Here is a 251,487-nt window from a genome sequence, read left to right on the forward strand (position 1 = left end):
TTTATTTATTTTTTGCGGTACGCGGGCCTCTCACTGTTGTGGCCTCTCCCGCCGTGGAGCACAGGCTCCGGACGCGCAGGCTCTTATTTTAAAATCCAGTGCAATCCCAAAGAGCAGGAGTGAGGCATAAGCAAAGTGAAGAACAGAAGGAAGGAAAAACAACACTATGGTATGTTACTGAACTGGCTGTTGCTACCTGCAATTGATTGCTCAGTGCATGGGACCATGCCCCTCCAGACCTTCTCAGGAAAACACAGCAAGGTTGCGAGGTTTCTGTACTTAGACCACATATCCATTCAAACGTTCCCACATCCATGAGCCTTCTAATCCTTTCTTCCCTACTGTGCCAAGGAAGATCTGGTGTCTTCATTTGCTGTTGGCCATGATTACATACAAGTTTCAAGGAGCCATCCCGATAAGCTATTAGGGCTGGTTCCAGGAATCCTTGACACAATATTGAATCCTAAATGCCCCCTGTCAATAAAATCTCCCTATCAGGGCTTATACTCCACCCCTTCCAATCCTCCTTTTCTCCCCCTGAATCAGAACATATTATCTTAGAGTTAGGAGGATGGACTAAATAGATTGTTTAATACAATCTCCTACCTAATGGAAGAATTCTCCCTGAAACACTGTTCAGTGGCTGTCACTGAGCCTCTGTCTGCACGTCCATGCACCTAGTCTTTTGTTATTTCCACACATCATACTACTTAGTACTTACCATTTTCACATGTCTGAAACTTTTTAGAATTCTATCCGCCCTTAGCTTCTGTGACACCTGATTTTTTTCTCCAGTATTTATGGCTACTTCTTATCAAGTATCCTTTGCCAGTTCCTCTTCATCAACTTGTCCCTTAAATGACTGTATTTCCCAGGCTCCAACTTTGGTCATCTGATTTTTTTCCTTCAATAAACAAGTGCTCGGCTTCCCTGGTGGCGCAGTGGTTGAGGGTCCGCCTGCCGATGCAGGGGACACGGGTTCGTGCCCCGGTCCGGGAAGATCCCACATGCTGCGGAGCGGCTGGGCCCGTGAGCCATGGCCGCTGAGCCTGTGCGTCCGGAGCCTGTGCTCCGCAACGGGAGAGGCCACAACAGTGAGAGGCCCGCGTACCGCAAAAAAAATAAAATAAGAGCACAGAGACTCTGCTTTCTGGGGAACTCAAATGATAACAGTTTTACTACAAGTATAGTCTCTGAAAAAATCTTCTCCTGTGATGTGACAAAATAAAAATATAAATATCATCCCTAAGTGATGTCTTACCCTACATCCTTATATAATTTCTCCTATAATGGCATCCATGGCAACTAGTTATAATATTGTTTATTATTTCACTATGATCTCACTACCACTCAAATTTTCAGGGGAGGTGTTAGGATTCCCATGGGTATTATCTGGCAAATCCAAATTGAGCCTTAGTTTTTTGTTTTTGTTTTTGTTTTTTTTTGCGGTACGCAGGCCTCTCACTGCTGTGGCCTCTCCCGTTGCGGAGCACAGGCTCCGGACGCGCAGGCTCAGAGGCCATGGCTCACGGACCCAGCCGCTCCGCAGCACGTGGGATCTTCCCAGACTGGGGCACGAACCCGTGTCCCCTGCATTGGCAGGCGGACTCTCAACCACTGCGCCACCAGGGAAGCCCGAGCCTTAGTTTTATTTCCTGGCTTTATTACTAACCACCCTAGGATTCTTTGTAGTATTTCTCTTTCTTAACTGGTGTTTATAGCACCTTCCAATTTTGTATTTTCTGAGAACTAAATAAATGCGAGCGCGGTAGAACTCAAACAGCTGTATGTATTTAACTGCAAGTTTGGATGCCCAATTCGTGCTCTGCTTATGCAGCCATCAGGAGAGCTCTGAAAGGATAATCTGCAAAGCTTCCAGCATATTTTATTAATGACCAGCCAGACACCATAACCCACACCAGGGAGATGAGGACCTAATTAATTAGGCGTAATACTACTTAGCACTTACCATTTTCGATAAATATTACTACATGAATGAAAGAATCCTCAGAAGACTCCCATCAAGAGGAACTATTAATCCTATTTTACAGCTGGGGAAACAGAAGCAGAAAGGTTCTTGAATTTGCCCAAAGCCACAGAGAGAGATGGTATCAATCCCCAGTTTGGTTTTCTCAGAGCTGGCCCTCTAGACTATTTTTAGAGCATGGCTTTCTCAAAGGTCAAAGGGCTATAATATATCAAAGGTACTCACACATAAAGCTTTAAGAAATGGGTGGGAATAACAGTAGCCTAAGTGCATGGAAGTGCAAGACCAGTGTCAGGGGCTTTAAAAGGAAATTGACCATTTGCTTCCCCTACTTCTATTGAAGGAAGGGGTTATATGTTACATACATGGGCTAGTGAGCAGCAGCACAGTCCCTGAAACATAGTAGGTGCTCAGTAAACATCTGTTTATTCATTTTTTAAACAAAATATGTTTTAAATTCCTGTAGTATTCTAGGCATTCTCCTTGACCGCCTTAGATTCTAGGGACAAAGAATATATAATAAACCAATAAACAAGTAAAATATATATAATCGTAGATTGTGGAAAATGCTATGCAGAGGATTACCTAAAAAGGAATGAAAATATCTGAGAAAAGAGTAATTTCCCAAAAAGGTGGTGGGAATAGCAAGTAACAAACTCCTAATATAGGAGCATCTTTAACATGCTCAAGAAATAGCAAGGAGGACAGTGTGCTGGGGTAGAGTGGGTGAGGGGAGAGTAAAAGAGGGCAAAGTCAGAGAAGTGATACACGCAGTTCTTGTGAGTCATTTTAATAACGCTGGTTATTTACTCTGCAAAGAAGTGAAGATGCTAAAGAGTTTTGAGTGGTGTTATGGAATGAAGTGACTTAATTTTTAATGGACTTATTCTTGCCTAGGGGCTAAGTGTGGAAACAGGGAGACATGTTAGGAGATTATTGCAATAATCTAGTTGAGAAATAATGGTGCCTTATACCAGGACTGTGGTGATGGAAGTGGTGAGAGGTGGTCAGACCCTAGATATATTTTGAAACTGGAGCCCAAGAAATTAGATTTGATGTATAGAATTTGGGGTCTGGAATAAAGAGCAGAGTCAACACTTGTTCCAAGGTTTTGCCCTGCGAAACTGGAAGGGTGGAGTTAGTATTTAGTGAGATTAAGAAGACTATGTAAAAAGAAAATTTCAGAAGGAAAATCAAGAGTCTGTGTTTGGACTTGTTAAATATGAGAGGCCTTTGGGCTATCCAAGTGGACATGTTGAGTAGAAAGCCGTGTGTCCCAGAAGATAAGGGAATAAAGTATTTCAAAAAGGAGAGGGAGGGAGCAACTGTGTCAAAAGCTGCTGATATGCTGAAAATGATGAAAGACTGAAGACTGACTAAGGGATTTAGAAAATTGAAGGACATTGGTGATCTTAATAACATAAATGTTGGTAGATAAATAGGGTAAAAACCTGATGGAGTGGATTCAATAGAGAATAGCATGAATTCATTGTGTATCTAGCTCTAGCTGTAGATGTAGATACAGATCTAGATAGATCCTAGCCCTGGCAACTGAAAGAGCTTTTGTTCTAGAAACAAAATAACCCAGCAGTAATGAATTCCTCTCATCTTGATTCAAATACCATTTTCCATAAAGGAACCAGGACTCCTTACAGAAAAAAACTGATGCCAGATCTGCTAACAAAATTTTGGACCAGATTAACCTGGGACATCTTGTCATACCAGCTAGCAAAGAGGTCTTCAGATTTCTAGAGTCGTGTCAAAAGAAGTCATGAAAGTCTAGCCATCATGGGCTAACTGGTACCATAATAAAACTCCTGCTATAAACGACCGAAAAACAGGACAAAATATTTCAACCTCTGCTTTCAGTCATTGGACAGCAGCAACTGGATCCTCTAGAGGAAGGATACACACGAGGTGAGCCTCCCAAGCCTCCTTATCTAGAGGTACCTTCCAAAGGCAGCACAGAAAGGGAGTCCAAGAAGAGCACAGTAGCCTCTCTGAGTTCACAAGACAGAGATCGCCGTTTAGGTAGATGAAAACCAGCTGGCATTTGATGGCCAGAGCACTAGAGAGCAGCTAAGGAGACAAGAGCTCCAGAAATATGCTCAGCGTTCTCTTTGAGTCAATGACTGAAAATTAAACTGCACATTCATAAGGTGAGATCCTGGGAGGCCAGGGAAAGAATACATGCTGGGGAGTTGTGACCTGAATATTGCTGGCACCCAAACACACCTAGGAGATACTCAAATTCTGAACAGTCAGAGGAGAGCATGTGCTAGCCACGCTGTAACAATAAGTTTTGATTTCTGGTGGAGAAAGTCATTTTCAAGGAGTTTTGGCTATTCCTCACCCTTTGTTCATATACATATATACATATGAACCACTTTGCCAAGTTTTATGAAGAACCATTAGGATTTTGATTAGAATAATATGGAATCCGTATATTGAATATTAAGCCTTACTCTCCAAGAACATGTGTCGCTACATATTTACATCTCCTTTAGTATCTTTATAAAGTTTAAATTTTATCTACTTAAAATTCTTGAACATTTTTGTTAGATTTATTCGTTTATGACACCATTTTTTTTACCATTCTGTTTCTTATTTTATTACATTTTCTAGGTACTTTTACATAATTTATAGAAAGACAATTAACTTTTATATGTTAGTTTTACATCTAGAAAGTTTGCTAAGCTCCTAATTTTAATAAATTGGCCATGGAGTCTTTGGGGTTTTCTATGTAGACAATCAAACCATATGTGAATAACAGCAGTTATTTTCTTTGACAATTTGAGACTTTTTTTTCCCTTATCTGCTGCTCAGGGACTCTGGTATGATGTTGGCTAGAAGATATTTTTGAACATTTTACAAAGACTCAACCTTTAGCTTTGTCTCTTCTTTACTGTATTTTTTTTAAAAAACATACTATACTGTTTTCTGCTCCTGTATTTATTATTTCCTTCTTTTTCGTTTCTTTGGGCATATTCTGCTTCTGTTTTCCTACTTTCTTGGTAGGCTATTTAGTTTATGCATATCAAAAACACAGTAACATTCCATTTCACATCCACCACATCTTCAAAAAGACTGATAATGTTGGCAAGCATGTGGAGCGATGGCAACTCTTTTCAAGATTTCAAATAGAAACGTACACTGGTACAACTACTTTGAAAAACAAATTGAAGTTTAATATGCACATACTTAATGCTTCTTCAGTTATATTCCTGTCTATATTTCCTGGAGGAATTCTTGAACAAGTGGATCAGGAAGTGTGATGGTTAATTTTATGTGTTGAATTGACTGGGCCACAGGGTGCCCAGATATTTGGCCGAACGTTGTTTAGGTGTGTCTGTGAGGGTGTTCTTGGATGAGATTAACATTTGAATTGGTAGACTGAGTAAAGCAGATTGCCCTCCCTAATGTGGGTGGGCCTCATTCAATCCGTTGAAGGCCTGAATAGGACAAAAAGGCTAGCCCTCCCAGGAGTAGAAGGGAGCTCCTTCTGCCTGACCACTTGAGCTAAGACACTGGTCTTTTCCTGCCTTCAGACATGAACTGGAACATGGGCAGCCCTTCTTGCTCCTTAACACCTGCCAGCTTCACACTGGAACTACACATCATCTCTCCTGAGTCTCCAGCCTGCCGATTTCAGATCTTGGGACTTGTCAGTCTCCATAATTGCATGAAATTGCATGAGCCAATTTCTTTTACTCTCTCTCTCTGTCTCTCTCTGTCTCTGTCTGTCTGTCTCTGCCCTTCTCTCTCTCTCTCTCTGGTTCCAGACTGCCACAATAAAGCAAATATTGCAAAAAAAGCAAGTCACATGAAATTTTTGGTTTCCCAGTGCATATAAAAGGTATGTTTACACTATACTGTAGTCTGTTAAGTGTGCAATAGTATTATGTCTAAAAATATGTATACATACCTTAATTAAAAAATACTTTATTGCTAAAAAGTACTAACCAACATCTGAGCCTTCAGCTGGTCGTAGTAGCAGTAACATCGAAGGTTGCAGATCACTGTAACAAATATAATAATAATGACAAAGTCTGAAATATTGTGAAAATTACCAAAATGTGACACAGAAACATGAAGCCAGCAAATGCTGTTGGAAAATGGTGCCAACAGACTTGTTCAAGGCAGGGGTGCCACAATCCTTCCGTTTGTAAAAAAAAAATGCAATATCTGCAAAGTGCAATAAAGCAAAGCACAGTACCATGAGGTGTGTCTCTGTATATATCCTATTGGTTCTGTTTCTCTGGAGAACTATGACTGAAACAGGAAGCATGGATTAAAACATTCATAACAACATAGTTTATGACAGCAAAAAATAGAAACATCCAAATGACTCCTAACAGAAGAATGGATACACACATTCCATAATACAATGGAATAAACAGATGGTGATAAGAATATAGTGAACATAGCTTACAAACATCAGTGTGAATGAATTTAAAAATATTGTCAAACAACAAAAAATAGCAAGCTAGAAAAATAGAGAGAGTATGATTCAATTTATGTAGAATTCAAATAAGGGAAAAATGAAATACTTATAAACAGCAACTATAAACAAACATACTATATGTAAATATACTAATAACACTAGTGTATTATATATTATATATATATATATACTATATACTTTAGAATATATGCTCTATACTTGGGAGAGAATATAGAGTGTATACTCTAAAGTAGATAAATATATAGTGTATACAGTATGTTACACTATAAACAACTGTAGTAGAAGTAACCATATATAAACAAATATAAACAACCACACAAGACTATAAAAACTAAAAGAAAAAAAGGCAAGGGAGCTATTTTCACAAAATTCAGGACTTACATCTGGGTAGGAGAGAGGGATGTAACTGGGGAAGGGCTTACAAAGAGCCTCAAAAGTCCTCACAATGGTCTATTTCTTAAACTGGGAGGTGGGTGAATAAATATTCACTTTATTAACATTGGTTTTAATTTAAAGTTCCTTAAATTTTATGTATACACTACATATAATCCTATATGTGTATGTCTAATCCTATATGTGTTTATTATTTCTGAATAAAAATTATATCACACACATAAAAATCAAACTGGAAAACCCAGCATCCTAGGGCAGTTTCCTGTTTAGTACATTTTCTGAAATAAAGCAGGCACTCAATAAAAATTGAATATTCAAATGTGAAGCCAAAGTGTCTATTTTCTACCTCAAGCCCTGGAGATTGGTGGCGTCTGCCTCTCAGCGTGGTCTTAGTTCTACCAGGCTTCATAAGACATCATCCCCTCTGCCTCTCTCCATCTCCTGAATCTCTCTCAGCTCTGGCCACTTCCTTGTTACCACTGGCTTGTGCTCTAGAGACACAATTCTGAGTTTAGACTCAGACTCTGGGAGTCACGAACTGTTCATCTATGAGCTAAATGTAATTTCTGGGCATATTTCGTTTGGCCTAATTGTATTTTAAAATCTTTGAGCATAACAAAAATATCAGAAGATTTCAAGTAAAAATACTGACTTCCAGCTTCTCTTGAAAAATAGGAAGATCTGGCAACAATAAGCTCATATTCCTCTTGCCAGAAACTACCTGTCCATCTTAGGCCTGTGCTCTCTACCATGTGGTCCCTACCACACTGTTCTCTCCAATACAACCATTACCATTTATCAGCCCTCTTTCATTGTTTGTTTTATTATTATTATTTAGAGAAATATCTCTCAAAACACTTAGCAAATAAACAGTAGGACTTTTCCTTAATCGAGGTCGTTTCACTTATGAAGTGTTTTGCTCGCCTGGCCCTGCCATCTCTGTTCCACGTCCTCACCTAACCACATCTGAGGAGAGTCTCCTTATTATTTTGATAATTTTGATAATCTCGAGTATTGTTTTCCCCTTCCTGGTATCAAAAGGAGCTGAAGAAATTGCCTAAATTTATTCTGCTGAAAGAGGACTAATTTCAAGATCTAAAAATCTTAGGAGGCCCAAGAAGGTGAAATTGGCCTCACCTGGTGTGTGCCTGTACTCTCCAAATGAGAGAGCTGGGAAATCAACACCTCAATCTGTTTTCTTTCCCATTGCCTTGACTTTCCTCTGTTTTCTCCACCCTGTGTTCTCTTCTTGGCAGGAAATTCAAGCCTTAGAAATCTAAGTCTATTCATAAATGCACTTCTTTCAGTTACTATGGCAATGCTGAAGGAATCTGTCACGGCCAAACAGGATCACAAAAGGATCACTTTTATTTTTATTCTCAGTGTTTCCACCAACAAACAAATAAATAAAATGGTACAACTAGCAGAGTCACATTCACTTCTTGGGAAATAGCTCCTGAGGACTGACTCCCTACCCTCATTCCTTAATTTTTTCCCTCTTATTTTATACAGACTTTTATTTGTTGTCCCAGACATTCATTAGAAAGGACCACAGTGAGTGGCATTCTCTGAATTCAGAAGGTTTTCTTCCCTTAACTTTGGCCATTATAAAGGCAGCGTAAGAGTCACAATTATGTTTAAAAGAGGCAGTAGGGTCTCCCAAGGTTATACAGTTAGAATTTATTTATTAAAAACATAGGTTGCAAATTCTCATCTCCGTGAACTAGGGATAACTACCCCAGAAAGCTAATGTTTTGTCTTTAGCCCTTATCTTTGTATTTCATCATTGTCAGTTGGGAATGAAATAATTCAAATATCCTTATTTAAAGGAAGCAAAACAAGATGAACTTCCCTGTCTCATCCTTAGGGCAGGGATGACAAGTTAGGTTGACATCAAGATCAGCAGATGAGCGTTCAGCCACCTTGCCAGTCACTGCTACTGCCTGGACTGCAGCAACAGAACATTTGCTCTGAACAACCTACAGTCTGTCAAATTCCATAGCAGTTTCCAAGGCAATGATATGTTCTTGGTCGTTTCTTTATGTATTGCATAATGCTTTAGAATTGCGCAACAAAGAAGAGGGAAGGCCTTTGAACCCAGTGGGGGAAGATCCCCTGATTACCAGAAAAATGTTACTTTGCAGATGGATTCAAGTTATTCCTACTTCTTCTAGGAGGGCACCAGCTCCTCACCCTGTGGGTGAGGGTGGTGACACTCAAATCTCTTACCTTACTGCACATTTTCAGAAAGATTTTACTTAAAATTTCACTGGCAACTGAATGGCATTGACCGCCCTATGTTTATGGGTGAAGGGAGGAGGAAAAGATTTCACCTAGGAAATAAACATAGGTATCTTTCATTGGATGTAACTCCCCATGCTGGTCACGCTGATGGGTTTTCAGCAACCTCACACGCCAGTACAGGGACCACATAGCAAAGGAAAGGATGGAGGCGTTGGGTGAGAGATACCTGGGTTTGAATCTTTAGCCTGCTGCTTATCATCTATCACCCTTGGATACATTATTTAATCTCTGAAAACCTCCGTGTTCCTTTCTGGGAAAAAGGGTAACAATAGTACCTGTAGCATAGGATCATTGTTGGGATTAAGTTGGAAATTGCATGTAAAGCACTTAGCACAGTGCATTCTGAGCAACTGTAAACTCTAAAAAAATCAACAACTATCATTGTTTTTGTTTTTATACTGTATTATTGTTTCAACAGGAGAATGAATATTCCTGTCTCCGATTTTATCTGTTTTTGTTTTATATAATTTACACTAAGGTTTTTGCATCTGTTTACTCGTATTTTAGCAACTCAGTGTGCCCTAGAATACTCTGAAAAAACAAGGAAAGCAATTCTTTTCTTCACCATAAATGGTATTTACAGATGCTTGATATAATTTGGAAAAGCTCTTATCTCCTCACTTACTATGAATACATTGGGTAGGAAGTAGTATGCTCATTTTACAGACTAAAAAATTACGTTAAAGCGGAATCTACCTAAATACATCTAGAAATATGAAGACATTCTTGGTGTGAGAATTCTTACCCTAAACACGGATATTCAAAGTTATCCCCAAATCAGAACCTGAATAACATCCAGTCACTACTGAATTGTATTGTATTCGATTTAATAAACTTTAAATATAGAACGCTAGAGAAAATATCAGGAAGCTAATGTAACATACTTTCCCGCATCCTTTCTTTTATTTATTCAACAGATATTAATTGAGTTTATTTCATGCCAGGTGCTATGAGACACAGTAGAGGGGACAGAAACATAAGCAAGGCCCATAAACAAGGGACTAATGGAAGTTCAGTTGGAGGTATGAAAATGTACACTGAACCAAGTAGAAAATGGCAAGCTTCCCAAGAGAGGTACAGAATAGCGCTATAAGAATTAGTGTGTGGAAATGTTAATATTAATTATGCCTTATGATTGAAGTGATTTTGTATGGGGAAATAACTTTGAATCTGCAACTTTTAGTGATACCAACTACTTTGGAAATATATATGTATGGTTGTATATAACATCTTTTAAGTAGAAAGAAGTTATCAGGAAATCAAGTAGTTCAAAAGAAACTAGCATATTTTTAACATATTCTAAGAAGGAAATGGACACAAAAGCAATAAAATGCATAAAAACTGGAAGCAGCTTAGTTCTGATCTTTGTGCCTGAGTTCTACTTAGCATGTCTGTGCAATTGAAACTCAATTTATTTTCTTCCAAAAATTTAACCTTGAGTTTTCATATTAAAGAAAAAAATTAGTGGAAAGTTGACATTTATGTGAATTCTGAATAAAAATGTGAAACAGAGTCAGTAGCACTCTAGTCCGCCATCTGGGATTTTGCACTATTCAGTCAATTCCAGAAATTAGATTGATATGGAAGAACTCGGACAGGGGAATTTCCTTTTGGAGGTAATTACAAGGCTCACCTATTAACAGTGGAAAATCTGCAGCTGCTAATTGTTCTCAAGTCAGATAGGTGACCTCAAATGAAATACAACCCCAGGACATTTTTTCAAAATGAGAGTTTTATTCCAATTATCAATGGGCGTCACCACCAATATTATTTGGAAAGGCCAAAGTGTGAAGAGATTTTCTTATGAGAATACTATAAAACCACAGGTCAAAATATCAATCTACTCTTCCTCAAACCATTTTGAAGTTATGATTTTTGCTTCAACGTTTTCACTTACTCCTAATAGCTCTTTTTATCCCCTAAATGACTTCCCGTGAATCGTGTAAAATTTGAGTTCAGAAAAATTGGTTCTGGTTTAAGATTTGCACACTCAGCACTGCTGTCAGACTGAGGGGACTCAGAACAGCTTCTCTGGACAGCAGATGCTATGGTTGGATGCTTTTCGACCAGTCAGGCTCTAAATGGCTCAGCTGATGGTCTCAAGCCCAGACTGACCTCGGTATCCGTTCCCTCCCCCCATTCTTGTTGCCAGGTCTTTGGCACAGAGGGTATTACAACACCTATGGTTGTTTCACAGACCTAGATCTCTTTTAAAATAAATAACATGCACAGTCTTTGACAGGAAACAAAGGATGCAATTATTTCCTTAGGAAATGTAGAAGTAAACAGTGTGGTGTGCAGGAGAATATTTTCATTCCTTCTGAAACTTTGGAAATTATAGTCAAACAACTTAGGACGTATGTGTTAATGAAAGATCTTTTGTCTAATTTATGTACATCACTTTCTTACAGATCTATGGAATTTAGGTTACATTTGTGTAATTCCATAAGGGGTTTTTGATTGCTTAAGCGCCACCTGTTCTTTATAAATGCTGTGACTGACATCAAGTTTTCCTCCATATGGTGATGACATTTTTGATTACTATTTGTCTTCTTACATTTTAATAGTGATTTGAGTTAAAATAATTTAAAGTCTGTTTATGAGTTTTATCTTTATGTATTTTGAGTCCACATAAATTTATAAAAGGGCTTAAACTAGCTACAGAATACAGCTTTATAGGACCAAATAAGTAATTTTTCAGTTGTGAGTTAAAATCAAGAGTAGAATCAATATGGGCATCTCTATAATTGAAAACCAGTGGGTGACAATTCTGTACTGAAAACAAGATGTTAAGAATAAAAACGAGCCATTGGTGGGAGAAAGATAAGATTAAAGATGTGATCTCAATTAAATACGAACTATTATTAACATTGTAATAAAACTTCCACTTCTAATTTGTCCTATATTTTCTTCTTTTGGGGTATAATTATGGAGATATATAAAAATAATTTAAGTAAATCATGGTTGAATCAATTTATTATTGCCTGATAATTAAATATTTTCAGCTTTGTTAATATCCAAGTATTTTGGCAAGCAGAAATAGTTCAGGTTTTTTTGTATGTCGAGATCTGTTTTTGTATTTGTCTGATATACTATTTTACTCAGTGTGCATTAATTTCAAAGGTAACAAAAAAGGCTAAGGCAAGCCATGCGGCATTGAGACAAACAGTGAAAGAAACAGTCAATTTCTCTTACCTACATGCCTGACGGTGATTTTTTAAAAACTGTTAAAGACCTACATGTGCCTATATTAAAAAACAAACAAACAAACAAAACTCAGGAAAATGTATGACCATTTTCCTCTTTATGATGACTTTTTCTTCTATTTTTTTTTTTTTTCTTTTTGCGGTACGCGGGCCTCTCACTGTGGTGGCCTCTCCCGTTGCGGAGCACAGGCTCCGGACGCGCAGGCTCAGCGGCCATGGCTCACGGGCTTAGTTGCTCCGCAGCATGTGGGATCTTCCCCCACCGGGGCACGAACCCGTGTCCCCTGCATCGGCAGGCGGACTCTCAACCACTGCGCCACCAGGGAAGCCCTCCTATTTTTTTAAATTGTAAAAGTTTCTAATTAACTTTTTACCATCTATTTGGTGTCGATAGACATGCGAGGCTATTTTCCATTTCTCCTTAATTTTGAGGGAACCTATTAACTTTTCTTATTTCTTCTGTTTCTTACATAGATTTTTCCAAACTTCAAATTCTCTCCTTGTTCAAGTGCATCTGACAACCTCACATTATCTCTAACCCAATAGCCTACAAATAACTCAAAGCCAGTATAACAAAGACAAAACTCTTGTATTATTCCACTATTTTTAAACCATATACTTTTTAATAGAAATAAATGCAAAGAGAAATAAACAGAGTGATCTTATATGAACTTACTAGAGAAAACATCTTTGGATGACGTGGCAGCCCATATATCATTGATTGATTAAGACATAGACTATCTCATGAAGTTTTCCATTCCTTTTTGGGGAAGGTTTCATTCTTGAAGAATTCTTTGTTAGGTTGAATCATAATTGGCCTGTCTGATTTTCACCCACAGGTAGAATGAGATATTTAGGTCTTCCCTTTCTTTCTTATAACAGGTAGATTTTGACAGCAGTTCTCACATGTCCACTAACTATTAAGAAATGCAAAGTAAAATAGAAATTATGAAAGTCTGACTGAACTTCATACATGTTAATGCATTTTATTTTATTTTTTGGACATTCCTGGTTCTTTCTCTATCATATATAATATGATATATGCTAACTTCATATACATTGGAGACAGTGAAGAATAAGAATTTTGCGTTTCCTTAGCTAGTACTACTAGACTAATATTAAATAAATAATTGGTAACTTATGCAAATAAATCTTAAAAATAAATCTAATTAAAGTATTTTAATTAGATAATCTGTAAATTCTAATCTAGTTTAAAAAAATTCTGATTTTTTTCCAGAAGCAAAGAACTTTTAACTTCTTGATATATAATCTTCCAGAGAGGCCATCTGGCAAAAATTTTATTTCATTAATATTTGTCAATTAAAAAGAAAAGAATATGTGTACATACATATATGTATGGTTAAATCTAGATGGTGAGTATACTGGTAATTATTGTACTTAAGAAAAAATTTGTGAATGTGTAAGCACTCTCACAATAAAATACTGGGACAAAACAAAACAAAACATTTGTCAATTAAGTTTGACTTTGCCACATACAAAGTCTAGTCTGAGGTGGTCAAGAAAGAGACCGATGAATGTAATCAAACTGCCTATTATGAAAACAAAGTTCCTGCCACCAATTTAAATTCAATGAGAGTCATGGCTCTGTCCAGTATTATGTGCAAACACAACACTTTACATATTAAAGACTAAAATTATTGTTGTCTTATGAACATAGAAAATTGTACTTCTATAACTCTTAGGTAACTAGAAATGGAAGGATATTTCCCTAAATAAAAAAAAAAAAAAACCCAAATCCACAAAACCTCTTAAATCAATATCTAATACGGAACTTAGTGGTACAAAAGAAGATACATTCCCATTAAAATTAAGAGCAGATAGGGCTTCCCTGGTGGTGCAGTGGTTGAGAGTCCGCCTACCGATGCAGGGGACACGGGTTTGTGCCCCGGTCCGGGAAGATCCCACATGCCGCGGAGCGGCTGGGCCCGTGAGCCATGGCCGCTGAGCCTGCGCGTCCGGAGCCTGTGCTCCGCAATGGGAGAGGCCACAACAGTGAGGCCCGCGTACCGCAAAAAAAAAAAAAAAAAAAAAAAAAAAAAAATTAAGAGCAGATAAAAAGTATACTTGCTATCAACACTGTCAAATAAACTTATTTTCAAAGTCCTGGATAGTATGACACGAAACAGAAATAAAGGTAGTAACTATTGGAAAGAAAAGGATTAACCAATCATTATTTGCAAATTATGACTGTCTGCCTAGGAAAAAAAAGCGAGAATGAAACACTGCACTATCCCAAGTAACAAAATAATTTCGAAGAATGGTTGGATACAAATGTATGCAAAAGCAATAGCTGTATCATATACAAGAGATAATCAGGTAGAAAACACATTTTTTAAAAATCCCTTTAACAATAGCAACAGAATCATAAAATATCTAAATATATGTTTAAAAGGAAATATATGGGATTTAATGAAGAAAATGATGGACTCCTAATAAGGTACATAGGAATTGATTAATGAAGAACTGTGCCATGTTCCTGGAAAAGAAGACTGCCTATAACAAATGAACTTTTCATTTAAATATGAATTTATAGATATAATTAAATTATAATAAAATCCAATGAGTTTTCGTAGAAATTTACAAAGTTATTATGAAGATCATGTGAACCAATAAACACATACAAATACATGAGAAATTTTAGAATGGCGGGGGGATCCTGCCCTAATATGGAATACTCCAAATTTCAGTTGTTTACTTACAGCCATCACAAATTTTACCTTAATCACGCATCACTGATAAAATTAATTATTTCAAATCTTTCAATTAAACAATATGCATGTATTACTTAAATCACTTAAGAAGAAACTTCATATCAATACTGCAACTGGTAAGTTAGAATTTTTTTGCCTTTAATAGAATGAAATTGTATAAATAAAATTATTTTATATAAAAACTTTTGTAAACTAATTGTATTAAAATTGCATAAAAGTTGTTTAGTCAAAAGTTTTGTAAAATAAATAAAACACTGTCACTAAATTTTGGCTAGCTATTGAGCTTACCAGAAGCTCTCTTTGTTAAAAAGGATGTTATAGACACCCAGGTACTAGACAGACTTTTTGCTGACATAATTAGAAGGATTAAAGGAGAACTGAAAGGGAAAAGTCATGTGCACTGGTTGATTCAACATCTTTTACTTCTGAGTGTAAAATAACCTCAAGTATCCTCACAAGTATGTGTTTTACATTTTGGGAAACACTGACTCACAATAAAACAAATCACAAAGATTTTAAAAAATAAAAGTGTGTCAAAGATATTATACACAAATCACTGGAACAGTGCCTGGCATATAGGAAGCATCCAATAGATATTTATTGACTTAATTCATGAATTCAACCAAATATATAGTCAAGAGCACTAGCTGTTCCAATTTTTTGGTATATATAAAACAAATTTGACTATTCAATAAATGGTTCTTAGAAAATGGTTAACAATTTGGGGACAATATCCCAGTTTTTTCTTTGGAAGAATCATCCCTTAAACAAATCCAAATGTCTTCTGGGTTTCTAGGGTCATACATGGAGTAAGTACAACCTTGAGAATGGACCCAAAACTGAGGAAAGTAAAACTGAGAGATTCTTCTGAGCACTTAAATTCAGCTATGCCCAAAATGATTCTCCTGGGTTTCACAATTATTTAAGTCAACAATTCCGTCCCCACTTCCCCCCAACACACACACAATTATGAAAGGCTTTGCAGACCAGGATGAAGAAATAAGATTTAATGGAAAGGTAAATAGGGAAACAGTGAATGTCTTCCAAATGAACACCCTATGTTCTAGGCACTACTTGCTGCACTAAAATCTAATGCCTAGGTGCCTCCAGCTTCTAAAGCTCCCCCCACAGATTTCTCTACCTATTTTCCCCCTCTTCATCCTTCAGCAAACACCTGTTTATCCTTCAACACTTAGTTCAAATGTTGCCTATTATTATGAACTCTTCCTTTACAGCAGCAGATTAAGTCATTTTCTCCCTTCTGCTTCCATCGCACTTTGTGTAAAACTCACTCATAATTTTCCCTGTTTTTACCGAAATTACTTGTTAACATGTTTCATCTCTGAGTGTTGAATTTGTATTTGAATTGCCAGCATCTAGTATAATGCCTGACACAAAGTAGGTGACTAATACATGTTTGAAAAATGAAGGAGTGAATGAATGAATGGATGAATCAATGAAGCACTAATAATAATAATATATATATATATCTACTGATCTATCTGCTAGGGACTTCTTTATTGCTCAAGTGTTCGAGTTTTTTTGTGGTCAAAATGACATGTCATGTTTTGTACATCTGGGAAAGCAACATGATCTTTTGATTGATTTCACATGAATTTCGTGGCCCGTTTTCAGGTAAATTCTTGAGGAAGCGAATATGAAAGCAAAGCCCGATGCATGTGCTTCTGAATGTGGATGGCAGATCCCATTGTCTCCTTTGCTCTTTCCTGCCTACTCTAGGAGCAAATGAGTATGGAGTTCTGTTCACGTTTCAATCTTCCTAATAGTAACAAGTCTTTCCGCCAACACAACTGTTTCCTTTCTTTTTAACAATGGCATATGGTTCATATGTTTACAGCAAATCTCTACAAAATACTTTTTGTTTTTATAGAAAGGTAGGCTGGGTTATGAACTCTTAATCTGCACCTCACTTCCTACACACAAAAACAGAATCCTTGGGGCAGCACAAGCTGTGGACACCTTTGCAATGAAAACATGGCAAAGGCGAATGTAAATTTATTTCAATGAGTTTACTGTAAGCACACTGTTGTTATTTTTTTAATTGGTGGGTTTTAAATGCCCAGTTATCTTCATATAAATGGCACCCTATCATCCTGGTAGTGTTGTACTCCTGCCCTGTGCTGTTTATTATTTTGCATTACAATTATCATGCAAAGCAGAGAAGGTGACTTTAAGAAGTTCATTTAAAGGGCTTTTTTTTCTTAAGTGTAAAATCTTTGGGAGGCTATTTACATAGATGTTTATCACTGGCTGTTAAAAATCAGTCCAATTATAAGTACACAAAAGTTTTTATTACGGGTTTAATTCTGAAATGTAAATGGCCATTATAAAGTGCCTGTTGAAATTTTCATTTGTGCTTGTATTTTTGTCCATGGATTAACAAGCTATCTTGTACTGAAATTAATTACAGAAATATACAAAACATTCAAAGGTCACAGAACCTGTATGGCAAAGTTGCCTAAAGGTATGCGGTAGGATCCCTTCTTTGGAGTTGGATATTGGAGATGCTGTAAGAAAGTGCTCATTCGCCACCCAAACCACTAGCAGTGCTGTGCCAATGACAGGATCCCACTTTATGTTGCATTCTGTTGCCATGGCTATGATGGCCCTAATACTGTATGCTCACAGCAAGGTTGCAATTAGTATTTGGATTTAGAAGAGAAACATAATGATCTCATATTGAAGAAACACTTGGTTAATACTATTTTGGATCTAGGCGTCCTTTCAAGTTGCTAACAAGCAGCTCTGTTGGTCAGGAAAAAAAAAAATCACTCAACCATTTTGTACCTGCATACTCAGTTTCTTTCCAACAAAGTTCACTGGGATTGAGAGGCTGAGGTTGTTTCTGGTGTGTCTACATGTGCCCTCTGCCAGGTTTCAAAAACACACTCCTTGCATACTTTTAAATTGATAGCAGGCTTTCATACGATTTCTTACACAGTGAGCAGTGATGAAGCTGCACTGCTTTAATAATCAAAATGAAGTATATACTAGGTACCCCTAAAAATGCAGCCAAGGTATGAGTTGTAAGAGGTTTAAAGTTTGATCTATGCACAGTCAACCTCATGAAATATAGTTGTGGGATCACCAGTCAATGAAAATGGCTTATCATTTTTTCAGGAGGGAGATTCGTTTCTCCACTCAGTAATCATCTACTGTGGTCATTTTACTAATAAAATGTTCAGTTTCATATTATTCACTTGAAAGTGGTGAGAGGTGAGGGAAAATGCTTAGACAGGATAATAAATAAGGAAAGGAGTTGAGAAAGGCAGGGTGGATGCCCCACCTTCTCAGACTATAAACTATAGCTAGTCAGAGCCAAGACCCCAGGGTTCCAGTCATGGAGCTTGGAGAGGTCATGAGATAAAGCTCAAGTTTAGGGAGAAAGGCACTAGATGAATGGAAGGAAGTTTCTCTGACAGCAGCTCAAACAGTAGAAGAGGCAGAGTTGTCGGGGAGATCAGCTTTGTTTTGTTACAAAAAGGGTTTTTAAAGACAGATTTCAACTATAACTTAAAAAAATACAGATTTACCTAAGAGATGGATTGGCAATTGCAAATACATAAAGACAAAATACCTCGTTTTGCCTGCTAGAGCCATAAAGATCTCTAAAACTTCCAGCTTCATAGTCTTATAATTGATTACATTTGATCCTCTAATCTATTTGATTATTTTCATGGAATCATACTATTGGAACTCAGGGCTATGATTCAGATTTCTCTTGCCAATAAGTTTTGGTAAACCACAGAATGCTCATGATTTCCCTGGCCTCGGTATTGTTTGAGTTCTGATGATGAGCTCAAGAGAGAGGTGACGAACTGTCCTACAGGGAAATAATCAGAAGAAGATATGCTGGGGACCAGGCCAACTTGGAAGGGACAGTATCAATAAGGCATTATGTAAAACAACCAAGCGGAAAGAGTTGAAAGAGATGCAAGTGATGAGCTGAAAGCAAGAGCCTTGAGGTGGAGTGAAGGAAGAAACTTAAGAGAAACCAAAGAGATCAAATTTCAAAGAAGTGGAGCTGTAAATAAAAGCTAGAATTAGTATTGTGGCATAAAAAGGAGAAGGAAAACGATCATATTAATAATAATAATAGCTACTATTTATTGAGTTATTTTGTACCAACCACATACACCTTTCCATACATCATTTCATTTAACTGCCTCCCCCCAATTGTGAGCAAGATGTACTCATCCATCATCAGCTCTCTTCAGTTTTTTACAGAAGTTATTTCAAAGAATCTCCACTCTCTCTCCCCAAACTTCCAACATCACCCTCACCACTGAATCTCAACCGATGACCTCACCTCCAACTTCAAAAGGAAAATAGCCAAAAGGTAAATCCCTTAACTGTATGTTACCAAACCTAGAAATTTAGCCATTTCCACAGCCATCCTTTCTGTTTCCCTCCAGTTACAAGGGAAGAGATGTTCCTAATGTCTAATGTTAATCCCTCCACCCATTCCCTCTTGTCCCTTTAAGAAAATCCTTCCATCTGCTTTCTCTAGACCTTCTACCTCTCTCTTTCTATACTCTCCTTAAAATTAGCAGTAAAACAGAAGAAAATTTCCTTGAGTCTGTATCTCCTTCCAGCTATTCTCCTCTTTTTTCTTTCAAAGATAATTTTCCTGAAAGAACTATCTCTATTTATTCTCTTTACTTTTTTCTTTTACTCATCAACCTACCACAATCTGCTTTTTCCTACCATGGTCGTTGACACTGCTTGCTCCAACAGAAATCTCCTAAGTTATGAAATCTAACAGAAATATTTTGGTCCCTAACCTATGTAATCTTTTAACACTAGTTTTTGAAACAATCTCTTTCCTATGCTCCGTGATACCACACTCCCCTGGTATATCTGTCTTCTAATACTTCTTAGTTTCTTTCACAGTTCTTCTTCCTGCCAGACCCTTAAGGATTGATGTTTGTCTTGGCTCCATCCTTGATCATGTTCTTCCCATACAATCCCTGTATTATCAACCACTCATAGAGCTTCAGTGCTCATGTCTATGCTGACTCCCAAATTAGTACCTCCATATTAAATCTCCTTCTTGATCTTCAAGTCAAAGCCACCACCCTCTCTCATCTGAATGTCTAAAACAACTTCCTTACTTTTACCTTAACTCCCAGTCTTGACCCCACCATCTTGCTGTAGCCAGAGCGGTTATTTTAAAATGCAAATCTTATCTTGTTACCCACCGACTCTTTCAATGGCTTTCCATTGTCCTTAGGATAAATTCAAACATTTTGACGTGTCTTACAAATCCTTCATGATCATGTTCCTATAAAATGTTTCAGCCTTATTTCTTTCCACTTTCCCCCTTTTGTTCAATATGGTGGCTAACTTGCATGTACATGCTCCAGAAAAAATTTCTCGAATGCATTAATCGATGTTGTATAAAGTAAAAATGTTGCTTAAAGAGAAAGTATCTCACTTCAAAACTCATGCTTTAGTGTTTTAAATATGAGCTAGGACTTTTTTATGTTTCAAGAAAAAAATTTAAAAGTACCTAATCTGGACTGAACATATGGGAGGGGGTGGTTTTTGAAGTAGACTTTCTGGTTGTTATGTGAAGTAGACTTTCTGGTCTCTTTCTTTGAGTTCAGGTCCTGACACAAGAAAATATTGGGATATAAACTCCAACCCCTTGGAAGAACATCTCTGAGGGAGATGGACAATGAGCTTGGAGACAAGGAAGAGCCTATAAGGCACGGGGCCCATGATTCATTTTAGAGCAGAGTAGAGATATTATTAGATGACATGGTGATAAAAGCAAGATCTTTTGCTTTTCCCACTTGCTCACTGGACCTACGCCTGATGCCAGAGCAATGCTATAGACAAATCTTTAAAAGACCCGTTCTTTTTTATTTTATTTATTTATTTTAACATCTTTATTGGCATATAATTACTCTACAATGTTGTACCAGCTTCTGCCGTACAACAAAGTGAATCAGCCATACTTATACATATGTCCCCAAATTCCCTCCCTCATGTGTCTCCCCCCACCACCCTCCCCATCCCACCCGTCTAGGTGGTCACAAAGCACTGAGCCAATCTCCCTGTGCCATGCAGCTGCTTCCTACTAGCTATTCACTTCACACTTGGCAGTGTACACATGTTCATGCCACTCTCTCACCTCGTCCCAGCCTACCTTTCCCCCTCCCTGTGTCCTCAAGTCCATTCTCTATGTCTGCATCTTTTTTCCTGTCCTGCCCCTAAGTTCTTCAGAACTGTTTTTTTTTTTTTTTTTTTTTTAGATTCCATATATATGTGTTAGCACACAGTATTTGTTTTGAGAAAGACCTGTTCTTTTGAAGAACTTCAAATTGGCTCTAGTGGACTCAGTTGGGTCTTGTGACTGACTGAGAGTGGCGGGCAAATATGACTTCTGAAGGATCTGTCTCAAGCTGCCACTAGGAACCACCACTAGGCAACTCCAGAGATCCAGCCTGGGAGTGGCACATCAGGCTGAGAGAGACCATCTTGTCAAGCAATATTCTTCTTTTCCCTGTGGCAGCTCTCCATTTCTCTTGGGAGAATAAATCTTTACTGTTTACTTAGCATCTGGTGAGAAGCGTAGACACTGTATGTGCTTTATTATCATCCTCATTGATGAGGGAGAATAACATGAACCTGAGGAGTTACAAGTTGAGTGAAAGTTTAAGATAATAAAAGGCTTACATTAACTCAGCTCTCAGAATATAATTTGGCAGGGTGTAAACTGAGAAGAAAAGTCTGCACTGGGAAACTGACTTACTTTTGATTTACACAGCAGCTTCATCATGGCTTAGACACAATAGGTGCAATGAAATGACATACTAATTGGGTTGCAGTTATGGAAAACAACATACAAATCTCAGTAGCTTAAATCAACAAATAAGTTATTTCTCATGTATGCTACATGTCCAACATAAGTTGGCAGGGATGCTCAGGGTTGCAGACAATGAACAGCTAAAACTTGAAAAGTGGGTTCTGGAAGGTCTTACACCAACAATTAAACACACTGGTACAGAAGTAACACATGTTGATTCTGCTCACCACTTATTGGCCAGAAGTAGCCACAGGTCCCCTCTCCATCCAAACAGAAACAAGACCAAGAAGTAAAATCCTCTCTCCAGCCTTTACTGTCTGTAGATTTTGTGGAGAAAAGGGAACCCTCTTGCACTGTTGGTGGGAATATAAATTGATACAGCCACTATGCAGAACAGTATGGAGGTTCTTAAAATACTGAAAATAGAACTACCATATGACCCAGCAATCCCACTACTGGGCATATACCCTGAGAAAAACATAATTCAAAAAGAGTCATGTACCACAATGTTCATTGCAGCTCTACTTACAAAAGCCAGGACATGGAAGCAACCTAGGTGTCCATCGACAGATGAATGGATAAAGACGATGTGGCACATATATACAATGGAGTATTACCCGGCCTTAAAAAGAAACAAAATTGAGTTACTTGTAGTGAGGTGGATGGACCTAGTGACTGTCATACAGACTGAAGTAAGTCAGAAAGAGAAAAACAAATACTGTATGCTAACACATATATATGGAATCTAAAAAAAAAAAAAAATGGTTAAGAAGAACCTAGGGGCAGGACAGGAATAAAGACACAGATGTAGAGAATGGACTTGAGAACATGGGGAGGGGCAAGGGTAGGATGGGACAAGGTGAGAGAGTGGCATGGACTTATATATACTACCAAATGTAAAATAGATAGCTAGTGGGAAGCAGCCGCATAGCACAGCGAGATCAGTTCCGTGCTTTGTGACAACCTAGAGGGGTGGGATAGGCAGGGTGGGAGGGAGACGCAAGAGGGAGGAGATATGGGGATATATGTATATGTATAGCTTTGTTATAAAGCAGAAACTAATACACCATTGTAAAGCAGTTATACTCCAATAAAGATGTTAAAAAACAAAAACAAACAAACAAAAAGAAGTGAAATCCTACTATGTGGCCTGAAGACAGAGCATCCAAAAGAATTGGGAGACGGCATGAATGAGGGCCATGATAAACATGTGTTGAATGACAGATGCGTTTTGCACTGTGAACATGTGTATTACAGCTTATGGCACATATACGCTTGAGGCTCCAAAACAGTATTTTTCAATCTCGAGAAATTTTAAACTCTCAAGAATATATGTAAGCCCAGTCTGAGAAACTAAAAGTTAAACACTGTCATGTTGGGTGATCACTCAAAGCAACTTTCAGTATAAGTGCAAATATGGGCACTGAAATGGCTTGGTAGGTTTCCAAAATAAACAAACTTTAATATTTTTGAAATTTTTCATCAAAATGAAAACACAAAATGTAAAATTCTTATACAAATGAGAAGACTTCTGAGTAAATTCCCAAGCACTCCCATTTGTTTAGACAGTCTGGTCTGAGAAATAGCTCTCTAGTTAAAGAAAAAATCTGACATTTATTGAATGCTTGCTATGTGCCATGGTTCTTAAATGTTCCGCATGAAATAATTCTTTAAATCTGCATGACAGCTATATTCTAGAGGTATTTGTTACTCAAATTATTTTCCTTGTGGGTGAACTGAGGCACAGAGTGTTTAAGTCACATAGCTACATACTGTGGTTCAAACCCAGGAAATCTGGGTGCAGGGCATTCGTTGTTCTTACCCTTTGCCCCATACTGCCTCTTTAAGAATCTCAGGAATGCTTTTTGAATTTTGTAATAGATGTGCCTACTAAAATATTCCTGTAAAACCATAAGCCATTCCAAATATATAGATAGATTAGAGACTTTCTTACATTTGTTCATTTATTTACTCAACAGATATGTTTCCTAATTTGTGCAATAGTGATCTTGATAAAGAAAACGGTAAGACACTGTTCTCACAAAACTTTTCATCGCATGGAAAGTGAGATATATACACAATTATCTAAAAAACAAAATAGAGAGCTATTATAATATACATGCAATTATTTCACTTATTTATTTCTGATTTATTATGAATCCCCCTCCCCCAGAGTATAAGCTTCATGTAAAGAGCCACTTTTTCTATCTATCTTGCCTACAATCGTTTTCTCCATGTCTAAAAGCCTAGGAAATTCCAGGTAATCCTCCAGAAATATTTGTGGGAATGAGGGAATGAATGGATGATCGGAAACTTCACTGCTAGCTAGATGCCCAGCACAGAACTAGGTGTTTTATGTGGTTTTTCTCATTTAATTTTCAAAACAAATCTACAAATAAGAAACTGAGATTTAAAGTTCCATCAGTTGGAAATAGCCAAGTCAGAATTTGAACCCAAGTCTTTTACGACTTTGCATTCAGTGCCCGCTCTGACTCGAAAACACTACCTCTCAGTGTGGGCCAGAAGAATATGGATATAATTCTATGGGAAATTATTTTCTTCCAAGCTCATGCATGATAATGAACAAATCACACATAAAAAGAAACATTTCCGATGACTCCTACCATTTTTGTCTAAAGCAAGGACAAGAGGATATATTGCAAAGCCAGATGACTAGATATTTATCAGTCAGAAATGTCTCAAAAAATACAGCTTGATTAGTGGATTGCAGTATGTTCAGTAATTAATTAAGAGTTTGATTTGTAAAAACAAAGCATGATGGCTCCTACCACACCATGTGTCCCTTGAGCAAATGAAGATAGAGCTCAATGCTGAGGCTCCCAGTTCAGCTAAGCAGTCACAGATGTGACTCAAATTAGAAGGATGAACTCTGAATAACAATAACACCATCCAAATTAGCAAGTAGTATCTAAAATTTCTCCCGGAAAAGCTGGAGCCTGTGTCTAGGGTCCAAGTTTATGAGCATTATAGCCTGCTCAAACTGATTTGGGGATCTGTTTGGGCCCGTGCCACATCTCATGAGACCTCTTGGAGAAACGAGGGAAGTGCTCCCCCAAGTTGTTCAGTGGAACAGCACCTTGAGACAGTTCTAAGGGCGAATCTATAGTTCATCTGGGAAAACCTGCCTATTCCCATTCCAGGCAAATGTGTGTGTGTGTGTGTGTGTGTGTGTGAGAGAGAGAGAGAGAGAGAGAGAGAGAGACTGCGCGCACGCATGCGCAATCAACAGACGTGCAAAAGCATTTGTGGAAACAGAGAGGTAAACCCTCTGTTGGAAGTGGTTGCCTCTGTAGAAAGCAGAGTTTGCATTCATAGAGCAGATGTTGTCTTGCTTTGTTTTGTTTTAAGCTTTGTTATAAGCCTATACAACTTTTTAAAGTATAAATGTTTATTTTTACAAAATGATCACCATAAAGGTGGATACGAAACAAAACTCAGACAAATCTTAACAAGAATTCGAAGATTATGGCTCTGCAACCAAAGGTGCGTTGTCCTTTAGGGAATAGTTATGCAATAAATACAATGAGAATTAAAATGTATTTAAGAGACAAGATATTCTTTCTCACCAAGACACGTAGAGCATACATTTTAGACACAAAGAACAAATACCTTGCATAGGTAGTCATTTCTTTTTCATCGTAAAAAAATTTTCATTCATATTATTTTACCCTCTACTGTGACAGAACACAATAAAGAGAGAGAGTCTACATTCCCTCATCTACTTCCCATGTTACCTATTATAAATGTTACTTAATTCCATCTGGATAAATGCTTTGTGTCATATATTCTTTTTAAATTGATTTTATTGAAGTCTGTTTGATTTACAATGTTCTGTTAATTTCTGCTGTACAGCAAAGTGACTCAGTTATACATATGTGTATATTCTTTTTCATATTCTTTTCCAGTATATTTTATCACAGGATATTGAATGTAGTTCCCTGTGTTATACAGTAGGACCTTATTGTTTATCCATTCTATATATAACAGTTTGCATCTGCTAATCCCAAACTCCCATTCCATCCCTCCTCCACCCCCGCCTTGGCAACCACAAGTCTGTTCTCTATGTCTGTGAGTCTGTTTCTGTTTCATAGATATGTTCATTTGTGTCGTATTTTAGATTCCATGTATAAGTGATTTGATATGGTATTTATCTTTCTCTTTCTGGCTTACTTCACTTAGTATGATGATGTCTAGGTCTGTGTCATATATTCTGCTTCTTTAATTCACAATTCAACTTCTCTGTCCCTGGCCGTGCAGTCATTCTTCACCCCCCATCTCTCCCCATCCCTCCTCAGCTATACTCTCGTTCTCCTTCTGCAACATGCTGTTCTTTCCCTCACTGCCTGTTTACTCCTTAGTGCAACCATTCCCTCTGAGTCGATGGAAGAAGAACAATACTTGCTTTTGACTGCTATCTCCTCTGTTTTGGTAGGCTACCCAACCTTTTTCCTTCATCATCCTGACTTTTTAATACTAAAATGGCATGGTTGGCCTGTCATTTCAAATTGTATCATGAAGACTGCCTTCATTTTGTACCTTTTGTATTGTGTTTTTTTATTTGTTTTGTTTTTTTTTTTTTTTTTGCGGTACGCGGGCCTCTCACTGTTGTGGCCTCTCCCGTTGCGGAGTACAGGCTCCGGATGCGCAGGCTCAGCAGCCATGGCTCACGGGCCCAGCCGCTCTGCGGCATGTGGGATCTTCCCAGACAGGGGCACAAACCCGCGTCCCCTGCATCGGCAGGCGGACTCTCAACCACTATGCCACCAGGGAAGCCCGCATCTACATTTCTGATAGACACATGAGTTCAAAATATTCAGTTGGCCATTTTGTAAAGAAAAGGAAGTTTATGGGCTTCTGGAATTTGTAAATAACATTTATTCCCAACCACTCCTTTGAAAATTTCAGCTCATGAAACAGTTTTGAAAATTGAAGACAAAAGTCCATCAGAGAGTTGCATTCCATTCTCTGAATTTAAAAAAAATTTCACAATCTCAGTGGTAAGAAAAATGCTTATTCGAGAGTTTTCTGTAATTTTCTGCTGCAAAAGGGAGAGATACACCTCTCATGACATTTAGCCCTTGTATTTCGTTTTTTAAAAAAAAAAATTTTGAGGCTGAGTTTATTATTATTTTAATATTTATTTATTTATTTGGCTGTGTTGGGCCTTAGTTGCAGCACACTGGATCTTCGTTGCAGCACGCAGGATCTATCGTTGTTGTGCACGGGCTTCTCTCTAGTTGTGGCTCGCAGGCTCAGTAGCTACAGTGTGCGGGCTTAGTTGCCCTGTGCCATGTGGGATCTTAGTTCCCCGACCAGGGATCGAACCCATGTCCCCTGCATTGGAAGGCGGATTCTTAACCACTGGACAGCCAGGAAAGTCCCCACAAGTGTCCTAGCCCTTGTATTTCTGAATCAGTCTTGTTGACTTATTCCTAGAGTTCACAAGTTAAAGCGTATGACGAATAATCAGTTTAATAATCTGGAAGTATTCTCTTAAGGCAAATGACATCAACACCAAGTTACCTGGAGGAAGCAGTTTTTCTTTGCTTTATAACAAAGATCTCAACATTAACCAAGGCCTTGCTCTCTAGACCTCGTCTCACTTTCAGTGGAAGCTGACAGGCTCAGTAATCTCCAAAACATTTTTCCTGGGTTGACTTTTAATTGACAAGCCTTGATGTGATTATACATGTTTTCGGTTCTAACTTATTTTTAATGATAGAGATGAGCTGATAGCATATGTATGTGTTTTCCATTAGGCCAGGGAAATTAAGAGAGAAGCTTACCCTCAGTCCTTAGTCATTTAAAAATTAGTTTCCTTATTTTCCTGCCCCAGAAGAATTCTGCATTGTTTTAATGAATTCATGCACAGTGTGAGGGCACACAGCATTGAAGAGACCTCAAGCAGTTTCACATTACAAACACTGACATAACTTGCTAGCAGTCTTCAAAGGCTTCTGTACTTTATTGCTTCATCGTTTCTTGAGAAAATTATTTTTAGGCTGTTGGCCCCCCCTTCTTTTTTAAACAACAACCAAAAAAAAGAGAGAGAGAAAAGAAAGAAAGGAAGAAAAAAAGGGCAAGCAGGGGACATGATGTGAACTACATCTGTTTAGAAAGATTTACGTAACTTATAACCGATATAGATTCCTGAAAACTAGATTTACCTCATTTGTAATTGAGGCAATTGAATTATCAATGACTCTAATATTTTTTAGCAGTAGATACATTTTAAAAAAATGAAATCTTATACAGAAACCCAATAGATAAAGGGGAGTCTACTCTAGCTGACATATAAGTAGGGAACTCCCAGAAATCTGCCTTGTCACGCTACCTTTTGGCCATCTCTGGGGCACCTCTATGAGCCTCTTAGACACTACATCTCCAAGTCTAACGCTCAAGGATGCTACTTAATTTAATTTGACAAATATGTAACTGAGTGTCTACAGTATAACTGGAGATACAAAGATAAATGCAGTATAGCTCCTGCCTTAGAAGCTCCACACAATTCTATGGTTTGAACACAGTAGCTGATTATATGCCTATCGAATTATTTAAGCCCCCAAACCACCCAAGGGTCTCTAAGACAGTAACATGGACCTCAGTGCCTGGTGCTGGTTACTGCTCAATTAACGCTCTCTGAGAAAATTTACTGAGTGAATGAGAGAATTTCAGTTAAATAAAAGAGTTGAATGATTAAATAAAATAAATGATACAATGCCAAGAGTAAATGAAAATACAGTCCTAGGGAAATATTATGTTCAATACAATAGCTTAAAATAAATGTTATCCTTATGAACCCTTAAATCAAGTTTCTATACAGTAAAAAAAATAATGAATGTGCTTCCTTGTCAGTTCCCCTATAATAAGCAGTGATCATATACTTCAAAAGAAATCCTATCTTTTACTTAACTATGGAATAGTACTCCATGAGAGGAAACACTTGATTCCAACTGACGATTAGCATATGCCTTGAAAAATAAGGAAAAAGACTCTTAATGATTCTTAAATGTTAACGGATTTCAATATCTTACTTGGGCCTCTTAGGGCCTCTCAACCTCAGCTAATATCCTGTAATATGAAATTCTCTAATATTGACAAAGCAAATAAGCAAATGTCCTGCACATTTTAAGTTGAGGGCTTAAGTACTTCTTTACTCTTTGCTTTCCATGTATTAGACACTTACATTGCTTTCCTTCTACTAGAAGTTTCACAGGGCAATCCGTCCCAGCACCTGTGACTTGCATTGTGGACCGAAGACCAGTGTGAAGGTCAAAGTCACAGGAGAATCTGCCAGAAAGTATGGGAGAACAATGAATGGCATGTTAGTGAAATTTTAAAAAAATCACTATTTTACATTCACTAATCGCTGCCTTATCCACATAACAATATCTCTATGTCCCTTTGCCAAGTACACGCATAATTTTTGTTCTTTTAGGCTAAAAGGCCCACTTTTATAGGCTTTTTCCATTTTGCTCACTTATTTTGGAAAGTAAAAATACAAATGATTAAATGAAACCATACAGAAACTCACATTTACAGAAATAACAACTTTTATAAATGGTTCTTTTAATACAACCAACTATCCTTTGGGTATATAATAGTTACTTATTACAAAGAGCATTACAATTGTCCACCAGAGAGAGAGAAAATACATTATTACAGCTCTAGCCAATAAACTGGGCTAGAGCTAACCCAAATATTAGGTGTACTCATCGGGATAAGATAAGTCAAGTTAAAATCCATTTAAAGCATAAAATTTCAAAACAAAAAGAAAATAAGTATAGGATGCTATGTCCACTTGATGGAATATACTGAAGTCATTTAAAATGTGCTTCATAAAAAGCATTTGGAGAAATAAAGGATATTTCCACAAAGCCATTTTGCTGTAGCTATGGTAAAACAACAAATTTCAAATAATTCATTTTTAGAAACCTCCAAGTCATGTGTAAAGCTGATACTAATGACCCTGTTTATCCTTAACCTGATTAAAAGAGGTTTGGGGTTTCCACTTCAATTATTTGACTCTTACAGGTATATAAATAACATTTATATCCAGAAAAAAAATATGTGTAGGGCTTCCCTGGTGGCGCAGTGGTTGAGAGTCCGCCTGCCGATGCAGGGGACATGGGTTCGTGCCTCGGTCCGGGAAGATCCCACATGCCGCGGAGCGGCTGGGCCCGTGAGCCACGGCCGCTGAGCCTGCACATCCGGAGCCTGTGCTCCGCAATGGGAGAGGCCACAACAGTGAGTGGCCCGCGTACCACAAAAAAAAATTTTTTTTAATTTAAAAAAAATACAGAGTTGTCTGTTCTCTATAGTTTTTAAAGAAAGAGGAGAATAAAAGTGATTATTACACAGATCTATGTATTAACTGAAAGCAGAGTGATATAATCTTCATAACTTTATGAGATAAATCAGAGTATTTAAGATGTGGACCATTCAAAATACTTATAACAATGTAGAAGAACATTTAAAATGCTTGAGAATACCTCACACCATATAAAAAAGTAACTCAAAATGAATCAAAGACCAAAATGTGACAGCTAAGAGTACAAAATTCTTAGAAGAAAACATAGACATAAATCTTTATTACCGAGGCTCCTTGGTGCGGCTAATGGTGGACTCCGGGAGGGCTCACGCCAAGGAGTACTCCCCAGAACTTCTGCTACCAGTGTCCTCGTCCTCACGGTGAGGTACAGCCACCCCCACCTCTGCAGGAGGCCCTCCAACACTAGCAGATCACTGGTTCTCAAACTCTGTCTAGCGTGCATCAGAATCCCCAGGAGGACCTGTGAAAACACAGATGACTGGGTTCCAGCCCCAGTGTTCCTGATTCGGAGAGGACGAGGGGAAGATGGCGGAAGAGTAAGACGCGGAGATCACCTTCCTCCCCACAGATACACCAGAAATACATTTACACGTGGAACAACTCCTACAGAACACCTACTGAACGCTGGCAGAAGACCTCAGACCTCCCAAAAGGCAAGAAACTCCCCACGTACCTGGGTAGGGCAAAAGAAAAAAGAATAAACAGAGACAAAAGAATAGGGATGGGACCGGCACCAGTGGGAGGGAGCTGTGAAGGAGGAAAGGTTTCTTTCCGCACACTAGGAAGCCCCTTCACGGCCGGAGACTGCGGGTGGCAGAGGCGGGGAGCTTCGAGGCCGCGGAGGAGAGCGCAGCAACACGGGTGCGGAGGGCAAAGCGGGGAGATTCCCGCACAGAGAATCAGGGCCGACAGGCACTCACCAGCCCGAGAGGCTTGTCTGCTCACCCGCCGGGGCAGGCGGGGCTGCGAGCTGAGGCTCGGGTTTCGGTCGGAGCGCAGGGAGAGGACTGGGTAGGCGGCGTGAACACAGCCTGCAGGGGTTAGTTCACCACGGCTAGCCGGGAGGGAGTCCGGGGAAAAGTCAGGAGCTGCCGAAGAGGCAGGAGACTTTTTCTTCCCTCTTTGTTTCCTGGTGCGCGAGGAGAGAGGATTAAGAGCGCTGCTTAAAGGAGCTCCAGAGACAGGCGCGAGCCGCGGCTAAAAGCGTGGATCCCAGAGATGGGCATGAGACGCTAAGGCTGTTGCTGCCACCAAGAAGCCTGTGTGCAAGCACAGGTCACTATACGCAGGCCCCCACTGCCAGGGTCCCGCTATCCAGGGACAACTTCCCCGGAAGAACGCACGACGCGCCTCACGCTGGTGCGTCACGTCGGCCTCTGCCGCCGCAGGCCCGCCCCGCACTCCATGTCCCGCCCTCCCCCTGGCCTGAGTGAGCCGGAGCCCCCGAAGCAGCTGCTCCTTTAACCCCGTGCTGTCTGAGCGAAGAACAGACGCCCTCAGGCGACCTACACGCAGAGGCGGGGCCAAATCCAAAGCTGAGCCCCCGGGAGCTGTGAGAACAAAGAAGAGAAAGGGAAATCTCTCCCAGCAGCCTCAGAAGCAGTGGTTTAAAGCTCCACAATCAACTTGATGTACCTGCATCTGTGGAATACATGAATAGACAACGAATCATCCCAAATTGAGGAGGTGGACCTTGAGAGCAATATTTATGATTTTTTCCCCTTTTCCTTTTTTTGTGAGTGTGTATGTGTATGCTTCTGTGTGAGATTTTGTCTGTATAGCTTTGCTTCCACCATTTGTCCTAGGGTTCTATCCGTCCGTTTTTTTTTTTAATTTTTTTTCTTAAAAGTTATTTTTTATTTTAATAACTTTATTTTATTTTATCTTACTTTATTTTCTTTTACTTTATGTTCTTTCTTTCTTTCTTTTTTCCTTCCTTCCTTCCCTCCTTCCTTCCTTCCTTCCTCCCTCCCTCCCTCCCTCCCTCCCTCCTTTCTTTCTTTCTCCTTTCTTTCTTTCTTTCTTTCTTTCTTTCTTTCTTTCTTTCTTTCTTTCTTTCTTTCTTTCTACTTCTACTAATTCTTTCTTTCTACTTTTTCTCCCTTTTATTCTGAGCCGTGTGGATGAAAGGCTCTTGGTGCTCCAGCAAGGAGTCAGTGCTGTGCCTCTGAGGTGGGAGAGCCAACTTCAGGACACTGGTCCACAAGAGACCTCCCAGCTCCACATAATATCAAATGGTGAAAATCTCCCAGAGATCTCCATCTCAACACCAGCACCCAGCTTCACTCAACGACCAGCAAGCTACAGTGCTGGACACCCTATGCGAAACAACTAGCAAGACAGGAACACAACCCCACCCATTAGCAGAGAGGCTGCCTAAAATCATAATAAGTCCAAAGACACCCCAAAACACACCACCAGATGTGGACCTGCCCACCAGAAAGACAAGGTCCAGCCTCATCCACCAGAACACAGGCACTAGTCCCCTCCACCAGGAAGCCTACACAACCCACTGAACCAACCTTAGCCACTGGGGACAGACACCAAAAACAACGGGAACTACGGACCTGCAGCCTGCAAAAAGGAGACCCCAAACACAGTAAGATAAGCAAAATGAGAAGACAGAAAAACACACAGCAGTTGAAGGAGCAAGATTAAAACCCACCAGACCTAACAAATGAAGAGGAAATAGGCAGTCTACCTGAAAAAGAATTCAGAATAATGATAGTAAAGATATCCAAAATCTTGGAAATAGAATAGACAAAATACAAGAAATATTTAACAAGGACCTAGAAGAACTAAAGATGAAACAAGCAACGATGAACAACACAATAAATGAAATTAAAAATACTCTAGATGGGATCAATAGCAGAATAACTGAGGCAGAAGAACGGATAAGTGACCTGGAATATAAAATAGTGGAAGTAACTACTGAGGAGCAGAATAAAGAAAAAAGAATGAAAAGAACTGAGGACAGTCTCAGAGACCTCTGGGACAACATTAAATGCACCAACATCCGAATTATAGGGGTTCCAGAAGAAGAAGAGAAAAAGAAAGAGACTGTGAGAAAATATTTGAAGAGATTATAGTTGAAAACTTCCCTAATATGGGAAAGGAAATAGTTAATCAAGTCCAGGAAGCACAGGTAGTCCCATACAGGATAAATCCAAGGAAAAATATGCCAAGACACATATTAATGAAACTTAAAAAATTAAATACAAAGAAAACATATTAAAAGCAGCAAGGGAAAAACAACAAATAACACACAAGGGAATCCCCATAAGGTTAACCGCTGATCTTTCAGCAGAAACTCTGCAAGCCAGAAGGGACTGGCAGGACATATTTAAAGTGATGAAGGAGAAAAACCTGCAACCAAGATTACTCTAACCAGCAAGGATCTCATTCAGATTTGATGGAGAAATGAAAACCTTTATAGACAAGCAAAAGCTGAGAGAGTTCAGCACCACCAAACCAGCCTTACAACAAATGCTAAAGGAACTTCTCTAGGCAAGAAACACAAGAGAAGGAAAAGACCTACAATAATGAACCCAAAACAAATAAGAAAATGGGAATAGGAACATACATATCGATAATTACCTTAAATGTAACTGGACTAAATACTCCCACCAAAAGACACAGATTGGCTGAATGGATACAAAAACAAGACCCATATATATGCTGTCTACAAGAGACCCACTTCAGACCTAGAGACACATACAGACTGAAAGTAAGGAGATGGAAAAAGATATTCCATGCAAATGGAAATCAAAAGAAAGCTGGAGTAGCAGTTCTCATATCAGACAAAACAGACTTTAAGGTAAAGACTATTAGAAGAGACAAAGAAGGACACTACATAATGATCAAGGTATTGATCCAAGAAGAAGATATAACAATTGTAAATATTTATGCACCCAATGTAGGAGCACCTAAATACATAAGGCAAATACTAACAGCCATAAAAGGGGAAATTGACAGTAACACATTCATAGTAGGGGACTTTAAAACCCCACTTTCACCAATGGACAGATCATCCAAAATGAAAATAAATAAGGAAACACAAGCTTTAAATGATACATTAAACAAGATGGACTTAATTGATATTTATAGGACATTCCATCCAAAAACAACAGAATACACATTTTTCTCAAGTGCTCATGGAACATTCTCCAGGATAGATCATATCTTGGGTCACAAATCAAGTCTTGGTAAATTTAAGAAAATTGAAATTGTATCAAGTATCTTTTCCGACCACAACACTGTGAGACTAGATATCAATTACAGGAAAAGATCTGTAAAGAATACAAACACATGGAGGCTAAACAATACACTACTTAATAACGAAGTGATCACTGAAGAAATCAAAGAGGAAATAAAAAAATACCTAGAAACAAATGACAATGGAGACACGACGACCCAAAACCTATGGGATACAGCAAAAGCAGTTCTAAGAGGGAAGTTTATAGCAATACAATCCTACCTTAAGAAACAGGAAACATCTCAAATAAACAACCTAACCTTGCACCTAAAGCAATTAGAGAAAGAAGAACAAAAAAACCCCAAAGTTAGCAGAAGGAAAGAAATCATAAAAATCAGATCAGAAGTAAATGAAAAAGAAATGAAGGAAACGATAGCAAAGATCAATAAAACTAAAACCTTGTTCTTTGAGAAGATAAACAAAATTGATAAACCATTAGCCAGACTCATCAAGAAAAAAAGGGAGAAGACTCAAATCAAGAGAATTAGAAATGAAAAAGGAGAAGTAAAAACTGACACTGGAGAAATACAAAAGGTCATGAGAGATTACTACAAGCAACTCTATGCCAATAAAGTGGACAACCTGGGAGAAATGGACAAATTCTTAGAAATGCACAACCTGCCAAGACTGAATCAGGAAGAAATAGAAAATATGAACAGACCAATCACAAGCACTGAAATTGAAACTGTGATTAAAAATCTTCCAACAAACAAAAGCCCAGGACCAGATGGCTTCACAGGCGAATTCTATCCAACATTTAGAGAAGAGCTAACACCTATCCTTCTCAAACTCTTCCAAAATATAGCAGAGGGAGGAACACTCCCACACTCATTCTACGAAGCCACCATCACCTTGATACCAAAACCAGACAAGGATGTCACAAAGAAAGAAAACTACAGGCCAATATCACTGATGAACATAGATGCAAAAATCCTCAACAAAACACTAGCAAACAGAATCCAACAGCACATTAAACGGATCATACACCATGATCAAGTGGGGTTTATTCCAGGAATGCAAGGATTCTTCAATATACGCAAATCAATCAACGTGATACACCATATTAACAAACTGAAGGAGAAAAATCATATGATCATCTCAATAGATGCAGAGAAAGCTTTTGACAAAATTCAACACCCATTTATGATAAAAACCCTGCAGAAAGTAGGCATAGAGGGAACTTTCCTCAACATAATAAAGGCCATATATGACAAACCCACAGCCAACATCATCCACAATGGTGAAAAACTGAAAGCATTTCCACTAAGATCAGGAACAAGACAAGGTTGCCCACTCTCACCAATCTTATTCAACATAGTTTTGGAAGTTTTAACCACAGCAATCAGAGAAGAAAAGGAAATAAAAGGAATCGAAATCGGAAAAGAAGTAAAGCTGTCACTGTTTGCAGATGACATGATCCTATACATAGAGAATCCTAAAGATGCTACCAGAAAACTACTAGAGCTAATCAATGAATTTGGTAAAGTAGCAGGATACAAAATTAATGCACAGAAATCTCTGGCATTCCTATACACTAATGATGAAAAATCTGAAAGTGAAATCAAGAAAACACTCCCATTTACCATTGCAATAAAAAGAATAAAATATCTAGGAATAAACCTACCCAAGGAGACAAAAGACCTGTATTCAGAAAATTATAAGACACTGATGAAAGAAATTAAAGATGATACAAATAGATGGAGAGATATACCATATTCTTGGATTGGAAGAATCAATATTGTGAAAATGACTCTACTACCCAAAGCAATCTACAGATTCAATGCAATCGTGATCAAACTACCAATGGCATTTTTCACAGAACTAGAACAAAAAAATTCACAATTTGTATGGAAACACAAAAGACCCCGAATAGCCAAAGCAATCTTGAGAACGAAAAACGGAGCTGGAGGTATCAGGCTCCCTGACTTCAGACTATACTACAAAGCTACAGTAATCAAGACAGTATGGTACTGGCACAAAAACAGAAAGATAGATCAATGGAACAGGATAGAAAGCCCAGAGATAAGCCCACGCACATATGGTCAGCTTATCTTTGATAAAGGTGGCAGGAATGTACAATGGAGAAAGGACAGCCTCTTCAATAAGTGGTGCTGGGAAAACTGGACAGGTACATGTAAAAGTATGAGATTAGATCACTCCCTAACACCATACACAAAAATAAGCTCAAAATGGATTAAAGACCTAAATGTAAGGCCAGAAACTATCAAACTCTTAGAGGAAAACATAGGCAGAACACGCTATGACATACATCACAGCAAGATCCTTTTTAACTCACCTCCTAGAGAAATGGAAATAAAAACAAAAATAAACAAATGGGACCTAATGAAACTTCAAAGCTTTTGCACAGCAAAGGAAACCATAAACAAGACCAAAAGACAACCCTCAGAATGGGAGAAAATATTTGCAAACGAATCCATGGACAAAGGATTAATCTCCAAAATTTATAAGCAGCTCATGCAGCTCAATAACAAAAAAACAAACAACCCAATCCAAAAATGGGCAGAAGACCTAAATAGACATTTCTCCAAAGAAGATATACAGACTGCCAACAAACACATGAAAGAATGCTCAACATCATTAATCATTAGAGAAATGCAAATCAAAACTACAATGAGATATCATCTCACACCAGTCAGAATGGCCATCATCAAAAAATCTAGAAACAATAAATGCTGGAGAGGGTGTGGAGAAACGAGAACACTCTTGCACTGCTGGTGGGAATGTAAATTGGTACAGCTACTATGGAGGTAGCTACAGTATGGAGGTTCCTTAAAAAACTACAAATAGAACTACCATATGACCCAGCAATCCCACTACTGGGCATATACCCTGAGAAAACCATAATTCAAAAAGAGTCATGTACCAAAATGTTCATTGCAGCTCTATTTACAGTAGCCTGGAGATGGAAGCAACCTAAGTGCCCATCATTGGATGAATGGATAAAGAAGATGTGGCACATATATACAATGGAGTATTACTCAGCCATAAAAAGAAACGAAATTGAGCTATTTGTAATGAGGTGGATAGACCTAGAGTCTGTCATATAGAGTGAAGTAAGTCAGAAAGAGAAAGACAAATACCATTTGCTAACACATATATATGGAATTTAAGAAAAAAAAATGTCATGAAGAACCTAGGGGTAAGACAGGAATAAAGACACAGACCTACTAGAGAATGGACTTGAGGATATGGGAGGGGGAAGGGTAAGCTGTGACAAAGCGAGAGAGAGGCATGGACATATATACACTACCAAACGTAAGGTAGATAGCTAGTGGGAAGCAGTTGCATAGCACAGGGAGATCAGCTCGGGGCTTTGTGACCGCCTGGAGGGGTGGGATAGGGAGGGTGGGAGGGAGGGAGACGCAAGAGGGAAGAGATATGGGAACGTATGTATATGTATAACTGATTCACTTTGTTATAAAGCAGAAACTAACACACCATTGTAAAGCAATTATACCCCAATAAAGATGTTTAAAAAAAAAGAAAAAAACTAAACAATTCTCAGAGCTCAAAGAGGGTTGAAGTCTGGGACTTTTGGAAATCTCAGAAAGCTCTTGCCTTAGTAGTAAGAATATTCTAGCTCTAGAGAATAGGCAACTCTAAAATCAGAGAAAGATTAAATCCTGAGCAAGAAACGTTAACTGCTTGATAGAATAAAGTCCAACACCCTTTTAAGGAAGAAACAAAATCCAGAAGCTCAACAATGTAAAATTCAGAATATCTAGTACCCCCCACCAAAATTTTAGCTATATGAAGAAACAGGAAAATGTGACCCATAACCAGAAGAAAAATTAGTCAATAAAAACATTCCTAGAACTGGCCAACATGATGAAATTAATAAAGAAGTTTAAAAACCTATTATAAATATGTTAAAGAATTTAAAAGAAACATAAACATGGATGATATCAAAAGAATGAAATGAAACATCCAGAGGTGAAAAATACGGTATCTGACATGAAAAGGTTGCCAGCAAAAGTTTAACAGCAAATTAGTTACAACAGAATAAGAAGTGGGTGATCCAGAAGACATACCAACAGAAACATTTCAAAATGAAACATGAAAAGAAAAAAGACTGAACAAAAAAATGAACAGAGTCTCTGTGACCTATAGGATGATAGCAAGTGGCCCAATACATGTGCAATGGAATTTCGGGAGAAGTGTGTGTGTTGAGGAAGGAGCAGAAAAATATGTGGATAAATAATGGCCAAAATTTTGTCAAGTTCAGTGAAAACTATAAACTCATATATTTGGGAATTATAAAGAGTCCCAGACATTATAAATGCACAAGAAATCTCACCAAGGCACATCATAATCAAATAGCTGAAATCCAGGAATAAAGAGAAAAATTTCAATGCAGCTAAAAAGACACACTATTTCTGTCCTCTAACATAAAAGGGGTCTGAATAAAGGAATAAAGATAAGATTGACCATGGATTTCTTGGCAGAACTTTGTAAGCCAGAAAACAATGAAACAACATCTTTAAAGTGTTGAAAAGAAAACAGCAACCAAAAGTCTTCCCTCCTAGCATTCTACATCCAATGAAAATATTCTTTAAAAAAATGAAGGCAAAATAAAAATGTTTTTTAAAAATCAAGACCTGGAGGGATCTGTCACTAATAGATTTGCACTACCAGAAATGTTTTTTTTCTTCCAACATCCTGTATATTTTGTTTATTGTCTGTCTTCCTCATGAGAATATCAGGGCAGGGATTTACAAGAAATGTTTTAAGGTAGTTCTTTAAGTGGAAGGAAAACAACACCACATGGAAACTTATTTACAAAAGGAATGAAGAGTGCTATAAGTAATAAATATGTGGGTAAAAGTAAAAAAAAAATACCTGACCTGATATTGTTCTATACATTGGTTGTGGTGAAGGGTACATGAAAGTAAAAGTTTGGTAAAACTCATCAGCTTCGTGCTTTGTGACCGCCTAGAGGGGTGGGATAGGGAGGGTGGGAGGGAGGGAGACGCAAGAGGGAAGAGATATGGGGATGTATGTATATGTATAGCTGATTCACTTTGTTATATAGCAGAAACTAACACAACATTGTAAAGCAATTGGACTCCAATAAAGATGTTAAAAAAAAAAAAAAGAATGTAAATGCTTTTTAAGTGTTCCAATGTCTTTATTCCTTGGATATGTGATAATCATTTAAAGTTATGTCTCTGGGCTTCTACTTTCTACTGGCTTTCAAATAGGTGATCACAAAATTGTATCTAGTAGTTACAGTTGCAGCATCTTTACTTACCTTCCATGCTCAAACAACCCAGCCATGTAGGCATTCTCAGCCTTAGGATCTGTTACTACTTTGGGCTCCTAACTTCTAAAAATTATACTGTTTTATCCCAGTCTCTACAAAAAGAAAATGTATTATGTTATGAATTGATTTGTTCTGTGGAAATATAACTTCAAAAATACTATGAAATACTATTAATACTATGAAAAATGTATATATACTTAGGGTCAGGGACTCCAGAATTGGGTATTTTGCATTTTCACCCTTTATTTATCTTATTATTTTTCCTAAAAGATTTGATCCCAGACTTGAAAATGGAAACAAAACATTTAGGGGAGAGAAAGAAGTAGTATTGTTGAGTTTCTGTTATGTAATATTCTGGGCTACTCTTCATTGCGGTGCACATGTTTCTCATTGTGGTGGCTTCTCTTGTTGTGGAGCAGGGGAGCTAGGTGCACAGGCTTCAGTAGTTGTGGCTTGGGCTCAATAGTTGCGGTTTGCAGGCTCTAGGGTACAGGCTCAGTAGTTGCGGCGCATGGGCTTAGTTGCTCCGCGGCATGTGGGATCTTCCCAGACCAGGGCTCAAACCCGTGTCCCTTTCATTGCCAGGCAGATTCTTAACCACTGCGCCACCAGGAAAGTCTCCTAACATTTTTTTTTTGAGTGAACTTATATCTCAAACACCAAAGAACAAATGAGAAGTGTAAAAAAAAAGCACTGACTTTACCAACTCCCACTACAGTTTTCTGTCTTTAAACACTTTTTTAAAGTTCACTATAAATTGCTTGACAATGGCATTCACAGCTGTGGTAAGGGGATGGGAAGTGGATTTCTGTTGCCAAGTTTCCTGAGTGGTGCCTGTAGCAGTCCTTTCTAACTCTGTGGTTACACCCAACGCAGCATAGATAGTCCCCAGGAACTGCAAATTCTTTCCTTTCTGCAAATTTACAGTGGCAGCCAAGGAAAACAGAAATCACTGTGACTTGATGGGAAGGAGACAATTGCCAACTGTAAGATGGCAGTGGAAAGACATACTGTTTCAAAAGAAATAGATCTAACTTGTCAGGAAGGCATGCATCTGTATGAAAATTCATGAAGCACGGTGTAGAAATATGGTGGAGATCATTTGGCCATTGATGATAAGGAAGAGAGAAACAGAACTGATATCGTCGTGGAAGTAAACTTCACACTAAACGGCCCGAGACTGGAGATGCATGGTGTTTTCTGAAGGCAGCCAATACCACTGACAAAGCAACAGAATCCAAAAGCGATGGGGAAAGGCCTGGGGCTTTATCTAGACAGCCATGAAAGTTTTATTCTGCTAAAAACATGTATCGGATCAATTATTGCCTTGCTTTCCTAGTAGTTACATGTCTCAGATGGTTGAGGACGCAATAAGGAGACCTATAACTCAATCTCATTATGAATTTCAGGGAAGGACTAGATGGTGATGTGTCAGTGCCAGGAAACTTGTGAAACCATCACCCTGATAACTTGCAGATTTGTAAGAGTGAGGGGTGGGAATTTTGGAAAGAGTCAGAAACACACCCTGGCCTTCAGGAAAATAGATCTCAAAGAAACCAGATAGAAATAGTTAACATTTTTTAAAAGGAACGTAGCTCAAGAGGGAAGGGCAGTTCTAAAAAGGGGTTGGGGGTGGGGGAGAAAGTTTAACTATCCAGTTATTACTTCCAATATATAAAAGAGTTTTCAAAAACTTTTGGGCTTTAAAGAAATAAAAAGTATTCATTTGTTGGATAGTGAATTCCCCAATCACTGGAAATGGTAAACAAATTCTACCCAATTGCCTCTGAATAATGGAACCAAGGGGATTACTATATTACATACGAGTCTGGACTAGATCGGGTTCTTTAAACTTTTTTTTTTATGTGTACCTTGATTTCTTTGGCAGTTTGGAGAAGCCAGTGGATCTGTTCTCCTAATAATGATTTTAAATGCAGAGGATTGCAAAAGAAACCAATGATATTGAGAGACAGTTATCAACATTTAAAAAGCAAATTTGTGATATAGTAAATTAATAAATGTGTGTCTTCCTTAATGCATTAAATAATAAGATCTAGCAGCAGGTCTAATGACTATTGTAATTTTGAACGGCAGTGAGTGTAAATGATATTTCAAGACACCTGCAACAAATTTGATGTGTCACGTGAAAATATACCAGCCACAGGTACTATTGAGGTTTGTTACCTAAATTCATAATTTAAGGAAATGCTACAGTACAGTTAGACATTTGTGTAAATAAAGATGTAATTTTTCTCCCATCCAAATTCATACATCCCTTGAATTCTATTCAGGGAATGGCTGAATCCTATCTAAGGAGCATGAGATCCTATGGAAGTGATGGCATATAAAAGTTCACCAGATCTCTGTTTCCTAGAGATTAAAGCCCAAACTTTTTAGAATTGCATAAAAAGCCTTCAGCGTGGCATTGGAGGGATAAGACCCAGAGCCAATTTGCCTGGATTCAACTCTCTACTCGGCCACTTACCAGCTTTGTGATCTAGGGCAAATGACTTAAAATCTCAGTGCTTCAATTTCCGCATCTGCAAAATGGGTAATAATAGTATATAGAGCATTGTCTGAAACTTCAAAGAAATCATTCTTGTATATAATAGTTATTTATTACTAATACCCAGCTAATTTCATTTCTTCCTTTACTTACCCTCTGTCTCCAAACTGTGCTCAGACATGCTAAGCTAATTGCCATTTCACGAGAATATCAGTATTGTTTCACCCCTGTGTGCCCTTACTCAGAGCACTTCTTCTGCCTGAAGAATCTGTCCTAAATATCTTGCAGCCCTCCCCGTTCTTTTTTTCTACTTTTCTCCTTCAGACTCCACCAAGCCAGCATGGCAATACTGCTGGCAATAGAAAAAAAAAAGCCATTTTATCTCATCCAGAGCAGATTTACCAATTCCTACTTTTAGCCCTGTAACACTTCTTCCAACCACCAAATTCCAATAGGTATTGACTCTGGCACTGTTAGGCATAATACACTTGTGTATGTATATCATAGCAAATGGTGCCCTTATGTCCTTTTGTGACTTTTTCATCCCAACAAATGTAAGTTTCTTAAGGATAAGTCCCATGATTTGATATTGAAGCCCATGGGATAAGCCTAAAGCCAGGTGTACTTCTGATGAATAAATGGATGGATGGATGAATAGATGAATGCATGGTATAGATGTAATCCAGGATTTTCAAATATTCGTATGAAGACAGAAGTCGAATAGCTATGCTAACGGAAAACAAAAAAAAAAATGATTTAATCTCTCCAGTGATTTGCTTGTAACTGTAATCCTTGCCCTTCCTTCCTTAGGAATTGCCATACAGATATATGTCTTCTTGACACTTCAGAACAATTTCTAACTTACTGGGTTTCTGTAGAAATCCAATGATATAAGGCGTTATGAAATGTAACTGTGCATATGTAAATAATTAAACTGTGAATTTAATATGTTCTCTCAAAGTATTTCCCCTCCCACTACCTTTCCTGGCACTGTCTTTCCCCCAACACTGCCCATCTGGTCAGAGTGTCACAGCCCTTCTCTGGATCAGTAAACATCCACACATCACTGGCTTCCTGAGGTCACTGAGCATTGGTTACTCAGAAAAGAATGGATGGGGGTGACTAGGTATCACTTTTATCCTTTTCCCTGACACAGAGGTGAGTTCCGAGTCTAGCCTTGAAGTCAGGCCCCTTGGGTTCTAAAGTTGAATTAAGTTCAAACCCTGAACAAGTTACTCCATCCTTTAAGCCTTGATTTTCTGACTATTTCCACTTCTTCACCTCCTATTTCTCTCTAATCAAACTTTAGTCTCTTCGGCCTCCATGTCGTTCCGTGGTCATTCTCTGCTATTACCTTATTCAACATTTCAGCATCAACCGACACAAGAAATCACGTTTTCCTCCTTGAAACAGCTTCTCCTCTTGGCTTCCTGTGACTCCACTCCCTCCTAATACCCTACCTGCCTTCCTGGCCATTCCCTTTTAATTTCCTCTGCTGGATCTTTTCTCTCTACCTAACCTTTAAATCTTAGAGTGACTCACAACTCAGGCCTGAATTCTCTTTTCTTCTTTTTCTGTGTCTAAGAATATCTCATTCAGTCCCAAGACTTTAAATACCACCTGTAAATTAAAATGCTAGTAACTCCCAAGTTTATATGTCCAACCCTGACTACTCCCCTGAGTGTTAGACTCGTAGCCAACTTGGCATCTTTATTGGATGTCTAAAAGGCATGCCAAGAAAAACTCTGGATTTCCCTCAACTCAATCCTAATTAAGAAAGAAACACACACTAAAAAACCCCACTCTTCCCCCTACTCATCCTCATCTCAATCATGACACAACCTAACTGCTAAGCTAAAAACTATGAATCATCTTTCACTTCTCTTCCCATCACCCCGACCCACATTCATCCTACTACCTAATAGTTCTACTCTCAAAACTTCTCTTTTATCTGTCCTGAAGACTGAATCACTTTCACTTATACCACTAGCATCTGAGCCACTTACCATCTTTCTTCGGGACTATTCAACATGTCTATTTACAATCTTGGACCCCTGCGATCCATTCTCTATGGTGATCTTTTAAAATCATAAATCAGACCATGCCACTCTTTTATTCTGACTCTCAGAATATAAGCCAAACCCTTTCCCATTGCCTACACGGCTTTATAGGTGCTGGCCCCCAGCTACGCTCTCAACCCCTAATCTAATACTATCGCCTTTGTTCACTGTGGTCCAGAAGCATTAGTGTTCTACCTGTTTCTCTTAGATTATTTATATTTCCAAGCCTTTATTAGCACTGTTTCCTTTTTCTAGAATGTTCTTCTCCCAGATATTTATATGTCTAACTCTTCTATCATTTAAGTCTGAACTTAAAAATCATTACCTCAAAGACGTCTTCTCTCACCACTCTATTTAATGTCCATCTTTATTGCACAATCCTATTTTATTTCCCTTATGCCACTTATTACTATCTGAAATGATCTTATTTGTCTCCTTGTTTGTTATCTGTGTCCTTGTCTAGACTTTAATCTCAATCAGACCCATGTCTTGTTAAACACTAGAACACTACCTCACATATAGTAGACACTCAGGACATATTGTTTGAATAACTAATTGATTGAATGAATGAATGGCTGGATTTTGTTACAGTGTAGGAGTTGTTATGAGGACTAACTGAGATGGTACATGTAAATTGCTTAGCAGGCTGTCTACCACATTGTAAGCACTCAAAAATACTCAGTAACAAAGCAAAAAAGTTAGCTTTTATTTTTTTAAGTTTTATTTTTATAACTAGATTTTTTGTGGGGTGGGGGAGAATGTAGAAACCTAAAGGTATAAGTTTGAAAATAAGTAACTTTTGGAGTAAGGTAAAAGACCATGTTGGAAAGGGATGGAAAAAGAAGAAAAACAGTGAGACAAGATAGGGAGTTCCCAAGGCACTGGTCCAGGAGATTAATTCTAGGGTAAAAAGACATTGGAAGCAGGTACACAGGGACCTCTTAAGGGAGCTGAGTTACTGAAGACAAATCTGCCAACTTTTAAATTTTCCTAATAATCAGTTCTTCATTTCCCATCACTTTTTAAACAAACGCAAAACAATTATAATCCGGTTCTCCAACTATGGCTTCAGAAAAGACATTGCTTAGCTCACAGAGAGCTCTCTTTGGTGGAGAGAAAGGGATGGGGGAGGATGGAGACCCACAGAAAGGAGAACATCTATCTTTGATGCCATCAAACCCAATGTTTCACTCTCTGGGAGTGTGCTTTAAAATGTTCTTTCTACAGACTTGTGGTTGCCAAGGGGGAGGGGGTTGGGGGAGGGAAGGAGTGGGAGTTTGGGGTTAGCAGATGTAAGCTATTGTATACAGAATGGATAAACAACAAGGTCCTACTGTATAGCACAGGGATCTATATTCAATATCCTGTGATAAACCATAATGGAAAAGAATATAAAAAAGGAGGTATCTATATATGTATAACTGAATCACTTTACTGTGCAGCAGAAATTGACACAACATTGTAAATCAACTATACTTCAGTAAAACAATAGAAAAAATTAAAATTTTTTTCTAGTGTGGCTTGCACCTGTCCTGGCCACTATGCGACTAAGCATACAGTGGTGGACACTGTGACCTTTCCCTACACTTTCCTGACCATATTTGAAAATAGCATGGAGCAGTGTCCAAGCTGGTGGCCACCACTCATGGGAGTCCCATTCAAGCAGAAACATGTGGGAGGTGTGAGAAGGGGATATGTTTTTCTTATTAATTGCCATGAATCAGGCCACCGGGAGTCATGAATGGGAGAGTTGGGGTTAGTACAGTATGAAGGAAAACAAAGTTTATTCAGGCATCCATTGTGCCTATATTTGACACAAATAATTAACATGCATTTTGCAATCAATCTATGAAAACTCAAGACGTATTAAAGTCCCAGTAACAATATAACTAAAACTGTTGAGAATTAGATCTCTCCCACTGAAATCTGTCACATATGCATCCTGCCCACACAGAGAACTGCACTCAAGACTGGATTCGACTGTGCGCAGCTTCAGCTGGCTTTATGTTAAAATGCTGGGAGGTTCAAGTGAGATGCTATCTGAACCTTATAAGTCTGAAAATATCGCAGCAACACAATGTTCAAAAAAGTTACCTTATGCTAATACTATAAATTCAAGGAAATGTTGCTACAAAGCTAAACCAAGTGGGTTGGAAAAGGAAAACAGTGTAGAGAAAAGATTAATCTTTTGACTCAAGACATATGAGAGTTCAGAATCCCGCTCTGCTGAGTGGCTTTGGAAAAGGTGCTGAATTAGCACAGTGCCTGGTACCTAGTAGGGATGCTGTAAATGTCTGCTGATTGAAAGAACTGCTTTGAACTTCAGTGAACCTATCTATAAAATGGGGATAAAAAAATCTACCCTACAGGATTTTCCTGAACATTAAAGGTAGCGTGGATAAACTGTCCAGCTCCCAAAATACATACTCAGTACATTGTAACGGTTATAATTTTCCTTTACCCTCCTGGCAATTGTCTCCTTGTGATATATCCTTCTACTACTTTGTCACTTAGGATTGGCAGGCCCTTCTATTTGGGTTCTTTTGTCTCTTCTGAAGGATTTTGTAGGATAGAAGAGAAGAGCTTATATGACAGATTTGTATCCCTACACTTCAGGCTTTACTGGAGACTTTGCCTGACCTCATAGGTATATTTTTAAAGTGTTTCCTGTTTCCATATGTAAACTAACTATAGCTAAGGATGTAAGAAATTAACTGTTAATTACAGATAGCTAGAAATGCAGGAAATTATCGCTATATGTCTCCTCATAATTTACAAATTTCTCCAAAATACCATTTCTCTTGATGCTGCTCCTGGGTCCTTATAAGGACCACAAAGAATTCTGGAGGAAAGGGAATTTTAGAGAATCCAGATAGCTGGGTGGAAATTCAGATGTGATGGTGATCTGGTTATACCATCTGTCACCCTTTTGAGCCTCAGTGTAGATTCAGTGAATCTGGTCAGTCAAGAGGCTGCACCTCCTCTCTCCTGGCCCCATTCTTGTGAACACTGGGCACTTAGACAAGAGGGAGGTAGGTCAGAAGTTCAGTTCAACTTAATCTGGTAAATACACACTCAAACCTACTGTGAGCCAGGGACTGCAGATACCAAAGTGGGGAGGATGAGGTCCCAGTCTCCAGGAGCCTCACTTTTCAGTGGGGGAAATAGAGCCATCAAAGGGTCATTTCACTGTAATAAAATACATGTTAACTGATAGGGGTTGACTGAGTCTTTGGGAGGCAAGACGAGGGCGTTGGACCTCTTCACGGAGAAAGAGGCGCGATGGAAGGAAGAAAAATAGTTCAGAAGATTCTGCTTCTGATGGGAAGGCGCACTCCTGCTTGGCAAAAGTCAGGAAGAGGGGCTTCCCTGGTGGCGCAGTGGTTGAGAGTCCGCCTGCCGATGCAGGGGACACGGGTTCATGCCCCGGTCCGGGAGGATCCCACATGCCACGGAGCGGCTGCGCCCATGAGCCATGGCCGCTGAGCCTAAGCGTCCAGAGCCTGTGCTCCACAACGGGAGAGGCCGCAGCAGTGAGAGGCCCGCGTACCGCAAAAAAAAAAAAAAAAAAAAAAAAAAAAATCTGGAAGAAGAGCAGCTCAGACTGGGGAGGGAATATATGTACATTTTGTGGACTCAGAAAGAAGCCAGAATGGGCGGAGCTAGACTTAGGCCTTCAGACAGAAGTGTCCTGTATGTCCCCCTTTTTGCATCCATTGCCTTGTTTTACCGTTAGAAGCCCGAGTCATCTCCAGGCCCTAATCTTAACCTCACTTCGAACAGCACATATACTGCCTCACTGCCCACAGTGCAATTCCTAAGTGACCTTCGGCTGTGTCTCTTGCCTCCTGTAGATATCACAGTGGGTATCTATTGTGTCTCAAATAAAACTCAAGCTCCATGCATATCTGTCCAGAGCATGGCCCTGGTCCTCTTTTCCATCTTCATCTCCAGCCACCTGTCCTTTCCATTATATGGTCCAGTGTTTGCTTCGTATAATCATTCTCTCACTTCTTGGCCTCATACGCGCTGCTCCGTCTGCCCTAACGCTCCCTGGCCCATCTCTACCTACAGCCTGTTAAAGACTCAGCTGAGGCCGCGCTTCCTCCCAGAAGCCTTTGAGGTCCGTGCTCCCCAACCTTGCCCCCGCTTCCCCTGTCACTGCAGTTCTCAATCTGGTTTAAATCTCCCTCTCTTCTCTGTGCCCACACTGTGATCCTCCCTCATGTTTTCTATCGCCCCAACCAGGGATGCAAGTTTACTGAGTAGCAGGGCTTTCCCTTTGTCCCGTTCGTATCTCCAGGTGTACTCCACTTCCAGCTGGGCTGTGTGTCCTTTGTTTGTCCCCCCTATGCCACTCTTCACCCCCTCCCGGCTTTGTGCCTTGGGAGCTGGACTTGTATCGGCTGCCAGCTGTGTGGGCCTATGGGAGGTCCCTGCTGGAGACTGGAAGACAAGAAGAGAATAAGGTCTAAAAATGAGTCAGGCTGCTGTGAACTGTCTGTGTCCCTCTCTTAAAGGCCAAGGTGCATCTCAGGAGGCCTTCTCCATTCAGCTCTCCCTCCTGGGTTCTAGTAATCTTTTCTGACCGTCGCCCCTTCAGGCCTAGGGGTAGTGATGGCTCCCCCTTGTGACTAAGACCCAGAATTTTACACTACATCTTGCTAGTGTCCTTATCCCAGCCCACACCTTTGTTTATGTCCTTTTTATTAAACTCTATGCAAATCACCTCATTTAAATGCACTGTGTGCTGACACACCAGCACATAGAAGTAACTTAATAGACCTTTTAGAAGGAAGAAAAGAAAGAAGGAAGAAAGGAGGGAATGAAGGAGGGAAGGAAGAAGAAAGAGAAAGAGAAAAGTATAGCATCTATAAGGGAGGTATTTCCTGAGCTGGACTCCCTAGGCACTTTTTATATTTGTGATCATTTACTATGTCTAGTTGGTACTTTCACTCTTCTTTATCATCTCTTCATTATTCTTTGTCACTATTCTTTTTTAGTAGTGTGATTTGTGAAAACTGCCCTGAGAAGATGCTGCAAGCTCTGACTTCCTAGGAGGAGGAGAAGAGGAGAAAAGGGAAGGTCATAACCTTCAGAAAGAACTTCACACCCTCCAGCCTGAGTGCAAATATCTCTGGTGCCACCATGGAGCAGGGAGGACCTACAAGAGAACTTCTGAGAAAAGGCAGAGTCAGACCTGGAGGGTGAAGGAGAAAAGAGGGCTCATGCAACAGAAGGAAGGATTCCAGAAGACTCCACTGCTAACTGAAGCTGGTAGAGAATTAATTAACCACAGACCAAAATAAGTTATTAAAAAATAGTCACTATCATTCTTGCTCAACTTTTCTCAAGATGATGAATGTTTCTGATATGGCTGCGTGTGAAGAATTTGACTTGCAGCTCCAAAGCTTCTGAGCTATGAAGCCCTTAATGGCCCCCAGCTCAGGTGGGCAGCCTGGCAGGAGACTGCCAGGACAATGATGCTGGTATTACAGGGTCTTAGGCCTCAGGGAAGGGGAGAAAGAGCTTGGGTTAAGCCTTGTCCTTCTCTTCACCCTAAAGACTGTCGCAAATACTTCAGCACAATTTTCTTCCAATTCAAAAGCCCAGTGTTAATGAATTTGCAATTTAACATGGCATTCGAGTTGCCAGAAAAGAAAATCTCCTTATTCATGACTTTTATACATAAAAAGACAATTGATATTGCTAAATAGGGATAGCAAAGCATATTGCCACATTTTGCTCACCACAACTGAACGATTTATCATTGCTTACTTCAAATCACCGCTCCCCAAATTATTACCAAGGTGAATTTTTAACATGAACCTGTGATTTTTCTAGACCACATGTCCTTTGAACCCGAACCTTCTCAGCTGGAACATGCCTGGAATACATGCACAGATGATAGAAAAAGACCCGAAGTCCAGAATCCAAGTGGCATTGGGAATTCAGTCCACTGAGAACTTTTTACACCTACTTCCCTTGGCTAGAAAGTAGCTGAAGGGCACTTTCTCGGAGCCGTAATTGCGTGTTTTGTAAAAGTTATCAAAAGTTGCACACAGATGCGTTTTATAAAGACCTAAGGTGTGTTCACACTTCTTGGCAGGTGTGTAAGCCTGTGGCTCTAACAAACCGGGGACGGGAGCCACAGAGGTGGCTCAGGTGGTCTTGAACATGTCTCTTTCAGATGAATGTAAACATCCCTTCCGCATCTGTATGGCTCGGCAGCAAAAGCTGCAAATGTGTTCCTGTCATCAGAGCCCTTCGGGCACTGCTATTGTCCCATAAGCCGTAATGAATCCCACAGTCAGACATCGCATGGTGTACAATCTTCCGAACACCTGCACTCTTCAAGTCCTGCATTTGACTTCTGTGGGAGTGTTTGTCCTCATTGGCATTGAATGATACAAACTAGGCATCACTGTGACGTGGAAAGATTCCATCAGGAACCCAAAAAAAGAATAAAAGTAAAGGAACTTCAGCCGAAGATGGAGCACTAAGAACCTTCTCGGTATCAAGATATTGAAAGGACTTCACTTACCAGTGCAGGAAAACCAGGCTCGCGTTTGGATATTACTTTAGCTGGAAAACACTATTTTGTTACATTAACATCTGTGCTAATTATTGTAATAATACTGAGTTTATACCAGTAACAAATCAATTGTAACGAGCTGAACAAAAGAATTGAGGTAGAATTCTTCCCTATAAATATACTCCTGTCAGCACAGTCAAAACACAGTGCCAACACACCACCAGGGTCTGGAAATAACAAATTTTAAAACGGGCCTGTCCTTTTAATCTCTTAATTGGCTGTGTGAGTAGGAAATCAGATTTAAAGCAAAGTCTCTGTCCACCTGAAGTTTTGAAGGATAGTTATACTTACAGCCGTGGCAAGTTGTCAGTATTTTGTAAAATGTCCAAGTCTGATTAGGTGTAGAGGGGAAGAGTTTTGAGTGTTACACAAGGGGCCTCAATCTGAATCTTGGAACGTAAACAGAAGGACTTTATAGTGGCTCATATAGCTTCTTTTAAGAAGTGCGATTGATTGTCTTAAAAGTTAATCAATCCCCATTTTTAAAATGGTTTCCCAGCTGATAAACTTAAACACAGAAGAAACAGTTTTCATTCTAAAGCAACTCTACAAACTTAGATAAAATGGACTTTAAATGTCATCTGTGTAGAGGATTAAGTTGTTCAAGCTGCTTTCCTGTGCATTACTCTATTTTGTCCTCATAACCCAGGAAGTGGGTAGGGTAGGTAATAGTCTGTTTAAGAGGTTCGGAAGGGTTAGGTGATCTCCAGAAGGTCACAGTACTAATTAGTAGTTAAACTATTTCTAGAACCTAGATCTGTATGCACCTTGTTTATCACAGCGGGTTTTCTCCTGATACGTTATTTATCGGTCAGGTCATTCATGGTATTTTATGCTGAGAGAACCCTGGGAAGATTCGTCTATATTTAGGTTGTTGGCATGTGTTGCTATCTATACACACATCTTTAGAGTTTCTCAGAAATAAACAGAGTTGCTTTTGTTCCACTACCAGAATAAATAATGGATAACAGAAGAGGGAGAAATATCGCTTAAGTTTGGGGACGGTTGAACATGAGCATCTAAGTTTGTGCACGTGTGTGTGTGTGTGTGTGTGTGCAAGTGTGTGGAAGACAGAGAGGGAGAGTCTTAAGAGACTGCATTATAATACATTACAGCCCATAATATGATGTCGTGCAGTATGTCTCACAAAACGTTATGGAGCACCCAGATGTCATAGGTCAATCAAAGTCAGGTTGGCTGAAATGTGTGTTAAAGTGTAGGAGATTAAAATATTATGCCTAACACTGTATAATGCATCATGGAAAAATCCTTGTAAGTATAAATTAGCTTTACTGTTGAGTATAAAATCTCCCTTTTGGTTATTTATGAAGCTTCATTTTGAAGATTGCCTTCACTGACTAACAAGCAAATCAGAGCTTGTCATGTGCAAATCTTGTGAAGATTGCAAGGCCAGTATATAATTAGCCTCAAAAGAGTGTGACCAAATTGTGTAAAAAATAAAAACCCTGTGAAAAGGAGCTAAGAGGATCCCAAAGAGGTCGGGGTGTGGTCAAACCATGGGAACCCTTTAACTTCAAATTTTCCTGACATGGTTCTGTTCAAAGTTCTCTAGAAAAAAGGAAAATTATGGAACAAAGATTCCTATTCTGCTATTCAAAGGGCTGCTATTTTTCCTAGATCAAAGAATCTGGTGATGAAGAGAAGTTTATACAGCTCCAAGTATGAAAAACATTCAAATTGGGGACAACAAAAAAAAAGAGCTGGCAGCAGGAGAAAATAGAGGTAAGGAGGAGAAAGGTCCAAAACAGTGGCTTTGCCCCATAACAAGGGTTTCATGAATACCTGCTGAGTGAGTAAGTGAGTGAGTGAAGCCACAGGAGCTCTTTCGCCTTAGACCGTATCATCGATCCCACCCTTCATCAGGTGACCTTTGTTCTCTCCCTTCCCCTAATTGTCTTTCTACACTAAAAATCTGAAGCAAGATTTCAGTGCTACACTTCACCCTCTGGCTAATCATGTATGTAATGCCCTGAAGTCATTTTTGCATTTCCTGTAAGGCACGTACCACCCTTTCCACCACAGAGAGTCTGGCTTGTGAGGTCAGATGGTTCTCACAGATGACACGTAGGAGACAATTCCCGACTAATTGCTGTTGTTTAAACCCTCCTCTGTGTCAGTCTCCAGGGATGGGATCCTGGTCTCCACAGGGACCATGACATAAGTAGGGTCTATCAAGGCTGTAGTTAATGAACCCTGTTGAGATCATTGCCCAGCAGGGTGGAGTACAGGCAGACCCTGGGTGTGAAGGCTTCGAGGGGGAACACCCAGGAAGTGGCCAGATGACTCAGTGGGGGCACTTTGTTGAATCAGACCGGAGAAATAATACTGTGATGTTTTAATGTGCAATGGAAGACACCAAGTTTCAAAAGAGTTTTTTTTAATGCCTATTATCCACAATATATTGTCACAAGATCCTGGGACCACTCCCTTCTCGTTTCTATCTTTTCATCATTTAAGTGTGGAATTTGTGCCTTCAGACGCACTGTTATATCCCAGCCGGTGTATCTATAAGAAATTATCTGCTCTAGGAAACTGAAATGATTCTCATTCTACCCTCATTAACTATAAATGCGTAATTAGTTTAAAAATATTTATTGAGCACCTAGAAAGTGTCAGGAGTTCTACCGCTTATTAGTTCACATTGAGGCAGTCTGCAACCCATATTCTTCTGAAAATGTTTTCAGTGATTATCATATACCCTATTAAATTATCGGCTCTCTGAGAAGCATGATTAAAGAAATATCTTAATCTTGACACTTGAGTGAAGTTAGTTTCTGTGTAACTCATATAGAGAAGAGGAGAGGCAATGGAGAAAAGGAAATAAGTCCTTACTAACAGAGCCTTTTGAGTGTCTCCCAGAATTGAATAAGCAATAAGGAAAGAACTGCTAGGGTAGTGGTGGCGAGAATCACACCTATGATACATCCACTCATCTGGATTATAAATTGCTAAAATAAAGAGAGCCTACCCACAGAGCCAATTTTCCCAACATCTGTACTACTTCTTCTTGGTATGAATATATACCTTTTTGTGGTCCTTGTGTCCAGCAAATCTTTCTAGACACTAGAATACTTTAAAAAAAAATGTCTACTTTAGTAAAAGAAGTGTTTCAATGAAGAAACACTAGCTCAGAAGTCAGAAGGTCTGAACTCTGTTGGTTCCAATAATTGTTCCTAAAAACAAATCTTGTGGGAGTGATTTTCTTCCTGATGTGGTAGACAGAATAATGGCCCCCAGAGATATTTCCATCCTAAGTCCCCAAACCTGTGAATATTGTAACTTACATGGCAGAAGGAAATTTGTAGATGGGATTAAGTTGGTGATCTTTAGATGGGGAGATTGTCCCGGATTATCTGGGCCTAATGAAATCTCAAGGATGCTGATGAGAGGGAGACAATAGAATCAGAGTCAGAAAAAGGAGATGGGGCAAGAGGATCAAAGGTTGGAGTGATGTGCTTTGAAGGTGGAGGAAGGGGCCGTGAGTCAAGGAAAGCAAGAGGCCCTGAGAAGGTGGAAAAGGCGATCAACTCTCCCCTGGGGTCTCCAGAAGAAATGCAGCCCTGCTGCCACCTTGATTTTGCCCCCATAGGACTCTTTTCAAACCTGACCTCCAGATTTGTGAGATAATAGATTTGTGTTGTTTTAAGCCGCTGAGTCTGTGGTAATTGATTACAACAGTAGCAGGAAATTTGTATTAGGATGTGCCTTAGCAGAAGCTGAATAACTGACATCCTTTCATTTCATTCATTTGCCAGATATTTCTATGCTAGCTACCACATGTTTGCTAATACTCTGGGAACTGAGGATATAAGAGTAAGCTGAATAGACATGATTTCTGTTCCATTAAGCTTACAGTCTAGTAGGGGGTAGGATTGTGTTCATTTACAGATGTGAAAACTTACAGATTTATCCAATGTGAACATTAAACCAGTTGTTTGTGTGGGAAAACAAAACAACTGGTGAACAATGTTTTCCACTTTTTAATAAGCTAGGTTGGTGTCCCACTGTGACTCATTGCATTCTTATGTCATAATTAAATTGCATTATAATTGTAACTGTGGTTGTCTGCTTGCCAGGTTCTAACTCACCCTCTGCTTTCTTTAAAACCTAGGGTCAGAGAAATAAATTAAGACCCTTAAAGGCCTTGTGATTCTTTAATTCTCATGAAGCAATCTATGTTCATAACCTCAAGGTATGCAACAGATACCTTAGCTAATAGTTGACTAAGTGCAAATACATCTTGAGCTGTCAAAGCCTTAGTGACAAAGGAGTTTGAGACATTGACAATTATTACAATGGACGGAAAGCATTCCTTTATCCAACATGTTCATAAATTGCGAAGTTTCAGGACCCTTCATTTATACAGTGTACATCCAAGGCTCTGGGAGAGGCTCTAGAAATGTGTTCCCAAGGCCACAAGTCTTTGCAAGGTTTGAAAAAATAAGATATTAACCAAAGACATTTCGGTTAAGGTAGCTCTTTCACTCCAATTTTTGGTCCTACTTTCCTCCATTCAGATGGTGTTGATGTGGTCATGGGTATTTCCTGGATCTAGCTCAGGTGAGTCTGAGGATGCACGTTTTTTGGTTCAGTGGGATGTATCTATGTGGTTTGCAGGTTACATTCGTGTGCAGCTGGGTTCCTGCCATTCATCCCAGTGTAGTGTTGGGTTCCAGGTTTCCTCTCTCCCACTGTGCTGACTCTCCTGGTGTCGTGCCATAAAGATACAGGGTCAGAGGTTCTATCTGGTATGAAAGTGTCCCACAGCACCTCAGCACCAGCTGTATGTGGAAAGGAAAGAACAGCCAAGGTTTGAAATGTATGGTATCCGAAATGTATGTATGGTATCTGAAGTGAGTAATTCTATAACATGTAAATTTGTAAGTAGGAAATTGAGTTCTCCTTTTTGCTTAGTCATAATAGAAGTTCTCTCCAGTCAAGACTGTACTTGATAATGGTGTGTATACAACGACAAATGCAATGCACAATTTGTCTTTTTTGATACGAATTTCATGAAATAGAATTTGTCAGAATTCCTGTGTTTGTACAGCCCAAACCTGTAGCGACACCACCCAAAGCGAGGATGTGTGTTTGTCAAGTCACTGACGTTTTGCTCATCTCAACACTTAATTTAAAAAATCAGTCAACCATCCTAAAGAAATGACTGACTTGCTTATTGGTTGTTACAGGAAAAGGCAGTCTGAATTACGTAGGGAAAAGTAGAGGGAAACAAAGTATTGTGGAGATTATCAGGCAGTTCACTGAGACAAATATATGATTTCTATGAGTTTTGGGATATCTGTGGTACTTAGTTTCCTGACACTTATTTTTTGATTTGATTTCATTTCCCATTTGGAATAAATAAATATTTCTGATGTTGAATCCCTAATTGTGTATTTTTAAAAGGGGTCCCTCCAAAATGTTTTGAGTTTTAGGTTCCATGGAGACACCCCGCAGGAAAGTAAGCAGAAAAGGAGTAGCGGCACTTACTGGATCAGGGGAAGCTTGAAGTGCATCGTCATTCATCACGGAGAAAGTAGGGCTGTGTGATCTGCTGGAGTGAGATTGTACAAAGTGTGTTCCCGAGTGGAGCTGGTTCTTCCCTGTTCGGTGTGCGTTTAGACTTGACCAAAGACAATGGGGTGGGGTCCTGGATTGAAGGTCAGGAGAAGTTACTTTGTGTGATCAGATCTTCATTTGAGAACTGTGAATGAGTTCCCAGAATCTCTCTGTGCCTCAGTTTCCTTATCCATATACTGTGGTGTTTAAGAGCATAAGCTCCAGAGTCAGAGCACTTGGGGTCAGAGTGGTCATTTTGCCACTGACTGCATGACCTCAGAGAAAGACACATTGTGCTAAGCTCTGGCTTCCTCATCCATAAGCAAGATAAGGAAATGATAATTCTTACCTCAGAGGCTTTTGTAAGGATCAAATGACATAATGACTGTAAAGAGCTCGGCACAAGGCTGGGCAAACAGTAAGTACTCAATCAATAAATGAGGGTTATTATCTTTCTATGTAAAAAACCCCACAACTATATCTGAATATCTTGCTTAGAGAAATGATAGAAGGGAGAAATAATTAAGTAGCATCAGAAGAAAAAGAAATAAGACTAGGATTGAAATGTACCATAAGTGCTATAATTTCATACACATGGGGGTTAATAGTCTGTGAAAATGCTCCCCTGTTGTTGCAGGTCACAGGACTCGGTCTGCACATGTGTGTGTGTGTGTGTGTGTGTGTGTGTGTGTGTGTGTGTGTGTATCTGTTGAGAGGCAAATGAAGCATAGACAGGGAAGGGCCAGTAAGGAGAGCAACAGCTGGCCTGCCGGGGAATCAGGCCCACTACTGTTGCCTGACTCCTGCTGGCTTTCTGTGTGGACATCTGTTCAGACATCCTGGACCCCACTTTCCAGGGTCCTATCATGTGAGGATCAGTAACGTGCAAGCTGGTTTGTACTCAGTGCTGTGCTGAGTTCCACGGCAGGTGCAAGCCCCTGGCCCCTAATCCTCTACTCAACCAAAGTTGGCTCAGAAACCTCCACACACCATCCCATTCTTCAGCCCTGAGGATGCTACAACATTCTCAGAGATGTGGACAAAATAATGCCCTCATGACACTGCCACTGGTGTTAAGAAGGAAATGGGCAGAACGGAAGAGATTTGTGCAAAGGTCTGGGCAAAGAGGAGGATCTATAACAATCATGAGATTTTCTACTCTTCCTAGGAAAGAGAATACAAACTGACACTTTATCTTGTAAGTCTAATAATTCTGTTTCATCCCTAGTTTTACTACTCTTGAAAACGTAGGTCTCTTGAAATTCAAAACAGAATTTTGAACTAAAAACAGAAGAGTCCTATTGGTACTTTATGTATGTATATATACCTGCATAATGATTAACCACATTCATACAATTGCCTCATTTAAGCCTCACAACCGTCTTCCAGTCAGGAATTTCAGGCTTAGCGTCCACTGTTTACATGTAAGGAAACTAGTGCTATAAGGTTGAAGGCGTTGCCTAAGATTGCCTGATGGAGATCTGTAACCTTGTCTTCCCATAAAGAGCACAGACACATATGAATAAATACTTTGAGTCTGAACACAGCCTTTAGGTGTATGAACTCATGTGAATATTTGTGAAATAGCAACTTTTTTCCTCCTCTGGTATTGCTCTCTTTCCCTCCAGTGGTTAGAGCAGAGAATCAGTCTCAGGGCCCTGGCTTAGAAGGGTTACAGGAGGGGGCAGAAAACATCCTCTGGTCTTCCTATACTTGGTTTCCAAGAGCCCAACTCTTGGGAGAATATGGCTGATTCAGGATATTAGGCCACCTAGTGAAGAAAACACAGGGGCAGAAAGATTTCCTTTCTAGACTTCGAAACACTTTCTTTGGGATTATGGAGAGGAGAGACAGAAGGGACAAGTTAGCCCTGAGGGGATAGAGGCTGAGAATGCGTAGGGCAGAGCCAGGGAGAGATAACATGAACCTGGGCAGGGAATTAACATTCAGGCATATGGGACAAAGGGTGGCCCGGCAAGGATTCTCATGGCCCTAGCGTGCCAAGAAAGCAGCGGCAAATTCCTGCCCCCAATGGTGTCATGGAATCAGCAGGGGAGCCACAGGCCTGAAGGTGCCACAGGGACAGATGGTTGACAGTTTCCCCGTAGCTGTCTGTGTGGAGCAGATTCCACCCCACGTAGGGCCTTAGACTTCCTCACGACCTTCACAAACACTTGCCAAAACTTCAGGAGGGAAGGGGCCCATCAAAGTCCCAAAGTTGGATTAACAACAAGGTCCTACTGTAGAGCACAGGGAACTCTATTCAGTATCCTGTGATAAACCATAATGGAAAGAAATCTGAAAAAGAATACACATATGTATAACTGAGGCACTTTGCTGTACAGCAGAAATTAACACAACATTGTAAATCAACTAAACTTTGCTAACATTTTTTTTAAAAGTACCGAAGTTAAGTTTTCTGCCATGCTAGTGGAGTGATGTCTGAAAGGAGAAATTAAGTTGAATTTTAGGAAAATAAATGGTAGCTTGCACACCTGAAGTTGTAGACTGAGATTTAAACCCACCATTTTGTCTTAAAAAAAAAAAGAACAAAAGCAAAGAAAACATACGGCAGTGGCAGAAGTATACATTCATTTAGAACTGCAGTTGTTATAGTTGAACGTGTCAGATTCTGTTTCTCCAAAACAATCAAGGGATAGTTTTCCATCCCCTTATCTGAGCCCTACTAAAGGTTCAAAACCTAGAAAAAGCCATCAGATAGAATCCAGTGAGCTCTCCCTCTGGTGAAACCTCTCATAAAAGAGGCTTACCCTATCCACTGTCCAGATCTCCGATATCTAAAATTTAGTGCATTCCAAGGCAGACACTGCATACCGGGTGCCTTATCTCAAAAGCAGAACTGCCATCTAGAAAATACAGGGTACTCAGTTTTCTTGTCTATCCTCTTAGGCATTTTGAACGCAAAGTTTCCTAATCCCAATGACAAGGAACATAGATTTCTCTGTAATGGAAAACAGATACAAATTATCGGTTAAGATGACCCTGCACATATACTGTCGGTTAATTTCTTTTTCATGTTTTGCCTCAATTAAAATTCTGAGCTATTCTTTTTCTCAAAATGAGTCTGGTAAAATCATCGTTTTTTTCTCCCAAGTGGATATAACATGGAGTTGTGCATACAAGACTATTATTGCATGTTTGTCCCATTTACTGTCTCATATTTTTGCTTCCCAGGCAAACACATCATTAGCTTTTATGCCTCTATGGCTTTGCTCCTGCTGTTCTTTCTACCAGGAGTGCTGTTCTCTTCCTTTGTTCCTGGGGAAATCTCCCTTCTTCTGCAAAGTCCTCGTTAGCTTCCCCGGAGGGACTCCTCACTCCCCTTTGCTCCCATCTCATTTCACACAAGACTCTGAGGTTGCACACCTTCCAGCAGTGACCCACTCCCAAGTTGGAGCCTTTGTACTTCCCGTCCCTGCTGCCGAGATGTTCTTCCCCGAGATAAATACACAGCTCACTTCTGTACCTTCTTTAACTCTTTTGCAAAGTCTGCCTTCTTAGAGAGGCCTCCTCCGACTACTCAAATTAAAAGCCTAACTACTCTCATTCCTCCCAATCCTGGCCCTTTCTCTGATTCATTTTTTCTCTTTAGCACCTATTATTTTCAATTGTACTATGTATTTCACTCATCTTATTTATTTAGTTCATTGTTTGTCTTCCTCACTCTCATGTAAAATTTCTGACTATTTTATTCACTCTTCACCATCCACAACACCTGGCACACAGTAAAAGCTCAATAAATATTTGTTGAATGAATAAATGAATGACTGTATGACTGTTATAATATTGCAATTACATATCTACCCACTTATCTATTTCTTACCCATTCTTGCATGTTCTTTAGCAGTTAGCACAGTGCTGGGTATAGACAGAGCACCCACAAATGTTTATCGAGGAAAAAAGTACATGGATAATCTGAATTAACCATGCCTTGCTTACAATTGAGATAGGATGGAAATTTCGCCCTAATCCACAACATACTTTTGTAATATCATAAAATAACAGTACTTCCTGGGCAATGGAGGCAGATCTTTTTCACCAGCAAGTAAATATATTTAAAAGTATCCAGAAATTATTCTGATGATATTGAGTATTTGAATACTTTTTCCCATAAGGCAAGTCATGAAATTCCACAGCAAATATTTACTCAGTACCTAGTATTTATCAGGCATTATGATAGACATTAAGCATTATTCAAAGTCAAAGAATTTAAATTCAGCTCCAAAGTGGTCTGAAACAATTAGAAAAGACTGAAGAGTTTTGCTTGAATGCCTCTGTTTGTGAAAAATATGTCTCAGTCTAGAAATTCAAGCCCTGTACATAGGCTACAAGTGAGGAAAAATAAAACCATAAAGTGGAATTCAAAACATTAATAAAAGAGTAGAATCTACAATAGAGAGCCGCTAAAGTAGAAATAAACCAAATGCAACGGAATTACACAAGAAGGCCATGCCACCTTGTGGGTACTGGGAGTATTTTACCATCCTCCACTTAGACCTAGAGGAAGGGGGACCAATTAGAGAGAGGGAGTCATTAGAAAATATTTCAGCAATTTTTTTATGGTAAATAAAACACATGGTACTTATTTTTAGATTCTGGAACTGTTGGGAGTGTTTTGTTTTGTTTTTTTACCAAAATATCAATACATCTTGAACCACTTTGATGAAAGAGATACACTGGAGGCGATGAGGAGGCAATCTTTCAAAACAAAGATTATCTTCTTTATAAATGAACTTGAACATCTATTTAAAGATTCAGGCATGCACTCTTTCCTGCTCTTTTCTCTGAACAAAAGATGTAGATTTTTTAGACAAAAAAGTATTCAAATGAGTAAAATCAACAACACATACACTTCGATATAATGTCTTGAAGAGTAACCAGAGATTTTATTGCCTGTGTAAATTCATAGCAACATATAGCTTAAAATTTAATTAGATTAAAAATACTATGTAATGAAAAATACGTTTTTTCAGAAGCATTAAAAGTAGTAGCCACGAGGCTACCAAATGTCTCTGTCGCTTGTAGGTAAATCTGTTCTTATGTTGAGATGATAATTTGGGGGGAAAAATAAACATCTGTGTACGTTACTAGGTGCAAGAAGTAACAAAAGGCTTTCTAGAAGGTAAAAACTACAATTAATTTTTCTTATAGGAAGAATTGTCCCTGGTCTCAAATTAGAATCTTAGAATCATAAACTTTAATACTGGAAAGTACCTTAAATGGGACAGAGGGACTCATTCTAATGAATCCTTAGGCAACTAAATGATTTCATCTCCTGTTATTCTTTATCTGAGAAATTACCAAAAATGAACAAAAAAACCCTGTCCTATTGTCAAAATATAAAAAATAACAAAAGCAGTTGTGACCACCTAGAGGGGTGGGATAGGGAGGGAGAGAGGGAGATGCAAGAGGGAGGAGATATGGGGATATATGTATACGTATAGCTGATTCACTTTGTTATACAGCAGAAACTAACACAACATTGTAAAGCAATTATACTCCAATAAAGATGTTTTAAAAAAATAACAAAAGCAGAATAACTGGTATAATTGAGTGCTAGCTAGAAAGGGTGTCAGAGATCACTGAATCTAGAGTTTCTTAAAGATATTTGTTATACTCTACCCCCAAAAGACATTAAGATGTGTCACTAGAAAAAAAATTTTTGAAAATACTGTACTAAAGTACAGCTGGGGTCTTTAACTGCAGAACCTTCCACAGCCTTTACCATGCTAATGTAAATTTGGAGAGTATAGTATGCAGCATTTCCCACTTTATTTTAATTTATTTTATAATTTTACTTCTGCAGACAATTTCACAAGTCTAAAGCACAAATTTTGAGAGCTCTGATCTAAGCCAATTCTTTATTTGATGGAGAAGGAATTGACACCATATTGGTATGCGACTTGCCCAACACAACAAAACTAAAAAATGGCATAGATGGACCTAGGTCTGAGTTTATTCTAACCCCTAAATTTAGTAGTTTGTTCTTTGCTGGATGTCACACTGCATTCATTCTTTCCAAATTGTCATAATTCAAAATCACTGCTCTGAAAAAAGCCAATGTGTTAAGAAGAAACATTCACTAAAAATCTTTTTTCACAATTTTATGCTGTGAGTTATACAATCATTGACCACCAGAAAATCCAACACCTCTAACTCAGCCCCACCCCTAAAGCTGTGACTTCCCAAAATTACATCTTTGTGGTTTCCTCAAAGTGAGACCACCAGATAAGAATAGTAATACAAATTGATCAACTATAGTGTTTCTGCCTTTCTTGGGTTCAAACCCAGATGTATAGTCAAATTGGTTGGCTTTAAAATGTTCATTTTGAGAAAGTGTCCTTGACTATAAATGAAGTGATTCAAATATTTAGAGAGAAATTTTCATGCTTACTCAGTGATGTGAAAAACCATGACATTTACCAAAAATAGGTCTTCATACGCTTTAGCTCTTACTTTCATGTGGAGAAGTGGATAGAAGGGGAAGATGCGGAGGTCATGGTGCAGAGTGCAGCAAAGGCAAGTTTTTCTCAAGATCATGGAGCAAAGGGATGGATGAGTTCAATGACATATCTACAGGTCCTTGGTGATTGAGGCATTGTCCTGGGAGCCGAAGACTCATCTACAGACGGCTTCAGGATGTCTTGGATGGGAAAAAAAAAAGTGGCTCTCCAGTGTAATGGAATTCTGTTCTGGTGAAATCATTCATTCAGCTCTATTTTTTTTTTTTTTTTTTTTTTTTGGTATGCGGGCCTCTCACTGTTGTAGCGTCTCCCATTGCGGAGCACAGGCTCCGGGCACGCAGGCTCGGTGGCCATGGCTCACGGGCCCAGCCGCTCCGCGGCATGTGGGATCTTTCTGGACCGGGGCACGAACCCGTGTCCCCTGCATCAGCTGGCGGACTCTCAACCACTGCGCTACCAGGGAAGCCCCAGCTCTATTTAATAAAGCAATCTTTATTGCTTTAGAAGACTGACAGACACTTACATTGCTTTTAAGAAAAAAAAAAAAAGGGGGCACCTTGAATTTGATAAATCACTTAAAGTACCAATGATACAGAATCCTGGAAAGTAGGAATGTGACCTCAATGTAAGACCACAAAACACCTATTTTCAGGGTAGGCTCCCATCCACAGATGCCACTTATCCCTCTGAGGCATCTTTACTTCCTCCCCTTGTTCCCTGAAGGTTTTTAAAGGAACTCAAGATTATGTTGACAGCATGACTGGAGCAGTTAAAAAGGAAAATAAATAAAAAGGAGATTGAAGGCTCTCATTTGGACAAATTGGGTCTTCATTCCCTGCTATTGAGGAAAAGTTTGTGGTTTTTTTTATTTTAATGTGTTTGTAATTGTAATCTTAAAATATGCATTAAAGTGGACAATTGCTCAGTTTTCAAAGTACATTTTTAGAGCTCCTGTCAACCCACCTTTTTATTAAAATGATGCAAAAAGAAGTAGAAAGGAGAAGTACTGAATATTAAATCTTTCTCCAGCCCTCTGTCTGATTCTCTTAAGGTCTGTACTGATATTTTTAGGCTTTGAGCACATATAAAATTTCATGGCTGTTTTAATATACATACAGGCTTGAAACAGATGAAAGCTTCCATCTGAATGATATAGATTCCCACTCCCACACGCAGTACTCAGACAAAACACATGAAACTAAGTTTAACTACTCCAGAGGAAAAAAAGCTAATTCAATCCTGCCAGGATCTGAAGCTGAGATTCTAAGGATTTTAGGCTTTTTTAAATCTGTTCTTTAGCTTTTTAACACACTCCCCTCTGTTATGAGCTCTCACATGGAATCAATCCCAGGACTTGTCTGCTGTCTGCGGAGTGAGCCTTCATTATTCCACATGGATGTGATCTGGGGACCGTGACAAACAACAGAATATGAAGTCAGTGAGCAGAGAAGTTTGTTCTCTGGTAGAAGGAGGCAAGGTCCTTCACGGAGGCTAAATTTCTGTTCCTGGATCAATGAGGAATCTACGAAGCAATGAGTAGCATGGAAATGGAGAATGATGACCTCCTCTCCATATGGAGTCAAACCACATGGGAAAGGCGGGAGCAGGCTTTTATTGAGAACTTATTATGTACTATGCAGTGTACAAGGTTTTTTTTAAGGTATTTAATTTTATGCCAGGAAACCTCATAAGTGAGTTATCTATAGTTTTTTTGTTTTTTGCTTTTTTAACAGAGAAAAAAAGAAGAGGGCCCAGGGCTTGCATAACTTGCCCAAGTCTACACAGTAACTAGGAGTGTCAGAATTGAAAGACCCAGAGCCGGTTAGTACTGTAAGACTAACTCAATGTACGCCGGCAATGGAAAATTCCTTATATTCTGTGTAACTAGAGTAGACACAAAATCTACCTACACAGCAAACAAACAATTGCTCTACACTTAATCGTTACCCAAATCTTGCACAACTGTTCCAGCTATTGGGAAGACCCTTCTGAATGGAAGCATGTATATGGTTGAGTTCTCAGAGTGAGAAACAGATGTTTTCTGTTTTATTAGTAAGTCAAAATCCCATCATGTTTCTTTCTTTTTCACCTTTTTCAGCTTTATTAAGGTATAATTGACAAAATTGTAACCTATCATGTTTCCTAAGAGGAAAATAAAGCAGCCAGATTGCCACCACTGCCCCACAGATCCAATTCAATCCTTCCAATGCCAAACATCTACCAATTTCACTTTTGTTGTGAAGTTCCATGGCTCTTTGCAACCTAAGGAACACACTGAATGGGATGAGTCTAGGCCCATTCACTAAAAGACCTTGTCTCTCCTATTAGGAGAGCACCACAACTATTGAAGCCCGCGCTCTGCAACAAGAGAGGCCACCGCATGACAATATGTCATATGAGAACTTTCAGAAGAAACCTCAGTGCATATCTTTTATAAACCTGTAAGCTTAATATAATATTTGATAACTGCTAAATATATTGTTCACTGAAATATACTTTCCAACTATCAAAAAGGAAACAAAAACTCAATTGTTCATATTTCCAAACTTGTTTTCCTGTGCTATTGTTTTCAATTGGGTCCTTATAAAACAAAGGCTACTTGTAGCTGCACTATTTCCCCTTCCTTCCAAGTGTGGGGAAACAATTCTCTATTCTCTATGGGTCTATTGTATTTCTGCACATCTTGAAAGAGAAGCATTGACTGACCTTTGTTCCAGACTATCTTTTCAAGGAAACTTGTATCACAGACAGGCTTTGAATATAGAGACAGTTTCTCACTTCGGAGCAAAGATTAGATTTGCTTAACAGCTTCAGAAGATGGAAATAGGGCATCCCTGGTGGTGCAGTGGTTAAGAATCCGCCTGCCAATGCAGGGGACACAGGTTTGAGCCCTGGTCCGGGAAGATCCCACATGCTACGGAGCAACTAAGCCCGTGTGCCACAACTACTGAGCCCACGCACCACAACTATTGAAGCCCGCGCTCTGCAACAAGAGAGGCCACCGCATGAGAAGCCCGCGCATCACAATGAAGAGCAGCTCCCGCTCACTGCAACTACAGAAAGCCCGCGGGCAGCAATGAACACCCAACGCAGCCAAAAATAAATAAATCTATTAAAAAAAAAAAACAAAGAAGAAGATGGAAATAGTGTCTCCCTCCGGAACAAAGGGCAGGTACGCTTACTGACTATTATAAAAGATTTTGGTTCCCTAAGCTCAGAATTCCTCTCCTGTAACATAACCCACTGTGTGTGCAGGTGTCATCCAGTCCTCTTTACATCAATCTGGGCAGACTGACGCTAGAGGAACTGGCACAAAAATGCCGATACTCTGACTGCTTCTATTGCTGTAACAAATTGTTCTTAGTCTCTGATCTAGGAGTCTTGTGTCTTCTACCTGCATCTATGATACTGTGGCAGGTTAACATTTTTGCTTGCAAGTGGAATGAAATCCCAGACCCTTCTCAGTGTTTGGCAGTTTTAGAGATGAGGATGGGAAGTCGACTGGTCATGGCAACATGAAGAAGGAAGGGTGGTGGTCTCATAGGCCAATTAAAGGGACTTGATGGAGTCCATACAATCAGTAGTGAATATGCTGGCCAAATTGTATGGTGTACTGGGCAGTAAGTATTCCTTCTCTCTGTTAAGGAGGAGGTATTTGGAAAGTGGTTGAAGACTGGACACAGGAAAAAGTTCAAAGACAGCTGCCCAAACACTGCTCTGGTTTTTGCTAACTCTCCTCCAGGTCAGGGGTGGGGATGGCAGTGGTGGAGTGGGGGAAGGACTTCCTTTCCCATCTGGTGGGCAGCCTCAGGTCCCCCACATTGTAACAAATAACAAGATTCATCCTGGTATGCCCTCTTTCAGACAAGAGTTGCAGAGACATAACACCTACACTGCACATTAAAGGAGAGAAAGTTTTGACCATACAGGTAGAACTTGGCCTAGTATGCTCAGGATAGAAGGAGGAAGGGTGTGTAATACTTATCAAGGAAGACTGGCGACAGTTGGCCCATCAAATGGCTCACACTCTGTCATCACGCCAACCTTCAATCTACTTGGAGATGACAGTAAATGTCTCAAAGTTTTTTTGTGATCCGTCCTTGTTGATAAAAGTGACCTTTGGCCTTTTGAAGGGAGATTTCCCCAAAAAAAGACTCCCAGGAGAATTGGGTTCTTTTTGTCCTGATTGGCTTTACAATAGTTGAAGATGACCCACTAAAGAGTGATAAACGGACCCAAAGAAATGTACATAACTTCTTGTGGTCAGCATTGTTGTCCTGGAAAACTTCCCTAGCCCTTAGGATGAACCTAGGCAAGAATGTAACATGCTTTCTTAGTAACAGCCGGCAGTTTCCCCAGAGTAAGATGGATCTTCGAAGAAATGGATTCAGTCAAGCCTGAATCACCCAGAGATAGCAAACCTTGCAGCCATAGCTAGAAAGCAACATGACTTTGGCTGTAGAATCTAGGGGTCCTCAAAGTTTAAATAGAAGGTACCAGGAATGATGGACTTGGCGCTTGACATAGGGCTTTTTGTACAGCAATATCATGAGAAATTTGTTTGGTGGAGACATGAGTTCAATATCATAAAGATAAAGTCTCCCTCCAGAACAAAGAGCATAAATATTTACTGCCCATTGTGAAAGATCCAAGTTCCCTATGTACATCAGGCTCCTCTCCTGTAACACAACCCACTGACCTGAAGGTGTGACCTGGCCCTCTTTGCATCAGTTTGTGAGAATTGGGGCTCGGGGAACTGATGCAAAAATGCTGATGATCTGGGCTTCTTTTGTTGCCGTGAGTATTAAACTGTCTTTTGTCTCTGACCCAAGAGTCTTGTGTCTTCTACCAGCATCCATGGAACTATGACAAGCCAATTTGTTAGCGTGCAAGTAAAGTAAACTCGCAGATTCTTCACAGTTCTTGACACCAGACAAATTATGACCTTCTGTAAAGATTTAAGAATTTGAATAGATGCATGCTTTATGTGTGTGTTTTCTGTTGTCTAGGAAAACATTTAAGATGGGGAGAAACATTTCATGAAAGTAAAAATGGCAAAGGGGAAAACGACAATGAAATACAGCTCTTCTCTTGGAGTTTGATTTAAAGCTTTTCTTGTTCTACTGCCTGAGAACCCACCATGGAGCCTTCCTATTTTAGGTTTAAAAATTTGACTTGTAAACATAAGTGCTCCTGGGAGTGCAAGACACTAGGCCAACTAGTGGGTCATTCACACTTCAGGGTAATCAAAATAATTCCCTCTCTTCAACTAATTAGACTCATCACCCAGAAATAATGGTAATTTGGTGTGTTTATAGAGCGGTATGGGAAGGGAGGCAGAACAAAAGGAAGAGAAAGTCAACACTGGACTAAATATTGAGCCTGCACTGTCCCACCTGCTTTTGGCAGCCAGAATGGAGCACAATTGTAAGACACACTTAAAGGAAAATGCCCGGAAACATGACAAAAATGATACTTGATAGACACTAAAGACAAATTGCTTCCACATCCCTAGAGATTACGCAGAGATCAGAGATATAAAGTGGCTGGAAGATTCAGTGAGCCTGGTCCACTGCATTTTCCTCTGTGTCCCTAAGAGAGACTCTTGACCAGGTTTTGGAGATGAGTTATTTGTAAATTTGGACAGTCCAAACATTTTTTATCACCTTCAACTTTACTTTTGAAGTATTGACATAACCTAGGAGTCCAATTTTAAGAAGTTTCAATAAACATTTGTTGCTTTCACTCAAAAGACCAATCCTAAGAAGCCACACTGACAAAGTTAAGACAGCTGAAACTTCATGAAATGAGGTCTGTTAGTACAGTTGCTAATTGAGTCACTAAACTTTTTCTCAGCTGGGTAGAAATAAAATACAGTATTGCTTAGAGACTGAAAAATATTGCTAGGAGGAATAAGTTTACAGATTTGTCATTCAAATCATCATTTTTCTGTAGCTGAGTGGTAACAAAAATATATTTCTTTCAGATAATCAAAAAAAACAGTTTGTAAAATTACCTTTAAAACTTAGTAACTTATTTTTTTCCCAGAGATTAAAATAATAGAGCTTTGCACATAGTGAACTTTAGTAAATATTTGCTGATTTGAATTGAATTCAGTATGGTAGAGAGGAGGATACATTAGTTTGAGTTCTAGGTTCAAATGATCTCTTAAACACACCTCTCTCTGAACGTTTTGCTCTACCAAAATAAAACAGCATAAATTTTCTTAAATCAGTGTTTTCCTTGGGCCTGCCTGTAATATTTTGTTGCCCAGGATCCTTTAGTATTGCTGTGGGTTCGATGCCTGCCACATCAGTGACTATAAGTGGCTCTTCTGATTTTCAGAATCTGTCTACCCTATTTTTAAAATATAAAATGTGAATATCTATTCAAAGATAAGGGGTGAAGATATTACTGTATATTAGGCCTCTCTTATCCATTACGGTAAAACAACCTAGTTTTAAGTAGCCAAAATTGGGAGAAGACGGGCAGTTATCAAATACGGTCCCAGAATTCTATTTAAGTTCAATGAACTTGATGTTACTGCTGCATCTTTGAAAACCAGTGGCTGTGGTCATTCACAACGCATAGTAGCATTATTTTCTGAGAAGGGAAAAACTAGGGAAGGAACAGTTTTGGGGGTGTGTAAGTGAGAGACAGACAAACAACAGACAGACAGAGACAGAGAGATTGAACATCAAAGGTTAAGAACTATAGGAAATACTCTGCTCAAGAAACCTAATGAATGTCTAGCTCTTATACTTCCCTTCTTATGCAATATGACAAAGTCTCGTCAAGAATTTTCAGTTATATCATTTTCCCTACAGATAATCCACTGCAAACACACATAGACACACACAGGGTGCATACAGAAATACAAATTTGTCACAAGAATTACTTTGCTGCTCTAATAGGATGTTGTGTGGGAAGGACTTTTTTGTTATCCACAACTGCAGTTAAGGTTCAAAACTCAGACTGTAAAATTACACTTCAGCTCATAGATAGATGCTATTAAGTTCTGACAATTGGGGTCAGGTGTATTAGGAGGCACAGAACTGGCCCTCTTACAGACAATCACCACTACAACTTCTTTTCCCACAGTCGATATAAAAAAATGACTGAAGATGAAAGGAGGGTATGGACAGTCAACCTCATGGAGAGAGCATTGTGCTGAAGTTACTTCTTCCCCTTCTGTTTTCCTTTTTACTGTAGACAAATCAACGGAATTAAACTTTGAAGAAGGAGAGGCTATCCCATGCCACGCCATGCCTTCCTCTCTACTCCAAACTCCTTACTACAGAAATCTAGGCTGCAATGAAGAGAGCAAGAGCTCTGAATTGAATATGAGATTGAAATTTTAAATAGGTCTGGACAAATTTTTAACAACTGTAACTGGTGGGTAAATCATACATATGCCCAAGATGCTATTAGGGATGAGCAAAGGGGAATTGCTGTAGTACAGTGAAAGGCAGGGTTTGGCAAAATAAAATTGTATTACACGTCTATCCCCAACAATATGAGATTCCTCAATTAATCATTTCACACTTTGAATGAATCAAAAAACATATGCTAAGTGTTGTGCAATTCACAATCACTGCACATACAGAAAAGGGCAAAATGAAGCCCCAAGATATCTGAGAAATGCGATCAATTCACAAATGCATTTTTCTACCTGTTATCATGGAAGCATTTTTCTAAACATTTGCTGCTGTCTTTATGATGATGCTAAGAACTAGATCTCTTTTGTGGTTTCAACTGAAGGTAGGGAAGGAACACTCATTTGCACATGGTAGGGCATGGGTGGGCTGCAGGAAAGAGGGAATTTACGTGTTTGTGCCTACTAGTAGACATCTTAAAAATGTGATCCCATTTCGTCTTCAAAGTGCTACAGATAGATAGATAGACAGAGTTAATTATCAAAATTAAATATTAGGAGGTTTCAACGAAAAAACCCCACTATGAAGAACTTAATTTTTCTAAAGTATGGACTTTTAAAAAATATCTGACAGCTTTGTGGATATAAAAGAATTCCCTATTATAGTCACATAAGCCTAAGACATGTTGCCAGAGTCACCTACGAAATCAATATAAAACTGCATGAAAGAAAATCTAACTTCTATTTCTCCTTCTTGACAGTTTCCTCAATTAGAAAATGAAGGGAGAAAAAATCTCTAAGGTATACTCCAACTCCTACAGTCTAAGATTCTTACATAATAAAGTGAGAAGGATAAACTCAAAAGTTCAGTTGTTTGTATAAAACAGATCTTAATTAGCCAGGTCTAAGGTTATGTCCACAAGATGTCATCTAATCAGTTGAAAAGTGAACATTTCAGCCAAACCGTAGATTAGCTACTACATAGTGGACCGACGGAACTACCAAAAAACCATACTAACAAAAAACCCCACTCTGCACTTAAAACAAAACAAAACAGAAAAACCAAAAAAAAAAAAAAAAAAAAAAAAAAAACTATGGGCGCAGATATGACCAAAGATCTCTTTGAAATTTCTCAAGTCCCACAGCCTTCTTTCCAATGAGAAACAATATCCCCAACAAATTCCCTCCTAGAAGTGTGGTGGCCATGGATACCAAGTGGCATTTCCTCTGGAAAATTTTCCCCAGGGAGGCCTTTGAACTTCAGCCTTTGGGGTTTCACAATCTTGAGTTAACCGCATTGAATGCTAAGGCTTGAACAGATTTTATTCTCACTCCTTCATTTTGCAGATCAGGAAACTGAGGCTCAAGTCTTCATTTCTTACTCTACACCGGTGCCGATTTCGGTGATGTTGGCCACTACATTTTCACCTCTTTAAGATAACTGCCTTAGAAATGATGCAATTCTTTATGTTTCTCCTACTGAGGAGAAGAGCCCAAACTACTAAACCTATTTCAAAAGAAAGAAGTCTTTTCCATAAAGACTAGAAATGACATGTTGCAGTGAAGGGGAAAGATGTGGTAAGAGGAAGTATGATAAAGACAGGGGACTTTTTTGGTGGTTTAGATAAATTTCTCGTCAGGTGATTTGTCATTTGTTGAGCTGAAGGCAATAGAAGCATAATTTCAAACTCTTCTAAGGCTTCCCATTTGATTTAAAATAAACCAAAATGGACTTAAAAAAATAAGTTCCCAAAAGAATACTTTGTTCTTTTTCTCTGAAGTGAGTCCAAAATCAACAACAACAAAAATGAAACTGCTAAGGGATGGAATGCCTTAATCTGGATTAGTTAGGTCATTGTTTAATTCAACTTAATTTAACTCAACAAACTTTTATTGAGTATGTGATATGCATAAGGCACTATCTTTTTAATTTTCCTATCTCATTACCTTGTATCTCTGAACTTTAGAAATGAGTTGAATGGGAGGTGACAGGGTGTGTAAATTAGAATTCAGGATTATATTTGGCCCTTAAAAACTAAATTCTTTGTACTTTCTTGACTGACTAGTTCCTAGTGGGGATGTGATATTGGAAAAGTATTTGGCAACCCCAAATGAAAGGCAATGCTATTACTTATATTACATTACTTACCTTTTACTGAGTTAACGAACCCGTGCCTCCTTAGTATTCCAGTTGAATTACTGTGTATGTGTGTATGTGTGAGTGGTGGTGGGGTGGCCCCTTTCTCTTGGTTGCCTCAGAACTATTGTTCAAGAGCTACATCTAAATTACTTAGAGAAATGATCATCACTTCCTATTAATGTAGGCAGAACAATCCTTCTAGATGGTCTAATGTCAATGTCTCCACTTGTAAACCAGCAGAAGCACAAGCTGTCTTCCCAATTTACTGATCTCAAATAGGTGGTAACTTTACAGTCTCTGAAGAAAGATTTAACCCAAACATTACTAAGGTTGGGAACTTTACATTCCCATCACTATAACTGTGGATTTACAAACATAAACAACAAAAGCAGAAATGCAAATATTAAATTTCTTTTAGTTCTGTGTTTTCAAAGTTGATATTAATCATCTATACAAAAGTTTGATTCATTAATGTAGGTGAGCAAAGACTGCCATGAGATTATTGTATTAAAGTTTTTCATTTAATTACTCCCTAGAGAAATACTACTTTTTTTTTTTTTTTTTTTTTTTTTGCGGTACGCGGGCCTCTCACTGTTGTGGCCTCTCCCATTGCGGAGCACAGGCTCCGGACGCGCAGGCTCAGCGGCCATGGCTCACGGGCCCAGCCGCTTCGTGGCATGTGGGATCTTCCCAGACCGGGGCACGAACCCGTGTCCCCTGAATCGGCAGGCAGACTCTCAAGCACTGCGCCACCAGGGAAGCCCGAGAAATACTACTTTTTAATAAAATGTTAGATTCATTTAGCACTTTGTTACCCCTAAGATGTTCAAAGACTTCATAGATATTGGCTAATTAAATCTTACCACCGCACTTAGGTACAAGAAGACCTAGGAAGTATGGCCCTCATTTAAGAGATGAAGACAAAGAGAACCAGAACATGATGATTCATCAGGTCTGACAATAAGCAGATGGCATATTTCAGAGATGCTTGGGAACAAAGGGAGAGAAGCCTCAGAGCTTCCTACGCCAGGACACTGACTTTCCCGTCCAAGTATCTGGCTCTCGTGTCATTGCCGCAGGTTCAAGAGTTCAAACTGGAGTGAGGAGTATAAGAAGGACACTTTTTCAGAACAAGTCCTTTCCAGTGTAGTTCTTTCTCTCGCAGAAGATAATGATAGAGGAAATCTAAGCCTCGTCTTACACGCACTCACAAGTAACTCGACACAACGTGCTGTGGGGACACCCATTCTACAGATGGAGGACCCAACTGGGAGGGCGTTAAGCTTTTGATAAAAGGCTTTCTGTGCTATTTGTTTTGTACTAGTGTTGTTGATGCACATGGCACCATGAAAAATAAACTGCAGAATCAGAAAAACAAGCCAAATCCTGGCTCTGCCCCCTACTGGCCACGTGAAATGGAGTTACTGCACCCAAAGAAAATCCAGTTTCCTGATCTGAAAAATTGGCATGCTAAAAACTCATGTCCCAGCATTATTATGATACCATTGATAATGGTAAAATATTTTAAAAATTTCGGAACTTAAGGGACGAAGAAATGTTATTTTTCCTTCCAAAATAAGAGACGTTCTGGGGGCAGGGAGGCAGGGTGGGGCGGGGGAGTGGTTGGAAGGGCTGTGTTTGCTAACTGGTTTTTTTGCTTGCAGTTGAACCCATTTTGATCTGTACAAGATCCTACACAGAACTCCACTTAGTTCAAAAGTCAAAAACTAGTTCAGATCATTAGAAATGCAAAGTAAATCAACTTGAAATTTTCTTTGTTAGCAATACTAATGGAGAGGTTATCATTAAGCCAGTGGTTCAGTTCAACTGGAGCTTAAATGAAGGGGAAATTGTGTGTTTCTACCCAGGGCTCAGTGTCTAAAACCCGAAGTCAAGTTATGAAACGCCTCACAAAGTGATGAAGCATTAAGTGGAAACTGCTGACCCCATAGAACTAGCTCTTATTGGCACCGAAGGGAGAAGATTCTACTCACTGTAGTATCTAGACCTAGAAGGGCTGTCAAAGTCAGTCACTGCTTTTTCAAATGGACTTTACATTTTCGGTCAAAATTTTTTGCATATCACTACACTGTCATATCTCATCTGGTTTTCCCATGTCGCCTCACATAAAAGAATCTTTTGACTAGAAATAAAACATTCCCAAATCCCTTTTTCCTTTACCAGCTCTAAAACAAAACACAGTTATTATGGAAAGCCAGAAGGAGCGCCAAGAAGGAATCAAACCTTTAATTTTTATTTAACTTTCCCATAAATCTCGATTTGGGGGTTCCTATAGTGATGAGAGTTCCTTGAAAATTGCAGGGGGAAATGTAGAATTCCCAGATTGACAACAAAAAATACACACTTCTTGTCAAAAATTTCTTCAGAGAAATGAAAACTAATTCTGAAATTTCTGAACATCTCGAAGCATGATTCTGGTTGCAACTAACCTAAACATAAATATCTTTCAATTGCCCCATAATAAATATTCTTTCTTCAGGATGGGTGCTCAAACTAAATGAAATGATTGTTTAGGTTCAATATTCTGATTTAGTTCTGGCTTATTAGTTTTTTAAAAAACATGTGAGCTTAGGTCTGGCTCAAACAAGTTCTTTAGGCTTACTTTGAAATGGTTTAAATTCAGTTGACAGTTCAGCTAAAAAAAATAACAATAAGATCAGGTTCATATCAGGTTTAGCAAACCTTGCAGTTTCATATGGTTTGGGATTGAAAGGTGTGTTCAGGGCAAATCTGGGCCTTGGAGGCCCAGTCGATGCCCCGGGGTGGCACATACGAAGAGACAGCAAGCTGAGTTTTATTCAGTGCCTCTTAAGCAAGGGAAGAAAAGGGGAGCAGTGGTCTACTTTGTGAGGAGGAAAAGAGGGGCCCCAGTCTTCTGCAATTCAACCTGAGAAGTAGCTGGACTGTGAAACTTGAGATGGCGGCATTTGAACCAAGAGAGTTTGGGGGCTGGGTAGAGGAGGAAGGAAGATGGTCACAGGCCAATTTCTTCTCTTTACAATTCCTTCCGCATTACCCAAGGCCAGTCCCAGGAGGCACACCCACTTCTGCTGCCAGGAAGAGTCATCTCCCACCCCAACACTCTTCCTTGCCTAACTCAACTCAAGTGGCACTTTTCAAACAAGCTTTCCCGATTCATTTCTGAAATTTGATCCCCATGCTATACATGCTCATATCTCCCTTTATTTTTCCTTCATTGCTCTAATTACAACTGGTGTTATACAAATACTTGTGTGGCTAACGCTCATAGTTGGTTTTGGTTTCCTTCGTTAGACCATTTGCTCCATCAAGTTAAGAACAACGAGTGTTTTTAAATCTTCTATTCCCAGCCCTGAAGCAGAGGGCTTGATACATAGTAGATGCCCAATAAATAGGTGTTGAACAGGTAACACTCTGCTTGCAAATGTCAATCCCATCCATTAATGGCTTTTCCCATGTTCAAGTACTATCTTACATTCTCAATACCTTTGGATGGGTTACATCTTCAGCAGTTGGCAGAAATAATAAAAGCCATTGCTTACCGAGGCCTTAATATGTGCTGGATATGGAACTAAAGACATTATTTAATCTTGTAATTTCAACACTGTGAAGTGTATAAAATTATTATTTCTGTTACTATAAGTGAAGAATTCAAGCCTGGATTAAGCCGGGGAGCAAGACACATCTTGGTGTGGAGTAGGGAAAAGGGGGTTGGTGAGATGTGTGGAGAGAAAGGACAGAGAGATATAGTGAAGGTAGGAATGGGCCAGCGATCATTCCTTATATCACAATCTTCTCAGAATCAGCCCTGTCTATGCCACTTAATAACAACGCATAGCCCATAAGTGTGGCTGCTATCTGCAGCGCTGGACAAATATTCCATAGTTGAATCCTTTTTCCTGGTGCTCAAAGGAACGAGAAAATAGCAGATCAAAGGAGAATACTGAAAAGAGGTTTGACTCTGTGACCCTTATTGTTTAGTATCTATGAAATATGTTCTTTCTCTTTGCTTCTAAAAAATTATGGCTAAGACCTGGGTGGTCAGAATAGATAAGTCTCTGGCCCTCTTCCAACCCTGTGACTTTACAATTCTATGTTGCCATAATAATTCCCATATATCCTGTCAATGGACTCGTACTTCCCTCAGACTGAAGATTTATCTAGCAACCGAAGTCGGTCCTCACAACATCTAAAACGTCGTCTAAAATGGATGGTGTCTCAAAGATATGTTTTGAACCTCTATTTATGTACCACCAAGATAAATAAGTAGGAATTTGGCAATTAAAAAGTTAATTGGGTCAGTTGTGACAGCCACACTTTTTTGGCATCTCATTCCCATCCTCACAGCCATGATGAGAAGCAGCTCCTCTGGATTTCGTCGTTTAACACTTTAACTCTTCAGTGACATCTGGTAGACCCACGAAATTGCAGAGCGTGCCTTTCTCCTGCACCTCGGCAACTCTCTCCTCTTCTCTTTACTTCTGGGGTTCTGTAAAACTGCACTGATAAAACACTGGTCGAAAGCTTGACAATTGTACTGACATATATTTTTGTATTATAACTTTTTAAGCATGGGGGGGTTTCTGCTAGTGAACGGAAATGTAGAAGTGTCTCAGAGGGTTTTAACTACTCAGACTGTAATTATTTGGGCATAACTCAAAATTGCTGGACTAGAGACAGATTTGAGGCATGAATACATTTGAGAAATAATTATGTTAAATTTAGATGTTTGTGCTGAAGTAGAGAGAGCTGCTCGTTTAGGGCTAGACCCATAACTCCTGGATTTTCCAATTTATATAAAAAAAGCGAGGACAATAATTATCTTGTTCAGCTGCTTTCCTACTGCCCCAAGTTTTTCCACTTGCATCTCAATTCACTTACCTATCCCATGAGGAAGCAGGAAATTATAAAGTGCTCTCCCTTGGGCCACATGGCAACCTCTCCCCTCTCATTTTGCAATAATTTCCTTTTGTAAACCTCTAGTTATTTAAAGTGATATGTTTTAGTAAAAGAGAAACAAGAAAGGAAGTCATAATAATACAAAGACATTGCATCGTCATATCTGGTTTTACAGGAACTTTGAAAGAGAAAAATCCATAAATATGGCAAAGGAAAAGGTTAATGAATGAATTACTTCCACTTTGGCAGTCATTGCAACTAACACACACACACACACATACACTTGCACAAAGAATGGAAGAGAACATGAATTAGAAGAGAAAAAAAAGTGAGACATATTCACAATATTAAATTCAACAAAAAGAATCCAACAGACCAGGGCTATAGGCTTAAGTGAGCTTCTTTAAATATTTTTATTTCATTATTAATATTTTATCAAAAAATGATAGTTTTAGCACAAATTCCAATTTTCAAAGCGCGCATGGCTCCAACACTGAGGTTATCTTGTTTGGCATTAGAATAGCTCATGTCTACATTAAAGCTGGAATCTTAGAAGTGACATAAACAGGCCTTTTTCTATAAAGATAAAAGGCTAAGCTTTAAAGGATTTTATATTTATAGATAAATGTTTCCATAGTAATCAGTACTATAAAACTTGCTGGTGTCAGCAGTCCTGTGCATACAGAAATGGCTCATATTAAAATGAGCTAGATTCAGAGAATCAAATGTAGATTCTTTTACCTTAAAAAAAAAAAAAAGACTTCTGTGAGAAGACCAGAAGTTTTTTTGAATTTTGTTGGAAACTCCTCTACTTTTGGTCACATGTGCCATGTACTCCCACGGAACACACAAGGGATGAAGGCTTGACCTTTGAAGACAGCATGGACCATGATGGAAAGTAATTTAAAACAACACACTCATTATTACATCCTCAGATGATGAGCTTGGAGCTATGTATTTTTGATTTTCCCAGCGTCTGAGGTCAGTTTTGTTTTAGGAAGAAAGGAAGTTCAGGAAGAGGGAAAACAAAGAAGGAGGCAGATTAAAAAGAAAAGACAACTGAATTGCTTTAATAATAGAGTCAGAAATGCATGGGATAAATATCACTCAGAAGAGTATAAAACAGGTAAGGAAACTGTTTTTAACATTTATGGTTATCTCAGCAGAAGTAGAAACATATGTTTACCAAGAGACATGTACAAGAACATTCATAGCAGCCCTATTCATAACAGCCTCAGACTGGAAACTATCCAAGGCTCTACCAACAATAGAATTGAGATAAGTTGAGGTGTGTTTACAGAATAAAATAACATAAAATGAGAACGAATAAACGATTGCTACATACAAAGAAGAGAGGCACACAAAAAGTACATATTGTATGATCCCATTAATGTAGAGGTAAGAAATGGACTGAGCTAACCTATGTGTTAGAAGTCAAGACAGTGATTACCTTTAGGGTAGGCAGTGACTGGGAGGGGAAAATGGAGGTTTCTGGGGCCCTGATAGTGTTTTCAACTCGGTACTGGTTATATTGGTGTGTTCACTTTGTGAAAATTTGTCAAGCTCTACATTCAAACTTTATGCACTTTTTTGCATGTATATCATACTTTAATAAAAAGGAAAAAATACAGCATGGAGGTGGCCTGAACATTTTTCAATAAATGAATGTGTGCGTGTGTGTCTGTGTCTGTGCTTCCATTGTAATCAGCTCAGTTTTACCTGTCCTGGATACTTCCTCATTTCTGTTTCTCTCGGCCAGCAACCATTTAACCATTTGACACTCATAAGAAATTACTTTCATAAGGCCAAGGATGCGTGTGTGTGTGCCTACTCCAACCCCAGTTCCCCACCTCTTAACGTTATCTTTGGAGACACATATTCAGTTGTTCAGCTATGCAAAAGCCACCAAAGTCTGGGACTTTTTGGGGGGAAAAAAAGAGAAATTTTTAAATAAAGAATGAATCTATGTTGCAGTACACACAGAAGGTCACAGGAGTGTTAAGTATAGGGCGGGAAAAGTGCTTCCTTTTCAAAGACGTTGTCCGGGGCTGCCCACAGGCTCTGCTGGGAGCATGCTGTGCTCAGAGGGGTTGGCGGGTGGAGGTGAGACAATGTCTCCATTGGCTCTTCCTTCGGGGTCTCGAGTTGGTCGTTTTCTTGGGTTTCCATGTGGTACTCAAGGGTCTGATAAATGGAAAATTAATTGGGAACTTTAAAAAACATCTTATTCCAGGGTTTTATACTGCTTGTTCTGCAAAGCTTTTAACTGAGACAAATATTCTTTAAAAAAAAAAAAATTCTTCAGAATCAGAAGCAGCGGGCTATGAAGAGGGAGTAGTGAGGGTGCAGTGCTAAGGAGTATAGGCACTAGAGCCTCTAAGTGACTGTGTGTCCTCAGGCAAAGTACTTTGCCTCTGGGGGCCTTAGTTTCTTTCTGTTTGTTTGTTTAATTTTTTTTAAATCTTCTTATTAATTAGATGATTGACTTTTTTACTTTTGATGTTAACTAGCATCAAAAATGTCCATTATATCTAGTGTATGTAGTTAGTTGGAAAATGCAAAGATATTAAAGTATCTTCTCTGACACAGCATATATACTTATGTATACTTCGTATGCTTTTCTTTTGGCCGCTCTGCCCTGTGGGATCTTAGTTCCCCCACCAGGGACTGAACCCGGGCCCTTGGCAGTGAGAGCACGGAGTCCTAACCACTGGACTGCCAGGGAATTCCCTTTTTAAAAAAGTTTTTATTTTAGGGCTTCCCTGGTGGTGCAGTGGTTGAGAGTCCGCCTGCCGATGCGGGGGACACGGGTTCGTGCCCCGATCCGGGAAGATCCCACATGCCGCGGAGCGGCTGGGCCCGTGAGCCATGGCCGCTGAGCCTGCGCGTCCGGAGCCTGTGCTCCGCAACGGGAGAGGCCACGACAGTGAGAGGCCCGCGTACTGCAAAAAAAAAAAAAAAGTTTTTATTTTATATTGGACTATAGTTGATTTACAATGTTGTGTTAGTTTCAGGTGTACAGCAAAGTGATTCAGTTATACATGTATCTATTCTCGTGTAATGGTTAGCACTCTGGACTCTGAGCCGTAGTGTCTTAGCTGTGAGATGGGGGAGGATGAGACAGAACATTCCTCCAATGATCACTGTAAGGGTTAAATGAGATCATAGTAGAGTCAGGAGGTCATGACGTTCTGGCACAAAGCACAGTGAACACTCAGTAGTTGTTAGCTATTGTTACTATTAGATTATTGCCCTTGAGAACTTTTCAGCTTAAAATCTGGATTTTTCCACTGCATGGGGCTTATTAAAAAAATGGAAGCGTGGCTGTCCATATTAGAAGGTCGCCAAATATCATGTATAATCTTCAAATAACCACAGGTACACTGGCGATTCTTTTCATGGGTGAAAGCTGAACCCTCAGTTTCAGAGCCACTGTGAAAGAGTCATGACGTGTGTCGGAGGCCAGTTTCCAAAACGACCACAGAAAAGAAGTTTTTCAAACCTCAGCTTTTCCTTTGTTTCTCATTTCGTTCCTTTTGGTCTTGTCTATTCTCTGCTCTCACCCCTTCACCTTTCCCATCCGGGCTTGCTTCCTGACGTTGGTGGACGTTTAGGAGTCAAATATATGCCAACATCAGGAGGCTAAACTGACACTGAAGGAATTAGTCATGAAAGGAAGGACAAAATGAGACCAGAGGAAGGGACTGTGTGTGGGCAGGATTCATTTGTGTGAACACATAATACTTTTGGACTGTCTCTTGAGATGCATTGCACAGCAATTTTGCTGCCTGTACTCAAATATATTTAAGAGCCCTCATTGCATGTCTATTTTTTTTCTTCTTTCCTTTTTATTGTATCCGTATGAAATGATGGATGCTAAATAAACCTATGTGGTAATCATTTCACAATATGTGTAAGTCAGTCCGTCACCTCATTGCATTTCTAATCATGTTGCCCATAAGGAAATTTCTATCCTGAGATATGACAGAGGCACGACAGCCATAAGGACTAAATACTGGCGAAACAAAGAGTAAAATATTTTACCTGCTGTGCTGGCCTTCATATTTGACCAAAGCAAAACAAAAACAAAAGCAAACAGAAACAAAAAACTGACAGTTTCCTTAGGATCCAAAAAAATGCTAATCGCTAGTCTGGCAGGTTTCCCAATATTTCTTTCACTTCTTTCTCCATTTCCCTTTCTCAAGGAAAATAAGAAATATAAATGCCAGAGTTCCATAAAAAGAAAGTTTTTTCCTTTCCTTTTTTTGGCCACATATTGATGTGAGAGCAGGTAAGCAAGGTTTTGGGACAAAATTGTGGTTCGTCAGTTTTATATCATCGAGAAATCTAGGTAATTTAGCTCCATAGTCAGATTTGCCTGTATCTACGAATTTAACAAATTGTACAGGTCGGGTCATGATCTCCTGCTATGGCTTTGCATGACTGAGCCATAGCATGAGATTGCTTAGCTGAAAACACTACGTTGCATTTTCAGGCATATCTTTCAACACATGTGGTGCGTTCATGGCTTGTGGGCTCCTGAAATCTTACCATGCTTTGAACCAGAGGTACCCACACAAATCCTCATCACAGAGGTGAAACTTGCCCCAGGCCCAACTGCTCTTATAATATCGTGGCAACATCTGGATGGACAAGAAAATGTAGTTAAAATCTGAATTCAGAGCAAATTCCATATGAGATGAAACTGGGGCTAACGTTATAGAAATAGGAGATGGAATAAGTTACCTAATGGTATATTCACTGTGAGCTTCATTCTCTAAATTTTGATGACTCATGTAAAAGAAACATCTGTAAACTTAAAGATGGGATGAGCAAAAGTAGAGAAAGATGGAGATCTTTTGCAAACAAGCCAAACCGTGCTTTATACAGCTTTCTACATCCATGTTACACAGGAAGTTCATTGTATTGAAGGGTCGGCTATAGACCACAGAGACCCACACATTGTGGCAGATTAATATTTTGATATATTAATCAAGGTTTCCCCAAGTGCATTTTCTTTTCCTGCTTATTTTCTTCATTCAGGAAACTTTCCAATGCCTCAAGAAAAGTAAAAAAAAAAAAAAAAATCAAACCGTTGGCTGTGGAAAGTTTCAAAAGTTTAGGTTAGAAATTGTGCTGGTGGTTGTATAACTCTACAAATACACTAAAAGATATAGAATTGTACACTGAAAATGGATGAGTTGCATGGTCTCCGAGTTATATCTCAATAAATTTGTTTTTAAAAAAAGGTACAAGTTTAGATCAGGCCATAAACCACAGATTTGCAAGAAGAGAAAGAATCAAGCTACCCTGTATTCAAACTAAATAAATATTTTTTTTGACTCAGGAAGGAGAGCAGTTTAAAGTACAGGGTTTATGATGTAGCGTGCTAGAGAAACAGGCCTCCTGGGGTCTCCACTTCCCCAAACACACGCCAACTCTTAGGAAGTGGGTAGAAATTTCCAGATAGTTTTGAGGAATGTGAGAACAGGGAGAAATCCGCTTTATTTTCTTGTAGTCCAAAACTCCAGAGCAGAAAGGCCTATAGAGGTGTTCAGGCACTTGGCAGTGAGACAGCCTCACGGAGTTTGCTGCAACCCACAGTTGTGTGATACCGGAGGAATGTTTCCCGATATCCAAGAGAACTCAGACATGGCACAAAAAGCCCAGGGTTTGAAGGGACAAGGAGTTTATAGCAATAATCTGTGTGGACTAATGACCAAAGACCAGATAACAATGAGGGCATCCCAGCAGGCGACAACATGGGTACATTGCAAAGGAGAGGGGCACAGGTCCACTTCCAACCCCACGTCCTGGTACCACATAATCCTTCCAAATCTCAAAAATAAAAAGAGAAAAATAATAAATGCAGGACAGGGTGTGGAGAAAAGGGAACGCTCTTACACTGTTGGTGGGAATGTAAATTGGTGCAGCCACTATGGAGAACGGTATGGAAGTTCCTTAAAAAACTAAAAATAAAGCTACCATATGATCTAGCAATCCTATCCCTGGGCATATATCTGGAGAAAACTTAAATTCGAAAAGATACATGCACCCCAATGTTCATAGCAGCACTACTTACAGTAGTCAAGACATGGAAGCAACCTAAATGTCCATTGACAGATGAATGGATAAAGATGTGGTACATATATACCCAGTGGAATATTAGTCAGCCATAGAAAGAATGAAATAATGCCATTTGTAGAAACATGGTTGGACCTAGAGATTATCATACTAAGTGAAGTAAGTCAGACAAAGACAAATATCATATGATATCACATACATGTGGAATCTAAGAAAATGATACAAATGAACTTATTCACAAAACAGAAACAGACTCATAGACATAGAAAACAAACCTACGGTTACCAAAGAGGAAAAGAGGGGGGAGGGATGAATTAGGAGTTTAGGATTAACAGGTATACACTACTACATATGAAATAAACAACTAGGTTCGACTCTTAGCACAGGGAACTATATTCAATACTTGTAATAATCTATAATGGAAAAGAATCTGAAAAAGAATATATATATAAAACTGAATCACTTTGCTGTACACCAGAAACTAACACAATATTGTAAATCAACTATACTTCAACAAAAAAATCAAAAACAAAACAAAACCAAAAAACAACCCTAAAGCAAATGGAGGAAGCCCTGAATTGACTGAGAGTAAGTCTTTTGACTTCAGTTTTAAACAAATGAAGAAAGTCCCATTGATTGAGCACTGAGTTTGGAGATGAAAATTTTGGCTAATATAGGGTTATTTTTAAATCAGCATATGAAATCATGAGAACCTGTGGTCCTGAGTGCTACAAGCTCTAGTGGGCTGGTTTTTACAGAGGGTGGGGAGAGATTTTTCTGCCATCTCTGCCTCTTGAGGTAGATCAGCTGGGCATTCCAGACTCAGAAGGGAAGAATCAGGAAATTAAAGATACATTTACATTTTCTTTTTAAGAAATGCTATAGTTGAATTACTTTCTCAATAAAGGTCTCTTTCCCTGAAAGGTTACACTACAGTGACATCAAGTCATTTCATGGGTTGAGTTATTCTATTAAACCTTGAACAATCTGTTTAGAATGGCTTTGAGTTAGAAAGGAAAAAGTATATTAGAATGTTTATTACAGGGTTTTTCCATGTGAGTCATATTACAAACTGCCATTCGATTTATCCATGTGTGCTCTTGATTCTTTCTCTTCTTCCATCTCAAGTGTTACTTCTTGGTTCCTTCAGCTGTACTTTCTTACAAATCAGAAGTCAGTGCTCTCAGAAAATGTACATGTTTGGTATCTACCATTGATAAAATCACATCTTTCTCCTGCAATTACCCCATTTTTCTGTTCTCCTGCATATCTGAATATGAATCTCTCAAAAGAAAGATCTATGTACATAAATTCCTCGTCTCCCATTTATATTTCAATTATCTACAATCTAATTTCTTTTCTTTTCTTTTTTTTTTTTTTGCGGTACGCGGGCCTCTCACTGTTGTGGCCCCTCCCGTTGCGGAGCACAGGCTCCGGACGCGCAGGCTCAGCGGCCATGGCTCACGGGCCCAGCCCCTCCGCGGCATGTGGGATCTTCCTGGACCAGGGCACGAACCCGTGTCCCCTGCATCGGAAGGCGGACTCTCAATCACTGCGCCACCAGGGAAGGCCTCTAATTTCTTTAAAAAAAAAAAATTTATTTATTTTTGGCTGCATTGGGTCTTCATTGCTGCGCGGGGCTTTATCTAGTTGCAGCGAGCGGGGCTACTCTTTGTTGCAGTGCACGGGCTTCTCATTATGGTGGCTTCTCTTGTCACGGAGCATGGGCTCTAGGTGAGCGGGCTTCAGTAGTTGCAGCATGCGGGCTCAGTAGTTGTGGCTTGTGGACTCTAGAGCGCAGGCTCAGTAGTTGTGGCACATGGGCTTAGTTGCTCCTCGGCATGTGGGATCTTCCTGGACCAGGGCTCGAACCTGTGTCCCCTGCATTGGGCAGGCGGATTCTTAACCACTGCACCACCACGGAAATCCCTACAATCCAGTTTCTACTCCAAGCACTTTTTTGGGGGGCTGCACCGTGCGGCTTGTGAGATCTTAGTTCTCCTACCAGGGATCAAACCTGTGCCCCCTGCAGTGGAAGAGCAGAGTCCTAACCCCTGGACCTCCAGGGAATTCCCAACTCCAAGCACTTTCAAAGGAAAGGCATAATCACTTGACAACATCACCAGTGAACTCCATGATTCCCAATTCAATGGACTCTTTCCTATTCACAATGCATGCAGTTTTGCAGCAGTGTTTGTTACAGGTAAATACTGCTTCTGTCTTGAAATTATGTCTTTTCTTGGCTTTTGAAAAAACACACTGTTTTGATTTTCCTTTTACTTTTCTGGCATTCTCTTTTGCTGGATGCTTCTCCTATAACTAATCTCTAAATAGAATTCAAGGCTCAAATAGGAAGCCTCTTAACTTCTTTAAATAATCCACTTGGAAATCTCATCATTCCCATGGGCTTAAATACCATCTTAATTTTGATGACTCCAGAACTTACCTCACTTCTGAGCTGCATACTCACGCACCACATCGCTTATTTAAATAGGATACCTTACAAACATTTCAAACTCAGCATATCCAAAATGGAATTCTTGATTTCCTCCTCAAAACTGTTTCCCCATCAGAAGATCCAGTCTTCCCCTTCTCAGTAAATGTCACCACCATCCACTCAGTTTCTCAAGTGAGAAGTACAGGTGTCATCCTTGATTTTTCCTTTTCCTCACGCCCCACATCCATACAACAGTAAGTCTTGCCAAATCTATCTCCAAAGTACATCTTAATCAGTTTGTTTTTCTACATCTCTTCTGCCCCCACCACAGACTAGTTCACTGTCATCTCACTGCATGGGCTATTTTAGGCTTGATTGATCTCATCTCTTCCATTCTTACCCCTCATCCTGCCATGCTCAATACAGCAGCAATAATCAGCTTATTAAAATATAAATTTTGTCTAATGTCACTCCACTGCTTTGGTGTCTTCCCATAGCTCTTAGAATGGAGTCCAAAGCCCTTATCATGGCCTGTGAGGTCCTGTTCACCTCCCCAGTCTCAACTCACACTGCCCCTGCTCTTCCTCAGTATGTGTCCACCACTCTAGTATCTCTGGGTTTTTTTTTTTTAATGTCTCAAGTCCTTCTTTCTGAAAATGCTTCAAATTATTGTTTTCTCTGCCTGGAATGCTCTCATCCTCCAGGCTTCAAGCTAAATATCAACTTCTCAGAGATTTCCTTCATGATCTGTTAAATTTTTTTAATGTCTGAGAATTCTTTTTTCAAAAAAAAAATTTTTTTTTGGCCATGCCTTATGGCATGCAGGATCTTAGTTCCCCAACCAGGGATCGAACCTGTGCCCCCGCAGTGGAATCTTGGTGTCCTAACCACTGGACTGCCAGGGAATTCCCCTTGACTTGCTATTTAAAGTAGGCATCTCTCTGTCTGACTTACTTCACTTAGTATGATAATCTCTAGGTCTATCCATGTTGCTGCAAATGACATTATTCTGTTCTTTTTTATGGCCAAGTAATATTCCAGTGTGTGTGTGTGTGTGTGTGTGTGTGTGTGTGTGTATACACATATATATACCACATCTTTTTTTTTAACATCTTTATGGAGTATAATTGCTTTACAATGGTGTGTTAGCTTCTGCTTTATAACAAAGTGAACCAGTTATACATATACATATGTCCCCATACCTCTTCCCTCTTGCATCTCCCTCCCTTCCACCCTCCCTATCCCACCCCTCTAGGTGGTCGCAAAGTACCGAGCTGATCTCCCTGTGCTATGCAGCTGCTTCCCACTAGCTATCTATTTTACATTTGCACATATTCCTTATGTGGAATCATAGAAAATGATACAGATGAACTTATTTACAAAACAGAAATAGACTCACAGACATACAAAACAAACTTATGGTTACCAAAGGGGAAAGGTGGGGCAGGGAGGGATAAATTGGGAATTTGGGATTAACAGATATATGCTACTATATATGCAATAGATAAATGAGGTCCTATTGTATAGCACAGGGAACTATATTCAATATCTTGTAATAACCTATAATGGAAAATAATCTGAAAAAAATATATATGTATGTATAACTGAATCACTTTGCTGTACACCTGCAACATTGTAAATCAACTATACTTCAATTTTTAAAATTAATTAATTAATTAAAAAACAAAGTAGGTCTCCTAATTTTCTACCTTAAGCCCCTTTCCCTTAATTTCATAACACTTAAATGCTAATTGTAACTACTGTACTTATTCTTGTCTAATTTTTGTATCTTTCTCCTTCACCAAAATATAAGCTCCAATATGTACAAAAGGTAAACCATGATCATTATGTTCCTTATTATATTCCTAGAGATTAGCACAGGGCCTGGCACATAGTAGGTACTCAAAAAACATTGATTAGTATTATCACAATAGAAATCGAGTTCATATCCTCACGCATTTGTAGATAGATAGAGAGGTAGATAGGTAGGTAGGTAGGTAGATAGATAGATACATACATACATACACACATAGATGTGCAGATGTAAGAGAGAAAGAGAAACGTACATATCTGTGTAAGCATACATACCCACACCCAAAGAGACAGTGGCTGTGGCATATGCACCGTTTGATTTAAACGTGATATAGAGATAACATATATTCAGTAATACTATCACTTATCTACTTGTGGGGTTTGTTGAAATAATGACCTACAAAGTTCATCTTTCTACCTATACCATTATTAAAGTGTTTAAAACTTTATCAACCTTATCAAAAGGGGTGATTAACCGGGACTTGATAATGTGTCACATTACAGTAGGAGCTCAATTATACATTTGTTAATGGATGTTTACATGTTTGAATACTTCCTTGAATTCCGTTTTCTCACTTCCCTATTTTCATTTGGATATGGCTTACTTACTTCAAATTTGGTCCAACGCTTTATACACGTGTCTGCGTGCTATAGGAGAGTGTGTCATCATTCTCTGCTGATAACGTTCCAACATTCCTTCTTCCCGTATATTACTTTCTTTGGGTATGAAATTTACTCTAAATGACTTTCAGAAAATGTCCCACCGTAATCAATAAAAAGGAAAAATATCTGTTTCCATCAGAGAATATATTTCCCATGTCTTGTGTGATCAGGTAGGGGGCTGTAGCTGCTGCCTGGTCTCTAGCATCTAGTATTCCTGGGGACTCCTGGGGAGTCTCCCATCTCAATAATTACCCTGCCTTGGGTCTGTAACGGTTAATTTTATGTGTCCGCTTGGCTGGGCCATGGTACCCATATATGTGATCAAACGTTAGTCTGGATGTTTCTATGAAGGTTTTTTTTAAGATGAGAGTAACATTTAAATCCATAGATTTTGAGTAAAGCAGATTCCCCTCCATCTTGGGGATGGCCTCATCCAATAAGTTAAAGGCCTTCAAAGAGAAAGACCAACCTCCCCCAAAGAAGGGAGAATTCCGACAGCAGACTGCTGCTGGACTCATACTACAGCATCACCTCTTCCCTGGGTCTCCAGTAAGCTGGCCCACACTGTAGATTTTGGACTTGCCAGCCTTCACAATCACATGAACCAGTTTCTTAAAATAAATCTCTCTCTCTATCTATCTATCTACACACACATACACACACATACACACACACACACACACACACACTTCTATTGCTTCTGTTTCTCTGGGGAACCCTAACACTGTTTCCATCACCAAGCCGTTTTCAATTTGCTACCCATTTTTAAGAGTACCATAGAAGCTGCTAACATAGAGCCCAGACTAGGGCTCATTTTTCCTCTTTTAAACTTTCACAAAGAGTAAGACTTACTGTAATCTGGGTAAATAGACAGAGTGTTCTCTGCTGTGGAACACATTAGACTCTGTGGCCTCGAGACTCACCCTGATCACCCTTTCCACCAACGCGCAGGCATCGTATTCTGTGTATAATGTCATAGCAGAGAGCTAGAGCTGGACAATGCAAGTTCTCTGCTTTCTGCTCCTCTATTGACCAGTCATATTGACTTTGACCAGGTCAAGAACTTTTCATTGCTTCAGTTTCCCCATCTCCTTGTATAACGCTTCTTTCTCCAATATTCTGAGCTCCTTCCATAAGCAGGTGCCCCAGAAGAGCAAGTGTGGCTATTGATCTGGTCCTACAGTCACAGAAAGGCTCCAAATAACACACCTGAACCCATTACCCTGCTTTGTTACACATTAAAAGCCTGGAGATTACCAGAAGTATTTGGTTTGGGTTGTTCTTTGAAAGATATGACTGTTCCCACAAATATGCATAGAATACACGTGGAGGACTCTTGAATCACAAAGGCAGGTCCTTCCCTCTTCTTGCCACAGTCTTTGATGGTGGTAAGGAATGTGTTTACTCAAGTTCACAAAGGAGAGCTTGGTTTGCTCTGTTTTAGCAACAGATTAGAATTTTCAAAGAAATACTGGCGTGGGTCATTTATTGGAATAAGCTTTGAAGCCATGCTGAAATCTTATCAGTGTGTCAAGATGTAAAAACTCCCACCTGTACATCTCCCTCCCAAGAGCTCTTTTGAGCAGCTGCCACCTCCTCCTTCGCTTGCTGATTATGTGTGAACAGAAGCAGAGCATATACTCAGCGCTGGGCACTAGAGACCACGGTAAGTCATTTCTATCTCCTCGTGGCCTATCTGGTAGGTAGCTTCAAAGCAAACATGAATTCCTAGGGATGTATTATAAATATATTATGTGATTAAAGTGTGCTGGCTCACCTGCAGTGGATTTGTACTCACTCTCTCGGAACCCCCATTTTTCCAGCCATTATCTTCCCAAAGGGAAGGCCTTGCTCACTGGGCTCTTTTTAAAAGGTGTGCAAATCTCAACACCGCAACCATTTAATGCCACAAACGTGATTGTAAAGAGAGCGCAACAGAATGAAAATACTGTCTTTTCATTACCCATCAACAGAAAGGAGGCTTATGTGTAATACACCCGTTGCAGGCGGGTCTAGTGTGTATATTCATTCGTTCAGGAAACACGGCAAATTCCTTCACTTACAAAACTGTACAAAATAAGGTCAAAAGTCAGCCCAAAAGTACCTTGTGAAGAAAAGGTCCTCCAAAGAAGAATCGACCTCCCTCTAACTTTTGACCGTTACAGCTTTCTCTTCTAGGCAATTTCTCTGCAGACCAGCCATAAACCTCTGGTTTTTAGAACAATTCAGCTCATGTGGGATAATTGCGTTTGAGGGCATTCACAGAGTATGCTGTCATATTTTAACTTCAGAACTTCTTTTGGTTGAACAGGATTTCTCCCCATCTCTCTAACTGCATCCACCCCAAGCTGCAGGCAGCTGAACTTCATTCTGTAAAATCCTCATCGCCAACACACGAAAACCAGAGAACTAAATCCAGAAAGCGTCAGACAGCAGGGCCGGTGGACAATGAAATCAAGACACACCTCTGATCTAACTTAATGCTTACATATATTTTGAAAAGGGAAAACTTCAAGCAAGCACGGCATAGATTTTTACTTTCTGGCCTACACGGCAACACTTCTCTTCCACTCTCCTGGAAAGCTGAGCAAAACCTCTTTCACAAATAACACCCAAGAAGAACTTACTGCCTAAGTGTTATTTTCCCAGCTCAACGTCACAATTACTTAGTGTGCTGAGCACTATACGTCTTTTAATTTCCTATAATCCCTCCCTGTAGTATAATGTGGAATTCCATTTATTCTATTTTAAAAGGGATGATGTCATCCAGGGTGGAAACTATGACCTGATTGAAAGTACTGAAGCCTTGCTATGTCTCAGACTGGACTCTGGCACCTGGCGAAGTATAAATTAAACTCTTCTGCAGACATTTGATCTCTTGCTATGAAAAGGGATACTGTGTTTCCTCTGTTTAACAGTATTCTCTGTCCACTGTGAAAGGAAGCCTGTTTGCTTAAAAAAGTGTGGCATATTTTTTCCACTATGAGTGGCACAGCAAATGAAATCACAGCACACCCCAAATATAGTTCCAATAGTCTATAGGAATTGTACATCGATCAAGAGAAGCCTGTGTTGAAATTGTGGTTACTTAATATGAGAGGAATAATTTAATAATATGACCGAACACAACCGCATCTCTGGATGCTAAGAAGGGCAGCTCCTGTTGAGTGTCCACCTGCAGACAGCTCTGTGCAAAGCAAGTTAAACAGAAACAGCCGTGCCTTCTAATTCCAGCCCATCTCCCTGCACCCCAGAGGCTTCCCACACACAAAGTTAGGATATCACCGTTACCGGTGGGACCTTACTCTAAAAGTGCATGCATGCTTTATCAATTGAGTAGAAACACTCTCTCTTCTCTTTGCTGCTGCAGATCCTATGTGCTTTATTAAAATTGTAATTGTTCCTTGTGAAAGGATGTAAACTCTGAAAATTTCTCTGATAGCATGCGACGAAAATGCCCTACGATAAACCTTTCGTTAGTCTCTGGCATGTGGTAGGTGCTGTTTGGATTGAGTGAACAGGGCTATCACCCTTGAGGGAAAACTCTAGCAGAGATTTTCAAACTCTGCTCTGCCCTGTCTGTGGAGGTGTTTCAGGAGTTACCAAAACACCATTTTCCGTTTAACATCAACTCTTTGTTATCCTCATGACTTGAACTCTCCTCTCCAACCACAGGGAGGCTGGTGAATTAGGAAGGTGCTGATTTAGAGCTGGGAAACCCTGCAGACATGCTCCCCTACCCCACTCCTCTAGCCCCCGATGAAAATATAGCTGTTCCTACTTGTCTATATACTGAGGTTTTGGAAAAAGTATCCAGCTGCTTTAAAACTAGTTTGAAAAAAACCATTGCTGGCAGGCAGGTTTGGAGGGATGGCATAGATGAGGATGATGACAGAGCAGGTACCACAGACCCAAAATTTCACCTTCATTGTCACATAAGCATGTATTTCATTGTATTTGGAAGAAACAAATGATTTATTTTTCTTAACTGAAGCACCAATAACAAATTTATTTCACTTAGTAATGAAAAGAAAATATCGCCTGACCCACAATTTTTTTTTACTGCAAACTAATTGGCAGTACTTTAGTAATCTGGAGACCCAATAAACAAGTTGGCACAGTGGCTTTTTATATTGCTTTCATTCCTTCTACTAAAATAACCTACAAAATTATAGAATGTGTAACCCCAACGCTTTCCTCATTATTTTGATGCTACATTGTAGCGTCTCTTAAAGCTTAATGCTACATATATGGTGAGTTGAAGAATGCTGTCTTACTCAATGTACTCGATCATTTGTGCAGTGTTTCCCAAAGTTCCCTGAAGTGCAGGAACAGCTGGTGAGCTTGACAAAAACAGATCCTTGGACCCCAAACCAGACCTACTGAAGCAAAGTTCACAGAGGGCATGTCTAGTAGGCTGCACACCTAACAGGCACCCAGGATGATTCTTATCCTCACAGAAGTGGCGAGAACTACGGGTAGAAGTAAATCAAGTCCAGCCTCAATTAAAATGGGTGATTGCCCATTTCACCCTGAGTGTAGCTCTCCCATTGCAGAGCGGTCATTCAACTCGAGAGGTTAAAACCTGGCTGTCTTGGCGAGTGCACACAGCTGTCTTGCCAAGACACTAGACTAGCTGAAGTGATCAGTTTGGGATCAAAAGTTAAATACTTTACATCTAAATGACATAACAGATACGTACAGAACATATGTTTTTCCAGTGTATGTAACTGTAAGAGCATTTGCTTCACCCAAATATCCCCTTCATCTTAATGCATTGGAAAGAGAAAATAACTACCAGAATATGGCAGCAGAGATGGGGAAAGCCAGATTGTGTTTATCTTGTTTTTGAAAAATTTTATTGTGCAATTTTGCATTACCCCCACAGCCCTGGGGGACGCTTCTGAGTTTCCTTCAAACTCCTCGAGAATACCATTCCTCAGACACTAAGGAACTGGTGGTATCGCATGTTTATCCTTTTGAAAGTCCTTCATAAAATGATTGGTGTGTGTCTTCATGGGTGACAAATAACGTCCCTCAACGAATGATACATTAACTTTGCAAGAAAAGGGAAATGTTGAGTGGCTATCTGTGAATTCAAACAGTGTAGACAATGAAGCGAGGAAAGGCGGGTCAAGAAAATGTATATTGGGCTTCCCTGGTGGCGCAGTGGTTGAGAGTCCGCCTGCCGATGCAAGGGACGCGGGTTCGTGCCCCGGTCCGGGAAGATCCCACATGCCGCGGAGCGGCTGGGCCCGTGAGCCATGGCCGCTGAGCCTGCGCGTCCGGAGCCTGTGCTCCGCAAGGGGAGAAGCCACGACAGTGAGAGGCCCGCGTACAGCAAAAAAAATTAAAAAGGAAAACGTATATTACCAGTGTAACGAGATTCACTTTGGGACCCCAAATGAACAACTAACCAATTAATCACTTCGGAGCTGGAATCGTGCAGACTGGCCAGATTTATCTGCCTCCTTGCCCTTCAAAACCCTTCAGAGGCTCAGAGGATCAAGCTCAAACTACTTAGCCTGGCACAGGAAGTGCTCTGTGGATCCCGCTTTCTCCTTTCTCTTCATCTTCTTTCAGTCCTAAACTCCACTTATGATTCAGCATCAGTAACCCCTTGTAGGTTCCTGTATGGATATTTCCCACGCCTTGCTCGTGCACCACCTCTATCTGGAGTTGCTGCCTTAGCTCCTGTCTTTAGGATCTAGCTTAGGGGTCATCTTCTTGAAGAAGACATCCCTCCTCTGTACTCCGTCTTTGTCATTGAAATAATTGGTGTCACGAAGCTGATTGGCTTTTTTTTTTTTTTTTGCGGTACGCTGGCCTCTCACTGTCGTGGCCTCTCCCGTTGCGGAGCACAGGCTCCGGATGCGCAGGCTCAGCGGCCATGGCTCACGGGCCCAGCCGCTCTGCAGTATGTGGGATCTTCCCGGGCCGGGGCACGAACCCGTGTTCCCTGAATCGGCAGGCGGACTCTCAACCACTGCGCCACCAGGGAAGCCCCCCTGATGGGCTTTTATGCCCGCAACGCCCAGTACAGAGCCTAGCCCATGGAAGGTTCTTAAAAAGACGGCTCTGGACTAAAAGAATCTTCATCAATCTCGAGCGTTTGTGAGTAGTTGAAATGATGAGACCAGATCATCCCTCCCAATAGTGGTTTCTGTTGTCTGCTGTCCTTCAGAAATGACCACAGTAATTTTTTCCTCCAGCCTTGGAGAGCCCAGCAGTACAAACAAACACTCCGTGCACTTCTGATAGAATATATTCTTTGGTATGCAACGTGATTCTTTTTCTGCCTATTACGTGTATGTTGAAAAAATTAGTTGCACCTTTTCCTTTCGAGGTGCTTAGAAACCATGTTGTTTCACATACAAAGGCCTATAGAGCAATGCCCACTGCACTCTGAATGAGGCCTTTGTTCTCAGTGCTGTTTTGGTAGGAAATGGTTGCTATTTAGGTCTCCAAGAGGGAATATAAACTATGCTCACCTAATCAAACAGACCAGTAAATGCAGCAGTTAATCTGACAACTTAAAATTCCTGAGCTGCATTCTGAGAAACAATCTAACACCAACGATCATTTAAAGCCTATGTAAATCATAAGCCTTTTGGTGACTAAGAGGTTTATTGTATTTTATTTCATTTCATTTTATTAATTACTGCAAACGCCTGTTTCTAAATCATATTTCAGCTTGGAGATTCCTTGCTGGTGGAAAAGATAAGAAATCACATTGGAAAATACAGCATGAAAGCCGACAAATACCATCCGTTATCCGGATGTCTAGAGAGGAGGGAGATGGGACGGGTGAAGATATAAAAGGGAAGCGTGACGCTATCATATCGGTGCTCTAGAAAGGAGAAGTGATCCTGAGGACAGGAGAAACCCAAGTGCATGTCTGGGATGCCTAAGGAGCTAGCTGGCCCATTGTTCTGTCTTTTCAGATAGTTACTTCAAATTAATCTGCCCTGTGGTTACAAAAGAAAAAGCAGTCCCTGTTTGTTCAAGTTATTTACAGTTTTACAATGCCCTCACAAAGTCACCTTGAAGGTTTAGTCACCACTTGAGGAACAAAAGCACTGAAACAATACGTGCATGGAAAAAAAAATCCACCTTGTTCTTAAAGGCCACATACAATGATAGTTTAAACCCAAGCAACAACAACAAAAAGATCTCTTTGTTTGAGGGATGGGATATAAATATCACCATTTAGATCCTACCTGTTTGCTAACCATGGCAATAGCCTCTTAAAACTATGTCCTTGCAGTATATCAGGGAGCAGAGCCCAACATGCACACAGCATGTATTAAAAGCTCTATCTGAACTATTTCTTCCCTCTTGAAAAAAAAAAAATCTAGGGTTTCTGGTTTTTAAAGGAGCCATTGTCGCTTCTGGTAGAATGTTTATTTTACCGTCTGCACAGCGGAGGGCATCTCACCTATAAAGAGTGATTATAGAGCACTGGGGCGATTTGAATACTCTAATCAATGCTAGTTAAAGTAGGAATAAATAAACTTTCATGGCACCAGGTTTCCTACCCTTCATGGAAATTACTGTTAATTTATTGAATCAATAATCTTAAAACAATAAATTATGATGCGCTTTGTTTTACTAAGCCCTTCTTGCAGTGTGTTAAAAGCCAGGGCTTTATAAATATTGCAACAGGCGGGGAGGAGGTTTTCTAACCAAGCCTTTGTATGTGGCCGGTTATGCAAGAGATTCACTATAAAAGTGAAAAGTGTATGTGTGTGGTGGAGGTAGGTGGGATGAATTGAACATGAGTAGACACTAATAATAATAACAATAATAATCCCTGTACTATTTAAAGTGACTGAGCAAGGATGTTGGATTCTTCTTCTCATTAACTCTGTCACTGTTTGAGATGATTTGGTTTCACCCTTCAGCTGTTCAATAATTATTACTTATAAAAGCATATTTATTGCAAATCAAGGAGAAAGATTTGGGGTTGGTACAGGCTGGAAGTTGCCTGTCCAGAAGGAATCCTTGTCCTCAGTATTTTTCTCTTAGCCACATTTCCAGGTTTTCATCTGTTCTCCACTAAAACCCTTAGGAAAAACAAAACTCCTGGATTTACCAGGGGGTAGGAGGGGGAGGGATAAATTGAGAGATTGGGATTGACATATACACACCACTCTATATAAAATAGATAACTAATAAAGACCTACTGTAGAGCACAGGGAACTCTACTCAAAACTCTGTAATGGCCTATATGGGAAAAGAATCTAAAAAAGAGTGGACATATGTATATGTATAACTGAGTCACTTTGCTGTACAGCAGAAACTAACACAACATTGCAAGTCAACTATACTCCAATAAAAATGATAAAAAAGAAAATAGGTAAATAAAATGTACAATTCAGAGGTTTTCAGTAAAACAAAACAAAGTGAAACAAAAAACTCCTGGATTCATTTTGAATTTCACATCTCCTACTCGCCTGACTTCTTAAGGATAAGATAGAGTGCCTCAAACGGTGCCTGGCGCACGGCTGACTAACGCAAATAGGTTTCCTCTCTGGGGCCATCCTGGGACTGCTTCTCCACCCCACACATGTTTAACAGGTCATAAGAACTGTATCCTTGAAATCTTTCTTAGTTTTCTCATTATGTTTTTACCTTTCATAGCAATCAAAGTATCTTTGGGGTACTTATTCATCCTGTTACAAAACTGTACCCAAATGCAAAGTCTCTGGCTTTAAAAAATAAAATATAATGGAGAAAAGTGCACATTTGGGGTAATATCTGCAGATGAGGCATTACTGTAGAAGCGATGTCCCAGAAGCTCCTAATATCCAAAGCTTTCTGTATAGATTAAGCTCCTCTAATGGCTCTATAGCTTCTATGTACAATTATCTGCTGGCTAACAGCATCCCTTAAAACAGACGTCAGGGATCTTTGAAGCCGAGCTCTGCATACCTTAGTTACGGAACCAATTTGGGACACTATTTGTTCCAACATTTTGTAAAGGCCTTCCCTAGATTATAAGAACACATCGAATTCAGGATTATTTTTTTGTGCTTGGAGACTACAGAATTGAATGCAGGCAGTAGGCATGGCCCCCCAGGGTGCTGGTATTTACCACCACATTCTACGGGGGGGGGGGGGTGGTGGTGGTGGAGGCTTACAGTTTTTGTTACAGGGCTGACCTAAAACCAGAAATATTATTCCCTGGAGCTGAACCTGTGACAGAAGCTCCCAGTCCTTGGGATCCAACTCTGACGATGGGACTGTAATAATTTAGCACCTGAAGGGCCCAACAGGGAAACTAGAAGCTGACCATGTGTTCCATTAGTCATTGGTATACTGCTTTGAGGAATTCCCTGTGAGTTCAGTAAAATTTCAAGGAATCTTCCTGGGATTCTGAAGAGTTCAAGAGAGGCACCTGGACCAAAGGTGGGAAAGGAAACCCAATACGTGTTGAATACCTGCAATAAGCCAGAAGTGGGGACTTCCCGGGGGGCACAGTGGTAAGAATCCGCCTGCCCATGCAGGAGACACAGGTTCGGGCCCTGGCCCGGGAGAATCCCACATGCTGTGGAGCAACTAAGCCTGTGTGCCACAACTGCTGAGCCTGCAAGCCACAACTACTGAGCCTGTGTGCCACAACTACTGAAGCCTGCATGTCTAGAGCCTGTGCTCCCAACAGGAGAAGCCACCGCAGTGAGAAGCCTGAGCACCGCAAAGAGGAGTGGCCCCCGCTAGCCACAACCAGAGAAAAAGCCCACGTACAGCAACGAAGACCCAACGCAGCCAAGGGAAAAAAAAAAAGCCAGAAGTGATGCTAATCTAACCACATCCTTCTCGAGCTCAACATTGGCAGAGGCCCTCAGTCTGATCCACTTGGAAGAGATGCTCCAAGCAAGGAAATTCCTGGACCAGGTGTGCTTTACAGGAAGGCTATGGTTAAAGGAAGGATTCTAGCCCAGTCCTAAATATATATTCCCAAAGCAGATCAAGGGCTCCTGGAATCTGGTTGCAGAATAAGGGAGAATCGACTCCATGGGTATTAATTACATTCAACTGCTAACAAGACTACTCAGTCAGTAAGGACTGGCTATGATAAACATAAAAGGATGGATAGTACGTACTTGTTACTACGTGGCAAGCACTACCACTGGTGACGTGCGTCTGTGTGTGTATGATTTCATTAGTTCTCACAACAACTCTTTAACTAATGTGTTGCCAGTCTCGATTTTAGAAACAAAGAATGGATATTCAGAGGGGTTGAGGGACTTGCCCAAGGTAACACAGTGGCAGAGCCATTAGTCACATCTGGGCCTTCTTCGATTCGAAGTCCATCCTTATGTCACCAGGCCATGCAGACAGATGTCTCCTAAAATTATTTTGTCACTTCAGTCTGTGTATCTTCAGGGACTAGGTAACTTTCTTAGAATTTTCTCTTTTACTCATAGAAATTAATCCAAACCTTGCCCTCATGGATATTCCACTCAAATTCTCATAAAGAAAGAATCAATATCCATTAGGTACAGGATTGAAAGACTTCAGTGAATTCATTCATAAATGGGAAGGTTCGATATTGATTTAACATTAGTGGGTCTATTAATATTAAATTTGATTAATGGTGTTCTTCTGGCATCTTCTGGCATAGCCCTTTGAGGTTTGTTCTCTTCTCCTTAGTGATCAGTGGAATGGATTCTCCCTTTTTGTTTGGTAAGAGATTCAGGCTAGCTCAAGAAATGGGAGGAGAGGTTATTATATGGTGAGATAAATAAAATACGATATATATATATATATAATTATACACACAAAACATATTATATGTACATATAATGTATTAAGTATATATACACACAAAAACTGTATCTTGGGGGGATCCAAGAACAGCCATACATCTGGGCTTCATGGCCAGATGTATTTAAGATAGCTCTAGAAATTGAGTTATTTTTGTCACTTTGTGTTGTGGATACCAGGGCTCACTGCTCAACACCCCCGTCAGACTGAGGTTCTCATCCCCACTCAGGGAGTGTTGGTTTCTGGTGACTGGTAATTGGGTCCCTCTCCAGGAATCGCCCTTGGTGAAAAGGAGCCACCTAGCTCAAAGTTACTCATCCTCATGCAAGGACTCGTCTCCGTGAGGGTGTAAAGGCTCTGCCTCTTGCTCTCTGGGGCCCACCTTTGATGTATCATTCTAGCTCCAGAGCTCCCACTGGATCAGATGAGGTTCTGTTGCCACTGCATCTGACTTGTCTCTCCCTCTGCCCAGTACTGCTTTTCTTTCTCCCTCATAGCTAATTTTCCAGAGAACTTTCCCCACTAAAACTCCTGGTAACTCCAGGAGTTTTGTTTTTCCTAAGGGTTTTAGTGGAGAACAGATGAAAACCTGGGAATGTGGCTAACAGAAAAATACTGAGGACAATTATTCCTTCTGGACAAGCAACTTCCAGCCTGTACCAACCCCAAATCTCTCTCCTTGATTTGCAATAGATATGCTCATGCCTTCCTTAAAGCAAGTACTCAAAAATGCTTTTCCTCTGCCCTTAAGTGATAGAAATCAGACCCAGACCTTCTTCTTCAGACTCATTTCCTGGGTTCTTTATTCTTGACATAGCTCCCCAGAATGTGAGTGGATTGTAATGTGTATAACACACTATTTGATCAAATAGACCATCGTCTGGACATATTGTTTCCAAATTTCAGCCAATTTTTGTTTCTCTGGGGTTGCCATGGTTAACAGAAGATGCATTGGGCTTGGAATTAGAGAACCTAGGCCAAGTTTCTGCTCTACTATGAGCTGAGTGGTCCACAGTCGTGTCTCATGCACCCAGCAGTTCTCAGTGGTAACTACATAGAGAGAACCTAAGACTCTGTTCTACAGTAGGAGCTGAAACAGAGAAATTAATATAATCCAGAGAAGCTATGGGAACAGATGAAAAACAAGTTTGAAGCTACCTTCTCTTCTCTTGACCATTGAGTGCTACCCGTCCCCACCACGCTAGACAACTCTTCGGCTATTAGTGTATCTTCCACTATGATTTCCAAATTAGCATTTATTTCTGGGCTTCTAGATGGGGATACCAGGACCACTCAACACCACAGGATGAACATGCTCTCTGGAGCATCAATTTTACCAGAATATACATTGAGAAAACTATGTAAAATAAAATGTGTCCAGCTATGGCTCAAAAGCGCTACATTTGAGAATGAAGTACATGCTTCTGGCATTCCACACTGTATCCTTTCAGTCACCTCCGATTACATCTGCTCTAGTGAAGGACAGCTCTCATGCAAGTTCACAACATCCCAGCCTGAGTGCCCACCCCATCTTTAATTTTTCTGTCTCAAGCCCTTTCCCCAAACCACCAGTGCTTTATCAAGCTGCCAGAAGGGCAGACCCAGAAGTGCAGGAGAGCTAATGTCCTTGGGCAGAATCCACAGCTAATGAGGGGTAAGTACCCCAGCCCCTGTCCTTCAGAGGAACAGTCCTAAGGCGCAATATACATGGTTCTGCAGAGGGTTGAGCCCCAGCGCCTGCAAAAGGAAGAAGGTCAGTGATGCATCCTTTACTGCCTCTCTTCCTTCCTTGCTCACTCTCCCACCTCTCTCACCTTCCAAATAAACTACCTGTACCCAAGTCCTTGTCTCAGGCTCTGCTTCTGGGCTTAAGGGCAGCCAGCTGGTTGGAAGAATGGACTTGAGCTACACTTGCCCAGCACTTTACAATAAACTAAAGAGACGCAATTGTATGCTTAAGGACATTGAACTGCCAACAGATATATGATAGACTGGAAAGCAGCATTCTCATCTACTAAATTTTAAAAGATGTCAAAAAGTTTCTCTCTTATGGTAGCTACTTTGGACCATGCTCTAAACTGCAATCTATTCTTCTCTCTGATTAAGGATCTAGGGTGGAAAAAATAGAATAATTCTAATCTTAATTATCAATATTCACCACTCATATGACCTATCAGGAGTTAATCATAACTGAATTGTCATTGCCAAGTTTACCAAACTGCATTTCAGCAGGTGGGGCTTAGGGATGTTTAAGTGTCTGGTTCACTTCGTTACTTTAGTCGCTATGAGGCTGAAGGAGGACCATGTTACAAGGAGACTCTGCCCTATTTCTCAGGCAAAAGAAAATGCAAGGTTGATTCAGTAACGTGGGCAACCGTGGCTATATGAGCCACATTATCATAAAATTAACTTCCCTGAAAATCTGACCAAAAAGCTACATACACAGGGCACATTGCTGCTTGTCCCTAGAGGATTTCAGGAACCATCGCTTAATTTAAAAACTACCATCACAATTAAGGCTCTTCCTAAACATAAAAAATACTCATCGCATCCCAATTACATATATATGTATTTGGACACTCTGTCCCTTATTGATCATTTGTCTTGGGGAAAGATGGGTAAAACATTGTTGACGCTATTTCAGGGTGAAACTGAAGAAAGGAGGTGAATGAAAGGAAATTAGTGGCTGGTTTTTAACTCTTCGTTGTGTGATAGAATTTCAATTTATATCCATTAAACTATTCCTCAGGATGCCCTGTGCCAGATTATCTGATTCATCATCCTTCACTTAATCTTGTAATCTGCATTGTATAAATTAGGGTCTTCTTTAAGTTTTATGAGAGAGATTTAAGTACTGACTTTGGCAAGGCATGTAGGTTGCTTTTGCTCTACTGAAGTTCAAGAAAAACGGTACTGTTTGTACAAGACTTCCATCCTCATCCTCACTGGCTTGAATTTTGTTTTGTTTGGAGAGAAGTGACAAACAAAACCCTCTATCAAAAGCGATGAGGAAGTCACAGTTTACAATAGCTCCTCTTTTAAAAATTTAACATTGTTACTTTAATTCCTTTTATGGTCAGTGATGCGTGCACCCCTCCATCCTCTGAATGTGGAAGACTTAGTGGTGAAATCAAATTGAGGCCCTGTTGTCGAGATCAGGCAACAAATTAATGGTCTGGTTATGGACATATTGTGTGTGTTCTGTGAACTTGTAAATTAGGGATAGATTGCTTTTGTCTTATCCTCTTTAAAATACAGAGACTGGACCCAAACACTGCTATTTGATGACCAAAAAAAAAAAAAAAAAAGCACAGCCACACTACTGTCATTCATCCAGCTGCTTCCAGCATGTGCTGATTTCATGCAGTGTCCAAATAATGACCCTTCTCAAACCTGGGGGATGGAATAAAATGGGTGACATGATAAACTCTACTGAATCACACCTCTCCTGTGTTCTAGCAGTTTGAATCCATCGCCAGAAACCATGTGTCCTTGGCATCGAGTGGTTCAGGAAGAATTATACAAAGTACTCTGACTTTATTCTTCCCTCTTTGAAATGAAGGAGAATTCATTAGAATCTTGGTGTTTATACAGAATATGTCATTCATGTTGACATACACCTGAACATAAACACTTTTTTTTTCACTGAGAGCAGTTTGAAAATGGTAATGTTCCATGTAAATGTACTTATAATTTTGTTTCTGGGATGTTTCACTGCCTTGTTGGTAGTTATGTGTTAACATTTCTTGCAAGCCCACTTGATGTGAATTGATCTACAGTTTGTACAGTTCCCGTACCACCCTCTGCTAAAAGGCAGTACAGAGTTTTCCAGCTCAAGCCACTGAGGGAACAGTAAGGGTACATAGTTCTGGGGTGTAGTGACAGATTATGTGATCTTTTAAAAAATATAGGGGACTTCACTGGTGGTGCAATGGTTAAGAATCAGCCTGCCAATGCAAGAGACATGGGTTCGAGCCCTGGTCCAGGAAAATCCCACATGCCACGGAGCAACTAAGCCCGTGCGCCACAACTACTGAGCCTGCCCTCTAGAGCTCACAAGCCACCACTACTGAAGCCCACACGCCTAGAGCCCGTGCTCTGCAACAAGAGAAGCCGCTGCAATGAGAAGCCTGTGCACTGCAACGAAGAGTAGCCCCCGCTCGCCGCAACTAGAGAAAGCCCGCGTGCAGCAACGAAGACCCAACACGGCCAAAGTTAATTAAGTAATTAATTAATTATTTTAAAAAGTATAGGATTTGACACAGACTTCAATAAGAAGTATATTCTGGGCTTCCCTGGTGGCTCAGTGGTTGAGAGCCCGCCTGCCGGTACAGGGGACACGGGTTCGTGCCCCGGTCCAGGAAGATCCCACACGCCGCGGAGCAGCTGGGCCCATGAACCATGGCCGCTGAGCCTGCGCGTCCGGAGCCTGTGCTCCGCAACGGGAGAGGCCACAACAGTGAGAGGCCGGCGTACGGCCAAAAAAAAAAAAAAAAAAAGTATATTCTAATGTAACTCATTCATTGATTCATTCATTGCTCAAACACTTACCACCTATTGTGTGATCCAACTATGTATGCCTGGGGAGTTTCAAAGTAACCAAGACACGTTACTCGTTAAGAACTCATGGTCCAGTGAGGAGGGAAGGTCAACAGTCACAATCAGAGAGATAAGGCTCATATAAGATGCACAAAGGGCTAGAAAGATGGATGACGGATGACGAGGCAGTTGTATTTTATAGTTCCAGGAGAAAATGAACCTGATTTTCATTGCTTCAAATCCACGTGGCCTTCCTTGGAAATATCTTCTCGGTAAATTAAGAGAATTCAATAAAAAGTTCTACCTTTTTAGACTCTGATGCTCCAGTGCAGGGAAGAAAAGGAAAATGATCTATTTTTGCTCACATGGCTGCTTGATGGGCCATCATCTTGGTCAGAGTCAACTCTGCAGCATAACTCACAGTTCTTATCTCTGCAGCTGCACACAGGGCTCTGAATGTTCACACAGGGAAGCAAACCGATGATGGAAATCTCTTTCTAACAGAAATGTAGGCTAGATGAACTTTCTGTTACTTTAGATTTATTCTCCTTTTTGGAGGCAAATTCTAAGAAGGATGGATTATAGGCCCCTTGAAAGACCCTCATTTTACAGAGAGCATTTGAAAAAGACTAGAAGGTGGGGGGAAGTAGGGGAAAAGGAAGGAAAAAAGGGAGAGAAAGAGAGAGGGAGGGAGGGATGGCAGGAAGGAGAGAAGAAGAAATAAAGGCATGCAAGATAGCGATAGTATTTGGAGTAAGAGATTTTTTTCTGCTACAAAAAATAACACAAGTCACACCACATCAATTAACACAGGAAGTAAAGAAATACTGGGGAATAAAATCTAGCCCACAGTCCTTCTGTAAATTGACTTTATCACTGGACAGTCATCTATTATTGAATATACTGGGTCAATTCACACTTGTCTATCCTGTTATCAAATGCTGCCTGTTAATTTTTCTGTGACCAATTCTGGTGTGTGGAGCATACTAACCCAACTGAAAAATAACTAGGTCTTTGGAAGCAAAAGCCAAATGACCACAGCATATAATTCTCCCATTCTGGAGAGCACAGTTCACAGGAATGGTGGAGGTCATGCACAATCACAGGAACTCCTGCTAAGTATCCAGGAGGTCCAAAGGCTATCTCTGAAAGCCCTTTCGGAAGGGAGAACAGTCCACTGTGTCTTGGGCCCAGACCCTGAGTACACCTCCCTTCATAGACATTCTTTTGCACCATAAATTTTCTTTACTATAGTCAAGCAAAACAATAGAAGGGCATTAACATGCTCTAAGAAGGGAGATTCTAACTCCATTAAAACTAGAGACAGGTCTCCTTTGGCTTAATACTGATTGAATGTTTCCTAAGACCTGCAATTTGTTACAATTCTCTGATGTTTGTCACGGTGATGAATTAATACAGTTGTTAAGCACATCAAATAAGATTTTTCTCCTGGAGGGAAATCACAGAAGAGGAGAATTGTTAGGAAACTATTTTGGAAGTTTCCACTACATCGGAGTCATTTATTGTTGCTGTGCTGTTAAATGATGAAACTTAAAAAGGGAACAGCTTTTCAGTATTTCCTTTAAATTGGTATTTTATTTTGGCAAATTATCTCTAGGATAATTAAGATAATAATAATATTCAATAGATATTTATTGAGGACCCACTATGTGCGAGGCAGTGTTCTAGGTTCTGGGGAAAACTAGTGAAAAAGATTGCCCTTCTTAGGGAGTCTATTTCAGTACAGAAGACAATCAATGTGTAAACTAACAAATAATTATGTAAGATGATTTTGAATATGTATAAGTGCTAAGAAGATATTAAAATATAGCCAGGGGATAGAGAATGACCGAGTCAGTATGGGGCATGGGGGCCACTTTTGTGTGCTCAAAGAGGACCTCTCTGAGCTGAGACAAGAATGATAAAATCAAGAGAGATGTGCAAAGAACAAGAGTAAAATTATTCCAGGCAGAGGGAACAAGAAGTACAGAGGACCTGAGGTGGTTAATACTCTTGCTTATTACACCGTGGTCTGTAGAGTTCTTTGTAGCTTGGAGCACTTCCATATATACGGCTCCATTTGATCTTCACAACAGCCCTGGAAAAAGGGCACTGCAGGTAATGTTATTCTCACCTAACAGATGATGAGTCACACACCCAGTGGAGGATCAAATGAGGCCTTAAGGTGCCCATGCTTTCCATCACATCATGATGCATCTCCGGGTTTCCCTGATTATGACGGGTACATAGATCATCTGAGTGGGTCGTTTAATGCCATGATTAGCTTCATTTTTTCTTCGCTTCGTGTAGCATAGTGGACAGAGCTTGAACTCTGAGTCCAACAGACCTTCATTTGAGTTCCGGTCCTGCCTCAGTCACATATGCTACCTTCCTGCTGGTTACCATAGGTGAATTGTCTGCTCTCCTGTTCAAGCCTGACCTTCCACTCAGACCCTGGATCTCAGTCCCTCTAACCTACTAAAGACATCACTGCAGAAATCTGCCCCTCCCTCCTGCATCATTAAATTTTCCATCTCTAGGGCTTCCCCGGTGGCGCAGTGGTTGAGAGTCCGCCTGCCGATGCAGGGGACAGGGTTCGTGCCCCTGCGGCTGGGCCCGTGAGCCATGGCCGCTGAACCTGCACGTCTGGAGCCTGTGCTCCGCAACGGGAGAGGCCACAACAGTGAGAGGCCCGCATACCGCAAAAAAAAAAAAAAAAATTTCCATCTCTAGTGCATCATCCCCATCAGCCTATTAACATGCCATTTCTCCCACCTAAAATACTGTTCTCCTGACTCCATGTCTCCTGTGATCGGTGTGCCATTTCTTTGCTTCTCTCTTTATGAATACTGCTTGAAAGAGTTGTTTATACTTGTTGCCAACCTTTTCCTTCCTATTTTCCATATTCCCCATATTCCAGATGATCAGGATGAAAACCTTATCATTATTCTTCTCTCTCCCTCCCTCCCTCCCTCCCGTCCTCTCTCTCTCTCTCTCTCTCTCTCTCTCTCTCACACACACACAGACACACACACACCTTATCTAATTTAGCAGGAAATCCTATTAGCTCTACCTTCAACATATACCCAGATTCCAAACCCTTCTTACTGTCTCCACAACTACTGCCCTGGTCCAAGCCATCATCCTCTCTTACCTGGATTACTAATAGCATCTTAACAGCCCTGCCTGCTGCTACAGGCTATGCCCAGGGCAGCAGCCAGAAGGATCATTTTCAAAAGTAACCCAGATTATATCAGTCCTCTGCTCAAAGCCCTCCAGGGGCTCTTATCTTGCTCAGAGTTAAATCAAAGCGCTCATGATGGCCTGTGGGGCCCACATAATCTGCTCCCACCAAGCCCCTTTGACCTTATTTCCTCCTCCCCTCCCTTCTGCTCTCCAGCTCTTGCCACATGGCTTCTATCCCCTGACTCCACTGCTAGAATATGAGCCCCACAGAAGCAGGGATCTTTGTCTGTTTGGTTTACTCATGAATCCCGAGAGCCTGGAACAGTGCCTGGCATATAGTAAGCATTCAATAGATATTTTTTATTATTTTATTTTATTTTATTTTTTTGCGATACGCAGGCCTCTCACTGTTGTGGCCTCTCCCGTTGCGGAGCACAGGCTCCGGACGCGCAGGCTCAGCAGCCATGGCTCACGGGCCCAGCCGCTCCATGGCATGTGGGATCTTCCCGGACCGGGGCACGAACCCATGTCCCCTGCATCGGCAGGTGGACTCTCAACCACTGCGCCACCAGGGAAGCCCCTCAATAGATATTTTTTAAATGAATAGTCCATGCCTTCTTGACATAAAGTTAGCTGTAGATTTGCCTGGTTTTCACTTAATCTTATTAGCGTACAGAATTACACCAGATGACGTCACAACCTTAATTACTGAATATAGTTCTCTCTTGAATATAAGGATATAAGGTGTAAAGCTCCATCTCACTTTGTATCACATAGACTTAGTCATTTATTAATATCTTTTACATGGAAAAACGGCTCCATTGGCTGCTACCTTGGTTTAAGGATCCAATCTCCATACTGAGGGAAATACTGCTTGCTTTTGTTCAGGTTATTGGTTCTCCACTACTTGGGGGCCTAGAAATAGTTAGGAAATAACCTTAAAATAGGCAATTTATTCCTTCCCAAACAGAATCAAATCTACTGTTGAGTTTCTGTTTGGATCAATGAAAGCTGTCGTGCAAATATATAGTAGTTTTTAACTTGTTCATATAAAATAGAAAAGGGTTACTTACGAAATAGAAACAAAAATATTTCCTTTTAAAATGCTTCATGACTTAGTAATTGGACTAGAACTTTCTCTGGATTAATCAAGAACCTTTCCATACACATCAGAGATGATGATAAAAACAACAGTGCTCTACTTGTTGTGCTAATCACGGCACAATACATACATATATTGAGTCACTATGTTGTACTCCTGAAACTAATATAACATTGTATGTCAATTACATTTCAACTAAAAAAAAAAAAAAAAAACCAAGGGTTCTCAAATATAGTCATGACACAGGGAAAAAATAATGTACCTTAGACAAACAAAAAGATGGAGGAAGTAAAACATTTAACATAATAAATTACATCTCTGACTTTGATTTGAAAAATTATTTCATTGAAGTCGCATAATTACTCCTTTTACCTCTACAACTGAAAAATGTTATGGCAGTTTTATGGAGTTTTTGCTTAACATTCTTAATGAGTTCACAATATGAGTCATTCACATATCTAAGACTAAAAAAAAAAATTTCTCAGAAAGTATTTTACACTCTTCCAAAGTTCTTCTTCTGTGGAACTCTCAGAACTTTGAAATCTGGTTATTAGTCCTGATACTTTTCCCCTTTTTATTCTCCCTTAAAGAAGAAATCAGTAAGGAGATCCTAAACACTAGACACAGCACTGCTGCCCTCTTCTGCAGCCATGTGGTTCACAGCACAACATTCAAACACATCTGGGTACAGACCTCCTAAATCAGGCCTATCCTTGCAGGGTTTGTCTTGCTTTTTTAAAAAAAAATGAAGCAGGATTCTCAATTTTCCACAAAGCTCTACAGAGGTAATTACAACTGAGGATTGAAGGCAACGCACAACTGATTGCCAAAGAGCTATGTTTGGATTATCTAGTCTTAATTAGTTTCAGTTCAGTTCAGTCCTACAGATATTTGTCCAACTTGCGGATAAGGTGCTAAGCATTGGACAAGTAAGGGTTGGTCCTGCTTTTAACACAGTATGTGTAATGGTGGAAATCAGTACAGGGTGCTCTGTAACACCAACGAGGGGTGCTTGCCTAGTCCTCGGTTCAGAGAAAACTTTCTGCACAAAAATCACACCTGGGCCAAATTTTCAATGTGAGTGAAGTGTAAGCTGGGCAAAACAGGGTGGAAAGGGCATTTCCAAACTCCAATGATCCGTTTTTACCAATTTGGTTTAAAAATAAAACTGGAAAATAGGAAGGTTGAGACCTAGTATTTTAAAGGAGGCTGGATTATCTATGTGCCTTAGTTTACTTTTGGTTTGTTCACTTGTGCTGAGCTAACTTGGGGTAAGCTGTAGTCCCATATTTTAAATGCTTGATCTATTTTGCCTTGCATGGTATGGACTTCTTCATAAAAAAAATGAGTTGCCGGGCTTCCCTGGTGGCGCAGTGGTTGGGAGTCTGCCTGCCGATGCAGGGGACGCGGGTTCGTGCCCCGGTCTGGGAGAATCCCACATGCCGCGGAGCGGCTGGGCCCGTGAGCCATGGCCGCTGAGCTTGCGCGTCCGGAGCCTGTGCTCCGCAACGGGAGAGGCCACAACAGTGAGAGGTCCGCGTACCGCAAAAAAAAAAAAAAAAAAAAAAAAAAATGAGTTGCCTTGGTCTGAATTTTGAGAGTAAAATTAATATATTCTGGATTAAGTCTGAGTGAAAATACATTTTAACTCAGTTAAAAAGACATTCATTTTAACAATCAGTTTTAAAATTCTGACTGACTGTGTGAGATTTTTAAAAGAAGTATTCAGTTTGAGTTTTGTTTACCAATATTGGAAGAAATCCTAACTTTAAAAAAAGAAAAAGAAGATTGTATTCCAGTTTATTCAATCCTTTGTTAGTTTTTCTTCCTTTGTGCACCACTGTGCTTGTTTCTATAACATATGGGACTTCATACATTAAAGCAAAGATTTGGTTTGTAAAAAAAAAAAAAAAAATCTGCTGGTTTTAAATTCCAGTTTTTATTCCATGTATGCTATAGCCTGTTATAAAAAAAAGTTACAGATCATTTCTATTTTTTCCCAAATTTCACCCTACAGAAGTCCCTTTATTAAGAAATGAGAGTTAATGAAAAGAAAAGTAGGGTTACTGTTTATATGGCTGCAAATATCACTGGGGAAATATTTCATGTTTACATTTTGCTGAACTATTTATAGCAGGACACATACTACAGTAAAGCCCTCTTTTCCCCATATAATGGATAGCTTTGTGCCTGAATTCTATATACTTATATGGTTTACATTTTTATTCAGTCTGACCACATTTCATCCCACATTACTTTGTCCTCCAAGCCCAGCTATATTACAGCAACACCTTCTGGCAGAACAGAGACTGGAAATTTGGGGAAATAAAACAGCATTTTAAATCCAGACCAAATTTAACTATTTAACAAATCTCTCATATCAATTATTACAGTCTTTTCTATCCCCACTGGTGGTCTTTGAAAACTCTCAATTTTGAACATCTGAGTTTCTTCCTCTGAATTAATGGCTAACACCTATTCCTGTATTTTATCCATATTTTAACTATTTAGCGTATTCCTAAATCTAAATCTTCTAAAACGTTTCTTGCTTGGAGTACAATATCAATGAGTGAACTTTGGAGTCCCTCTGGTGGTCATTTAAGTCAGTTTTAAATAAGACTGATTTTTTTTGTCACCTCTCTCTGCCACCAGCCCTCTGTTGCCTCTACTTCCACCGTCCGCCACCCCTCCCCCTTGCCATACACAATTTCTCACCCGTTCCTATAAAGTATATAAATACACTGCAAATAATTTTATAAATTCCTAACAATTAGGTTGTGAGAGCATTTTGACCATGACAGTAGATTTATAAGAAAATGCTCTCAGGACTCAAATCAATAAAATTAGAAATGAAAAATGAGAAGTTACAACAGACACGGCAGAAATACAAAGCGTCCTAAGAGACTACTACAAGCAACTCTATGCCCATAAAATGGACAACCTGGAAGAGACAGACAAATTCTTAGAAAGGTATAACCTTCCAAGACTGAACCAGGAAGAAATAGAAAATATGAACAGACCAATCACAAGTAATGAAATTGAAACTGTGATTAAAAATCTTCCAACAAACAAAAGTCCAGGACCAGATGGCTTCACAGGTGAATTCTATCAAACATTTAGAGAAGAGCTAACACCCATCCTTCTCAAACTCTTCCAAAAAATTGCAGAGAAGGAAAACTCCCAAACTCATTCTGTGAGGCCACCATCACCCTGATACCAAAACCAGACAAAGATACTCCAAAAAAAGAAAACTAGCGACCAATATAACTGATGAATATAGATGGAAAAATCCTCAACGAAATACTAGCAAACAGAATCCAACACATTAAAAGGATCATACACCATGATCAAGTGGGATTTAATCCAGAGATGCAAGGATTCTTCAATATACACAAATCAATGTGATATACCATATTAACAAATCGAAGAATAAAAACCATATGATTAAAAAAAGAAAGAAAGAAAATGCTCTCACGTTTTGTGACACTGCTAAAAGTTAAAACTTTTGACAATTCCCTGGTTCCTCAATTGAAAACCATAGCTCTGGTTTCTTCCTTACTTAAACAGATTTTAGAAATTGATTTTAATTTTTTTTTTTGGCTGTGTTGGGTCTTCATTGCTGCACGTGGGCTTTCTCTAGTTGCGGCGAGCGGTGGCTACTCTTGGTTGTGGTGCACGGGCTTCTCATTGCGGTGGCTTCTCTTGTTGCAGAGCACAGGCTCTAGGCGCAAGGTCTTCAGTAGTTGCGGTGCATGGGCTCAGTAGTTGTGGCACACGGGCTTAGTTGCTCCGCAGCATGTGGGATCTTCCCAGACCAGGGATTGAACCCATGTCCCCTGCATTGGCAGGCGGATTCTTAACCACTGCGCCACCAGGGAAGTCCTGATTTTAATTTTTAAAGAATATCTTTCTTCATTTGTGTGGCCCTTGATGACTTGTATTCCTCCTGATTCAGTCCCTTTAAGCACTTCTTTCATTTCACTAATTCAAGAGTGCAAGCTGAATATAATTGTACTCAGAATACACCGTGGTATGGGGTAGTCAGTGTGCGTAAGTACTGTCTCTTGGCCTGATTCTTACCTATGTAGGAGCAGAGTCTTCCAGGGATTGGCCCTTGAGTGATGGAGTCTTCCAGGGATTGGCCCTTGAGTGATGGAGTCTTCCAGGGATTGGCCCTTGAGTGATGGCTTTCAAATAGATAACATCTTGAATTGTGCTTAGAGGAGACTAAGAAGTTATTTACCTAAAGAGAAATGAGATGTCTCCTTGACATTACATGCTGTCCCCTTGACATTTCTGTCATTATCTATGTTTCTAGTCGATGGTCTCAGAATTTCAAAGCGTTCATCGTTCAGTTCCCAAGGGTTTGTGGTTTTTCTAAGTGGATATGTATTGCCTGACTGCACTCTCAGTTGAAAAATATTCATCCTTCAGGGCTGTGTTTGCTTTTATTCAGAAAATGAGTATCTTTAATTTATCGTTTAGAAAAGGAAAAGGATGGAAGCAGTGATCATACTGATATTGAGATCATTGAGTGCTCCTAAATCTTTCCATTCACTGGCTCCCCAAAGACCTCAGAATGCACCCTCTTTCCCTCTTCTTATAAGAGGGTTTACTTGAGTCCCGAAATGATACATTATACAACGCTAGTCATCAAAACCAAGATGCCAACCACCCGTCTTATTATATTAGACTGAAGAGAATTGAATATAGAGCTGTGGTCGAAAATATTATCACAGCACAGATCATGCTTTTACAAATTGTAATAATATAAAAAATCTACATATACAGATACTTTAGACTACTAAAAATTAGTCAAACTGATATAATCTTGCCCATTAGGGACTAAATATAAATAACGTTGCATTTGTTCAAAGTCAGCACTAATAAGAAAACATACCGTGAATAGTTTGCAAGAAAAACATGAATGCTATCTTCCACTGCTTTTCTTAAGTGTTGTATCACACCACATGTAAAAAAGCCAGCAACAGCAGCGTAACTCCTTTGGCAGCACCTTTTCCCTGTAGTTTCTCATCTCCAATTCACTTTCATATACTGTGTGGCCTCAGGGTGTTCAGTGTTTTTGAAGGAGGATTGAAGTTCAAGTTTTAATACTTTTAAGGGTTGTAAGCAATTCGATATAGCAAACAGAAAATATGTTTTATTGTTCTTTGAGTTTTTAATAAGTAGTTACTTTTGAATTATAGCAACCCAATCTCCAACATCCTGGCGTTCATCGCTACTCTGAGGAAGGTTTTCTGAATCCCCAACTCTGTGATTTGTAGATTTTCACGAGTAACTGTTTCAACTGTTGTCATATGGTCCTAATTATTTCCAACTGGAGGATCTGGCTGATGACACTAGAAACATGGCTGCCTAGCACCATCTATTGTTCAAGAACAAAACAACTGTAGGATAAATAAAGGGGGAAATTGTTCTAGGGGGAGGACTTTTTTTTTTAATTTTTTATACAGCAGGTTCTTATTAGTTATCTATTTTACACATATTAGTGTATATATATATATATATACATGTGTACACATATATATACACATGTATATATATATACGTGTATATATATATATATATATACACACATATATGTGTATATATGTATATATGTGTATATATCCCGATCTCCCAGTTCATCCCACCACCACCACCCGCCACTTTCCTACGGGGAGGACTTTTAAAGACAGGATTTTTTTTTTTTCTCTTACTGCTGTAACAAATTATCACAAACTCATTGACTCAAAACAACCCAAATTTATTATCTTTGAGTTCTGGAGGTTAGAAGGCGGCAACAGGTCTCACGGGGCTAAAATCAAGGTGTCAGCAGGACAGCGTTCCTTCCTAGGGGAGAATCCTTGCATCTTCTAGCTTGTAGTGGACACAGCTTTTAGCAGCTACTCACATTCACTCATGGTTCCCTTGCTTCATCTTCAAAACCAGCCATACTGCATCCTTCCAACTAATCTTACATTGGTCACATCTCCCTTTGATTCTGACCTCAGCTGGGAAATGTTCTCTGCTTTTAAGGACTCATGTGGTTAGGTTGGGTTCTCCCCCTTAAACCCCCAATCTATCCAGAATAGTCTCCCCATCTCAAGTTCATTAATGAGATCTGCAAATTCTCTTTTTCCATGCAAAGTAACATATTCACAGATTCCACGGATTAAGACCTAGACATCCTTGGGCAGCCATTATTGTGCAGGGTCTGTGAGTTAGAGCATTAATTAAAAACCTTGAGCAAATATCCAAAATTCAAGTCCTTGACTTTTGGTGGCATCAACGTGTTGGCAGTGGTTTATTACCATTTATATTGGCGACAGAGTAGAGGAAAGCTGCCTTCTAGTGTTTGCAACATTTTTTACTTTTATCATTTTAGTTCTTGTGGACTTAGGGTACAGTTGGTTAATTTTCTCTCACTAATGCACATTAGGCAAAGTATCCTTAACATGGCCATCTCTTAAGAAAACGTCCAACTAAGTTTAAAATTCCTTGTGGGAAGGGTCAGTCCTTATTTCTTCTTATCTGCCAACACCCAACCTTTGTCCCTCACCTCATCCTACCGTTCAGCCTCATCACCAACGCATGCGTGTGCACACAGAGACGTACAAACATCTACAGTTACCGACACATTCAATAAATGTCGTTATTTTCTAAGGTTAATTTCTGTTCTGTGGAGAGCCTCTGCTTTGAATGACTCTTTTAAAACATACAGATAACTTTCCCACCAACCTTACAACACCGAAATGCCATTTATGATGAGTTACTTTCTTTTCTATAGTAATGCCATTGATAGGTTAGTGATGGACACCTTCGACAGTGCTCAACACCCAGTTTCATTGTATTTATAACAGCAATACAGATCACGAGCTGCCGGAGGTTCAGCATGTTGCTGGCATTTCACGACTAATCTAGAAGAGGAGGCAAAGGGTGGGAGCTAGAGTAATATTCCACAGACTCGCTCCATCCATACCCATTCCCTATGTGACCAGAGACACGGGTGGCAGTTGAAAAAAGAAGGCATCTTTTTTTTTTTATTCCTATTTTTTTAAGATTTTTTTTTTTTTTTTTTTTTTTTTGCGGTGCGCGGTCTTCTCACTGTTGTGGCCTCTCCCGTTGCGGAGCACAGGCTCTGGACGCGCAGGCTCAGCGGCCATGGCTCATGGGCCCAGCCGCTCCGCGGCAAGTGGGATCTTCCCGGACCAGGGCACGAACCCGTGTCCCCTGCATCGGCAGGTGGACTCTCAACCACTGCGCCACCAGGGAAACCCCGATGTGGACCATTTTTAAAGTCTTTATTGAATTTGTCACAATATTGCTTTTGTTTTGTTTTGGTTTTTTGGCTGCAAGGCATGTGGGATCTTAGCTCCCTGACCAGGGATCAAACCCGCACCCCCTGCACTGGAAGGCGAAGTCTTAACCACTGGACTGCCAGGGAAGTCCCAAGAAGGCATCTTTTGGCTGACAACTTTGTTTAAGTTCTTGTTGACTTATAACCTGTGTCCACCACTTTAAAATCTCTGGGGGAGAGGAAATATCCAGAAAATAGTTTACTCTGGCCTCATTCACTCCGGGATGTGTTTGATGTTTCTCACTTCAGGATGGGGAGAACGGACATTTTGGAAAATAGCAGTCTTTTAAAGTAATTTCTCAAATTTGGTAATAAAAGAAAGGCACTGCATTTTTGAAAGGACTTGAAAATTAGGGTAGCCATTCAAGGTCTACCGGAACATCATTCTCAAAATAACTAGAATGTATACAGAGATTAAAATTTATCAATCACGTTCCCAACCATCTAACTTAATAATGACACCAACCCTAAGGGATAGATATCATTTTACAGCTGAAGAAACTAATGCTCATTTCTAATTGACTAGGATTCTGAAAGAGCATACTTGTTGGGCTTCCCTGGTGGCACAGTGGTTTAGAGTCCGCCTGCCGATTCAGGGGACACGGGTTCGTGCCCCGGTCCGGGAAGATACCACATGCTGCAGAGCGGCTGGGCCCATGAGCCATGGTCGCTGAGCCTGCGCATCTGGAGCCTGTGCTCCGTAACGGGAGAGGCCGCAGCAGTGAGAGGCCGGTGTACCGCAAAAAAAAAAAGTATGGAAAAATGATTACCATTATATAATGCTGGTGGAGAAGACATTTTTTCTGTGTGAAATAAAGTCAGTCAGTTTTAATGACAGTAACCCACCTTTATTAGTATATAGGTTCAGTGGCTGTAACTGAGATTGCAAATAACAGACTTACACAGGCTAAAAGTCTATTTCTCTGACATGTGATAGTCCTGTTATAGGTAGTTCTGGACCACTGTGCTGTCACTAACAGACACAAACATTGTCCTTCAATGTTCTGGTCTGGAATCCCTAAGGCAGTAGTTCCCAAATTCTGTTGCACATTGGGTCACTTGGAGACTTTTTAAAACACTGATGTCTGGTTTCACCCCCAGACATTCTGATTTGACTGGTCCACAGTGTAACCTGGGCATTGTGATTTTTTAAAAGCTCCCTGGGTAATCCTAATGTGCAGCAAACTAATCCAACTTTTCAGAAGGCCAGTTGACTATATCAAAATGCAAAAATGTGTTTTAAAGTTAGTCTTTGGCTAAATTTCCACTGTACATAGTGCATCCTAAGGAAAAGTTTAAGAATGTGACCAAAGATTGAAATAAAGTGGTGTTCATCTCAGAGCTGTTTATGATAGCCATAAATTGGAAATAACCTATGGTAGAAGCTGCTGGATCTTCAGCAAAATCTGTTTCCTGGACACACAGCTGGATTACATTTCCCAGCCTCTTCTGCTGGTAGAGATGATTATAGGACTGCGTTTCTGGGTGATGGAATGTGAGCAGAAGCGATACCACTCAATACTCTGTAATGACCTATATGGGGAAGGACTCTGAAAAGGGATGGATACATGTATATGCATAACTGAATCACTTTGCTGCACACCTGAAACAAACACAACATTGTACATCAACTATACTCCAATATAAAATAAAAATTAAATTAAAAAAAAAGAAGTGATACAAACAGCCTCAAGTTCTCGTCCCTAACTACCTCCTGAGTGATCCTTCATGCTCTCTTGTCCTGATGTTGGTGAGATACAAGGAATCCAGTGAAGAAACCCAAAGCCCTAGACGATGATAAAGCTACTAGAGGAAGAAGCCTGGGTCCTTCCCTGGAACAACCATGTGGAAGACCATCCTGACTAGGAACATTGTGCTTCATGTGAGCAAGAATTAACTTTTACCAAAATTTTAGGATACAGAAGCCAGGGTTGACCCTAATACAAAATTTAGATGTCCAATAGTAGAGAAATTTGTTAAAGAATCTGAAGTGACTTTCTGGCAACATAGACTTCCTTTGAATGACTTATCGATCACAATCTGGGCAGTCGCTAAACCGGAATAGATATAAAAGCGTGTATTTCTGTTCTACTTTATTATCATCAATTTGTATACCAGGCTATTAAATGAATGCACTACCATTCACTTAACTGCACCCTTTGAGGTCATTCTCCTTCACATCTGTTTTTGACACAATAAGAGGTAACCAAAAAAAGAGGTGCAGAGGGTAAAGTTACCCGTAACTAAATCCTTTAAAAATAAAATGACACATTCTGATCAGTAATTTGTCATGGAATCATAGAAGTGGAGAGTTAAGGTGAATTAAGTGTTGGGGAAGCCAGTAACCCAGCTGGCCTGAATCCCAGCCACAACATTCCATCAAGGAGTCATTCATTTTTTTCTTTGAACACCTCCAATTATGGGGACTCAAAGAACATAGAATAAAAAGCAGCTTAGGGTTTTTGTGTCCATTTGTTTGTTTTTGTGGAGCTAATAACAAAGAAAAGAAGAGAAAAGTAGGCAAGAAGAAAAGCTCACATTTATTGAACGCCCATTGACTGGGCCCTGGTAGAGCACATCCATACATATTATTTTGTTTCATCTTCACAGCAACCCTGTAGGGTTGATGTGCCCATTTTTCAGAGGAATTGAAGCTCATAGGGTTGAAATAATTGATACATCTGCCAAGTTCATGTATCTGCCAAAGCAACAGAGACAGTGCTTATCCCACCAGAGCATGCTACCTCCTGAACCTTAAAAGGAGGAAGTAGTAAAAGGCAGAGGAGAAAAGAGATTTGGCTAGTGATTGGCCAGCTGACATTTAACATTTGTTTCACTGGAGAACTGGGCAAAATAGCATCATGGTAGGCACCTGGTTGCTAGAATTAAAACCCTAGGGGCTTCCCTGGTGGCGCAGTGGTTGAGAGTCCACCTGCCGATGCAAGGGACGCGGGTTCGTGCCCCGGTTTGGGAGGATCCCACATGCTGCGGAGCGGCTGGGCCCGTGAGCCATGGCCGCTGAGCCTGCGCGAGCGGAGCCTGTGCTCTGCTACGGGAGAGGTTACGGCAGTGAGAGGCCCGTGTACCGCAAAAAAAAAAAAAAAAAAAAAAAAATTGATGAATTAAAACCTTAGGATGTGTATCCAGCTTCCTCTGTTCCCTAGCAGTATCGCCTTGGGAAAGTTTCCTAACATCTCTAGGCCTTAGCTTTCCTATCTGTACAATGGAATAATATATGATAGCTACGTCCTGTCATTATACTGAGGATGGTTTGAGATGATGCACATAAAGTGCTTTGCATGATGTTTCACAGATAATGGGTAAAGGATACAGGGTTTGGTGCTCAGACAAGGGAGGGGTGGCAATAGTTGCATCAGTTGAGAAATTAAAACACTTCAGGGTGTCTGCAGTTTTCTCAGAGACATATTTCATAACTATATATGAAAGTGATGTAAATACATACTAAAGTTTTAAAATAGTATATATTTTTTTCAAGTTCATATAATTCTCATCAGGCAAAAATTCTGAAATATTCTGGGCTTTGTATGTGAGTGTGGTGTGATTGGTGTGTGCTTTGAAATCCATCTCTAGCCATCATCAGGAATTTTACTTGGTACTGTTCACTCTCCTTCCCTAATTCCTTGGACTCACAACATAGAATCTACGGTCTCTAGTCATTAAACACAGGGGAAAAACCTAATAGTTTCATTAAATGACAGAAACCATTACTTTAGCATAGTGATCTTAGCTTTTAAGTACACTTGACTCACGACTTTCCTGGTGGCGCGGTGGTTAAGAATCCGCCTGCCAATGCAGGGGACACGGGTTCAAGCCCTGGTCTGGGAGATCTCACATGCCTCGGAGCAACTAAGCCCATACACCACGACTACTGAGCCTGCACTCTAGAGCCTGCAAGTCACAGCTACTGAGCCTGCGGGCCACAACTACTGAAGCTTGCACACCTAGAGCCCGTGCTCCACAACAAGTGAAGCCACCACAATGAGAAGCCCGCGTACCGCAACAAAGAGTAGTCCCTGCTCGACGCCCCTGCTCATCACAACTACAGAAAGCCTGTGTGCAGTAACAAAGACCCAATGCAGCCAAAAATTGATTAATTAATTTTTTTACAAAAGTACACCTGACTCAGATTTTGAATATTATGTCAAGCAAATTAAATTCTCCTTTTGTTTTCGGAACATATTAGTATAAATGACAAACATAAACAAGGTCACATAGATATATGGAAATCTGTTCAAAGAAAAACCAAGGAGCTTTCTTCAGTGTTTCCATTGTGTAATTATATGCATGCAATGATTTCACTGCTGAGAGAAAAGTAAAGGACTGTGTTTCTAATTGGGAATATTTTCAGCTCAATTCCAGTTACCTATGAGAATCAGGAAGAGATGGAATGCAAAAAGGAAAGAAGTGTCCTGGTGAGCTGGGAAAGAAAGGCATTTGGAACTTTGAGCTGCTGCTGAGGAATTAAACAGGAAAATATGTAGAGTTGAGGAGAGCTACTCAACTGAGAGAATGGTAGTGGTTTAAAAATAAAGTACTGGAACTCTTTTAGCAAATAAAATCCAATGGCACTCCAATGTATAAACAAGCTAAAAATGGAATTGCTTTGTTTGAAGCAGGGTATGTAGAACTTCCTCCAATAACCCTCTCCTCTGTTGAAATGTTAGTATCTTCAGACCACAGGATGGGGATCAGTATCTATCAGAATGCACGATAATCACCTGGGGATGCTTGTTAAAGATGCAGATGTCTGGGTCCCATCCTCAGATTCTGATTCAGTAGGTCTGATGTGGGACGTGGGGATGCTTATTACTGAAATGTCCTCCTAGAGACTGGAGTGTACAGTGAGGTCTGGGAAGTACTAATAAAGCTACCCCAGTACAGTCTCTCTAAGCTAAGGTTGTTAAATAAATTCCACAAATAAGGTACCTCTCCAGGCTTTCAACAAAATAGAGCCTTGCTTTAGGTTGTTGCGGCTGGCAGAAAGGACAGACTGTTGCTCTATTTTGCGTTAACAGAATAATGGAAGCAATGGAGAAGGTTAACATTATACAGTTAAGGGATGGTCAAAGGTTGGCCTGAGGATTTGTCAAAGATGAAAAGAAAATACAAGAGCACTTGAAGACAGCGGAATAGCATCCCATCTCCACTCTGTAGCAGTCACTACAGAGAGTGGCTAAAAGCATAGGCTCTGGAGTTCAGTTCTTGAGCTTGAATTCATGCTTTTTTTGCTTAGCTGTTTGACCTTGGCCAAGTTATTTAATCAGGAAGTACAGGGATCACAGGAAAACTTCTACTGGAGATCTTCAGCCACCTGTGGCACCGCAGTGGGTAACTCCCAGCAGGACCCCAGAAGACAGAGGAAGCCACCACGGATGACCCCAGCTGCCACTGGAAAATAACGGCTCTCCCTTTGTGCACCCTCCAAACCTCATGGGAATGTCTACCATTTAGCAGAATCTAATCCAGAAACAAATTGGAGAGGGATTCTGAGAACAGTATTTCTGGAGTTCGTCCCTGCAGGAGGAAAATGTTTAAGGGGACATGAGTGAAGCTGAGTTGCTGACAGACAATCCAGTGTACCCATACCTGTTCCCCATGTTTCAATGTCTTCTGATTCTGCTCACTCACCCTCCCTGTTCCTTCCTGCTGGTTGTCCCCAGCCTATTAAGAGTCCAGAATTTGCCACAGCCAAATGCTTGCACATTGCCTACCATAAATATGAATGTCACACAATTCTGGCAAGAATACAATGGGAAGCAAGAAATACCATACATATTAAGTTTTGCAAGGGCTTACTACCTGATTTCTATGAAGATGACCTGATTTCTCTCAAGGCTCGTGGGCACATGGTAATTTCCTCAGCTAACTTACACTATATTATTTTACTCTTCTCAGGCAAAGGGAAGACCATTTTGAGAAAATGTTATAGCAACAGTGTCTTGGGTCACTTGAAATATGTGAGTCCACGGTTCCTTGACCATGTATAATTGGTACTAACTTAACTCACTCCTGTACGCCCTACCCATCCTGCCCCATCATTACACAAATACACACCAAAGCAGTCATGTTTGGCAATGAAACAGACATTATTATTCTATAAGGTTTATTAAAGTCCAGATCCTGATTTGTGTGTTTGTGTGTGTGCATGTGTGTGTGTGTGTGTGTGTGTGTGTGTGTGTGTGTGTAGCGTTATCCATATCCTAAAATAAAATGGAGATGTAGGTTTACCTGCAAGTAGATCCTTCCTATGAAAACTTTCCTAAGTTGAAATGGTGTAAAGTGAAGAAGCAATTACTGTAGAACACATCTTGCTAATGGATGAACAAAATATATTGAGATAAAGCACAGATGCTCACAGACACAGTTCAAAGCTATGGCGGCTTGATCCTGAGATGTTGCATGTATTTCCCTGGGAAGGAGCTTGGCGGGGCCACTCAAGCTACTAGACCTGTGATGCCTCTATAACAACTCCCTGCAAAACAAATGCTGATTGCTATTTTCACTTTTTTTCTGAAAGTGGAAACCTGTTTGGATTTCTGTCCATTAGCAAAAACAGGGACTAATGAGGGTCTTCCTTAAAAGCAGCATGGCTTGAAGCAAACTTTTGAAAAGCAGTGGATACCAGTGTAATTACACTGACATCCCATTCCTTTTGGAAGCGGATCGCTGTGCTTGCTGATACATAGTACTATGTACACTTTAGAAATACATCCATGAACTCACAAATCCATGTTAAATTTCTACATAGGTAGTAAGTTGGCAATTAAATCCTCGTGAGAAATAAATTCCCTATAGATATTTTAGAGTATAGACACAACAAATAGATAAAACAAAACATAGCAGTATTAAAAAATAGCTTCAAATACACATTCATCCTGCAGTATCCATGGGGGATTGGTTCCAGAACCTCCCTGGATACCAGAATCCGCGGATACTCAAGTCCCCTGTATAAAATGGCTAGTAGTCGATCTTCCATTTGAGGGGATGCAGAACCTCTGGATACGGAGGGCCCACAGTACTTATGACCCTGAATGTACACAGTGCCCATGTGAAAAACTTCCAAGATATGTTTCTTTCTAAACTTTTCCGCTAAATATTTGAAAAATAGAAGGCACTTCTAGAGACATGTGCACATGGAGCCTAGACACAAAAACTGCTCAAAAAAATTATAATGTCATATGAGATGTTTCAAATTGCTGCATCTAACTTAAAATATTTAATAACTTTAAAATGACTCAAAGACTGCATAATGAAACAATAAAAGAGAACACACCTATCGAAAAATCAGCTAGTGAGAGGAGGATTCAGAAGATAAAATTCTTGTGAGCAACAGAGAGTATATGTTAATTTTTAAATGTTTAACTTCTTAGAACAAGGAAAATTACAGCACTCTTCAATCAACTCAAGAAATACTTTTGTATGGAAATATGTTAATATAAATGTTTCAGACATTACATGAAATTTCTAAAAAAAAAAATTATCTTTTGTAAATTCTACTCTCTGAAATTTAAAAATGTAAGGGGGGACTTCCCTGGTGGCGCAGTGGATGGGACTCCGCACTCCCAATGTGGTGGGCCTGGGTTCGATGCCTGGTCAGTGAACTAGATCTCACATGCATGCTGCAACTAAGAGTTCGCATGCCGCAACTAAGGAGCCCACGAGCTGCAGCTGAGGAGCTCGCCTGCTGCAATTAGGGAGCCCATGAGCTGCAACTAAGGAGACCGCCTGCTGCAACTAAGACCCGGTGCAACCAAATAAAAAAATAAATCAAATTTAAATAAAAATAAAAATGTAAGGAAAATGAGAAGTAATCTAGTATAATACAGTAATGGGTGTGTCATACATATATAAATAGAAGAGTTCTTAAAAGCTCTGAGTTTAAGTTTTATGAAACAAATACTGCTTTAAATGAATAAGGGGGAAAACTAGCTCTTTTGGAGAAAACTATGGTTATGTTTTATGAAAAGAACAGTCATTTATTTATGTGGATTAAGAATCCACGGTTTGGATACTTAAGATTTTCTTAAAATAAAGTGAATCTATATCTGAGCATTCTCTTTTTCTAACATCTTTTAATAACCATTAAAGACAATGCAATAAATAAATTGGTTGTGTTAATATGATTCTTCACTATCTGAAGGTCTTTTGAGCGTGGAGAAGAATATTTATAACCCTTTGTGCTTTGTTTTATATATATATATTATATATATACACACACATATATATTACATGAAATAAATATGATTTGGTAAGCAAATTTTTCCTAAGTATTGACTATAATTTAATTTATTAAATTCCCTCCAATAATTTAAACTACAGTTACAAAGTGAACATAATTAATTCTTTGGATTATGGAAAATTTCTTAAGCAGCAGAAAAGCATAAAAATTCAGTAATTGTAAAATGTTCTATCGTATTTCTATGTAAACATATTTTAAAATATGAAATACAATATTTATTTCTTAATTATTAAAACATTTGTTTTAATGCCTTCCAAAGGTGTGGCACTGCTTATTTTGACACCATTCCATGGTCTTAATGCTACCATATCTGAAATTAAAAAAATTTCATCTTAGAAAAAAAAAAAAGAAAGAAAGAAATACTGCTCCTTGGGCTTCCATGGTGGCTCAGGGGTTAAGAATCCGCCTGCCAATGCAGGGGACATGGGTTTGAGCCCTGGTCCGGGAAGATCCCACATGCCATGGACCAACTAAGCCCGTGCACCACAACTACTGAGCCCGCACTCTAGAGCCCATGCTCCGAAACAAGAGAAGCCACCGCAGTGAGAAGGCCGCGCACCACAATGAAGAGTAGCCCCCTCTCGCCGCAACTAGAGAAAGCCCATGTGCAGCAACAAAGACCCAATGCAGCCAAAAATAAATAAATTAAATAAATAAAGAAGAAAAGAAAAGAAAAGAAATACTGCTCCTTTGCGTTTAATCACTCCTTGCTTCAAGGAGATTGGTAATGACATTTTCTTCGGTCAAGTTGTCCTTGTTTCCATCCCAAAGGTTAAGCATTATCAGATCACTTTAGAGGTATAATTATATTCTTTACGAATTTGCTTTTTTTCCTTATTTTTTTACAGGCAGAGTAAGCTTATGCAATTTTGTATATGTAATGTCATCAAAATTTAGTTCAAAAATAATCAAATATTGAATCTTGTAAGTAAAATCATTTCTATAATACGGTATTTCAATTTTGAATGAATTCCCATTTATTTCTCCATCAACTGGGGCAATGGCTATTCCATAGCAGTGAACAAAATTTATACTTCTTCGTAACCAAAGAGGAATCTCTAATCTTTTCTTAATAAAAATAATCAAATTAATCGGCCTCCAGAAATTAATCAATGTTCCTGGTTTTTAGTTGAATATTTCTAAAACTCACTCATGATCCAGTTACTCATTAAAAAATGAAGGCAAAATTAAGGTCATTTGATGACAGAGATTATAAGCTTATAATCTTTGGGCTTGTTCAACACCTGGTATTCGAGTCAAAAAAGCAAGTGGAGAAAATAGTATGGGCAGGGAAGATGCAGGGAGAGAAAAACACTAAGGAGAGAATATTCTTAATTTCCATAAGTAGACCCCTATATATCTCAAACACTCTCTTAGTGAAAACCCATTAGAAATAATACTTCTGTTTTGAAGTATTTATCAACAAAACTTGTGATTTATGGGCCAAGCATTCTGTATGAGAACTCACTCTCTCATTTTGCCTGGAAGTAAAGAGTAATTAGGTGAACACCTAAACATAGCCTAAACTAAGGAAAAATAAAAGTACCTCTCTTCGAAATCCATCAACCACCTTTTTGAAACATTCTTTTCACATGCTTGGCCCTGCCTCCTTCTTGTCTTGTTTCATTTCTCCTCTGCCCACTCTGGCATCCTCTTGTTCTTTCACACCACCATCTATGTGTGTTGCATATGACACCTTCCTGTGTTCCCCGGTTTACTGCTGAGAATTTCACGTGAAACACCTGTTGCTCAGATGTCCAGTTTCTTTCTGTCTTAATCACTTCTCATTTAAGCCTTGGAATCAAGGGAATTCACTTCAACTAACATGAAATTACAAAATCACATTGATAAAACCAGATCTGAACTTCTCTGCATTTCTTGAAGGAGGAAAAAATATGCATATACCTTAAATTAGAAGGTCCCCATATCCAATCCACTAACTATAATCATATCAGTTATCTCCCATGACATATTAAGGTTGCCAGGTCAATATTGATAAATATAAGAAATAAGCTTGGGGACTTTCCTGGTGGTCCAGTGGTTAAGAACCCACCTTCCAATGCAGGGGACGTGGGTTCAATCCCTGGTGAGGGAACTAAGATCCCACAGGCCGCGGGGCAACTAAGCCTGCACGTCGCAACTACTGAGCCCTCGTGCTCAAGAGCTCACATGCTCTGAAGCCCACGTGTCACAACTAGAGAAGTCCGAGTGCTGCAATGAAGAAGAACCCGCGTGCCACAACGAAGACCCAGCGCAGCCAAAGAAAAAGAAATAAGCTCAACAAGTGTTCCAATATTCTGAGGAAGTCAGAAATCTCAGGGAAGTTATCCATCCAGCTATATACTACTAGACTACAGCTGTAAATCTACGTAATCTAAGAAGCATTTCCAAATTAATTCTACCCATTCCTAACAAGATAAGGTAATATTTGATTCCTTCTTCCAGCTTCCCCATATTAAGTCATAAATTTCTTGAGGAAAGGACAACATTTTCTATGAATAGACTGTAAGAATTCTGAGGGATTTGCAGTCAAGGACTAGACTTTAAAGACAGAAAAAGAACTTTCAGAGACTTCCCTGGTGGTCCAGTGGCTAAGACTCCACACTCCCAATGCAATGGGCCTGGGTTCGAATCCTGGCAGGGGAACTAGATCCTGCAGGCATGCCGTAACCAAGAAGTCTGAATGCCGTAACTAAGATCCCTCGTGCTGCAACTAAGACCTGGCGCAGCCTAAAGAAATAAATAAATAAAAAGAAACTACAGTGCAGAGTTCCTTGTGGAGGCAGAAGAGGGCAGAGAACCCACAATAACAACCAACAAGAGAGAGCTAACAATGGACATCTGCCAAAGTAGAGAGCAATCAGTATCCAAAACGCAGTCCTGGAAGAAAGACAAAAATGTCCAGTAGTAACAAACCCAGTAGGAATATCCAGAACAACTAACAGTAACTGAGTAAATGCTTTACATAAATGAACTCATAGAATCCTCACAACCACAAATCACTATTAAAATAAAGTCATTAGGGGCTTCCCTGGTGGCGCAGTGGTTGAGAGTCTGCCTGCTGATGCAGGGGACACGGGTTCGTGCCCCAGTCCGGGAAGATCCCACATGCCGCAGAGCGGATGGGCCCGTGAACCATGGCCGCTGAGCCTGCGCGTCCGGAGCCTGTGCTCCGCAACGGGAGAGGCCACAGCAGTGAGAGGCCCGTGTACCGCAAAAAAAATAAAATAAAAAATAAAGTCATTAAAATAAAATTATTATTAAAAAGAAAAAGAACTTTCAGGAAAGTCACTGATTGGGAGGTGTGAAGATATCCAGCATGAGCAATATTCCTTTGTGTTGGGTAGAAACAAATCAGATCTCAAAGCTAATTTAAGACAGGAAGAAGAGGTCTGCATGTCTTTTGGAAAATAAAAAAGTAATTGTGTCCACGTCAACAAAACCAAGCCTATGCAAAGTCTGATATGAAGAATAATCTGGGGGTGATCCTGGTAACTGAAATCAATGAGGACCTCCAATCACTGGAGACAGGACACGTTTTAAGTGTTAAGTGAAAGGAGTAAGGGTTGGAAAGTGCGTTTTATCAGGAAATGTATGCTCAAGTTATGCAAGCCATGAAAATGAGATTATTTTAGGAAAGCCAAAATAAGGACAAGATAAAAGTGAAAAGAACAGGGGTTGCCTGGAAAGGCTGCAGAATAAAACACTAGTTTAAACTCTTACGGAGGAAGATACAGAAACTGTACTCCATAAAAGTATTCATCTTCCCCACATTAAAGAACGAATCTTTCTCTACCAAAGGACAGATTTTGTATGAGGACAGATTTTGCTCTTTTAAGAGAACAATATTACTCCTTTACCTTTAAAAAGCCCAAAATATTGAGCTGTGATACAATTCCAGTTGTACTAAGCATGGCTTAGTATGCTGCTTCAAGTGCAAGCTTTTAGGAGCTTACCTTCAAATTCAAACTAAATGAATCTAGTATCCGCCTGCCAACGCAGAGGACACGGGTTCAAGTCCTGGTCCGGGAAGATCCCACATGCTGCGGAGCAGCTAAGCCCCTGCGCCACAAGTACTGAAGCCCGCACACCTAGAGCCCGTGCTCAGCAGCAAGAGAAGCCACCGCAATGAGAAGCCCATGCACTGCAACGAAGACCCAACGCAGCCAAAAATAAATAAATACATAAATAAATGAATCTAGTAAAAATGACACTTAATGGGAAAAAAAACACCTACCTGATAATATGTACTCAAGTAAGGCTAACTGTCCTATAGCTATAACAACGAAAGGCTAAAGGAAACAAGCAGTCCAATTAAAGCCATAAAAGGCTTTAGAGAGACAAACTGGTCCATTTATTTATTTATATAAAGGTATAGTTAGCATGGTCTATATTTTTATAACTATAACTGACATTCGGCTATGTTATATCTATCTTCCTATCTATCAATATCTATCTAGAAATACAATTTAATCCAGGTACTTAGTTTCTAAGTACAGCAGGTAGGGGTGTGTGTGTGTGTGTGTGTGTGTGTGTGTGTGTGTGTGTAAGGCACTCAAATTAATGCCCTAAATGAGAGAATCTCAGAGAAAACTACTTTTATTCTACTTATTCCAAAGATAGATTTACCTTAAAGAGCCATATTGTTCTTTGGATACCTAATGCTGATATCACCGTTAGTTTATCAAAAACTTTGACTTAGTATGGTTGTAAACTTCCCCTTTCCATCTCTCAGAATAATGTCTCATGTTTGTTGACTCAGAGGAAAAATGATAATTTTATTTATCACTTAAACTTCAATGGGTTTCAAGGCAAAGTAAGCTAAAATTTACCAAAATAGCTTTAACTTTGTGCCAGGAAAAATTTAAATCTGGCGAAAGCTAAACCAACTGGGACATTTCAAGTTGAGAAGAGTAGTTGGGAAGATAGAAAATTATCTTTTTAAAACAGATATTAGATGCCACAGCTTTCTGGGTATTCTTCTGAGCTACTAATGAGTTGACTCAAAGGATATGGAATCTGAAAGGGAACTAGAGATTACTTGTTAATTGTTAACAACTCCCACCACCCCCTTTTTTTGCAAAAGGGGAAATTGTGATTGATGCCTAAACCATCACCTGAACAAACACTTCTCCATTTTCAGAATTTAAAAAAACCAAAAAACTTTAACGCATGAGACAATATTTTCATTGCAAACAAATGAGAAGCAACCTGTAATATATGGGTAAAGCTGCTGAAAGAAACAATACTAACCAAGAGAGAAACTAAATTTGGTAGCCCAGGTTACTCGTATGTGATTTAACTGTTCTATTTAATCTATAAAAAATAACTCCCTGAGTGTTGACGACTACTACTGTGGGTGGAGTGTGGATGGTACCTGTCCTAAATATCTGATCCGTGAAGCATACATTTAAAAACACATTTTATAGGGACTTCCCTGGTGGTCCAGTGGCTAAGACTCTGCACTCCCAATGCAGAGGACCCGGGTTCGACCGCTGGTCAGAGAACTAGATCCCACATGCAGCAACTAAAATCTCCTGCACGCCGCAACGAAGATCCCACGTACTGCAACTAAGACCCGACACAGCCAAATAAATAAATAAATATTTTTAAAACCCCACATTTTTATAATTAAAATATAGGAATGGAAATATATATTTAGTGCTCGCTTCGGCAGCACATTTACTAAAATTGGAACGATACAAAGAAGATTAGCATGGCCCCCTGTGCAAAGATGACACGCAAATTCGTGAAGCGTTCCATATTTTTTGAGAGAGTGACATGGACATATATACACTACCAAATATAAAATAGATAGCTAGTGGGAAGCAGCCGCATAGCACAGGGAGATCAGCCCGGTGCTTTGTGTCCCCCTAGAGGGGTGGGATAGGGAGGGTGGGCGGGAGACGCAAGAGGGAGGGGGATATGGGGATATATGTATACATATAGCTGATTCACTTTGTTATACAGCAGAAACTAACACAACACTGTAAAGCAATTATACTCCAATGAAGATGTTAAAAAAAAAAGAAATATATATATCTACACTCAGGAAGAATAACCCACGGGAGCTTATTTTCATATTTGAATTCAAAATACCTTTAAAAATTTAGTTTAACATAACAGTTCCAGGAATACCACAAGCATGTTCATGCTGGTAACTTTCTATCAGAAAAGATCAGAAAGAGAGGAGCCTGGTCGACAAAAGATCTTTAGAGAGGAAAAAAATGCATATGTTATTACAATTCTTTGAAGGTGAGATAGAGCAGTTCTTTATCTAAAACTTCCAAGCAATGTGAATATCTTCAGTAGGTGAAAAGGCATTCCCTAAACTTTCATGCCTGGAAATGCACTCCTCGGTTGCAAGAACTTGAAAGTTAGATAATAAGGAAATTCCCAAGATCTAGCTGTTTATGGGAACAAAGTGTTTTACAAACAGGGACATTAAACGCCTTGGCTAAAGTCGAAATGACACTGTCTAAAGCATACAGTCTATCACTGTGCTGAGTCATAATTACTCATTCATTTGTCTTGCTGGGAATACATCTGTGGCATTCAAATTCAAGGAGGCTGAATCCTCAGTAGAGCCTGTTGTTCCGTTTTATATCTGGGTAGTTCATTTTGAGAGGAAGTGTGCACATAATGTACGATTAATAATCCCTTATTGAGAATATGTCCCGTAGAGCTGGTGACCCTCTTATAGAAGGACTTTTTGTTTGCAGTATCTAAAGGCTTAGGTCTTGGGCAAAATAATAGCCTGCTGTGGCTTTTTGAGTTTCTCTTCTAGAAATTTTGAGCAGACATTGAGACCATGGTGGTGATTATAACTCTGAAGTAAAGAGTTATGTTGGGGGACTTCCCTGGTGGATCCAGTGGCTAAGACTCTGCATTCCCAATACAGGGAGCCCAGGTTCAATTCCTGGTAAGGGATCTAGATCCCACAGGCTGCAACTGAAGGTCCTCTGTGCTGCAACTAAGACCCAGTGCAGCCAAATAAATAAATAAATAAATAAATATATATATATATATATATATATATATATATATATATATATATATATATATATATATAAAGAGTTATGTAGGGAGGCTTTCTAATAATCAGCTTGTCACAGCCTTGCAGGTTCAGGCCATGAAGAGTTGAGGCACTAAATTCATCTTTTTTTCCTTCTATAACCACAATACCCAGGTCATTCTAACAAAAATAAGAGCACAATTCTCATTCTGTATCCAAATTTCCCCAACTTTTCCCAAAGGCCCTGATGGCTGGTTTTGGTTCCCAGGTGGGGTGTGATCAATGATTCCCCGTTGCCATTTCTCCATCTCTAACTGGTAACCCCTAAAGCACTGCCCCCCGCCGCTGCCTGAATTACTTTAAATTGAAATTGTTATTGAGACCATTGTAGATTCACATGCTACATGTAAGAAATAATAGAGCTGCACTTTGCCCAATCTCCCCAGTGATAAGTAATATTTTACAATACTGTAGGATTCTATCCCAACCAGGATGTTGACATTGATACAACCCACTGAACTTATTTGGATTTTCCTAATTTAACTTGTACTCCTGTGTGTGTATATGTGTGTATGTGTTTAGTTCTACACCTACGTTCATTTTTGAATAATCATTTCAGCTAAAATGTATGGAGTACCTGCTGTCTACCTGGCACTGTTCTAAGTTCTTTACATGTATAATCTCATCTAATACTCACGTACCAAGTACTGTATACTTAGCTCCATTTTACAGACGAGAGAGGCTAAATGATGTGGCAGTGGCAGAGCAGGGCCAATTCACTTTACCACCAGGCCACACATCTCTCATTACTACAGAGCACCTCTTGGTTACAGAATTCAGCCCTGTGGAGCTAGACTGTGTCCAGAGGGCCAGGAGGCTGGGAACACACTTCTTAAATAGCTATAAAGTCAATGTCTCTTACAGGGGATTTTTAGGTGAAATTATTCTATCTGATACTATAATGGTAGATATAAGACATTACGCAGGCTTCCCTGGTGGCGCAGTGGTTGAGAATCTGCCTGCTAATGCAGGGGACACGAGTTTGAGCCCTGGTCTGGGAGGATCCCACATGCCGCGGAGCAACTAGGCCCATGAGCCACAACTACTGAGCCTGCGCATCTGGAGCCTGTGCTCCGCAACAAGAGAGGCCGCGATAGTGAGAGGCCTGCACACTGCGATGAAGAGTGACCCTTGCTTGCCACGACTAGAGAAAGCCCTCGCACAGAAACAAAGACCCAACACAGTCAAAAATAAATAAATAAATAAACAAATGTGGGGTTTTAAAAAAAATTTATAGTTATTCAATTTCAAATATTAAAAAAAAAGACATTACGCATTTGTCAAAACCCATAAAACTGTATAACACAAAAGTGAATCCTAAGTGAAGGATCGGTTTTAATAAATAATAACGTATTGGGGCTTCCCTGGTGGCGCAGTGGTTGAGAATCTTCCTACCAATACAGGGGACATGGGTTCTAAGCTCTGGTCCAGGACAATCCCACATGCCACGGAGCAACTAAGCCCGTGCGCCACAACTACTGAGCCTGCGCTCTAGAGCCCACAAGCCACGACTACTGAGCCCACGTGCCACATCTACTGAAACCCATGTGTCTACAGCCCATGCTCCACAGCAAAAGAAGACACCACGATAAGAAGCCCACGCGCAGCAACGAAGACCCAACACTGCCAAAAATAAATATAAATAAAATAAATTTTAAAAAGTAATAACGTATCAATATTGGTTCATCAATTGTAACAAATGTACCACACTATTGCAATACGTTAATAATAAGGGAATGGGGGAAGGTAGAGAATGGGAACTCTGTACCTATGCTCAATTTTTCTGTAAACCTAAACTAGCTCTAAAAAATAATCTATTAATTTACAAAACAGAAATAGACCCACAGACATAGAAAAAAAACTTATGGTTACCACAGGGGAAAGGAAGGGGGGGATAAATTAGGAGTTTGGGATTAAAATATACAGACTACTATACATAAAATAGCTATCCAACAAAGACCTACTGTATAGCACAGGGAGCTATACTCGGTATCTTGTAATAAGCTATGATGGAAAAGAATCTAAAAAAGAATATATATATGTGTGTGTACATATGTATATATATACATATATATACATACACACACACACACACACACAAACTGAATCACTTTTCAGTACACCTGAAACTAACACAACATTGTAAATCAACTATATTTCAATTAACATTTTAAAAATAATAATCTATTAATTTAAAAAATATTTTTAAAAAAGTCAATTGTTCTTTCAGATGGACCTGCCCACAAAGTAACTGAAAAAACTTTTATCTTTGGAAATCTCCATACTGTGGTCACTGAGCATTTATATTTCGCCACTTGCCTTACATTATCTGAAGGGGCAGAAATATAGTGACAAAAACTCAGGCACTTAGAGGGTGCCCTGGGGATGTGTATGGCTTTTTTCCCCTTCCACATCTTCCCCTGCACCGACCTCAGAAGCTGAGCAGGACGCGGGCAGACAGAGTAAAGTGCCTGTAATTCCCATCCATTCCTGGGCCCTGTGGAATTTGAACTTATGTTTACTGCGTTGTCACTCGGACATTAAATCTTAACTGTCAAAATATTCTTCAAGGCAGAGAGAGGAGTTCAGCATGGTATCCCAAAATGTCTTTTCCATACTCTTTTCGGCAGCTCTGAAAGAAAATGTTGCTACTACTCTCAAAAATACTGTTTTTATGTTCCCATGGAAATTCACAAAGGGAATATTATATTTAATCTTTACCACAGCAGAAATACTTATTTCTGATGGAAATAATATTAGACATGGAAATCATGGAAAATATTATCTAAACTTTTATATTGAGTAAGAAATCCATCCTGTACCTCTTGAGTATTGTACACCTAGAGCAATCAGGAAAGTGGCCAATGACTACCCACTGTGGAAATTGTTCCTTTGACAAACATACTATGCTCCCAGGCAAACTGTACCTCTACACATTATCATATAAAACCAGAGAGACAAATTAATCTTAGGAGCTATTTGGAGGAAGATATCTGAACAGACCTCACACTCCTCCGCCCCAAATCACAATCCAATATGAACTCATAATCTTTTTCATTGGCTTTGGTAATTGTACCCTTTGAAGACAATCTGTGAATATGCATATAGCCCTTAGGCACTTTAACTGCCATTTCATCCAATTAACAGATAATTAAAAATGCTTTGTGTGAGTACCTTTCCCCCTTTCCTTTTATCACCAAAGAGTGAGCAGTGCCTGTAAGGATGAAGTGCAGGAAGCAGTCACAGCAATGGGAGATGTCAGATGTATCAAAAGCAAACATCCTCCCATCTCACTTTGTCACTTGACCCCCGAGGTTTGGGTTTTAATGATGAGCTATTCTCCTTTAACGAGTCAACCAGTTCTTATGGGACTAGTCATGAGATGTTCCCAAAGTTTCAGTATGTTGCTAGAGTCATCCTCACGTAGAGTGTCATGGACAGATTATTTTCAGAGCAAACGAGGACCAAATCATACTTACAGCTAAATTGGCGGCAAGATCTATTTAATTCTGCAACCAGTCTTTTCCACACTCACCAATGGGAGGAAATGGGCATAGATAGCCTCAAGAAAAGGAGCCTGACTAGACAGAATAATCAAGTAACTATATTTTAAGGGATTCTTTTTTCCTATAACAACCAAAATGGGCTATCAAGTTAACCTATGATAATGAACAACTATCAAATCTCAACCTCCATCCAGGTTTATTTCTCATTCATGCAATGAGTCCAACATGGATCAGCAGAGAGGTCTCTGCTTCATTTAGTCTCTTGGGGCCCAGGATAATGGAGGCTTCTTGCTAACTCATGATCCCACTATCACTGAAGTAGGGAAAAGAGGTGTGCAGTGACACCACCAATTAAATGCTTCCACTTGGAAGTGACACATGTCAATTCCACTCATATTTCATTGGCTGAAGCAAGTCACTGGCTAAGCTTAACTTCAAGGGGGCTGGAAATTGCAATCTTAACAGAGACCCAGAAGGAGGAAAACCAGAATATTTTTGAGTAGATCTGCCTGTTCCCTGTGACTGACTCATAGTTTAATAATACTGTGCAGTTTGATAATTTAGCATCTAGCGTTTTGATGCTACGTGAGTGACCCTGAAGGTCTATGATAAGACCTATTGTCTTGCAGGAGGCAGATATTTAGCTAAAGAGTTAGCTCTGTGGTTCCCCACTTGTCACATTCACTGTAATTCAAGGAAAGTGATTAAAAACTGTGTCTCTTATAAGCATACTTAGTTGTCCGTTATGAGAACTTTTTACTGTTTTAGGAACTAAGAAAGGCTTTGTCTTCCATTGAAGAGTTGGCATGTTTCCTGTTGGGAATTAATTAGAATCTGTTGACCCTGCAGAGAACTAGGTTATAAACTTTGAATTAGCCCCAAGAGTTAACCTTATTTTCTTAGCTGCTTTTAACCTTGTTTTCCTCCTTTGTAATTAATTGTAAAACAATGGTATTATATTTATCCTTTTTATATACCACCTCAAGCTCTTTTGTGAAAGAGATGAAGAATGAATAAAGAATTGGAATTGAAAAAGACAAAACAAACCTGTCACTTTGTTAAAAACAATCATTTTCCTGGTTGTGATGCTGTACTATAGTAATGCAAGATGTTACCACTGGGGGCAACTGAGTGAAGGATACACAGGGTTCTTGTGAATTATTTCTTACAACTGCATGTGAATCTGTAATTATCACAAAGTTAAAAGTTTTTAAAAAAAATCTACAATAGCCTCCCAAAGATGGTTGACTGCTAGTGCTGGTGCTTTAAGTCTATTTAAAGGACTTGAAAATGTCAAGATTCTCTTTCAAACCAATAATTTAATGAAGAAATGCCCAATTTACCATACAATAAGATTCATTGTGGCAAAGACTTGAACCACAGTCAAGGGATATTTCCATGAATTACTAATAAAAAAAAAGACACAAGATTTATACAGAAAGTGAGTACTTACTTTGTCTCTTTTTTTCCTTCCTTCTTCCTTCCCTCCTTCCTTCCCTCTCATCTTTTTCTTTCTTTCTTTTTCTTCTTTTCTTTCTTCTTCCTTCCTTCCTTCCTTCCTTCCTTCCTTTCTTTCTTTCTTTCTTTCTTTCTTTTCTTTCTTTCCCTCTCTTACTTTTTTTCTTTTAAAAGATACAATTAAATCCCTCCTATTGCTAAAGACTACGGTAAGCAATTGGTAAGGAAGACAGAAAGGTGTCTGCCCACACAGTGCTTATGTTTTAAAGGAGGAGACAGTAAAATTGCAATTGTGATACATGCTTAGAGGAAAACTAAGAGAGGGCTGAGATGAGATAAGGGGAGTGCGGATCCACTGTAGACGAGGTGGCCATCTGAGGAGATGGAGGAGGAGAAATAACTAACACTGTGAAGAGCAGAAGAAGAGCATGTGTGAAAGGCCTGGGAGAGAGATGGATCTGCATATTTTTGAGAACCCGGAAGGTGGTCAGTATGGCTGGAAGATGGTTGGTAAGGAAAAAGCAAAGATGATGTTGGCAACATTGTGGGCAGAGCAAAAGCCTAGTAACTCCAAGTGTTGTTATAGGTGATTGTCAGCTAGGACTGACATAATTACTGATACGTGTTCTAAATTAAACAAGTTTGTTGTTGAACTAATAAATAGTAAAGTAGTCATTCTTTGTCTCATTCCTGTAGATACCACTACTGTTCCCATATTCCTCCATATTCAGTTTCCAAAGAGAAAGCTAATGAACAAGGATGTTAAGCAATTAAAAAATGCAAAAGAAAAGTTAGAATTAGTACTGTTGCAAGAGCCCTCCATATGTAAATAAAACATCGGCAACAGGGAATGTCCACTTGTTGACACACGTAGGACAAAATATAGGTATATTATGATTCTCAGCGTCAGCTCTTTCCACTGGGATGGACACTCTGCTCCTCGCGTCTTTTCCATCTGCCAAAAATTCTGATAAATGTATTTATAACTTATTTATTTTATTATTAGAGCTTAGGCTAAAATACAATAGCCCTCGCAAAGATAACACTATGACTTGAATTTACATTAAAGGCTAAAAGACTATCTTGGAGAGAGGTTACCTCCTAGGTATAGAGAAGGAATGGCAATAGATGAGAGGATTAAATTAAGATATTGAGTGGGGCTTCCCTGGTGGCGCAGTGGTTGAGAGTCCGCCTGCCAATGCAGGGGACACGGGTTCGTGTCCTGGTCCGGGAAGATCCCACATGCCGCGGAGCAGCTGGGCCGCTGAGCCTGCGCGTCCAGAGCCTGTGCTCCGCAACGGGAGAGGCCACAACAGTGAGAGGCCCGCGTACCGCAAAAAAAAAAAAAAAAAAAAAAATACTGAGTGGATTAAACTTTAATGGTGATATTTTATTTATTAAAGTTGTGCATAATGATAAAAGTATTAATCTTTATAATGTTTTGGATTTTTGTATATATTCCTTAATAGTTCCTTTATTAAAAGTAGATGATTACCTTCAGATTCTCTCCTAAGAGTAATTTTCAAGCAAATGAGCTCTTAAAAATAGAAAAAGGAGAGTGGAGGAATGGAAAGGATCGTGAAAAAGACTGAGTCCACTAATGACAGATTTCTGAGAGTGAAGGAAGCTTAGAGCAAGAAGAGACTTAAGGAGTCAACTAATGGAAGTCCTTCTTTTTAGAGCAGTAAATCTGTTCAAGGTCACGGGGCCAGTTGGTGGAGCTGGTGGAGGAGATATGGGGTCAGAGCCTCATGTCCAGAACTCCTGACTTCAGTCTGTTGCCCAGCATTACACTACAACTGCTTGGAGTTTCCTCTTGGTTTAATCACTGGTGACACCAAATTTCATTTTAGCAACACAAGGACTATCTGGAAGTTAGAAGTAGACCTGTTATTGACTGGCAAACTGGAGAAAGTACCTTAAACGAGGATGAAGAGGGGTAAAAGGGACAACCACAATGGCTGAACAGAAAAAGCCACTGAAGAAATAACTACAGTTGATTCTCCAGGGGGGAGTAAAGCAATGTAAGAAAAAGAGCATCATATCAGGAAGTATAAAAGGAATGCTGCCTGTAAGGACTGCATCCTCTCCATTGCCCAGAAGGTTACTAAAGCTCACTGTCCGGGTGCAGAGTCTGAAGGCTGAGAGAAGAAGAGAGCTTTGAGAGGGTTTTTAAAAAGACACAAAAGTTGAAGAGAAAAAATGAGGCACAAAGAGAATTGGAGTTTCACCTAGAGAAGAATTATTGAACACTGAACACTAATATTCTATCATTTTCTCCAGTGTGTAGATGTCTGTCTGTAGATAGAATATGTATGAAAATGTCTTCATTTGGCAGCAAAAAGGATTTTAGACTTCAGAGAAAAAAAATTCCTAACATGTTAAACATAAGAATGATCTAAAAGGGCCAGCTGTTTCTTCTGTCTGTGCTGGTTTAGGTGTAGTGCAGCCAATGTAAGAGTCACTTCTGGTCCACAGTAGAGCAAGAAACATTCTTCTGGTAGGAGCTAAACCTAACTGACTTGCCTCTCAGCACCCTAATTTCAGGTTCTAAGAAACCTGCTACACTCAGAGCTGGGGAAGGAAAAGCCACTGGGATCCCTTGGGCCCAGCGCTGCACCTGCACTGCCTCACAAGCACATTCCAGTCCCTCAGGTTATTAGACAATGAACTGTCACTGGCAGGGAACTTACTCTGATATAAAAGGAAGCAGTTATCCAGGTTAGTGTTCCAAGAAAGTTAAGAACAGCTGCAACTTGGCTGGGAATCTTGTTTATCTTTTTAATTGTGTATATATGTCCAGAGGCTCTCCGATGGCTCTAATATAAAGAATAAATGCTGTGTGGGAATTCAGTAATTAAGAGTCTCCTGTTGTTTCCTGTGTGGTAATTTTCACGGAGACCACTGTGAAAATTTACTCACATGAGGCTGAGACAGAAAGGAAGTACCAGGAGAAAACTCAGAAACAATTAGCAATTCAGGAAGTGCATTTCATTATCAAACCTGCACATGCTGGGTTTTGAGCAAACTTGACTACCTTGAGTACAGTGACGTAAAACCATTTCGACTTCAGAACAAATGCCTTTGTTGATAAAATGGATTCTATCTTTCAGATGAATGTTTTTCTGGGAACTCCCTGGTGGTCCAGTGGTTAGGACTCTGCACTTTTACTGCTGAAGATCCGGGTTCAATCCCTGGTCGGAGAACTAAGATACCACAAGCCTTGAGGTGCGGCCAAAAAATATAACAATAATAATAATAATAATAATAATAGAGGGAAGAAAGAGAACCTAAACAAAATAAAGAATATCTATACAAAACCAACAGAAAATATTTTTAAAAATAAACAAATCTTTTTCTAACCTCGCAATAGTTTCTCAGGAGTACCTCCATTTGATGTTTGCTGAGAAGTATTTAGATCAGCGTTTTCAAATGTGAATGTGCAAATGAATTACCTTGTTAAAATGCAGATTCCGATTCAGTAGATCTGGGGAGGGGCCTGAGATTCTGCACTTCTAACAAGTGCCTAGGGGAGGCCCATGTTGTTCGTCTAGTAACGATGCTTTGGGTAGTGAGGTTTTAGATAACTTCGAAACTCATCCAGTAGTTGTTTTAGATTTTAAAAGTCACTCTCTAAAAACAATAAATTAAATTAATCCCAAGCAACAGGAAGCTAAGATGATTTTCAAAGCTAAATGCTTATGTCTCTTTGGGCCAAGAAGGAGCTCTTGCGAGTTGAGATCAAGAGCAAGCTGGCAGACAAAAACAGTGCCAGGCAAGATGCCACCTGATGGGGGAGATAGGGCTCAGCCTGAATTAACTTGTCCATGGGTTTTGGCAAACTCAGGTCTAATCAAGGTCATTTTCAATAATGAATGGTTACAGTCTGGTTGATGGGGTCCAGCAATCATCATAATCGAGCAATAGGCAGTGATTTTGTTCCAAAGGAGTCAATCTGGATGGAAACTGGATTAGTCTATGTCTAGGTAGGAAGAGACGATGTCCAAGCTTGAGGCGGTGGCTGGGCCCCGGTCAGATGGGCTGAGGCTGTGAGCAGGGTGATTCTTACAAAGAACTGTATCAGCGCAGAAATCCAGTCAATCAGGATGGATGGACATGCAGGTTGAGGGTTAGGGAGAAAGCGCAGTGGAATCCAGGAGCTCATCCAAGAGACACCAGATGCTGGGATTAGGACAGCAAAGCTCATTTCATGCTTCTGAATTTCTGCTGTTAATGTACTATCAGACCTGTTTCCAATTAACTCATGAATGAGGTGAGATTAAGTCTGCAGATGAGATGTCTTCAATACTTGGAGCTAAGTGGTGCTTCAAGAAAAAGTGTGGAGCTGACAAATATTGTGTACCTCCTAGATGCTGAGCACTACACAGGGTGTTTAACACACACCACATAATCATATTTAATACATACTTGTCAGTGTAGGCTGCATCTGTAAGGTAACACCTGTCCGCTGCTGTGCACCATTGCACATTTTCTAGCACCACACGTGAGTATGTTGATGGGAGTTTCTTTTTCTTGTCTTATTTTACATCTTGAGTTTTGGTGCCAAGTTTTCTTTTTCATGTGAGGTTTTGTTTCTGCTTATATGATTGTCATTGTTATTTGCCACTGTTTACAATTACATAATAGGATTGATTATATAATAGGATTAAAGAATTTTGCTCTGAGAAGATAGGAGAATGAGGAAGATGTAATCCTTTGAAGAGTTATTGGTCAAGTGGTAGAGGCAACCGTTGACATAAAAAATTATAAGTTCTCATGGTCACCTAGATGAGCGCGGAAGGATGAGAGTAGAACCATCTGTGGCCTTCATATGCTCAGCTGAATACTAGCCATTCAAGTCAGTGAATAGTCATGAGAATAACTGTTGAAGTGTGTTGGAATTATTGACATTAAAGAGAGTTTGCAGGGACTTCCCTGGAAGTCCAGTGGTTAAGACTCCAAGCTTCCACCGCTGGAAGCACGGGTTCAATCACTGGTTGGGGAACTAAGATCCTGCATGCTGCTCGGCACAGCCAAAAAAAAAAAAGAGAGAGAGTTTGCATTAAACTGGGGCGGAGGACTACTCTTGCAGAAAATGCAAACATTAACCTCGTGCTTATGGCAAAAGCCAGCCCAAGAAATATACCATTTCTTCTCATAGGAAATACGAAATCACCTTCTCATGTGACAAAAACCAAACTGATGAGGAAGTATTTTGGATGTTCTCTGTCCCCATCACTTAACCTCATTTGGCTTCTTATTGCCTTTAAATTGCCTTGTCAAATATCACTGGAGAAGCAGACCGATTGGTTCTCTTTACTCAGGAGTTTACAAAGACTGTCTTGCAAAATATAACTTTAATATATGGGGAAGGTAGGTAAATAAAAGTCCAGACAACTACAAAGATGATTCCTAAATTGAGAGTGAGAGCATCGGTAAGTATGGGGTTGGACCTGGTGGCCGTGCTGTGTGAGGTCAGCACGGTCCAGACGACTCCATGATGACCCTTGTAGCCTAGTGGGTCTGTGAAACTGATTTCTGCCACCAAGATGACTGCTCACCTGACAAAATAACCCCATCCCTTAATTATACCAAAAAGGGAGTTCTTACCATCTACTTTCGGCCGCATTGCATTCTAAGGACATTGATTCAGGCAAGAAACACTAAGCTAACGGTATTTTATGGGGTATTTCATGACCCAACACTAAAAAATATTTTCCTCACTGATGCCTGAAATTTCACTGGTGAGGTCTGCCTTCGTTTAGTCAGTTGGGGTTGTATAACATAGCTAGTCCTGGAATTCTGAAGAAACTATCACTGGTGGCTTATGCAATGAACAATTTTCTGAAAGCTAGGCATGCCTTAGGTAAGACACCAGAGTCAAAAGGAAATAATATAGCACATGATTTTCTTCCTTAGAAGAGGGAACCATAAGTAAGAGTGTTAAGAATGTTGTTCATTGTTGTACTAGTCAGGGTTCTATAGAGAAACAGAACCAATGTATACAGAACCTATATAATATTTATGTATAATATATAACATGACTTAAGGCCTTCAAATGATTGGATGTGGCCCACCCACATTAGGGAGAATAATCTGTTTTACTCAAATTCTACTGATTTAAACGTTAATCACGGACTTCCCTGGCGGTCCAGTGGTTAAGACTCGGCACTTCCAATGCAGGGGGTGTGGGTTCAATCCCTGGTCGGGGAACTAAGATCCCACAGGCCGCATGACACAGCCAAAAAAAAAATGTTAATCGCATTAAAAAAAATACTGTTTGCACAGCAACATCTAGGCTAGTGTTTCACCAAACAACTGGATGCCGTTGCCTAGTCAAATGGGCACATGAAATTAACCATCATGGTTATATTCATGTGGAACATGAAACAATTTGTATTTCTAAAAACTGAAAACACCTGATTACTTCTCAATAATTTTACCAACCACTGCTTAACGGCTTTTATCTCCAGGCTTGAGCAGATCACACGTTTCTAAACTCACCTTATGCAGTAAGGGGAGCTAGATGATGCCACTTGTCCTGTAGCAAGTATTTGCACCCTGGATCTGGGACGTTCCACGCCCCCCCCCACCAGGCCTAGAGGGAGGGGCTGATCCCAGCTTCTTCACCAGTATATGGTGAAGTATCTATTAGCCCCTGTGTCTTTGTGTTCACTCTCTTATTTTTAATCAAATCTCATCAGCTTTACACATGAACTGTTGTAAGCGCCTTACAATATTAACTCATTAATCTTTGTAATGCATGAGGTTGGTACTACAAGGATCTCCATTTTTTCACTAATTTAAGTAGCTAGTTGAAGATCAAAGGATCAGTGGGTGGCTCTCAACCATTACTTGTTAGGCAACCTGCACAGCAAGAGGTTTCGTTACATCCAGCTGTGGCTTGGAGGGTGCCGGAGAAAAGCATGCACTACCTCTGCGTATCATTATCATGGATATCGATGAGAAATGTTTACTAGATTATTGTAACTATCTTGAAATCAATGCACTTTAATCTCTTAATTCAATCAGTTCAGTTTAAAAATAGGTATATTGCATTTAGGATACAATCAGCCTGAATCTTGCAACTCTAAAATGTTTTCATAAGTGAAGCTCTTGTGTTACACTCTACCCACCTCTTTAGGGTTGTAATTTTTCAAAAATCCTATTGACTTCCTGATGACGACCTTTGGAGAGAAGGAACCATGGGTTTCCATCAAAACTATCCTTGCTGCCTAAAAGACATAGTTAGAGAACAAGCCCAGTGATGATTCTATACACACAGAAGAGTCTACGTGTTGGCTGTGGGTTTGTTGGTTACAGGAGTGACTCTACAAGTCGTCACAATTTTAAGTAGTGTCAGTCTACCATAGAACATTTCATCTAAAGATATGATGGTGTCAAGCACCTATGAAAGGCCATGTATGTGGAATCAATTCTTGATTCAAAAAATATGCTTAAGATCAAATCGAATCAATGTAACAGAAAAATAATTACAAAGGCTGAAAATTGCCCCGCTCCCCGCTTTTTTTTTTTGGCTTCTGTTAGTAAACCCATGTAGAAGAGACACTTTCTACGCTGAAGGAGACTGCTGTCTCATCTGATAAATCATATAAGCTCCAGTGAATGTATGTCATCACCCGCAGGAATGACAGGTCTATCTTTGTCGCTCTTGTGGGATTTGAGCATTGACACTGTCAGAGAACTTGACTAATAACCTTCACCTGGACCTTCCAAACTGCACATAACTTCTTGATAAAAATCTTGATAAAGGCCAATATTTTCACAGGTTGGCAGGGTCGGGAGAAGAGGGTCACTGAGCACTTTGACACTTTTAAGTTCAGTTTACAGTAACTCCTTGAGAAGCCTGAGGTTTTGCTGCACTTGCAATTGTTGGGACAAATCACAAGAAAATGAATGAAATATGTGACCCTCAGAGATACTGCATCTGGCTTTATTCTCTCAAAGATATGTGCTCATGAGAGTAATTTATACACATCACTGTTTGACGAAAAGGACACATCATTGATGTTCTCTAAGTTTAAATCGAATGCCTTTCACTTTATACTGTGTTTTATTCTAAAGCCACATATGTGTGTGTGTTGCTTCATCAGTGAGATTCATGACAGTGAATGGGAAGAAGTAATCCATTCCCCTTATTCTGCTCAAAATGCAAAAGACAAGGCTAAATTTTGCTAAGGACGGATCCATCCCAGAGGAAAGGACAACTCTTAGATGCCCATTGAATTTCTCATCCACATGTTTGAAAATATGAGACGTAGTTAGACTCTAGCCAGGGGTATGGTTTCAGGTCTTTCTGGTGTGCTTAATTCCTTCTCTCTCTCAAAGTCATTTTGGTTTAAAAACACCACACCACATTTACATCCCATGACCAAAAAGCTTGGAACATCAAAAAAACGGTAATTGAGCATTATTATTTTATGCATTCAACACTGCTGATTTCAAGAGACTACACAAACAGGAATCCTTGAAATTGTTTTATTGATGACAGAATCAGTGTATAATTTGATGAGGATTTGATGAGGAACCTGCGAACAATAAAGAATATGTCTATTGCCAGCAAAATACAATTATTCCAGGTCCTTTAGACGTTACAAATACAGTTCTTTCACATCAGACGGTTCATACGTAACAAAGCCATTTAAGAATGCTTAATTGTGCTTCTACAAAACCTTCGAAGAATGAGGTAGTTTCCTTTACCCACCATATTTTCCACATTTCCATTATTACGCTTTCAGTGAGCTTAAATCCTTTTAACATAATCTTTAAACAATTGCTCATGAGAGCCCAGGCTTATTTATAAAATGTTTATTTCTTTCTACTTGATTATCCTTAAAGATAATCTCAAGAATAACTACACAACCAGAGAAATTTGAGACAAGCAATGGCTGGGGCTTTTTCATTACAATCAGACTTAGATGCAAGAGAACACGTTCTAAAAATTCCATAGTTAAGCTGGTATTCTCCCATTTCTAACTATAAACTGATTTAAAAACTACTTCCTCACACTACTTTTCTCTCAGCCACCATATCAAGTAAGCACAGATTCTTCAGCCTAGGGCGTTAGGCTCCATTTATTGGCTAACTATGGGATCATGCATTGTTTTACGTCAACAGGGGACCACCTGAATTTATAGGTGCATACAGATTAGCCAGCTTATCCTTAAAATTTCATTCAGAATCTACTTACTGCCATATTCCTGAATACCAACACCCTTCAAACACTTATCAATGAAGTAGAAATTGAGGCAGGTTATTTGTATTCCCGTCTTGACGCTGAGAATGACTCTAACGACCATTGTGAAATTAGCTTGAGGAAATCGCAGCGTGTTGTACATTTTAGTTAAAACTAAAATGATAATATTCAACGAATTTCCAAATCAGTTAACCTTCACCAAGGAAAGGGGGATGGTGGCCAATAGTATTCCCAAGGGGAAAAAGAAGTCACCATCTACTCCTTGCCACTTATTCTTTTATTCAGTCTCAAGAAGCTTCACAGATCTTAAAATAAAATGGTTGAAGAAACGACAAAATAGGTCTTATAGACTATGCAAGTATAAAGTCTTAACCATATTGGTAGTAATCTAAAGTAGTTCCCATGTAACATGACCGTTAGATCATTATCTCAAGAGTATCTGATAAGCTGACCACTATATTTAGTCACTTTCTAATTGGCACTATTTGTACTTGGCACCTATGTTGAAAGATCCCGACGGCTGGCAGAATGAGGAAAAAGAGCTCTCTTGGACAGCACAGAAGCAAGTTCGACTTTTTGCCTTACTTTCTCTACTACCATTTGTTCTTCCTCTGACATCTTCTGTAGTTAAAATTGTCTCCATTCAATGATGGGTAACAAGGAACCTAGCCATTGTGACAGTGGACATGTAGAGAAAATACATGTCAATGATAATACATTTTAAATTCATTCCCGTATCACAGCTCGCAATTTTTACCATCCCAACAGTGGGTTCCATAGGTAGAACATTAGGTAGCTCATGTTTTAGACCTTATTAATCGGTATGTGGTATGCAAAACAAACTTTCAGACAGAAAGTATACAAAGATTGCTTAAAACTTCAATACTTGTATCCAGCAGATTTTTAAAGACCACCTCATTTGCTAAGACTGAATTTCATGCCTTTATCATTCACTAAAGCAAATATGTTTACATATATCTGATCCCAGGGAATTATTTACCTCCAAACACTTGATATGTTTCTATTCTATTGATATGTTTCTTTATCACTTCCTCAAATTAACATCTGAGAAGTTTTTTACTATGGTATGTATACTGAAGATGGAAAATAAATCACTTTCTTCTACCTTTGTATTTTTAAAAGAACTTTCTGGCAATGATCAAAAAGAATCTCTTTGAAATACTTTAAATGGCCTTTCTTTTAAAACCTCACACTTTGAAAAACTGTTGTATTAATGTTAAGTCTTCCACCTGCTATTTTCTGAGTAGCTGTAATCCATCATTTTCAAGCCAACAGTCTCAACAGTTTGATTCATAATTGACATTTTCCAGAAAAAGTCACTCTAGGAACATTTTGTTTATTTCAATAATACCTGACTTTAAGATCAGCAAGGATGCTGTAATTTGAGGTGTTCTTTTGTTAGACGAACCATGACAACTTAACATCGCTCCAAAGGGATGCAGTTAACAAATGTATCAGGTTAGCAGTAAACAGTAAACCGGGAGGTAATTCACACCAAGAACCCCTAAATACTAATCTACTGAGTAGTTTCCCACGAGAGGAAAGAAAGGAATGGGGAAAAAGGACATTATTTCTTTTAAAAATGAGATGAAAATGTTTACTGTGATTTCTTGATAGCACACCAATAACAGAGGTGTGCTCTGGCCTTTGTCTCCTTATCATCTAACTGTATTAAATATTACTTTTATACCTAAAACTTCAAGTAGGAGAGTAGAAACTCCACGAGGGTAATGTCTCTATACTACTTATTTTCTAAAACTAACTTTCTAATCCCTACTGTGAGTTGTGTTAGACACATATTTGTGGGTATTCAATCAACATTTCTCAAGTTAACTGATCCAATTAATTATAATCTCTGTGATCTTTGTCAATTAATAAGTAATGCTTATTCAGAGAGTGGTACTCTCTGCCTCCTCTCCTTGAGGAGATATCTGGAAAACAGACAGCTGAACAAATTCTACTTGTGGCAAAACAAAGTGATAGGTGTTATAAACATCTGCTAAAATTATGTGCCAGGATTACTATTTATAACTTAAGTTTTTGCATATCCTAAATCCACATTAAAGGAATAATTCTTTGATCGTATTTAGAATCAGGACATGAAATCAAAGAGCCCTCTTACAATGTTTCTCTAACCCCTGTCTAAGCTTTAGTGCCTCTCATGAATGTTTATTGCTCTAAATATTTTAGAAAATATCACTCATTGACAGTGAATGTTGTCGTTTCCTGCTTAAAATAGATTTTTCCCAATCATAAGGGTAACGTGAACATATAATTTTAAAAAGGAACTTTTAAAGGAAAAAGAATACAGTGATTGAGCACTAAGTGGGAATGGGGAAAATAAATAAGCTTATGTTGGCAGCTAACTTTATAGCACAAACTCCCTAAAGCAGAGCTGAAACCGAAGCTTTAGTAAAGTTCCTACAATTCTTTTGACCAAGATATACTCATTAATTGCGTTTAAGTGCCCCAGAGTACTCTGATTTCAGGAAAGCTAGATATGAGGAAGAGTTTTCACCCAGGGTGTATAATGTAGGCTTCCCAGATCTTCAGGAGGGCTGACATTGCCAAGTTATAGAATCGATGTGACATTGCGCTTTCTTGCTACCTCTGATCTTTTTTTTTTTTCTCGTGACAATCTTTTGAGAACAGAATAAACGGTGTTTACCAGGTAGAAAAAATAGTGATTCCCTAACAAGTTTTCTCAGTCATTTATTCCTCTTTCCCTTTTACTTTTCCTCTGTACTTTTGAAAGTAAAGGTTTTATTAGGTATTACTAGTTTATTCAGTCCTGCAGGTTCTGGGGAGCACGATACACATCCCTGAAATGGACTCTTCTTTTGGTGTATCATGAGTTGAAGCCTTGATAAATGACTGTAACAAAGAAAATTCCTAAAGCTTTAGGAAATGCTCAGGTTTTGTCTAATGCCTGAAAGCTTCGTTTTAAAATCTTGGTTTCTACTGATGTGTTTTGAAAAAGGCTGATGAACTTGGTCTGAAGTGTAAAAACTGAAAAAAAAGTGGAAGGAAGAGAACACGCAAAATAAGTTAATCATTATCATTTTAAGTGCCACCAGTTCTGTTTATATTCATGCACATGTGAACTGCTGAATCCCATTTGATCAACCCAATTAAACATTAACTAATTGCAGCCAATTATGCAAATATCAGCAACAATATTAATTTGTTGATCTTTTTGAGCAGATTAGCCTCACATGTTCCTAATGCTAGCCTATCTTACGCCTTAAATGATCAATTAGTGTTGCGATAACTAAGTCTTGAAGAATGGATAATTGCCTAGTTATAATGTGCCACTCTTGCTGTATTAATCCACTGCAATTAAACAAATAGTGCACAAGGAAAAGAGATGTGCAGATGTTCCCTTTAAATCTATTTAACAAGTTAGTGTCAAGGTCAATTTCCTGTCTTATTACTTAAACGAGAATGGCAGATTGTGTCCTCTGTTTTAGGAGACCTTGTTTCTTTAAATGTATATCCTTCATCTTCACAGAGTCTGGTAGAAAGGGCTTAAAATGCTCTTAAGGTCTGATGAAAGAAATCACACAGACATAATGTCAAGACATATTGTTCTCGAACTCTTACAACGAACATGTCTCGCCATACTAATTCAGAGATGCAAAGTATAAAATGTATTTGTGGCAAATAGATGATTTCCATTTCTCATAGGAATGTTGAGTCTGGTTATCATGGGCTACTTGACAGGTTAGGATTACCTTAAGTCATTTCTAGCCTACAATATTGAAAATAAGGTCCCAGGGTTTGGCCAAGGCAAATGTATACTCTCAGAATGCTACTTGGTGAACAAACTTGTGCAGAGCATAGTTAAAGCACTTCAGCCCTACCTAAAAAGAACAGACTCTCCGAAGATTTCAGATCGCCAATTAAAAGCCCCCTAAAAGACATTTTTACCATTCCTTTTCATCTTATACTTCCCTCATTTTCATTTTACCGTTCCTATCTAAAAAGATTCTATGGCCAAAAGTCTTGGAAAAGAATCAAAGCCCCATTTGCTATGTGCTGCTAAATGCCTTAAGGAAAATTTTCCAGCACGGCAAAACTTTTAGAATTTTTTTCCTTGCTCTGAAAAGAGGATGAAATATGATCAGCAAGATGAAAGTTATTAGGACTAAAGGAAACCAAAATATAATGTCTGAGAGTTGACCTTCCAAGGGTAAATGTTTTCTATCAAGATTTGACTTTCCCCTAGATAAACCAGGATACAATTTTAACTCATGGCTCCTAAACAAGGAAAATATCATCTATAATCACTCTCCCTGTACCCTAACCATGTGCTTATCCAATCCCCATTCAACAGAAATGAGCACCTATAAAACCAGAGTATAAAATCCAGAGTATATACCTCTTTGCTTTCTATCAAAAAACTAAATATGATTTATTTTGTATTTATCACAACATTTATGTGTTTAACACGAAACCTATATCATTTCCATTTGGTTGGTACGGTATCACGATCTCTCTAGAGCTATTACTTTAATTCCAAGACAGTCTTCAAATAAAGACAATATGAAAATTGTTAATTAAAAATAAAATAAGTTAATCATTATCATTTTAAGTGCCACCAGTTCTGTTTATATTCATGCACATGTGAACTGCTCAATGAGGTAAATACAGACAAAGTCAGAATCGATCACAAATTCTAATAAAGAGGTTTCACAATATAGAAACAAAGAAGGTACACTTCTATAGAAGGTACATGTTCATTCATTCCTTGTTATGTGACAGGCAGGGGAATGCAAAGATCTATAAGGCACAAGACCCTCAGTCTTGTAGTGAAGCCTGACTGCTGATTACAACACAATGTGGAAAGGGCAGGGGTGGGCCTTGCTGATGCACCAGGAGAGCCTGGCGCAGACCGGGACATCAGGAAGGAGGGAGAGATTTTCCCTAAGACGGACTTAGGGGACCTGGAAAGAAATATGAGGGGAGGAAATCCAGTTTCTCAAAGTCTTGATTTAAAAAAAAAAACAACAACAAACACTTTCTGAGGATGAAGATGTGTGGCAGGAAATGGTACCTATGAAATTTACTCAGATCAGCTTTTCAAACACAAAAACACTCACTTGGTTGAGGAGCAGAACGTAACTTATGCTAAAGAATAAACACTTTTTTATCTGATTGAAGTACCAAGGGAAGCACTCAGGTTATGGAGGAAAATTCTACGCTTAGATGGCTTCCATTCTCATCTTTCTAGAGAAGGTAAGGTAAGCTTCTAGGAGCAAGTTTATAAACTACCACTGGATGACTGCAATTCATCTTCTCTGGCACGAGGAAACAATCGCCCTGGAAACACTGATAATACAAACTACATTATGCACAACTAAAAACAGGTAGCCAAAGAAATTTCTCATAATTCAAATGCAACAGTCTGTCCCAAGAACACACAAATGATAGCCTGTTCTTTTCCATTCAGGATACTGTGATTGTCCAATCACTCTCTTCTCTTCCGTACTACAACAAAAGCAAGAAAACATGTTTCAGTGTAAAAACTCACAGCGCAGGGGCAGCTTATAAATAAATGTAATGATATAACCAACGTTGTACAAAAGGTTCACTTCTGTTTTGAACATTAAAAGCATATTCACACTGAAAATAAGACTATGTGCAAACAAATACCTGGAAAGAATCACAAATTTTATAATTACTGTGGAGCTCGATGTAGAGCTGGTAGAGGTCCCTTACATATGCCTTTGCATTGCCATTCTGTATTTAGCGTCTCAGATCATGTCCCCCTTCCACATGAATTGCCTCTTTCGTACTAATATAACTTGAGTTGAAATGAACACAAACAATAGAATTCCTGAACTGGAAAGAACATTAATGACCATCTAGCATGCAGGGGATGAGCCACATAAGTGGGGCTCTGGATTTCACTTCAGAGCAGTTCCACTTCTACTGGTTTTATATAGTGGGATTCCAGGAAAGGTTTCATTTGTAGAAAATTTCTATGGCTTAAAAATCAAGTGTGAAGAGCAATGAACTCAAGCCCAGCTTCTCATTTAAGGACACTGAGGCTCAATGAAACTCTTAAAAAAAAAAAAAAAAAAGTATTGAAGTAAAGTTGATTTACAATATTGTGTTAATTTCTGTGGTACAGCGTAATGATTCAATTATACATATATATATATTCTTTTTCATATTCTTTTCCATTATGGTTTATCACAGGATTTTTTAAAACTTTTTATTTTATATTGGAGTATAGCCGATTAACAATGTTGTGATCATTTCAGGTGCACAGCAAAGGGACTCGGCCACATATACATGTATCCATTCTCCCCCAAACTCTCCTCCCATCCAGGCTGCCCCATAACATTGAGCAGAGTTCCCTGTGCTGTACAGTAGGTCTTTGTTGATTACCCATTTTAAATATAGCAGTACAGGGGCTTCCCTGGTGGCACAGTGGTTAAGAATCTGCCCGCCAATGCAGGGGACACAGGTTCGAGCCCTGGTCCGAGAAGATCCCACATGCTGCGGAGCAACTAAGCCCGTGCGCCACAGCTACTGAGCCTGCGCTCTAGAGCCTGCATGCCACAACTACTGAGCCCACGTGCCACAACTACTGAAGCCCGCGTGCCTAGAGCCCATGCTCCACAACAAGAGAAGCCACTGCAATGAGAAGCCTGCACACCGCAACAAAGAGTAGCCCCTGCTCGCCACAGCAATGAAGACCCAACACAGCCAAAAACAAATAAATGAAAAATAAATAAATAAATAAATATAGCAGTACATCACAGGATATTGAATATAGTTCCCTGTGCTACAGTAGGACCTTGTTGTTTATCCATTCTATATATAATAGTTTGCATTTGCTAACCCCAAACTCCCAATCCATCCCTCCCCCACCCCACTGCCCCCCTTGGCAACCACAAGTCTGCTCTCTTCTAGGAAGCTCTTAATCACAGCCCAGTTCTGCCTCTATGCAATGCTATTCCTTCTACATCACAATGTCCATGTGCTGGGTGCCTCTTAAAGAACTTTGAAGACCTCAGAGGGGACTTCCCTGGTGGTGCAGTGGTTAAGACTCCATGCACCCAATGCAGGGGGCCTGGGTTCGATCCCTGGTCAGGGAACTAGATCCCACATGCATGCCATGACTAACATTACGTATGCCACAGCTAAGGAGCCCAAGAGCTGCAACTAAGGAGCCTGCCTGCCGCAACTAAAGATCCGGCACAACCAAATTAATTAATTAATTTAAAAAAATAATAAAAAAAGACCTCAGAGAACAGAATCTATCAAATTGGTAAAAAAAAAACTGGAAGCCAGGAATGGGTCCACCTACAACCTTCTGGTTTACATGAAAAGGAGAATGAAGGAAGCCCAATGACTATAAGTGACTTGCTTAATCCATATCAGAAAGGGTTTCCTAAAGACGGTGGCCCCCCACTGTTGACTCTGTTGATTAATGATGAACGCTGGATAAAACATTCCCAAATTCTGCCTGATTTATAGATGGTGGCGACACAACTTAGGGGTAAGAGCAAAATATATGTTTTATTTTTCTTATGTGGATTCCCATTAATACATCAGACACTTTAGTCATTAATAATAATTGGGCATCAGCATACTGACATTTTAGCAGATCTTGTTACAAAACTTGATTCATGACCACTATAATTTCATCTTGAATCTCACCAGTTGAAGTGAATTTGCTTTCAATTAGTTTAGTTTTAAAAACAGTCAAGATCAATTTTCAATACAATGACATTCATAGGCTGTGTAATTCTATGAACCTGCAGAATATGTGTTAAGGTTTATCTCTCTCATCCTATAATTTATGCTTTTATGTAAAATCACAGCATTCCGAGATGTGTCCAAGAGATGTGATAATACAGGTAATTCATAATGTCTAGACCTAGGTGGTTAACAATCACCTTTCATTTCAATGATGGATAATGTCACTTAATTTTCCAAGGCAAAATAATTCAGAGTAGAGATGACAGATTCTAGCAGGGATAGAAATTTTTCCTCAAGAGGTGTCCAGAGAAGCAGGGGCAAGAAAACACTCATGTGCATGAGCCAGGCTGTCCGTATACCACTGGCAGTGTCGTTAACACAACCACAGTGGCAGTCCCACACCTTTAATGTTTGCAACACAGCAAATCAAATCGAGCCTGTAGGATGGTACTTTGAGTCCACCTGGAAGGCTCAGTGGGATGCGCAGAATTTTTATCTTTTCATCAATTCCAGTTAGAACACTGAACTAAAACATGACTAACGACAAGCTTATTATTTGCATTCAATGCATGTATGGCAAATTTTACAAGACCTTCGCTAAAATACTTTCTACATTCAGCAGAAAATTCTTAGCAACATAAAAGGTGAATCTTCACATCAGGTACTTACTCTCCACAAGGTCCAAAAAAATATAACCAGCACTGCTCACCAGGTAGCACTTCACCATCCTGGTTCTAAACCGCACTCGATGGCCATGCAAAGTTCTGTGATCCCGTAACAAGGGGAGAAGTGTGGATTAGGGAACAAGGAGGGGCTGGGAAGCTGGTCAAGGGACTGAGCCATCAAGGCAATCTGGAATGTTTACCAAGTCTGCACACGAAAGGGGTGGGACTCTTAACTTCCAGAACTGAAGTCATCAAGTTGTTCCACTGAAAACAAGAAAAATCCAGTAACAACTAATGGCCATTTATTCTTACAAAGTTGTAGCCACTGGTGGGAAAACAGATTTTTGAAATTCTATCTGGTGATGTGCAATCAACACAGATCCTGCTTCTATCCCATTCAGCTTCCCTTATTTTAAACTGTTGAAGATGTCCCCCTCTGGGTCTTGGCAATCACTCCTCCCACCTTCTGAAATGGTAATAGCAGGACTGCTAGTTAGTCAGACATGCTACCCGGATATCGAAGACCCGGCTTCCAGCTTTTATCTGATCTTGACAGCAGTTGATGTGTATCTCACTTTGAAAAGACCTAAATCAGATTCTCTGAAGGTTTTTTTGAAAAATAATTTGACGTTATTCAAGACCTTCCTCCCATCTCTTCTCAGAATGTGTTAATATGCAAAAGGCTTTACTCTTTAGTACTTGCTTGGTGTGTCAATCACCCATTCATTCCTTTATTTAGGAAACATTACTGAGTGTGTACTATGGCCCAGGCCCTGTACCTAATACTAGGTTTACCAAAAGAGAATAAAACAATGCCCATCCTCAGGCAACCACAGAACAAAGTTAAGTGTGTGACTAATTAGAACATAATATAAAGGTCAGATGTGGGGCATCCCGGCGCGGAGCGGAGCTGCAGCTCTGTCTCCTCCGCCAACCCTCCCCCTCAGGCGCCATCCCTCCTGCCGGCCAGGCCCACCCGGACCGATCGATAAGTTCCACTGCGGCTCGAGCCCCGGGCAGCTCACGGGCAGCCAGAGCTCGAAGGCTCCCCGCGGCGACGGGAACGGAGAGGAGGCAGCCGGCGCTTCCCCCCCGCTCAGGTCAGCGGACCGGAGGACGGCCACGCGAAAAGCCATGCAGACTCATCCCCCAAAGGTGAAGGGAGTCGCCCCGCGTGAACGGAACAAAGGAGGCAGCCGGGGCCACTGGCGATGCCATCGAGCCGGCACCCCCTAGCCAGGGCGCTGAGGCCAAGGGGGAGGTCCCGCCCAAGGAGACCCCCAAGAAGAAGAAATATCTTTCAAGAAACCTTTCAAATTAGCGGCCTGGCCTTCAAGAGAAATCGGAGGGAGGGGGCAGGGGGCATCCGTCTGCCTCGTCACCCACAGAGGAAGGGCAGGAGCAGGGGGGTCGGTGCCTGCGGCGAGGGAGGCACCGCCCAGGGAGGGAAGGCTGCCGCCACCCGAGAGCCAGGAGCCCCAGGCCACAAGGGAGAGGCTGGTGCAGGGCCCGGGCGCACAGCCATCCACCGCTGGGGGCCCTACACCAGCGGGCGGGCTGAATGAGTAGCCGGGTGAGGGCAGGTGGGTGATCTCTAAGCTGCAGAAAACTGCGCTGTCCTTGTGGTCACTGCCTGGACCTGGTGCCCTGGCTGCCTTCCTGTGCCCAGAAAGGAAGGGGCTGTTGCCCCCTCACCACGTTCCCTTTCCTCTTCTCCCTCCTGTGGATTCTCCCATCATCCAGCTGGTCTTCCCCTTAAGGCCAGTTGAAGATGGTCCCTTGCAGTTTCCCAAGTTGGGTTAGTGATGTGAAATGCTCCTGCCCCTGTCCCTGCCTCCTTCCCTGTCCCCACCCGTGCAGAAGGCAGTTGCTGGTTTTCTTCCCCAATTCTTTTCCAAGTAGGTGTTGTTTATTCCCCAAATCCCTGAGCCCCACGTAGGGGTGGCTATACTCCCAAACCCTGAGTGGCCAGCCTTCCCCTGTTGAGTTTTTTTTTTTTTTTTTTTTTTCCCTGTTGAGTTTTTAGTCTCGTGTTGTGCCTAGTGGCCCCTGGGCTGGGGAGGACACTGCCCCTGTGTAGGTTTTCATAAATGTCTTACTCGAGTTCAAACCTCCAGCTTGTGAATCAACTGTGTCTCTTTTTTGACTTGGTAAACAAGTATTAAGCTTTGGGGTCGAGGGGAGGTATGTGATGTGAAACAACTTCTTGTTGTCTTTTTTTTCCCCCTCCCATTGTTGTAAATAACTTAATGGCCAAACCCCAAGTTTGTAATTTTTTTTTTTCCTAACTGCTAAAACCATTCTCTTCCACCTGGTTTTACTGTAACATTTGGAAAAGGAATAAATGTCATCCCATTAAAAAAAAAAAAAACGGTCAAATGTGATCATCCCAGGGGCCATGGAAGCTGGAGGATGAAGCAGCACTTAAGTGGGTGAATGTGTTTGTACTGGGGGAAAGGGACGCTGTTCAAGAGACTGAAAAGATTCCTAAAGGAGATGTGTCTCGAAGGATAACCAACACCTTATCAAGTGGGAAAACTGTAGAAGATACAGAAAGGCACAAAGGAAGCAGCAGAGAGCAGAGCATATTGGACGACAGAGAAGACCCCTAATGGCAGCGGCAAAGGTGAAGATGATGGTAACTGGAATAGCAAAGAGCAATGGGAGAGAGGGGAAACATGGGCAATGTGGAGATGTTCTCCAAGTTCAAGTTTGGTTAAGTATGAACACAGAAGTGTTTTTCTTTGTTGCATTAAAAAAAAAAAGGAAGAAATAAGAAGAAAAACAGGACTTCCCTGGTGGCGCAGTGGTTAAGAATCTGCCTGCCAATGCAGGGGACACAGGTTCGAGCCCTGGTCCAGGAAGATCCCACATGCTGCAGAGCAACTAAGCCCGTCTGCCACAACTACTGAGCCTGCGCTCTAGAGCCCGCGTGCCACAACTACTGAAGCCCCCGCGCCTAGAGCCTGTGCTCCACAAGAAGAGAAGCCACCGCAATGAGAAGCCTGTGCACCACAATGAAGAGTAGCCCCCGGCTCGCCGCAACTAGGGAAAGCCCAAGTGCAGCAACGAAGACCCAAAACAACCAAAAATAAACAAACAAACTTATTTAAAACAAAAACAAAAGAATCCTGTCATCTGAAATGTCCCCCTCCTAAGAGGTATTTGTAGGGCAATCTAAGATCCAGGGAACTATGTGGATAATTAGCCAAATGGGATGAACACTCAGCCTCAGAGGTTCTTACTTGTATACAGAAGTACACAAGTCCAATAAAAATCAGATCTGTGGTTAAGAAGGTATCTTCCCCTCTAGGTCACACTGTAGGAACCTTGAGGTTTCTTGGTTATTGTTGTTCTCTTCTTCAATTCACCAGAGCACTTTGGAGGAAACACCACGTTTCCACGCAATGTCAAAGAGATCAAATGTAAAACATGATGCAATTCTACGCTTTTTCCTCAATAATTACACTTCAATTATTTTTCTTGGAGAGAAAAAGACAATTTAGTAGCTTGGCTGACAGCACCAATTTGCCAGCTTGTAAGAGAGTAATTTCAAAACTGTAGGTTCCATGCCCACAGGCACAAAATAATTGAAGAAGAAGAAAGAGGTGGTCTTAGATTCCAAATGGATGGTCCTTTGTTACTTAACAATTTGGAGCAGATTTGGTGCTCCTGGTTTGTAGTTTAATTCAGAATCCTTGTATTATCTCATGTATCCCCTTGTTTCTTTGTTCAGTGTGGAGCTCTGAACGTATCATTAGTTTTTAGTGTTACTACCATTTATACTTTACTACCTAGAGTATTAACTTCTTGGCCACAAGCACCAAGTTATATAGAGCATATACACAGGTAAGAGGAAAATGGTCTATTTCTTCTCATTTTCTGCTTCATATATAACTTTTATTTTTAAACCTTTTGATATGGTCTCACATTTAAATTGAATAAATTTGTCTTTCGTCTATATCAGTGTGCTTTGACCTCTCCAGTTTTTCGGTCACTTTTTCCACTACTCTATCACCAGCACCTGGAACTGCCTCTGGCACACAGTTTGTGCTCAATACTATGTATCTGTTGAATGAATGAATCAAAAGCATTCACTTCCCTCACCTACATTCCTGGCTTCTGTAATCTTACCCAGACAACTCTAAAAATAAAAATACATGAACCATCCATGCAGAAATTTTTATTAAATTTCTTCGAATTACTTTGGATTGGTTCTATGCAGAAACCAACTCTGAATAAATTTTAAGTCTTCAATGTTAAGATATTCCTTTATTTAGCTTACAGAAAATTCCTATAGAACACTTCTACTGAAGAGTGTAAGACAACTCATTGGTTCTAAAAGCACAATAATTCTTTTCTTTTAATGCTATAAATTTTGCATAAAAGTGGCTAAGTCTTCAAAAAATAGCATTTTCATCCAAAGTTCTCTGTAGGGACCTGCTGCTTTCCCAACCAACTTTACATTTTTGCTTACTTTTTAAGACCCCACACCATTTGATGTCACCCAATCTATCAAACTTTATTTCACATTTCAATATGAATCTCAGCTCCCTCGGGTATTTTCACTGACTGGCAACGATGGCATCCGGGCTCAGCAAACTTTAGAACAATATCTTTTATAGGTGACCCAGGTTTACCTGGTATATGATATGTCTACCTAGAAAGATGCTTAACTGCCTGATGACATTACTGTAAATTGTTGCTCAGAAAAAATAGGCAAAACAAAGTTAGCAGTATTAAAAAATAGGTGTGCACACTGTTTGACCTGATAATTACAATCCCAGGAATTTATCCTAAGGAAAAAATCAAGCATGCACTGTTTATAATAGTGAAAGAATTTCCAACAATTTAAATGTTCAATAAGATTTCTTTAAAAATTATGGTATATCAACATAGTGGAATTTAATTAAACTTTATACGTTGAATTTTAAAATTTATTGATACGAAAAAGCAAATGATTTATTAATTGAAAAAAAGCAGGTTAACAAAATTACGTACGATCCCACTGTCAGAAAAATATCTATCTAAAAATACACTGAGTGCTTATAAAATACTGAAAGTTGAGATATCAAAAGTTAAGTGATTTTATCTGTGATGTAATCACAGGTAATATTAGTTTTTTCTGTGTTTTCTTCTACTTTAAAGTCTTTTATAAGAAGTCTGTTATACTTTTCATGAGATTTTTAAGTGTTATCAAAATTTATATACTTTTTAAAAATGTTAAGTAATTGAGTCCCTGACTATATATATATATTTTTCCCCCTTCTTTCCTTCCTTTTTTTTTTCTTTTTTTTTAAACTGTGTATCTTTTTTCTCATTTCTGCTTTGCTCATGTCCACATATACTATTGGGAACATCTTCCTTAAATTTAATTTGTTGACCTCAGATGGTAGCACTTACTCTCTTCTCTCCACTGAAGTATGATTTGGTTCTAGGTTTTGAATGAAAAAAAGACAGCATTTTAAAAATAGAAGCCCTTACCTGAATATCAGTCAATTTGTCCAAGATGCGGCTTGCAAGCTTAGGCCCATTCTCCATAGTTGGGATGTGTATAGTCTATGAAAGAAAACCAGACACGAAATCATTTGAGGATATTCATGTACACAGTAACAACAAGTAAGAAACTCAGCAATTTTACCGAAATAAGGAATGGCACTATGGTAACCTCATTACGGATGCTAACTCCTTATGCCAAAGACTCTTTTCTATTCTGAATTTGAATAAAAATGAACTAGCCGGTGATAGGTTGTTCATTTCCTACCAACTGATTTCAGGGCATAACTGGTTTATATGCCAGTCTTCAGGCTGATTTGAGGAACCATGAGAAGCAGGGGTACCTAGAATAGGGGCTAAACTTAAAGAACCCCACCTCTTCCAGCATCCTGAGAATCTATGAGGATGAATGATTAACCTCCACATCTAACGCTCTTGGCAGGGAATGAGACCTCAAAAGACAGTGTGCCGCAAATTAAAGCAAGTCCTTTCAGGGACATAAACTGAAGCACGTCCATATCTTCACAAAAGGGGCTGCCAAATCTGTCTGTTCTAAGCCAAACTTCCAGGGGCCACAAATTCCACGAAGTTGGACAGCATGGTTAAATTCAGGGCACAAAGATTTTATGTGCCCTAATTTATACTTTGAGTCACGCCCATTCATGCCTTGCTGGCTTGCAGGCTTTTGATAGTTTGATTTTAGTAGAGAGTCCGTACTCTTACTTTTCTTATTATGCCCTTTAGGGTAATAGGATAATTCGATGTACCTTTTGGCTCTGAATGGCTACCTAAAACAAAACCATAAAAATGTATTAAACTTTATTAACTTACTTCTAGAGGAGAAGTAATAACTGGACTTTAAAAATCTGACCTAATGACAACTTCAGTTCATTTAAAAAGTGGACTGATAATATATTACCTAGATACTACCATAGTAAAATGTGAAACAGTAGCTTTATAATCAGTGTAAGCATTCATATATAATAGAATAATTCATCTCCCTTGAAAAATCAATCTGTAGATGGAATTATGTCAGGAGCCAAGTTTGAAAATCTCAAGCAATGAAGCAACCACCATTAAAATTAGCAGGAAAAAAAAAAAATCAATCCACCCAGCTGAGGAAAAAATAATTATAATGTTGAATTTAAAAACCTATAGAATAGGGGCTTCCATGGTGGTGCATGGTTGAGAGTCCGCCTGCCAGTGCAGGGTACACGGGTTTGTGCCCCGGTCCGGGAAGATCCCACATGCCGCAGAGCGGCTGGGCCCATGAGCCATGGCCGCTGAGCCTGCACATCCGGAGCCTGTGCTCCGCAACGGGAGAGGCCACAACAGTGAGAGGCCCGCGTACCGCAAAAAAAAAAACAAAAAAACCCCCAACAGAATAGAGATAAACCCATGCACATATGGTCACCTTATCTTTGATAAAGGAGGCAAGAATATACAATGGAGAAAAGACAGCTTCTTTAATAAGTGGTGCTGAGAAAATTGGACAGCTACATGTATAAGAATGAAATTAGAACACTCCCTAACACCATACACAAAAATAAACTCAAAATGGATTAAAGACCTAAATGTAAGGCCAGACACTATAAAACTCTTAGAGGAAAACATAGGCAGAACACTCTATGACATAAATCACAGCAAGATCCTTTCTGACCCAGCTCCTAGAGAAATGGAAATAAAAACAAAAATAAAAAATGGGACCTAATGAAACTTAAAAGCTTTTGTACAGCAAAGGAAACCATAAACAAGATGAAAAGACAACCCTCAGAATGGGAGAAAATATTTGCAAACGAAGCAATTGACAAAGGATTAATCTCCAAAATATACAAGCAGCTCATGCAGCTCAACATCAAAAAGACAAAGAACCCAATCCAAAAATGGGCAGAAGACCTAAATAGACATTTCTCCAAAGAAGATATACAGACTGCCAACAAACACATGAAAGAATGCTCAACACGGCTAATCACTACAGAAATGCAAATCAAAACTACAATGAGGTATCACCTCACACCAGTCAGAATGGCCATCATCAAAAAATCTACAAACAATAAATGCTGGAGAGAGTGTGGAGAAAAGGGAACCCTCTTGCACTGTTTGTGGGAATGTAAATTGATACCGCCACTATGGAGAACAGTATAGAGGTTCCTTAACAAAACTAAGAATAGAGCTACGTTATGATACAGCAATCCCACTGCTGGGCATATACCCAGAGAAAACCATAATTCAAAAAGACACATGCACCCCAATATTCACTGAGACACTATTTACAATAGCCAGGACATGGGTGCAACCTAAGTGTCCACTGACAGATGAATGGATAAAGAAGATGTGGCACATATATACAATGGAACATTACTCAGCCATAAAAAGAAATGAAATTGAGTTACTTGTAGTTAGGTGGATGGACCTAGAGTCTGTCCTACAGAGTGAAGTAAGTCAGAAAGAGAAAAACAAATACCATATGCTAACACATATATATGGAATCTTAAAAAAAAAAAAAGGTCATGAAGCATCTAGGGGCAAGACGGGAATAAAGACGCAGACCTACTAGAGAATGGACTTGAGGACACGGGGAGGGGGAAGGGTACGCTGGGACGAAGTGAGACAGTGGCATGTAAAATAGATAGCTAGTGGGAAGCAGCTGCATAGCACAGGGAGATCAGCTCGGTGCTTTGTGACCAGCTAGAAGGGTGAGATAGGGAGGGTGGGAGGGAAAAAGACCAATAGAAGGGACTTCCCTGGTGGCGCACTGGTTAAGAATCCGCCTGCCAATGCAGGGGACACAGGTTTGAGCCCTGGTCCGGGAAGATCCCATGCCACGGAGCAGCTAAGCCCGTGCACCACAACTACTGAGCCTGTGCTCTAGAGCCCATGAGCCACAGCTACTGAGCCTGTGTGCCACAGCTACTGAAGCCCACGGGCCTAGAGCCCGAGCTCTTTAACAAGAGAAGCCACTGCAATGAGAACCCGCTCGCCGCAACAAGAGAAAGCACACGCGCAGCAACAAAGACCCAATGCAGCCAAAAACAAAAACCAAAAAAAACAATAGAATTTGTATTTATTATGAGTAATTTAAGCCAATTCATTCACATTATAAAAATAATGCCCACATGCCTCTGAATTATGAAGTTAGATGACGATGTTAATCATAAGTATTGGAGCTGTGTTGTAAAGAGGAAAGTAAAAATACTAACAAGAAAAGGGATGTACAGCACATATAAACAAGATTAATTTACTAGGAGGAAATTTCTTCTAACTAAATGCTTGAATTCCTTCTGAAAGATTTTAGTAAATGCCATGAGGTTTGCCAAATGAAAATTTTTTATGAAGTGGTCTAATTAATAATGATGAAGATGAAAAATGTAGGAGGTGATCATTCAAATGAGTTTTCTTTAATAATTTGCTATTCCTACTCCAGTAGTTCAGAAGTACTTTTGGAAACCAGAGACTGAAATTTCACTTAGTTGTAAAACCTTCCTTAGTGAGATGATAGAAAGAAATGAGTGTAGGTCTATTGGTACATCTCCAATCCCTAAACTGATGTAAGGCAGGTATGATAACGAAGGACAAAACTGTTGGAGTTTACAGGAAACCACTGGAAAGATGAATAAGTTCATCGGGACAAACTGCCACAGTTAACAGAACGCTAAGTTATTTAAAAAATCCTTCGCATCCTGGGTCCAACTAGCACTCTGTCCACATATTTAAAGAATTAAATTACAGGCAAATGTTTGAAAATGATAGGAAGTGAAGAAACAGTGTCTTACCTCACCCTTGTACAGTATATTCGAAACTGGGCAAACAACACAGGCGGTACCAGAACCAAACATCTCCCTCACGCGGTTCTCCTCCACGGCAGTGTTCAGGTCGTCCATGGTGAGGTACCTCTCTGACACCTTAAATTCTCCCTGTTTGGGATAGAAATAAAAATAAATATATTTTTAAGGAAAAGGCATATAAAAAAATGCCCGGTGGTATGGACCATTCTACTTTACATTCTGATGAACTCAGATAATGTCATAATTGTCCTTAGAGGGAAAGCTGGAGAGATCGACACCATCTTATTGAGAAACACACTGAGATGCTAAGCAACCTACTCTAAGGTCACAGCATCTTTAAATGAGATGATGAGAATAGAAAATGTAAGATCAGCATGACAGAGTACATGGTATGTTTTAATACACGCCTGCTTTTCTGCCTTTTATTTGTTATCATGGCCAAAGTCTCACAAGTTGATGCACCCCAAGTGCTACTTAATGTGTATTCTAAACCCTATTTATCATAAGAGAAAATATATTATTATCTAATATTAATAATTATAGCCACCATTTATCGAGCATCCACCACATGCCACGTCCTCTAATTTTTAAGGTGGGTAATATCATCCCCATTGTACAGATGAGGAAATTAAAATTCAAGGAGGCTGAGTGACACCCTGAAGGCCACACAGCTAGTAAATGGCAGAAACTGGATTTGAACTCAGGTCTGATAATGACTGGCTCCAAATGTGGTCCTCTTTCTACTGTTTCTTTTATGGAGTAGAAACAGAGACTGAATTTAAATATCGGAAACATTTCATTACTTTAAAACATCGTGTATTTGGACTTTATATGAGAAATTACATTGTATATTTTTTCTTCCTAAATTCACTGATTCAGTCGACTTCACAGCAGCAATCCTCTTCCTTCTCTCTGGTGCTGTATTAGGTTGAGTTTAATCATAGAATTACTGGTATACCCGCTCATCGACTTCAGCTGAACTATTTATTTGCTCAAGGATAGGAAGTGGAAAAAAAATCTGATGCTTTTAAGCTATGTTTAAACTATCTGTTTAATATTCATTCTTTAATCTGTTTAACTCTCATTCTCCTATGTTAGTGGTTAAAGTTCAAAGCTTGTCAGGAGGCTATTTGAATTAAGGGCAACAATGAATGAATCCATTTTTTAAAAATAAGATGAGAGTATTTTTTAAAATCTACAAATCCACAATAGATAAAAATGGAAATCACAGCCCTTGGAAAGATTCAAAACATTAGAAGAAGAATGCATCATGCTGTAAGTATATTTGGAAGGGTAGGGAAATATGCCTGCAACAGAAATATGGCTTTTTGTAAGTTTCAACCTATCTCAGTCTGCGATTGCAATTAAGTTGTACAAAGGCAAATAAATAAATAAATAAATTCCAGCAAATCAGCCAAGTGAGAACAAGCTGAGTTCTGCGTTGTGGAAAAGAAAAGAAAAGAAAAGAAAAAATCTCTTGTACATAAACAGAATTCTTTTTACTCTGCTCACCCTCACTTATTTTTGGACAATTTCCCCTACCTGGCAAACAGTGGTAACCCCCCGCGGGCCTCTTGGCATTTGTGTCTCACAGTTTTAAAAATAAATTACAGCTAAGGAGTCAGGAAGAAACTTCCTCTATAATAACCTATTTTTCACGCTAGCAAATCATTAGTGTGGGGGAATTTCCACTTGGAACTTCTCATCAAACCTTCTGTACTTGGTTGATTTTTTTCTTTAATAAAACAAAAATCACTGAGCTTGGAAAATGCATCATTCCAATTGAAAACACAATTAGGACAGGGCAAGCTGTTTGAAATTATACCAACAGTTTGTAAATGTCATGCCCAATGCGCCAGCCAGCATGCGGCAGTTGGGTCTTGTCTACTTCAGGATTTTGAGAATTATTTATAGCACGTTTTCTCTATTTCCAAAGCCTTTTCCAGAGAAACTGTACTCTCGTAGACGTGTGTGTTTCTAAACATTTGTCCTATTAGCACTGTTTCACCACAGTCTGCTCAAAGCCTTTTCTTGTCCCTTGGAGACCATTTCAATACATGGGTCAAAAGTCCCATCCAGGAACCTTTGCCAGATTAATCAACTCATTCAATATTCATCTTGAATATGCTAAGTCACTTCCAACACCGAATGGTTTAACACACGTGCCTGTGTCACTTGAATCAGAAAGGCTACTGAAAACAACTTTACATTTGCTTGAATGTTTAGGTGTTAAAATAAGCATGTATGTGAATTTGGGAGGACAGGGGGCAGGAAGGAGGGAGAAAGAAGACCGCGAAACTAATACTGTCATGTTAGAAAGCATTTATATGTCAGTAAAATTCTTTAACTTCTAGCACGGTTACACTGGAATAAACAGAGGAAGGGAAGGACTACGTACCACTGCCATTTGGAAACAACACACTCAGACTTGAAAAGTTAAAGGCTGGCGAAAAGGAAGCCCTCGGAGGATAAACCAGATGAGTCGGTAGGAGACACCTGGTATAAAGCCTGAGACTAGCACTAGAATACTTCTGCACTAGGACGACCTGCTGAACTGGTTTCTGCCTGCCCTCCTTACAAACAATACTTACTTGATAGTCTCACCAAGACAGTCCTTCTAGAAGAGTTCTTTTCACTCAAGTTAAGATTTAAAGATTAGACAGCACTGGTTGGAACTACAGGATATTATTTCAATACTAAGCTGGACTTTTTTGGATTACTTTTTGTTCCATGCTTATAAAAGTGGTTCATGTCAAAGGCACCCACCCACTTGTGTGCCAGGTCCAGGATGCTCTGCCTTGTCACTCCTGGAAGAATGATGCCATCTAGCGGAGGAGTTGCCAGTTCTTCCTCTGTCAATTAGAAATTGGAATCGTTTCAAACTTTATTAGCCATGCCTTTTATCAATACCCATTAAAAAAAAAAAGTTTCTTGCAATTTTGCTGGTGATAAACATGAAAAGGAGGTCACTGTTCTGCATTGTCAAATTTTCCAAATCAACTCATACTTCAGGTAGATCCTTATGTTTTTTTAAAAAAAAAGGAACAAGAAAGGAAATCAGTCATCCTAGCATCTTCAATTTATCCTTAACCTGTGAAAAATGAGATGGCTTCCCACTAACAAACAGTAAGAGTTATAAAATACTCTTAAGAGGAACATTCCAAAGTCAAAATTTACCTCAGTGGATTAAAGCTGGTTAGTAATTAGGATAATGTAGATAGACCCTTACTCAGAAACACTGGGCATTACCAAACCTTCTATGAATACTGTGGAGAAACCCAGCCCTAAGAGGTGTCCGTGCCCACTCAGGCCATCACTGCTCCCACACTGGCCTTTGACAAGTCTATCCAGAGTGATTTTCAAGCCTGGTGAAGTATCCACATCAAATATGGAGATGTTGACTCCACCCTCTGAGATTCAGATGTAATGGGCTCCGAGTGGGCTCAGGCATGTATATGGCTAAGAAAGAAATAATAAAGAAAGAAGGGGCTTCCCTGGTGGTACAGTGGTTAAGAACCCGCCTGTCAATGTAGGGGACACGGGTTCGAGCCCTGGTCCGGGAAGATCTCACATGCCGCAGAGCAACTAAGCCCGTGAGCCACAACTACTAAGCCTGCGCTCTAGAGCCTGCAAATCACGACTACTGAGCCCGCAAGCCTAGAGCCCGTGCTCTGCAACAAGAGAAGCCACGGCAGTGAGAAACCTGCGCACCACAACAAAGAGTAGCCCCCACTCGCCACAACTAGAGAAAGCCTGCACGCAGCAACAAGACCCAATGCAGCCAAAACTAAATAAATAAATTTAAAAAAAAAAAAGAAGGAAAAAAAGAAATCCAAAAAAACCAAAATAACACTCCACGGGTGACTCACAGACCCAAGGCCCAGACACTGGTCTACTCTGAGAATGACCGCAGACACTCCCAACCGTGGCGAGGGCTGGCATTATGACCTGTCTGCAGGAGTCAGTGTGGTCCGCCAGCCACAAAGCCTCCTTACAGAAGGATGTCTCTGGTGCTCAACATCCGCCCTCCTCCTCACCTCTGGCACCCAGGAAGCTGAATCTAGTGAGAAATTCAAACCTTCAACCATCACTTTATATACACGTTGAGCCTTGCAACAGATGATGGGTTGCCCATCATGTGTCTGCAGAGGAATTCACAAGGGATGCTGGGAAGGATCACTGGGTCGCTAAAGCAGTGTAGAAATCAGTCTTTGCGCTCCAAAGCCATTTGATGCAGGCAAAAAAGACTTTAGAAATCACCTAGTGCAATCCTTATTTTATAGAAGGATAAACTGAGGCCCTAAAAACATAAGTGACTTGCCAAGGTTGGTGACGCTGGGGACCAGTCGGGACCAGAGCCTAAGTCTCCCAACACTGTGGCCACCGCCCTTTCTTTCGTAAACTGTGGTCTGGGCTCACCCACTCCACTGTGGCCACATCAGACATCCTCGACAACCCAGCTCTCTGGAAGACCAAAACTCTTCTGTTCATTCCTGTGTCCCCTCAGCAATGTGCCTGGCCCTGAGTGGTATGTAATAAATGTTTTTGAATAAGAAAATAAATGAATAATCCTTTATGCTAGGATACAGCAGTATGATTTCTTTGAATTTTGTTTCTAAAAATTATCTGCTGAAAATCACTTCTCAAAAGAAGAAAATTTGTTCTTAGGGCTACTTTCTGTCTTGTTTAGAAGTGTCTGTCTCAAAATAAACATGTGTTTTGCAATAGCAAGCTCGCTGGATGTATAGATGTATAGATCTATATGTGTGTACACGTATGCATACACACTGCACACACAGAGACAAACACTTCTAGTGTTCCCAAACGGGACCATTCCTAATACTTGCTGAGCTCTAAGACGGCATAAAGTTAAATGAAAACAGCGGCCCCTCATGTGCAAATGCAGTTTTGTGAAATATATTTAACACCCAAAACTGTAACCACTAGCTTGAGGTCAAGGAACAGAACATCTGCTTCTCTGGTTGCCAGACAGAGATGATGACATGACAACATTTGGGTGAGAAATATTCATTTTCCTCTGCAACCACAAACATGCTTACAAGAGCCAAAACGGGCTCCAGATTGCTCAACAGGAGGAAAAGAGAGCCTACGAATGAAGCTTGTTCTTGACAGAGAAATCATTTTGGGGAGATGAAGGATTTAGAAGCAATAACAGCTGGATTCATCTGTGACTTCCCAAATTCAAGCACTAATGGGAACCAGGAATACCTCAAACACCATCAGCACAATTCTTCATTCGTTCAACAATATACACTGAGTGTCTATCAGTATCAGTGCCGTTGGCTGTTCTAAGCACTAGGGATACAGCAGTGAACCAAACCGATATAACTCCTTGCTTATTTTCTAACAAGCAGAGGCAAACAATTATATTAAATTGTATGTCAGATGATGGAGGCAAAAAATGGGGAAGGCGATGGGGAGTGCTGGGGGAGAGAGTTTAAGATTTGTATTAAGGAATCCAGGGAAAGCCTTTCTGAGAATGGGGTATGCGGCAAAGACTTGAAGGAGGGGGGCAAGCAGCCATGCAGGAAGAGTGCTCCAAGCAGAGGCGGTGTAAATGCCTCCAAAACCAACTGTGAACTCAACCACAACAACTGAGTCTTACTCTCAAGGTAGCTCCAGTGTCTGGTACAAGATAAAACTGTTTTCTCAACAGTGAATAGCAAGCGTGTGTGTTAAATTACTCATCAACGGAATAAAAAAGGAGAATACGGGGCCGTGCGATCTTACAACCAGGGCTGCTGTTACTGGAATCAAAACCCACATGAGTAGATAACCAACAAGGACCTACTACTGTATAGCCCAAGGAACTATACTCGGTATTCTGTAATAACCTATAAGGAGAAAGAATCTGAAAAAGAATACACACACACACACACACACACACACACACACACACACGTATATGTATATACAACTGAATCACTTTGTTGTACACCTGAAACTAACACAACATTGTAAATCAGCTATACTTCAATTTAAAAGCAAAAATAAGAGCTCGAGGCTTTTCAGGGCATGAGCCATCTCACCTCCTTGCACGGCCTTGCAATAAACCTTTCTCTGCTCCAAAAACAAAGACAAACAAAACAAAAAACCACATGAGTTTCAGGCCAAGTGCCACAAAATAGTGCACAGCCCTGTGGCAGCCACCTTGTCCCAAAGGAGCAGTGAGAGTGGGTGCTCATGGGAAGAACTCTGCTTTTGGTAAAGTTGGGGAGGGGGGAGGAAAATCAATATTCTTCTGATTTTCAACACATTATTCTTTGTATTTTCCTAAAGCCACATGGTGTAAATCAAAGTTACGGGAGTTGCTTCAATGTCTTTTGTTTTTTTTAAGCCCAAAGGTTATTCCTGACTTTCTACTTACTTCTCAGAGTACTGTTCAAACATTTATTCCATTTCCTTTCTCCTTCCTTCAAATTTTATCTGATCTGGCAGGTGAACAGCCTCAAATTGACGGAGGATCTTCACATTAAAACTAAAGTTATCTCAGGCAACCATAACCTGAAGAGTAACTCTTAAGGTCTTGTATATTTTATAAGAGCCAGAGAGAAATTCATTCATTTCTCCTCTGACTTTTAAAAGCCATGGTGCAAGTGGTTCATGATTACTGTTTGCATAATGGGTCATTTTTCACCAGGACAGTTTCTGGTGTTTCTGGTTAAATCATGTAGCTCTGATTCAGACTGTGCTTAAATCCTGACATCTCCCATCCATAAATAAGGATGGTGCCACTTCTGTATGATGTAACTGGTTTTGTTTGGGGTTGTGTGGGTTTTCTGGGGGGTGGGGATGGCAGTGGGCAAGTGGAAAGAATGAGTTGAATCAATTTATTATCTCCTAAGTAATACTGCCTGTCCAACACTGGCTGTCAACATTCAAGCATGGCTTTTTTTTTTTTTTTTTTTGCGGTACGCGGGCCTCTCACTGTTGCGGCCTCTCCCGTTGCGGAGCACAGGCTCCGGATGCGCAGGCTCAGCGGCCATGGCTCACGGGCCCAGCCGCTCCGCGGCATGTGGGATCCTCCCGGACCGGGGCACGAACCTGTGTCCCCTGCATCGGCAGGCAGACTGTCAACCACTGCGCCACCAGGGAAGCCCCCAAGCACGGCTTTTGATACAGGTCATATGAAATAACTCAAATTTAGAAATCACAAATATTCCAGTACAAATTTTGTTTTTCAAGAGTGTCAAGTACAAACAGCAGGTATGGAAGAATGAGCATGATCTATACCTGGCTTTTCATATGCTAAGGATTACCAATGGTCAACCCCAGGACACGGTGTACTCACTACACCTTCTGTTTATTCTAACTCTGACTGAAATATAAGGCTCATCTTATAACTCTGCAAGTAATGCTCAAATTAGCTCTGAAGTCACATTTGAATCACCATTTTCCTCTATTTGTAGCCAAATAACAAAAGAGCAATAGAGGCTACTATAGCTGCTTTAAAATTAAAATTTCATTTACTATTTGAATTAAAACCAATCCCGAGACTTCACAAGTATTTAGAAACTTATTTTACATTTCTAGTCTCAGCACTCAGTACTGTGAAATGAACAGCCTAAAGAATGTAAACAGGCCTAAAAATGTTTTTAAATTTTTTGACTATTAAAATTCTAATGAAAATAAATGCATATATATGTATTTTTCCCTCCATTATTGGGAAAAATACCATTTAATCTAATACCATAGACTTTGCCAAAACATCACCGAACTGCTATGGTCTCTGCCAACTAATTAAAAAAAATAATCGCAAAGAGGGATAAAGTGAGCATTCAGGATATTAAAGGTAACAAAGAAGTACTGATTTTTATAGTAACATATATTAATAGTTTCAAATGAACCCGAATCTAAAAACAATACCCAAATAGATCGATCTGTCCTTAAAAATAGTGTTCTTCATTCAAACTGAGCTCCAGAGTAAATATGCAAGGCTTCTAATGTATTGTCAAAATATGCAGAAAGGGCACGGGTTCGTGCCCCGGTCCGGGAAGATCCCACAAGCCACGGAGCGGCTGGGCCCGCGAGCCATGGCCGCTGAGCCTGTGCTCTGCAACAGCAGAGGCCACAACAGTGAGAGGCCCGTGTACCGCAAAAAAAAAAAAAGCAGAAAGGGCAATGATTGTTCAATGAATTACAACAAGAGAGTACACTCAATTTCGTATCAGTAGAAACAGCAGACTGTGTTTATTACTACAGCATTTTATACATAGTATATGGTAAATAACCACTGAATTGATCCGGGACCCATCTCCAAATGCAAGGGATTTCAGATAGGAAAAATGATAAGATGGTAAAGGGGATAAGGCAGCATATCTTCAAATTGTGGAGATTTAAATTCCTTCAGTTGGGACTTACCTGGTGGCGCAGTGGTTAAGAATCTCCCTGCCAATGCAGGCGACACGGGTTCGAGCCCTGGTCCGGGAAGATCCCACATGCCACGGAGCAACTAAGCCCGTGTGCCACAACTACTGAGCCTGCGCTCTAGAGCCTGCGAGCCACAGCTACTGAGCCCACGTGCCACAACTGCTGAGGCCCGCGCGCCTAGAGGCTGTGCTCTGCAGCAGGAGAAGCCACTGCAACGAGAGGCCTGCTCGCCGCAACTAAGAGAAGCCCCCGCTCACTGCAACTACAGAAAGCCCGCACACAGCAACGAAGACCCAACACAGCCAAAAATAAATAAATAAATAAATTCCTTCAGTTGACATCTCAGTAGTAAGTACATCTAAAGCCAAAAAACAAAAATAAAACTCAAAATCTTTATAAATGCTGTAAACTTAAACTCATGTTTACTTGGACAGCAAAAGCACAGAATTTCTTAGATTTTGCAAGCGTGTTACTTATTCTCTTGTTCTAAGGTTCTAGTTCTTTTCTTTCCAGTCCCACTGAAAATGACTCAAAAAGAGCCAAGAGCTGAAATCTGAGTGGATTACCTCCATCTTCATTTATCCAGTAAAGAAAAAGATTCATTGTTCCAACTTCAGTTATCTGATGATCCTCTCCATAGAGCCACAGAACCTGCTGACACGCGTTATCCATTGCTTCACATTGGGCAAAGAGAGATGAGCCGTAATTCCTTTTAAGAAAGAGGAAACATACTGATTATGACTATACTTTAGCTCCTACCTCCCAGTAAGTCTTTAATTCACGTGTGGATGTAGTCAATGTACTATGTTTTTAATAACATATACTCTCTAGTTAACTGCATAATATTAAAGGAAACCCATTAGAGAACGTAAATGGTCTAACTGCACTCATTTGAGAAAGAGAGAGCAAAGAAAAATCATGGAATTCTAACTTGAAAAGTTAAACACAGGTAAAGAGACAAGTTAACAACACTTAAAAACTTATTATTTTTTTCACATACCAATCAATTTTACATTTCATTTAAACCCCACACCAACACTGTGAGTTAGCCACAATCATTATTTCCATGGTTCAGATGAAAAACTGAGGCTTAGAGAAGTAACTACTATCAAGTTACAGCTATTAATTAGCAGAACACCAACCCTGTGCTCTGAGACCTCTTTCAGTATAACCAAGAAACGCCTAACGTCCAAGGTCTAAATTCCCTTAAAGGTGAGGCAAGATGTTAAAAATCCTGATTTTAACCAAAAAGTATTCCAAGAGTCTGTTTTTCTCAACCAGCACTATTCACCTTGGATTACTCAAAATCAAAGGAACATGGCATATCTTCCTGGAATGACAATGTAGTTTAGTAGTTTATTCATTCATTCATTCATTCGTTACCTGACTCCTAGGAGAAGTTTAAGTAAACTTGTTAGGGGAACACTTTCCTCTGTGAATCAGAGTGTAAGATACAATTGACATTTAACACACACACACACACACACACACACACACACACACACACACACACACGGCCCGTGGAGAATAAACTCAAACTACAGAGATAAGAAATTGAAATATCTTGGAATTGACTTTTTTTAAGAAGGTATATTTTCACAATTGGTCTATCATTTGCAAGGAGAACTGAATTCTAAACTAAACAGAAATATTAATGTTCTTTATACCTTAAAATTTCATTTGGAGGGTGGGAAGGAGGGAGATGCAAGAGGGAAGAGATATGGGAACATATGTATATGTATAACTGATTCGATTTGTTATAAAGCAGAAACTAACACACCATTGTAAAGCAATTATACTCCAATAAAGATGTTAAAAAAAATTTCATTTGGCATGGGTAGATTCATTCATAACGATGCCTAGCTCTCACTGTCTTCATTAACGAGTTCTCCAATTTTATGTTGCTTTAGGAGAAAAGGAAGTAATATTTAAATTTATCTTTTATTGGGCTTCCCTGGTGGCGCAGTGGTTGAGAGTCTGCCTGCCGATGCAGGGGACACGGGTTCGTGCCCCGGTCCGGGAAGATCCCACATGCCGCGGAGCGGCTGGGCCCGTGAGCCGTGGCCGCTGAGCCTGCGCGTCCGGAGCCTGTGCTCCGCAACGGGAGAGGCCACAGCAGCGAGAGGCCCGCGTACCGCAAAAAAAAAAAAAAAAAAAAAAAAAAAAAAAGGCACATAGAGAATTTTCAGTGTGAGTATCTAGCCTTTCAAAGAAGCTTCTAAAAACAAACATACACTTTTGAGAGTATGGCTGAATCAAAACCATGGCTCCCCAGCATCATAAAGCTACTTGGGCAGGAAAAAGAATTAAAGATCCCGACTGCTTCAGTGCATTGAAAGGAAACGGAGTACTTATTTATAGGTGGTGTTTTTCCCCAAACACAAGTGTGTATCAAAATTCTCTCTCAGGACTTCGCTGGTGGCACAGTGGTTAAGAATCCGTCTGCCAATGCAGGGGACACGGATTTGATCCCTGGTCTGGGACGATCCCACATGCTATGGGGCAACATGCACCACAACTACTGAGCCTGAGCCTCAACTACTGAAGCCCACACGCTCTGGGGCCCGCGTGCTGCAACAACTGGGCCCGCGTGCCGCAACTACTGAAGCCCGTGCACCTAGAGCCCGTGCTCTGCAATAAGAGAAGCCACCGCACCGCAATGAGGAGTAGCCCCCGCTCGCCGCAACTAGAGAAAGCCCGCGCGCAGCAATGAAGACCCAGGCAACCAAAAAAAAAATTCTCTCTCAGGTGTAAACTGTATTATTAATGGCCACAGGGTAATTGATACCTTGGTAATATATTTGGGTTTCCTCCCATGTGCTGCCAATATTCAGAAGAGAAACACATGTTCTTGGAGGAAAGAGAAAAATGAAAAAGTGGGAAAACTGTCTACATGGAAAATATTTTAATATAATTTTAAATAGAATCTGGGAGATGGACATATTAAATATATCCTTCCCAAAGAGTAAATTCTATTGTGTGAAATCCAACTGATTGCTCTTAAGATAAAGAGAGTCCTGGAGATGAAACAAGAAAGAGAGCCTTACAATAGAAACTATTGTCTGTTGAGAGAGTACCACCTACCAGGCAGGGTACTAAGTGCTTAACCCCATTACTTCAATGAATTGTCTCAACACAACCCTAGACTTTAATATACTTTTGAGGACCTGAAGGAAGAGAGGACTTAATTGTACAAGATTACGCAGATGTGTGACGTGTATGACTATGTATGTGTATGACTCTCAGATATCTGATTCCCAAGTCTACTCTGGTAGCTGCTTGGTTCTAACACCACACTTGCTGAGAGCTCCCTATATGCCAGCCAGGGTCCTATGCACTTTATATTATCTCGCTTCATCCTCACAGGTAAAGTGGGCATTATTACCCTGACTTTATAAATGAGGAAACTGAGGCTTAGACAAGTTAACATGCCCAAGGAGTTAGGTTTTTGAGCCAGGTCCTTCTGACTTCAAAGCTTGCACTCAAATGCAGAAAGAGAATATAAGGAAAAAAGGAGGAAGATTAAGATGGAGAGAGGGAGAGGCCTGAATCAGTGCAAATTAACTAAGAAATTGCCTGGGAATCAAGATGTTCCTCTGATGAAAGACTGACTTCTAGCTCAGTGCTTCTCAAGATTAGCTGCACAATAAAAATAATCCTGATGCTCAGGCTATCTGCCAGACCAACTAAACCAGAATCTCTAACGGGGGACCCGGACATCACTCAGTGGCAAAGCTCCTCCAGGTGATTTCAATTTGCACTCACAGGTGAGAACCACTGTGCTAGAACTCTCCTTCCACCGTGTGCCACTGTTACTTTTCTCACTAAAGTACACTTAGAAATAAAAGGATAATATTATCTCTGATGGCTTCAAAACAGTGAAATAATCTTAGAATTAAATATATATATATTCTCCTCTCCCTTCCTCCGATTCACTGAGATAGAAAGCAGAAAGTTCTTGAGCTTATGAAAATCAATAGCTATTTAATAAATACTAATTGGGGGCTTCCCTGGTGGCGCAGTGGTTGAGAGTCCTCCTGCTGATGCAGGGGACACGGGTTCGTGTCCTGGTCCGGGAAGATGCCACATGCCGCGGAGCGGCTGCGCCCGTGAGCCATGGCTGCTGAGCCTGCGCTCCACAATGGGAGAGGCCACAACAGGGAGAGGCCCGTGTATCGCAAAATAAATAAATAAATACTAATTGATTTTTTAAAAAAAGCTTAGAAGGTAACTAATAAATTAATTATGTTTAGAAAAGAGCAATAATACACAAATCTAAGGTTCCTGACAAAAGTCTTTGTCAACTAAACTGGATGATGGTAAATGCAAAATCCTTTGTTTCCCTTGGACTCCTCCAGGTGGGAAGGACAGGAGTAGAGAGCTTTGCAACTTCTTGGAAACAACAGGCGTGTGTGGGACAAGTCCATTCTTTGGTTCCCGCCTGCCCTCTCGCCACTTTTCCTTTTACTTATGAGATCTAGTACTCTCTCCTCTAAGAGATTTCAAGTCAGCTTCCACTGATCCTGGTCCAACTGAGCTTAACTATTTTATAATTGACTTTATTTTTTAGAGCAGTTTCAGGTTTACAGAAAAACAGAGCAAAACATAGAGCTCCTATATACCCTTACTCCCCCACTTCAGTTTCCCCGCCAATATTGATACACTAGGTGTACATAGTAACACTGGGGCTCACTCCTTGTGTTGTACAGAAAGTTTGTTTATTTGTTTTTTTGGCCGACCTTCATGTTATGTGGGATCCCAGTTCCCCGACCAAGGATCGAACCCGCGCCCCCAGCACTGGAAGCGCGGAGTCTCAACCACTGGACTGCCAGGGAAGTCCCAGAAAGTATTTATTTTTAATTGCCCTATAGTGATCATATATTCTGTGAGACTGCATTATATCTTCTTTATAACAAATAACAATCTGCCTAGACACCAAACTAAAGATTTCCCTCCAATTTCTCAGTGTTCCCATGTTAACTTTTCCCTAAGCAGGTAGGGGGAGCTAGAGAGCAAGGTTTAAATAAGAAAAACGTTTAAGTTGTTATCTCTTCATCGAGATCGTTGCTTTACTGCACCCTAAGAGAAGTTTTCATAGAGTAATCCAGGTGGTATGCAGTGGTGCATATGCATACGCTCTGTGAAGAAGTCTGAACAAGTAAAAAAGACATCAAGAGAGCAAACAACAGTAGTTTTGGACCTGGCTAGCCTAGGACATAGTCAGGAAGGAGTGCTCTAGTGCAGAAGGAAAAAAGTTTAATGGACTCCAACAGGGTTTCTCTAACCCCTTGAGGGAATGCAGTTATGAGGGAACACCAACAGGGATGACAGGACATAGAATTTTGTCAACATGCTATTTTCTTGGTAGAAAAGAAAGAAATAAAGTCTATGGTGGGGTCAAAGCCAGCTGTCAATGTCTCTCTGGCATCCCAGCAGCACATCCTTCAATTCTGCCAGGGCTCCATGAATCTACATTTTGTTAACAGGGCCCAGAAGACGGTCACTGAGTCACCTTGCGGGCCTGCTGCTGCCCTGGGTGTGTGATACACACAAAGGAAGAGCCATGCCGGTTAATCCAGCAATTCTTGTTCACCCATCAGGGCATTCCCGATTCACAGCCAAGTCCACCCCTGAAATTGTCTAACACTTGCAAATGCTCTTTTATTTCCAGCCAGCTACATATGGCCTATGCGACTGGCCTGACCAAGCCAAAGCACGGCTATCCCTCAGCCAGTTGGCAGCAGGTATGTCTACAATCTGTGGCAATGAAGACAGCACTTCAGTGAAGCAGGCATCTTCCCCAGACAGGACTCCCTGGAGCCAACTGGGAGCCTGGGCCCCAGCACCAGATGCTCTTGAATGCCAACTTTCAGCCTGCGGCCAGGGCCCAGCATCCAGGGGTAGTTCATTCAAAGCACTGCTTTTATTCCTGGTTTAGTTACTTTAGCTCTTGCCTATGTATAACAGTCAATGTTTCTCCCTTACGAGGAGGCCACAGAGGTTACCCTTTAAACAACCAGCACATTCAAAACACTGAAAACTAAACACAGAAGAAAAATGAGCATTACAATGTAAAAACTAATATATGTACTTGTATTGAAGTGAAATGGCAATAACTAAATGGTCACGAGGGACTCTTTCCTTTAGACAGAAACACAGACTGACTTACCCTCCCATCTTGCAGTCCCCGGTCCCACCTTTCCAGGCTCTTACGTACTTCGGATTGGCCCACAGGGACACTGGATTAAAGCTCCCACTTGAAAAATAAGGTCCCACTGGGCTCAAGATTACAAAGAGCAGGGCTTTAGTAGGCTTCTTGACTCCCAGAGAAGGCTGTAATAAAGCAAAAGTACACACAGCTGTTAATTTAAAATGCAGACACCAGTCTCAAAGTCTAGAAGAGATTTGTAACCATCTCCCAGAAGGGACTACGGACAGCTGTTACTTCTAAGTGCACTTTTTTTTTTTCTGCGGTACGCGGGCCTCTCACTGCTGTGGCCTCTCCCGTTGTGGAGCACAGGCTCCGGACGCGCAGGCTCAGCGGCCATGGCTCACAGACCCATCCGTTCCGCGGCATGTGGGATCTTCCCGGACCGGGGCACGAACCCGCGTCCCCTGCATCGGCAGGCGGACTCTCAACCACTGTGCCACCAGGGAAGCCCCGGACAGCTGTTACTTCTAAAGCTGAGTTACACAAGCCTGATGGTCTTCTCTTTCAAGAAGAGAACACCGAGAATGGGGTACTCTGGTTCCATTTTACTTTGCTTTCTAAGTTAAGATTTTAAAGGAAAAGCAAATTTGTCAACTTTTTTAATAGTAGGCTTTTTCAGAGGAGTATATTTTTAACAACTAGCCCTATAACACCTTTCAGTGTTGCATTGATTGGGAACTGAAAAAGGGAAGAACCTAGACATGATTTCAGTCTTTGGGGGTGAAACCGAATATCTGCTTCTCTAACTTGCTCTTCTGCTTCTGGACGTGCCAGTGCCTCCCGCAGGCAGTGGGCTCGGGGAAGTGTGCCATTAGCACACCTGACTGTGAGAGACAGCAGACAGCAGGAGCGTAGCTGCACCAGAAGCAAAGACGCCAGACAAGGTAACCGCCCCCCCCCCCAAAAAAAGACAAGAGGATGAAGGACTCAGGAACTCGTGTCAGGAATGACAAAGATAGAAAATGGCCTCTCCCACCAATACTGGAAAATCACAAGCCAACGATGCGAAATCATACAAATTCCTCCAGCACAGAAGCGGTTCTAAGTAATTACTGCCAGTTGTTTTTTGAGGAAAACTGAGAGACTGAAAAGTTTTGAGGGCTACGTATTATAAAGGCGAAAAAGGCCACTGGGCTATCCTGTGCAATTCAAGACCACACGAGTAAGAAAACAAGTCAGGACTCTTACATTAAGTGTTGGGATATAAAATACTTGTGTCTAGTCTTCAAAAGGAACCTGGTCTGCCTGGATGGGGTGGTAGTATGGCGTGGAAATAATGAGAGGAGACTCCGTTCCCCTGATTTTGTGGCTGTTGCAATATTCGATGAAACTGACTGAAAGTGGACCTAGGGATATATTTTTTTCTGAATTTCAATTAAATCTCTTCCTCCACTACCTATTAGCTCAAGGCCCCGCACCCACTACTTGTGCCCAGATCATCAAGAATCAGGTAGGGAAAATATCCGTGAGCAGAATAAAATGTGATTGTACATGTGCACACTGATGCCACCGGAAAGGCGCAGGAAATGGGAAGCTGAGTCCATTCACACTCCATGTGAACGTGAGGACCACGCGGGGCTTGGCTGGCCCCAGAGCAAACGGATTATAGCTGACGGATAACTGAGTTAAAGAAATGAGTCAGGGCTTCCCTGGTGGCGCAGTGGTTGAGAGTCCCACCTGCCGACGCAGGGGACACGGGTTCGTGCTCCGGTCCGGGAAGATGCCACATGCCGCAGAGCGGCTGGGCCCGTGAGCCATGGCCACTGAGCCTGCGCGTCTGGAGCACAGGAGAGGCCACAGCAGTGAGAGCCCCGCATACCGCAAAAAAAAAACAAAAACAAACAAAAGATATGAGTCAGCAAGCGACCACAGGTTTTGGTTTTTTTGCTCATTTGTGTCTGTTCTTTAATGGGGACTAAAGAGGACACCCCTACGAGGGAAGAATGAGGAGACTTAAACTCCATTTGCTTTTTTTGGTTTCGTTACTTGGAAAAGAAATCCTCAGAATAACACACACATCTGCCTTTCTTCCCAACTTTGATAAAAATTGACTATCTTATCTCTGCACTTTTATTTACCTATCAGTTACGTAAGTACACTTCATATCAGCGATGCTTTGAAGCTTAATATTTAAAAAAAATTTTATTGACCATTATAATGAGGAATTAAGCTTCTCAACATAATTTAGAAATACAATATGCAGGACACATCTCAGTAATTTACCTAGCTTCTAGTGTTCTAAATAAAACAGCTTATTTATGGACAAGTTAACAAGCATTTTATTAGATACCACATGAATGCCTGGACTTTTCTCACTCACGTATATTTTGCAACCTACACACTATTAAAAAAAGTAACAGGGACTTCCCTGGTGGTCCAGTGGTTAAGACTCACGCTCCCCATGCAGGGGGCCCAGGTTCGATCCCTGGTCCGGGAACTAGATCCCACATGCCGCAACTAAGAGCCCACGTACCTCAACTAAAAGATCCCGCGTGCCGCAACAAAGATCCCACACACCACAACTAAGACCCAGCGCAGCCAAATAAATAAGTAAATATTTTTTAAAAAGTAACAATAACTCATGATCATGGAAATATTTTTCAGAGATAAATTTCATCTTATTCATTTACTTCCCCTGATTTAATTGACAGGTAAACTTGCATTTATTCCACTAGGTGGTAGTAGAGAGAGCACAGATGGAAAACAGAATAACATGCATTAAATCTATTTCTAGAAAAGAGTATCTTGATAAACCTTCAAGCAATACTTTTACTCTTAGCAAGCAGGTAAATAATAGACTAGAGTTCTTCAGTGCTGAGAAAAAAATGTGTTTATGTGTACTAACATTTTATTTTAAATTTAAGCAAGGTCAACTCATGCTCTACAAGCACTTCAAGTACTGGTGTTGATCATAGCTCAGTCACCTTCATCCTTAAATGATTATTTATGTCAAATGTCTTTTCATGAAAAGAACTATGACTTTACTGAAAATGGTCACCGCTTCATGAGTGAGAATAAATAAAATGTAGCTTTATGGAAGGGAAACAGGGAAACTTTATGGAATGTAACTTTAAGGTAGGAACAGACCTAATCACCAAGTTCCCTTCCTTTATCAGGAAGGGAACTTGGTGATTAGGTCTGTTTCTACCCTCAAGGAACCATTATTTGTTCCTTTTTCTTAATTCTCCCTTCTTTCATGGAAAGCAATTTAAATTCTGCACTACTCCTACAATTAAGAGTAGTTTATGATAGTATAATATTAATCAAAAGGGACCTCCCTGGTGGCGCAGTGGTTAAGAATCCGCCTGCCAGGTGGCAGGGACTTCCCTGGTGGCGCAGCGGTTGAGAGTCGGCCTGCCGATGCAGGGGACACAGGTTCGTGCCCCGGTCCGGGAAGATCCCACATGCCGCGGAGCGGCTGGGCCCGTGAGCCATGGCCGCTGAGCCTGTGCGTCCGGAGCCTGTGCTCCGCAACGGGAGAGGCCACAGCAGTGAGAGGCCCGCGTACCGCATCCTCAATAATTACACAGTACTTTTCAGTTTCCAAGACATTCCATAGCCATTATCTCAGAAAAATCCAACAATCCAGGAAGTTAAGGGTTATAATTCCTATTTTTAAGTTGAAGAAACTGAGGCTCAAATGATTCACCCGAAGTTTCAGTTATTAAGCTCTACACCCTCTACTCTTAGTCCAGAGCTCTTTTTCGATATGAGTTTGATAAAAAAAAGAAAAAGTGAAATTCCCAGGATTTCCTAATGTGAAGAGAGTTCAAACCAGACCTTCCTTCTACCCTCAGCCTTCACCACAGCTCTCATAGTCTAGGCAACCCATGTTCAAACCATACAGAACCCTTCAGATTCTTCCTCAATTTTCTACTTAAAATATATACATTGGAGCCCTGACCCCACAATGTGAATGCATTTGGAGATAAGGCTTTTAAGGAGGTAACTGAGGTTAAATGAGGTCAAAAGGATGGGGCCCTAATCCTGTCAGCCTGGAGACACCAGAGCAAGTGCACCCTGCTCCCTCCCGCACCCCTCTTCCTCCCCCAACACAGAGGAAACGCCCTGAGGGGCACAGTGACAAAGTGGACATATACAAGCCACTAAGCGAGGCTTCACCAGAAACCCACCCTGTTGGCACTTGGATATTGGACTTCCAGCCTCCAGATCTGTGAGGAAATAAATTCTGGTGTTTAAGACACCTAATCTTTGTATTCTGTCATGGCAGCCCAAGCTGACTAAGACATTCCTTCTCTGGACTTCCCTGGTGGCGCAGTGGTTAAGAATCCGCCTGCCAATGCAGGGGACACGGGTTCCAGCCCTGGTCCAGGAAGATGCCACATGCCGTGGCGCAACTAAGTCTGTGTGCCACAAATACTGAGTCTGTGCTCTACAGTCCGCGCACCACAACTACTGAGCCTGTGTGCCACAACTACTGAGCCCATGCGCCACAACTACGGAAGCCTACATGCCTAGAGCCTGTGCTCTGCAACAAGAGAAGCCACCGCAGTGAGAAGCCCACGCACCGCAATGAAGAGTAGCCCCCGCTTGCCGCAACTAGAGAAAGCCCACGTGCATCAATGAAGAACCAACACAGCCAATAAGAAAAATCATTTGAAAACAGTCTTGAGTATTGGCAAAAACTGGGCAAAGAGTTACTGCCATTTTTGTAAAAAGAAGGATAATACTTAATATACAAACACATGTAAGCAGGTAAGAGGTGTGTATATTTATCTATATATATCTCTAGACAGATATAAGACAAACCAGCAACAGGAATTGCTCAGAAGGAGGTGAACTGTGGACTCTGGATCAGAGTAAGAGTAGGAAGGAAACTTCCTTTCCACTGTATACTTTTGGTACTATCTGAATTTTCTAATCAAATTTTTCCCTCCCCCAAATCCCTCCTTTAAAATCCCAGAAATATACTGGCAGGTTTCATGTGAAAACTGATATTCCTAAACTCAGAAGCATTGTGAATGAACTTTAGACTTAGTGTGACTATACATGTGTTATAGAATACATATAACATATTGTAAAATATATAATACAATATATAAAATCTGGAATGATTATGTCAACTATAATTGAGAGCAGGAAAGCTGGTAGCTCAGAGGAGGAAAGGAAATGGACATGAAGGCAGATTTACATTAAAACGAGACGGGGTGTAGGAATAAACTGGGAGATTGGGACTGACATACACACACTACTAGATATAAAATAGATAACTAATAAGGACCTACTGTACAGCACAGGGAACTCTACTCAATATTCTGTAATGACCTATATGGGAACAGAATCTAAAAAGAGTGGGTATATATGTATATATATCGATATAACTGATCCACTTTACTGCACAGCAGAAACTAACACCACATTGTAAATCAACTATACGCCAATAAAAATTTTTAAAAAAAAGATTATACTTTTTCCCCCAATGAATTGTATTGACATCCTTGTCAAACTAAATTACCATAAAAAACAAAAACAGAAACAAGACGGGAAAGCACTTATTAGCTCCCATCCGAGTTACCACAACAAGCAGCCTTATTCGACCCGGCCCCATTTCTTCACCACACTGACCTACATCTACCAACACATTCATTCCATGGGTCTGACACTCCCACAAGCTCCATGAGACACTGAGTTCCATGAAGGCAGGGAGGTAGCATCCCTAGAACAGCACAGTAACCAGTGCATAAAACATGATACAGCACAGAGGCAAGAACACAGGGGTTCTGATTTCACCTCTGTGGGCCTCAGTTTCCTCATCTCTAAAGTGATGCCAGTGGCACCTACTCACAGGGCTGCTGTCAGTCAGTGCAGGGATGGCACCAAGCATAGCGCCTGGCACTTAGGAGAACTTCACAAAGCCAGGTGATGGGGGTGATGACAGACTGGACCACTGTGTTTCATCAGAGAGAACGAAGACCTCCCTGAAAGGCAGCAGGACTTTCCTGGGATTGGCCTACGACATCTTTCAGGGAAACAGTAACTCTTTCAGCAATTCCCTAGGTTGCATATTTTCAAACTGCTCATTGCATATAAGGAAACAGGGAAATGGAATCCCAGTAAAGGAACTAGGACAAAGTGTGGTTAGCGCCTAGCATGGGGAACTCTGCAGCAGTTAGAAGTGATGGACTGGATCTACACGTAGTAACCTGGATAGAAATGAGAAACACAGCACAGAGGGAAAATGTTAAGAGACACAATGAGATGTGTAAGACAAAATCATTTATATAAATTAAAATTACAGGCATCCAAGGTAATAAGAGATACTTAAAACCCATATAAACCAAAAGAATATTCGTTCAATACATAAGAATGATTTCCAATGGCGGAAGAGGAGATGAGAGTAGGGAAGATAAAAGGGAATTAAAAAACAAAGAGAGGGCCTCCCTTCTGCCCGGCGATGGTAAGTGCATTGAACTGCGCGGTATCATTATTAACCATGTGCACCAACACTCCAAAAAAGTAAAAACAAAGAGAATAAAAACAATCTTCCCCTGTAATAATGTTGAAATGGGCAAGAACAGCCTCAAGAGGATGTCCATTGTTAAGAGTGGCCTGATAGGGCTTCCCTGGTGGCGCAGTGGTTGAGAGTCCGCCTGCCGATGAAAGAATCCTAGTGACCTAGAACCCACTGGCTCCAATCCTCCAGCCAGTAGCTCACATATCAAATGTAGCCACCATGAAAAGGCAACAAGTGATAATTACCAGACTGGACTGTATACACATTCATGTGTTGCACAAATGTTTAAACCCATATACTTCACTGAATGCTATTTATATCACACTCATTTCTGAATTACAGGCTATTGTTTTTTCTGCCTATACCATGAATTAGAAGATTCTAGTTGATATAAACATAGCAACCAAATATAAATAGTGTTGACTCATCAGATGGTATCAGTTATTGCTTTCAATTCTTGGAAAGCAGATTTTTAAAACTTCTTGATTCTTAGGTCCAAAGCGTGATCCAACATGTAAGTTGATAGAGTGCAGTGGGAGAGGACTGCTTGGCAGGATTTTTATCACTGAGGTTCTTAAATCTGGGCAGGCATCAGAATCACCATCCAGACCTACTCGACCAGAATTTCTGGGGATTGGGATAAATATGTGTATTTTAAACAACACCTGGGTGATTCATATGCAAAAATTTGAGGGCTACCAATAGACAGGATTATTGGGACAACCAGCCAGACTATAAAATCAGATTTAAAAGCTTGTCTAACTCTAGATTACAGAATTCCAGGACTCTAAAGAATTGACTAAATCACAGAACTAGGTATGTTAGAAAACTACAGACCAACACCTTTCATGAGCGTTGACACAAAAATTCGTAGCAAGATATTTGCACGAAGTGAATACAGCAAGATATAATGTGAATTATTCACCATGAGCAAGTATGATTTAGCCAATGAATACAAGGTTGTTTTAACATCTAAAAATGAGTTAATATAATACATTATAATAAAGGACAAAACCACATAATCATGTCAAGACATTTAGAAAAAGCATTCAACAAAGTCCAACCTGCATGCATGATAAAAACTCTCAACAAACTAGGAATAGAAGAATCAGACCTCAGAGTGGGAAAGCACCTCAGGGTACCTAGAAGGCAGTGCTTTGAGATTAGAAACGTTTCAACAAAATTAAAAAATTACTTCTTCTTAGTCTGAAGTTAAATAATAATATTTAAAAACTCAGCAATACTAAAATGTCAGAAACTTAAGGAGAAGATGACTCTTTAAATTGTCCCAATTCTTTAAAGCTTATGAGGGAGACTGCAATTCATGAAATTCATTATGTAGGCTCTTAATAGTATTTCAAAAGGCATCGAAAAGGATCCCAAAGGACCACTTAGGTACTTATCCTCTGGCCTTACTGCTGGCATTCATACGACCTAGTGGAAAATCTGGTAACCATACAATTACCTCGTAGAGAGCAGAATGGTTAGACTATGGCAAAAGCTGTCTCCTTGCCCCTATCCTTGAAGATCTCCATATGCCACACACCCCCTCACCACCCCCCCACCCACATTCAACTCCCCCCATCAATTATCTCTCATATCACCCATTCTCCATAAGGCCAACCCTACCCAGCAGAGGAAGGAGATAGGGACAGGGTCTTTATATTTTATATCACATATTCACCCGCACAGATGGCCTTGGCCACTCCAGGCATGTCCTTCCTTTGCAAGGGCACCAACCAATAGACTGTGAGCTACTGGGAGATCTCACAGCCATGCTGTTTAAACCTGTTCCCCTAGCTCTCAAGTGCCTCCCCTAATATCCACCGTGAACTTTATTTCCAACATTTTCTGTGGGGGAAGAGGGCCCTCCACTCCCTCTCCTTACCAAGTAATCCCAAAACATGAGGAAAATGAAGATAAAAAAGTAGCAGCTCTCTCTCCTCCAAATTTCAAAACCATTACCACTCTTACCTTGGAGGAGCACTTACCTGGCATTACACCGCTAAGCTGAGGAGATCATGGTTAGTCTTGATTAGCAGAAGGCAAACAGCCTCGCTCATTTCTTTACTTATTTATGTTGGTGTCTGTGGCTGTGTTTGTACCACAGTGGCAGAGCTGATTAGTGACAGAAACCATATGGCTCACAAAGTTTAAAATACTGACTATCTGGCCCTTTAAAAAAATGTTTACAGTCTTAATAATCAAGGGAAAGGAGCATTAATGATGCTACTGGGGGGGGCTATTTTCAAACTACATATTAGAAGTTTCAAGCATAAACAATGATAACTCCCCCACCAAAGTACCCCAAAACAGGAAGTCAGTCTGCACCTCAGTTCCAATGAATGTAGGACGAATATACAGACTTGCAGATGTTGAGTAGGGGACCCATTCTTGATCCAATTTCACAAGCTGCTGAATACACTCTAAAAGCTCTTCCTTGTCAAATGCCTGAAGGAATGAAAAACATAATGAATAATGCAATGTTCTTCCATTGTAGCAGTAAGAAATGATCCTCATGAAAGCTTTGACTATTAAAAAAGTAATAATAGGGAATTCCCTGGTGGTCCAGTGGTTAGGACGCGGTGTTTTCAGTGCAGTGGCCCTTTTTCAATGCTGGTCGAGGAATTAAGATCCCACAAGGCCGTGCAGTGCGGGCAAAAAAAATTTTTTTTAATTATAAAATAATAAGGGGCTTCCCTGGTGGCGCAGTGGTTAAGAATCCGCCTGCCAATGCAGGGGACACGGGTTCGAGCCCTGGTCCGGGAAGATCCCACATGCCGCGGAGCAATTAAGCCCGTGCGCCACAACGACTGAGCCTGTGCTCTAGAGCCCGCAAGCCACAACTACTGAGCCCGCGCTCCACAACAAGAGAAGCCACTGCAACAAGAAGCCCGTGCACCACAACGAAGAGCAGCCCCTGCTTGCCGCAACTAGAGAAAGCCTGTGCGCAGCAATGAAGGCCCAATGCAGCCAAAAATAAAAATAATAAATAAATTTATTAAATAATAATAATAAATAAATAAATATTTTAAAGTAATAATAATAAACCCAAACAAGAATTCTTTTTTCTGTGACTTTTCCCCAAACTGTGATGGAATGAGAGATTATCCACATGAGAAAGATAAAAAAGTGGTTCCCTACCTCTTACCATAACCAAATACCAACTGTAGTTGGATTATACACTTAAATGTGAGAAAACATTAAGACTTTTATAAAAAAACATACAAAATATCTCTGTCACCTTAAAGTAGAATTCTTAAATAAAAGACACAAAGCATAAATCATAAAGGAAAAAAATGGACAAAATCTGACTATTTAAAACTTAAGAACTTCTGTTCTTCAAACGATGTAAGTGACACACTGGGTGAACTTATTTGTAACATAACCAACAAAGGATCGTAACAGGAAAATGTTAAGATAACCTGAAAATCAGTAAGAAAGAGACAGATGATCCAACAGGAAAATGGGCAAAAGCAAAGAGTAGTTTACTTCTAAGGTGAAAAAGGGTTTTATATACTAGATGGGTGACAGTTTGTAAAATAAGTAGTTTCTATTCACTTGGCAGGGCAAAGAAACATACTTTCAGAGATGCTATGGGTTATTCAACGTAGAAAATGAGTCAGAAACACACATGAATAGAGCTCATGACATCAGGATTTGGCTATTTAAATACTAACTTACAACAGCAATCACAGTGTGGTAATGTTATAGAAATCGGGATTGCCAATCATATAGGACATATCATCTCCCTGATACTGCTGTCTAGATGTAAGATTTAGTGGAAAGAACTTCACTAGGGATTTTAAAACTTACATCCCTAGTGAAGCTCTTGCCCTGTCCCATTAGACTGTGTCATCTTAGGCAAGTCATTGAACCTCTGTGGGCTTGAGTTTTCTTCTCTGTACAAAGGTGCTGCTAAAATTTACAATACATACCTTCTTGACAATAGCTTACTGTTATGATTAAAATGGCAAGGAACGTAAAACCACATAACACAGTTTGTGGCAGTTGCTGTCCAATAAATGTTACTTCCCTTTCCTTCTGTCCTCATTTTAAAGGATTTCCCAATGATTTGTCTGTAATGGGTAAAGAGTGGAACTAGGAAGGAGTCCAAAGAAATTTCCTGAATTTCCCTTCTGCCTCTGAAGAAGGTCGGTGAAGCATGTGTTATAAAAGGAAGAAGGAAGGGCTTCCCTGGTGGCGCAGTGGTTGAGAGTCCGCCTGCCGATGCAGGGGACACGGGTTCGTGCCCCGGTCCGGGAAGATCCCACGTGCCACGGAGCGGCTGGGCACGTGAGCCATGGCCGCTGAGCCTGCGCGTCCGGAGCCTGTGCTCCGCAACGGGAGAGGCCACAACAGTGAGAGGCCCGCGTACGGCAAAAAAAAAAAAAAAAAAAGGAAGGAGGAAGAGCCTGGCTAAAAAGGAGTCATCACTTGGGCTTCTTCAACGCACAGCTGAAGGTTAGGGACAAAGTATGTCAAAGGGGGAAAAGACTTCTTTCAGTTCAGAAAGACAGCCTGGTCAAATCTCAGGGAATGAGAGCAATCTAAGTCACCTCCTACCTAGACATGAACCTTAGGGTCTAAATCCAACCCACCTTAGAATGAATTCTGCTCCATAAAAAACAATGTTATAGCCAGGACCCAGTGGCCGTGAGAAACCGTTTTATACATCCTTTTTTTTTTTTTTCTTTAAATAAAACTTGGGCTAAAATATCGAAACAACCACTTAAATCACTGCATACTCGCTAGTGTCTTAAGCAGTTAGGCAAAACATCCCACATATATCTGTGCAGTACACCGTATTTTCATATCATAATTTCATACGGTCTTTAAATTTTATTATTTCAGTTTGAGGCATATTTTTCTTCCTTATCCCATTATCTCCCACAGACACTCATAAAGAAACAGATTGTGGAGTTGCCAAATGGTTATTTCCTTGTATTTTTAACTCACTGATTAAAAAACAGATCAGAAAGAAATTCAGTACTCATATGGTTTATACCAAATACTGATCTAAGTATTCAGAAATGGTTTGTCTGGTGGAATTCAGTGACCCATTACAGCAAGAGAAACACAAGAGAAACTCCTAAATATACATACCGGCAAAGTGGCCCTCATAGCAGACCGGTACATTCTATCCATGTTGAGCCTTGGCCGAAACAGACGAATTTTATTATCTACTCCCCGAAATGCCTTCAATCCTTCAAATAACTGAAGATAAAAGAGAAATAAATGTTACAAGGTAACTAAATGAAAACAATCCCTGTGTTCAAAAGACTGACTTTTCTATGGGCCCTCATCTCCTTTACCATGTAAAGCTACTGACACAGACCCTAAATCTAGAAGAGCCGGACAGACTGGTTACAGTCACTGGGATCATAAGAAGTCCCTTTATTACCAAGATCTGGTGGGAATTCAGAGCTATCCTTTGCTTAACAGGAGCCAGATGTTAACACACATCAGTGGAGGCTGGAAGAAAACATCTCCACACAACATGGACTGACTGACTGCCTAGAAAATAGAAATGGAATCAAAGGCCCTGCAGTACCCGGCCCCCAATCCACCCCCAAACACCCACGTATCTTTTCATTTTATCTGGCTCCTATGAACTCTGGAGAGCGGGTAATCTAGATGTGACCAGAGCTGGTTCAGTCTCCCAAATCACAGAAACCAAGCAGGTCAAGACTACACTATGTTAGGGCCATGCCACCTTCTCAGGGAGCTGCCACAGACAAACATGGGCAGGGACGTGAAAAGGCTTTGAATTTAGTGCATACTGACAAATACAGAGAAAAGAGGAAAATCAATCATTTTAAAGGGAATTTTTTTCTGTGATAACCTACATAAGAAAAGAATCTAAAAGAGGATGAATGTATGTATATGTGTAAGTGAATCACTTTGTTGTACATCTGAAACTAACATAACACTGTAAATCAACTACACTGCAATAAAATTAAAATTTAAAAAAAAAAGGGAAATTTTTACCACAGGTTCTCTAAGTAATTGATAGAACAAATAGGCCAAAACATGGTAAAGATATGGACAATTTGAACAAGAACAACAAACTAACCTAATGGACACACAGAGCCCTGTGCACACCACCTGTAGAAGGCATGTTCTTTTCACATGTTTTCTGACCTTAAGATAAGCTAGGTATCAAAACCGAAGCTATAACCCCAAGATATCCACATTTTGGAGAAGAAACCCATTACTTAATATTAAGTGTGAGTCAAAGAAGAAAAATGATGGAAATTAGAAAATATGTTGAACTGAATGAGAATGAAAAGGAGGGCCTTTAGATGCTTACAGCCTTAAAGCTTACATGAGAAAAGACATATAAATCCTGGAGCACAATTAAAAAGCAAAAACTGAGACGTTTGGTTGAAGTGCAAATATATGGGTAATTTTTTAAATGTAGTAGGACTAAAGCCTTAATTAAAAGATATGGTTGTCAGATTAACTCAGCTGATAACATCTGAAACCCAAAAAAGCACAGAGAGCAATATATCGTACAAATACCTTTTAAAATAAAGCTGGTGAGGCTATATTGCTAAATATAAAACAAAATAGACTTTCAGGCAAGAAGCTTTACTGGAGATAAAGAAGGTAACTTCGTAGAGTTCAATTTACTTCCCGGTTTAAAAATTATACACATTTGATATAAGTTCAAATTTATGCAAAGATTGTATGATAATCTCACTTGAAAAATACAGATGCAAAATACACAAAGGATAACACAGCCTAACTCAGCTGGATTTATCCCAGTAATAGAAGTTGGGTTTAACATTAGAAAATACAGTAATGAGATTCATTATATGAAGAGTTTATGTGGAAAAAACTATATGATCATCTCATTGTAATAAATGCATCTGATAAAACTGAACATTCGTTTATGATTTTTAAAAGTTTCCTGGATAACTAAGAAAAAAAGGAATCTTCCTTATGTGAGAAATAAACTTGTAGCAAACGTTATACTTAAAATGGTAAAAATTTTTTTTAATTGAACAGGAACATTGTTGATTTACAATGTTGTGTTAGTTTCAGGTGTACAGCAAAGTGATTCAGTTTTATATATATATATATATATATATATATATATATATATATATATATACACATACATATATACACATTATATATTCTTTCTCAGATGTTTTTCCATGATAGATTATAACAAGATAATAGTTCCCTGTGCTATATAGTAGGTCCTTGTTGTTTATCTATTAAAATGGTAAAATTTAAAGCTTTCCTTTCAGATTGAGAACATCACACACTGCCTGCTGCGACTACTTTAATTCAATATTGTACTACCAATATAATAATAATAAAATAAAAAGCATAAAGTTAGGAGAAGAAAAAAAATAAAACTGTCATAGATCATGCAACACAGATAAGATTAAACGTAGAAAATACACAAAAACTGATATAATCTTTTGAAATTATCTGTTTAGGCAAAGTAACCAGATACAAGATTATATTCCCATGTAACAGCAGCAGTTAGAAAATACAAACACTATTTACGGTAGAATTAAAAGGAATACTTAAGTGGGGAAAATCTAAGGTAAGTGAAAGACCCATAAGGAAACTATAAAATTTTACCAAGTCATTAAAGACATAACTAAATGTAGAAAGCAATCCGCCACTCATAGATTGAAAGATTCAATATTATAAAGACTCTCTCCAAATTGATTTATATATTTAATGCAATCCAAATGAAAATCATGTCAGGGCATTTATTTTTCTTGTAACAAACTGAATGACAAAAGTTGACTGACATGATAAACTGAATCTAAAAGTAATATGGAAAAGCAAATGACCAAGAAATATCCAAGGCACTCTTGAAAAAACAGAAGGATTTGTCCTAGTAGACATCCAGACTCATTATAATGATTTGGAGATAAAGACAGTGCGGCATTTGTCCAGATAGACAAGCAAAATGATGAAACAGAATAGAGATCCAGATAGACAAGACAATGGAATGCAAGTGGAGATCGAGAAGCAGACCCATGTGTATATGTTAAGATGTGACAAAATGTATCAGGAGGAAAAGAACAGTCTTTTTAATGGTGCTGGGACAATTGGGTATCTGTAGGGGAAAAAAAAAAATTGGACCCTACTTCATACAAAATTGGACCCTACTTCATACAATAATATAGGAAGATGTCTTCATAATCTAGGAATAGAAAAAGAGTCTTTAAGCAAGACACAAAAGGACCAAACATAAAGCAAAGATTGATAAATTCAACTTTTTAAAATTTAAATGTACTTCTTGTCATCAAAAAATTCTGGAGAGAATAAAAAGTGTTGAAAAAGATACTTAAAACACGTAACTGATAAAGGACCCATATCTAAAATATATAAAGTACTTCTGAAGATCAAAAAGAAAGGGAACACAATAGTGAGCAAAAGATGGAAACAAGCAGGGACTTCAAATAAAGAGATATCCATTGAAATAAACAACACAATAATATGCCATTGCATTAAACTGGCTAAAAATTTAAAATCAGGTTATACTCAGAGTTGGCAAGGTTGATGAGTCATGGTTGAATGTGGTTGCTAATTCATGGCTGGTGGGTGTAAAAACTGGTAAAATCACTATGGAAAATAGTTACCCTTTTTGTGTAAAAATGAAGCTAATATCCAGTACCAGCAGCATATTCCTAGACCCTTAAGCAGCATTTCTCAAATTTTCTGGTGTCAGGATGTCTTTACACTCTTAAAAATTATAAAGGTCCCAAAGAGCTTTTATTTATAAGGTAATTCTATTAATATTTACCATTATCAGTAGTGAGAAATTTTAAATTTATTTATTTATTAACAATAAACTATGACATGTTAAAATATTTTCATTAAAATTATCTATATTTTCCAAGAGAATGAATGTTAAGTGTGGCATTGTTTTAAAATTATTGCAAATCTTTAATTTTTGGCTTGACAAAAGACAACTGGATTCTCATATCTGCTTCTGCATTCAATCTCTTGAAATGTTGTTTTGGTTGAAGTACACAAAGAAAACCCAGTCTCACATAGATATGTGGTTGAGAAAGGAGGTATTTTTGATACCTTTTCAGATAATTGTGGATTTTCTTCTCTGATACTCCTCCAAAACTTGACAAGTGGCAGTCCCTTAAAGGTTAGTTACACTGTGGAATCAAACCCCATCAATGAGGTTTTCATACTCTGTTAATTCCTTAAAATTCAATGGTCCGTCAGTCAGAGTTCAACTGAGAAGAAAGAGAACCAGTAGAAATACGTAAAACAGGGACTTCCCTGGTGGCGCAGTGGTTAAGAATCCGCCTGCCAACGCAGGGGACACGTGTTCGATCCCTGGTCTGGGAAGATCCCACGTGCCACGGAGCAACTAAGCCTGTGCACCACAACTACTGAGCCTGCGCTCTGGAGCCCGCGAGCCACAACTACTGAGCCCGTGTGTCACAACTACTGAAGCCTGCGTGCCCAGAGCCCATGCTCCGCAATGAGAAGCCCGTGCACTGCAACAAACGGCAGCCCCCGCTCGCCGCAACTAGAGAAAGCCTACGCACGGCAACGAAGACCCAACGCAGCCAAAAATAAATAAATTTATTTTAAAAAAACAAAAAAAGAAAAGAAATACGTATGACATTTACAGATTTATTAGAATAAAATGCCCAACGCATTTGTGGAGGCTGGCTAAGCAAAGTCCAAAATCTGTAGGACAGGCTGTGAGAAGGAGAAGATCACAAGCAGGCTGGACCCAGGAGGTGTGGGCTGCAGTCCATCTGCAAGTGAGTCAGGAAGGAGGGGCAGCGGAAGAGATTGAGTGCATGTGTAGGCCTAGCTGCTGCGTGGAAGTCCTGAGGTCAGGCTCACCCAGAATAATCTCCCTTTTGATCAACTTCAAATCAACTAATTAGGGACTTTAACCCCATCTGCAAAATTCCTTCAAACAGCACCTAAATTAGTGTGTGACTGAATAACTAGAAGAAGGCGTGTGTACGCAACAAAACTGCCACTGCCTTCCTATGTCCTCCAGTGCTCACAAGAGAATGTCCTTGTAGTCCATCCCCAGCAGGAGACGAAAAATGTTATTCTGGGGACTGTGGTTCAGAATAAGCAAATGAACACATCAAAAAGTCATCACAGGGCTTCCCTGGTGGCGCAGTGGTTGCGAGTCCGCCTGCCGATGCATGGGACACGGGATCTCTTGAAAGGGGAGCCCAGGGGTCTGTGGACCACACTTTGAGAACTGCTGATTTAAAGAAACATGTATACAAGCACACCAGCATACTATGTACAAGAATGTTCACAGAAAAGGAAACCACACAAGCGCACGTCAACAACAGACTGAATATATTCACGTAACGGAATCCTATTGCTTCAAGGAGCGTATGATGTGGTACCTACCACGCTTTGACCCAGATAACCTGGGCCTCTGCCCGGAGCCTCACACTTCAGAGGGGCTCTCACCCCTGTCTTTCTCCAGCTGTGACCCCCTTGGAGCAAGTAGTTGGCTGAATCCTTTTTCTAGACAGACTCCAAGTACTCAGTTCCCCAGAATTCCCTACCCAAATGGCCCTGATCCTATTTTCAGGGCCTCAATGGGCATCCTTGGTTTCATCCTCTTAAGAACAGACAGGACTACTAGGATGTCCACATCTCAGTCCAAAGATGGCCAAGGGTCATCCATTTGCAAGTGGTGTGGGCATCTACGTGTGTGCACGAGGCCCCCTGTGGTACAGGATGGAGCCAGGACAGAAAGAGATACAGGGTGGACTTTGGGGTGGCTCTGCTTGTACATTTGTCCCAGGACCCACAGATATTAGGGTTGGTCCTGGATGCTTAGAGCTCACATAACACTGAGCTCAAACAGGTTCACGGGCGCGCGCGCACACACACACACACACACACACACACACATGCATGCACACTATAATTCCACTTATGCAAAGTTCAGAAAGAAGCAAAACCGTAGTGTTAGAGATACATACAATCCAAAAAGAAAAGAAAAGCAAAGTTACCACAAAAGTAAGAATAACGAGTGCCAGAAGATACGGGTTTATGATGCGGAAGGGACACGAGAAGGCTTCTGGGATGCTCAAAGGGTCTAGGTCTATTTCCTTACTCGGGTGGTAGCTACGTGGGCACTCATTCATAAGTATTCATTAAATAGTACATGTTTTCCAGTTTTTCAAATTATGTTTTATCTCACTAAATATTAATATCAACCTGAAAAATGAAGTAACTGTAATAAAATTGCATTTTCTTTCATCCAGGTTCCCTACTCACACTTCACGTCTCTCCTTCACTTTTCGAAATCTTCACATATTTATCAAAAACTACTTGTGAAATCAACAAAACCACATGTAATTGTAGCTCTAAAAATAAAATCAATAGGATTCTAAAATCAGTAGGGCTGATGAGTGGAGGAGAAAGAAATCCAAGGAGATTATTCGTACGTTCACTTTTGGATTAAAATAATATCACCACAGACAGGCTTTGAGCCCAGGAAGTTTGACTCCAGAACCTGAATAATTAACCATATGCTTTTTCACTTAAAACAATTAAATGAAATGACCCGTATAAGATACCTAGGTACAGGGCATATTGCAGGATTTCAATAAACAAATGTAGTTATTTTATCATTATCATTCTGAATATTTACTATTACCACCTTTTAGTCTCCTAGTAAGTAGGCCATTGCTTCATTTCTATACCCCAATATTCTAGGAAAGATATTTAACACATTAAAAAAGAGTAAAATATACTGGGGTCAAGGGAATGGGGAGTGTGTTGTGTATTTGGCTAAGTGTGTATCCTGAGAAGGACCAGAGAAGCACCCTCTAACTATTTAATATTTTATGCTTATAATTATCCCACTCGTGCCTGAAGGATGACATTTAATTACATGTCCCTTAACATGCCTAACTACAAGTTATTGCTGTCATAAAACCATGCAGTTAGCATTAAAATTAAATATAATATTGTACTCAATGACCTCTCCTCAATCATTAGAAGATCTAAGAGAGGTGATTTAGTGAAATATTAACAGTACAGGCTTTTTGGTTGCTAATTTTTTGGTCAACTGTCATTCCCATTTGCTCTAAATAAGTTTTTAAATGATATTATAAGCCGATGTTACAAGTTCATGTGCACATTATATTTTTATTTCTGTATACCCTACAGCGTGCTTACCAGCTACATGATTTTTTAATTGAGATGTTAAAAAATTCAAGATTATCTGAAAATTTAGTTCTTAAGACTTACCCTCAATACAACTGTTTACAGGCCATTTATGATTGCCTCTAGTTAATACGGTAAAGTCCTGCTGCCCTAAAGCTATTTGAGCGGGGGAGCTACCTAGTAACCCCAGTGAAGACCAAGCATGTCGCCATCATTAATTCCCAAGTACTTACTTCCACCGCATAGTGGAAAGCCGACGAACCTGGATGCAATGACAGGTTTTGAAGAGGCTTGATGTGTGGTTTCTCCCATCCAAACTCCGAGGACCACTCCACTGTTAACATGTGATCCGTAAAAACCGTTCCAAAAACCAGAGTATTGGGGTCTGGTTTTTCCTTTAAAACGGTGGCTGGTGTGATTATTAGATCTTTAGCCTGGGGGAAGAAAATCAGCACCATTAAAGAAAAGTAACTGAACATCCATGGCTAGATGAGACAGAGGGTAAAAAGACAGATATAATTTAAGTCACTGGCCGTCATTTGACTTTTAAATGTTGGCAACTAACGCAGAAACTTAACACCGTGTGAGAGAAGCAAATCATGCCTGCGTTCAGAATTTGGACTGTTGTTTAAAGTCTCTTCAATGTAGGGAATTCCCTGGCGGTCCAGTGGTTAGGTCAGGGAGCTAAGAGCCAGAGGCCGCAGGGCACAGCAAAAAAAAAAGAGAGATCTCTGCAATGTATACTGCCGAACAAATATCAGAACCAAAATTCAGTGGCATTTAGAAACAGGGACCAAAGAGCAGATGGAGTTAAATGACGCTAAAAGAACATCTCTTCTTCACTCCCACCACAGAACCCATGTGGATCCTTCGAGAAAGAAGAAAGAGGGGTCTTAGAATGAAAACAGCAACACTCACGATGACTTGTTAAACTAAAAAGAATGTCATTAAGAACTGCAGCTCTTGGGATGGTTATACTCCAGCTCCCCCAAAGAATTCTTGGCAGAAGGCTTCCAAAACCCTCTGGGTGCGTCGTAGGGGACAGGCAGCAAGCAGAGTGAAGCAAATGTTTTCCTCGTTGAAAACAGAAGTAGAGATTGAACACTAAGATATAAATCCTCTATTCTGTATTGAGGAAACAGTGAACAAAGGACCCCTTATTCAAAGAAAGATAAATAAGAGTAATAGGAAACAACTTCACACAGCCCCATTTCACCAGCTCTCCACAGCCGGCTTGCCTATTACAAATGGCCAACACGTAAGCATCCGGATCATAGACAATAGCACCACTAACTATACAATAGCGGTAGAATACTGACAAAAACCACAGGGGAAGGAGCTTTTAGACCACTTAAAAACAAAACTAACCAAGGACAAGTTCAAGCTGTTAATAGGTTCTAAGGAAGATCAGACTCCACTTCTTTCTATACACAAAAGTAGTCATTGCCCCCCAAAATCAAATACAGAATTTCACTTTGTATCACCAGCTCTGATCATTATTTTTCAAATAATCTAATTACTTCGGATTAATTCACTGCTTTATAGCTGCTTTAGTCATTTGATATATTAGGAATGATAGTTATTTTTAGAAAAACATTTAGGCTACAAATGTTATTTACTTTTTGTTTGTTTAACTTTTTATTTTATCTTGGAGTATACCCGATTAACAATGTTGTGATAGTTTCAGGTGCACAGTAGAGGGACTCAGCCATACATATGCATGTATCCGTTCTCCCCCAAACTCCCCTCCCATTCAGGCTGCCAAATAACATAAAAATGGTATTTATTTCAAAACAACCAGAAAGCTCACATTACAAAGTATAAGGCATTAAGGACAACATATTAACTGTAATTTTCAGGCCAGTCTAGTAACGCTACTTTGGAATATGCCAGTAAAATGCAAAACTTTGGGGAAAAACTTTCTTCTATCAGTACTTAATCCAAGTAAGTAAGTTAACCTAAAACCCTTTACTAAGTGCAAGAAAATAAATTTACTCCAGCTAAATTGTTTTGATCTTTGAATTCCATTTCTCTCCCCTTATCCTCTAGACTAGGTAGGATGTTGGGCAAATTTCACCTGATGGCATGGTCCATTAGCTGTGACAGAAACCTGATGACCCTCAAGCCAAAAATATTTATTATCTGGCCCATTCAAAAAGCTTGTCAATCCTTCTTGACTGTTTAGATAAGAAATCTGGGGCTTCCCTGGTGGCGCAGTGGTTGACAGTCCGCCTGCCGATGCAGGGGACATGGGTTCGTGCCCCGGTCTGGGAAGATCCCACATGCCGTGGATCGGCTGGGGCCGTGAGCCATGGCCACTGAGCCTACGCATCCGGAGCCTGTGCTACGCAATGGGAGAGGCCACAGCAGTGAGAGGCCCGCATACCGCAAAAAAAAAAAAAAAAAAAAAAAAAAGAAATCTGGCTAGAGTATTTGCAGTTAAATCTCCAGCCCTAGCACAGTGCCCGGCACACAAGCAGTAAAGTTTTCTTAAATGCTGAAAATAACTTTGGTTGATTTCAGATGCACTCCATAATGAATGACAGACTCATTCACAGAAGATGGCCGGGATTTAAAGTGAGTGAAATTCTAACATAAACTTTTTATTACATGAATGGTTTCACAATATTCTTCCACAAGGAAGTACCTGTTCTTTTGCTTTAGTTAGCTTTTTTGGAAAAGTGGCTGGGGGGATCCTGGGCTAAGAAAAATCTAGAACTATATCAATATAGTAAGACAAACTTAGTGCAAAATTGTACCTATTAACACTATTAATAAAAGTTTCTTAATAACGGGAGAGCAGTAAGATACAAAACAAAAGCAGAAAGATGAAAGTAGGTGAAAATGTAGCAGAGAGAGTGAGTAGAAGGGGTGAGTTTTTTATCCCTGAATTCTGGATACATCTGAAATATTGCAAAGGCAACAGACCTTAGCTTTTTTTTTTTTTTTTTTTTTTTTCCCAGTGGCAAAACCAGTAATTTGCATGGTTCTTCAAAAGTAAGATAGGGGGCTTCCCTGGTGGCGCAGTGGTTGAGAGTCCGCCTGCCGATACAGGGGACACGGGTTCGTGCCCCGGTCCGGGAAGATCCCACATGCCGCGAAGCGTCTGGGCCCGTGAGCCATGGCCGCTGAGCCTGAGCGTCCGGAGCCTGTGCTCCGCAAGGGGAGAGGCCACAACAGTGAGAGGCCCGCGTACCGGGAAAAAAAAAAAAAGTAAGATAGGGAGGGAGGAAGGGGAGGGGGGAAAAACAAAAAAGTAAGATAGGGCTTCCCTAGTGGCACAGTGGTTGAGAGTCCGCCTGCCAATGCAGGGGACACAGGTTCGTGCCCGGGTCCGGGAAGATCCCACAAGCCGCGGAGCAGCTGGGTGCGTGAACCATGGAAGCTGAGCCTGCGCGTCCGGAGCCTGTGCTCCGCAACAGGAGAGACCAAAACAGTGAGAGGCCCGCGTACCGCAAAAAAAAAAAAAAAAAAAGATTAAAAAAAATCTCAACCTCCCATCTGTTATTTCTTCCTTTTTTTTTTTTTTTTGGCCATACCCCACAGCTTGCGGGATCTTGGTTTCCCAACCAGGGTTCAAACCCGGGCCCCGGGAATGAAAGTGTGGAGTCCCAACCACTGGACCACCAGGGAATTCCTCCACTTGCTATTTCTAACATTAGCTAAACAATTCTATCATTACCAAAGAAGACATACAGATGGCCAACAAATACATGAAATGATACTCAACATCACTAACCATTAGAGAAATGCAAATCAAAGCCACAATGATGCAAATCAAAACCACAAAAATGCAAGTCAAAACTACACTGAGGTATCTATCACCTCACACCAGTCAGAATGACCATCATCAGAAAATCTAGAAACAATAAATGCTGGAGACGGTGTGGAGAAAAGGGAACCCTCTTGCACTGTTGGTGGGAATGTAAATTGATACAGCCACTATGGAGAACAGTATGGAGGTTCCTTAAAAAACTAAAAATAGAACTACCATATGACCCAGCAATCCCACTATTGGGCACATACCCTGAGAAAACCATAATTCAAAAAGACACATGCACCCCAATATTCACTGAGACACTATTTACAATAGCCAGGACATGGAAGCAACCTAAGTGTCCATCAGCAGATGAATGGATAAAGATGTGGCACATATATACAATGGAATATTACTCAGCCATAAAAAGAAACGAAACTGAGTTATTTGTAGTGAGGTGGATGGACCTAGAATCTGTCAGAGAGTGAAGCAAGTCAGAAAGAGAAAAACAAATACCGTATGCTAATGCATATATATGGAATTTTAAAAAGTGGTACTGATGAACCTAGTGGCAGGGCAGGAATAAAGACGCAGATATAGAGAACGGACTTGAGGGCATAGGGGGTGGGGAAGGGGAAGCTGGGATGAAGTGAAAGAGTAGCATTGACATATATACACTACCAAACGTAAAATGGATGGCTAGTGGGAAGCAGTTGCATAGCACAAGGAGATCAACTAGACGCTTTGTGACAACCTAGAGGGGTGGGATAGGGAGGGTGGAAGGGAGACGAAAAAGGGAGGGGATATGGGGATATATGTATACACATAGCTGATTCACTTTGTTGTACAGCAGAAACTAACACAAGATTGATTGTAAAGCATTTATACTCCAATAAAGATGTGAAAAAAACAAACAAACAATTCTATCATTAGCTAATCAACAAGAAGCAAACCACACAGGGTCCATCTACCTTTCAGGATTTCTAGGCTTTCCAGTAACCCTACCTGCCATGAAACCAATAGGCAATGGAATATATACAACTTTATTCCAACAACAATCTGCATAGAATATTTTAAAAACAAGACTATGGCTTTGCCTCATATCAAACTGTAGGGTGATTCTTTTTATTTTTTCCTTCCCTCACTCTTCTTCCTTCCTCACCTGCTTTATTATTCTTAGTATTTTGCCTTTTTATTCACTCAGTGAACACTGCACCAGCACAGTGGCTCAGGTAGTGCACTAAACAAGCACAGCAGATACCAAGATGCAAGGGCTCAGCCTTCCTTCTCAGGCACACTTGCTGCCGGCCAAAGACAGGTGGTAGCCTCTGTGAACAACTGTTATTCATTCATTCTGTTACGAAGGTTGTCGCCCCAGAATCATACCCCTTCCCCTCCCTTGAATAGAAACCAATAGAAACTCATCTAAGTTTCAGGACGAAGCTGAAAGAAAAAAACAAGAACTGGTTAGAACCAAGTAGGCCCAAGATGGAGGAAGATGTGACTTCCACTAGACCCTGGGCCCCATTATACGCTCATTGTAATAAGTTAGCTAAATGCCACCCTCACCAGCACCGTGACAGTTGACAATTGCCATGACAACAACCGGAAAAGCACGTACAAGGACTGAAAAGGAGAGCTGCATCAGTTCTGGGTTCAAATCACACCCCTGTTCTCATATAACTCATGAATATTCCTCCCACTCTTTCCAATTCCCTCCCTTTTACCTTGACCCTCCTATACAACCTGCCCAACTTGGGTTGAGAAGTTGATTAATGAACTAGGTTCCCACTTCTCCATTCTTTAACCACTGAGTGAAGCTTGTGCTGTTCCAATCTCAGCGTTGGTTTTGTTATTGGCTGCACAATCTGATTGGAAAAAGAAGCTCCCTGGGGAAAAAACTGGGGTCTTGGCCCAGGCTAGGACCCCGGCACAGGTCTGGCTGATCAATTCAGTAACATATTAACCTAACAATTTTTTTTTTTTTAACCTAACAGTTTTTGAGCTACTATGTACCTGTATTGCTATAGGCACAAAGAAACTCAGGGGAGTCCCCTTAGCGAGGGGGAAAAACAGTATAAAGAAATAAACAGATAAATAGATGTCAGGAGGTGATTAGTGCTATGAAGAAGAAAATGAAAGCAGCTTGAAAGGATAGAGTGGGAAAGAGAAGGATTATTTTAGATAGAAGCGTTAGGGAAGGCCTCCCTGATGAGGTGACATTTGAGCAGAAACTTGAATGAAGAGGGTAGGTCATTTAGATATCTAGGGGCAAAGTCTTTCAGGCAGAGGGAGCAAGTGCAAAGGCCCTGAGGTGGGAACACACTTGGCATGTACAGGAAACAGCAGAGAGCCAGTATGGTGGGGATGCAGGAAAGGGAGGGGCTGAGAGAACCAGTTACTCCATTGTATACTGACCGACATGCCAATTCTCCATGAGCCCTGGCTCTGTGTAACCAAGATTGTACGCCATCTTCTTTCTTTTCCTGGGACCAGTACCATAGACACTGCTGGCAGTTAAGGTAAACCCAGTTTCTCTCTCCATTCCAGGTAATTTGAAGGATAATACTAGAGCCAGGCTACCATGCTTTAATTTCTCGCTGTTTTTACTAAGTATGGAAGAGCAAAGTTGGAGGAAGGAGGAGAGTTTAAATGGTGGAAAAATAAGAGAATCTGGGTAATGCCGAGCTTTTTCCTTGAGCCTCTACACTTCCCCCCTTGGCATCTGTGTTCTTGACCCTGGCCAAACACTGGATTCAACCATGGAGGTTTTTAAAAAACATTAAACTGGACCCCATTCCAGAATCCCAGAAGGATGGAGCAGGGGGGCGCTTGTTTGTTTAAGTTTACCCAAGTGGATTCCAACTGTGCAGTCAGGGCTGAGAACCACACCACACCATCTCCCCTGAAGATTTCATCAACTTGAACAGCAATGGTTCCCAACACTGGCTGCTGAGTTGATTTACCTGGGAGGATTTTTTTTTTTTTAAGAAAAATATCAATGCCCGCGCCCTCCCTAAGATCAGTGCAAAAGAAACTCAGGAGTGGGGCTCCACATCGGTTTTGGTTTCAAGCTCTCCAGGAGATGCCAATGCACAAGAAAGGCTGAGAACCAGTGACACAGATTCAAATCTCACAGATTTGTGAATACTTACCAAAAGCCACTTACTCTCTTGCAATCATATGAACTTGGTAATCTCAAACTGAGTATGTCTAAAATGGAACACATAATATTTCCTTCAAAATTGGGTCCCTATTTCTGATATTCATACTACTTTCTACTTCTTGACTTTTTTTTTTTTTTTTTTTTTTTTTTTTTGCGGTACGCGGGCCTCCCACTGTTGTGGCCTCTCCCGTTGCGGAGCACAGGCTCCGGACGCGCAGGCTCAGCGGCCATGGCTCAAGGGCCCAGCCACTCTGCGGCATGTGGGATCTTCCCAGACCGGGGCACGAACCCGTGTCCCCTGCATCGGCAGGTGGACTCTCAACCACTGCGCCACCAGGGAAGCCCAGACTTCTTAATCCTTAATTTATTCAAAAAATCATACTGAAAGAAGTAAAGAAAAATGAAAAGTAAAAATCTCCATCTTTTACCTGGCAACTACATATCCACTTCCCAGAGATGACCTCTGCTAGCACATTCACTGTGTATTTTTCCTCTATTTTCTTTGCATGTTCATTACTTTTTTTTTTTTTTTTTTGCTGTACACGGGCCTCTCATTGTTGTGGCCTCTCCCGTTGCGCAGCACAGGCTCCGGACACACAGGCTCAGCAGCCATGACTCACAGGCCCAGCCGCTCCATGGCATGTGGGATCCTCCCGGACCGGGGCACGAACCCGCGTCCCCTGCATCAGCAGGCAGACTCTCAACCACTGCGCAACCAGGGAAGCCCTGTTCATTACTTCTGAGCTTATCATTCTCACAACATTCTCCCTACCCTGCTTCCCATATCGATCACTGAATTAAGACACTTGTACTTTCAAGTATCACATGTTTAATCATTACCTTCAGAAGTCCACGAACAGCTAAATGGCTACAGACTCGAGTCCAAATATTTTAACCCCAAAATCAAGGATCCCAAGCAAGGCACTAACTTCCTTTTACAATTCTACCTCTCACTAATGTTATGCATAAACCTTTTATCATTTACCAATCAATGCGTTCAGCTGCAAGTAAATAAAAACCAAACAGGAGCTGGTTTTCTCATAAGAAGTCTGGAGGAGCCAGGCCTGCCAGCACCCGTTAATGTCAAGGCTCTGTGATTTTCTTGGCCGTCTCCTCTGGGTCAAAAGAAGGCTGCTACAGCTGTAGCTGTAGCTTCAGTGTTAATGATCTAATCAAAGTCCAAAGAAAGGGGAGGAAAAGGACAATACCAGACAAATCTGTTCTCTTTGACCGCAAAAGCAAAAATTTCCCAGAAATTCCCTATGCCTTATTGGTTAGAAATCTGTCATAGTGATCTCTCTAGCTGCAAGGGAGGCTGGGAAGGCAGGTTTGTCATCCAGGGCCGGTTGGAGAACTGCGAACAAAATCAGAGTTCTGTTAATGAGGAACGTGTCTGGGGCTGTATTTGCGGTACACATCAGCCTAGTGCCTGAACACTTACATATTCTTGTCTAACATGGGAAGAGATAGAAGGACTAAAACTTGGCTACAGATGTCTTCCCACCCTCACCTGTTTTTCTCCATTATTTCTTCCACTTGTAAAGCAGAAATCAGGTGTCTCCAGTTTATCCAAACTCCCTCCTTTCTTCCTCCAGCAGTAAATGTGGAAACTAGTACCCTCACCCAGCCCAGCAGTCTGGGGTATCCTCAGCTTTCCAACTGCCTAACACTTGCCTTACCTACTGCTCATGCAAACCCTCCAGATAGACAGCCCACTCTCCAAAATGCTTGGTTTCCTCTATAAAATCCTTCAGATTGATTTGAACAATTGGGAAATGGGAGTCATTTCTCTTTATCATTTTGGCCTCTCATTCAGCACAGTATCATGTCCGATTAATTCTGTTCTAAACTTCACTAAACCTAGATTTATCTTCACGGTTTTGGATATCTCAACATAACAGACTGTGTAAAAACAAAACTGAAAACAAAAACTTGTACTACTATAATTCATAAAAGACCTTTTTGTTGTTGTTGTTATTCCAAACCCTTAGACAGCCAACTTGAAGAATGATCAAGGCCTAGTATATATTTTTTACTTTTCTGAATCCTCTCTTTAAAATACCTCTAAGACCACCCATAGTGGGTAGGACCCTCTTGCCCTGAGATCAGGTTAGTTAATGGCAAAGCCTTTTTCATGTTTTTATGCTCAACTTAGTGCTCTTTCCCATGCTCCAATGGTCTCTGATGACCTCAAAGTCAGGTTACCATATACTTGTGGAAGAATTTGGAAGGCCACAAAGACTGGATTGTGAAATGGCAAGAAATATTGACAAAAACAGGGCATACTAAAAACCACAATTTCTTGACTCAATATGTGTGGTTGGGGAACCATTTGGTCTGAGATGGGGAAGCCACAGCAGGCTATTGCAACTGGACTGAGAGCACCTGAGGGCTGTATCAGCTGGCATTCAGGCAACATGGCATCAGTACTTCTCTGAATTGGCACTTAAACTTTCAAAGGCTATCTCTGCATTACAACTGTATCAGATGTTGCATAACTTTGTTCTAAAACAAGTGTGTTTGTCTTGCTCTATTTGGAAAACCATGGGTGCTACGTTCATTATCATTTACAGACACTTTCTAAAAATCTAATAACGAGGTACGAATAGGAGTAAATTAGGGCTTTTGGAGCGGCACATTCTGTGGAAGCAGGGGGGATGGGAAGAAACAGACAGCTGACCTCCTTGAAACAAGAACAACCCTGGAGTCCACAGAAAGATTCTGTAGGATTTCCCAGTAATAAGGCATCTCATTACTGGACTCTTGGATAACGGTTTCCTCACATTAAAATGACTATCAAAATGGGGGAAGAGATGCAATGTGAAAACTACCCCTGAGACCCAAAAGGCAATTTAAAAGTTATAAATGGAGTTGATCAAAAGGGAGATAGAATACGTCCAAAGCCAACACGATCCTGTAAAAGCCACCATTTTTCTCCCCCAAATTATCAATTTCATTTTTCGTTTACCTCATCACATTTGCACAGTGAATACAACCACCATTACCACTCGTGTTTTGATATGCAAATACATGAGTACAGACTATCAATACACCCCTCCTTACCTGAAATCTAAACTAACGAAGAGAAGATTACTTACATGATGAATTAACTCTTCACTTTGCAAACAATTCTTCTATGTATAAAAGTATAAAGGCCTTTGGGGAAATTTTTAATTTATCTATAACCTTTGAGGAATTTACTATATAAGATGACCCTCAGAGATTATGAAGTAGAATTCCTCTTTATCTCATTCTTTCAAGGACCCACATCTCAACATCTAAGTCCCTCAAATGTATTAGGAGCTTAGTCTTCATAGGCTAGCAGAGTAGATTGACTGTTGGGTTATAGAGGACATTAAAGGACAAGGAACAAATTCACAAACTTATTACTATATCCTATTATATTTTGGTTTTTAAAAAGTCCTGAGAGCAGAGATCTTATATTAAATTTATCTTTGGATTTCCAATGCCTAGCACAGTCCCTGGCACACAGTAAGAGCAGGGTATGTGTGGAATTGATGAGTCAAGTTTCACTCCCTCTCTGAACCCTGCCAGGATGTGAGATCATTAGGACACTCTGTGCTATGGATGACAATTGACAGTGACTGAAACAGGCCGCAGAAGAGCAGGAGACAAAAAAAAAAAGCAAAAATCTCTGTGGTGTGGGGGGTTGGGAGTAGGTGGAGATAATGAATTATAGAGAAAATGATAATACACCTTACATTTACGATTTTATGATTTTTAAAGTACTTTACAAGATTCGTTCTCTTTTGCTCCTCACTATTCCTCTGTGATGTATGAGATTATTTAATATATAAATTCCATAATTTAGAGAGAAAAGAAGGAAATACTGCCATTTTTCCTCTTTTACTGTAAAATGTTAGCTGCTGCTTAAAGACGAAATACATGAGTTTAACTTTTTCCACAAATAGGGTGAAGGGTTAAAAGTATTACATAATCATGTAAACCTCTAGGTGAAATTCAGGAACTGGTTACTTTCCAAGAAAACTTTTATAATTCATGAAATAAAATAAGCAATTAACTGCCAGGTAATTTTAGACACATCTGTACTGCACTGCTCTCCACTTTTCCCCTGGAAGAGTGGAATTTAAAATGCAATGCAGCTTATCTAAATTACCGTATAAACCCGTACAGTGAAAACTGCCCCAATCTCAACAAGAAATGGCTGTATTCAATTGAATTGCTGTTTCTCTTAGCCTCTGGCAAAAAACTTACCTTAAAAGTCTCCACCACCTCTTTTGATCCTCCTTCTCCGGTACATTCCGCGGAGCATCCATTATTGCAGTCCTTAAAAGAAGAATTAAATCCATTAAGTAAAACTAGGTGGGTAACTGGGGTCTGGGGTAATCAATATCACTCACCATCACACCCTTCGCTCCGCTCCGGTCCGGTCCCCAAGCAAACAGGAAAAGGAGGATCAAACACCCAGGCACGAGCCCCAAAGGAGAGCGTCCTGCGAGGGCTGCCCTTCTCTTTCTGCCCTGCCGGAGGTCGCGGCTGTTTTTGTCCTCCACAGCCGGCTTCGGGCAGACTGGTTAAATTCCAGGTTCGCCCTACAGAGCCAGGGTTCACCAGCAAAGAACAAGAATGTAATTGTCTCCCCCTTTTATCCGAGAAAATAGTCTAGACTAGGGCTTTAAGCCATTTATAGAAAAAACCTCCTGGGCGCGCTCAGCCTCGTGGTCTTGTCGATCACGGGCGCACAATAGCAAGCCTAGAAAAAGGATGGGGACCAGAGTGAACCATTTTCTCTACGGGCAGGGTCCTCCGATGCAGGCGCAAGGACACTAAACCCCACACGTGAAAGACAAAACCGCATGGAATTAGGGGGTAAATTTTAAACATACTTAAGGACACAATGGAAACAGGTCGAACTGGAAACGGTGAAGACCTTAAAAAAAAAAAAGCCTAATCTGGTACAGCACTAGGGGAAAGAGGAAGAAAGGGAATCCAAGGAGGCAGAAGGCTGCGGTCAAAATATTTTGGGGTGGCGAAGGCACGCAGGATGCGGCTGTCAGTTCTGGCAGCCCAGAAATTCCGCTTCCCCCCACCAACCCCTCCTCCACCAAAGCGGCTTCCATGGCGACCCTCACGCTCCCCGTGGCTGTCCGCGCCGCGCTCCGGAGCGGGTCCCCGGCGGGACTTTAGACCTGTCTGGCGTGGGCTTCTCCGAGGAATTCGCAGGCTGGGACTCGAGATTTCGGGCAGGGCTGGGGAAAGAGGAGACTCCCGGATGGAGACAGCACGGTGGTGCAAGGCGAAGCAGGATGGTGCGGGAAACAGCAGCAGCGCACCCGGCCGGGCCCGTGGGCTTCCGGGACCCGGGGTCCAATCCGCCCCACCCCTACGCCCGCGAACGCCCGGGGTCGGGGTACCTGGCGGGCGAGGGCTGCGGCGGCGGGGGGAGGGCTGGCCATGGGGCGGCTCCGGGAGCGCGCGGCTGCGGAGAGCTGCGGCGGCACGCAGCGCCCGGCTGGACGCGAAAGCGGGCGGCGCGGCCAAGCTCCAGCGCACGGACCGCGAGGAGCCGGCCGCCAACACCCGGAACCCCAGGCCAGGGCCAGGCGCAGGGAACAGCGCAGCGCCTCCAGCATCCCTGGGGGAGAAACCTTCAACTGTCTGGTCACTGTGGTCCTTCGGTCGGGAAACCCCAAGCCGTAGTCCCAGCCCCCAGGGCACGAGAGTGCAGGAGCGCCTTTCCGGCTGCAGGCACTCAGCAAGCATCCTTATTTACCAAACAACGCCTGGGTGGGCCTGGAAACGCCCCTCCGCCCAGGGGAAGGCAACCTCGGGGAAATTAATTTACATTAGGGCAGATTTTCTTTCGACCAGATCACAAGAGGCAGTTTCTGCTTCCCTCCCCCTTCCTTCCCCGAGAGTTTGCAGCCGGGACTGGCAGTGGTGCCTGGGTTCTTGTCTGCCACCAACCTCCACGCGCAAACTGAAGGAGAAGAACGTGAATCCGGGTTTTAGATTTCTTTCCGCCACCTACCCAAGTCGGATTTGTAACTTGGGGTGTTACAGGGCTACTAGGTTCACATCCCCTAAGAGATGTTTCTCCCCAAACACCTTGATGCACTTAGACCCACCTACCCACCCAACCCATTTATCGCTTTCAGGCAAAGTAGACCACGCGTTCCCAACCAGGCAGCTTTGACAATTTCTTGAGGTAGGCCTGTGATGGCAACATTTAGAAAGACGGAAAAGGAAGACTGTAATGGCTGTTGTCTGCTGTGTGCTCCTGAAGCAATGTCAACCTAAATTATGAGCCTTTCTGGGCTTTTAAATTAATAGGAAGTGGTGACTTGTGCTGATTTGATCTTAGGAAGGGGAGAGAGCAGTTTATTTTGGATAAAAGCAGTTAAATCCAGTCTGCTTTTAGAATTGATTTCATACAGCCCTAAAGACAATACAGCTCTAATCTTATTGCTCAGAAAACTGCATTCACTTCTCCCTTCCTCTCTCCCCTTAATACTAGGCATAGAAAAGCCTCTTATGCTGGGGTGGAGCCCTGACAGGTCACATGTCACTAAAAACCAAAGTCTTTTTTATTTATTAATTTATTTTTATTTTTATATTTTATTGGACAGAGTCCTTTTTAAAGAAATGTAAAATTGAATTGAACAAGTAAAGAAGATATACAGATTAAGTATACTGTAGGGCTGCCAGTTTTTGACTCCTGCCCCAAGCCTAAAAATAAGAAACCCTTAGTTGAAGAGCTACAGACAACTTATTTGCGTTCAAAATGTTGGTTTAAATGTCTACACTGGGACATGCCTGGTGGTGCAGTAGTTAAGGATCGGACATGGGTTTCATCCCTGGTCCGGGAAGATCCCACATGCCACAGAGCAACTAAGCCCGTGCACCACAACTACTGAGCCTGCGCTCTAGAGCCCGCGCTCTAGAGCCCGCGAGCCACAACTACTGAAGCCTGTGTGCCTAGGGCCCGTGCTCCGCAGCAAGAGAAGCCACCGCAATGAGAAGCCCGTGCACCACAACGAGGAGTAGCCCCCCGGTCGCCACAACTAGAGAAAAGCCTGCGCGCAGCAACGAAGACCCAATGCAGCCATAAATAAATAAATAATAAATGAATAAATAAATAATTTTTAAAAAGTCTACACTGTACTGTTCATTCAAAGACTATTATTGTTTTAAAGGTAGATCCTATACAACTCCAATTTTCTTGCCATTTTAAATGTGATCTGTAAATCCTCCCTTTTCAGCCAAGAAAGCACGTGTAATACAAGAATGGTGTTATTAAAGATTTACTACAGGGCCACCCTGACCTCTCCTCCCCTCCAGAGCCAGACTCTGAGAAGGTGCCATCTGTATTAACTGCTTCTATTTCCTTCCCTTTCAAGTGACTATAATTTGACTTCTGTCCAATTATTCCACCTACACAAGGTTCCTAGTAGCTTTCATTTTGCTCAACCCAATGGTTTTCCTTCATGTGCATTTTCATGGCAGCATCTAGATGCTGATGACTTCTTAATACATATTTTTTCAGCCCACCTCTCTCCTGAGCAGTAATGTGATTACAGTCAAAAATCTGTCTAACATATTCATTAAGCATGTAACATTTGTGCAGGCGGTGGGCTAAGTGCTGGAGATGCAACATGAGCACACCTCCATCCTATTACCATGCACTGCCTCCAGCCAAATAGAAAAATGTTACTCGTGTTAAAGTGTTAACTAATCCCACAAATGTGAAATTGCAAATGTAGCCAGTGCTGCCTGTGCTTTAAGAGCCTCTAATGATGGAATGATGGAATGTAACTGACTCAGAAAGGTCTGGAAAGGCTTTCCAGCAAGAAATCCTCGAGCAAAGATCTGGAGGATAAACAAATTTACTATAGGAAGAAAGGATGAAGAATGTCCGGGATGAAAGTGAGTTCCAGGCAGAAAGGACATCTTTGAGAAGGGAAGGAATGTGGTACTTATAAAAGAGAGAGAGCCAGGGCTGGAGGAGAGACATGTGGAGGGGGGTCCATCAAAGGAGAGCCTGGGAGGAGAGGCAGAGAGCCAACCAGCTAGTGCCTCAGAGAGAGAGTTAAAGGTTACGTTTCCCCAAAAGGTAAAAGTATGACTGTCATATAGATATAAAATGAACTTGTAGAGTTTATCTAACTCATTTAATGAAGTTACCAGGCACAGGTTAAAACTGGTTCAAAGAACAGACACATTACTGGGTTAGTGAATTGTTAAAGGAAGTTGCTAATGGACATGAAACTGGCTTCTTCCAAGTGGAGGAGAGATGTTAGTTGAACCCTGACCTTCAGAATTGATTTGCATGTCTACTGACAAGAATTATTTTGCATTTCTATCAGTTAGCTGAACAATAACTCAAAAAAACAATAAAACAATGTAAAACCACAATGAAAGGGTCCAAGGAATCCTCAGAAGCAGAAAAAACGTTCAAAAGATTAGGATGGGGCCTCCCTGGTGGGGCAGTGGTTGAGAGTCCACCTGCCGATGCAGGGGACACGGGTTCGTGCCCTGGTCCGGGAAGATCCCACATGCTGCGGAGTGGCTGGGCCCGTGAGCCATGGCCGCTGAGCCTGCGCATCCCGAGCCTGTGCTCCGCAATGGGAGAGGCCACAACAGTGAGGGGCCCGCGTACCGCAAAAAAAAAAAAAAAAAAAAAGATTAGGATCTGGTAGGGAATGGGGGTGGGAGTTGACAGGCTTGAAGTGCCCTCTGGCTGCAGTTTGGAGATTGGAGGAGGGCCTGGGTGCAGCGGGCTATAAGGAAGCTATTAACAGAACCCACATGTGAGATGATCCTATTAAAAAGCTGGACTTGGCAGGTGGTAGGTGATGCCAATGGAGAGAAGCAGTCAGATTTCAGCAATCTTTAGATAGATTGGAAATGAGAAGAACAAGGGAGGGTGAGGGGCCTAGGAGGGCTCCCTGGATTCTGGCTTGCTTCTCTGGTTGTGATATTCACCAAGAAAAATGGAACACTGAAAGATGAGGTGGTTTTGTTTGGTTTTTTTTTTTTTTTTGGCTGCGTTGGGTCTTTGTTGCTGCATGTGGGCTTTTCTCTGGTTGTGGTGAGCGGGGGCTACTCTTCGTTGTGGTGCGTAGGCTTCTCATTGTGGCGGCTTCTCTTTGTTGCAGAGGACGGCCTCTAGGCGCATGGGCTTCAGTAGTTGTGGCTCATGGGCTCTAGAGCGCAGACTCAGTAGTTGTGGTGCACGGGCTTAGTTGCTCCGCGGCATGTGGATTCTTCCTGGACCAGGGCTTGAACCCGTGTCTCCTACATTGGCAGGCCGATTCTTAACCACTGCGCCACCAGGGAAGCCCAGATGATGTGGTTTGAGAGGGTGAGCAGGAGTCTGGTTTGGGGCCTATTGAGTTTTGAGGTGCCTCTGAGACTGGCTGTTAGAGATACAAGGCTGCTAGAGATATTGAGCCTGTCTGAAGCTCAAATGAGAAGTCTGGATTAGAAGTAAACATTTGATAAGTCACTGGTGGTGATCACTGAAGCTATGGGTGTGAATGAGAATGTCATATCTCTGCCTTGGTTTTCTCATCTGTAAAATGGGACAATAGCAAACACTTCATGTTTGCCGATTGAGATAGATTATCATAAAATATGTAACAGATGTAAGTTATTTAAAGCCTTCCCTAGTAAATCTTAATACCTTGTAGGTAATGATCATTTATCCCAGTTGGCAAACATTTTCTTAAAGGGCCAGATAGTAAATATTCCAGGCTTCAAGGGTCATGTGGTCTCTGCTGCAACTACTCAAAATCTGTCACTGTATCACAAAAGCAGCCATAGACAATACATCAAAGAGCAGGCATGTCTGTGTTCCCATAAAATTGTATTTACAAAAACAGTACAGAGTGGATTTGGCTTGTAGGTTACTGACCCCTACTCTATGAAGTTTCCCCAGCTAGAAATATAAGTGTCATCCTTCAGACACAACCAAGTGATCACCACCGTCTACATTCTAGCTCCAAATAGCATGACAATCACCATTTTTCCAGCCATATTACCGCCATCCTAGTACAAAATAGCTTCCAGGTAACCTCTGCCTACAGGCTTGCTTCCCATTAAGCCATTCTTAGCGTGTCAACCAGAGAAATTGTCTCAAAATGCGAATCTGAACGTATCTCTTGTTGGCTGAAAAATCTTCAGGCTTTACATCATCCTTATGACAGAATATTTTAGCAAGCTCCCCCACCTGTCCCTGGCTCCCTGGCTCACCTTTCGCTATTCTTCCTCTCTCCAGCCACCCGTGTAACTTAGTTCAGTCCTTCTTTTTGACATCAGGCCTTCTCACAGCTGGCTGTCTGCCTGCAACACCCCCCTGCTACTGCCCACTGCCTCTCTCATCCTTCCTTTCTCAGATTGACAGCACTTCTTTGGGGAGACATTTCTAAGCCCTGTCTAGGCTACATGGGTCCCTCTGCTATTTATTTCTATAGAATTCTTTCCACTACAAAATAACTGTCATGCTTTATTCTAATTATTGGATTAATGTTGCTCTAATTTTGATGATGGGAAATTGTGTCCATTTTGTTCACCTAGGAATCCCCCCTCACCCAATGCCAGGCACACAACTGAGACTTAACTATCTGTTGAATTGCAACTCTAATTTTTTTGAAGTATGTATTTAACATATTTTGGAATTTTAACTGCCAAAGTTTACAAATATAATAGACTAAAAACGTCCTCAGGGGCCACTCTACCGGTAGATTTAGGCTCCTTTCTCCATGAACTGCTCTCTCTAAATCTTTCTCCTTCCTTTTCCTCTGTTCTCATCCTTCTACTATTGCATCTCTTCCCTTAACCACCCATCATATGGGCTTTCAACATTTTATGACTGTTAAGGGATTCGATCAATGCTTTCCAGCAGAACTTCCTGCAGTGATGAGAATGTTCTGTCTCTGCACCAAGCCGAGTAGCTATTGAGCGGTTGAAATGTGGTTACTGTGCTTAAGGAACTAAATTTTTAATTTTCATTCATTTTCATTCATTTTCATTTACATTTAAATAGCCATATGTGGCTCTGGTCTTAGTGCAGTTTGGGGGCATGGTTATAAGTTTGGCCATAGCTGAGAGCTGGTGTCCTGGCTCTGTCAGTTATCAGCTCTATGATCTTTGGCAAATGACTAACCTCTTTTGAGTCTCACATTTTAAATTAGAGTAAGTGACAAGGCAATGATGAGATTCAACATGAAGATACTGTATAAGGGACTCAGCAGTCTTAGTTAGCATCTCATAATTGCTCAATAAATGTCAGCTGTTATTTTTCTGTTTTTTTTAAATTAAAAACCATGATTGCTTTTCACTTATGTGTAGCCCTTAGGTTAGGTATATTAATAATCAGAACTATATCATATGAGGAGAAATCTTAAAAATCTACATCTAGCACTTCAAGTGTTTCTTGTTTTTAATGTAAAGTTTGTTAAAAAAAAAAAAAAGAGAGGCTCAGTTTGGCTCATAAAGCAAACTGCACATCTATTATTTGCATGCCTTCTGCTTGGCATTGGGAGGACACAGATGGATGAGAAACAGCTCCTTCCTGCCCTGAGAACACCCCATCGTTGGAAAGGTTGACTTGACCTTTCCATGTCAATAATAATTTTTTTCTATGACCATAAAGAAATCTTGACAAAAGAATTCTGAGTTGGCCTTTTTTATGCCATGCCTCCTTCACCCAAGTAAAATTAGCAGTTCTTTGTATATAAAACTAACCCCTCAAACAACACAGGTTTGAACTGCACGGGTCCACTCATACACGGATTGGATTTTTTTCAATAGTAAATACCACAGTACTACCTGATCCCCTGTTGGTTGAATCCTCGGATGAGATCTTCGGAGGGCCAACTCTAAGTTATGTGCAGATTTTCAACTGCATGGAAGGTCCCGGCCCCTAACCCCCGTGTTAAGGGTCAACTGTAGTTACTGTGTCAGTTTCCTCAGGCTGTTGTAACAAAGTACCATTAACTGGGTGACTTAAAACCACAGAAACTTACTGTCTTAAGAGGGGTGGGCAGGGCCATGCCTCCTTTGGTACCTGTAGGGGAGAATCCTTCCTTGCCTCTTCCAGCTTCTGGCAACCTTAGTTGTTCCTTGGCTTGCAGCTCTAGCCTTCACCCTCTGATGAGAGATCACAGGTGTCTCCTTTCCTGTGTCTCTATTTCTCTTCTCATAAGGACACCAGTCATATTGAATTAAAGACCCATCCTAATTCAATTTGACCTCATTTAAACTTGATTACATCTGCAAAGACCCTACTTGCAAGTAAGATCACATCCACAGGTTACTGGGGTTTTAGGGCTTCCATATATCTTTTTGAAGGGACACAATTCAACCCATAACAGTTAACTAACTTTAAATTTAATGATCACGCCATCTTTAGTGTCCTGTTTTCCACTTTGAATAATAACTTTTACCAGTAAAATGAATTGATTTACAAAACATACGACTTTCACACAACTTTTCATCAGGACTTTATGATTTCATGGGAACAGATCTTTAATAAGACTTACTTATAGGGTGGGGGCAGGGGGCAGGCAAAAAAAAAGAAAAATTTACTTATAGTCTACAAAAGATCACAAAAGCATGGCTCTAGATTTTTCCCTTCCCTCTCTTAGCCCGTTCAATAAGTCCCCAAGTCACACTGAGACTCTGCCTGCACATTTCACTTCTCCACCTGCTTCTCTCCTTCATCGCTGCTCCAGTCTCCCAGGTGGTCCCTCCACCCACTCCATTCTTGATCTCACATCTCCTCCCCTGCCTCCTACATCCTCCATGCTGTCCTCAGAGTGCTTGTTCTGAAAAGCTTTTTCTAAACTAGTCACTCCCCAGTTCAAAACCATAATGATATCTGCTACTGGTCCAGCCAGTTATGATGTCCTGGGCACTTTTGTAACCAAGCAGGACCCTATGGGGCCTTCCCAGGACAGACCCCTCCCCCATATCTTCTGCTTTAGCTCCTATCCGAAGTACGTAGATAACGGTATCTGATGCACATTTCCGGAGTTGTTTTACAGATGATAAAAACCACGACCAGGTGGAAGAAAACTACTTGAAGATCATGAGTACGTAGCCCCCAGACCTATTGGTGCCTAAGGGTTGATAATGTGAACCCCTGTGACACCGCCCTGTTATCTCACCATCAACCAGTTAGAGAATTGTGCACCCTGCGACGCCCCTCCCTCACGTGGCCTTTAAAAGTGCTTTGCTGAGGGCTTCCCTGGTGGCGCAGTGGTTGAGAGTCTGCCTGCCGATGCAGGGGACACGGGTTCATGCCCCGGTCCGGGAGGATCCCACATGCCGTGGAGCGGCTGGCCCCATGAGCCATGGCCGCTGAGCCTGCACGTCCAGAGCCTGTGCTCCGCAACGGGAGAAGCCACAACAGTGAGAGGCCCGCATACCGCAAAAAAAAAAAAAAAAAAAAAAGTAAAAATGCTTTGCTGAAAAGCCCATCGGGAGTTCAGGGATTTTGAGCACTAGCTGCCCTGGACTCCTTGCTTGGCGCTCTATCATAAGCGCTGCACTTTCCTTCACCACAACCTGGCGTCAGTAGGTTGGCTTTACAACGCACGGGCCAGTGGACCCAGGTTTGATTCCGTAACACTTTGGGTACACATTTTCTCACCTAATACTCAAAAGAGCCCCTCCCCGACACACGCACCATAACTTCTACTTTCTCGATTTTCAGAGACTCAGAGACATTACTTAAATTCCCCGAGATCAAAGAGCTGTCAGTTAAATCAGTGTGTCCTCAAGACTGTGATCTTACCTACAATTCTGACTTGTTTCAGTGGCTCCAAATCTTACAACTAAAAACCCATCACTAAAAATGATAGCATGCGTGGCAGATTGTATTCTCCAAAGACTGGCCACAACATTTTCTCCCATTGCATCTGCTCTTCTGTGCGACGCCATCATGAGGTGGAGTTTTCCCCTACCCTTTTGAATCCGGGTGGGCCCTGTAACTGTTTTGACCAATAGCATAGAGCAGAAATGTAAAAGCCATGCTGCTCCCATTCTAGGCGTCCACTTTAAATGGCCTGGCAGCTTCTGCATCCTTCCTCTTGGAAGGTGCCTGGGACTCCCTCACTTGGAACCCAGCCGCCATGCTGTAAGAAGTGCAAATGAGGGAGAGGCCATGTACGGGCTCACTAGTGAGCAGTCCCAGATGAGCTCCCAGCCAACATTCAGCGCCAGCTGCCAGCCGTGTGAGTGGTCATCTTGAGTGTCCAGCCCTGTTGAGCGTTCAGATGACTGATTGAAATCACATGAGAAAACCTAAGTTAAAAGTACTCTGCTAAGACTCACATACTAAGAGAATGAACTTATAGTTACTAGAGGGGAAGGGGGGGGAGGGATAGTTAGGGAGTTTGGGATTGACATGTACATATTTCAGATGGTTAACCAACAAGGACCTACTGTATAGCACAGGGAACTCTGCTCACTATTATGTAGCAACCAAAATGGGAATGGAATTTGAAAAAGAATAGATACATGTATATGTATAACTGAATCACTTTGCTGTACACCTGAAACTATCACAACATTGTTTTCTTGTTTGTTTGTTTTTTGGCCACGCCATGCGGAATGTGGGATCTTAGTTCCCTGACCAGGGATCTAACCCATGCCCCCTGCATAGGAAGCATGGAATCTTAACCACTGGACCGCCAGGGTGGTCCCACACAACATTGTTAATCAACTATACTCCAATATAAAATAAAAAGTTAAAAAAAAGAAAAATCCTACTCTGCTGAGCCCAGATAATCTATGGACCATGAGAGACAGTAAAACATTGTTTTAAGCCACAGAGTTTTGGGTTAGTTGATTATATAGCAATGTTAACCAAAACAGCTTGCAAGCCTAACATATATAGTCGTTTATGAAAGTAACCTAATACATAAGTCATACACAAAAATAGGAATAAAAAAAGATGAGATAAACATGAAATAATTAGCATTTTTAAATATCTTCCTAATTATGGTGGTTTTTGTCTACCATCCTTGCCTACAGGCCAAATATACAGAAGGGCTAAGTAATCATTAATGACAGTAGATAGAATTCCCTTTTAAATAGTCTTCATGATGATACCACAATTTTGTGCCCCACTGCTTGTCAGTTCTGATTAAATCATTGGTATTTCTATCTCGGGATATGGATAATGGAGAAGCTGTAATAAGAATTGGAAAAATAGGGACTTCTTTGGTGGTGCAGTGGTTAAGAATCCGCCTGCCAATGCAGCGGACACAGGTTCGAGCCCTGGTCCGGGAACATCCCACACGCCATGGAGCAACTAAGCCCATGCGCTGCAACTACTGAGTCTGCTGTCTAGAGCCCATGAGCCACAACTACTGAGCCCGCACTGTAGCACCCACGAGCCACAACTACTGAAGCCCATGCGCCTAGAGCCCATCCTCTGCAACAAAGAGAAGCCCGCGTACCACAAGGAAGAGTAGCCCCCACTCGCAGCAGCTAGAGAAAGCCTGCATGCAGCAATGAAGACCCAATGCAGCTGTAAATAAATAAATAAACAAATAAATAGAATTGGAAAAATATTAGCTGTTTTGTTTTTGTTATTTCCTTATTTTTATATCACTAATACTTTATATTTTTAAATTTAACTATAGCTGATTTAAAATATTGTTTAGTTTCAGGTATACAGCTTCAGATTCTTTTCCATTATAGGTTATTACAAGATAGTCAATATAGCTCCTGTGCTATATAGTATATCCTTATTGTTTATCTATTTTATAGGTAGTGGTGTGTATCTGTTAATCCCATACTCCTAATTTATCCCTCCCCTTCCCTTTTCCCCTTTGGTAATCGTAAGATTGATTTCTATGTCTGTGAGTCTTTTTCTGTTTTGTAAATAAGTTGATTTGTGTTATTTTTTTAGATTCCATATACAAGAGATATCATATAATATTTGTCTTTGTCTGAGTTACTAATCTCTAGGTCTATCCGTGTTGATGCAAATGGAAATATTTCATTCTTTTTTATGGCTGAGTAATATTCCATTGTGTGTGTGTGTGTGTGTGTGTGTGTGTGTGTGTGTGTGTGTGTATCTCCACATCTTCTGTTGATGGGCACTTGGGTTGTTTCTGTGTCTTAGCTATTGTAAATAGTGCTGCTATGAACATTGGGGTGCATGTATCTTTTCAAATTAGATTTTTCATCTCTTCTGGATATATGCCCAGGAGTGAGATTGCTGGATCACATGGTAACTCTATCCTCAGTTTTTTTTTGTTTTTTTTTCTTTTGCGGTATGTGGGCCTCTCACTGTTGTGGCCTCTCCCGTTGAGGAGCGCAGGCTCAGCGGCCATGGCTCACGGGCCCAGCCGCTCCGCGGCATGTGGGATCTTCCTGGACCAGGGCATGAACCCGTGTCCCCTGCATTGGCAGGCGGGCTCTCAACCACTGCGCCACCAGGGAAGCCCCTATTCTCAGATTTTTAAGGAAGCTCCAGACTGTTCTCCATAGTGGCTGTACCAATTTACATTCCCACCAACAGTGTTGGAGGGTTCCCTTTTCTCCACACTCTCTCCAGAATTTATTATTTGTAGACTCTTTGATGATATATGCTTTGAATTTTGTTTGTGTTTGTTTTATTCTGTTTGCAGAAATCTGTTAAAGGTAGTTGTCCCTTTTTCAAGGATTATCAATTAACACTGGCTGACATAATCTACAAAGCCCCTTAACCAGGCTCATATAAATTGTCACAGTCACAACCCCCTCTGCTGAAAGAGGATGCTCAAGGTTGCACAGGAGACCCTTCCCCTGCACTGCCTCAGGACACTCAGTGCTCAAAGTCAGTGACTGTGACCCTCCGATGGACTGAGTAGACGGTGCCCATGTCAACCCATGTGAGTCAAATATACGTACAATTTCATTTTTTCCTACATGTTAGAAAAAACATAAATATAATCAATGCTTCTGACACCCCAGTGGTCTCTGTTGCACATCCTGGGGGTACACAGCCACCTTGAAACCACTGGGCTCGCAGACAAAGTGCAGACTCCTGAGCTCGGTGGATTCTGCAAATTCTGAAGCTCTTGCTTTCTCTCCCTTCCCGCCCTTCCTCTCGCCCTCACGGGCACTTCTCATTTTCCTTCATACACAGAAGAAATCCTTAGCATGGCAAGTCTCTACACTAGAGTCATCTTGACGTACCCTAAAAAGGAGTGACAGAAGGACAGAGAAACAGACACCTGAAGAATCTAGGTAGAAAGATAAGACATTTCATTTCATGTTTGGAAACAATTATGCTTATAATATTGCATTTTACAGACATAGAACCACATATCAACTTCTGAGAGGGAGAAATTAATCCTAACTGACGCTTGTTTTTTTAAATCCAGAGTATTAGATCCTGGATTGCTTTAGAGAACATTTTGTTTTCCACCGAAAGCAGCTGCTCCGCTTTTAAGAGTACTAGTTAATCTACTTTGAGGAAATTAACAGCAGAAAGAAAAGGCCTTGGGCCACGACCAAAGTAGATAAGTATTAAGTTTTATACATATTTGTTAAGTATACTATTTACAGTAGAATCCACAACATACTCCCATTAAGATAAACTAATTCTAATAAGTACATGATAAGTAGGAAAAATGAGGAGTGGTTGATGATTGACATGAGCAAAAGATATACAGCAAAGGAAAGTTAGATATTTTGGAATACAGTGAACTTTTGGAAAAAGTTAATGAAAATGCCTTTCCTGTGAGTGTAATATATGTTCAAGAAAATATAAAATACTAACTTCTCTCAGATATGTCCCTTTGGCTGTTCCCTATCAGAACGGTAAACAGGACACTTAATCACCACCTGCTCTTTGAGATCATTCCAAGTAGGCAAGAGAAATGCAAACAAACGGGATGAGAGGCCATCAAGCTTTCTCGAGGTGAAAAGGCCAAGGGCACGCCTTGTCTATCTGTCGTTTCCAGCGTGCTTTCTATAAACCTCAGATACTCTCATTTTAATGTGGAAAGATAAGGCACAGAAGGAACAGTGCCGTGTGTCTGTCACCTGGATGAATAACGGCCGCCTTCTTCAATGTTCCTCGCCAGGCGGGACGATTCATCAATCAGAGTCAGGGGATGGAAGAGGCAAGGCTTTTCAACGAAAGTTGTCGTTGCTCCTGCTGCCTCAATCTTAAACATAGTCCAAATTCAGACTATCACAACACACGGCAAAACTTCCTGTTTCTAATGCCGTTCTCCACCCCAGACGAGAAACAGCAATAAGACGAAGAAGTGAAGGCCAACAGTGGGTTTATCAGGACTTAATTTTAAAAGGTTTTATTGACACATCATCTGAACCGTCCATTTCTTTGTGCTCTGGTGGTTTGCTGGGCAATTTGGAGTGAATGAAAGAAAAGCTTTTCTCCTGTAGCGTGGGAGAAGGCTGTTGAGAAAAGGGAGATGGGAAAAGAGAACTGGCAAGATGCTTGCTCCATGGATGTTTTCCTCCCGGCAGAGCTTGGGAAAGAGTTAAATAAAGGTTAAGAACCTGGGAGATGATTGGCTTCCTAACACTTGTCTGTCCTGTGTACTGTTTTGGAAAGTCTTCCTGTATCCCCAGGGGTGTGAATTCTGCAGGTTGGGGATGCTAGTTTAACCTTACATTTACTAGAGCAGTTACGACACTTCTCTGTGTCTGTGAGTCTGTTTCTGTAGATAGGTTCATCTGTGTCATATTTTAGATTCCACATATAAGTGATATCATATGGTATTTGTCTTTCTCTTTCTGACTTACTTCACTTAGTATGATAATCTCTAGTTGCATCCATGTTGCTGCAAATGGCATTGTTTCGTTCTTTTTTACGGCTGAGTACAGATTTTAAAAAGCAATTTACTCTGTGCATTTGAGTATGATTAGTTTACAAAATATAAGTAGATATTATGACTTTACAATAATGCAGCCATCTACTGTGTAAAATTAGGCTCAGCAGTAAAGAATTGCATTTCTCATACACTCTACCTTCTGCCATAGAAAAAGATGTTTTTAAAAGTGTGAGCATATAAAAAACTTAGTTTTTTTAAATTGAGGTATAGTTGACATATAACATTATATTAGTTTCAAGTGTACAACATAATTCTATATTTGTGTGTATTGTGAAATGGTCACCACAATAAGTCTAGTTAACATCTGTCACCATACATAGTTAACAGAAATTTTTTTTCTTGTGATGAGAGTTTTTAAGTTCTGCTCTCTTAGCAACTTGCAAATAGGCAATACAGCATTGTTAACTAGTTATCATGCTGCACATTACATCCCCAGGACTTACTTACTTATTTTATAACTGGAACTTTGTACCTTTTGACCCCCTTCACCCATTTTGCCCAGCCCCCAACCCCACCTCTGGCAACCGCCAATCTGTTTCTGTATCTATGAGCTTGGCTTTGCTTGTTTGTTTATTTGTTTGTTTGCTTGTTTTTAGATTCCACATATGAGTGAGGTTATACAGTATTTTTCTTTCTCTGTCTGACTTAGTTTCAGATAGAATAATGCCCTCAAGTTCCATCCATGTTGTTGCAAATGGAAAGCTTTCTTTCTTTCTTGTGGCTGAATAATATTCCTGTGTGTGTGTGTGTGTGTATTACAATTTCTTTATCCATTCATCTGTTGATGGACACTTGGGTTGCTTCCATTTCTTGGTATTATAAATAGTGCTGCAGTGAACATAGGGGTGCATAAATAGTGGGCAGCTAATAAACAACAAACATTTATTTTTCACAGTTCTTGAGGCAGGAAGCCCAGGATCATGGTACCAACATGACCGGTGAGGGCCTTCTTTGGGGATGCAGACTTTTTGTTGTGTCCCGGGTGGTAGAGGGGCAAGGGATCTCTCTTGAGCTTCTTTTATAAAGTACTAATCCTAGTCGCGAGAGCTTAGTCCCCTTCCAAAGGACCCACCTACTACTATTATCACCTTTGGGGGTTAGGATTCAACATGTGAATGCTGGGGGGACACATTCAGACCATAAAAAACTCCCAAGTTATTTCATATTTGTTAAGTGATGAAACACACACCCATACACACACCCCCACACACATTTTAGTGAAAGATGCAGGTGTCCTTATAAGCTGGTGTGTGAACCTGTTGTTCTCACCAAATGAGTCAAAGATGTGAGAGTTAATTTATGTGAGCGGATGTGTCAGTGTTACTTTGACAAAAAGACATGAGAATGCACTCAAAACACAAGGTGTTCCTCATATAAACAATGAACATACTGCATCATAATAACCACCGTCCATCAGACACATTTATATCAGGCCCTTAATCCCACACATGTTTCATACAACAACACTATAAGGTAGGTATTATTATCATTATAAATTCCATTTTGCAGATGAGCAAAGGGAAAAGGCACATGGGACAAAGCCCAGAGGAAACCAGGTGCAAGCTTTCAAGGGTCCTCTCCCAGCTGAGTCACACAGGAAGCGCTTTGTTCCTTCAGCAACGCGTTGCAACAACACGTGTGAAATGTCATCTACCAGGGAAGCACAGTAGAGACTCAGTGCCCGAGGTTTTTAGCGGGGGCTGGCCATGTAGGCACCCTCTACCAGCACATAACAAATTTCAGGCTCCCAGAAGGAAACAGATGTATGGCAGAAAGCACATTGTACAAATAGTTTAGGTACAGTAAGCCACTCTTATCAGGGAACTGTGGGAACCCTCTGGAAATTCAAGTTCCCAGACACCAAGGGCCAGCCTTGCCAGTAGACATTTCCAAGACTAGCAATCTCAGATCGACTTCATTAGTCCTTTTATGCACAGGAGTAGACCTGATCAACTGTGGAGAGGTTGTTATTGAGGGCAAAGGCCGTGAAGAATCCAAGTGAAGTTCTCATGTTCACTTTGGAGATAACCAAACTGCATATCAGAAGGGTAGATTGCCTTGACCAAAGTCACATCTAAAAAGAGGCAGCTTTTTGGCTGGCCGTCCATGGTTAAGACTCCGTGCTTCCAATGCAGGGGACACGGGTTGGAACTAAGATCCCACATGCCGCGTGGCACAGCCAAAAGAAAAAAAATAATAATAATAAAATAAAATAAAATAAAAGGAGGCAGTGCTGGTACTAGAACCCAAGTCTTCAGACCACACAGAGCACTTAACAGATGTGAAAGTAGAAAGCAGTCTGTGTAGTCTATATCCATCTCTGCAATTACTGGGGCTCTTGATCAATTTGTTTAATTCGCTGTTAGATTTTATTACAAAATGAACAAAAAAATACAAGTTGATTTTGCACAGGTAGCTTTTTGGTCTAAATGATGGCATGGTTAGAATACTAGGTATTTTCAATCAGGTATGTTTGTAACTTACTCTCTCATTTCCTCCCTTTTCTAGACTGAGCATTTATTGAAAAATATTATAATTTTTAATAACTTATAATAAAATAACAAATTACGAGAGAGGAGAGAGAGAAAGGGAAACCTCTTCTTTACATGAGAATGCCAATGGACCAATGCTGCGAATAATATAATTAGATCAGTCAAGGGATGCTAAAATCATCAGATGAAAGGTGGCTGGAGAATGAGATAGCCACAGTCTCAAAGTATCATGCCACAGATTACATACTAATTAAAAAGGGGGAGGGAATTCCCTGGTGGTCCAGTGGTTAGGACTTGGTGCTTTCACTGCCGTGGCCTCAGTTCAGTCCCTGCTTGGGGAACTAAGATCCTGCAAGCCACGTGATGCAGCCAAAAATCATAATAGTTTTAAAAATTAAAAAATTTTTAAAACTAAAAAGGGGGAAATATCCCTTTACAAGGAGAGAAGTCCTGGCCATCACCTTCACCAAGTGATCAAACTTAACATGTTCATGGAGGTACAAGCAAACATTATGTGTCTCCTGATGGGAGGCAATGAGGACACAATCTCAGCTCAGTGGTATTCTTACCGAGAGGTTTAACCTGGACCCAAAAGAAAAAACTAGACAAATCCAGAATGTGGGGACATCCTACAAGACAACTGGCTGAAATCTTCAAAACAGACAGTGTCATGAAAAAGAACAGCAGCAAAAAAGGGATAGTTCTAGGCTGGAAAGAGACAAATGCAACGTGTAAACAACAAAACCAATAAACACAAAGCTATGAAAAATATTCTGAGGCCAACTGGAACAAGCAGCATATGGACTGGAAATGATCTCACTGCAGTAATTTTAATTTTCTTAAGTGTGCTATTTGGAGAATGTCCCTATTCCTGGGACATGAAGTATTTTGGGTGAGAAGTATCATCACAGCTGGAATTTATTTTCACATGATTCATCACTTGAGAGAAAGTTAAAGCACATGAAAAGCTTAACCACTGATGAATCTAGATAAAGGACATACAGGTTGTGTTTTGCATATTCTGTCATCTCTACAGTAAGTGTGATGGTGGCTAATTTTATGTGTCAACTTGGCTAGGCTATGGTGCCCATTTGTGGGACACCATACTCCAAACTACTGTGGAGGTAGTTTTTAGATACGATTAACATTCAAATCAGCAGACTTTGAGTAAAGCAGGTCACCCTCCGTAGTGTGGGTGAGCCACAACGAATCAGTTGAAGGCCTTAAGAGGAAAAAAAAAAAAAAAGACTATGTTTTCCAGAAGAAGGAATTTGGCCTCAAGACTGCAACACAGAAACACTCCTTGAGTTTGTAGCCTACCTGGTCTGTCCTGCAAATTTTAGACTTGGGACTACAGCATCAACTCTTACCAGAATTTCCAACCTGTCAACTTGCCCTATAGATGTTGAACTTGCAAGCTCGCAAAATCGCATGAGCCAATTCCTTAGCCTAAATCTCTCTCTCCATATATGTCCTATTGGTTCTATTTCTCTGGAGAGCCCTGCCTAATACAGTAGGTTTGGAAGTCCTCTAAAAAAAAATTGTGGAGAAATTATAAAAATTCATACATATATATAAATTTTTCACTTGTCTGTAAAATGTGGGACAGAATAATTAAAAAACACATACAACCTTTAAACCCCACTTCAACTCTGAGTTACAGTCTTCATCCCCTTATTAAAAATTTTGCATAAAACAATAGTTATTTGGTTTGAGTTAAATTTCATCTCTTCAAGAAAGCTAAATACTATATGATATCGCTTATATGTGGAATCTAAAAAATATAACAAACTAGTGAATATAAAATTTAAAAAGCAGACTCACAGATAAGAGAACAAACTAATGGTTACCAGTGGGTGGGTGGGCAATACAGGGGTGGAGAGGGGGAGGTACAAACTATTGGGTGTAAGACAGGCTCAAGGATGTGTTGTGCAACACGGGGAATAGAACCAGTACTTTGTAATAACTTTAAATGGAAAGTACCTTTAAAGATTGTGTAAAAATAAAAAATTAAATTGAAAAACATTTCACGAATTCCCTGGTTGTCCAGTGGTCAGGACTCTGTGCTCTCACTTCCAAGGGCCCGGGTTCAATCCCTGGTCGGGGAACTGAAATCCCACAACTTGCGTGGTGTGGCCAAAAAAAAAAAAAAAAAGAAACAAAAACAAAAGAAAAATTTCAGCTCTTTGGTGATGATGAAATGACCAAAAATCCAATTATGGGGGAAAAAAAAGGAGAACTCAAGGTGATTTATATAGACAAGCTCTACGTAACAGTACTGGGAAAACTGAGAATATTATTATTTATCCTTAAAATATTTGTCTGAGATTCCAGTTAAACGTGGTGTAATACAAGCCCATTTCTCCACAATCATTCCAGAAACTCACTGAAACAACAGTAATTTTTAAAGTGTAATCCACAGGAGAAAGAGAATAGGAGACAATAGTACCGAGTGACGTCAGCCATTCTGGAAGGCAGAAAGCGGAAAGTGAGAAATCACCAACTCTGTAGCCTAGAAGGAACTGAAACCACATTGCAAAGGCGACACTGAAGAAAATCTGATTTCCTTCACAGAAGCTCAGAAAGACTCAGAAGAGGGGCACCAGGGATTTTAGAGCTGAAGTAGGGAGTTTTGATAAAAATCTGCATAACCATTACTGAATGGCATTAGCTTGGGATGAGTACAATCAGTAAGAGTTTTATTTTTCTCTCACCACCACCCTCAACCCCACTTTTTAAAACCTAGCTCCCATGTGGAGACGACCAGGCCGATCCTGTTGTGTTCCCAGTCACTTTTAAGTATGAGTCCAATCTCGTTTTCAAGCATTTAAAAGACCCAGTATGAACTGAAATGAAACTTCCACATCACATTGACGGCTGTTTCTCCCTGATCAACCCTCACCCCAAACCCAGCATGGAATGTGGCCTCCTATTTTTTCACCACTCTCCTTGTTCCATCTTCTCTCTACTCCGCAGCTGCAATTTCTGGATCCCCCAGGGTCATGTGCACCAGCAACAAGAGGAAACGGGAACAGACTTGTCTAGGACCATTGTATTCTGGCGTTGCCCTCCCACCCCGTCCCATGGCAAATGGTCAAATGCTGGCTTTTAATAGCATCATAGGGCATCTGTGGATGCTTCACACACCTGTCTTCTCTTACCGCCCCACCAAAGGAGACCTCTGCCCTGCAGTTCCTCTCCGCAGTAGTGCACACCCTGCCTCACCTCCGATGGGGCCCCTTCAGCTCTGACGCTGGCATTATACCCCCTAAGCAGCCTCTGACAGCTGGCCTCTCCTTGCCCCAGAAAGCATCCTTCTTGGACAGGATCCTTTCTGGCTGATTCTGATATGGCTCCTTTCCTAAGAATCCTCATAGCTCATGGCATCTTTGCCACACAAAACTCTGGAATTGTAAACTGCATCCTCTGAAGACCTCTCTCTTGACTCTTTCATCACAGGCAGCACCAGCCAGCCCTGACTGACCCAGGGGAGAGTCAGACACTGGTATATACCCCACCCCCCAAATGCCAGGGAACACAAATAAAGTACGCTCAAGAAATCTCCAGGCTCCTCTCCAGACCCTTTCAGCAAAGGGACCCACTGATCTCCTCACAAAGTTTTTGGTGAGGATCCTGTAGGAGAGATGGGAGTATCCCATTGGCTTGGAAATGCCAAGCACACCTTGCTTGGCCAACAATTTTTTTCCAAGTAATGCTTTTCTTCCCTGCCTGCTCAATCTCCAGCCTTCTGTTAAATATAAATTGGAGATAAGTAATGAGTTAGAAGTTTATAGAACTAATCTTGCTGTCCTTTAGGAAGTTCTTTGGATACATCAAAAATGTCTGCTTGGAATGTATAGGTACTTGTCTCTCTGTGTTCCCTACAGGATCTGCTGGGGATTGGTTCCAGGACACCCCCTCAGACACCAAAATCCGAGGATGCCCAAGTCCCTTATATAAAACCACGTAGTAGAGTCGTGGATTTGGAGGGTCGACTCTACTAGAGCCTCAGTGGAGACCATGGTCCCATTTAACATCCTGTCTTACCCATATAAGGTTCATATACACCTACCTCTGGGGTTCCACACCCACCTAGCCCAGCCAGGTTACTACGTCTTCCTAACTCCAGCAGGAAATGAGAGATTTAGTCACTGGAGGAATGAGCCACAAGAGATCCAGGCTTAAGGGAATCTAAACACTTTCCAGGGAAAATAATGAAAATCCACACACTAAATAATGAAACCACTAGTTCCCTACAGTGGTCCACAAAACATAGGCAGAAGGTCCTATGCAGATTGGATGATTCTTCCTGAAAAAACTATATAACACTCTGAGAAAAGACCTAGAATTAAGGATACTTGGGAATCCTCCAATGAAATGGCCTAGTCACTTCCCTGTGGTCATAAAACTGTGAAATGGACCAGAGAAGGCACCCAGCATGTGTACAGAGTTTCCCAGAGGCTTCTTGCTGCCTCATTCTTAAATATAAATGGGTTGGCACAGGTCACCAGATATTTGAAGAAAGCCTCCTATGTGAAAGGTAACCCCCTCTTCCCAAAAAACAGAAACAAATAAGAGGTATAGAGGAGGAACAATACAGAGAGTAGGAAGAAAATGTTTTAATTATAATTAATTTCCTCAGAAATATAAAAAAGATATTTCATCCATGAAACAAGAACATGATGTTATTATTTAAATAATTAGGGAATTTTTAATGGTCTTAGAAATATGAAGACCAAAAGTTTTTAATTCAAGGAAGAGGTTGGAAGATAACATTGATGAAATCTCCCCCCTTCCCAAATTGGACATTCGGGGAGAAATTTTTTTAGAGGATCAGTCAAGGCAGTCTAACAATAAACAAATAGGAGATTAAGAAAAAGAAAAGAAGAAAGAGGAGGGGAAGAAATTATCAAAAGATATATGACCAGAAAATTTCCTAGGATGAAAGGACTCATGTCATCGTAAAGTTTCCAAACACAAGCAATAAAAAGAGATCCTGAATACTTCTGGAAAGAACAAAAATAGGTTGCATGAAAAAAGGATCTGAAATAAGAGCGCCCTTTGACTTCTCATTAATGACACAGGAAACTAGAAAATAATATAGTAATTCCTTTAAAATTTGGATGCAAAATCATTTCTAACTCAGAAAGGTGTTCATAATCAAGTATCAACCTAGTGTGATAAAACAAAAGCATTTTCAGGCATGCAAGGAATCAAAACACTTACCTCTTATATACTCTTTAATTAGAAACTACTGAAGGATATGCTTCACACAAATGAGGAAGTAAACTAAGAAAGAGGAAGCCATGAGATTCAGAAATCTGGGGGCCTAACACAGAGGATACAGGATGCCAAGGAGAAGTCTTAGAAAGACAGCTGTGCAGCTGTCCTGAAGAGAAACCAGGACAGATTGGAACAAGAACAAGAAGGGTGGCAGAAAAAAAATAGTCCAGGAAAAATAAAAAAGGACTGACAGATAAATGGATACACTTGATCTATGCAAAATTATAGAGGCTATTTGAGAGTTGGGAATAATTCGTAATAAATATGTAGTAAAGTGAGCAAATGGAAGAAAAGAATGCAATAATTAACTACAGGAAAAACAAAAGGTTGTGTAAGGAAAAAAATGTAACCATAATATACTATCTGACTCACCAGTGACTTTTTAAAATGTAATTCCATCTGTTGCTCAAATGATCCACTGCACTTTGAATAAAATCCACACTCCTTACCATGGCTTAAAGGAGTATTCATGATGTGGCCCTATCTTGAAATTTTCTCCTCTCTCACTAAACTCCAGGAAGTTTAGTAAGCTAACTCTTTTGCTCACTACCTCCAGATCACCCCATGGTTTTTCATGGTACTCAGATCTTAGCACAAAACTCACCTTCTCTGTGAGGCTTTCCCTGACCAGCCAGTATAAATTAGTATTGGCTTCCCCTCAGCTCTATCACTATGACATCACTTCATTTTATTTCCTTGCTACTGCATCACTAATTGACATATTTTATTTGTTAGCATATGAGAGTAAATTAGAATAACTTTAGTTAATATTTACGTAGTACTTATTTCAAACCTCTGATAGAAGGGCTCTACATGTGTTATTTTATTCAATCCTCACAGCATCCTGTGGGGTAGGGACTATTATTACCACCATTTTATAGATAAGAAAACACACCAGCAGTCTGGTCCCAGATTTTGCCCACAACCGTCATGTTATGTGGCCTTTCCCTATGAGTGCCATGAGAGTGTTGACTCTGCCTAGTATTCATTCTCATAGTCTCAAGACCTCGAGCAGTGCCGGATGCTTACACAGTAAGTACTCTTCAAATATTTGTTCAGTGAGTGCATCATAGTAATCTGAAGTCATCATCTTGAGGGAAATGAGAGGAAGGGTGTGGATGTTCTTCCTTCTTTGCTATTAGTTATATCACCACATCTCAGTTTTGTTTACCTTTGGGCACCAGCTGCTCTGGTTCTTCTAGTTTTTGGATCTCTTAATCAAGAGATTTCTATCTTCCTTACAGGCTTTGGGTCCTTTGGTGGCTCCATCACATTACTATTATCTCTCCTTTTCTCTCTAATCCTGTAAACACTGTATTAACTTGTCTGCTACCCAAGGACTGAAGGACAAGATGGCTCCGCCCTCTGGTCTGTGCCCAGGGTGAGATGGATGTGATGGTGACTGTCTCTTGGACCAAGTGGATCCAGTGAGTTGCCTAAAGGGCATCTGGAAGACTCATTGATGGAGTGGTGGAGGAAGAGCAGGAAGCTAGAGACCGCTCCTCACTGGACCTTTAGTCCAGGGAGAAATCCAGAGTGCATTTCTGGAGAAAAAGATGATCTGGTCCCAAGGGACACTAAGACAAAACATTCCAGAGAGGGTTTAGACAGCCAGAGAGCTCAGGTGGCCAGGAAAGGGAGCTCTGTAAGAGTGCAACATGTGTTTCCATTTACAGGCCCCAAAGACCCTAAACAAAGTCCCAATAAAACCAACTCATTCCTCTACCTTTTCCACACCACCACCACCCCACTAGTCCAAGCACCATCACCTCTTCTTTGCATGTCCACAGTCTCCTAACTCAGCCTCAACCAGAGCGTGCTTTCCTAATGGTGAATCTCCTCACGTGAGCGTCTTTCATAATCCGAAGAGTCTGAGAATTTCCCAACCCATCAAGACCTGGTTCCTTCAGGCTTAACAGTTCTCCCCTCAACATACCTCTTTCCTTTTGCATTTTACTATAATCAGAAAGAAGAAACCAGGCTGCAACTTCAAGACTTTGCTTGGAAATCTCAGCTAAATATCTCAGTTCATCACTTACAAATTCTGCTTTTCACATAACTGTAATACACAAACCCACTAAGCTTTCTTCTACTATATAATAAGGATCCCCTTTCCTCTGGTTTCCATAAATATATCCTCCGGTACTTTCAGAGCCCTCATCAGCGGTGCTTTTAACATCCATATTTCTAACAATCGGTTCAAGACAATGTAGGCTTTTCCTTTTGTACTCCTCAAATTTCTTCCATCCTCTGCCCAATGCCCAATTCAAAGCCACTTTCGCATTTTCAGGTATTTGTTACAGTAGCACCCCATTTCTAGGTGCCAAAATCTATATTCATTTTCTATGGCTGCTGTAACCAATCGCCATACATTTTGTGATATTATCTTGCGGTTTTGGAGGTCAGAAGTCCCAAGGTGTCAGCAGAGCTACATTCCTTCTGGAGGCTGTAGGGTGAGAATCTGTTTCCTTGCCTTTTCCAGCTTGTAGAAGCCACCTGCGTTCCCTGGCTTATGGTCCCTTCTCCATCTTCAAAGCAAGCAGCGTAGCATCTTCAAATCTTACTCCCTCTCTCTTTCCCCCCAACCTCTGCTTCCATTGTCACATCTCCTTCTCTTCCTGTGACCCTCCTGCCTTCCTTGTGTAGACCCCTGTGATTACACTGGCCCCAACCAGAAAATCAAGGATAATCTCCCCATCTCAAGAGCTATAACTTAGTCATACCTGCGAAATCTCCTTTACCATAAAAGCTTCAGAGGATTGAGCCATAGACGTAACTGGGGGTTCACTACTCAGCTTACCACACTCACCAACCACTTATGCTAAGCCACGTATTGGATTACATGCATTTACACAGTGGAAAAAAACTGGATATGCTCCTTGCCCTCAAGAAATGTATGATCTAGTGGGAGAGTCAGATATCAATCCCCAAACCGTACAGATAATCACACCAGTAAATAACTGTAAATTGTAATTAGTGCTCTAAAGGACTGGGAATCACTGGGGGGTTGTGAGGTTATCTCTGAGGTAGCGACATTCAGTCTGAGGCTGGCAGGGTGATAAGAAGCCAGCTGGAGACTTCCCTGGTGGTCCAGTGGGTAAGACTCCGCACTCCCAGTGCAGGGTGCCCGGGTTCGATCCCTGGTCAGGGAATTAGATTGTGCACGCATGCCGTGCACAATCTAATTCCCTGACCAGGGATCCCCATTTGCTCATTTTGTGAGCAAAATGTGATTTGGTGAATTTAACTGACTGCAAGGTTGCCAGTGGTGTGAGTTCTAATAGTTCATTCCTCAAGGATGTTGGGTACTCAGGCCTCTGTATTTACCAGTGGTCTGGAAGGGAGGCCAGGCACGCTTTTCCTCATGGTCTTTTTTTTATTTTTTATATTTTTTTTGCGGTACGCGGGCCCCTCACTGCCGTGGCCTCCCCCGTTGCGGAGCACAGGCTCCGGACGCGCAGGCTCAGCGGCCACGGCTCACGGGCCCAGCTGCTCCGCGGCCTGTGGGATCTTCCCGGACCGGGGCACGAACCCGTGTCCCCTGCATCGTCAGGTGGACTCTCAACCACTGCGCCACCAGGGAAGCCCTCCTCATGGTCTTTTACGGTAAAGGAATGAGTGATTGAATCTAGGTCCAGAAGTCTGGGGGTGGGTGAAAGTGGACCACGTATGTGCCTAAAACACTCTTACTTCCTTGTTCACCTGACCTTCTCTCATGCTTCTGCTCAAACATCACCTCCACTGATTTCAAGCCTTCCCTGATTTCTCTGACTAATCTTTTCCATGTACCACAGTACTTTGTGCAGACTGCTGCTGTAACCCGCATTATACTTTATTGTGTTACTTTTTATATATCTCTTTCTGAATAGAGCAATTTCTCAAGAGTATGAATAATGCTTGAATTATTTCCATTCGCCTATTACCTGGTATAAAGCCTGGTAGTCTTAGTAAGAGCTACGTGTTTAATTAAATGAAACTCAAGTCAATCATTGTTTGCTAGTCATCATTATAAATGTCAGGTTTCAAGAAGAGTTTGTATACTTTTTTTTTTTTTGGCTTGTAAACAACAGAAGTTTATTTCTTATAGACCTGGAGGCTGGGTAGTTCAAGACCAAGGCAGATTTGGTGTATGGTGAGGGCCCACTTCCTGGCTCATAGAAGGCCATCTTCTCTCCTGTGTATTCTTAATATAATAGTTACTGTAAAGTTTGTTGTACATATTATGTTTACCTGATTTCTCAATAGATAATTTAAAAAAAAATTTAATTTTACATTGGAGTATAGTTGATTTACAATGTTGTTAGTTTCAGGTGTACAGCAAAGGATAATTTTTAGTTAGTTATAATTAAATATAATAGTTTGGAGATTTTGTCAAGAAATATATCCTTGGTCTTAACTGATTGTGCTGAATTAACCAGAATTTCAGATTTCCTTGATAATAGCTCTAGAGTCAAATTAATTCCACTCCAAGGGATTTCCATTGTTTTGTTTTAATTTCAATTTTGAATGCAATAAACTCACATGGTCAAAAAGCAAATGTACAAACGTATACAGTGAAAAGGCTCATGGAGATTTTCCTTTAATCTGTGTATAGAGAGCTCACTCATTCTTTCCTCCATTAGTTGTTTTTTTCCTTTAACCTCATTCTTTTTTTTTTTTTGACTGCATTGGGTCTTCATTGCAGTGCGCGGGCTTCTCATTGTGGTGGCTTCTCTTGTTGCCGAGCACGGGTTCTACGTGCGTGGGCTTCAGTAGTTGCGGCATATGGGCTCAGCAGTTATGGCTCACGGGCTCTAGAGCACGGGCTCAGTAGTTGTGGTGCAGGGGCTTAGTTGCTCTGTGACACGTGGGATCTTCCTGGACCAGGGCTTGAACCTGTGTCTCCTACATTGGCAGGCGGATTCTTAACCACTGTGCCACCAGGAAAGCCCCAAAAGACAACATTAGGATGCTGGGAATGAGGGGTCATTTGCAACCACATTATCTTAACTACATAGTCTGAGATAGATTTAATAGCTCAACATCATTGTTAATACTTAGTTTAATTAAAAGTGCCTTGTATTTACGTGTACATGTGTGAAATGACATACAAATGAGAGTATTGACTGCAGCATTGTTTGTAATAAGAAAAGATTGGAAGTCACCTACATATTCATCAGGTGTAAAAGAGAATGAGGTCCGGGCTTCCCTGGCACAGTGATTAAGAATCCGCCTGCCTATACAGGGGACACGGGTTCAAGCCTTGGTCTGGGAAGATCCCACATGCCGCAGAGCAACTAACCCTGTGGCCACAACTACTGAGCCTGCACTCTAGAGCCCTCGAGCCACAAGTACTGAGCCCACGCACCGCAACTACTGAAGCCCACGTGCCTGGAGCCCATGCTCCGCAACAAGACAAGCCACCGCAATAAGAAGCCCGCGCACTGCAACAAAGAGTAGTCCCCCCCTCACCACAGCTAGAGAAAGTCCGCGCACAGCAACAAAGACCCAACGCAGCCAAAAAAAAAAAAAAGTTGTCTTTTAACATCAAATGGTAGACTGATGGACTACTGTGAATAAATGTTCTAAGAACATTGGTCAAGAGGAGGAAAGGTGCCGGTAGACCAGCAGACACAGTGTTAATGTAAGAGGCATGCATGAAATAATTAAAGGAGCACAAGACTTATTGACATTCTCTATCTACATATTCACTGAACTACTGACATTACTAATTAGAGCAAATAGAATACAGAACTAAAAGGAAAGGAAAATAATTATCAGGAAACTTTTAAATAGTGAATATAGTAAATGGCAAAATTGTCCACAGGAGATTTGAGAAGTCTTGGTTCTTTAGGTTTTTAAGTGGAATAGAATTGAAAGCTAGAAAAATAAACTCAAAAGAACAATCCTTCTTTAGCAGAAGTAAACGCCTAAAATGACCTAATAGATTTTTTCTTTCAAAATTCCAATATTCAATGAACACTGCTTCTAAGTGCCTCTTTTGTTGGATTTGTCTGTTATGCACTAATTAGTTTGCTTAAAAACTGCTTTGTTTGCAAACAACAACAAAATCCCCATGTTAAACAGTATTGGAATTTGTTAACATTCCTAGACACATGACTTTGTTCTATATTCTAAGTCAGTTCCTTGGGATGTGGCAGGGACGCTTTCTCCTTACATACTGCGTAAATCTGAAGACGGTAGCGATTTAGTGGACTGGCGTTGTTGAGTTTGATCCTTATGATTTTCATGGGTCCAGTTCATATTGTTATGTAGCATCTTTTTGAATGAACTTTCCCAGAAATGTGTGCAATGAATGCTTACAATCTATGTACAGTTTCACCACCCCTAAAAAATCAATCAGGAAAAACTAGCTGTATAAATTGAATTTGGCAATAAGCATTAAAACATGTAATTACTAACTGTTGTCTGGTTTTATAACCCTCTATCTTTTGGGAGTCAATTAAAACTTTGACTTCAAATAAATCCAGACGTGGAAAAAAATGTATCTGCTGTTTGAAAACAAAGAAGTATAAAACAGAATCAATTAATCTGGATCTAGGAAGTCTAGAAAGTGGTCATTGATTTACCTCAACCAATATCTGTAAGAGCCCCAATGATGGTACAAGGTTCACGGAAGAGAGGAAATGTGAGTGCAGAAATTGCAAGATATGATCAATATCTTATTTTCTGACTTGAAAAGGTAACCCTACTCTTACCTTACCATCTTCCACCCATACTCATTCTACTGTAAAACAAGTCACTTTCTCAAAAAGTGCCTGGGGGCTGAGCCACATGGTGAGTGGCATGATGGAGGGCACAAATGGGGAGGAGGTATGAGGAAGAAGCAGTTAGAAATGAATATATGGAAATGCAAAAGCTCATTTTGAGGAATAGCAAATCCTCCATAATGATTGGAGGAGCACATCCACATAGAAGAGAGGATAGATTAGAAAAAGGCCTCATGCACTAACTTCAGTTCAGTAGACAGTGGTGAAGTCATAGAGGTATTTTGAGTGGGTGAATGACATAATCAAAATAATGCTTTAGGAAAATTAAGAAAAAATAATCTTGAGACCAGTTGAGAGACTTTTGAAATAATGCAAGCAGGAAGTAATGAGAGCATAAATCAGTACACCAGCAATGGGAAAGAGAGAACATACAGAAACAGATAAAACAGAATCCGCAGGATATGGTATCTGAATGTAGGGGATAAGAGAGTAAGAAAGAAGTGAAAGATGGTTGGACTTGGGCCAGATATCCACCCTTGCTGTAATTAGCTGCGGCTGAGGCAGTGGTCATCTGGTAGCAACATAGCCATGTAGACCTATTTGGGTAGGGAAGTTACCAATGAAATGGGAAGGGTAGGCACCCCAAACTACTAAACTCTGCTAAGAAATTGTGTACTAACCCTGTTTAATAAAAACAGCCATGCATGCACTTCAAAATGAGATGAACAGATGCAACAGGAAGGCTTCCTGGAACCTCCCTTCTCTGACTAAAAGCAGAAACTTCTGAGAAAAGAGGACTGCCAAAAATCTCCTCTCCTGAAGAAGTTTTACAGCCATGAAGAAGACAGAAAGTCAGTACTGAGATGGACCTGCACAAATATTCCCCCAATAGTATCCCCCATATACTTACCTTCCCACAGTTTGCTGCCCTTGGAAACTTAAAACGTTTGCCTTTACAAATTTGTTTCTCTTTGTTAAGATGCTATATAAACCCAAGTTCTAACCACCCCTTGAATTACTCATCACTGAGTTTCTCCTGTATGTATGCAAGCTGCAAGAGCTAATAAACTCTGGTTTTCACTTGCTAATCTGTCTTTTGTCAGCCTGATTTGCATGATACCAGGAAATGAACCTAAAAGGAAAGAAGAAAATTTTTTCTCCCTCCACTACACTATGTACTTTAAGAGATAAAAAGAAGAAACTGATAACTCATGTGTTGCTAAAAGGCAAAGAAAATAATTGCTTGCCTTTTGGACTAAAGGCAGGTATTTTCAATATTCAAAGGGCAGTGTGGCTCTCTTGCTTATATATTTACATATCTCAGCTGATTTCAGGTGCAAGAGCCAGTAGCACTCCACTGTTCTAAATAACTAGATCATTTCAGTATTTTCCACTAGTCTTTCATGCTGTATGGACTGCATTGCCTTGGTTTTAACAATAAATAATTTAGATGTAAAATTTTGTGCCTATGTGTAATTGTGCATTTTGCTGAGGTGATTATCCATTCTTCTAAGATTTGCAAAGTGACATCAGACCCAAAAAGAGCTAGAACCACCGGTGAGGGAGACAGCACACTGGACTAGGAATCAAATATATCTAGTTTCTCGTAATGTTGGGCAGTTTGTGATCTTAAACAATTTAAGTGAGTTTTCTGATCTTCATTTTCCTTGCCTGTAAAATGGGAGTTAATAATAGTCGCCATGCTTTCCTCATATGACTGTTTTTTGTTTGTTTTTTTTTTTGCGGTACGCGGGCCTCTCACTGTTGCGGCCTCTCCGGCTGCGGAGCACAGGCTCCGGACGCGCAGGCTCAGCGGCCGTGGCTCACGGGCCCAGCCGCTCCATGGCACGTGGGATCTTCCTGGACCGGGGCACGAACCCGCGCCCCCTGCATCAGCAGGCAGACTCTCAACCACTGCGCCACCAGGGAAGCCTCATATGACTGTTTTGAGGTTACAATTCAATGTTACGTAACTTATATAGCATTTAAAAATATAAAGCGTCTCACTTTTGTTAAGCAAAGAAGTCCTTCCCAAAACCTGGATGTGTTTCTACTATGAACACCAACACTAACCTTGCAAGTACAAACCATTCACTAACCCTGAAAACCATGGAATCCCTGAGCAATGCATTATTATGCTTCCCCAAGTGACCTTACAGCTCCATTTTAACTCTACCTTTTATCTTCAAAGTTCAAAGAAACATTTACTGTGATTTCAGATTCCTGCGCTAATATCTAGTACTAAAATCAAAACAATATAACTTTGAATCTGAATCAGGTAAAATGAAATGAAATGTACTAGGCAAAATTGCCCTTTAATAGAGATGGAATGTTAACAACTGCTGAGTGATCATCGTGTGCAAATCCACCCTTGGCCTTATGCCGGAAATCCATTGAGGTCTTTGCTGGTCACGTAAGAGACATTTGTAGCTTGTTTGGTTTAGAACATCCCAACAGGTGCCCCTTCTGTCTAGATTTATAAGGAGTCAAGCAGAATTTGAACTCTAATTATGTCCTAGGATTCTTAACCATCTCCAGTCAAAATAGCAAAAACATTTCTCAGACTAGGGGATACACTGTACATGCAATTGATCAAATATTCAGATCTACATATCAAAATTTAAAAAACTAATGAATTGGTTCTTTTGAGATGAAATATAAGACTATTAATGGAACTAGGTGAATTTTTCAATCACAAAGAATCACATGTTTTTCAGTATGACTTTTCCTGATTATTGCTTGTTGTAATGTAATTCCCTCTATTTTTTTTTTTTCAACTTGTCTTCCTTTTTCTTCTCTTCTTGATCTTTTCCCTAAATTTCTGGAGCATGATTATCTCTTTTTTTAAGATTTTCTTTCTCCCATTAATCACTGAACATGAGAGAAATATTTTGCAAAATGGCTTTTCCCACAAAAGGGGCATGGCCTATATGACAATAGGAAAATATTTATATGCTATACTGTATTAAGAAGGTGATCCAGTTTCTAAGTTATTTTAAGGATGTAAGAGTCAATTTCTAGGGTACTATTATTCATCTTGTAGATTTGAGAAGACTGATTGGAAACACAGGCGCAGCTGACACATCATGAACCCTTGTGTGACAGAAAAGACTGATTCTGCGGTGGCTTCATCTTTACAACCGACATTGCGAATCATAGACTAGATCTTATGATTAAAATGTGTACAAATATTTACAGTTACGTTTAGGAATCAGAGCATCCCAAATGCTTCATCTGGAAACATTTTAAACATTTGAGTTGCACCCAAGTTTGACGTACATGGATTCCAATTTCAGTAGCCTTAGTTGAATGGCCACTGACATGTATTACCAAATGGGCTACAAAGACTCAGTAAAGCCCATCAGTAGGAATGTTTACCATATGTCACTTTAAGTGTTTAGAGCATTTGGACAGCTGTTAAGGGGATAAAGTTACAACACAAAGGCTGCCCACGTTTACAACTCTAAAGTGAGCCGACCAGCCATGGTATCCTCCTGTGCTCAGAAAGAATGATGTACCATACAGGAAGTGGAGGCTGCCTGGGATAATGATGTCTATCATGGGAGGTACCAGATTCTCACTCTAATGGGGTAACTAAATCCCCTGGGGCATAATAAGGCTGAACATTCCACTGGGTTTCCGTAGTGTGGCATCTGTTAGTTAGAGGAATTACAGTTGCCAAGCCTAAAATAAGACAGAGAAAACTCTTCATTTTCATCTTTCTAAACCCATTGAGGAGAGGCCATTCAGAGAAGCAAACAACCAGAAACCCCCAAAGATATAACTAACCCGAACTCTCACAGTGCCCACAGTTTAGAAACAACTCTTCATTTATGCACAGAAAAAGTTTACTCATAAGCCTAGACCTCTCAGGTTATACTATCCAGCTGTGCACTTCTTTAAAAAATTACAGAACCTTCAATTTAATAGAGTCAGGAGCCCAGAAGAGGGAATTCTCCGGGCCCGCAATGACAGCAGAGCCCAACGAGAAGAAGAAAGACTCCAGCAGCAACCCGGTCAGTGAAAAGCCATGGACTCTGTTTACTAGAGCCGTTCCAATGTCCTCCCCTCTATAAAGACTTCTTTCCTTGCTGTGCAGAGACTTGCTGGTGGCTGGCCTTGGTCGCGAACCCCGAATTGCAATTCTCCGCTGATACCGAGCAAACCCATCTTTGCTGGAGAAATATTTGCCGCAGTCTATCTGTTTTAGGTCAACCCTTCCCTGGTCTATCTCTTAATATTAGAAATAATGAACTGAAGGGGAGCAGAATAGATCACCCCTAAAATATGCCTCTTTGGCAGAACGATTATTTTGAACTGATTGTCTCTGAAAGGCTGCAGACACAAAAGAATATTTGAAAACAGAGTAGAAGTTGCATTTACAAGGGAAATCCCCATTTGTAAGGGTGTCTCCCTCTCTGTACCAAGAAGATACCGACTTAAATCTGTAATTTTCTGTGCATTGTCTGATAACCTCCCATAACTGGTTTGCTCCACTGCTCCAGCATCTTTCTTTTGTCTTTAGCTGAAGATGATATTTAAGGCGATAGCTTGGGCCATTGCAGGGAGTGACTCAGTTTTCCTGGGTATCTTTCATGTATACATGTTATTGTGACTCAGTTTTCCTGGGTATCTTTCATGTATACATGTTATTAAACTTCTGGGGTTGTTTTCCTGTTAAGCTGTGTTTAATTACAGGGATCTCTTAGCCAAGAATCTAGAAGGGTAGAGGGAAAATTATTTTTCCTCCCCTACAGAACTAAAAGTCCTGACCTGATGTAAGGGATAACATCTAAAATTATGAAAATAATTGGGAGATACACAACTACTGAAGGAAACCATAACTTGATTTTAATTCTTAGCATAAACCTCTGTAATAATCAGAGGACTGTTCTCAACTTTTTTTCACAAGATTTTAAGCCCATTTCAAATGATTAGACCTTCTCAGTTTCAATGAGCTAACAGGCAAGATCAATTCTTTCATACAAATGGAAAATTTTCTTAACTCATCTTCCTTTCTCTCTGTAGTTCTAAAATTAAATGAAGTTATTTATTATGGAAGCTCACTAAATGAAATATTGGCCAAAATTAAACTCTCATTTTTTGTTCTCCCTTTTTCTTTTTTTTCTTTCTCACCATTGCAGGTTCTACCAATGCCCTTTTGTTAGGCCTGCTTAACTAGCTATGCATCTCTGAGCCTGGCCTGAGGGGCCACATCCTGTGTCTGGAATGTGAATCCCCTCTCCCTGCTCCACGTCCTGTTGGGTCCCCTGCGCGCGCGCGCACACACACACAAACAGCCCTCTCCCTTCATTTAACCATGCATCCCTGCCAATGACTTCTTATCTCTGTCCTTTCAGATATGTGTCTCTTAATTCAGTAAGTTATAGTATGTAATTACCATTTTTATACACAACCTATTCAATGTATACGCTATTTTACTCACTCGGTTGCCCATTCTGTAAGTGTCCATCTTAAAATAATAGCTCCCAGACAAGATCATGTCTGGAAAATTTGCTGAGGACAGAGCCTATCATGGTGTCTTGTGCAAATAACTTTTTTTTTTTTAAAATGACCTAAGTATGAGCAATACTTAGGTAAAAGATTAGTAGAAAGGTTTTTTGAAATAATAAAAACACACTTAAAGGAACCTTAAGTACTCCTTAGATCATGCCTAAAAGACATAAGCATTTCTTTCTTAATCTTAGTAAGATATCAGAAAACAGAAATGAGACTACTTGAAGATATCTTCAGTTCCTGTGTTATAAAAAGTACATCGTAAAAGGGAAGGGGGTTTCGGACTCATGTTAAAGCACCCATGAACTTACAGATAATCAGCTACATACAGATAATCAACCACAGTTCCACATGGTACAGGGGAAAGTTGGAAAAGCAAGACTGTTTATTCTCATAATTTTCTCCTTTTACTCACTAATTCAATACTCAATCAAAGTGTATTTTTCAGCTGAAAGTAGACGGCATGAGCAAGTCAGAAATAGAATGTCTTAACTCTAGAAGAGGAAGGCTGCTGAATTTTTCACCGCGGCGCATTTGCATATCTCTTCTTAATACAGAACTACGTTTCCACTCATTTCCTGCCTAATCATAGTGGAAATTTTTGTTTGGTGAAAAGGCACCATTGACGTATTATTTCTCGTAAGTGAAACTGTAGACTGGAATGGGTTGTGGATAAGCCCAGTTGAAAACCATACTTATCTCCCTCCTTGGAAACTCTGAAACTCAGCTTTTTTTTCTCCTCAAAGTTCAGACTGCATATAGGAATCTCCTACTTCCAAGATGTTAGAAGGCAGGACTACTTGCCCATCCTTCACTTTCCTTTAAAAAAGCTGCCCTTCAGTTTTTCATATCATTGCAGTTTTCCAGCATGTAGGACCAGGAAAACAGAACCCTTAAATCTGTTCATTTCTACACATAAACCTTCCCAAGGAATAGGCAGCTGGGCTAATTATCCTTTATTAGCATAAGAATAAAAGACCCTAGGGTGTTCTTGAATAAAAGGATGCCCTTAGGCTTCTTTGATTTGTAACTCTTAGAAGCTTGACTATTCACAAGAAACAAAGTAAGACAAGCCTTCTGTTTTAATAGCGGCGAGACAGCCCCCCTTACCTAGTTCTGCACCTCCCTCTTTTATAACGTAACACCGAGCAGAAAACCCGTTTACAGCCAGTGACATCCCCCAGACCTCTCCTCCGAAATTCCCCACCTCCTGTGCATCTTAGAAAATTGAGAAGAGCTTCCTCTTCCTTTCCGCGCTTCAAAACAGGCAGGGGAAGGAGCTGCGAGCAGCCTTTTATCTCGGTTCACGAATGCAGTTGTGAAAGAGCTTGAGGCGGGCGGTACATCCTGTGAGCGGGGGTTAAGCAGAAGTCTGAAGAGAAGAAGAATGTAAGGTCCTGTCCGACGATGACTGATAAGGGAAAAATTGCAAATGTTTGCGTGGCAAGAAACCGTGTGGTCCTTCCTCCGTCCCCTTTCTGCCAACTGTGCGTTTGAGGAATCGCAGGCTCAATCCACACACACATTTTTGTAAAAGTACAGTCAGAATCATAAGCAGTTACCTTCATTGTTCGGTCGGCCGTGAGAGCAGCTCGAGGAGAGCGGAGGCAAAGGCGCTGCGTCCCAGGCGTTCCGGGCGGCGCGAGTCTGGGGAAGTGGCTGGAGTGGCGGCGGGCACACGTGGCGGGCGCCTCGCAGACTGACCCTGGCAGCGGCTATCGCTGGCCCTCCTGCAGATTGCATCAGCAGGAAGAGTCTTGAGGCTGTGTTTCCCCCAGACGGGCCCCAGTGGGTAGAGCCTCTTGCGCACGAAAATTCTGACCCGGCGCCCAGTCCAGACCCTTACCCACCGCTCACTCCTGGGGGTGGAGGATGCCAGCTTTTCAAACGCGTAACCCCTGAATTAGTGCCTGGGTGTGCGTATATCATTGATGTGGGGATGTCAAAGAAAAGGAGAAAAACAGGTCACAGATCATGATTGTCATTCCCTCCTTAGCTGGCTGCCTGCCCGCCTCACTTTCCACTCCCCAGAGTAACTTTCCTGCATGCCCCCATCAACACAAATGTGTGTGTGGATGCTTAACTAAATTTGGTTAGGTGAATGAATGATAGAGTCTTTCATTTGATAAATTTATTGAGTTTTTTTTTTTTTTTTTTGGTGTCTCTGCGGGGTTTGTGGGATCTTAGTTCCCGGACCAGGGATTGAACCCGAACCCTGGGTGATGAAAGGGCGGAGCCTTAACCACTGAACCGCCAGGGAATTCCCTGAACTCTTATAAAGTGCCAGGTACTGGGCAAGATTCTAGGGGTAGAGTGGTAAAAAAAAAAAAAAAAAAAAGTGATACACATGGAGCTTATATTTTATTTTTTGCGGTACGTGGGCCTCTCACTGTTGTGTTCTCTCCCGTTGCGGAGCACAGGCTCCGGACGCGCAGGCTCAGTGGCCATGGCTCACGGGCCCAGCCGCTCCGCGGCATGTGGGATCTTCCCAGACCGGGGCACGAACCCGCGTCCCTTGCATCGGCAGGCGGACTCTCAACCACTGCGCCACCAGGGAAGCCCACGGAGCTTATATTTTAGAGTGGGAAACAGAAAATGAACATGAATCAGGTAGCAAAATGTCCATCAACTGATGAATGGATAAATAAAATGCGGTATATTCACACAAAAGAATATTATTTGGTAATAAAAAGAAATGAACTACTGATACATGCTATAAAATGAATTAACCTTGCAAACATTACACAAAGTGAACAAAGCCAGTCACAAATGATCACAAATCATAATTCCATTTATCTGAAATACCCAGAATAGGAAGATCCATAGGGACAGAAAATAGATGGTTGTTGCCAATCTAGGGAGAGGGGGGAGTAGAGAGTCGCTGCTAATGTGTACAGGGTTTTTTGGGGGGATGATTAAAATGTTCTAAAATGCAATTGTGGTGATGGTTGCACAACTCTGTGAATACAATAAAATAGAATTATACTCTTTAAACAGGTCAATTGTATGAAGTGAATTATATCTCAATAAAGGTGTTATTTTTTAAAAATCAGGTGGCAAGTAGAAAATTTTATGGGGATAAATAAACCATGGTATAGGGTTAGAGACTGATGGGGTGATAGGCCTAAATGAATTAATGAGTAAATTCTGAACCATGCCTGGCAATGACTTCTAGATCCAATGACTTTCCTATGTAAGCAACAAAGGAAGAGAGAAGGTGGTATAAAGGCAAAGAGCTTGAAGGGAAGCTAGAAGTAAAGCAAAAGAGGAATTGTGGGAATTAACATCTACAGAAGAATATGAGAACAATCTCTCTATGGCTGTCTGTTCTCCTATTTCCCTCTGATGTTGAGAGGAGTGTCCCACAGAGGTCCCTCATTGCAATATGCAAACATTCCGCAAACTTCCCTCCTGGACACCAAAAATGCTGTTTCCCAAATGAAGAGGGTCATCGGCAGCCAAGATTGTTATGCTGTCAGTGGCGCTACACTTCAAGAAAGTCACAGTTAAAAGATATTAAAAGAAGTTGCATTCTTTAAACTTGATGTATTCCATATCTTTATCCATGGGCAGTGGGCTTTTTGTTTGTTTTGTTTTTGTGTGTATGTGTTTGTGTGTTTTTCTGAACTCGAAGAAGAGACAGAATTTCTAACAGTTCCCAGAGACACTAACTTTGAGATTGATTTCAAAGCCCCAGACAGCCCAGCTCCATTTTGTCATCACTGTCATTAAAAAGTCTGTTACTGGGCTTCCCTGGTGGCGCAGTGGTTGAGAGTCCGCCTGCCGATGCAGGGGACATGGGTTCGTGGCCCGGTCCGGGAAGCTCCCACATGCCGCGGAGCGGCTGAGCCCGTGAGCCATGGCCGCTGAGCCTGCGCGTCCGGAGCCTGTGCTCCGCAACGGGAGAGGCCACAGCAGTGAGAGGCCCGCGTACCGCAAAAAAAAGAACAACAACAACAACAAAAACGATCATCTAAGTTTTCTCCTACATTATCTTCTAGGAGCTTTTGTAGTTTTGTGTTTTACATTCAAGTCTATGATCCATTTTGAGTTAATTTTTGTGAGAGGCATAAGATCTGTGTCTAGATTCATTTTTTTTTTTTACATGTGTATGTCCAGTTGTTCCAGCATCATTTGTTGAAGAGACTATCTTTGCTCCATTGTATTGCCTTTGCTCCTTTATCACAGATCAGCTGACTATATTTATGGGGGTCTATTTCTGGGTTCTCTATTCTGCTCCACTGGTCTATTCTTTTACCAATATCATACTCTCCAGACGCTTGTAGCTTTACAGTAAGTCTTCAAGCCTGGTAGTATCAGTCCTCCAACTTTATTCTTCTTCAATATTGAGTTGGCTATTCTGGGTCTTTTGCCTCTCCATATAATCTTTATAATCAGATTGTCAATACCCCTAAAATAACTTGCTGCAATTTTGATTAGGATTGCATTGAATCTATAGATCAGGTTGGGAAGTACTGATATCTTGACAGTGTTGAATCTTTTGATCCACGAACATAGAATATCTCCCCATTTATTTTATTATTATATTTTTCATTAAATTTATTTATTTATTTTGGCTGTGTTGGGTCTTCGTTGCTGCATGTGGGCTTTCTCTAGTTGCATCAAGCGGGGGCTACTCTTTGTTGCGGTGCACGGGCTTCTCACTGCGGTGGCTTCTCTTGTTGCAGAGCGCGGGCTCTAAGCACGCGGGCTTCAGTAGTTGTGGCACGTGGGCTCAGTAGTTGTGGCTCACGGGCTCTAGAGCGCAAGCTCAGTAGTTGTGGCACATGGGCTTAATTGCTCTGTGGCATGTGGGATCTTCCCGGACCAGGGCTCGAACCCGTGTCCCCTGCATTTGCAGGCGGATTCTTAACCACTGCACCACCAGGGAAGTCCTCCCCATTTATTTAGTTTGATTGTATTCATCAGAGTTTTATGTCTTTCTTATATAGATTTTGTATATATCTTGTTAGATTTATACCAAAGTACTTCATTTTGGGGGGTGCTAATATAAATAGTATTATATTTTAAATTTCAAATTCCATTAGTTTATTGTTTGTATATAAGAATGCAATTGACTTTTTTATGTTAACCTTATGTCCTGAAACCTTGCTAGAATGACTTATTAGTTCCAGGAATTTTTTTTTTTTCGTAGATTCTTTCAGATTTTGTACGTAGATGATCATGTCATCTGCAAATGAAGACAGTTTCATGTCTTCCTTCCCTATCTGTATGCCTTCTATTTCCTTTTCTTGACTCATTGCATTATCAAGGGCTTCCAATAAAATGTTGAAAAGGAGTGGTGAGAGGGGATCCTTGCTTTGTATCTGATCTTGGTGGGAAATCTTTGTCAACGAAAATTAAATTAGCCATCAAGTTAAGAAGAAAAAAAGGGGATTTTATTCGAGCCAAACTGAGGATTATAACCCGGGAAGCAGATTCTCAAAGCTCTGAGAACTGTTCTGCCTGTTAGAAGTCAAAGGCATTAATCATATACATTTTTGAGACAAAGGATCAACCATCAAAATGACATACTGGTAGTTTACCAAGGATACATAGTCCAGATAAGCACGTACAAAGCAAGCAGCAAGTCACTAGGACCTCCTACAGAGCTGGGAAAGAACACTATTCTTTTAAGAAGTTACTTAGCTAGGGTAAGAAGAAAGAAAAAAAAAATTGGTCTTTATGGTTGAGCGGCCCCTCCCAACTTTGAGGAGCTCTGGTTAATGTGTAATGCAGTTGCACCCTGCACATTCGGGAGGGAAGAGGCCCAAACAAACACAGAGAGAGAATTTTATGTTTAATTTTTTCTTGTTCTGCCTTAAAACACAAATTTTATTTCATCAGCTTCACGTTTCTCACCATTAAGTACAATGTGATCTTGAGATATTTTGTGGATAGTCTATCAAGTTGAGAAAGTTCACCTCTCTTCCTAGTTTACTGAGAGTTTTTATCATGAACGGGTATTGAATTTTGTCAAATACGTTTTCTGCATCTATTGATATGATCGTGTGGTTTTTCTTTTTTAGTTTGTTGATGTAATGGATCACATTAATTGATTTTCAAATGTTGCACCAGTCTGGCATATCTGGAACAAATACCACTTGGCTGTGGTATATAATTCTTTTTATACTTTCTTGGATGTGATTTGCTAACATTTTGTTGAGGCTTTTTGCATCTATTTCATGAGAGATATTGGCCTGAAATTTTCTTTTCTTGTAATGTCTTTGTCTGGTTTTGGTATTAGGGTAATACTGGCCTCATAGAATGAGTTAGGAAGTATTCTGTCTGTTTGTGTCCTCTGAAAGAGCTTGTAGAGAGTTGGAATAATTTTTTTCCTTAAATGTTTGGTAGAATTAACCAAGGAATCCATCTGGGCATGTTGCTTTCTATTTTGGAAGGTTATTTATTATTTATTCTGTTTCTTTAATAGATATAGGCCTGTTCATATTGTTATTTTTTCTAGTGTGAGTTTTGGCAGATTGAATCTTTCAAGGAATTGGTCCATACTCTTTTTAGAGACATTATAATTTAATGTATTAATGATTTACAATCTAATTTATTAATATTTCACCTTCTGTTCTCAGTGATAGACACACAGGCCTCAGAGAATTTACAACTTCTGTTCTCAGTCACAGGTCAAAAGTCAATATAGAAACACAAAAACTCTCCGGTCATATCTCAAAGAGCTATTCTCCTTCCCAGTGGGCACAAAATATTTTCTGAATTGACTTGTGCTCACGAATAGACAAATACAGAAACAAAAAATGACTAATAGACCATATTCGTTGTCTGTCACGTTTCACCCAGTGGAAGATTGATCCTCATCATTCTCAGAGAGATCACCAAGGGGGCAGATGATGGAATCAGATCCTCAGTTATTGCAATTATTGCTGCCACCAATGAGGAGATTGCCACCATGTGCGTCACATGGAAGTGACGCCTAAAAGTCCATTACCCACGACTTCCTGGACCATACTGTAGAAAAAATGTGTTCCAACCACTATTTCCTAAGGACTCAGGAATATACAGGGTGCTCTCTCAATTATAAAACAAAGACCCAGCTAGTGGTCCAGGACCAGCTGTGTGTTGCGGCAGCTCCACTGGCTCACAAGAGCCATTCCTAGCTTTGCAGCCAGGGACTCCATCTTGGTAGCTCATCATTGGCTACATTGGAAGTATTTATACCACAGAAGTCAGTAGATGCTGAAAATAAGCCCCTGTGCCACTTCAAAGAACCAGTTGTTAAACATTTACCACTCTTTTTTTTTTTTTTTTTTGCGGTACGCGGGCCTCTCACCGTTGCAGCCTCTCCCGTTGCGGAGCACAGGCTCCGGACGCGCAGGCTCAGCGGCCATGGCTCACGGGCCCAGCCGCTCCGCGGCATGTGGGATCCTCCCGGACCGGGGCACGAACCCGTGTCCCCTGCATCGGCAGACGGACTCTCAACCACTGCGCCACCAGGGAAGCCCACCACTCTCTTTTATCCACTGGTTTCTGGACCTAGTAATGAAAAGACAAATGGCCCAAATCACAAGTTAAACAGAATGTGGATAGATTAGTAGATTTGGCCAAGAAAAGAAATAAAAACAAATACACAGAATTAAAAGAAAAGGAGACTGAGGGAGAGAGTCAGCAGAGGGAAAATTCTATTGACCCATGACTGGGCTTAAGCAGCCCATGAGGTGTACCTCTAAGGCAGGTTAATTGATCCTGGCAGATGAGTCCACTTGGACATCTCAGTAAGACCTCCCAAACTTCCAAAGAATAAACTGCAAAAGCTAGTAACACGACTCCGTACAAATATAGAATGAACACGTGTCAAAAATTTATTTCATTCATTAATGAGGGAGACAACATGAGAATAAAGCTGATTCCAGAAATTATAGGAGAGACAGAAGTATTTGTAGTCAGCGAAAGAGGGAATGCAGAAACAAGATGGCAAAGTTATTTTGCATAATTATTTAAACGAAAGTTTAAATTGACGTATTTCTCAAATAGAAAGACCATTTTGACTTGGGGCCTTTGCAGATCCTTGTTATTTTTCAAGAAGGAGTGTGATAGAGATTGTGTGACACTTGATTTAACGGCTAATGAATGTATTGCACTAGCACCACGAGAATGGAAGAGACTAATTGCCTTCCAAGAGTTTATCAGGTAGTGGAGACAGGTACTGCAGAGACCTCTCTAATAGATGATAGATTTTATAACCTACCTAATAAAGAAACAAAGTGTTCTGGAAGGTTAGAAAATAGAGCTAGTAGTTCTTTTAGTATAGGACAGTTCACAGTGGACAGACAATATTTTACTTGTTGAAAAAATATTTGAATAACTTAATTCTGGCTGACATTCACTGAGTATTGTCTTTGTGGCAGGTACCACTTTAAGCACTTTATATGTTTGAAGTTGTGGAATGTTTACAAAACCTCTTCATATTGGTAGTATTATCATTGCTGTTTTCCTGATGGTGCTGCTGAAGCACAGAGAGGTTAAGCAACTTGCCCGAGGTCACACAGCTAGTAAGTAGCATAGCTGGGATTTGAAACTGGGCAATCTCCTCCAATCAGGACTCTTAACCACCATGCTCTGCTGCCAAGGAAGGAAGGGAGTTACAGAAGGAAGTGGAATCAGGGAACTCTGCATGAAAGAGGTGGCCTTTATACTAAGTCTTTCTGTAAGAACAAAATCCTGTGTAAGAGAGTAATACTTTTTTTCAAAAATGGCAGGAATATGTCTGCAACATCCGATGTCCCATATCATTGGTGTTTTTCACTAGTGTCACAACTCCCACTGAGAGGGTTTATGGGAAATTTGGAAAGTCAGTGAAGAGCAAAGAAATAGATTACAGCAATTCACCATCACAGGTCTAGATGGTAATCTCCTGGAAGGCAGTCCTAAGGTTCTGTTCATTTTTTTCTCTAATATCTTGATTTTACTTAAGTTCTATTCATTTTTGTACTCTCAGTTCCAGGAGATAAGAAAAAATTTTGTATTATGTACACATCTGTGTCACAAAGTAAGTAACCAGAATTTTCTGATATCAGGCAAATTTTCTTTCTTTTTTTTCTGTTTAATATTTTTTTTATTGAAGTATAGTTGATTTACAATGTTGTGTTAGTTTCAGGTGTACAGCAAAGTGATTCAGTTTTATATATATATATATATATATATATATATATATATATATATCCATTTTTTCAGCTTCTTTTCCCTTAAAGGTTATTACAGAGTATTGAGTATAATTCCCTGTGCTATACAGTAGGTCCTTTTTGGTTATCTATTTTATATATAATAGTGTGAATATGTTAATCCCAAACTCCTAATTTATCCCTCCCCCCACTTCTCCTTTGGTAACCATAAGTTTATTTCTTATGTCTGTGGATCCATTTCTGTTTTGTGTATAAATTCATTTGTATCTTTTTTTTTAGATTCTACATTTAAGTGTTATCATATGATATTTGCCTTTCTCTATTTGGCTTACTTCACTTACTATGTTCACCTCTAGGTCCACCCACAGGTAACTTTTCAATAATCAAATGCAGCGCTGTCAGATGGAGCTTACTGTGATGGCGAAAATGTTCTATAATCTGCTCTGTTCAATAGAGTCGCCACCAGCCATGTGGCTATGGAGCCCTTGAAATGTGGCGCATGTGACTGAGGAATGGAATTTTAAAAAGTCTTATTTTAATTAATTTAAATTTAAATAACCACATATGGGCAGCATATATAATCATAGGAGTTCAATTTTTTCCAAAACCTCCGGTGTGGTTCCAGATAATGAGTGGTATGCAGATTGGTCAGTTGGTGTCTTAATATTCACAGCTTTGTGGGCTAATGTATAACAGGCAGGATCTGCTCTCAAG

General features: G+C 40.4%; 1 protein-coding gene and 1 non-coding gene across 5 annotated transcripts; one reads left to right on the forward strand and one right to left on the reverse strand.

Annotated features, from left to right (window-relative positions):
- Positions 1 to 29,138: 29,138 nt before the first annotated feature.
- On the reverse strand, positions 29,139 to 243,343 carry BCAT1 (branched chain amino acid transaminase 1). 4 transcript variants are annotated; one of them, XM_067695922.1, is made up of 13 exons: positions 243,187 to 243,333; positions 242,832 to 243,035; positions 207,008 to 207,079; positions 196,082 to 196,282; positions 188,790 to 188,900; positions 186,015 to 186,134; positions 177,167 to 177,330; positions 171,564 to 171,706; positions 165,373 to 165,458; positions 162,595 to 162,735; positions 158,810 to 158,884; positions 30,540 to 30,735; positions 29,139 to 29,233 (listed from the first exon to the last, which is right to left on the reverse strand). In XM_067695922.1, the coding sequence occupies exons 4-13, from the start codon at positions 196,190 to 196,192 to the stop codon at positions 29,154 to 29,156; spliced, it is 1,227 nt and encodes a 408-aa protein (XP_067552023.1). In that variant the 5' UTR covers positions 196,193 to 196,282; positions 207,008 to 207,079; positions 242,832 to 243,035; positions 243,187 to 243,333; the 3' UTR covers positions 29,139 to 29,153. The 4 variants fall into 4 exon arrangements, with proteins under 4 accessions (XP_067552023.1, XP_067552021.1, XP_067552022.1 ...); XM_067695920.1 differs by lacking the exon at positions 242,832 to 243,035 and having other exon boundaries at positions 243,187 to 243,343; XM_067695921.1 differs by lacking the exons at positions 242,832 to 243,035; positions 243,187 to 243,333 and adding an exon at positions 207,154 to 207,303.
- LOC137203103 (U6 spliceosomal RNA) lies at positions 129,329 to 129,436 on the forward strand. The gene has a single exon (XR_010932934.1). It is a non-coding gene; the product is annotated as a U6 spliceosomal RNA (small nuclear RNA).
- Positions 243,344 to 251,487: the final 8,144 nt, after the last annotated feature.

The sequence above is a fragment of the Pseudorca crassidens genome, chromosome 11, assembly GCF_039906515.1.
Source record: "Pseudorca crassidens isolate mPseCra1 chromosome 11, mPseCra1.hap1, whole genome shotgun sequence".
NCBI lineage: Eukaryota > Metazoa > Chordata > Mammalia > Artiodactyla > Delphinidae > Pseudorca > Pseudorca crassidens.

Coding starts and splice junctions, on each gene's coding strand:
- BCAT1 (XM_067695920.1), bottom strand. Junction 165,459..171,563: donor CTGGATAAATGAAGATGGAG/GTAATCCACTCA, acceptor TCTAATTGACAG/AGGAAGAACTGGCAACTCCT. Junction 158,885..162,594: donor ATATACTGTACAAGGGTGAG/GTAAGACACTGT, acceptor TTTCTTTCATAG/ACTATACACATCCCAACTAT.